At 41.6% G+C, this 251315-nt stretch overlaps 1 protein-coding gene and 1 long non-coding RNA gene across 3 annotated transcripts; both read left to right on the forward strand.

The window, feature by feature from the left end:
• Positions 1 to 15525: 15525 nt before the first annotated feature.
• On the forward strand, positions 15526 to 204214 carry LOC122432614. Of its 2 annotated transcripts, XR_006266897.1 has the most exons (7): positions 15526 to 15603; positions 20664 to 20931; positions 23131 to 23248; positions 190941 to 191032; positions 197112 to 197614; positions 200498 to 200582; positions 203518 to 204214. It is a non-coding gene; the product is annotated as an uncharacterized LOC122432614 (long non-coding RNA). The 2 variants fall into 2 exon arrangements; XR_006266898.1 differs by lacking the exon at positions 197112 to 197614.
• A 29512-nt stretch (positions 204215 to 233726) lies between these two features.
• Positions 233727 to 235803, forward strand: CLDN23 (claudin 23). The gene has a single exon (XM_043454106.1). It carries the CDS (start codon positions 234117 to 234119, stop codon positions 234996 to 234998), a length of 882 nt encoding a protein of 293 aa, XP_043310041.1. The 5' UTR covers positions 233727 to 234116; the 3' UTR covers positions 234999 to 235803.
• The last annotated feature ends 15512 nt before the right edge of the window (positions 235804 to 251315 follow it).

Below are 251315 nucleotides of genomic sequence, written 5' to 3' on the forward strand. Positions count from 1 at the left end.
CTTTGGAAAGTGTAAAAGGCAAAAAGAAAGAGGTAAAGTACTGAAATGAGGTTAGGTGGATTCTTGGCCTAAATATGTACAGTCGCTATAAACTTCCAAAGGAATTTAAAAAGCACCTAAGGAAATATTGCTAAAAGAAAGTAGCTCAACTTATTGTCTGTACATCTTAAATCAAAATATTTTAGTAAGTCCTACTGATAAGTGGTTGATTTAATTCTTTGTATATAAAGTCTTTTTTTTTTAACCTGGGTAATGTAAATATATTGGTTAATCATTGGAGGACTGCCAGTCTTCTTCTTTATTCTACTTCTTAAACCACCAGCAGATTGTAAATCCTTGAAGTTTCCTTGGAGTTATCTTAGGTAAAGTCCAAAGTTTAAGGTAGTGTTCAACAAACCATAAACCTCACCACCAAAGTCCCCTAATGCAGAGAAGGGCCGAAGGACACTCAGCATTCTGGCTTAGTCCTTACAGCCTGCCTTCAACCTGTTTCTCTAAAGACTGATCATACTTGGCCTTTCATTCATGACTTATCCAGATTTTCTTTAAAATAAACTTTTTTATTTTAAAACAGTTCTGATTTATAGAAAAATCACAATAGTATGGAGAATTCCCATATATTCTGTACCAAATTTCCCCTATTATTAGCGTCTTACATTAGTAAGTTACACTTGTTACAATTAATGAACCAATATTGACACATTCTTATTTATTATCACCATAGTTTATGCAGATTTCCTTAGTTTTAACCTAATATTCTTTTTCTGTTCCAGGATCCTGTCCTGGGTACCACCTTTCTTTTTGCTGTCAAGTTTTCTCAGGCTCCTCTTGACTGTAACAGTTATCCGACTTGCCATGTCTTTGATGAAGTTGACAGTTTTGAAGAACTTATTATTTTTCAGTCGCTAAGTCATGTCCAATCCTTTAGGACCCCATGGACTACAGCATGCCAGGCTTTCCTGTCTTTTACTGTTTCTTGGAGTTTACTCAAACTCATGTCCATTGAGTCAGTGATGATGTCCAACCATCTCATCCTCTGTTGCCCTCTTCTCTTTCTGTGCTCAATCTTTTCCAGCATCAGGGTCTTTTCCAATGAGTTGAATGAGTTGGCTCTTCACATCAGGTGGCTAATTGTTCGGACTAGTAGTTAGGTATTTTGTAGAATGCCCCTCAGTTGGGGTGTTTTTCTCACAATTAGACTGGGGTTATAGGTTTTTGGGAGGAAGACCCCACATGAAGGGCACCTCTCATCCCATCATATCTAAAGAACATCCTAACAATGTGACCTGTCACTGATGGTGTTGACCTTGAGCGCCTGGCTGAGGTAGTATCCGTCAGTTTTCCCTACGGCAGAGTCACTCCTCTTCTCCTAGTTCCATAGGAGGAAGGAAGTCACTAGACACAACCCACACTTAAGAAGTGGAGGGTAATCCCGTTTCAGTTGCTTTGTTTGCAAGTATTTTCTCCGATTCTGAAGGTTATCTTTTAGCTTTGTTTATGGTTTCTTTTGCTGTGCAAATCTTTTAAGTTTAGTTAGGTCCCATTTGTTTATTTTTATTTTTATATTTTCATTACTCTAGGATCAAAAAAGATCTTGCTGTGATTTATGTCAGAACGTGTTCTGCCTGTTTTCCTCCAAAAGTTTTATAGTATTCAGCCTTAGATTTAGGTCTTTAATCCATTATGAGTTCATTTTTTAGTATGGTGTGAGGGAGTGTTCTCATTTCATTCTTTTACATGTAGCTATCTATGTTTGGAAAAGAATCTAAAAAAGAACGGATATATGTATATGTATAACTGATTCACTTTGCTGTGTGAAACTAACACAATGTTGTAAATCAACTATACTCCAATACAAATTTTTACAAAAGAAGTGGACAGTTATCCTCCACCTCTTGGAGGGCAGAGTACAGAAATTATTTGGAATTTTTCTGCACAAGCACTTTGTCTCTCCTTTGCCATTTATTTATTTATTCAGTCACTTATTTATATACACACAGACTTGTGGATATTTATTTTTACTTTCAAATAGTATCACCAATTCAATGGACATGAATTTGAGCAAACTCTGGGAGTTAGTGGAGGACAGAGGAGCCTGGGGAACAGTCCATGGGGTCACAAAGAGTCACAAAGAGTCAGACACGACTTAGTGATTGAACAACAACAACAATAATCTAATTCTACTTTTTTTTTTTTGCTCAAATTGTTCCAGTTTTGTCTATTAGGAGCTCTTTTATTTGACTTTCGAATCCCTTTGATATACTTCAGTCATTGTGGAGTTTTCTTTCTCTTTTTTTTTAAGCCACTAAAAAAGAAAAAAACTTTCTGGCACTGTAAGATACTCCAGACTCAACTTGGGTGTTTCCTGCCCCAGTTCTAGAATCAGCCATGTCTCCAATTGTCCTGGTTCCTTTTATTGGAGGGTGCTATAAGAAACCTCAGATGGTAAAGCATCTGCCTGCAATGTGGGAGACCCAGGTTCGATCCCTGGGTCGGGAAGATCCCCTGGAGAAGGAAATGACAACCCACTCCAGTACTCTTTCCTGGAAAATTCCATGGAGGGAGGAGCCTGGTAGGCTACAGTCCATGGGGTTGCAAAGAGTCAGACATGACTGAGAGACTTCACTTCTTCATAAGAAACCAAGATCTGAGGCCTAGGTATGTTTGGTGTCCTTGCCTCCAGGTCCTGACACAGCAAGGAAATTCACCTGTGTATATTAACTTATATTTCTTTGCATGTTCATAAATATTCATATATGTAACTAAAGTGTATACAGATGCATAGATACTGATATTCAGCTAAACATACAATGTTCCCAATGTGGATTCATTAACACATGGCTCATTCTAGCCTTCTCCCTTTGCTTATCTATAAATTCTCACACCAACAATAGGAGATCTGACTCCCACTGTTGGTCATTCATTTATTTTAGCATAAAGGTATAGCAAATCTAAGTTTTTTCATCTGTATCCCCTTTAGAAACAACTTTATCAACTCAAGCACAAAGCTTGCTCATGGTTTCTTTTTGTTTTTTTAACCCATTCCTCCTTCTCACAGCTGATGGATCTGTACCATCACCTCTGCTCATACCCACACATACATCTTCTCAAGGGAAAACATGTATAAATATTGCTTACAGTTTCTTTTGTCTTTGGCCTTACAGACTCTACTCATTTCCAAAGTTACCAGGCTCAACACCAATTTTCCCCAAGCCCCCAAAACCCCTTGATAGATTGTTTAATTCATTAACGATATGGTTAACTTGTTTCACCACATCCTCATTCCATCCCTGGGATCCCAAATCTCCTAGATGATTTTTATTTCAATTTGTATACATCAAGGTTCATGCTTTAATAATAATGTTTTAAATTATTTAACATCTAGCAAAACTAGTAAACTATGGCCTACCTTGTGTCAGGCCCCATAACAATGTCATTCTGTGGGGTTTTATCTTGTAGTTTTCTTGGAACAGCCTTGGTATGTCCCTACTTAATCAAGCCATAAGCATCCCAGTTTCAGAAGCACAGACTACAGAAACTGACTTGTGATACTTATGGCCCTATCTCTAAAATTCTGGAATTCTTTAGATTTGTGTAACCATATCTCTCTTAATGATTTCAAAATCTGCAAAACATGATCTATTTGGAGAACTGCATTTGCATAAGGTTAGAATTGTTTTTTTTTTCCCCTTACTGCTTTTTTGCTCTTAGTAAAAAAAAGTAAACTGCAGGGGAGAATAATAACTACTAAAGTCAATAGTATCTTTTGTCTAGAACAAATGCCATCATCACAACTTAAATACAATCCCCTTTGTCAATCAGGGTTTGCTTAAAACAACAATTAAGCTGCTCGACACCAGCAAGTGATCTGCTATGTTGTTTTTTTATGGGCTTTATTTGTTGCACCAACCACATTATCTAAACAGCTAGTGAAATCACAGTGCAAAATCAAGCCAGTAAAGGAAGGAAAGGCAATGGTTGTTTGTTGCTGTTATTGTTGGGTGTGGGTGGGGGAAAGGACTGGCTGGAATTAGCAAATAAACAAATTCTCTTCCTTAAGGACATTTGTGCTTTGTAAATCTTTCCAACTTCATTTTGCCTAACTCCCAGGATGATCACCTACCACATGGTGGTATAAGGTAGTCCCCAGTGGGGACTATTTATTTCTACTGCTGCCATGACAGGTTGACAGGTGGGAATTATGCTCTGGAGTTGTATGAGTTGAGAAGTTTAAGAAAAATATACTTAAAATCATAACATTTATGTAATAAGACACTGGACTGTATCTTTTGATGTGCAAAATACTGCCACATTGAGAGATGCAAGCATCCCTGGGGGTGGGATACTACCCACCTGTGGCAGGGGGTACTGCTGGGTGGGACTTTTCCGAATGTTAGTTATAGAGCAAACAGTCACCCCTTGTGCAAAGGGAAACCTGGAACCCAGAGAAAGAACCCAGGACTAGATACTTCAGGTTGAGTTGTCCTTTGACGCTTAGTGATGTTGACCAGGTGTAGTAACAGAACTGCCTGTTTGAAGAGACAGAGCATGATTTTCCCCCAAGTTTTCCAGAATGTTATTTTTGATCATGGGAGGTAGGCGTAGTGTGTCATACAAACATTTGCTTTTGAATAATTGAGAGGAAGAACCAGCTTTTTCAGAAATGACAAGATGACTTGAACTTCTGATCCCATCAGGCTGGAGGAAGCGCTGAGAAAAGGAATGGCTGGGCTGGGTCATGCAGCCTGGACTATTGCCACTGCCCCCACGAGCGGTGATGGCAGGTGAAATGTGCCAGGCTTTGGGAGTTCTCAGGACTCGCGTGCCTGCCGTGCCTGAGCTCTGAGGGTCAAACTATTATCATCTTAAGAGAAGGGTGGGATTTCACCCAAAGGGAAGACATAGTGATCACTTATCCCAGGGAAAGGGCTTCCCTGACGGCTCAGATGGTAATGCAGGGTCTGCCTGTAATTCAGGAGCTCCAGATTCAATCCCTGGGTCAGGAAGATCCCCTGGAGAAGGGAATGGCTACCCACCGCACTATTCTTGCCTGGAGAATTCCATGGACGGAAGAGCCTGGCAGGCTCGCAAAGAATTGGACTCAACTGAATGACTAACACTTATCCCAGGGGAGGAGGAGGCTGGGTTTGAACCAGGCTGGAAGGATTCTTCACTTTTTTTCTGGGAACTGAGTTGGGCTTGGACTCTGAAGTGTGGGGAGCCCCATGGAACCTAGACCTGGATGCAGAGGTTGGGTCTGAGCCTGAAATCCTGAGTATCCAACCCTAGAAGCAGTTGTGAATTTCACTTAGTTTATGACCCTGTCTTCTGTAAAGTTTTATGGAAAGCCTGATCTCAGATGTACTATATGCCAGTGTACTTTGGGGGTTAATGAAAACCAGGGCCTTTCTTGGATGCTGGAGAAAAAGATGCTTATGACAACAGAGATGCCTGGCCCAGTAGAACTATACTCTGATATAAGAAGGAGCAGCAGCAGTAACAAAGGCTGCAGTTGAAAAAAGCAAGAATAAAAGCCAACCCCCCAGAACTTGCCCCTGAGAACATATGTGATGACACCTTGAAAAACCTCAGATTATCTGAGAGGCATGGGGTGAAGGTATATGTGAATGTTGGGATGTGAGGGCCACATCCGATTAACTAAACCAGGAAGGGCTCATGCAAAAATATCTTGGGAGAGCAAAGATGATAACCTAATTTCAGTTGAAGGTCACAGCTTGGAAACACCAGGGACACAGAAGTCATACTCAGTTTTCTTCAGCTCCTAAGCTTGTGTCTATGAATTTTCTACCATGAAAGGAATGCTACTGCACATCAGAAACAAATTCAGTCGCTAATTTGAAAAACAGACATTTAAAAATAGAACAATGTAGGAGTCACGCTGCCCAATGTCTCTTCCCGTATCCCAGGATGTATGAGCTTTCCTATGCACACAAGTTCACTCTTCTCTCTCAAGCATCCTCAGTGCAAGTGGAGGATTTAACACTCTTTACAATCTTAAAACCTTCGATTATAACCCACACTAAAATAACAAAGGTAATAAAACGTGGAAGCTTGCCAAACATTTGTATAGTACCATGCCATTCACAAAGAACTTCAAAAAATTATTCTCGTTGGAACAACACTTTCTTGCCAGTGTAGCTGTGTAGGTGTCTTTTATTTTCTTTCAGTTCATTTTTTTTTTTTTTAAGCAACACCTCATTTTTAAAGACTGAGCAGACAGAGGCTCCCACTAGCTTTCTAGATTCACCACACAGGAGAACAATGTTCAGTTTCCTTTTTTTGTTGTTATCACATCCCTGATTTCTAAACAAATACATGAAGTGGGTCTCTAAACTCTGAATGGAAGTAAGCTAATCATTGACATTTGAGACACTTTACTACTTGACACTCTTAGGCAAAAAATGCTCAGCCACTCTGCAAACTAAGTTTCTATTCTTGTGAAGCATTTTCCCCTTAAGGGGCCCACAAAGCCCTGCTGACGTTCCTGGTAGACTGTGACCTGTCTGCTTTTTTTTTTTTTTTGGGCACCCTCATAGTGCTCCACTCAGAGATGGGCACAAAGGGCGTGGGCACCATTATTGAGCAGAAAAAAATAAGATAATTGCCACCAAGGGAACACTCCTTCAGTCCCAGGCATTTGCTAACAAATGACAGATTGAATCCTCTTAACTACCATGTGATGTATTTATTATAATCCTATTTCACAGGTTAAAAAAAAAATGAGGCTGTGATACTGTTATATAATAAGAAATATATATTTGGTCTTTGTCCTCAATTATCACAATCCTTGTAATTTCTTGAGAAATAGGGTAGAGGTAGTAAAAGCATCTTTTGTTATCATACGTGTTCTTAGTCCTTGGTTCCTGACACAGAAGCTTCTAAACGTTTGGGATCTCTGGAGTGTAAGAATGTTGTTCTGTATGCTAATGAATTGACTGGAGGCTAGGGTCCCCTAGAGAGTTCAGGGTAGGGGCTGGTCACCAGAAAGTCCATGATTAGAGGCTAGGAAATTTCATCCCCACCCCCTGACTGCTGGGTGGAGGGGAGGAAGTAGAGATTGAGGTAATCACCAATGACTATGATTTAATCACTCATGCCTACGTAATGAAACTGCCATAACATGCCCTAAACGATGGCAGGGGGTGGTTGGGAGTAATTTAAAGAGCTTCCTGGTTGGTAAACACATCAAGGTGCTGGGAGGTGGTATGCCCGCATACCTAGCCCTGAGCATCCCTTCTACTGGCTATTCCTGAGATGTATCCTTTATAAGAAGCTGATAATACTAAATAAAGTGTCTTCCTGAGTTCTGTGAGTTGATCTAGCAAATTAGCAAATCCCTGATTTATAGTCAGTATGAGAGGTCCAGAACCTACACTGGGTATCTGAAGCAGGGGCAGTTTTGTGAGACCAAACCTCAACTTGTGGAGTCTGATGCTAACTCTGGGAAGCCAGTGTCATAACTGAGTTAAGTTGTAGGACACAGTTGGTGTCCAGAGAGTTGGAGAATTGCTTGGGTGGAAAACCCACACTTGGTATCACAAACTGTTATGAGTAAAAATGGTTTATAGAGACTCTGAGAGACTAACTTGTCTAACTTCACACATCCTAAGAATGTGAGAGCTGGGATTCGAACTGAATTCCCCAGATTTTAATTCTGTAATACTGGGTTGTCTATTGTTTTGTCTGGTTAACTTCTGGAGCATTCTTATTAATCCTGGTGCTGATAAAAAATAAATGTATTTCATGAGAAACCCACAGTGGCACTTGAAAATGAACTTGAAATGATTTTTTAATCTTTACAAGAAAAAAACAAAGCATAAATACACCACTGAATGTCACAGTGAGTGACTGAAGGGCTGTGATTTGGAAATTAAGTCTCTGGTCCCAGGTTTACTATGGATTGAAAATAATTCTGATACAATAAATGGTCTCTCACTTTCTTCTACTCTTTCAAAACATAAGCAACTCCATTATCTGTGTTTTTGCTTATGAGTTAATATGAAACTTCAGGAAACCACGTTATTCATTCAGTGGAGCCACTTGGGGAAAAGGTGTGATAAAAATGAGAGGATCACTCCCACTAATCATAATTCCACCACCAGCAGGAAAACCAACAACATAATCATCACCACCACCCCACCAGCAAGATCACCACCACTGTAACCATCCCCTCCATCACCAGATTTTCTTAGGGCAGAAGGGGTCGATGTCTCCTCCTCATGTGAATATCACATTTATTATTTTCCTTTCACTAAAGAGCTATAACCCATCACCATCCAAGCCTTTTCAGACCTCAAACATTTAAACATGGCTTTGGCAGGATACAGACTTTTATTCAGTAAAAGCAAATATTCAATCTGCATTGATGGCAGAGGTAGTTTACAAATTTCTCTCTTTGATCAAATTCTTCTCATCATTTATTGGGAAGCGGTCAGCGTTCAAAAATGTCTTTGAAGTAAGTTTGAATATATGCTTTTCCTGACTCATTCTCCTCACACATCCCAACACACACATACACACACACACACTCATGTAATTCTATGATAATATTTCGTTCTTCCTTATGAACTTGTGTTATACAAATATGAATGTCCCTCTCACCCCCTGTCTTTTGAGGTCCTAGATTAACACACTTCATGACTAATAAACTGGGAATCAGACTTTGCTCTCTGTACATGTAGCCTCTAATCTATAGTGACCTGTGTTATGAGCAGAATCCCTGTTTAAAAACTATAACAAGTAGATAAGACTAAGGTTAATTTTCTTAATCAACCAATTAGATATTGTGTACACAAACAGATATCGTCCTTTTCTAGATGTCAAATCTGTTAAGAATCCATCTGAAACTGCTGTCAAAATCTGTGACATCTCTTATTTTATGACAGCAAGTTCTCCCTGTTCAAAATGGATTTGAATTTTGAAAAAGGCCTCATTCAGAGGCAAGCTGTTGAATAAAGGGAATAATCACACTGGGGTATGACAGATTGTGTTTTGTTTTTGGTTAAAAACAAGCTTTTACTAAAATGTAATACAGTGATTCTGAGTGCGTAAGTAAAAATTCTGGGGATGGTGATTTTTATGAAAAAAAAAAAAATAGAAAAAGGAAGTCATGATTTCATTAAGTAAACAACAAAAATAAATTTTAACTTAAACATTCTTGAATAGCATGATCAGTGTTGGGACAAAGAATAGCTAACAGTCTTCAAAATTTTTATTCATATGTCCCAAAAGATGTATGAAAAGTTTAAAAATGCTGTAATAGGACTTCTTTTGTGTGGTTTCCAACTTGACTTCAAAAACAATTCACAAAATAGGACACCAAAATATTTTGAGAAATAGCCTCTGCACTGAAGTACAGGTATAGCCCTCTTTGGCTGAATTTTGAAGGTTAATGATATTTTAATAAAGTTCTAGTAAGCTCACTTAAAAATTAGATTAATGCCTGATAATCATCTTTCTTATTCATCTGTCTCCCCCAAGAGTTGAAGGGCTTTGCAGATTTGAGACACAATTTTCCACAATCCTTATGAAAAAATAGAAAATTATATAATGTCTCTTTATATAGGTTCTCAGATTCTGTGAAATTTCAAGTTTCAGAGAAATACCAAATGTAATTTACCACAGTTTAGCTGCTTTTTTTAACTGTACATGACCAGTAGTCATGTACGGATGTGAGAGTTGGACTATAAAGAAAGCTGAGTGCTGAAGAATTGATGCTTTTGAACTGTGGTGTTGGAGAAGACTCTTGAGAGTCCCTTGGACTGCAAGGAGATCCAGCCAGTCCATCCTAAAATAAATAAGTCCTGAATATTCATTGGAAGGACTGATGCTGAAGCTGAAACTCCAATACTTTGGCCACCTGATGCAAAGAACTGACTCATTGGAAAAGACCGTGATACTGGAAAGATTGAAGGCAGGAGGAGACAGGGACGACAGAGGATGAGATGGTTGGATGGCATCACCAACTCAATTGACATGAGTTTGAGTAAACTCTGGGAGTTGGTGATGGACAGGGAGGCCTGACTTGCTGCAGTCGATGGAGTTGCGAAGAGCTGGACACGACTGAGTGACTGAACTGAACGGAACTGAGCTGTTTTAGTATTTTTAGCCAATATATGGTCCCAGGTGCTATAAGACTGTGATTCTGGAACTTCTAGTGACATATCTAAGTAAGCTCATGATTTCTTCTCTCGGAACCCCTCCTGCAGGCTTTTCCTGCTCTGATGGAATCAGCTAGTGTTATCAACCACACTAAAGAACATTGCGATAGAATGTGGATAGAGAAAGACACATCTGCCAACTCCTACTCTGTAGTTTTTCCACTGTCTAATCTGAGAGGCAGGATGGGCACCCAAGTGTGATGTGTTACCACACCCCAAACAGAAAGAGCAATTTTTTTCTGCCCAGTACACCACTGCTGTTCTGGAATACAGATTTCACCAATGTCCACTTTCTTAGACAAGAAAATAGTGGGTCCAATGTAGGGTAATTAGTGGCCAGTGTTTCTAAAAATCTAAGACCCTTTGTTTCAGCCCTGAGTGGCAGTTTTGCATCCCCCAGGCAGCTGTGCATTCATGGGAATCCATTGAAGTCATTTGTCGGGAAGGAATTCCCTGATAGGGCTCGGATCATGATTCGGCTATTTTTAGGGTTTCAGCTGGTGTCCTACCAAGTTCCATGTGATCTAGGCTTCACGTCCTTCTATTGAGATCATTTGGGAGATGAGTATTAGGTAGAATTTCAATCTCTGCATCTATCATTATTGCTGCTTTAAAATAAAGAAGTTCTTAGAATTCATTCCACCAGTCAGAGAAAATCTGGTTGCTGCCTCAGGTTTGAGCAGCTTAGGAAATTATGGGAAAAATCAGCTACAGTGAGTTGAGAATCTTGGGCTTCTATCACCACTTTGTAAGTGAGTCAAAGACGGCTACTCACTCAGGAGAGACTTGCCAAGTAGTTTTCACACTGGTCTCTGCTGAGCATCTCTGTAAAGGATGAGGGATTGTGAGATATAGTAGGGCAGGTCACAGCCTCTACATGCCCTGGGGTGCTTGTTAAGATTTAAACTCTCAGACTCCACCCAGATCTTCTGATCAGACTCTTCAGGAGTTAGATCCAATAACCTGCATATTTTATGAACTCCCAGGTGACTCTTAAACACATGCAAAAACTTGAGAACCACTGCCGACTAAGAGTTCATAGATTTAAGAGCCGGAAACTGGGGTCCTGGGCTGCCCCACCCCTATTTCTCATCCATCTACTTTAAGCACTGGAAGTAACACTCCTGTGGCCAAAAATTTTTTAAGTTAGAAGCAACTATTTCAGCATGAACTTCTGAAAAAGACTTTCTCATGGCTTATCTTCACTGATGATTTCTTTCTAGTGAGAATACAAATGAATGCATAAAAAAGTGATTTTGTCCAGATAACTTCAGGATACAGAAAGCCATTTACTTTGTCTACCAAGAGGACCCAATTCTGCATCTCCAGCTGCAACTGATCTGTAAGATTTGGAAGACTCCCAGGAGTGTTGACTGGGGTATCTGGGATTAATGGTTGACCCCCATTACACATCCAGAACCCTACTCCCCCATCCACTTCTCAGATTTGGCCTTCAGCCCAAGAGCTCCTCATTGCAAAGTTTAAGAATGTGACATATACAAACATGATCACAGAATGCATTCCATATGCTGGCTTTTGGGTCACACAGAATGGAGATGTTAAGAACATGTTAATATGGTTGCTTTTAAGACAATTTTGTATTGTGGGTTTTGCTTTCCTAAATGCCTGAAGTCTTTCTTATTGTGCCAAATTTAGCAAGAAATCTAGAAAGTGAAAAGAGGTAGTGGAACTGAAACATTCAAATTTTAACTCATATACCATTGATTTTCACATGTTATAAAAACTTATTAATATGATTCAGATAAGTCTAATAGTGTCAAAACCTTCAAATCCATAAAATACAGTACATAGTTACTCAGATGTTTATTAAGCATCTACTCTATACAAAGCTCCATTCTATGTATTTTGTGAGAACTACAAAGGGAATAATATATTGATTCAGGCCTTCAAGGAGTGTACAATTGAACTGGGTATAAAGAGGAGGAGGAATGCTCATATAAGACTGTAGTGAATGCAAGGATTAGAGCTCTGTTATTACATATGAGAGAAGGGAAAGTCTGAGTGCTTCTTTGAAGCTGTTTTACTCTCACAAAGGTGAGGTATATTTTTAAAATATGGTACATTTTGCCATGGGTTCCTTGCTATATTTGTGTATTTATGTGTGTGTGCCTTCTTCTTAGTATTTGTTTCTATGATTTGATTATAATGTGTATAGTTATATATTTTTAAAACTTTAATCTTTGAATGTATTGATCTTTCAGATAAGATAATTTGAGTGTTTTGGCAGTAACAGAAAATTCTTAGCCATTTTCAATTTGAATATTGCCTCTTCTCCATTCTGTTTATTGCATCCCTCATAAAACCTGGTTGTGATTTGCGAATTCTGAAATTCACTCTATACAACAAGATTCTTAATGTCTTTCTAATTTTTTGCATTTCATTTTCTCTCTATGTTACATTGCTGGTAATTTCTGCCTAAGCATTCTTTATTTCAGTAAATCAAGTCTTAAACTGTGCCTGTTGTACAGCCTGAATATTGAGCTTTGACTTTCAATCATTGTATTTTTGTTTTGGGCATCCTTTTGGGTTCTTTTTTGAATGTTCTTGATTGATTTTATAATCTCGCATTCATGATGTGTTTTGTTTATGTGTTTCTTGTAATATTTACTGTGGACTCATGTTCCTTGAAACATTACTTGTAATTTTTGAGGCCTAAGTTGAAAGTAATTTCCTTCAATGATAATACACATTTACTTCTACCTGGGACAGCAGGGACTGTTTTAAAATCAGTTCCAGGTTTGAAGGAGTGTGAATTTGGGTTGAAAATTCCCATGAAAATTATATTACACTATGCATTCTCAGGAGAGATATTTTCCCCTTCAATCCAGCTCCACAGTTGAGAGAAACTAGCACTTTTTAATGGTCTCTACTGAGGGTTCTTAGCTTTGTCTGATGTTCCTAGGAACATCAGGAAAACTCATGGGTTTTCCTTTCAGACTCCTGCTTTGGTTGAGCGTGAGGATTTGTCATATGCCTCACACTTTGTACAGTTGTCAAAAACAGGAGCTCAAAGTAATCAAGATTTAAAAGATTCCCCCAGAGCAAAAGCCAGATTCAGGGCTTAGTTACCTACATATATCTCTGCTTTTAATTAACTTTTACCCTCCACTGATTTTCTTCTCTTGCTTGTTCATGGATGCATTTTTAAAGAGTTTTTTTTGTTTGTTTTGTTTTGTTTCAATAAATAAGCAAAAGCAGAGTCTATCTTTGTTGTTTTCAGTGGAAGAGCAGATCATGCTATCTTTCCTAAATTATGCCCAGGAACAGCAGCCCATAAAAGACCTGAGCTTCAGTCTCTAATCGCTTCCCACAGACACTTCAATCCTTGTCTCTCTAAGGCACACACTGAGAGCGTGGCAATGGGGGCAGTTACAGCGCGCAGCAGTGGGGGAGCTGCTGCCTTTCTGGTGGAAAGGTGAGGCTCCACCTCTGCTGCAACAGCAGGACTGCACAGGCCCTACATTCCTCTGCTCACCCCGGCCAAAGGGATGTTGTGGGAGTTCCTCATACCTTCCACAAACATTGCTGGCACCACTGAAGTTTCTCACCTAATACTAATTGTGTGACCAATTTCAAAGAAAATATTAACCTGAAGTGGAATGAATATATCTGTGTTTACAGGAATAATCTAGTGAGTTTTCTGAGAGTAGATTTCTCTGCTCTGATGCCATGACAAAATGCCAAGTGGCTTAAACAACCAGACGTCTATTTTCTCATGGTTCTGGAGACTGGAAGTCCCAGATCAAGGTCTGGCAGGGTTGGGAGCTCTTTCCCCCGTTTTCAGATGGCTGCCATCTTGCTGTGTGATCACATGGTCTTTCCTAGACGCAAGCTTACTGGGAGAGAGAGACCGACATATATATATATGCAGGGGGAGGTCTCAGTCTATTTGTATAAGGCCACTGAACCTACCTAATCCAATTGGATTAGGGCCCCACTTTTATGACCTCATTTAACCTTAATTACTTCCTTAGCCAAATATGTCACTCTAGGGAGTTAGGGCTTCAGCATAGGAATTGAGAAGGGAACACATTCAGTCCATAACAGAGCATCTCTTATGAACTCACTTATATGAATGACAGATGTAAGGAGATTATTACAGGTACAACCCAAGGCTGAACAGGTTATAACTGACAGCCAGTTTTAGTTTTAGCCCTTGGAGGGCTTTCCCCTGATGTTTACCTGCCTGATGGTACGTTTGATCTGTGTTTCAAAGCAGGATGTTCAAATCTCAAAGGGGAATGGACAATCCATTAGGAGAAAGAATAAAATGTTAGAGCCTTATTTATAATTATTTCATCTTATCTGTTTACAATTTATTTTTGTGCTTTATGTATATGTGGAATTTTACTACACTTTTACGTGTATGTAATTTATATAGTCATAAATGTACTCATAACAAGGAATAGTCTAGAATAATTACTGAGTGGTATGGCGCCGCAAAGGCTTTAGGAGTCACTTGTACGGAAGGAAGATGGCCCTTTTCAAGGTATAGGAATCCATGAACACAGTTAAGATATAAAACTTGATAACAAGAATAGATCACACAAAATAATCATCAAAGAAGTAAAGACTATTGATAGAAGGGATAGAAAGGATAAACCATGTCACCCCAACATAGGAGGAAGAGAAAAGAAAAATGAAAAGGAACAAAGTATTGTTATTTCTCAGGAGCTTTTAACTGTCTCTGCCATGTTTGATCTACTTGTTTTTTATAATCTCCTTGGTGGTGTGACTCCAGTTAACCACAAATGGTAATCATGTAAGTGTTTGCCCTCACAGAGAACCATGATTTCTTGCAGAGGGCTGTGAGCTGCTGACAGAATTTATCTGAACCATCTCTGTTTTCTTCATAGAAAAAATAGTATTTGGCCTTGACCCAAACATCCTCTCTGCTGCTTGATTTGAGACTTGAAAAGCAGAGTTAACTGTACTTCCCTGATACTCTTGAGGTGCAGGAAAACCCATTAAATTGTTTTCTTTGAAAAGGTATTTTAAAACTTGATGTGTTGAATTCCCTTCTGAAAAGGGAAAAACTAGTCAGGGAATTGGCTACCCTGCTGTAATGGGTGAGGAATCCTCTGTGGGCTTGTAAAGAGGCCTAAAGCTTTGGTCTTTTCCTTCCTAGCCTCCAAGAGGGTATAGAATTTTATGTACAACCCCCAAATTGCCTGAAAATCAGAGTGGCCACTTCCACTCAGATCCCACAGTCAGCGTTTGTCTCTTGGAGGCAAAAACACAGGCATCAATGCACAAAGAACAAATGCCCTTGTTGGCACCAGGCATTTGCAGAGAATCTGGGCTGGATAAAGGGGAGGGGAAGATTTTCTGTCTCTCATGGTACCACAGAGAGTCGGCGTGCATGCTTGGGCCAGCGTGGAGACAGGATGCGTGTAACTCGGTGAGTTTATTCTCTGCTAGGTGTTGAAGGTTGCAGAAATGAATAAAACAACTTCCCTTCTAGGAATAATTCGCACACAGTATAGAGCTCAGTAATTTGCCTAAAATTTTATGCCAAATTATATGTGCTTTTGGATATAAGCAGTTGTTTTTCCTGGGGAGGTAACTTCATAGATTGCAAAAAGGTCTGTGACTCCTCAAAATGTTAAGAATGATTGTTCTACACAAATGTTTTTTCTTGAGCATCTTTTCATCAAAAGGGATGTTAGTGCTTAGAATTAGGTAGAAGCATTCAGGGCACACAGAGGAACACATATAGAGTTGGCAGCACCTTTTCGGAGATCATGCCTTTCTAATTCCTACTCTGCTGCTGAGGGGCCTGATAAAACACTTCTAGGAAGCTGGAGCTAAAAGTGTTGGTTGGTGGCAGTAGTGGTGGGAGATTCTATTTTTTAAGGACTTCTAGGCTTTTATATATATTTTTTAGACTCACATGGATGATGAAAAGATTTCTCATCAAAATAAAAATTTGCTAGATCTCAGCATAAGCACTTTGAGTATAAGGAGAAGTGTTCATTATAATATTTTTTAAACTTTTCTTTTCCTATATATCTTCAAGGAGTTCAAATCTACAATAAGAATAATGTGTGTGGCAGGGTGTTGATTAGTGAGAAGCTATCATTTTAGTGGTTAAGGGCACAGACTCAGGAGCCAGACTGCCTGGGTTCAAGTCCCACCTCCTCCAAGTTGTCATTCAAAGTGAAAGTGTTAGTTGCTCAGTCGTGTCTGACTCTTTGCAACCCATGGACTGTAGCCCACCAGGCTCCTCTGTCCACGGAATTTCCCAGGCAAGAATACTGGAGTGGGTTGCCATTTCCTACTCCAGGGGATTTTTCAAACCCAGGGATCAAACCTCAGTCCCCTGCTTTTCGGGCAGATTCTTTACTGAGTCACCTGGGAAGCCCAACTTGTCGCTACTTAACATTAATTTCCTCATCTGTAAACTGGGAATAATAGTATCTGCTTCACTGAGTGGCAGTGATTTGATGAGCTAACGTATATAAAGGCTTTAGAGCAGTGCCTGACTGACTGTAAATGCTACCTTAGTGTTTGCTCACACTCTTAATGACACCCACCCCAATCCCCCTGGACCCTACCCCTGTTCTCCATTCAGTAACTAGATGTTGGTAGGTGATCACTGTCATAGGGAAATGATGTGAAAGGAAAGAAGAAAAATTCTCCTTGTGAGTTTCAAAAGAACAGGCTTTGAGGAAATGGAAACAGGACAAAGGTAATAGACTGTGGACTCAGGCGAGTAGTTGGAAGTGTTCTCTCCTCCACCTCCCCACACACTGGCTAGAAAAGGATGCTGCAGATTGGAGGGAGAGTGAATTGAAATGAGGGTTATGAGAGCTTAGATGCTGGTAGATCCCTAAAAAAAGGAGGCCTTGAACTCTGGTACCATGTCAGGTGTGAGGGATCCCGGAACCTAAAACCAACCCCACAGGAAGAGAACAACAGAGTGAACTGTGTCATATTTCTTTAAGGTTCTGGGGAAGTAACAATGACTCTATAGTGGGACTTGGCAGATGTGACCTTGTTACTGAGCCTAGTTCATTCTGCACACTGCCCAACAGACCAATAAATTAAAAGTCAAGTTGTTAGAACAAGGAATAACAATTTTCATGGGAAAGCTAGCAGACCAAGAAGATGGCAGGCTAGCATCTCAGAGAACCATTTAACTCTCTGTCCCAAATTGGGATCCTTTTATAGAGAAGAGGAGGGGGAGGAGCTCAATATAGCATTGACCAATGGCTGACTAACGTCACTGGTTGACAGTTGCTCTCTAACAGTCACTTGCCTGGGGGAGGGGCCCACTGAGGCACCAACCAATAGGTGAGCAGGACCACTAACGGTTGCTGGTTGACAGTTATTCCCTAATCGGCTGCTGGCTTGTGGGAGGGGCCTTCTAACTAGGACTGCTACAGCTGAAGCCTTCCCTTGCTGCTATTACAGCCTCCCAGAGTTCTCCAGGCCCCATTACAACCTCAGCACGGTTTCTTGGTCTCCAACCATGGCAGAAAGGACAGGAATGAGGAAGCCTCAGCGACCACGGGGGGCAGACTGTATTAGATGAGATGGGGCTTCCCAACAGGAACCAGGATGAAAAGAAGACGCTGAGGATGAAGACCAGGTCTGCCCTCACCTGGACACCACCTTAACCCTCCCAGGTGCTCAGATGCTACGCTAGAGAAAAGGGAAAGGAAGGGAGACTGACCTCGCGTTCTTAGGGAAAAAATGGGACTTGAAATAGAAATTAAATCGAGTTGTGAAAAGTTCAAGGTACCTTTTCTGCACATTTGTATTTTCAGACATAGATTCATACCTGCTGTACCTAGTTCCTTCCTGACTCAGTTATTGCCCTTATTCAGGGAAAGTGAACTAAGTTTTGGCTCGAAAGTTTCGGCTCACAGCTGGCAATACCTGAGTCACCAGGGTGCGTCTCCACTGCCTATCAAGGTTGCATAATGATGACAAGAACTAAGAACTTGGGAGCAGCGCACCCTCTGAGATGACGATCACAGCACGTCAGGCTGGAGGTGGGGGTATCTGAGAAGCGGGCGCTGGGAACTCTCCATGGAGTGGGATGGGAAGCGGAGCGTGGCTCAGAAGGCAGGACCTCTGTTGAAGACAGGGACTGTGGGAACGTCCGTTCTTGTAAGATGGGAGCCCTGCGATCCTAGCTTCCTGTTCTGTTCTAGCCAGGATTCTCTGCACAAGCATTAATACGTGTCTACTGTATTCCAGGCATCATGTGGGATGCAGGGAGCATTGCTGGGTGAATGGGACAGAGTCTCTGCCTCCAGAATGTCTTCTGTAATAGGGGCGGGGTAGGTACATAGCTGATGGCGAGCCTCTATTAGTGTTCCAGTTCAGCCATTGGTCCCCCTGGCAGTGGACCCCTCCCCCAAGCAAGCGACCGTTAGTGAGAGACCATTAGTGAGAGACCTAGGGGGCAACTGTCAGTGATCGACCGTTAACCATCCTGCCTAGCCATTGGTCAGCAGTGGGACCCTCGCCTAAGTTAGCGACGTTTGGGAGCTGCTGTCAAGAAGCAACCCTTAGGAGTCATGCTTCAGCCACTGGTTGGCATCGCACTGGGCCACTACCCCTCTTCCTCTGTATAAAAGGAACTGAATTTTGGACTGAGGAAAGATGGGTTTTTGAGACACTAGTCTGCTGTCTTATGGGTCTGCTAGCTTTCCCCTCGCCCCAACAACTCCTCTCCTGATTTACTGGCCTGTTATGCAATGAGCAGAAGGATTTTGGGCTGGGTAACACATTTCCCGCTCACAAAGAGATCCTTCCCGTATTAAGTAGTAGACCGAAGATAAGATGGGAATACAAGGGGAGGAGAGTTCCTCTGATAAGAGAGCTCCAGATGAATTCCTAGCAAGCAGGGCTCCTACACTGGGTCTTGGGAGGATAAATGGGTGTTCATGCAGGAGATAGGGATGCTGGGGACACAGGCTGAGCACAGATGTGCAGGTAAAGAGCAGCAGAGGTCACAAAGCAGAAAGCTCTGCAGCAGCTCTGGGCTATATGGAGACAAGAGTTGGGAGATGGAAGTTTGGGTCAAGTCACAGACAGCCTTGGATGCTATGATCAGGAATTTAGCCTTCATTCTGGAGCCCATGAGTAGCCGCTAACAGGTTTCTAGGTAGATAGTCCAATAACCAGGTTTATATTTCACAAAGACGTGTCTGGCAGCATTTGGAGGGCAAATGGGAAAGGACTCAAGGGGTGGCCAGAATGTTAATGAAGATTGTCTGGAGGCCCTCATTCACTAACCAATTCCAGCAAGTCCCCAGATTGAATCACAGACTCCATAGACTCATCCATCAAGTCTTGCTTGTAAAGAGAAGGTCCAAAGGAGGTTTCTGACTAAATGGAAACAGTAGAGGATCGGACATAGGAGAGCTGAGGGCTGGTACTTAGGCCGGTTTCTAATGAGTTAGAAGAGCAGCAGACGACTCTGCCTATACCCATCCTGGCAACCTCAAGTTCCAGATTTCTCCACTTCCCTGACCTTACAACCAGATGGAATTTCCAGCACCAGCCCCTCTCGCCATCCTGTCCAGCTGCACTGGACTCAGGGTAGTGATGCTATTCTTGGAATGAGGAAGCAGGCCATCCTGCCAGTGATTGCACTAGTCCCTCAGTCCAATGGGGTCAGCAAGTGTTGCCATACCTTTCACAGCTCTCACTTCAGCCCAAAGCAGGGTATGACGCTTCCATCAGCCTTGGAACTTCCATCAGACTCGTACTTTGTCAAAACTGCATTTTCATAATTACCGTTGTGTGCAGGACTTCCAGGGATTGCAATAACTCCACATCGCCTCTTGCTAAATCATTTGGCTGCATTTCAGAAATAGTGTTCTCAGTTCCGACTGGCCTCAGTCTGCCGCTCCCAATTCATTATTCATGCCTGTGGCTCGGATTTTCACATCCTCATAGCCACCGGTGGCCCAGCAATCTTGGCTGGGAAATAGGGAAGTGGGAAAGGAGGGCCAGAGCATACAAAGTAGGGTGAATGGGAAATGACTAAAAAAAACACATTATGTGGAGGGTTGGGGTGGGGGGCTGCACAAGGCAGTGGGCAGATCTTTAGAGGATGGGAAGCGGGGATGGACGGGTTAAATGGGAGCCAGTGGGAAAGAAAACTCTGAGAGGCAAGAGAACAGAACAGAGAGAAGTGAGGGGCTGTCCTGGAAAAGGAAATTATGTGACTTGATTGCAAGATCAAAATGCAGCTCTTGCTACTGATTAAATTAGTTTATCTCTGCAGCACAGTGCTGGGCAGCAAAAAAGATGTCGTAGCTGGAGGTGAACAGGGAAATGAGCTTGCCATGCAGAGTTCCCTGCAGCTTCAGTGCTGTCCTGCAGTTTTCCTAGGAACCACAATGATTCCCCTTAAACAATGGATCCTTCCCCTCCTCCCTCCAACTCCTCACTCTTTAGGTTGGTTAGTAAAATTAATGACATTGACTGTTTTCACAGATCCTCAAGGAGCTCTGGCCCTGGTGTCTTATAAATATGGAAAGTTCCATTGGACAGAGAATGACTGGGCAGTGTGGCCTGCTGAGGAGAGAGAGCTGACCCAACAGACACTTGATCTGACTGGAGCAAGTCCTGTAGAGCCCACACTGGAGAGACTTTGGCGATCACCCAGCCACCAGCCTGGCTGTGCCTAGACGCACCTGGGAGTTTAAAAGAAAATAATCATGTCTGGGTTCCATCCTTGAATGTTTAATTCAAGTTGTCTGGGGTAAGGCCCTTTATCATTATCAAAAACAAGAAAATCAAATGAGGCTACTGTGTGGCCAGAGTGGAAGATCCCTGACTTAGTTCAAGCTTTTCATTTTTTTTTTTTTTTTAATTTTTTTTAATTTTTTTATTAGTTGGAGGCTAATTACTTCACAACATTTCAGTGGGTTTTGTCATACATTGATATGAATCAGCCATAGATTTACACTTATTCCCCATCCCGATCCCCCCTCCCACCTCCCTCTTCACCCGACTCCTCTGGGTCTTCCCAGTGCACCAGGCCCGAGCACTTGTCTCATGCATCCCACCTGGGCTGGTGATCTGTTTCACCATAGATAGTATACATGCTGTTCTTTTGAAACATCCCACCCTCACATTCTCCCACAGAGTTCAAAAGTCTGTTCTGTATTTCTGTGTCTCTTTTTTCTGTTTTGCATATAGGGTTATCATTACCATCTTTCTAAATTCCATATATATGTGTTAGTATGCTGTAATGTTCTTTATCTTTCTGGCTTACTTCACTCTGTATAATGGGCTCCAGTTTCATCCATCTCATTAGGACTGATTCAAATGAATTCTTTTTGACAGCTGAGTAATATTCCATGGTGTATGTGTACCACAGCTTCCTTATCCATTCATCTGCTGATGGGCATCTAGGTTGCTTCCATGTCCTAAGCTTTTCATTTTATAGATAAAAAACAGAGGCTCCTGAAGGCAATGTCAGGTGCCCTGATTTTTCACAGTTAAGGTGTCATGGTTCTCCTGGCCTCCTAGGTCAGTGCTGGCTCTGCCAGCCTAGAGGCCTCTCAGCACGAGCACCTTTCTGGGGACTCCTGAGCCTTCCTATGAAGAGGTGACTGAGTACTTACTCCCTAACATGTCCATCTGGGGCTTAGCACCCTCTAGAGAGGTTCCTTCCAGCCTGCTGAATATCTTATAAGCATCTGAAGACTGATTCAACACAGTAAATAACTCCTGTGCAGGAACACATTGAATGTCCCCTGTCCCATCCCAGCATGCGCATGCGCGCGCACGTACACACACACACACACACACAGTGTGTGCACACACAGACTTAGCCTTTCCTCATTTCTGTTTGAAAGCAGGTGACCTTTTTTCTGAATTGCAGTCACTGCTAACAATAAAAAAAACATGGAGGGAAAAAGGTGAACAAAGGGAGTTCTGCTGATGTTCCATTCCAGAAGCATTTTGTTTGATCCTGGATGGAGGGGGGCATTTCTTAGACACCTTGGGACTTCATACACATTTGACTAAACAAGGGGTGCTGGGGATGGTAAAAGTGGACACTGAGGTGGAAAAATCAGACTTTTGCATGTCTCTCTTTACAGGAAAAACCCAGTTTATCAACAGTTCGTGGAATTTCAAATACAGAGCACACTGTATGGTTTTTTAAACACCAACGCCAAATGTTTTTTTCCTTTTTCTTTTTCTTTTTTTTTTAAATAAAAACAATAGCTCTGCTGCTCCCTAATAGTTAGAACAAATGTCCTCTGGTAGATTACGAATAAGAGAAATCAATTTGATTTCATACAAGACTGCATTTCATTTTGGAAGATCTTTTGGTCACATTTAAGTGCAAGGGGAAGAGATAACAGATGAAATAGCTTCATGTAGAAACAGAACATTCTTGAACATTTGTTCTAATTCATTCCCAAGTCCAACTGAGCATGATGCAGAATAATGGCTTTCACAACAATGACTCAGACAATCCCCTCCCCCTGCTTCCAAGAATGCTTCCAGTTACATCCAAAACCTTAGATGATGGGGAATGAAAATAGCATCTTATTACACACCTGTCATTGGTTCTTGGGAGAAATATCTTCCCCGAATGTTGCAGTGGGAGGCTTAATTTATACACATCACAAATTCATATTCATGTGTGCTCCATTTAGGCTTTATTATGTTTACAAATCTTCTGATGAATGAGAAATCAATAATCCGAGGAATTGTAGGTGTAGAAATAGAAGAAAAATAGAGTTTACCGTGCATGACAGTAAGTGCCAGCCCATAAATGCAGTGTTTGGGGTCTGAAACAATGATGAATGTCAAGTTACCTCAGGATAAATTTTCCAACTATTTATCTTAAAAAGTTAAATTACAGATACATTGTGGAGATTCTTCTGTAAGAAGTCATCAATTTCAGTGGTCAATTTCAATACTCTTTCTGGAAATTTTTCAGGTAGAACTCTTTGTGAAGTTCTTTGAGAAAGAACAGCAAAATGTCACCCATGACCACAGACCTCCCTGGGGCCTCAAAGTCAGTGCAAGAGATGAAACAGCACCTGCAGGCTGAACAGGTAACATTATACAAAGGCATGCCATTCTGTCTCATCATTATACTTTTTATCATTACAACCACTATTATTTAGAAGTTTGAGAGTTTTTTTTTTTAAGATATTCTATGCTTTCAGAGGCTAGGAACTCTTGGCATACATTTTTGATCTCTGATGACCCTTTATTTATGTTTTTAGTGTATTGTTAAAACTGTCTTTTGAGGAATGTCATGGTTTTCTTCTGTACATTTTCTTCTGTACATAGGCGAGACGTCTATTCAGATACAATTCCTGATGGGTTTCTCAGTTTTCAAAAGGTGATAAAAAGACCCATGAACTTGAAGCAGGGGGAGGGGATTGTCTGAGTGGGTCTAGAACCACAGCAGGTGGGAAAACATGCAGGGTTAGACTTCAAGGCAAGAAATGGAAATGCAGAAACTGTGGTTCATCAGACTTCCTCCTACTTAAATCACTCAAGCTAAGGGGCTGGTGGATGGTCCAAACCCTGCAGTTACTCTACTTCATGGTTCTAGACCCAGTGATTGTTTCAGCAGGTGGATACGTGACCCAAGCTGGCTCAATTTAGAGCTTGTCTATGGATTTTCTAAATTTGAAGTGGAGAGCATGTTCTCTCTTTCTTCTTGCCTCACAGGCTCTGAAGTGCCTAGAATTGTGCCTGATACAGGTTAAGTGTCTCGTCTCATTATTGTTAACAGGGTGTGCCTTTGGGGCTGCTAGTAGCCATGGCCCCCTCCACATGAAGGAACCTGGAAAAATGAGGGCAAACAAAACAAAAGCTGAGGTGAAAGGTGGAGAGAGAAATCTGATACAATTCGCACAAATCCATCCTTGTTTATGGTTTGGTTCCATGAGCTAATACATTTCTTTTTCTTGTTTAATTTGAGTTGGGATTCTGCCATTTGTAATAAAAAAAGTTCTGATGATGAACGCAACTTGGTGTTATTTAGCAGACGCTTGGAAGTTTGGACTAGAAAAAAAGTGAGGATTGATGCAGGCGTTTCTAGTAGTATGGACTCAGGGACTAAGACAGAAAATGCAGGCAGACAGGTTTGAGGGATGGTCATGAACTTAATTTTGGATGTATTAGGTTTGAAGATCTTTGAATTTTGCCACGTGGAGCTGCTCATTAGGTGTTTGGAAATAAGGATAGAAAGCTCAGGAGAGAGTTCAGAGGTGGGTCAGAATGGAGCTGAAACTGGAGCCCATGACCCTGAATGGGTCCAGTGAGTGAGTGAGTGAAGTTGCTCAGTTGTGTCTGACTCTTTGTGACCCCCTGGACTGTAGCCCACCATGCTCCTCCATCTATGGGATTTTGCAGGCAAGAATACTGGAGTGGGTTGCCATTTCCTTCTCCAGAGGATCTTCCCAACCCAGGGATTGAACCTGGGTCTCCCACATTGTAGGCAGATGCTTAACTGTCTGAGCCACCAGGGAAGAACGAATAGGTCCAGAGCAAGACTGAAAGAGGCAGGCACGGGAGAAGGAACAGACAATGGGAGGTGATGTGGTCCAGTGAGAGGACAGGAGAGATGTCAAAGAGGATAATTCTAACAACACCCTCACATGATGCCAAGAGGCTTGGATGGATGAAAACTCAGAAGAGGCATCACAGGCTATAGGGAACTTATTGGTACCACTTGAGAGAAATTTCAGTTTAGTAGGAGCACAGGATTGAGAAATGGGTGGGATAAATGGATGGGGGAGGTCAGAAGAGGGAAAGGTATGGGAATTCCATAGTTTTAGTGTAGTCAGATCACCCCCGTTTTTCTTAAGAGTAATTGTGATTTAAACACATTTACAGGCTGGGAGGGATTGGGGGCAGGAGGAGAAGGGGACAACAGAGGATGGGATGGCTGGATGGCATCACTGACTCGATGGGCATGAGTTTGAGTAAACTCCGGGAGTTGGTGATGGACAGGGAGGCCTGGCATGCTGCGATTCATGGGTTCGCAAGGAATCGGACATGACTGAGCGACTGAACTGAACTGAACTGAACAGGTTGAAGAGAAATCAAAGGGCAGAAAAAATACATCAGATGGGTACAGATGGAAAAAGCACATTAAAAGAAGAAAGGGTAGAGGGTAAAAGAAGAAGTCTCAGAGAGAAAAAACTGGATTTCTTTATTTAAGACAGCAGGGCAAGAGAAAAAGACCACAATGAGCTTGGAAGAATTTAAGGTAGGAGGTAAATGCTAGGTAGAACTCCATCCCAGGATGTTGAAGCCAGCAAGGTAATGTGCTACTTGACTGGTGGGTGAAGTCACTTCAGTGTGGACAGAATTTAGAACCACTATAAGAAATTAATTGAGTTTACTATAATTATTTTAGGGTATCACTGAGATTAGGGAGAATAATTTGGCAGTGTACTGTATTCAGTCAATTTCCACTAGCAGCCCAAGATAAGGAATGGCAAAAACCAAAGATGCATTTGCCTGGTTCAATGGAAAGTCAAGGAACAAGGAAATCTAGGATACCAGGGAGCCTTACTTAGTGAAGAGAGCAGGTTTGTCTCACTTACTAGCTTACTGACAGGGACTTGTCTTACTGTGTATGCCGTGCAGCACAGTATCCGGCACCTAAGGGAGATGCAATAAAGATTTATGCTATTGAATAAAAAGGCACTCATTAACTTTTATGCTGCACTCTTTCATCTAGTTTCAGCTCTGAAACACAGGAATCACCTTCCTTTCTTCTCCACATTTGTTCTGGCAGTTTGATTAGAAAGAACAAGATGTTTTTGGAATCATCCCTGTGGAGAGAGAGGGTGGTGATGGGGCCATGAGAAAAATGGGAAGTAGAAATTTGAGAAAAATAAGTGAATGTATTTGCATTCCTATTGTGAGGAAGGAACTGGGTGTGATTGTGTATGTTCCAAGCACAAGTACTGATGGTTTGAGATGAGGTGGTACATGAGTCACACAGAAGAGGAGGTTTTGTAAAGAAATTGATGAGCAAGGAGATCTGGGCAGGATACAGGGTGACCAACTGTCCCAATTGCCCAGGATGAAACATGACCCTGAGAGTTTTTATACTAAAATGGGAAAGTTCCAGAGTGATAGGGATATTTGGTCGGCCTACTGTGTGCAGAGAAACATGAAAAAAATATATTAAATATCCATTTCTCTTTAAAATAGAATAGTTTCAGAATTCCTGGAGTGGTCACCCTAGGGAACCCCCCGAGAAGGAACATTTGATTTGTATTGGCAGACTAAAGAGTGTTAACTCCATGAACTGAACACGTTTCTAAATTGGGCTTCCTGAAGATTTCTAAAACTTCCAAGTAATTGATCTGAAGCTAAAAGTGTAAGCCCAGGCTTTATGATGACATCTTAGATAAACTGTCTTATTGCCTCATTTTAAAACATAGTATTTTTTATTAGAACCTGAAAGTGTCATTTAAGGTTACTCACCAGCTTTCTTGCAGTACAGTTTGCAGGATACTGGGGGAAAGAATAGATTCTTTTTTCCTCTCCACCCTCGCCTAGCTGAAGAAACACCATGCTGTCTCCAATGTTAAGTAGCAGGTGAGATGCTTGCATGTTTCAAAGGCCAAACAAAACATAAACCAGATGGGACCTGCTTTGGTGCTGATCTGAACCAAAAGCTGAATAAAATGAATAAACACACCAAGAATACTCTAGACAATTCCCAACAGAGAAGAAACACACATATGACAAAAACATAATTGTCTTTAATTCGCAAATTGATTTTGGATACTAAGAACCTGGAATGAATGGGGCTTTTTCTTGGGTCTTACCTTTAGTCAGTGATTTCAGCAACGTTAACAACTGTATGGCGGTAGCAGTAGATGAATGGGTATGAGGGACAAGTGTGTTCAGAACTTCTCTTGAGGTAGCAGAACCTACAGAGGACAATTGAGGAAGTAGTTGTGGGAAAAACAACACAAAAGCTTTGAACAAAGGAAAATGTAGAAACTCCCAGCATTCCAAGTTGATTGATACTCTCATGCACAAATGCTATGAATGACTTACTGCTTCATTCAAATTCTTGCTCCAAATCAGTGGGTCTCAGGCTTGGCTGCACGTTGAAATTACCTGGGGATCCTTAAAATACCTGATCCCTGGGTCCAGTCCTAGAGATTCTGATTTAAATGCTCTGAGTTGTAGGCTTGGCACTGGACTACATCTGTGTAACCAAGATTGATAGCCACTATGCAATCACAATGGTGTGATCACTCACCTAGAGCCAGACATCCTGGAATGTGAAGTCAAGTGGGCCTTAGAAAGCATCACTATGAACAAAGCTAGTGGATGTGATGGAATTCTAGTTAAGCTATTTCAAATCCTGAAAGATAATGCTGTGAAAGTGCTGCACTCAATATGCCAGCAAATTTGGAAAACTCAGCAGTGGCCACAGGACTGGGAGAGGTCAGTTTTCATTCCAATCCCTAAGAAAGGCAATCCAAAAGAATGCTCAAACTACCGCACAATTGCACTCACCTCACACGATAGTAAAGTAATGCTCAAAATTCTCCAAGGCAGACTTCAGCAATACGTGAACTGTGAAGTTCCAGATGTTCAAGCTGGTTTTAGAAAAGGCAGAGGAACCAGAGATCAAATTGCCAATATTCGCTGGATCATCGAAAAAGTGAGAGAGTTCCAGAAAACCATCTATTTCTGCTTTATTGACTACGCCAAAGCCTTCGACTGTGTGGATCATAATAAACTGTGGAAAATTCTGAAAGAGATGGGAATACCAGACCACCTGCTCTGCCTCTTGAGAAACCTGTATGCAGGTCAGGAAGCAACAGTTAGAACTGGACATGGAACAACAGACTGGTTCCAAATAGGAAAAGGAGTACGTCAAGGCTGTATATTGTCACCCCGCTTATTTAGCTTATATGCAGAGTACATCATGAGAAATGCTGGGCTGGAAGAAGCATAAGCTGGAATCAAGATTGCCGGAAGAAATATCAATAACCTCAGATATGCAGATGACACCACCCTTATGGCAGAAAGTGAAGAGGAACTAAAAAGCCTCTTGATGAAAGTGAAAGAGGAGAGTGAAAAAGTTGGCTTAAAGCTTAACATTCAGAAAACTAAGATCATGGCATCTGGTCCCATCACCTCATGGGAAATAGATGGGGAGACAGTGGAAATAGTGGCTGACTTAATTTTTCTGGGCTCCAAAATCACTGCAGATGGTGATTGCAGCCATGAAATTAAAAGACACTTACTTCTTGGAAGGAAAGTTATGAACAACCTAGACAGCATATTGAAAAGCAGAGACATTACTTTGCCAACAAAGGTCCTTCTGGTCAAGGCTATGGTTTTCCCAGTGGTCGTGTATGGATGTGAGAGTTGGACTATGAAGAAAACTGAGTGCCGAAAAATTGATGCTTTTGAACTGTGGTGTTGGAGAAGACTCTTGAGAGTCCCTTGGACTGCTAGGAGATCCAACCAGTCCATCCTAAAGGAGATCAGTCCTGGGTGTTCATTGGAAGGACTGATGCTGAAGCTGAAACTCCAGTACTTTGGCCACCTCATGCAAAGAGTTGACTTATTGGAAAAGACCCTGATGCTGGGAGGGATTGGGGGCAGGAGGAGAAGGGGACGACAGAGGATGAGATGGCTGGATGGTATCACTGACTTGATGGGCATGAGTTTGAGTAAACTCCTGGAGTTGGTGATGGACAGGGAGGCCTGGAGTGCTGTGATTCATGGGGTCGCAAAGAGTCAGACATGACTGAGCGACTGAACTGAACTGAACTGATGCCGTCAATCAGGAAATCAGGAGAAAAGGCCCAAGCCAGTAGTTTCCAAATTGTACATGCCTAAGAATAGCCTGGAGGGATTGGTAAAATCTCCTGGAGCCCATCTTCAGAGGATTCAGTAGGTCAGAGTGGGGCCTGGAGATACACATTTCTAACAAGTTCCCCAGGGTTGCTGCTGCTTCTGGGTCAACGATCACACTGTGAGGACCGCTGGCCTGAGTGGATCTTCTGTTATCATGTCTGGAGACAATTAACCATTCATAATTCCTTGCGGTACCCCTGTGAGTTCTGTGGACCCTCATTTCAGTGTGTTTAGAGGGCACATCTGAATTGATTTGCCCCATTCCCTCCAGCCAATGGGAGGAAGCCCCTCCCTTTTCAAGCCTGGAAGTGTAAGGGCTTTGTTCTTTGCTGATCTTGTTGATTTGAGGGGATGCCATATAATTATTATCATGGGTGTCTGGTAATCCTAGGGAACACAGTGTCCTGGGCATTTGCCAGCCAGCTCCATGGAGTCATTCCGATCTAATGGCACCCCAACTAGCCAGGCAGTCCTCCTTCTGTGCACCCCTCCATTCTACCTTGGAACCCCCACTCTGTGCCTGCCCTCATCCAATAAGCAGGACCCACAGTGCATTTGGAACCCTGGCCCATTGTGCCCAGAGAACCATGGTGGACCAAAGAATAGTATGAGATCATAGGTACTGTTTGTGGGGGGTACTTGTTCTGCCAAAAACTGCTGGCACTTCATACACATACCTTAACTTAACCTTCATGTCAACCTTGAAAAACAAGAATTATTATGACCATTTTATAGATGAGGAAACTGAGGCTCAAAGAGTATGACTTGCCCAAAGCCTTAGGGCCGTTGAAGGAGAGATGAGATGTATGGTTGGTCTGGCTCCAAAGCCCATGCTTTCCCCCTACTCTTCTGCCTACCCGGCACAGGGAGACTAGGGTGACAGAAAGAGCAGGGGACCCTGGCTGGTAAATGGTCTGGCCTCCACTCCCAGATGCTGCTAAGCAGCCAGGCAGCCTTGGACAGGTTGTAGCCCCACCCCCAGTGCCTCTGTCCTCAGATCCTTATCTGTGAAATAAGGGGTTTAACCAGATGGCTACTGTTCCTCCCACTCTTACTTTCTAACCTTGTCTCTGAGACTAAGGGAATTGTGCATCCTTTCCTGGGGCTCTGCCCTGCTTGACGACCACATCGTATATTCAGCAGATCTGTTTCCAGAGAGAGCACCTTCTAAAGGTCCAGGTTGAATTACTGCGGCACCACTCAGCCAAGGTAGTGGGAGGTATGTCAATCTGTCCGAGAGCCCCCGATGACAGTTTATAACCCACTCACTGAATGTCCCATCTACTCTCTGGTGACACTTGGCATTCAGTTATCTGAGTTGGTACTAGTTTGAAAGCTGGTAACCTAAAACCTGAGGGAGAGGAGGACAGGAATCAGACACACTCCATTGTGTGTCCCCTTGCCTGTTGGCCCTGGAGTGGTGGCCCTCCTCACCCACAGGAGGCCAGGCAGGTGCACGCTGGGCTCCACTTTCTGTAGCCCTTCTTCCAGGGCCTGCAAAGGCAAGCGTGTGGAAGGATATTGGTCTTACAGTTTTTTATTATGATATTATTAATTGCTACTAATATTACGGCTATTGCTACTAATAATCCATAGAATGATGTGCTACTTTCCTCCTGGAAAATGAAATGTGACCTAAAATTAGGAACCCTAAATTATTCATTCATATATTTTTATTAAAGTATAGTTGATTTACAGTGTTGTGTTAATTACTGCTGTATAGCAAAGTGATTCAGTTATACATATATATGCATCTTTTTTCTAATATATTCTGTTCCATTATGGTTTGTCACAGGATATTGAATATAGTTTCCTATGCTATACAGGAATACCTTGTTGTTTATCTTTTCTACTTATAGAAGCTTATATCTGCTAACCCCAATCTCCTACTCCATCCCTCCCCTAACCTCCTGCATCTTGACAACCATAGTCTGTTCTCTGTATCTGTCAGTCTATTTTTGTTTCATAGATAAGTTCATTTGTATCATATTTTAGATTTCACATATAAGTGATATCATATGGTATTTGTATTTTTCTTTCTTACTTTCTTCACTTAATATGATAATCTCTAGTTGCATCCATGTTGCTGAAAAGAGCATTATTTTGTTCTTTCTATGGCCGAGTAGTGTTCTGTTATATATATGTGTTACACACCCTCTTTATCAATTCATCTGTCAATGGACATTTAGTTTGTTTGTTTCCATATCTTGTCTATTGTTAATAATGCTGTATGGACATAGGGGTGCATGTATCTTTTTGATTTATAGTTTTGTCCGGATACACGCTCAAGAGTGGGATTGCTGGGTCATATAGTAGTTCTGTTTTTCATTTTCTGAGGTACCTCTGTACTGTTTTCCATAGTGGCTACACCGACTTATGTTCCTAGCAACACTGTAGGAGGGAGGAACCTTAATTAGAATTGATCATTTCATTCAAATGAGTCTCATCTTTTATCTGTAATGTGCGAGAAAGCAGTGAGATGGACCACTGATCTTCAAGTGCCCTGCCAGGCTCCGTGAGATTCCATCACAGATTGGAGGGTACAGAGTAGGTAGATGTCAGGAAACCTGCTTTCTAAACAGGCAAATAATGCAAAAATTTTGTTGTTGTTGTTGACTCTTTATATATTTATTGTTAAAATGTGGTCAAATACTCATAACATAAAATTTACCATCTTAATCACTATAAAGTACATTAAGTACATTCACATTTTGTGCCACTAGCACCACCATCCAGCCAGGAACTCTATTTATCTATAAAAATATGTTAACAGTCTTCACACAACACTAAAAATAGCATCGCCAAAAGCAATACTGTTTTGAATTTGTAAACCTCCATTGTAGAAATTTAAGGCATTTCACAAACATTGCCTTGTCCATCCTTGTGATGACCTTATATAGAAGTAGAGAGATAGGAGAGCAGACAAATCAGACAGAAAGAAGGAAAAAGACCCAGGGGATATGCAGGTTTGCTCAATTTCACTTTGACTCTCAGACTCAGTGGATCACCCGGGTTCTCCTAGTTTTCAGGTAGCTGAGGATCTTAGAACTTGGATATGTGCCTTTCAGTCTGTTTTCAGTTTTCTAAGACTGTGGTGGTTTAGTCACTACGTCATGTCCGACTCTTGTGATCCCATGGACTGTAGCCTGCCAGGCTCCTCTGTCTATGGGATTCTCCAGGCAAGAATACTGGAGCGAGTTGCCATTTCCTTCTTCAGAGGATCTACCCCACCCAGGAATCAAACCCAGGTCTCCTGCACTGCAGGCAGATTCTTTACCGACTGAGCTATGAGGGAAGCCCCACAAACGAGTGCTTGTTTTCACAAAGTGTGTTTACTTAACAGGCCAGAATACGGGAGTAGGTAGCCTTTCCCTTTTCCAGGGGATCTTTCCAACCCAGGGATTGAACCCAGGTCTCCCGCATTGCAGGCAGATTCTTTACCAGCTGAGCCACAAGGGAAACCCAAGAATATTGCAGTGGGTAGCATATCCCTTCTCCAGGGGATCCTCCTGACCTAGGAATTGAACTGGGGTCTCCTGCATTGCAGGCAGATTCTTTACCAACTGAGCTATCAAGGAAGTCTAAGACTGGGATGGTAGCATTAACCAGAGAGGGAAGTTAGACGATAGTGTGGGCTCGCCCTGCCTCAAGGGAAAGTATTTCTTCATGGACAAGTTGTTGGGATAGGTGTATCATTGTGGGAGTGGGAACTGGGGTCAGGAATACTCTGGCAGAGGTGGGGCATAGGGGGAGGTTCTCAGGTTCTGTTGGTTTCTGGGCAGCTGCTAACAGGGAACTGTGGGTGCAAAGAGCTGACCTGATTGTAAGGCTGAGAGAGGAATGCTTGCAGGCACAAAAGGTTTTTCCTGGTCTGGGAATGAAACCTCCATGATCCAGGCTGCATGTGTGTGTGTTTGTGTGTGACAGAGAGACACACAAAGAGAGAAAGCCAGGTGGAATTCAAATACAAAAGATGAAAAGAAAAAGTACGTAATTTTTCCTGGCTGTGAATGAGGGATCAGATGATGAAGTTAGTCATCAAAGTTAGTAAATTGCATTCTTTTTTTCAATTTGGTGATTTTTTTTTTTTTTAATGATATTTTGGTTGGAGAAGAAAACAGAGGAAAATTGTATTCATAGAAAGTTGTGTTTCAGTTAGATTCAACTTTTTGGCGGCTGGAAAATTTCCAGTGAATTTCCAGGAACAAGAAAATGGCAGCATTCCTGGTGCAAAGTCTGAATCCTCAAAGTCCAGGAATAGTCATGCATAAACTGTGATTAAAAGACAGAGAATTAACTTAAGAAACAATCTAACGATAGAGCCCAGCAAGCAGGATACCGTCATTTAGCTGGATGTGTGTAGGGAGAAAGGGCTGCTTCTTCATGAACAGAGTAGGCAATTAATAGGTGTTGTGGTCTCCACTCAACCAGTTATGTATCACTGGTTTCTTACTGAAAGCACATGGAATAAATATTAACTTTGCTACTGGCCACAGATCCTTATAAGAGAAGATAAAGGTGAAACTGAATACTGGAAAGAAGGGACATGAAAGAGTACATGAGGAAAATCAAATGGGAAAGAACTAAAGAAAAGAGAAAAAGATTTTTAAAAATCATATATTAAACTCCAAATGAAAAATGACAGAGTGGTTTGAATTGGAGCAGGTGATCAAGAGATAGACTTTTCCAGTTTAAAGCTGAGATGACACAGTCTGCATTGGATGGAAGACCTCCTAAACAGAACTAGGAGAAGATGGTGCCAGTTGGTGACACATTCTCTGAAGACCAGAAGCCTGGTCCCCGTGTCTGGTGGAGCTGAACCCACCCAACAGTGGGAGCCCCCAGATGGCACCACAGAGCGGCAGCGAGGCCATTGTCCCCTGGGCCTGAAATCGTCTTCACCTTTTCCCCAAGAGCTGGGTTGGCTCTCGCTGCTTCCAGAGTGCGGATGCGCCCTGAGTCTCAGGCAGCAGAAAGGCCACTGGAATCTGGCTGCCCCGACAAACAGTTGTCTGCTTTCATCTCCTTCACGGGGTCTACCGAGGTGGAGTTTGTCCTAGGACCTAAGACCACGGAACCACAGAATTTCAGTGTGAGGAAAGAGCCTAAGCGTCTCCTCATTTAATCATTTCTGAACTCTTTTGCTTGAGCATGTTACATACTTTGAGCATGTAGCTTCAATTTAAGCATACTCATTCATTTTTAAATGCTATATTAGCCTTTTGTACTAATAGATTTATTTTAAAACCTACACAGACATTATATTTATAAATAAATATATAAAAGTTATACTATTTTCTTCCTGTCCTCTAACATATTGTCTTCATTTTCCCCAGGGGACATGAAATCTATTTTTAAGACAATTAATCAGATTCAACCAGATGGTTTCATCTATTCTGTAACTCTCTTCCAAAAAAACAATCTCTCTCTTGAATACCTAGAGGGGAGGCCATTCCATTTTGGGGAAACTTCTATATGTTCTCTGGTTGCTGTGTCCTTGGTGGCTCAGATGGTTAAGAATTTGCCTGCTATGCAGGAGACACGAATTTGATCCCTGGGTTGGGAAATATCCCCTGGAGAAGGAAATGGCAACCCACTTCAGTATTCTTGCCTGGAGAATCCCATGGACAGAGGAGCCTGGTGGGCTACAGTCCATGGGATTGCAGAGTCAGAGATGACTTAGCAACTAAATAATAACAATACTGTGTCCCAGGTGGCCAAGGTGGGAGCTTCCATACAGAATCACACAATGAGTTTCGGTCAGAGCTCAACACTTTTCTGGGAAAAAGCCCTTGTTCCACACTTGGCTCTCTCTGGATCTGGCTGCAGTGTGAGCTGTGCGGACAGCAGAAGGCTCTCATGGCCATGGTAAATATTATGGTTGCCTCTGGTATGCAGAAGAGCAAGAGTGGCTGTGTTTGCGGCTTCCAGGTGGCAGACGCACAAGAATGAAAGCAGGCGAGGAGGGGCTGGAGGGGTGTCTGGGAAAAAAGAGATCAAGGAAGCCTCGCTAGTGTGTGATATTTACTGTAAACAGCCCAAGGTTGTTTGGGGTAAGCAAAATCATTGACATAGATCAGTTCTTTCTCAGCGACTGTGGGAGCAGGTGTTCGCGAGGAAGGATGAGTGAGCCCAGTAGCCGTGGTAGGTTCCCTGACTGCTCCGAGGTCCCCGGATGTTAATGTGGCCAGCACGCAGGGCCCCCTGCCGTCTGTAAAACTCACTTTTCAAGATCCTGCAATGAACTGTTTCCTCAGTTCTTCAGCAGAGTTTTTCCAAAGCACACAAATGCTAGTGGTGGAGCTGGTTTGGCGCCAAGAATCCTTCGCCAAGCAAGGGTGCAGAAAGGCCTGGGGGAGAAAAAAAAATGCAGGCTGAGTTGGTTCTAAAACATCTCAGGATGCTCAGAGAGCCGAATGGAAACACTTATCCAGGCAGCTTTTTGCAAAAACATTTGAAAGAAAATCTCTTTCAATAATTAAACTGGGTGTGTGTGGGTAGAATCAAACATCTTTCTGACAATTCAAGATGAACTTTCTCTCTTCCCCCTCCCCTATTCACCTGCTTTTGAAAGACAAACTAAATCAGATACTGAGACCAGATTTAAAATTATTGTGACTTTTGAGTTCTTACCATTTGATATTGAAAGAAAAATATTTATTTTGTAGTAGGTGTCCAAGATTGGAAGCTTCTCTGAGTTTAGGGGAGGCAGAGTCTTCAGGGTCCATAGGAATTGGATAAAACTCAAACGAAGTATAATTTGGGTTTTAGTTGGCAGTCCGGGGCGGGGGAGGTTAGACTGTGGTAACAGTTGGCTTTTGTTTGTCTGGAAAGTTTTTCTAACTCCTCAATTCTAGTAATTCTCCCTGCTGCCCTGGTGATCAGGTAAGTGTATATCCCAGGCCTGGACAATCATTATATGCTGCCTTCCTGACAACAGTGATTGGTGCAAAAATTGGATCCATGACTCAGACAGGGCTTTGCTGAGGTCTGATATGTAAATATGAAGTAGCTTCCATGGTCACTGAATGGGAAGGTGTAGATTTGGGGCTCTTGGACATCATGTTATCACCTGCCATGTGGAGAATTAGAGTGAAGCCAAGAGACAGGCAGAGATAGAAGATGGATGAATGGACATGTGAGGATGGCTGGGGAAGGAGAGAGCCCTGGTAGCAAGGCATCAAACATGACTCTCTAGAATCTTGCAGCCCAGGTGGGATCCATCAGCATGTCCTTTCATCCTCACCTTTATATATATATACACACACACACACACACACACACACATATATATATACTGGACATATATAATTTAATTAATTATTTATGTTTGGCTGTGCTGGGTCTTTGTCGCTTTTCTCTAGATGCAGCGAATGGGGACTACTCTCTAGTCATGGTGTTTCTCGTTGCAGTAGCTTCTCTTGCTATGGAACACCAGCTCTCAAACGTGTGCTTTGGTAGTTTTTGCAGCACATGGGCTCAGTGTTTGCAGTTCCCAGGCTCTAGAGCACAGGCTCAGGAGTTGGGGCACACAGACTTAGTTGCTCCGAAGCATGTGGGATCTTCCCAGATCGGGGATGGAACCCATATCTCCTACATTTACAGGTGGATTCTTTACCACTGAGTTACCAGGAGAGCCCTCACTCCCACCTTTGAACTAGAACCTGATCCTGATAATGTAACAAGGTCTTATCTCCATCGTGATGGCTTTAGGTTCAACCTCGGTGTGTCTCCCCTGGAAAATGACAGTAACCTTTTCCCTGTCCTCGTACTCCTGCTTTGCTTTGATGCAGTCCATTTTCCATACAGCACGGAGGTCATTTGGTTGTCTGCTTGCACAGAGTTTTGAAACATTAATTACAGCCTGTCACTCCTCTGCTCAATCCCTTCAAATGATTTTCACCTCACTCTGAGGAAAGCCAGTGGTTTTTCCTGCAACCTCTGTCCTCTCCTCCTTAGAGCTCCTTAGCCTCCTCTGCTTCTGATCGATTCTCCGTTCTCTGACTCTATCTTTTAATTTTTGTGCACTATATATTTATCTCTCTGGTTTTTATTGTTGCTTTCATTGCCGTATCCTCTATGTCCAATGGATCCTGGAATACTGTGAGTACCGTGAATTCCAGGGCTGGTCTCCAAAGCGCTGGTTCCCTCTGCTCTTGCCTTCATTCTGTCCCCAAACTCTTCCCAGCCTCCTGAGCCTACACATTTCCTTTTTTTGTTTAAGCTAGTTTGAGTTATATTGGAAATTTTTAAACCTTGAGATTTGGGGGAGACCTGTACGTTGCTAAAGATGAAATAAATGGAGCTTTTTGCAAGTTTTTGACATTGGTTCAAACTAAGTGCTCTAAAGATGCCATTTGTTGAACCACCTCCCCACAGAACCATTCTGGATACCTTGGCTACGCCCCAGACAAAACTTAAATCATGTATCTAGGGCTGAGAAAGCAACAATAATGGAAGCAATAGTAGGTAACATTTATTGAACACATACGACATGCCAGATTCCATGCTACATGGCTTCACACACATTACCTCATTTCACCCCAATAATAGTTCTATCAGGTAGTCCTGCTGCAATCTCCTCTAAACATTTGAGGAAATAAATTGAGGTACAAAGAGCTTGAATAGATTACCCAGTATCTTACAGGGAGCCAGTGATAAGAACCAGTTACTAATCCAGGCAATCTGATGCCAGAGCCTAAGATTTTTTATAGTTTGGTTTTTATTTTTATAAAACCTCAATACACACAATTTTGAATCAAATAGTTCTCAAATCTCATTACGAAAAATATCAGCCTATCAATCCCCTAGCACCACAACCCCCTGTCCTACTTCCTCATTCGCAATGCTGTCACTTTCAGCTATTTTACTTTTTCTTTTCATATTTATGCATGGGTCTCTCGTTACTATTGATCACTGGTGGCTCAGAGGTAAAAACCGGCCTGCAGTGCCGGAGATGCAGGTTCAGTCCCTGGGTCGAGAAGATCCCCTGGAGAAGGAAATGTAATACACTCCAGTGTTCTTGCCTGGAGAATTCCAGAAACAGGGGAGCCTGGTGGGCTACACAGTCCATGGAGTCGCAAAAGAGTCAGACATGACTGAGAAACTAAACAACAACAACACTATGTGATCTTATGCTTTTTTCAGTTTTAAGCATTAACTTTTACCTTCCCACATGGAAGATGAAGGCAGAGATTTTACTGCACATCACCTCTCACTTCTAGTGTAGTTGCATCATACTTTGATAATATAATAGCAGATTACCTCATTTGGATTACATAACTACTATGTAGTACACTTACTACATTGTTATCTTTTCATTTCTTAAACAATTCTATTCTTGTTCTAAGTTGTAATCTCTGTTGCTACCTCTCTGAGAGTAACAATGACAGTTTTCTATTTGTTTTTGACACGGGTAGGGAGTAATTTTCACGTCCTTGCATAGTTTCTGTTTACTTCATGTCACTTTTTTCTGTTTGACTGTTCTGAAGCTCGCCTTTCATATCTGAGACTCGGCTCAGATGACCTATGATCCTTGGCTGTTTGTATCCAGGTGTTAAAAGGGAGCTAAAAATCAGACTGGGAACCATGTGTACAAGGCATCTATGGTACGTCATTGGGCATTTGAATCTCAGGCTGAGCATATCTCCCAGAGAAGAATCTTCTAGTCTCATGTCTGAAGAGTGTTACACTGGATGCCAGCATTTAGGAATAGAGTCAGGGAGGGAGGCTGGGATATTTTAGTTATTCCTTCTGTTTTCAACCAAGCACTCTGGCCTGAGTACACAACTCGTCTGGGGTCTGTAGATCCTCTTTAGAGAATAAGACTCCAGTCTATTGGGAAGGAGTGTGGCCAGAAGAGACATCCATCCATCTGTGTCTAGCTGGGGAGGAGATCTGTACACATTACTGCCTTGGAAATAGACTTTTAACCAACTACCTTCTTTTCTGTCCCTTATATATCCTCACTTCTAAAGGAGCCTGTGCTACCATTTCCTCAGGCTTTTGAAGGTTCTGGATGCAAACTGAGTTGTTTCTCAGATTCCCTACTGCTGACTTAGGGTGATTCTGCCCAGAAAACCTGACCCAGTTATCATCTGTCCTTCTGCTTTTAATAAACATTGACCATGTGCACATACACCCACAGATGTTTGTGCATGTATTTGTTATATTAGTTTCTGCCTCATCTCTTGTGCTAGTAACCTTATGCCAAATTCTCATTTTGCTGAGGATACGGACAGGAGTAGAGTTAGATGAGTGTGTTCAACCATCATATTTATGGAGGGGCCAGAGCCCTTAATCACCAGCTCCACTGAATGATAGACAATCAGCTATCTTCATGCTCCTGAGTAATGTCTTAGCACTTTCACGATTTTTGTTTTTCTCAACCTAATCAGACAGGTCATAAGGCTGTCATATGCCCATAGCACAGATAAAGGATGATGTGGAAACAGTAAGGGACTGTGCCAGGATCACACTGCAGGCCTTCTGACTTCTATCCAATGCCATTTCTGCATTTTCATATTGTATCCTGGCCTATATTGAGGAGACCATCTGCCATTAGAAAGGATGATGCTCTCAGGTCCCACCAATGATCCTGGGAAAACATGATTCCTTTTATCACCTTGATTCAAGTTTCAGGTTCATTGCCTGAGTCTACAAAGAAGAGAAATAGGAGAGGGAAGCAGGTTATAGAATTCTTTTATTCCATGCTTGCCTTTCTTTATTCCATTCTTGCCTTTCTTTATCTGCTCCAACTGCTCAGGCTGCTTGTTATTTAGGAGCAGATAAATGCAGAGATGACCACATTTGGAAGAGCTACAAAGGATGCTAAAAAGGCATGGGGCTTCCCAGGCACCGGAAGAATGAGTCAAACAGTGAATTTGTTCCCAGGCTGAAGAAGGATACTGTACCAAAACTGAAATTGGCCCTCCAGATGACGTTTGGAAGCCAAATGAACTGTAGCACTTTAAGTGGTGAGGTCAATGGCTCAGCTAATTGTGGAAATGTGGGGATTCCCCACTGATCCAGCAATCCTTGTGATCCATGGCTGAAGACATACATTGTGAAGGCAATATGTGCCGGTTGATCTATGAAAACAGGAAGACTTGGGCAGCCCCAGCTAATGCACTTGCCTACACTGGCCTTCTCCTGAAGCTAAAGATCACTGGCAAAATCCAGCTGTCTGGCCTAAAAAATAAAAGTGGACTAAATGATATTAATAAAAAGAAATCTAAATATTATGATGAGTGGGCTAGGCTTCATAAGGTGCAAACAGAAAGCTGCATTATTTTATCTTTTTCTGGTGTGTTTGAATCCCTTCTGTAATTCTGTAGGCAAGTTCATCCCTATTGCTTGGGAAAAAACTCAGGCAGGTTCACTGATCTTGTCAGTGCTAATAGTAAAATGTCTCTGGGTCCTCTAGATCTCAAGATAAGTCTCATTTCAGAAATTAAGCATTTCAACAATTGAATGTACACATCAAAACTCAAAACTTCATCCAAAGTTAAAGCTTTTCTCCTTCTTTGTGTCTGGTTTGGGTTCAAGATCTGACATTGGGATTTTCCCTTGTATTTCTTCTTCCTGGCACTGCTCCTGGCTTCTCTGAAGCTAGAGTTGACAGAGGGAGGTGTGGGGAGAGACCAGAGGTCTTTCTTGACAGGCCCAGGTGTAGTCAGACAGCGGATCAGACTTGATCTTAGGTGACTGTTTCTCTCTCATGGAGGCCCTTTCTGACTGGACAACATGGTGAGGACAGAGCTGTTCCACTGGATGGTCCCTATGATGACTCCTCCTTCGGTCCTGGGACGTCTGCACGGCGATCCTTCTGTGGAACGGCCGTGCTCCTCCAGGAAGCCCTATGGTGGGAAGGGGATCTTTCATGGCCTGTGAGCAGCACCTCCCCGCTTAGCCCAGACCCACTTCCTTTTCCCTCAGCTCTTCCTGCCCAAGCCTGTGGTCACAACTTCTGCCCTAAGGTTTCCCAGGCAGGTATAAGGGGCCAGTGTCTGTGTTCTGCACACACTCCAGGCGGATGCAGTCACATTAAAAACTCTGTCACCATGCTCCATTCTACTCTGGAGAACCTTCCATGGCCTTGAAGAGGGGAAGGTCCTCTCTCCTCCACTGGGGTGGGAGGAAGTGAGCAGTGTCTACAGCATCCACCTCTCTGGATTCTACAACATCTCTCTGGCCTCTACAGCATCCATCTCTGGATATCGAGGTGGGTGATGGTATTTGCCTTTTTTGGATGCTTTCTGAGTCCTACATTGGCCTGACACCTACTGGTTTGTTCTTGGCCCATGGAAGCTGTCAGAGTTGAAAAATGTCCCCCAAAGATATCAAGTCCCGAGCCCCACCACCTGAGAATATCACCTTACATGCCAAAAGACATGGTTAAACTAAGAATCCTCAGATGATACTATCTTGGATTATCTGGGTGGGCTCAGTGCAATCAGAAGCATTCATCTACAAGGGAGGCAGAGGGAGATTTGACACATAGAGGATTAGAAGGCAGTATGATCATGGAGGCAGAGAGGAGAGAGCTGTAACCACAAGCCCAGGAGTGCCAGTGTCCCCCAGGAACTGGAGCGGCAAGGAGCCCATCCTCCTCAGAGCCTCCTGAGGGAGCGTAGCCCTGCGGGTGCCTTGATCTCACCCCAGTGATACGGATTTGGGACTTTTGGCCTCTAGAACTTGCAGAGTAAATTTCTGCGTTTTAAGCCACCCAACTTGGGGTAATTTGTTACAGCAGCCCCAGTGTCAGGCAGAAGAAAAGCAGGAAGAATTCCACTTTAAATTATACTGTAAAAGAAATAATTTTAAAAATGATCTCAGTGCCCTTGAGACCCAGGTCTCCTCTTCCCTCCACAGGGAGTATACCTGGCATGTTGCTACCTGTTATCCCTGGGAGCTCCCCTGGGGAAAAATTAATACTAAACCTCTCAAGGAAAGCTACAGATGTGTATTAACAGTGATTTTTTCAAGCATACGTGGATCAAGGATGCTGCCTAAGAATGGGACCCTTAAGAAGATTTTATCCCCAGAGATTATGTTAAAGAAAGAATGACAGAGGTCAGAAAGTAAGAAAGCTGCCCCAGCCCCTTGGTCAGAGGCAACGACAATTGCGGAGACATCCCCAGTCCAACCATTGAAACCTGGTTCAATCTGGGTCTCGATGCCTCTGAGACATGGGTTTCCTGCATTGCAGGTGGACTCCTGCACTGCAGGCAGATTCTTTACCAACTGAGCTACAAGGGAAGCCTAACACCTCTGAAAGGGGCTGCTTATCACTTTTGCTGGTCATGTTGATATATTTGACTTTTAATGACTATGAATCAGCCTGAGGGATATGATTGGACCAGGGATGTCTCTGCATTTGTTGTTGCCTCTGACCAAGGGGCAGGGGCAGCTTTCTGCAGGTGCTTTGTTACTTTCTGACCTCTCCCATTCTTTCTTTGACATAATTTCTGTGGATAAAACCTTCTTAAGGGTCCCATTCTTAGGCAGCATCCTTGATCCACATATGCTTAAAAAATCACTGTTTATACACATCTGTGTCTTTCCTTGAGAGGTTTGGTATTAATTTTTCCCCAGAGGAGCTCCCAGTGATAACATGGAGCAACATGCCAGGTGCACTCCCTATGGAGGGAGGAGGATTCCCTTGCTGAAGATAAGAGATGTGATTGACATTTCTGATGCATGACTGGCTTCCAGTTTTGGCATCCTTACTGTTGACTCATAGATCTGCGGTAGAAACTGAAATTGTATAGTCTAGCTCTTAGGGCTTTCAGAAAACAGAGTTTTCAGTTTTCAGCCCTCAAGAGCTCTGAGTTCCCCCATGGGTGGCAAAGTCAGTGTCACTCCCAGGCCAGGCTTGTGGCCCTGGAGAACTGGGTCACACAGTTCCCCTCCTGTGCTCGTTTCCTCATCTTCAAAGAGGAAAGAGGGAGTGGGAAGCATCCTTTGCTCATTCAACAAACAGCTGTTGGGCACTTGCCACAAGCCAGATCTCCTGCCAGGTGCTGGACACCAACCAATTTGCCCCAGACCAATGGGACTCAGCCTGGTGAGTTACGTACTCCTTTCAGACCCCTCCTTTCAAGCTAAGACTACCAGTCCACTGTATATAACAAAGAAAAGCAGAAGGAAGGCAGGTGGGGTGGGAAGAGGGGTGGAGACTGAGAAACTAAATGAACCCTGATCTAGGTACCTTCCAACCCCTGATAATTCCCCAGGGTGACCAGGAACCCCAAGACCCAACTATTGAGCTTGAAAAAGGCTATTTTAGAGCCCAGTTTAGTACAGAGGCCACAAGTCCTGACTCTGAGGACATTCTGCTTGGCTTCTAAACCTGACATTGCTGCTTCCTAGGGTTGGTCTCCTATTCAAATTGCTTAATCCCTTTGTGTTTCAATATCCTCATCAATAAAATCAGAGTGGTACCTAATTCTAACAATTCCTAACTCCTGGGGTAGAGAGAAGATTAAATGAATTCTTTCATTCACGAAAGTGTCTAACACAGTACTCAGAAATGTCAGGTGATAGAATTTATGAGTTTGTGAATTACCCTTGGACTCTCCACTGTCCTACATACTCTTCTCGTTCATCAATCAGAGTGGACGATGTCAGTGGAATGCACTTGGAAGTTTAGGAAAATTCCACTTGACTTCAAAGCACTTTGATGAACAATCATGTAATTCCTGCCTTCTGATGGACAGGACTGAACTTCAGCAAACCCTGGACCCTGATTGAAGTGAAACCCAGTCAAGGGGAACAGAAGGGAAACCATGTGGGGCTTCATCTCACTCTGCCAGGGAATGGACGTCTCTTTGCAAGTTAACAACCAAAGAGACAGAGGGAAATTGCTTTTGTTGGAGGATTATGCCTTTGCCACTGAAAAGTTTTTCCTTCTTGCCGAACCCTTAACCAAGATCCAGCAAAAATATGCATGACAAAAACTGGGAGTGTTCCAGAGCAGACCAGAGAGGAATTTTCATTTTGGAGACAGAGTGAGAGTTGAAGGAGAGGGCAGAAAGGAACAGGAAAAGGAGACAGGCTTGGGCAAAATGTTAGGGATGGGAGGGGAGGAGGTGACAGAGGCTGCATGGGTCTGCTCAGTAAGGACGCTCATTTTGCAATATAAAGTCAGTGCTCAGGGCCCCGGGAGCCTGCATCCTGGACAGTAGCAAACAGATGGGATCTGGCGGGCCTGCAGATGACTCTGGGGGAAACTTCAGCTGGTGGCAGATGCAGGTGGGGCAGTGGCCATCTGTGCTCTGGCGCCCACGCTACCCACCTGGTCCGTCTGCATTTACTCAATCCACCAATTACAGTGGCAAAGCCCCAGGGCTCCAGATCAAGTTCCGAAGGAAGGCTGACATCAGACCCAAGGAAGCAGTGCTTCCTTTCTGGTGTGCATTGTAACTGACCACGCAGCTTGTGGCAGGCTTCCCTGAGTTGCAGAAACTCTGAGGAAAGTGAGCCTGGGCTGAGTGTCCCCAGTTGTCACCTGGATGCCCTAGCATCTGTTTTTCCCTAGTCAGTGGGAGGAGGAGGAGGAAGAAGAGGCGGGGGTGGGGGTTGCCTCAAATTCCCGACCCTGCCGGAAAATAACCCCGTGCTTCCTAGGAGAGTGTCACTTTCATGTATAAAAAGAGCATGGGCACAGCGATTGAGGATGAACCAGCAAGAAGGAAGGTCAGCCTGTCAGATATTGAATAGCTACAACATCACAGACACTGGATCTGGAAATTTATGTGTATTCTCTGGCTTATCCTCAGCAATGATGCTTTAAGGTTATAATTATATCTTTAGAGGTGAAGAAACCCAGGCTCACTGATTTCAATCACTCCCCAAGACCATGTATCTGGATTCGAACCCAAGCCTATCCTAGTCCAAGGGAGCAGTTCACCTGAGCGACTCCTAAATATTAGACTGGTTTGAGGAACTGCTCAAGTCTACACATGTCCACTCTCACCCCCAGAAACTCTGATTCAGAAATTCAGAGCTGAGGCTGGGGAATCTGCCTCTGCAGATGTTTGGAGGCCCTCCTGGTGATTCTGATGCTCAGCTCCACCAGGCATCAGACCACTGGACAGCACTGCTTCCCACAGCAGCACTGGCGCTTGTAATGGGCCTTGTGGCTGGGGGAGTTCCATCACCAAACCTGCCTTGATCCATTAAAAATCCCTTTATCCCGACCCCTGACTTTCTTTGGGAAGACTTTGCCAGCACCTGGTTGACCTGCTTCGTACCTGTCCCTCATAGAGCCTCTCTGAAGTTGGAATCTGGCTTCTCTGCAAACTTAGACAGAGATTTCTTTATTTCAGAAACATCTCTGTATCAGTAACTCTGTGCCAGGTGTGCTTTATATTTTGCTTTTTTTTTTAATTATTTAGCAATATGGTTTTTATTTTAGGATTTCATTCACAATTTAAATATTAAACTCAGTGCTAATTCAGCCACAGAATTACAAGCTGCAATTCTTTTTGGTATGTATATTTGTGCACAGGTCTTTTAAAGAACAATTGTTTCAGGTTTATCAAATAATTGAGATTCAGATGCTTTCACTATAACATAAAATACATTATAAATGGCAAGTGCTATACAAGATGTCTGTATATGGATGGATGTATAGTATAAAATGTTATCACTCAAATAAGCCCCAGAGATAGCCTGAGTATTTCGATGAGCTTTCAGATAAAGATTGGTCTTGTTTACAGAATTATGTAGGACAATAAGAAAATTGCTTTTTTCTACTTCCTCGCTGAACTTCCTCTGCTTCATTCAGTTCTCTTAAGGCAGGAAATGGGCACAGCTCCCACGGAAGCTCCAGTTAAAACCTGAGGCACTGGCTTCAGTGGAAATTTTGTTGGATGAAGTGTTCTACCAGGTCATTTTTGATCAAAGGCGCTTCCACAGCCTTCGTTGCTCCTATAGTCTGTATTCCTTTTAATTGTGTCTCTCTACATTGTTGTTGTTTAGTTGCTAAGTTGTGTCTCTCTATACCTGAGTGTATACCTTGCAGGTTGCATTTCTGAAGGGTCTCTGCCATGTTGCCTTATTTTTCTGTGTGCCAGGTGTGCTAGAATCCTTTACATATGCAATCTATTCTCATTTTTGCAGTAATTGTGGTGTTTAAAGTCACAGTGGACACTGAATTAGAGAATACTGTACCCATATTCCCAGAGGAAAGTCAGGGTTACGTTCCTTCAAGCCTCTAACCGCAACATTTTCATCAACTGATCAGTACAAACTTGTTTTATCTGAGTTTCTGTTTAAAGACACCTTGTTTAATAGATATTGTGGACTCATTAACATTGAGCTCACAGCCAACAGCACACTCACACGTGCCTGGACAAAGCTTATCTAATGCATGTATTTTCTCTGAAAGATCCTTCCACAGCTTTCTGCAACTACAAACACCAGTCAGCACTTCTCAGCACTTCGCTTAGGGGCCACTATGTGCAACAGAATTATTAACAAAAAAGCACAAAAATGCAAAAAACATAACCCTGAGTAGACTTCAGAAAGGACACTTGTTTAACAGTCTGAAGGTGAAACAAGAAGGCAGAGCATTGTCTTGCTCCATACCACCTGGGAACATGACATGGGGAGGACTAAAATTCTTCATCACATGTGCCAGAATGACCACAAAAGTGCCCTGAGTATTGATTTTGGGGTTTTACAAATGAATTTAGCAAGTTGGAAAATTCTCAAATTGTGAGGATGATCTGTGTTAATATGTCTAATCTTCACAACAAAAACACAAGGTAGGCACAATCATCCCCAATCCTGATGGCCTTTAGAAAAGTTACCAGCAAATTCCAAAAATGTCACTCCCATTATAACAGATGACAAACCTGAGTCGTAAAGAGGGCAAGGTGACAGCTAGTAAGTGTCAAAAATCCAACTTAAACCTAGTGTATCTGGCTACACAGTTAACCAGATAACCATGATACTCTCTGGGGAGTGCAAACTCCTCTGTGAACTATACAACTAACCCAGCCCAGAATTTGCCCACCAGAGGGATGCCGATATAATTTAAGAGGAAAAAAATGAACAATTCTGCATAGTTTTAGGCATAGTGGTTAGTCATTATACCTGTTGCCTGAGTTCCCTTAAATCTGGATTTCTCAAAGTGTGTTCCAGGACTCCTGTCTTCAGAACAATTTTTGTAATGCAGATTCTTGGAGATTCTGGTTGAACTGGTGTGAGGTGAGGGCTACATTTTCAGTAGATTCTTCAAGGAAGTCTGATGTTTTAGGATTTTGAAAGCACTGTCTGAAATTCAGTACCATCTTGAATAAAAATGACAAATTAAAAATAATATTTATTTGTGAAATCTGTAGCATTCAAAGTCCTTCAAACTTCTTTTTAAGGTTCTCTTTTTTGTTTATTTCCTTAATAGGATGGTGGGAGGAAATGGGTCCAATAAAGACTATTGGAAATGCAATTACAAATTAGAAAGAATATTTTTTCAATGAGTTGCTTGAAGATTTCCATAATAGCAAAAATTAAAGAAAATTCACCCAGAGATCTTATTTCTTTTAGAAGAATGGATTTTTACCTAGCTCAAACTCATCAAACACTTTGGCCTAGGGAGAAGAAAGTTTTTAACCTTCTCTGCTTATCAACTTCCCCAACTTTACAAGAAAAGAAATTACAAGTTTACTTGAAAACAAGGGAGAAACAAGATTAGCTTATTGATATTTTTAGAAATCTGAGGACTTAAAAATAGTGAGTAACTCAGTGATTGTTATATCAGTGTGTGCATTTGTTAAAATGCACTTATACACTTGTGACTTATATACCAGTTCATTAGTAAATTATAGTTCAATAAAAAACAAATCTGCAGAAATAAAAAATTAGACTGCTTTTGCATGATTCTACTTGATTTCTCTCCTTTCTGACATATCATAGAGGAGAAGATTTGTGTGTGCACCAACTTTCTTTGGAAATTTTGTTCTTACTTGTTTAGCCCTGTGCAGAAGTCAAAGGAGTAATACCCAGAGGGGTTGCAGAAACATTCAGCTTAATGTTACCTCTGGTGAGTAGGGATGGGTATGGACTTGCCGTGCCTTCTACGTATTCCTCTTTAAAAATGGAATGCACTATAGCTGTTTCAAAGAAACAGTTATTTACCACATCAAAGAATCTAACTGTAAAACCAACTACCATCCCAGGTTCCAGGCAACTCAGTGGTCACAGAGCCTTCACAAAGGGGAGTCTCGCTTCCGTGAGATTTTCTGTCCAGGCACCAACTCACTGATCTCGTCTTCCCCTTATACCAGCTCACCATCATCCAGGAACTTGGAAGATGAGCATCTTGCAATCATTCATGACTATAAACTCTGAACTATGGTCCCAGATGGAGCTCTTTTCCATATACATACTGTTTATCTTTGAACAACACAGGTTTGAATTGTACATGTTCACTTACAGGCAGATTTTTTTTTTTTTTCCCAGTAGTAAGTACAGTACTATGCGATGCATGGTTGCTTGGATCCTTGATTGTGGAACCACGGAGATGGACTATGGGGCTTGAGCATCCAGTGATGGTGGTTGTCCATGGTGGGTCCTGGAAAATGCCCCCACCTGAGGACATCAAGGGATGACTATACTTCTCTCTTTAGCAACAACAGCTTTAGAGATTAAAAGATGGAACAGATTGCTTTTCAAGTAGAAAAGGAAGTCCACTGACCCTGACTGGCTTATGAGGCAAAATACTGATGCTCACTGTGTTCCTTCCCTTGACCAGCTTCCAGGGAGGAAGCAGACACAGTGGCTGGGTGACCCACCAATCGTTCGGGGATGAGGACAGAACTTGGGTTTTATGACAGGATAATATATTTCCCAATCAATGCTGCTGCTGCTGCTAAGTCACTTCAGTCGTGTCCAACTCTGTGCAACCCCCTGGATGGCAGCCCACCAGGCTCCCCCATCCACGGGATTTTCCAGGCAAGAGTACTGGAGTGGGGTGCCATTGCCTTTTCCGTCCCAACCAATGAGCTGCTTCTAATTGTAATGTTTTTCTTGGACTAAGAGATTTGTTCTCTGGCATTTTTGGCTATGTGTGTAACAAGGCTGGCCTTGTGGCAATCGTCAGCATAATTATCATTTCACACTTGTGTTTGCCTACATCTCTGAATTTATGCTCCCAGTCAGAGTTAAGAGGCTCAGCCCTCCAATAGCGATAGCCACAGCTGGCCTTTCAGAATCTAAAACTGATTACTATGAATCATCTTCAAGTTTCTTCCTTCAGGTTTCTTCTTTCCTTCCTGGTACCTGGAAAGCAGTATGAGATTTTGATTCAGAAACTATTCACACATTTGTTTTCACGAGGACAGTGACCTCCTTTTGAACTCAGGTGTTGTGCACACCTGGATGATAATATGTTTCAGAGTCTCAAAGAAGTTGCCTGATCTGACAGCTTTGAGGGAATTAAAAATGACTCAAACAAAAGTAGATAATTAGCAATTGTATCAGTAGATGTCAAAATACCTGAAAGGCTCTCAGTTGGATGCCCAAGAAGAAATCAGATTGAAACTCTTTCCTTAGCACATTTGTAAAATGTGGATGTGAGTGTGACTATTTTTTTCTGTTTTTGCTTGTTACTACATTGCAAGTTAAGCAAGTTCAGTTCAGTTCAGTTCAGTCACTCAGTCGTGTCCGACTCTTTGTGACCCCATGAATCGCAGCACGCCAGGCCTCCCTGTCCATCACCAGCTCCCGGAGTTTACTCAAACTCATGCCCATCAAGTCAGTGATGCCATCCAGCCATCTCATCCTCTGTCGTCCCCTTCTCCCCCTGCCCCCAATCCCTCCCAGCATCAGGGTCTTTTCCAATGAGTCAACTCTTCGCATGAGGTGGCCAAAGTATTGGAGTTTCAGCTTCAGCATCAGTCCTTCCAATGAACACCCAGGACTTATCTCCTTTAGGATGGACTGGTTGGATCTCCTTGCCAAAAAGCAAAAAAAAAAAAAAAAAAGAAAAGAAAAAGAAAAATATCGTTACACTCATGTCCACATTTTTTTTTTGCTAGTTACTATGCTGCAAGTTGAGTTGGGATCTGCTGGAGTAGGAAATGGCAACTCACTCCAGTATTCTTGCTTGGGAAATCCCACGGACAGAGGAGCGTAGCGGGCTACAGTCCATGGGGCTGCAAAGAGTCAGACACAGCTGAGTGAGTGACACACATTACAAGTTGGTTGAGACCTGAATCAATGTGTTAAACAGTGGGCTGTAAGGAGAAGGATGGCCTTCCCTGGTGGGAAGAATCTGCCTGCAATGCAGGAGACCCAGGTTCAATCCCTGGGTCAGGAAGATCCCATAGAGAAGGAAATGGCTACCCACACCAGTATTTTTGCCTGAAGAATTCCATGGACAGAAGAGCCAGGTAGGCTACAGGCCATGGGGTTGCAGAGTCGGACACAACTGAGCAACTAAGACAACGAAAAAGATGTCTTTCTGCTGCATTTCAGGGCCACTCCTTGGTTTTGAGGACAGGTGGCCCCTGGGTTAGCAGACAGTGAGAAAGAAAACATACCCAGAGCACAAGCTGGAGCTCGTCTGACAGCAGCCTGGCAGTCCTGACACAGAGGAGCTGTCTGTCTCCATGGAACACTCCCTTCTGAGAGATGCAGGTGCCACACAAGCCCTCAGCTTCAAGAAAATTAACCAGCACTCATGTTAAGAAAGAAGGGATGAACGCTCAAATTATCAGTTCAAAAATTGAGCATATTAAATGACTACACACAGCACTGAGCTAGATGGTACACATAATGTATAAAAAAGCAGAATTTTTACCTTCCAGGGACTTGTGATCTAATATTTCTCGTATAAGTCATACATGAAAGCATAGTGCAGTCTTTCTTCTCCCGAAATGAGACATCAAATGTTGAGGGGGAAGTATAAGCGAGGGAAAATAGCAGGTTGAAATGTAGAAATTTACATCTTGCCTCTATCATGGTAATACAGAACTCTGGATGCCCGTGTTCTACCTAAAACTCGAGGAAGGTCATTACATGCCTTTTCAGCCTCCCTTCCAGCTTCTGTGGCTCTGATTCTGCTGCCTCCAATTTCCTATACTGGCAACAGAATTCAGGAGAAATGTTGGATAAAGAATATTCAGTGATATGGCTAAGTCTTTGCCATCAAAGACATCCATCTCATCAGAGGAGGGTGGCCAGTGACAGAATGTAGCATGCATGTGTATATGCTAAGTCACTTCAGTTGTGTTTGACTCTTTGCAACCCCATGGACTTTAGCCTGCCAGGCTCCTCTGTCCATGAGATTTTCCAGGCAAGAAAACCGGAGTGGGTGACCACTTCCTTCTCCAGGGGATCTTTCTGACCCAGGGACGAATCTGCGTCTCATTACGTTTCCTGCATTGACAGATGGGTTCTTTACCACTAATGCCACCTGGGAAGCCAGAATCTAGCATAGTGTGTTAGAAAAATATCTGTAAGAGTTTGAGGGCTTTAGAAAGAAAACCTATAGAGGTACCTCTGGTGGATTTCCTGGTAAATGGCTTCACCAACAGGCAAAGGAATACAGATAGGGCCTCTGAGACATCTCTTACCCTTTTAATTGGGTCCTGAGGAGTTTTATCACTAATATTTTTTTGATGATCCCTCTGGTCCTTCATCTCTTCACCCAGTGGCCTGCTGCAAACTTCTGCAGTTGATAAGACAATAAACAAACGAAGTAGGTAAAGTAAGAACTGTCAGTGCCAAATCAACATTTACCAAAGATCTACCGTGTGTCAGTCCTTGTGTTAGAAACTAGGAGGATATGTGTCCACATTCCATAGAAGGAAGCTAGGGTTCTCCTCAAAGTAAATCAGTCATAAAATATGAGGTTTCACGAAAGAAATAGCCTCACTTTCTGCCAGACCACTTTGTTAAATAGAGCTAGACCTCAGCTCACTCTGACAGCACCTTCACAGCTATACAAGGCTATTTTAGTCCATTTCTATAGGACTAGAAACCCTGGATAAATATCTTACCAGTCATGAATCAATTAAACCGGGACTAAACAGCCTCTGAGTGAATTTTCTTCATATAATCACATATCCTAATGTATTTATAAGTGAAACTATTAATTTAAATTAAAATGAGTAAATAAGTTTTGTCTGGTACATGGTATTTTGGATTAGAAGAAAAACACTAAAAGCCCTTGGAGCCCTCAGTTTCTATACTTTCATTTTGTTTGTTGTGGTTTTAAAAATATTTATAACTCACTTTTAAAATTAAGCTTGTTATTTCAAAGTAATTATAGATTCACATGCAGTTGTAATAAATAATACAGCTGCTGCTGCTAAGTCGCTTCAGTCGTGTCCGACTCTGTGCGACCCCGTAGACGGCAGCCCACCGGGCTCTCCTGTCCCTGGGATTCTCAAGGCAAGAACACTGGAGTGGGTTGCCATTTCCTTCTCCAATGCAGGAAAGTGAAAAGTGAAAGTGAAGTCGCTCAGTCGTTTCCGACTCTTAGCGACCCCATGGACTGCAGCCTACCAGGCTCCTCCATCCATGGGATTTTCCAGACAAGAGTGCTGGAGTGGGTTGCCATTGCCTTCTCCAAAATAATAGAGACATCCCATATTTCCATTACCCAGTTTCCCCCAATGATAACGTCTTGGGAACTGTAGTGCAATGTTACAGCCAGGATATTGATATGGATACAGGCAAGATGGGAAACATTCCATCACCACAAGCATCCCTCAGAACCATACTCACTGTCCTCCCACCCCATCACCTGTTTAAACCCTGGGAACCACTAATCTGTTTTCCACTCTCATAGTTATGCCACCTCAAGAATTATGTAAATAGAATCATACAGTAAGCAACCTTTCAGTTACTTCTTAACTGAGCATAATTCTCTAGAAATTCATCCAGTTTTTGGCCTGTATCAATATTTCATTCTTTTTATTGCTGTGTAGTAGTCCATGGAGAAGGCAATGGCACCCCACTCCAGCACTCTTGCCTGGAAAATCCCATGGGCGGAGGAGCCTGGTAGGCTGCAGTCCGTGGGGTCGCTAAGAGTCGGACACGACTAAGCGACTTCACTTTCACTTTTCACTTTCATGCATTGGAGAAGGAAATGGCAACCCACTCCAGCTGGAGAATCCCAGGGACGGGGGAGCCTGGTGGGCTGCCGTCTATGGGGTCGCACAGAGTTGGACACGACTGAAGCGACTTAGCAGCAGCAGCAGAGCAGTAGTCCATAGTGAGAATGTAGTGTAGTTGATTTAACCATTCACCTGTTGAAGGGTATATCTATTTCCAGTTTTTTATTTCTTATAAACAGCTATAAAACATCCACATATAGGCTTTTATGTGAACATAAATCTTTATATCTCTGGGATAAATGCCCAGGGAATATAATTGTTAGATAGTATGGTAATTGCATGTTTATGTTTTTAGGAAACTGCCAAACTGTTTTCCAGAGTAGCTGGACCATTTTACATTTCTATCAGCAATGCATGAGTGATTCAGTTTCTTCACATTCTTGTCAGTATTTGATGTTGTCACTATTTTTTTTTAATTTTAACCATTCTAGGAGGTGTGAAGTGGTATCTCACTATGGTTTTAGTTTCCATTTCCTGAATGGCTAGTGCTGATGAACATATTTTCATGTGCTTATTTACTATCTGTATCTCTTCTTTGGAGAAATGCCTGTTCACACATTTTGCCCATTTTCTAATTAAATTGTTTTAGTTGTTCTTTTTTTTAATGATGGACCCTAAGAGTCGTTTATATAGTCTAGACACTAATCCTTTGTCAGATATGTGACTTGCAAATATTTTCTCCCAGTCTGTAGCTTGACTTTCACAGGACAAAGTTTTAAATTTTGATAAAGTCCAATTTATCAATTTTTCTTTGTATAAATTGTGCTTTTGCTGTCAAAGCCAAGAATCTTTTTCTTTTTTTTTTAATTTACTTTTTTTTGGAAGGATAATTGCTTTACAGAATTTTGTTGTTTTCTGTCAAACCTCAGCATGAATCAGCCATAGGTATACATATATCCCCTCCCTTTTGAGCCTCCCTGCCATCTCCTGCCCCATCCCACCCCTCTAGGCTGACACAGAGCCCCTGTTTGAGTTTCCTGAGCCATACCGCAATTCCCGTTGGCTCTCTATTTTATATATGGCAATGTAAGTTTCCATGTTACTCTTTCCATACATCTCACCCTCTCCTCCCCTCTCCCCATGTCTGTAAGTCTATTCTCTATGTCTGTTTCTCCATTGCTGCCCTGAAAATAAATTCTTCAGTAACATTTTTCTAGATTCCATAGAATCTAGAATACGTTAGAATACGTTAGAATACGACATTTATCTTTCTCTTTCTGACTCACTTCACTCTGTATAATAGGTTCTGGGTTCATCCACCTCATCAGAACTGACTCAAATGTGTTCCTTTCTATGGCTGAGTAATATTCCACTGTGTATATGTACCACAACTTCTTTACCCATTCATCTGTCAGTGGATATCTAGGTTGCCTCCATGTTCTAGCTATTGTAAATAGTGCTGCAATGAACAATGGGATACATGTGTCTTTTTCAATTTTGGTTTCCTCAGGGTATATGCCTAGGAGTGGGATTGCTGGGTCATATGGTAATTTTATTCCTAGTTTTTTAAGGAATCTCCATACCATCTTCCATAGTGGCTGTATCAATTTATATTCCCACCCAGAGTGCAAGAATGTTCCCTTTTCTTCACACCCTCTCTAGCATTTATTGTTTGTAGACTTTTTGATGAGGGCCATTCTGACTGGTGTGAGGTGATATCTCATAGTTTTGATTTGTATTTCTCTAATAATGAGCGATGTTGAACATCTTTTCATGTGCTTATTAGCCATCTGTATGTCTTCTTTGGAGAAATGTCTGTTTAAGTCTTTTTCCCACTTTTTGATTCGGTTGTTTGTTTTTCTGGCATTGAACTGTATGAGCTGTTTGTATATTTTGGAAGTTAATCCTTTGTCAGTTGTTTCATTTGCTATTATTTTCTCCCATCTGAGGGTTGTCTTTTCACCTTGCTTATAGTTTCCTTTGCTGTGCAAAAGCTTTTAAGTTAATCAGGCCCCACTTGTTTACTTTTGCCTTTATTTTCATTACTCTAGGAGGTGGGTCACAGAGGATCTTGCTTTGATTTATGTCATTGAGTGTTCTGCCTGTTTTCCTCTAAGAGTTTTATAGTTTCTGGTCTTACATTTAGGTCTTTAACCCATTTTGAGTTTATCTAGGTGTATGTTGTTAGGAAGTGTTCTAATTTCATTCTTTTACATGTAGCTGTCCAGTTTTCCCAGCACCATTTATTGAAGAGGCTGTCTTTGCCCCATTGTATATTCCTGTCTCTTTTGCCAATGATAAGGTACCCATGGGTTTATTTCTGGGCTTTCTATCTTGTTCCATTAGTCTATATTTCTGTTTTTGTGCCAGTACCATACTGTCTTGATGACTGTAGCTTTGTAGTATAATCTGAAGTCAGTAAGGTTGATTCCTCCAGATCCATTCTTCTTTCTCAAGACTGCTTTGGCTATTCAGAGTCTTTTGTGTTTCCATATAAACTGAAATTTTTTGTTCTAGTTCTGTGAAAAATGCCATTGGGAATTTGATAGGGGTCACATTGAATCTGTAGATTTTATTTGGTAGTAGAGTCATTTTCACAATATTGATTCTTCCTACCCAGGAACATGGAATATCTCTCCATCTGTTTATGTTGTCTTTGATTTCTTTCATTAGTGTCTTATAATTTTCTGTGTACAGTTCTTTTGTCTCCTTAGGTGAGTTTATTCCTAGATATTTAATTCTTTTTGTTGCAATAGTGAATGGGATTGATTCCTTAATTTCTCCTTCTGATTTTTCACTGTCAGTATATAGAAATGCAAGTAATTTCTGTGTATTGATTTTGTACCCTGAAACTTTACAAATTCACTGATTAGCTCTAGTAATTTTCTGATACTATCTTTAGGGTTTCCTATGTACAGTATCATGTCATCTGCAAACAGTGAGAGCTTTACTTCTTTTCCGATCTGGATTCCTTTTATTTCTTTTTCTTCTCTGATTGCTATCACTAGGACTTCCAGAACTGTGTTGAATAGCAGCAGTGAAAGTGAACACCTTTGTCTTGTTCCTGATCTTAGAGGGAATGCTCTCCGTTTTTCACCATTGAGAATAATGTTTTCTGTAGGCTTATCATATGTGGCCTTTACTATTTTGAGGTAGGTTCCTTCTATGCCCATTTTTTGAAGAGTTTTAATCATAAATGGGTGCTGAATTTTGTCAAAGGCCTTTTCTACATCTATTGAGATTATCTTATGGCTTTTATCTTTCAATTTGTTAATATAGTGTATCACATAGATTGATTTGCATATATTGAAAAACCCTTGCATTTCTGGAATAAACCCAACTTGATCATGGTGTATGAGCTTTTTGAAGTGTTTCTGAATTCTGTTTGCTAAACTTTTGTTGATGATTTTTGCATCTATGTTCATCAGTGATATTGGCCTGTAGTTTTCTTTTTTTGTGTTGTCTTTGTCTGGTTTTGGTATCAGGGTGACAGTGGTCTCATAGAATGAGTTTGGAAGTGTTCCTTCCTCTGCAGTTTTTTTGAAAGAGTTTTAGAAGGATAGGCATTAGCTCTTTTCTAAATGTTTGATAGAATTCTCCTGTGAAGCCATCTGGTCCTGGGCTTTTGTTTTTTGGAAGATTTTTTATCATAGTTTCAATTTCAGTGCTTGTAATTGGGTTGTTCTTAATTTCTATTTCTTCCTGGTTCAGTCTTGGAAGATTGAACTTTTCTGAGAATCTGTCCATTTCTTCCAGGTTACCCATTTTATTGCCATATAGTTGTTCATAATGTCTCTTATAATCCTTTGTATTTCTGCATTGTTTGTTGTAACCTCTCCTTTTTCATTTCTAATTTTGTTGATTTGATTCTTCTCTCTTTTTTCCTTGATGAGTCTGGCTAAAGGCTTGTCAATTTTGTTTTATCTTCTCAAAGAACCAGCTTTTAATTTTATTAATCTTTACTATTATTTCTTTCATTTCTTTTTCATTTATTTCTGCTTGGATCTTTTTTATTTCTTTCCTTATACTAATTTTGGGGAATTTTTGTTCTTCTTTTTCTAGTTGTTTTAGGTGTAAAGTTAGGTTCTCTATTCGATGTTTTTCTTGTGTCTTGAGGTAGGATTGTATTGCTATAAACTTCCCTCTTAGAACTGCTTTTGCTGTATCCCATAGGTTTTGAGTTATCATGTTTTCATTGTCATTTGTTTCTAGGAATTTTTTTATTTCCCTTTTGATTTCTTCAGTAACCTGTTGATTATTTAGAAATGTGTTGTTTAGTAATCTCCATGTGTTTGTATTTCTTACAGTTTTTTCTTGATATCTAGTCCACAGTGTTGTGGTCAGAGAAAGATGTTTGACATGATTTCAGTTTTCTTAAATTTACTGAGGTTTTATTTGTAACCCAAGATGTGATCTATCCTGGAGAATGTTCCATGTGCACTTGAGAAGAAGGTATATTCTTCTGATTTAGATGGAATGTCCTGAAGATATCAATGAGATCCATCTCATCTAATGTATCTCATCTAATGTATCATTTAGGAATTGTGTTTCCTTATTAATTTTCTGTTTTGATAATCTGTCCATTGGTGTGAGTGGGGTGTTAAAGTCTATTATTATCGTGTTACTGTCAATTTCTCCTTTTATGTCTGATAGTGTTTGTCTTATGTATTGAGGTGCTCCTATGTTGGATGCATAGATATTTACAATTGTTATGTCTTCCTTTTGGATTGATCCTTTGATCATTATGTAGTGTCCTTCCTTATCTCTTGTAATCTTCTTAGTTTAAGGGCTATTTTGTCTGATACAAAGATTGCTACTCCAGCTTTCTTTTGCTTCCCATTTGCATGGAATACATTTTCCCATCCTTTCACTTTCAGTCTATATGTCGTTAGATCTGAAGTGGGTTTCTTGTAGGCAGCATATATATGGGTCTTGTTTTTGTATCCATTCAGTCAGTCTGTGTCTTTTGGTTGGAGCATTTAATCCATTTACATTTAAAGTAATTATTGATATATATGTTCCTATTGCCATTTTCTTAATTCTTTGGGGTGGATTTTGTAGATCAGTTTTCTTCTCTTGTATTTCTTGACTATATAAGTCCGTTTAACATTTGTTGTAAAGCTGGTTTGGTGGTACTGAATTCTCTTAACTTTTGCTTGTCTGATTTTTTTTTTTTTTTTTAATTTTTCCATCAATTTTGAATGAGATCCTTGCCAGGTACAGAAATCTTGGTTGTAGATTTTTCCATTTCAGTACTTTAAATATATCCTGCCATTCCCTTCTGGCCTGAAGAGTTTCTGCTGAAAGATCAGCTGTTAAGCATATGGGGTTTCCCTTGTATGTTACTTTTTGCTTCTCCCTTGCTACTTTTAGTATTCTTTCTTTGTGTTTAGTCTTTGTTAGTTTGATAAGTATGTGTCTTGGCATGTTTCTCCTTGGGTTTATCCTGTATGGGACTCTTTGTGCCTCTTGGACTTGATTGACTATTTACTTTTCCCTGTTGGGGAAATTTTCAACTATAATCTCTTCAAAAATTTTCTCATACCCTTTCTTTTTTTCTTCTTCTTCTGGGACCCCTAAAATTAGAATGTTAGTACATTTGATATTGTCCCGGAGGTCTCTAAGACTATCTTCAGTTCTTTTCATTCTTTTTTTTTTTTTTCCTGCTCTTCAGAAGTTATTTCCACCACTTTATCTTCCAGCTCACTGATTTGTTCTTCTGCTCCAGATATTCTGCTATTGATTCCTTCTAGAGTATTTTTGATTTCAGTAATTATGTTCTTTGTCTCTGTATGTTTATTCTTTAATTCTTCTGGGCCTTTGTTAATTGATTCTTGCATTTTTTTCCATTTTCTTTTCAAAGTTTTTGATCATCTTTACTATCATTATTCTGAATTCTTTTTCAGGTAGTTTGCCTATTTCCTCTTCATTTATTTGGACTTTTGTGTTTCTAGTTTGTTCTTTCATTTGTGTAGTATTTCTCTGCCTTTTCATTATTATTATTTTTTTTTAATTTAATGTGTTTGATGTCTCCTTTTCCCAGGTTTCAAGGTTGAATTCTTTCTTCCTATTGGTTTCTTCCTTCCTAAGGTTGGTCCAGTGGCTGTGTAAGTTTATAGGGTGAGATTTGTGCTGAGTTTTTCTTTGTTTGTTTTTCCTCTGATGAGCAAGGCTGAGTGAGGTGGTAATCCTGTCTGCTGATGATTGGGTTTGTATTTTTGTTTTGTTTGTTGTTTAGATGAGGCATCCTGCACAGGATGCTACTGGTGGTTGGGTGATGCTGGGTTTTGTATTCAAGTGGTTTCCTTTGGGTGAGTTCTCACTGTTTGATACTCCCTAGGGTTAGTTCTCTGGTAGTCTAGGGTTTTTGAGTCAGTGCTCCCACTCCAAAGGCTCAGGGCTTGATCCCTCTCCAAAAACCAGCCTAGGTCCAATCTAGCAAGAGGAATTTCACCCAAAATGAAAGGGCCTTCAAATCCAAGAATCTTTTTCTTAGCCTTAGAATCAGAAGATTTTCTCCAATTTTTTTCTGAAAGTTTTATAGTTCTACATTAAGTCCATAGTCCATTTTGAGTTAATTTTTGTGTAAGGTGTCAGTTTTGATATTTATATTTTTGCCTGTTGATGTCCAGTTGCTCTAGGGCCATTTGAACTGTTTTTGCACCTCTATGTCAAAAGTCAGTTAGACATGCCTGTGTGGTTTTATTTCTGGATTGTCTACTGTATTTGTTTGCTAAGGCACTAAGTATTTAATTCTTTTTTAAGAGAACCCAAATGGTATTGTATTTCTAATTTCAGTGTTTGCATGTTCATTGCTAGTATATGGAAATACAATTAATTTGTATATACTTATCTTGTATCCTGTGTCCCTGTAGAAGGGGCAATTCTCCACAAAGGTCCATCTAGTCAAAGCTATGGTTTTTCCAGTAGTCATGCATGGATGTGAGAGTTGGACTATAAAGAAAGCTGAGCACCGAAGAATTGATGCTTTTGAACTGTGGTGTTGGAGGAGCCTCTTGAGAGTCACTTGGACTGCAAGGAGATCAAACCTGTCAATCATAAATGAAATCAGTCCTGAATATTCATTGGAAGGACTGATGCTAAAGCTGAAACTCCAATTCTTTGGCCACCTAATGCAAAGAACTGGCTCCTTTGAAAAGACCCTGATACTGGAAAGATTGAAGGCAGGAGGAGAAGGGGATGACAGAGAATGAGATGGTTGGATGGCAGCACCGACTCGTTAGACGTGAGTTTGAGCAAACTCTGGGAGTTGGTGATAGACAGGGAAGCCTGACATGCTGCAGTTCATGGGGTCAAAAAGAGTCGGACACAACTGAGTGACTGAACTTAACTGAACTGGGATTTCCTACATTGACAGTTAGGTTATTTGCAAGCAGGAATAATTTTATTTCTTCCTTTCCAATTTGTATGCCTTTCATTTCCTTTTTTAACTGGTTAGAACTTCCAGACTATGTTGAATTAGAGTGTTGATCAGACATCTTTGCCTTGTTCTTGATCTAGGAGAAATATGTGCAGTATTCATCATTAAATATGTGTTAGATAATCTTTATCAAGTTGAGGAAGTTCCTCTGAACTGTTCTTTTTTCTGAGAGTTTTTATCATGAATGGATGTTGAATTATGTGAAAGGCTTCCTTTTGCATTGCTTAATATAATCAATGTAATTTTTCTTCTTTAGCTTGTTAATATAGTACATTATTGGATATATGTCTGTATATTGGAGAAATGTATATTATCTTGATTGATTTTCAAATAGTGAATCAGCCTTGCATCCTTGGGATAGATTCCACTAAGTCATAATACATAATTCTTTTTATATTTTTCTTTTAAAAAAATATCTATTTATTTGACTGTGCCAGGTCTTTAGTTACATCACACAGGATCTTCAGTCTTTGTTGTGGCATGTGGGGTCTTCAGCTGTGGCATGTGGGATCTAGTTCCCTGAATAGGAATAGAAAGAACCCCGGGCCCCCTGCATTGGGAGCACAGAGTTTTAGCCACTAGACCACCAGGGAAGTCCCCTTTTTATATTTTTCTGAGTTCTTTATCTTAATATTTTGTTAAGGACTTCTGTATCTGTAACTATGAGTAATAATGGTCTGTAGGTTTTTTTCTTTTTTGGTACTGATTTTGCTATCAGGGTAATATTAACTTTATACAATGAATCATGACATATTCACTCCTGTTCTGTTTCCTGGAAGAGCCTGTATAGAATTGATGTTAATTTTTTAGACCTTGATATTTCTTTTTAAAATTATGAATTCAATTTACTTGATGGTTGTAGGGCTATTCAAATTTGGGTGGAATTTGAAGTCCAGGCTCTCAATTCATACTCCATGGACACCCAAGAAGGTAGTGGTGGAGGGTCTTGTTACTGCTGTGGGATTCCAGCTCCCTTTGTGGTCTTCACCAACTCTGAGGCAGGGGCGGCCTCATTACTTCTGGTAAATCTGGAAAGTCCTGCTATCTCCCCACCCATCTTCCCTAAGGGATAGATGCCTTATCACTGTGGGTGAGGAGGAAAGGCCAGGCTCCCCATGTGGTCTCCATCTGATGCCACAGACAGACCTCATTGCAGGCGCTCTATTTAGCGTTTACTGACACTGCCCCTAAGATGGGTATTAGGGCAACTTGTATCAGCCTTGCATGGGTGGAAATCCAGGCTTTCCACTCAACTATATTGCCATGGGTGGGGAGGAGGCAGGTCATAGCTTTTTCTGAATTATTTAGCTAAGGAATAATAGTTATTATATGCAAATTTTCTGTCTTACAAAGTTTCACCTTTCCTTTGGGGAAAAGGAAAGGAGACACCTTCTCCTAGTCCCTGGGCTGAAGAGAGTAGGCTTTTGTTCAGTTTCTTTTATCTACATTCTTGGGCATTTCTGGGTTATTCGCATCTTCAGCTCCTTGTCTGTGATATATGAGGACAAAAGAGAACTCACCACTGTGTTGTTCCTTATGCCCTGGGTCTCCCTAACTTCTCTGCCTTCATTTCCCCACCTTCAGAGTCTTCTTATGCTTGTTTTAATTGCACTTAGCAGAAGCAATAAGGAAGAGATATCTATTTCCTATTCCTGAAAGTGGAATTCTCTGTGCTACCTTACTTTTTAAAAGGTTAAAAAAAATTTTTTTATTGAAATATGATTGATTTACAATGGTTTGTTAGTTTCAAGTGCACATCAAAGTGCTTAAGTTTTATGTGTGTGTATAGATATATACAGGTCTTCCCTTACCTCAAACAGTAAAGAATCTGCCTGCAACGCAGGAGACCTGGGTTCAATCCCTGGGTCAGGAAGATCCTCTGGAGAAGGGAAATGCAATCTACTCCAGTATTCTTGCCTGGAGAATCCCATGGACAGAGGATCCTGGCAGGCAACAATCTGTGGGGTCTCAAAGAGTTGGGCATGATTGAGCGACTTAATACTATATACTATGTATGTATATATATATATATGTATATATATATATATATGTATATATATATATATTCTTCTATAGGTTCTTTTCCATTTTAAGTTATCACAGGGTATTGAGAATAATTCCTGTGCTGTGCAATAGGTCTTTTTGGTTATATATTTTATATATAGTCATATATATATTTTAATCCCAAACTCCTAATTTATCCCTCCACACCATCCCCCTTTGGTAATCATGTTTGTTTTCTATGTCCATGAATCTATTTCTGCTTTGTAAATAAGTTTGCTTGTATCATATTTTTAGATTCCACAGATAAATGATAACATGTGATATTTGTCTTTCTCTGTCTGATTTACTTCACTTAGTATGATAATCTCTAGGTCCATCCATGTAGCTGCCTTTCTTAATAGTCAAAATCAGAATACCTCTTTGAAGATATTTTAAGCTTTTATTCATTTATTTATTTAACAAATATTTACTGAGCATCCACAATGTGCCAAGCAAGTCCCTGCTTCTGAGGAGTGTACATTCTGATGATGGAGACAGCCATTAAACCAGTAATTTTACAATTATTCTGATGTGGTTTGGAGGATAAAAGTCAGCTTGCCTCATGTGAGTTATCATCATTGCTATCCTGAAAGGACATTCATTTAGGGCTTTGTTGAACGTAGGATGTACAAAGGAAAGAAAATCCAACCAAATCTCTGATTCTACTAACTTAGTTAAGAAGCAATTTTAGTCTTGGTCATGTTCAAAAAAGCTATTGGAAAAGTGATTGTTTTCCACCGAGGAAACCAGAATTGAAAGAGACACTTGTACCCCAATGTTCATCACAGCACTGTTTACAATAGCCTGGACATGGAAGCAACCTAGATGCCCATTGATAGACGAATGGATAGGAAAGCTGTGGTACATATACACAATGGAATATTACTCAGCTATTAAAAAGAATGCATTTGAATCAGTTCTAATGAGGTAGATGAAACTGGAGCCTATTATACAGAGTGAAGTAAGTCAGAAAGAAAAACACCATAGTGTTTTAACGCATATATATGGAATTTAGAAAGATGGTAACAATGACCCTATATGTGAGACAGCAAAAAAGACGCAGATGTAGAGGACAGTCTTTTGGACTCTGTGGGAGAAGGCAAGGGTGGGATGATTTGAAAGAATAGAATTGAAACATGTATGTTGCCATATGTGAAACAGATCACCAGTCCAGGTTCCATGCATAAGACAGGGTGTTCAGGGCTGGTGCACTGGGATGACCCTGAGGGATAGGATGGGGAGGGAGGCGGGAGGGGGGTTCAGGATGGGGAACACATGTACACCCATGGCTGATTCATGTCAATGTATGGCAAAAACCACTACAATTTGTAAAGTCATTAGCCTCCAATTAAAAGAAATAAATTAATTTAAAAAAAAGAAAAGTGATTGTTTTCTTTATGCATCTAAATATAATGTCAACGAAAGAAGCTGCTACCCACATTTGATGACAAAACTGTGGTTAGTTCCTTGGTATTAACCACTTAGAGCATACAGATGACTTCCACGCCCACTCCCTCAACCCACCCAAATGCTAAAAAAGTCTGGTTTCCCTTCAGTCTTCCCATTTGAAAACAGCATCTCCATACACCCCAATGTTTAAATTCCAAATCTAAAAATTGTTCTTCTTTCCTCACCAGCCCCCAACCTCCATCCGGGCCACCAGCAAAACTTGTTGGCTCCACTCACCAAATATCCTGGGTCTGCTCCCTTCTCACCATCTCATTGCTGAGGTCCTGACCTTCCCTCATCAGGACTGAAGCAAGAGCTCCCAGATGGGTCTGCCTGCATTCACTCCTGCCCCATGATCACTCTCTCGCGGCAACAGAGTGTTGCTTCACATCTTCAGCCAAGTCGTGCTGCTTCTCTGCAGTGAACCCTCCTAATGTTTTTCTCACACACTTGGAATACAAGTCAAGCGTCCTAACCAGGATTTCTAAGTCTGCCTTGAATGGTCCTCTGCCTCTGTTTCTCTTGTTCTGCTTTCATCTTGAGCCTCCATCTCCTTTGCCCCCAGCCTCATCATAACAGCCGTCTTTCTGGTTTTCAAACACCACCATGCTTGCTCTGCCTTAGGGCCTTTGTACTGCCTGATCTTTCTGCCTGGAATGTTCTTCCTGCTAACCTTTGATGGCAGACTGCCCTTTGATTTTAGACCTCAACTTAAATGTTACCGCCTCTAGAATATTTTTCCTGACCATCTAATTGTATTGATGGATAACCCGTCTGTTATTCTTTATAAGGTTACCTTTAAGAAATTCTCAAGCATAACATCTGTTATGCATATCATCTGCTCTGCTTGCATATCATCTGTTCCCTCTTTTGCTTATTTCTTTGGACTCAGTTTTGCAAATATCAATTCCATGACAGAAGAGGGGCTTTCTTTCTCTTAGTTCTTCACCATCCCTAATAGTTCCTCAATAAATATTTACAGAATGGCTGAGTGAGGGATCACGGGTCCTCTTCTCATTGCCATGGACTACCAGATGAAGACTAGAACCAAGTGGCCATGGAAGATAGGAGAATAAGTTATAGGAAGTGGTTACTAAAAGCAAATGTTTTGAGACAATAAAGTACATTGTCTTGTGTGAATGTAAACTGACGAGTCACTATGGAAAACAGCACGAAGTTTCCTCAAAAAATTAAAAGCAGAACTACCATATAATCCAGCAATCTTATTACTGAATATTTATTCAAAAGAAATAAAATCAGAATATTGAAAACATATCTGCACGCATATTCATTGCCACATTATTCACAATAGGCAAGACATAGAAAGAACCCAAGAGTCCATCAACAGATGAATTGATAAAGATGTGGCATTTATGTACACGGGAATATAATTCAGCTATGAGGAAGAAGGAAATGTTGCCATTTGCAAAAACATGGATGGACCTTGAGGACATTATGCTAAGTGAAATAAGCTAAACAGAGCAAAACAAAAATGATCTCACTTCACATAGAATCTTTTTTATTTAAAGTCAAATTCATAGAAACAAAATAGAGAAGTGGCTGGTGGGTGAGGGAAACAGGGAGAGGTTGGTAAGTAGGTACAAACTTTCAGTTATAAAATAAATCAGTTCTGAGGTTTTAACATAAAACATGGTGACTGTAGTTGATAACACTGTATTTACCAAGAGAATAGAACTTTAATTTCCACCCCCCTACCCCCGCCAATACACACACACAAAGATAAATATGTGAGGTGATAGATGTGTTAATGAAGTAAATGGGGGAATCTTTCACAATGTATACATATTTTACAATTTTGTATGTCCATTGTACCTCAATAAAGCAGAATATTTTAAAAAGTAGAGAAACCAGTAAAACAAAGTCCTATACACATGTCACCCAATCTTAAGTCAGCAATCTACATCCAGTCTTATTTCATATCCCCACTCACTCTTGTCCTTAGCCTTGTGACTATCTTGAAGCAATCTCAGACACCTAATTATTTCACCAGTATACTAGAAATCTACTTTCTCCAAAATTGTTTTACTTATTTATTGTATAAAGAGATATACTACTGAAGAAGTTAAAACATGGATTTGAACCAAACTGTTCAGATTCAAATCCTGGCTTTGTCACTTATTAATTGTAAAACCTAAGCAAGTTACTTACAGTGAGCCTGTTTCCTCATCTGTAAAATGGAGATAGTTAATAGTGCCTACCCCATAGGGCAACTGTGAGGATTAAATATGTTAGTATATGCTATGCGTCTAGGACAATCCTTAAGCCATGGTGAGTACTTATTCGTGTTCAGTTCAGTTCAGTAGCTCAGTCGTGTCTGACTCTTTGCTACCCCATGGACCACAGCACACCAGGCCTCCCTGTCCATCACCAACTCCGGAGTTTACTTAAACTCATGTCCATTGAGTCAGTGATGCCATCCAGCCATCTCACCCTCTGTCATCCCCTTCTCCTCCTGCCTTCAATCTTTCTCAGCATCAGGGTCTTTTCAAATGAATCAGTTCTTCGCACCAGGTGGCCAAAGTATTGGAGTTTCAGCTTCAACATCAGTCCTTCCAATGAATATTCAGGACTGATTTCCTTTAGGATGGACTGGTTGGATCTTCTTGCAGTCCAAGGGACTCTCAAGAGTCTTCTCCAACACCACAGGTCAAAAGCATCAAATCTTTGGTGCTCAGCTTTCTTTGTAGTCCAACTCTCACATCCATACATGACTACTGGAAAAACCATAGCCTTGACTAGATGGACCTTTGTTGGAAAAAGAATGTCTCTGCTTTTTAATATGCTGTCTAGGTTGGTCATAACTTTCCTTCCAAGGAGTAAGTGTCTTTTAATTTCATGGCTGCAGTCACCATCCACAGTGATTTTGGACACCAAGAAAAAAAGTCTGTCACTTTTTCCACTGTTTTCCCATCTATTTGCCATGAAGTGATGGGACCAGATGCCATGATCTTAGTTTTCTGAATGTTGAGCTTTAAGCCTACTTTTTCACTCTCCTCTTTCACTTTCATCAAGAGGCTTTTTAGTTCTTCTTCACTTTCTGCCATAAGGGTGGTGTCATCTGCATATCTGAGGTTATTGATATTTCCCCTGGCAATCTTGATTTCAGCTTCTGCTTCATGCAGCCCAGCGTTTCTCATGATCTACTCTGCATAGAAGTTAAATAGACAGGGTGACAATATACAGCCTTACATGTTTTAGCTATTATTATTTTCAGAGGCAGGGGAATGGGTAATTGTTCAGTCACTAAGTCGTTGTCTGACTCTTTGTGACCCCATGGACTGCAGCATGCCAGGCTTCCATGTCCTTCACTATCTCCCAGAGTTTGTTCAAACTCAGGTCCTTCAAGTCCGTGATGCCATCCAACCATCTCATCCTTTGTTGTCCCCTTGTCCTCCTGCCTTTAATCTTTCCCAACATCAGAGTCTTTTCCAATGAGTCAGCTCTTCGCATCAGGTGGCCAAAATATTGGAGCTTCAGCTTCACCTTCAGCATCAGTCCTTCCAATAAATATTCAGGATTGATTTCCTTTAGGATTGACTGGTTTGATCTCCTTGCAGTCCAAGGACTCTCAAGAGCCTTCTCCAGCACAATTCAAAAGCATCAATTCAGCATCATCCAGCTCTCACATCTGTACCTGACTACTGGAAAAACCATAGCTTTGCCTATACAGACCTTTGTTGGCTAAGTGATGTCTCTCCTTTTTAATATGATGTGTAGGTTTGTCATTGGAGAAGGCAATGGCACCCCACTCCAGTACTCTTGCCTGGAAAATCCCATGGACGGAGGAGCCTGGTAGGCTGCAGTCCATGGGGGTTGCAAAGAGTCGGGCAAGACTGAGCGACTTCACTTTCACTTTTCACTTTCATGCATTGGAGAAGGAAATGGCAACCCACTCCAGTGTTCTTGCCTGGAGAATCCCAGGGATGGGGTTGCACAGAGTCGGACATGACTGAAGTGACTTAGCAGTAGCAGGTTTGTCATAGCTTTTCTTTCAAGGAGCAAGTGTCTTTTAATTTCATGGCTGCAGTCACCATCCACAGTGATTTTGGAGACCAAGAAAAAAAAGTCTGTCACTGTTTCCATTTTTTCCCCATATATTTGCCATGAACTGATGGAATCAGATGCCATAGTCTTAGTTTTTTGAATATGGAGTTTTAAGCCAGCTTTTTCACTCTCCTTTTTCATCCTCATCAAGAGACTCTTTTGTTCCTCTCCACTTTTTGCCATTTCAGTGGTATCATCTGCATATCTGAGGTTATTGATATTTCTTTTGATAATCTTGATTCTAGCTAAATGAAACTTGAATTTAAATTTTACTACAACTGGGTGAAAATTGAAATTTAATGAAAACAGACCTTGCCTCTTCTTCCTCTTCTGTACAGTGGGATGAAGAATATCAGAATTTTTACTATAAAACTTTGGGCTATGCTATGACTGCATTTTATAGCCTTGAGAACATCACTAAATTACTCTAAGCCATTTCTGAGATGGAAACAGCATCTGTCACCCTTCTCCCTGTGAGCAGGCTGATTCTAAGACTATTACTGCAGATACTCATCTAATCCCCTTGCCCTAGCTGAGCTCTGCCTTCATCCTTCACCACCATGTTCCCCATTCAAAGGTGCTCTCAGGAAAGTACTGGAGGGACTCCAGTTGATGTCAGTGACTGGGGTGGTTTCACACAGTAACACTACCAACAACATTTGTGTGTGAACAGTTTTAAGCTTTCTTATTGCAGCGCCTCAGTCATTAATAAGCCAAATAAGTCTTTTGAGCATCCTCCAATCCACTATCTGTGTGCAGCTGCCCACAGGGACACTTGCCTCAATTGTGGAAGCTGTTGTCACAGATAACCCAGATGAGCATTCTACAAGGCAGACCTCCTCTCTCACACACCTGTACTTCTAGGGATTTATCCACAGCCGTGCGTGCAGGAGCCGGGGTGACTGCGTTGAGAAAGGAGAAGGGGTGCAAGGGGAGTGACACCTTGCAGGGAGGTCCTCAGCTGTGGTTTGCAAGTGTTTGAAAACGCCGGAGAAATTTTAGATGTAACTGTCTGAGTCATGAGCGCAACTGGCTTCCCAACATTTGGAATAATTACATAAAGGTAACATGGAAATCTTTTAAAATGAGCAGAAAGAAAAATTGAAGTGTATGGTGTGGAAGTCAAAGTAAGAGTTAGATCTCTCCCAGCTTTTATTTACTGCTCTTTACTGAATATTAAGAGGCTCATGGGATAGAAACTGAGCTTGGACAGCTCCATATATCAGAAGAGAACATTAGACAGGAGAAGGTTTTGCAAGGACTTGTCAAATTTTCTCTGAACAGAAAGGAAACAGCCTATCTCCTAAGAATGGCCTGTCTGCCATCACAAAATCCAGTGCCAAGAACTTACCCCAAATTACCCTCAAAATTAGTCGCATCAAGGGGCTGAGCCTTGTTATATCATGAATCATATCTTCAACAATGATGCTAGCAAAACCCTCTTTTTACAAATCAACACTCTTTGGGGACTTTGATGGTCTAATAATAATAATAATAGCAGTAACATGAATAACAATAATATCTGACTTTCAACAAGCACTTATTTGTGCTAGGTACTCTTTCTGAGGACTTCACTATTAATAGTAATGTAAGTTAGTATTTATATTAATAATGATATGTGAGTATTAGCTAGAGGGACAGTAATTCACTTGAGCATTCAGGTGTTATAGGTACTCTCAGTCCAGTGAAAGTAGTGGATTTTGTTGGTTGCATTTTATAAACAGCGCTGTGCTAGGCTGTGTGAAAAGAGAAAACTAAAACCTCTGACCTACTCTAGATCTACTCCACAGTGAGACCCCTCCAGGGGCTTAGACAGAAAGGAATGCTTTGTGAGGATCCGGGGACCTTGTTTGGGCTCAACCAGAAAGGGGCCTTGGTTACTCCTTTCCTGTGTTGGCCGTGGGAAAGGAAGGGGGAGTGGGAACCAGCAGTTGTGCCAGGCACGTGCCACAAACTTGCCACTTCCACCTCAAGACATCTCTAACTGTTTGAAATAGTGTCTTCTGCCCACTTCTAAGGAAGGAGTGGCTATTTCCATGGGAAGCAAAATTCCACAGTGGCAAGAGCACAAGGTCTAATCTGGTTCTAAAATTAGAACAGCACCAATAGAACAAAGATTTTTGTGTGTATGTTCTGGTCATCATCCGAAACACTCACACACAGTGCTCATATTGTTCAAAGCAAATTTCATTACCCACAGTCCCAGCCATGGGATGCTTTTTAAAAACCTTCTTTGTTTCAGATTTGCTGAGTTATTCAGACTGTTAAAAAGCTAAGTGCATGTAAGAGCTCTAAATCAAGTCATCTGTCTAGAATATTTCCTTTGAGGAAAGTTCCCTTTTTCATTCTATCTCTCACCCTCACTACCCACCCACCCAACCCCACCCCCCCATCCCCACTGCCTTTTTTTAGAATAAAAAGACTTCAAAGGGTAAATTGCTTTATTTTTCCTCTAATGGTATCCTGGAAAGAAGAGGCAGCCTTTTGAAATACATGTCTCTCTGTGAATGCCAGGAAAAAAAAAAAAAGTGTGTAGCTGTTATCAGCTCCTGCCATCAAAATTCTTTTAATTTAAAGAAGTATTCAGTTGTCTAAAATTAGGTTGCAGACTCTAGGGTTGCATATCTTGTGAATGGAATTTCTTGGTGATATAAAACAGCATTTAAGAACTGATATGCAACTTGGGAAGGGAAAAGTATGGACGATGAAGAGTAGGAGACACAATGAGTTGGGAGAGAAGGGAGGGTGTGTGCATGTATAGATGACGTGGATTAGAAGGGGGAGGGAGCTGCCTACAGAGCAGAAATTCAGTGACTTCCATTTCAGACAGGTCAGAGAGCTGTTGCTGCTCTGTCCATAGGTTTTGCTAGCGGTGTCTGAAATGAACATGCCTTTAAGCTTTCTCAACCAAGAGATGAACTTCTGAAAAAATATTCACTCCTTCTACTCAGGCCATCATTCCAATTTTCTCTTGTCATCATTGTTTTATAAAAATCATGTCCTCCAACACAGGAGTCCTCCACCTTGGTGCTACTGACATTTTGGACTGGATAATTCTCTGCTGAGGGGGCTAGACTGTGCACCACAGGATGTTTTTCTCTCTCACGCAGATAGCACCTCCCCTCACCCAGGGCAACCAGAAGTGTCTCCAGATCTACTGAGTATCTTTTTGGAGACAAAACTACCCCCAGCTGAGAATCCCAACTCTAACCCAATGAACTACAAACTGCTGAGAAAAACACAAATTGCTGAAAAAATCTAATCAGCAGATAGAAATCATTGCCATTACTTTTTTAAAAACCTACCCTAGGAAGGAAAATGACCTCTAATTTTTAACTGGAAACAGATCATTCTTTCCACTTAAATACAAGGATGATAACAAGGCAGAGCTTAGCTCTGTACAAAGTGCTATGAATTTTTTAAAATTAATTTATTTATTTGGCTGGACCAGATCTTAGTGGCAGTATGTGGGATCTTCGATCTTGGGTGAACTCTTAGTTGTGGCATGTGGGATCTAGTTCCCACACCAGGAATTGAACCCTGGCCCCTGCATTGGGGGCATGGAGTCTTAACCACTGGACTACCAGGGAAGTCCCAGAAGTGCTGGGAATTTTATTTGTGATTTTTGATGTAGAATAAGTGAACACGAGTCAGTCACAACAGGTTATTTTTAGTTATTGTTCAGTTGCTCAGTGGTGTCCGACTTTTTGTGACCCCATGGATGGCAGCACACCAGGCTTCCCTGTCCTTCACTGTCTCCTGGAATTTGCACAAACTCATGTCCATTGAAGCAGTGATGCCATCCAACCATCTCATCCTCTGTCACCCCCTTCTCCTCTTGCCCTCAATCATTCCCAGCATCAGGGTCTTTTCCAATCAGTCGGCTCTTCACATGAGGTGGCCAAACTATTGGAGCTTCAGCTTCAGCATCAGTCCTTCCAATGAATAGTCAGGACTGATTTCCTTTAGGATTGACTGGTCTGATCTCCTAGCTGTCCAAAGGACTCTCAAGAATCTTCTCCAGCATCACAGGTCAAAAGCTTCAACTCTTCAGTGCTCAGCCTTCTTTATGGTCCAACTCTCACATCCATACATGACCACTGGAAAAACCATAGCCTTGACTAGACGGACCTTTGTTGGCAAAGTAATGTCTCTGCTTTTTAATATACTGTCTGGGTTTGTCATAGCTTTTCTTCCAAGGAACAAGAATCTTTTAATTTCACGGCTGCAGACAATATCTGCTGCGATTTTGGAGCCCAAGAAAATAAAGTCTGTCACTGTTTCCTCTGTTTCCCCATCTATTTGCCATGAAGTGATGGGACCGTATGCCATGATCTTAGTTTTCTGAATGTTGAGCTTTTAGTCAACTTTTTCACTCTTCTCTTTCACTTTCATCAAGAAGCTCTTTAGTTCTTCTTTGCTTTCTGCTATAAGGGTGGTATCATTTGCATGTCTGAGGTTATTGATATTTCTCCCAGTAGTCTTGATTCCAGCTTGTGCTTCATCCAGCCTGGTATTTCTCATGATGTGCTCTGCATAGAAGTTAAATAAGCAGGGTGACAACATACGGTCTTGACGTACTCCTTTCCCAGTTTGGACCCAGTCTGTTGTTCCATGTCTGGTTCTAACTGTTGCTTCTTGACCTGCATACAGGTTTCTCAAGAGGCAGGTCAGGTGGTCTGGTATTCCTATCTCTTTAAGAATTTTTCACAGTTTTTTGTGATCCACACAGTCAAAGGCTTTAGGGTAGTCAATGAAGCAGAAGTAGATATTTTCCAGGAATTTCCTTGCTTTTTCTATTATCCAACGGATGTTGTCAGTTTGATCTCTGGTTCTTCTGCCTTTCCTAAATCCATTTTGTATTCTGGAATTTCTCAGTTCACGTATTGTTCAAGCCTAACTTGAAGGATTTTGAGCATTACCTTGCTAGCATGTGAAATGAGCACAATTGTGCAGTAGTTTGAACATTCTTTGGCATTGCCCTTCTTTGAAATTGGAATGAAAACGACCTTTTCAAGTCCTGTGGTCACTGCTGAGTTTTCCAAATTTGTTGGTATATTGAGTGCAGCACTTTAACAGTATCATTGTGTAGGATTTGAAATAGTCCAGCTGAAATTCCATCACCTCCACTTTGTTCTAAAGCCCACTTGACTTCACATTCCAGGATGTCTGGCTCTAGGTGAGTGATCACACCATTGTGGTTATATGGTGTGGTTATATCTTTTTTGTATAGTTCTTCTGTGTATTCTTGCCACCTCCTCTTAATATCTTCTGCTTCTGGTAGGTCCATACCATTTCTGTCCTTTATTGTGCCCATCTTTGCATGAAATATTCCCTCAGTATCTCTAATTTTCTTGAAAAGATCTCTAGTCTTTTCCATTCTACTGTTTTCCTCTATTTCTTTGCTTTCTTTACTTAAGAAGGGTTTCTTATCTCTCCTTGCTAATTTTGGAACTCTGAATTCAGATGAGTGTATCTGAATTTGCGTGTATTTCCTTTTCTCCTTTGTCTTTCAGTTCTTTTCTTTTCTCAGCTATTTGTAAGGCCTCCTCAGACAACCATTTTGCCTTGTTGCATTTCTTTTTCTTGGGGACAGTTTTTGTCACTGCCTCCTTCATAGTGTCACAAACCTCCATCCACAGTTCTTCAGGCACTCTGTCTATCAGATATAATCCCTTCAATCTGTCACTTCTACTGTATAATCGTAAGGGATTTGATTTAGGTCATACCTGAATGGGAGAAGGATATGGCAACCCACTCCAGTACTCGTGCCTGGAAAATCCCATGGATGGAGGAGCCTGGTAGGCTACAGTCCATGGGGTCGTGAAGAGTCGGAAATGACTTTCACTTTCACTTTTCACTTTCATGCATTGGAGAAGGAAATAGCAACCCACTCCAGTATTCTTGCCTGGAGAATCCCAGGGACAGAGGAGCCTGGTGGGCTGCCGTCTATGGGGTCACACAGAGTCGGACACAACTGAAGCGACTTAGCAGCAGCAGCATACCTGAATGGCCTAGTGGTTTTCCCTACTTCCTTCAACTTAAGTCATAATTTTGCAATAAGGAACTCATGATCTGAGCCACAGTCAGCTCCAGGCCTTGTTTTTTGTTGACTGTATAGAGCTTCTCCATCTTTGGCTGCAAAGAATATAATCAATCTGATTTCAGCATTGACCATCTGGTGATGTCTATGTGTAGAGTAACTTTTAGGAAGAGACACAATGATGGGAAGAGAATCAGGGCAGCAGCTGGAATCCAGTTCACTCATTTAACTCCTAGCATCACCATTCATTGTGTTACCCTTAAATTGTGGATCATAACGTCACCTTGTGAGACCACACAAGAGATTCACCCATGGACACAGCATGAGAGAGAATCTCCCTTTTTCACATTCTTGTAGACTAAGCCACTGTCACCTCTGTGGCCCCACTGTGCATGGCCCTGGTGTCAATCTCTTGTCAGTAACTAAAGCAGGTTATTGCCACTACTCTGTCCTTTTGTAACACATACTGTTCATCTCCAAAAGCACAGTATCCTCAAAACCTAGAGATTGTGTCTTATTTCATTAGGACAATGCTGGGTAGGCTCTTAATAAATAATAGATTAAGCCTTTGCAAAATCAGTCTAGGTAAATTCAAATGGCCGCAGAGTTTCATATTGTTTTATAAAATTACTTCCAACAGAAATTTAATACTCCAGAGCTGAAGTTCTCTAAAATTTGTTGGGACTTAAAGCACTGATAACATCTTTTCCTCTGTATATATTTTGTGAATAAACACAAAGCAAATAAAATGGCTTCCAAAATGTATCCATGTGCACACCTAAAATAATTACATAAATCACACATATATGTGTGATTTATGTGCCTACATATACACTGTGAATATATTTCATAGCTTGTGAGGGTAAGTTGTATTTGAGCATTATTCATTTGGGCTAATCAATATATATTGAAAGATATACTTATGAATAATGAGATGACAATTCACGTATAACTATCTTTTTATGCAAGACATTGTTGAAGCATCAAATAAATGTTCTTTGTAAAAACACACATCTCCCCCTCATATCTTGCATTTACTGACATCTCAAATAAACCCAGAGAAATAAAGTACTAGACTCCTGGGAAATCCCTGTCACTTTTTTAGAAATTTTAGTAGAAAAAACTCTGGTAAACTGTAGATATGACAGCAAATTTCAACAGAGACTGTCAAGTACTACACATGTTTCATTAATACAAGAGGCTGAATTGGGAATCCGCAAGACTGTGACTGAATTAATAAGCCCGGCTTCCTTTTGTGTTGCTAGTTCCTTCAGGGCATGCTAATAATGGGCCTCCCTGTTCTACTCCAAATAGGGACTATCAGAGCAACAGTTATAATAAGACGTGAGATGGGAAGTGGGCTCTGCACTTTTAGGTTTTTCAGCACGCCGTTAAGGATTTCATGGGCTGCATGGTCGGAGTGACCCTTTCTACTAAGGCATGCTTTCTGCCCCTCCAGGGGAGCTATGTACCCCACCCAAGTGACTAGGTGGAAAAGTGATAAAATTACCTCCGAAAGTAAATCATGTTTCTAAAATATTTCTTTTGGAGAATGGATTTAAAGCATGATGGCAGGAAAGCTCGGTTTGGTACTGGACTGGTATCTCATGATCTGCACTCAACCTTGAGAGCTTCCATCATCCAGGTGGATGGTGAGTCAAGCACAGGACAGGGGTCCTCCTGCCCCACAGTGCGAAGCTGAAACAAAAGTGACTATTTGTTATGTGATGTATCACATTTCTTGATTTGTGGATACTGAAAAATCCTTGCATCCTTGACATAATGATCATGGTGCATGGTCATCGTGTATGATCCTCTTAATGCATTGTTGGATTCAGTTTGCTAAAAAAAATAAATAAATAACAAAGCAAAACCCAACAATCAATCTCCCCCCCCACCACCACCCCTGTGCAGAAACCATACAGTTGCAGTTATGCCTAGAAAGAATACACTGACTCTAAATGTAACACACAGCAGTAGGGATAAGGCATAGCAAGGAAACTCTAGAAATGCTGACTGCATGGATAGATGAGGGTATATCAGGAAATACCCCTGAATCTTGTTTCAGAATAAATTTATTACAGGAAAAATCAAGCTAACAAATCAAGCATCCACATTACATGGAATTCATCTTTATGCTTTTTAAAACTTTTATGTTCCCCTAGGACATTAAAAATGCAGTTGATTAAACAGCACAAGAAATTTTCTTCCTTTCTCTGAATTTTTTATATTTTTCTGAAATAAGCACATATTTCTTGTTTAGCAGGAAAAACAATAAAAATTATTTTAGGAACCCAGTTTGATTTACAAAAGTGGCATTTCCATGTATACTTTTTGAAGTAAATTATTCTTGGAGTTTTAGAGCTAGTGCCAGCTCCACTTTTGGCACCAACTATGCTTTGCCTTGTCTGACTCTGCAGCCTTTTTGCAGGACAAGAAAGCTGAGGTCCAGGGAAGGTAAGCAATGTATCCACAGGACAGATGTGACTAGAACAGGTGGACTCACAACCTAGGACTCCTTTACTGAGAAGGACACAGTTAAATGAAAGAGACAGTGGGTTTGAATAGACAGTTTATGCTAAACTGAGTTACTGGACTCTGGAGTGTCTCTATTGTTATCAAATAAAGTTATGTCCCTCTTTAATGTCTTTGGATGTCCAGACATATGTGTGACTTCAAGCGGTAAATAGCAGTACTGTCTCCATCATATTCATTAGCAGGTACTTGACTTGAATGCCTGAAGAAGTTATAATTAAGCTTTTCCTTGGGAAAAATTTCAATACTGTGTTCAGCTTTCTGTATTGTGCTTGCCAAGCTGTGTCTGCAGCCATATTATGTGGTACAAATCAACTCACCAACACCTCCAGCCTGGAGTTTTCATGGGGAAGAAAGCAATTAAGATTTAGAGCAGGTGCTGCTTTGACTATTAATTATAAACCCTGTGGAACACATTGAAATGTGCAGTATAATTCTGAGAAATATCTCATTCTAAATTGGATTTTTTTTTTAAATTTTTTAAGGAGACAGCCTTAGGCAAATTCAAGGTGTAAATATTTTATTGAATGCAATAAAAATTTGAGACTTTCTGAAACTTAGTTTATGGAAGGGCTCAATTCTATTAAATGACTCTGGGAATACGTAGGAGGTTGTGACGGATTCTGATCCAGCAGAGTATTAAATATTAATATCAGCATTAAAAATTTTGTTAGTCATAATAAACTTGGGATAAAATAAATGTAGACCAAGGACACACAGAAGAGGTCTATTGTCCCTGGAGGGTGTAACTCTGGGGTGGTCACAGCCTTAGGGTTCAGGGAACAATAGAATGAGAGGTTGGGATACTACAGTGTGGCAGGTGGGACTGCTTCCTTTAATCCAATGTAGGAGTCGTGAACTTGAGCACTCTGGCCCCAGGAAGCAGCTTATAGCTGGAGAAACATGAGAAGCCCAGGCCCAGAAGACCAGTTATTAATGAACACAGTACCTTGAGAATATACTCTGCCTCTCCCCTACATCACTGGAAACAATTCTTGTTCAAAAGGCATAGTATTTACAAGGAAGTTAGGGAGTGTCTCAAACACAAATAAGAGTCCACACAAGAGTGATCCAACATGCTAGTTAAATAGACAAGCTGAGAGAGACAACCAAACTCATAAACAAAAGAACCAAAATAAGTGAAAACAAGAGTTGATGGAGGAAAGAGATGCAGGCATTAAAGGAAATGTTATTATGAATAGCATCTTCAGAGGGAATACAGAGATTGTGTGTATGCTAAGTTGCTTCAGCTGTGTCTGACTCTTTGTGACCCTATGAACTAAAGCCCGCCAGGCTCCCCTGTCCATGGGGATTCTCCAGGCGAGAATGCTGGAGTAGGTTGCCATGTCCTCCTCCAGGGATCTTCCCGACACAGGGTTCGAACCCATGTCTCTTTACACCTCCTGCATTGGCAGATGGGTTCTTTACCACTAGCGCCACCTGGCAAGCCCCACAGAGATTACATGTCTGCAAAACAAAATCAGATTATATGAACAACCACCAGGAAAACTGAAAATAAAAATCACCATTAGTGAAAGAACCATTTCAGTAGATAGACTGAGAGTGAAAGACAAAGCTTAAAAGCAACACTGTATGGAACTAAAAAAGTGAGAAGATCGTTCAAAGAACAAAAATATGAAAAATAGGAAAATGAATTAAAAGACTTAGAGAATATTTCTAAAATTATAGCCTCTATCTTTAGGAAGAGAATAGAAAGAAGAAAGGGAAGAAAATCATCTAAAAACTTTACAGGAATATTTCCCTGAGTAGAACTATAATACCACTTGGTTAGATTTTATTTCTACTCTATATATCTATATCAGTAATTACCATAAAATAATTCACTTGCTAAATACTCTCAGAATGGGTAAAAAACAAAATCAAGGTGATTCAACTATATGCTCTTACAAGAAATACAAACATGACATAGAAAGAAATCTTGGGGAAAAAAACCTTTGAAAAAGATTTATAAAGCAGATGGTAACAAAAAAACCTGCAGTGTGACAACATTATATTAGACAAAATGTAATTCAAAGCAAAAAAAAAAGCTTCACGAGAAACAAAGATGGTATATTTCATATTCTGAAGAGGTACAGTTGTCTAGGAAATTATAACATAGATCCTAATGGAGCCAACAAATTGCCTGAGTTACATAAAGCAAGAACTGGAACAAGTACAAAGAAAAATAAAATTCACAATGCTAAAGGGAGATTTTAAAATATTTCCCACTAAAATTGCATAAGAAACTTATGGGATTCAAATGACATAAGAAACTTAATTCAGTATGCATATATGACTGGTTTAAAAACATTTACAAAGACCCCCAAATTATACATGTCTATATATAAAATAAATAACATACTTTTAAAACATACGTAGAACATTCCTAAAACCGTCCATGTATTAACACAAAGAAACTCTTAACAAATTCTGAAATTCCTAATCTAGCAAACGTTATACAGACCACACTCATTGACTGTAATGCAATAAAATCAAAACATCAAAGAAACAGAAACAAAAAACAATCTAAAAGCAATCCAATAGGATTTTAAAATTTCTAAATCCTTTCAAGTGAAAGGAAAAATTTAAATAGAAATTGCTAGTTATCCAGAATGGAACCACAATAAGGAAAATATATCAAAACCTGCAGCATATTAACTTCTTGTTGCTAAATTCAGACTTAAATTGAAGAAAGTAGGGAAAACCACTAGGCCATTCAAGTATGACCTAAGTCAAATCCCTTTTGATTATACAATGGAAGTGACAGATTCAAGGGATTAAGTCTGATAGAGTGGTTGAAGGACTATGGACGGAAGTTCAGAGGTTCGTAATATTGTATAGGAGGCTGTGATCAAGACCATCCCTAAGAAAAAGAAACGCAACAAGGCAAAATGGTTGTCTGAGGAGGCTTTACAAATAGCTGAGAAAAGAAGAGAAGGGAAAGGCAAAGGAGAGAAGAAAAAGTATATCCATCTGAATGCAGAGTTCCAAAGAATAGCAAGGAGAGATAAGAAGCCTTCCTCAGTGATCAATGCAAAGAAATAGAGGAGAACAATAGAATGAGAAAGACTAGAGATCTCTTCAAGAAAATTAGCAATACCAAGAGAACATTTCATACAAAGATGGGCATAGTAAAGGACAGAAACAGTATGGACCTAACAGAAACAGAAGATATTAAGAAGAGGTGGCAAGAATACATAGAAGAACTATACAAAAAAAGTCTTAATGACCCAGATAGCCATGATGGTGTGATCACTCACCTACAGCCAGAATCTTGGAGTGCAAAGGCAAGTGGGCTTTAGGAAGCCTCACTAGGAACAAGCTAGTGGAGGTGATGGAACTATAGATGAGCCATTTCAAATCCTAAAAGATGATGCCGTTAAATTACTGCACTCAATGTGCCAGCAAATTTGGAAAACTAAGCAGTGGCCACAGGCATGGAAAAGGTCAATTTTCATTCCAATCCCAAAGAAAGGCAGTGACAAATAATGTTCAGACTACCACACAGTTGCACTCATTTCACATGCTAGCAAGGTAATGCTCATAATTCTCCAAGCTAGGCTTCAATAGTATGTGAACTGAGAACTTCCAGATGTTCACGGATTTAGAAAAAGCAGAGGAACCAGAGATCAAATTGACAACATCCATTGAATCATAGAAAAAGCAAGAGAGTTCCAGAAAAACACCTACTTCTGCTTCGTTGACCATGCTATAAAGCCGTTGACTGTATGAATCACAGCAAACTGGAAAATTCTTAAAGAGGTAGGAATACCAGACCGCCTTACTTGCCTTCTGAGAAACCTGTATGCAAGTCAAGAAGCAACAGTTAGAACCAGACATGGAACAACAGACTGTCTCAAAATTGGGAAAGGAGTACATCACCCTGCTTATTAACTTCTATGCAGAGTACATCATGTGAAATGCCAGGCTGGATGAAGCACAAGCTGGAATCAAGATTGCGGGGAGAAATACCAATAACCTCAGATATGCAGATGATACCACCCTTATGGCAAAAAGCAAAGAGGAACTAAAGAGCCTCTTGATGAAGGTGAAAGAGGAAAGTGTAAAAGCTGGCTTTAAAACTCAGCATTCAAAAAATGAAGATCATGGCATCTGGTTCCATCACTTCGTGGCAAATAGATGGGGAAACAATGGAAACAGTGACAGACTTTATTTTCCTGGGCTCCCAAATCACTGCAGATGGTGGCTGCAGCCATGAAATTAAGACACTTGTTCCTTGGAAGAAAAAATTATCAACCTAGACAGGATATTAAAAAGCAGAGATATGGGACTTCCCTGGTGGTCCAGTGGCTAAGACTCCACACTCCCAATGCAGGGGGCCCAGGTTCGTTCCCTGGTCAGGGAACTAGATCCCACATGCCACAACCAAGACTCATAGCAGCCAAATAAAATATATATATATATATATAAAATAAAAAGCAGAGATATTACTTTGCTGACAAAGGTCCTTCTAGTCAAAGCAAGCTACGGTTTTTCCAGTAGTCATGTATGAATGTGAGAGTTGGACCATAAAGAAAGCTGAGTACTGAAGAATTGATGCTTTTGAACTGTGGTGTTGGAGAAGACTCTTGAGAGTTTCTTGGACTGCAAGGAGATCCAACCAGTCCATCCTAAAGGAAATCAGTCCTGAATATTCACTGGAAGGACTGATGCTAGAGCTGAAGCTCCAATACTTTGGCCACCTGATGCAAAGAGCTGACTCATTAGAAAAGACCCTAATGCTGGGAAAGATTGAAGACAGGAGAAGAAGGGGACAACAGATGGTTGGATGGCATCACCAACTCACTGGACATGAGTCTGAGCAAGCTCCAGGAGATGGTGAAGGACAGGGAAGCCTGGTGTGCTGCAGTCCATGGGGTCACAAGGAGTTGGACATGACTGGGTGATTGAACAACAAAGGAAAATATACAGAATTCAGTACTCTTATTGAAAGATAGGGCAGGATTCCTTAATGTATAAAGGCCTGAAAGCCAACTAAACTGGCTTACGCAAATAGAAAAACCTAGTGGTTTATGTAATTAAAGAGTGCAGGGTAGGCTTCAGGTATGGTTAGATCCAGGTGCTCAAAAAAATATCATCATTTCACATTTCCTCAGTGTTGCTGTTTTATTCTCAGGTAAACTATCCCCATATGACTGCAAAATAATGGTCAACTGCAGGGCCTGGTATATATATTCTCAGTTCAGCAACCCCAAGAGGAAGAAAGCCTTTTGCCCAAGAGACAAGAGTCCTCAGACTCACTCCAATGTGTGATCACTTTGAATAAGGAGTGAATCTGCCCCACTCAAAACAGAAATACTAAGTAAGGATTGGTAAGAAAAAGAAACTAATTTTATAGGAAAGATTGAAAATAAACTAAGCTTGTACTCAGTTAAACAGATAAAGTAAATCCTGAGAAGTTAAAAAAAAAAGCAACTAAGCAAAATGTTATAAAAAGATGAAAAAGTAACGGAATTTATGAATAAAACAAAAACTTACTCCTTTAAAAAGTAGACAAATCTTTGACAAATCTGGTCAAGAACAAGGGTGGAAGCAAACACAAGCAAAATTAGGATCGAGAAGAATCAGAACTCAGGACATGGATTTCTAAAACTGTAGAAGAATACTTTTTATGACTTTGTTTTAAACATAATTAAAAAAAATAAGCGAAAAAATGATTTTCTATGAAAATAAAGTTAATCAAAATAAGATATACATCTGACATGAGAAAATACACTCTCCCCACCACACACCCACATCCTGAAAAGGGCAAAGGTATATTCCCAATAAGTGCCACTAGGTTTGAAGTTTTGAGAAGTATAGTCTACCAAACTTTGAAGAAAATATACCTCCAATATTGTATAAACTGTTTCAAAGTTCAGAAAAGTAGATAATACCTCCCAATTCATTTTATGATTTTAGCATAATTCTGATGGCAAAACTAGGCAAAGAAAGGATGAGGAAATGGTATGCAAATCTCACATATAAACAAAGGCACAAAAGCTCTAAATAAAATATCTACAAATAGGCTTCTATATTTAGTAAGAAAGTTCCTCAAGGTATATAGATTCAAGATTTCCATATAAATGTACATAACATTATATTCACTGATAATGACCATTGAATATTTCATTGAAAAATGCCTACTTCCAATAGAAACAAAAGATAAATTGTTTAGTAACATCCTAGTAAGAACTATGCAAGACCTCAATGGAAAATTCTATAACAGTTCCAGAAAGGCATGAATGGACAGCTGAATAAGCAGAGGTAGTCCAAGGTCCTGAAAGAGAAGAGGAAGTTCCATCATCTCCCATTAACCCTCTGAGCTTCTAAAATCAGATGAGGAAGTTACCTTTGAACTTGAGGGGTGTCTTCTGCTGCCTCAGGCTCCTCTGGGTTCTTCTGGCAGGTTCTTGTTCAGCACATTGCCTCTTTTCTGTATCAAACTGCCTTGTTCTTCCCCAGAAAGTGAAGTCTGTCCTTTCTCCCCTCCTTTATTCAAGGCAGGTCTTATATAATAAAATTACCTTTCTCGGATTTTCTGCTTTCCAAAAGCTACATGCCCACTTAGGGGGAGGAGGGTATCCCAGAAGCTGCTTTCAGGGACAAAATGATTCTCCGTTCTTCACCCTGTCACTCCCTCACGCTTCTGAAGAGTATGGGAGGGAAGAGGATGAGGCCTCCTTACCCTGCCGAGATCTGTGCGACACGGTTGAGGCCACTTCTGGATCTCTCGGTCATCCTCTGTCAGCTCTGCCAGGCACACTCTGTGGAAGGAAGCACTGACAAGCATCAGCCATCCCGTGGACCTTAAGTCCCGTCTGCCACCCTTTAGGTCTCAAACCCAATTCTAGCACTGACCCCACCGTAGATAGAAAGGATGTCATCAGGAGTGGAAGAAAAGGATCTGGGCTCTGTCTGTATTTAGGTAACAATTTCTCAGCAACTCCTCAACAACCTGGGAATGATACTTTGGAGAAACTCTATCCACTGGGGTAAAAGTTTGTTTGTAATAGTCATTAATCGTCACCATAATAGTCACTCCTTGGCTGCCCTGACTAGCTGACCCTTGTTCCTCTAAGTTTTCATTCACTTTCTCCGCTGCTTTCCTGAGCCTCTTTGACCCCAGCCACACACAATGCCCTTCCTGTTTTTTGTTTTCATTTTTGTTTGTGCTTAGGCTCCCACCCCCACCCTTTTATTCTGCATCACAGCCTAACTCAATTCACAATTTCTTAGCTTGGAGCCAGTAAAGATATTGGCTTTGGAATCATCTATCCTCCTTTCCTCCTACCTAACTCTTTTCTCCAGTTCCTGCCCCACTTCAGACCCAGTATTTTCTGGGGTCAAAGAGCCAGCACAGGGAGAGAGTTGCAGGGGAGGCATAGGGGTGGCAACTCAGATCCCCCTAGGGTCCAGGCAGGTGATAGGAGCTTGTGGATGGGCCAGATGGCAAGCTGGCAAGCACATGTCCAGTGAAGGGGAGCAGCTGCTGCTCAGCTCCCCTGATTACTGCCAGGTGGGAGAGCGGGCCTAGAGCTGCCAGGGTTCTCATTTTTAAGAAGCAAGAAATATCTTTGTTATCAGAAGCAAAGGCTGCCCAAATACTGTGTAATTCTTCAGTTAGACCTGGAAACCCTCTGTAGCACAAACGTATAGCTTATTGAAGATTGTTATCTTCTACCTGGGGAATGGTACCAAACAAAGCAGAGAGCAGATGGGTGTCCAACAGGAGGGCTGGCCCCGCCTCCCTTTTCTCTCTTGGGACGGACTAGTCCAACTGCTAATATCAACTATGCAGTTATGGTGCCTGTCAGGCCCTGTGTTAAACTTTTTACATGTGTCATCCCAGGGAATCTTTATAATAACCATGGAAGCAGAGCTGCAGGATAGCAAATAAAACCACAGGACTCCATCACATTTGGAATTTTCATGGGACATACTTATACTGAACAGTTACTTGTTTTCCTGAAATTCAGATTGAACATCCTGCGTTTTATCTGGTGATCCTACAGGAGAGGTGTGTGTTTGTGTGTGTGTGCTCAGTCATCTCCGACTCTTTTTGACCCCATGGACTGTAGCCCATCAGGCTCGTCTGTCCATGGAATTTTCCAGGCAAGAATACTGGAGCAGGTTGCTATTTTCTACTCTAGAGGATCTTCCCAATCCAAGGATCAAACTGCATCTCTTGAGACTCCTACATTGGCAATCAGATTCTTTACCACTGGGCCACCTGGGGTTTGACTAAATTTTGTGCACCAAGTGTTTGTGGACACCAGTGTATCCTGCTGCATTTCTCAGACTTGTCAATTATATGTCAAAAATTATAACAGCAAATGCCCTTTTAAAAAGTATCCTACAAATAATTAGTATGAAGCCTATATACGAATAATTTATATACATACAAATACATATAGTAATATGTATACATACAAAAACATTGTACTTAATATAAGTATATGTGTGTGTATACACACACAAAGTTGTTCATTATTGTTGTTGTTTAGTCACAAAGTTGTGTCCTACTCTTTTGAGATCCCATGGACTGTAGCCTGCCAAACTCCTCTGTCCATGGGATTTCCCAGGAAAGAATACTGCAGTGGGTTGCCATTTCCTTCTCCAGGAGATCTTCCCGACCCAGGGACTGAACACAAGTCTCTTACTATGCGGTGCTTAGTCACTCAGTTGTGTCTGACTTTTTGTGACCCTGTGGACTGTAGCCGTTCAGGTTCCTCTGTCCATGGGGATTCTCCAGGCAAGAATACTGGAGTGGGTTGCCTTGCCCTCCTCCAGGGGATCTTTCCAACCGAGGGATCAAACTCAGGTCTCCCACATTACAGGCATATTCTTTCTATCTGAGCCACCAGGGAAGCCTGAGTCTCATTAAGGTCTCTCTTAACATCATTTACAAAAGAGGCTGATCCCTTGTGAGTTGCTCAGGGTCACCCAGCTAGTAAAGAATGGAGTCAGAAATCAGGATTCAGACCCAGATTTGTTCATTTCCAAAGCCCACACTTACTCCCCATACTAGTATTTCAAACTTTGGTTCACCCATATAGTAAGCCCAGGGGTTAGGGAGTAATTCCCAAATTAATTAATTTAATTTCTTAAATTAATGACAATTTAAAATGATAGTTATACAGATAAAAAGTTGAGTCCTGATTTGAATAAGCAATTACAATAAAACATTTATGAGACATTCTGAAAAATTTAAACATGGACTAGATATTTAGTTATATTGAGAGGTTAAATGTAATAATGGAATTGTGATTTAGTTTTTATTAACAAGTAGTACTTCTTTTTAAGAAATACATGTTGATATATTTCCAACTGAAATGACATGGTGTCTGGGATTGGCTTTTAAATAAGATATGGAGAATAAATTAAAGGTAAAACAAAACTGACCATAAATTGATGATTGTTGAAGCTGGGTGACAGGTGTATGTATGCACTACTTAACCACCTCTATCTCTGTCCTTTGGTATATGATTAAACATTTCCATTGTATAAAATAAAAATAAATTATAACCATTTTGTAACAATGATTGCAACCAAAAGCTGTGTTCATAAAATAGATTAGTTTCTCAGGTCAACATTTGAAGGTCCAAGTACTCTTTGGGATTCTTGGGAATTGTATTTTTTTTAAATAATTACATAGAGTTTTCAAATTTGAGAAATGCCAAATGCTATTTTATTGGTGTGTGCTGTGTTAAGTTGGAGAAGGAAATGGCAACCCACCCCAGTGTTCTTGCCTGGAGAATCCCAGGGACGGGGGAGCCTGGTGGGCTAACATCTATGGGGTCGCACAGAGTCGGACACGGCTGAAGTGACTCAGCAGCAGCAGCAGCAGCAGTGTTAAGTTGCTTCAGTTGTGTCTGACTCTTTGCGACCCCTATAGACCATAGCTTGCCAGGCTCCTCTGTCCACAGGATTCTCCATGTAAGAATACTGGAGTGGGTTGCCATGCCCTCCTCCAGGGGATCTTCCCAACCCAGGGATCAAACCCACATCTCTTATGTCTCCTGATTTGGCAGGAGGATTCTTTACCACTAGCGCCACCAATATATACAAATGTAACAGATATACTCCCAGGATTTTAAGGGTTATGGACATCTATTTTTTTGAAGTTAAAGAGAATTAAATCTTTTTTTTTTTGGAATTTTCACTTCTGTGGGTGGGTGGTAACATCCACTCTGTGCAGTCATGTAGCTAGTTTTACACACCTCTCACATACGATGGAGGGAATTCCAAGACCACTCTCAGTTTTATAAACTATGTCCTGGAAGTATCCACTGAACCAGTGTGGCAGACTGGGATATCTCCTCATCACCCAAAAATGTTGGGCAAAGTGACAATGACTGTGATGGGCTCTGACTTGTGTGTAAGCTCCGAGGAGGTTACTTCTTTACCTCCTTTACCATGGATGGATTCTTTTCCATCTGAGCCACCAAGGAAGCCTGAGGGTAGGCTGTTATGTATGATTATAATAACAAAAGCAATGAAAAGCAAGTCAAAGAAACAGTTCCAATATGGAGTCAGAATTGGCTTTTCCCTGCAACAGAGAGACTGGGGAAATAGTTTTGTAGCTGAAGCATTTAAAAATATTCAGTGGGGGAAATAGGTAGTCCCTTTAAACATTTATTTTATCGCTGCCTTTGGATTGGAGGTCTTCGTTTCTTTTTTTTTTTTTCCCCCTTTAAAATTATATGAACAATTTTTAAAAAGCCTAATCAGGTTGTTAAGAAGAAAATCATTTCAGTGCACAAACAGATAACCTGTAAATACCGTGAGGTGGGATGGCTGAAAGGAGAGGAAAAAATTATTTCAGTTGACCAGGGAAAGAAAGCTGGGCATGAGCCAGATAGCCTGAGATCCTATGTCTATAATATCGTGCTTCTTAGGGTTTATTTTTTGTTTTGTTTTCCTTTTGTTTGTTTTATTTTAAACACAGGGACTGTTGATGCTGAGTATAACAATAGCCTTCAGTAGCAAGAAGGAGGAGTTTGGAGGAGGGAGCTGGCCAGTGGCTGCTTGGCAAGGACTCAAGATCATGAGATTAGCAAATTTCCAAAAGGGATCTGTCGCAGTTAAACAAGTCTGCTTCACCACCGCCAGTTTCGGTGCCATGATTGCATTTGGCAATGGGCTAAAGGCCCTAGGCATTCATTCTGCAACAATTCAGGGAGGTAGACAGTGAGTGGACTCCAAATGGAGCCAGGGAGCCCCCAGTAAGCAGGAAGAGAGGTGCATGGAAGACACAAGCTTCTGGGGACTTGAGGGGAGGGACAGACCAGAGTGTGACAAGGAGTCTGCCCCACAACAGCGCCAGCATCCTGACCTGAGCACGGAGGTGAGCTGCTTCTACCTCACTCCTTGCCGGGTATGGGGAACCTAGAGTTGGTAGGTGTGTGCTGACACTAAGAGAGGGACAGGGCTTATTGTGAAGACAATGGGACAGGGCAGAGCTTGGGTCGCCAGGGAATAGAGGTGGTGTGTCTTTTAGCTGGAAGTTCCAAAGGACATATGGAGCCTTTCTTGCAAGATTCAGAGAGAAGCTTTCCTGTTAGAGCAGGACTAGATACCATCTACAGTGGTGCTTCTTAAATTTTAATATGTACATGAGTCACTTGGGGATCTTGTTAAAATATATTCTGGGGCAGGCCTGAGACTGCATTTCTAAAAAGTTCCCTGATGATGCTGGTGTTGCTGAAAAAAAAAAAAATGCTCTGACCAAATTGCCAAAATCTAGAATACGCCCAAGGAAGATTTTTGAACTGAGAAGAGGTCAAAGAAAATCAGTAAACTAGTTTTACTTGGGGTCTGAGTATGACCAGAATTGGGTTAAGCAACAATCTTTGATTACGGTTGCGAAGGGTAACAAATTGGCCCTAAATGCTTGTATTTCTTTAGCATTTGCTCTAATGGCAATCAATTTGTAAACATAATATATATATATATTTTTTTTTTCATTTATTTTTATTAGTTGAAGGCTAATTACTTCACAACATTGCAGTGGGTTTTGTCATACATTGACATGAATCAGCCATGGAGTTACATGTATTCCCCATCCCGATCCCCCCTCCCACCTCCCTCTCCACCCGATTCCTCTGGGTCTTCCCAGTGCACCAGGCCTGAGCACTTGTCTCCTGCATCCCACCTGGGCTGGTGATCTGTTTCACTATAGATAATATACATGCTATTCTCTCGAAACATCCCACCCTTGCCTTCTCCCACAGAGTCCAAAAGTCTGTTCTGTACATCTGTGTCTCTTTTCCTGTTTTGCATATAGGGTTATCATTATCATCTTTCTAAATTCCATATAACATAATATATTTTTATGTCTGCATTTAGTTCATTTAGAAAAGAGTTAAGTTCTTTAAAAAAAAATCCATGCATACACGCTATAAATACATATATTTACTGAAGAGACACAAACAAGTGAATAGGCATTGTACGTTCTGACTTAGCCATTATAACAGGAAATACTTCATTTCAGGTTGAAATGCCATAACCTGTAGCTTCTCCTGGTTCCTCTCAGACTCTACATTCTGTTGTGGAGCTACCCGACAATGAAGCAGTGAGAGGGTATCTAGCTCCTTTCTGGGTCAAGGCCTCTTGCCTACAGCCTCTTGCCAGGATCAGGGAGGGGCCTTTGCCTCTGGAGCTGCAGGCACAATGGTCATCCTCTGCGCCCCCTGCATCCTCAGCTTCCTCTGCATCTCTGAACATAGAAGCCAGGCTGAGCTCTTCATCCAGAGGGGCGGGTGCATCCTCACTCCCTTGAGGCCTTTTTCCCTTTCCCTCCTGCCAACTCCACTTTTCACCTTAACATTTAGCTCTCTCTGACTTTCTAAGAATTTACCTGATGATCTATTATCTACCTTCCCCTGTAGGTTGTGAGCACAGGGACTTCTCCCACTGCTGTATCGCCAGCTCTGAGAGGAACACCCAGCGTACAGTGGTGCTGGATAATTATTGTCAAATGAATGAGTGAGTGAGAGAATGAAGGGGGCTCATCGTGAGGGTCTCACCTTCTCTTCCCTTCACATGGTTGTCTGAGATGACATCTCAGTACCCATTAAACACCCATTATCCATGCAGGCATCTCTCCCACCAGTACATTAGCCTTGCGCAGACTTTCTTCTGCTCCGGCTAGAACCTCCTCCTGGATCAAGCTGTTGTCTTCCACCCCCACCCTTTCACTCCACTTCTCACCTCTCCCACCCACCAAGCCTTCCCAGCTTTAGAGATGAGGATACCGTTTAGCTTAACCCTTTATCTGGCAAAAAAGAAATAAATAATAGTAACTTTGATTTCTAGTTTAATCTTTTGGAAAAAAATAAGGAAAAAGAATAAATGATCAGGGGAGAGCATTTTTCAAAATTTACTCTTCTCAGAGGAAACAGGATAGAAAAAAGTTGATGTGAAGGACACACAAGAAATGCAGTATTCATCTAAAGAAACCACTCTTTTATTTTCAAGGTAAATTATTATTTTATGACTTAAGTTTTAGAGCCTTCTCCTTCATTTTATTTCCTCAGCTGTGTTTGCTGAGTTGTTGTCCAGCTCAGTTTTCATGCCCCTCTGCCGTGCATAAAGCCATCTGTGTCTTCCTACAGTTCCTAGCATGTACATCTCAAAAAATGGAAATGTTCCGTGTCTCTCTATAAAAGCCTCTGTCTTTATAAGTCAAAAGCTGGAAGTGGCTGATATATAATACAACCAGGAAGAGTGATTTGTTAAAAAAAATTTATAATTCCCGTAACATTTAATTACTCCTTTCATGCTGCTGTTTCCACCACATCCCTCTGTCCCAATAAATATTTAGATATGGAAATGTGCCTTCACAGATGCCCTAGTTACATTTCCTCATAAATATGCATCTGTTAGCTTTGGGGATTTGGTTGGGGAAAGAGCATCTGTCTTGTGGAAGGAAAAAGTCTCCAAATGATTTCCCTAAATGAGCAGAAGTCATGATGAACTCTGTCACCTAGACCTCCTTGAACATCTCTCCTTGAAGAGCTAACTTTTGCCTTGGTGTCTAAGAGCATGAGGAGATGCAGTGGGAGCAGGGGTTGGCCACTCTTGCAAAGAGGAAGCTCAAGTTCAAGGAGAGAACAGCTCTGCTCCCCCAGTGCCCGCATGAGGTGCTTCACATGTATTTATTTGCTGACTTCTTAGAGGTGCTCTGGTCTGAGAGTTACTTTCTAGGGGAACCATCCCATCAGCAATATCTGTGTTTAAACATGATTTCTTACACATGTATCCCCCCCGGGAATTGCTGGAGCCTTAACAAAGGCAGCACATCACCATGCTGCCATGGGTCCTTCATCAGCCACCTGCCTAATCCACAGATTTCAGTTAGACGAGTGAAAGCCTTCCACCACCAGCAGCCAAGCAGACCACCAAGTCAAAATTAGCAAGACTTGATGGAAATTCAACTAAGCCAAGGAGAAATTCCCTCTGTGATCCTCCACCATTACATTTTAATCAGTAATATAATCATGTTATTTTTAAAAAAGAAAGAAAAAGTCAAAACTTTGTAAAAGCTATCTTTGCTTTTGTAAGAGATGATACTGTTTGCACCTATCTCAGTGCTGAAAGCAGCCTAAGTGTTGACTTTTCCTAAGGAATGGAAGCATTTGCATTAGAATCTTTTGGGAATAGAGTGCGAATACTCCAAAACTGTGGTCTAAGTGCACAGTCCTGGGTGTACGTCAAAGTCCCAGGTTCTACTGCAGCCTTACCATGGGATCTCAGGCTCAGACTGCCCTCTGCCAGTGGTCTCCAGAGGACAGGACAGGGGCTTCAGTAGATAATTCACTGCCGAGGAAATGAAAATGTTTAGAATTTCTATTTTTATTTGTTTCATCACATCATCTAAAATAGTACTTATTATATTGTTGCTGTTCAACTCTTTGTGACCCCATGGACTGCAGCACACCAGACTCCTCTCCTCCACTGTCTCCGAGTTTGCTCAAACTTGTGCCCATTGAGTCAATGATGCCATCCAATCATCTCATCCTCTGTTGCCCCCTTCTCCTCCTTCCCTCAGTCTTTCCCAACATCAGGGTCTTTTCCAATGAGTCGGCTCTTCGCATCAGGTGGCCTAAGTATTGGAGCTTTAGCATCAGTCCTCCCGATGAATATTCAAGACTGATTTCCTTTATGATTGACTGGTTTGATCTCCTTGTTAGTCCAAGGGACTCTCAAGAGTCTTCTCCAGCACCACAGTTTGAAAGCATCAACTCCTCAGCACTCAGCCTTCTTTATGATCCAACTCTTACATCCGTATATGACTACTGGAAAAACTATAGGTTTGACTATGGTTTTTGACTATGGTCTCTGCTTTTTAATATGCTGTCTAGTTTTGTCATAGCTTTTCTTCCAAGGAGCAAGCGTCTTTTAATTTCATGGCTACAGTCACCATCTGCAATGATTTTGGAGCCCGAGAAAATAAAGTCTGTCACTGTTTCCGTTGTTTCCCCATCTATTCGCTTTGAAGTGATGGGGCCAGATGCCATGGTCTTAGTTTTTTGAATGTTGAGTTTTAAGCCAGCTTTTTCACTCTCCTCCTTCACCTTCATCAAGAAGCTGTTTAGTTTCTCTTCACTTTCTGTCATTAGGGTGGTGTCATCTGTTTATCTGAGGTTATTGATATTTCTCCCAGCAATCTTTATTCCAGCTTGTGATTTACTATATATGCTAAAAATGTATGTAACATGTTTAAATATATATACATGTATTTGAAATACACATAAAATCCTTTATTTTATATGGTTAAAATATACACTTGACTCTATCATTTATAAATAAGTAAGTAGTCATGTTTTGGGGCCCATGCTCAAAAAATGTTAGACAGGGGTGTGTGATTAAAGTTTTGAAGGCCAGAGACCTAGCTCACAGGCAGAGCCTCTCAGTGGTCTGCTTCTGTCTGGCCTGTGTCAGTTAATTTCCTCTACTTGTCATCTGACTATATCACATGCTTCAGTGATTTCCCAGTTCCCTCGGGAAAACCACATGTCATGCACTCATCTTAGATCTGCAAGATTTGTTTTTTTCTTCCAAGTTCCTTTCCCTCCAGCATCCTCACTCTACTCTACACCCCAGCCTCTCTTTCCCAAGGATTTATCAATTTCCCCAGGGATTCTCCAGGCCAGAATACTGGAATGGGTAGCCTTTCCTTTCTCCAGGGAATCTTCCCAACCCAGGGATCAAACCCAGGTCTCCCACATTGCAGGTGGATTCTTTACCAGCTGAGCCACCAGGGAAGCCCAAGAATACTGGGGTGGGCAGCCTATCCTTTCTCCAGCAGATCTTCCTAACCCAGGAACCAAACTGGGGTCTCCTGAATTGCAGGCAGATTCTTTAACCAACTGTCCTATCAGGGAAGCCCCTCTTTCCCAAGGCTTTACACATGTTGCTTCTCCTAGGATGTCCTCTTCTCCCTCCTAATGTATAACCTGATCAATCTCTATGCAATATGTAGGACTCAGTTTAGATGTCATGGCCTTGGACCCTAAAGGCTAGCCTAGGTGTCCTATCTGGGTGCTGCCATAATGCATAACAACTCTTTTATCCAACTACATGGTAAACTCTTGGAAGACATGTTTATCTGGCTTATCATTGTAATGCTAATGACTAGCAGATGATAGATATGTCAAATATAAGTGGAAACCACTCCATTGTTATATTTCTAAACAATAAAAGTTAGTCCACTTTTAATGTTTAGTTCCCTTCTTCCCACCTTTTATGATTTCATAGGAAAAACAAAGGAATTCAGTTTCCATATTTTCAAATGCACAGTCCCAGCAAGTTAAATTGTATGATGGTGAGGGAATGTGTGAATGAATCTCTCATCCAGGCCACCACATCTCATCAAAGGACATTTTGACTATTGAAAGAAAAAGAAAAGGAGCAATGGAGGGACCACTTTCATCTACTTGGAAGTGAGTCTTAGAACATGTTCTCTTCTCTCTTCAACCTCAAATACGAGACAGAAGTTATAATTGCTTGGTAACACTGAGTTGACCACTATTCACCGCATAGCCTTTAATAGAGAAAGGTCATTTAAAAGGGGAACAATAGGGTCACTTCCCTGCCAACAACTTATAAGAACACAAGATAGACAGCCTCAGTGTCCACCCAGGGTGGAGACAGCTACTCTCATCCAAAGCATTGTCATGAGTTTCTAGTTTATATGGGAGACTGGAGTAGAGGTTATCAAGTGCCACAAATAACATATCACGTATCAGTCCTAGTTAATTCTGAATGTTATTCCATCCATGGTTTCCTGACATTAGAAATATAAATCCAGATGGGTCAAAATTCCCCCAGATAAGTTCACATGAGCTTAAAACCAGCCCACAATTTGAGACCAGCTCCAACCCAGGACTATTAGCTCTGCATTCCAACTCTATCACTGCCTGAGGGAGCAGAGGTTCTGGAATTTCCAAACCACTCTATGACATATTTGGAGTCACAACTAACATTGACTGTCCATCCATCTCCTCAAGGATATCATGCTTCACATTCCTCTTTAATTTAATCACTGCTGTAAATTTGAGTCTGGCTCCTTGCAGTCATTTTTAGCTCAGCCCTCATCCCCATACTGTCCCCTCATTCTGAACCAAAACTACATTCCTCCCTTCTCTCCAAACTTCCCCCGTGTTCTCTGAAGTCCAGAAAGCTCCACAATATCTTCAGTCATATTGGTGAACTTGCCCTTCAGGTCTTGGCCTTCGAAACCAGACTACCTTCATGGATTCTGCAAACACCACTTCCTCTGGTAGATCAGTCCATGTGGAGGTGATTCCGCCTCCCAGCCCCTTTTCTGCAGGTTAGGAGGGGGAACTCACAATTTCCATCTTGAGCTGACTGCTTCCAGACCACTGTTCACTGGTTTCTTAGCAGTTAACAGCAGGGGCAGGCGATGTCCATTCTGAATCCAGTGGAACCTCCTAGGAATCTCTCCTTCTGGGTATAGCTACCAAGCATAGGAATGAAGTGTTTGCAGTGGGTCATTACATGTCCTAGTGGCGGGCATCATTCCTGCTCCTCAGCTCTGGTTCCCAGACTTATTCTGGCTCTGAGAGAAATAGCCCTGTATATGTGAAGTGATCACATTTCCCAGGTTTTACACCTGTCATACCGGAAAACTACTAATAGCACGCTTGTAACTCTGACACTGTTCTGTCCTTCAGCTGCTCAAACCTGAGCTCTTGACACCCACCCTGTGCTCTCACCTCATATATGTTCTTTTCTCCACATTGACCACCTCAACAAACAGCCCTTCATCCATCTAGTTACTCAAGCTTGAAACTGGGTATCATTCAGATTGTCTTCCTTGCTCCCATTCCCTATAATGTCAAAGTGTTAGCTGCTCAGTCATGTCCAACTCTCTGCAACCCCATAGACTTAGGTCACCAGGCTCCTCTGTTCTTGGAATTCTCCAGGCAAGAATTCTGGAATGGGTTGCCATTCCCTTCTCCAGGGGATTTTCCTGACCCAAGGATTGAACCTGTGTCTGTCTCGTTGCAGGCAGATTTTTTTCCATCTGAGCCACCAGGAAGCCCAATATTCATCAATAACAAGTTATAACCCGCCCCCTCTCAAATCTCTCACAAAACCCCCTCTTCTTACCTCCCTGGCCACCTACCCAAGCTGTTTCTTTCACTGTATTACTGCAGTGACCCACTCTTAGCTCTCTCTAATCCCTACATACCATTCTTTTTAATTATCATCATCATTATCATTATTTCACATCCAAGTTATTTACTCTAGGCAACTGGAGAAATCTTCTTGAAAAGACCAATTGTATTGTTAGTCTAATGCCAAAAACTCTTCAAAGGCTCCTCACTGATTTTGAATAAAATCCATATTCCTACAAGAACCTGTAGATCTGGGCCCTGCCTGCCTCTCTGTCTCTCGCCAGTATCCTCGCATCAAACAAGCTTACTCCACACTGGTCTTCTTTCCATTCCTGAATCAGGGGATGTGAGTTCTCTCTAACCTCAGGGTCTCATCACAGATGGTTCCTTTTCTGCAAGTCTCTGGCTACTTGAGGCACCATAACACACTCCTTCAGGGCTTACTTAGAGAGAAGCCAGCATTCTCTTTGACTGTACAATTTTTTTTTCCCTTTAGAGAAATAAGCACAATTTGTAATTTGTTTTTTTCAGAGTCTTATTATGATCTGTGTTCACATTTAAGGGCAAATTCCATGCCAGGGAATTTGTTTGTTGCACTCTCTAGTATTCCAATTATCTCCCCAGAGCCTGACACATAGTAAAGTTTTAATAAATGTCTTTTAAATTCATAAACACATTTAATAATTACATTAGCACTTGTTAAAAATATACTGTTCATTCAAAATCATCCCAGAAATGTCTACTGAAATCTGTTATGTGCGTAGTGCCATGTACTGTACTGGGCATTGGAGATGCAAGGAGACAAAAGCCTCAGAGGACTCTTGGTCAAAGAGGGCACTGGCCAGTGAGCTGGAAAGTCTGAGGAGAGGAAAAACTCAGGTTTTCAGCCAGCCCAGGGGAGCAGCCACCTCTCTCTTGGGGGCCCAGAAAAGGCTTCCCAGAAGAAAAAATATCTCAGATTCATCCTCTCAGGCAGGAACGGGTACATAATTAGCAAGGTGCAGAGTTTCCCTGGTGGCTCAAATGGCAAAGAATCTGCCTGCAATGCAGGAGATCTGAGGTTCAATCCCTGGGTTGGGAAGATCCCCTGGAGAAGGGAATGGCAACCCACCCCAGTATTCTTCCCTGGAGAATTCCATGGACAGAGGAGCCTGGCGGGCCACAGTCCATGGGGTTGCAAAGAGTCAGACACGAATGAAGTGACTAACACTTGCACTTCAGTGTGAAATAAAGTGAGGCACCTTGTTCAAAAATTAAGAATTTCAAGATGGCGACTGAAGACTATTAAACTGACTGTGAGGGCTTTCTGAGCCCAGGCCCCATGTGACAGCACACATCAAATGCCCCTGAAGGTGGCCCGCTCAGCATCCTGAGGACAGGAGTGAGAGTGCTTATAAACAAGCTTCAAACAACAACACTGCCTAAGATTTTAGAGCAAGAAAGACCCTCATTGGTCCAACCTTTCATTTGAAAGAAGTAATACATTCCCTTCGCATTTTCAAGTTGTTTTCTGAAGCTCAGAAAAGGTAAAATTTCCACCGTCTCAAAAAACGGCACTAACATCAGGGTATTAGAGGCAGGATTCCACCAGGACAAAATATTTCTCAAGGGAAGGACAGATGGTACTCTCTCCGTTTCTCGTCCAAAGCCAGCACTTCATGAACAGTCACCTCACCTGACTGTTTTCAGCTGGGGCCAGCCAGGTGAGCAAGCACCAGGGCGCTGCCTATCTGGTGGCTGCTAGGAGGCATTTCCCAGGGACCGGTGAGAATAGCAGAATTTGCCTCCAGCAAAAGTGTTGGCAGCTTTTGCCTTTGTTCACTTGATGTTCTCCCTCTATCTCGAGGACCCTCAGCAAGACCTTGGATGGTAAGAGGCTCAGGGCCTTTGGTGAGGACCTTTGAGTGTTTTAAAGACCGAATGGAGCCCGTCATGGTGGACTGCAGGCATTTACAGGTTGGTGGAAAACACATCTGGTTCCAGAAGTCTTCCAGCACCCAATCCCGCTTCAGAGGCAGCCTGCCACTGCCCACATCCCCAGGTGTACCTGCCTGCAGAGACCACACTGAGACCAACCCATCTCCTCGGAAGACTTGCCCTGAACTCTTTGGACACACCTGGACTCAGCTGAATAAGACCAACTAGTGTGAACAAAACAAGCCAGTACACGTCCCTCGAAAGACAGAGCTGGAGCTTAACCAGACCCTGCCAGGCAACTCAGGCTACCTCTTCCTCTGTGGGAGCAACATATGACTCTCAGAGGAAAAGCAGCTGCAGCCTGATTGCTGAGACTCTGAGCAGATGCCTGTGTTTGTCAGGCAGCTTTAGGATTCTTTGGGGTGTCAAGCAGGATGAGAATACGCTGTGACTCTGGTTTAGTTTAATGGAGACACAAGAGCTTTAAGCTTCAGGCATGTGTTAGGTATGTGTTTAAAGTTACTGTCACACCCAAAAGTTAGTGCCAGGAAGGAAGCTTCACATTTTCCATGCCCTGCAGCTTCTTTGCCTTATGATCATCCCTGACTCACTACTTCTTGCCAAGAAAAGCCAGCACCTTCTAAACTCATTTGTACAAGACAGAAGCTCACCTGTGACATGCTCAGTCATTCAGTTGTGTTTGACTCTTTGAGACCCTTGGACTGTAGCCTGCCAGGCTCCTCTGTCCGTGGGATTTTCCATGGACAAGAATATTCTTCCATGGCAAGAATACTGGAGCAAATTGCCATTTCCTCCTCCAGGGGATCTTCCTGACCCAGGGATCAAACCCTGTCTCCTGTGTCTCCTACTTTGGCAGGCAGATTCTTTACTACTGTGCCACCTGGAAAGCCTTCATCTGTGACAGAAGTTTGGTGAATGCATGGATAAATGAGTGAACTAACACATGAATTAATGAATTCACCACCACTGGGCTTGGCCACCACCAGATGGAAGCAGATTGAGGTGTTGACTATCAAAAAGCATGTTAGATTGCTCCAGTGTGGTACCATTCTGAGTACAGGAAGGTTCAACTCTTTTACAAGTGCTAACTAGATTGCTCACATTTTTCATAGTAGTAGACTTCTGAAGTCTATAATGTAGTACATACATTTAGGAAGAGGAATGCTTTAATTAACATATTTATCTATTTTATTAACAATGATATAATGTGTAAAATGCCCTGGGATTCACTAAGATGAAAGCAAGCAATATAAACGTGAGATATTATTATGCTTCTTATAATTACAGCATGTGTATACACAGCTCATTATGAGTGCCTGTCAAACAAAGTACCCCGTCATGCTGCTGTCACAAAAGGCGATTGTTGGAAGGGTTCACCAAGGCCAGAGGATACCTTTGTAAGGGATTTCGGTTGGCTCACTGTTTATAGGAACATTTTGATGTGAGTCACATGCTTCAAATTCCATTGGCCCAGCCTTGAACATGGATTAATTTTTAACAAGTTCAAAGAATAAAAACCAGCTCTTCCTCAACTTCCCCACAATATATTCATCGCATCTCCTGATGCAGTGAGCACTCATAGCATGAGAAGGTTCTCCATCTTTCTTGTGTGCAGCCTGAGTCATTTCAAAGCTGGGGAATGAGGGTGGAGGTGGGGGCGATGGGGAGGGCAATAGGCCCTTTTCATTTCTTATGATTCTATGGACCTAGTCTTGCGCTGACTCTTAACATGAATTTTCCATGAAGCCTATACATCCTCCAATAGAGCAAAAGTTGATTTGTAGGGGAGCAAAGTAACTCTTAACCTTTTTATATATAAAGCACAGATATTCATATATTGCAATAAGAATAACTCTAATGTTTCTGCAATATGAAAATTTCATGGAGGAAATTAGGGAAAAGTGTCTAAAATGGTTCCTTCAGTTCAGTTCAGTCACTCAGTCATGTCTGACTCTTTGCAACCCCATGGACTGCAGTACACCAGGCTTCCCTGTCCATCTCCAACCCCTGGAGCTTGCTCTAACTCATGTCCATTGAGTTGGTGATGTCATCCAACCATCTGATCCTCTGTTGTCCCCTTCTCCTCCTGCCTTCAATCTTTCCCAGCATCAGGGTCTTTTCAAATGAGTCAGCTCTTCACATCAGGTAGCCAACGTATTGTAGCTTCAGCTTCAGCATCAGTCCTTCCAATAAATATTCAGGATTGATTTCCTTTAGGATTGACAGGTTTGATCTCCTTGTAGTCCAAGGGACTCTCAAGAATCTTCTCCAACACCACAGGTCAAAAGTATCAATTCTTCGGTGCTCAGCTTTCTTTGTAGTCCAACTCTCACATCCATACATGACTACTGGAAAAACCATAGCTTTAACTAGATGGACCTTTATTGGCAAAGTAATGTCTCTGCTTTTTCATATGCTGTCTAGGTTGGTCATAGCTTTTCTTCCAAGGAGCAAGCGTCTTTTAATTTCATGGCTGCAGTCACCATCCGCAGTGATTTTGGAGCCAAAGAAAATAGTCTGTCACTGTTTCCATTGTTTCCCCATCTGTTTGCCATGAAGTGATGGGACCAGATGCCGTGATCTTCGTTTTCTGATTGTTGAGTTTTAAGCCACTTTTTTCACTCCCCTCTTGCACTTTCATCCAAAGGCTCTTTAGTTCCTCTTCGCTTTCTACCATTAGGGTAGTGTCATCTGCATTTCTGAGGTTATTAATATTTCTCAATGGCTCCTTAGGGGACTAATAATGAAAAAAAAAAAAAAAAAAGAAAGCTAAGAAACACTGCTTTTGCTCTCTGAGAAGAGTTTAACAGGTGGGAGGCAATCTTCATGGTCACCTTGGAACTCTGGGAAGAGATAGAGCCTCCTAGGAAACCATCTTCCCACCTTTTAATGGAAACTTGGCATTGCACAGCTATGGACTTTCTCCTGTGACCTAAGTTTTGAATCCTTGCCAAAGTGCAGAGGGTGAAGTAATACTTTAAATTTTATCATCTACTTATATCTTGGCATAAGGATCTAGTAATTTCTCCTCTGACATCAAATTTTAATAGGAGAGGCTATGGTACTTGATGGAATAAAAGCAGTACAGTTGAAGGATGTGAGTACATATGAAAAAGGAAAAGATTAAAATATAATTGGGCCAGTTACAGAGCTCAGTCTACCATCTCAGTGTTCAAGAAATACATTTATTTTATAGAATACCATATAAGTTTTTAAAGATTTCGTTCTGCTGAGGTATCAAGAAAAAAGTCACAATAAATTCAGTGTTACCTTTCCTTTAGCTCAGATGGTAAAGAATCTGCCTGCAACGCAGGAGACCTGAATTTGATCCCTGTGTCAGGAAGATCCCTGGAGAAGGAAATGGCAATACACTCAAGTATTCTTGCCTGGAGAATTCCATGGACAGAGGAGCCTGGCGGGCTACAGTCCATGGGGTTGCAAAAAGTCAGACGTGACTAAGTGACTAACACACACAGACTCCATTTCCTGGAGCTGGACTTGAGTTCCATGGTAGCGGTGGAGGCCTGGGTAATGGTGGATCATGCTGAGAGAGGTTTTCAACATGATCCATCATCTCATCTGGGCTTGGTCATCAGTAACTGAGGGTCACCCCTGTCGGGTCCTTCATGTTGACCACCTACATGCTGGGAACTTGGTGAGGTGCTCTGGCTCCATTGGTCCAGGCGTATCACAGTCTCTTGGATTTGCTTCCTCTCTAGCGTTCTACCCAGGAAAGGGCATAGGTCTTTTCTAATTCCCAGTACCATCCTGCAGGAGACTCGGTTTGTCAGGGATGGAGCAGGAGAGGTTTAAAAGCACCTAAGCTCTCATCACATCTGCTGCAACTTCCCTCCTTCCTGCAGCCCAGAGAGGGCCTGTCATGTCTCCAGGCTGAGGCACTCCCTCAGCAAATATTCTTCCAGATCCATTGCTAGTGCACAGCTGTCCTTTCTGGCTGCAAGAAGGCCTGGGCTGTTGTGACTCAAAAGCCCTGAGGTGACTCCTCTTTCCTCTGTTCTCTCACACCTGCCTTGAGGCCGTGTGTGCAGAAATGCCAAGCTGACAGGACAGGGACCAGCCAAGGGGAAAAAGGAAGTGCCGGGGGAGCAAAAATCAGTTACTATTGCAAAACATTTTACCACCTTAAAAAAAGCACCATTTTAACAATTTGGAGGTTGATCTACCACTGAGCACTGTGGTAGATATTTCCATTCTAGGATATATATAGAGAAATCGCTGTGCATTTCAGTCATACAAGTGTATCTTTCATGACACCAACCTAGTGAAAGCCATCTCACCTTTCTGCTCAAATGCACTCCTGAGATTTTCATAAGGTAGATTGTCCCATGTTTCAACTAGGGTAAAATAATAAAATTCTGAGTTTTGCTCCCAAGGTGACATTGGCATAAAAAAAATCATACAGGTGACAACACATAACAGTTTTAAAAGTCATAATTGTTTGGGTGTGAAATAAATGCTGTTGAAATGAATTATTTCAGGTCTGATAAGAACAAACTAACCTGAGATGTTGCTTTAACATCAAAGCAGGTTGAAAGTGAAAGTGTTAGTCGTTCAGTCACGTCCAACTCTTTGCGACACTATAGACTGTAGCCTGCCAGTCTCCTCTGTCCATGGGATTTTCCAAGCAAGAATATCGGAGCGGGTTGCCATTTCCTTCTTCAGGGGATCTTCCTAACCCAAGGATCGAACCTGAGTCTACTGCATTGCAGGCAGACTCTTTACTGTCTCACTTGCTTTGAAGTCAAAGCAGGTTAAAGAAATTACAAAGGCTTCCTAGTGGTCCAAGTATGAAGCATGTTGATCATTTTACCACAGAAGCTTCTGATGCTGCTTGTGCCGGGTCAAGAGACGAAGGGCAGAATCTGAAGAAGCAACAGCCATAAAACCAAAGTCTGCAACATATAAGCCGAGCTAGACTAAATTAGCATTATGCATGTGCAGGAGTGTTTGTTGTTGCTGCGTATATTGTCATCATGGGATAAATCTGACTTTCACATGGTACTCCCAGTTCACTTGGTGAATTTTTTTCCTCCTTGAAGTGATAACTCAGACGTGAACTTTATCCTTGTGCTTTCTATATCTATATCTATGTGCTCTCTCACATTCACAATCCACATGTGCGCCAGAGGAGTTCAAGGCAATTTCTGGCATGTCATCTCATTCCTCCTTTTGGAGACTTTGATGGGGAGATGGGAGGGGAACAGATAGAGTGATGAACATTGGATTTAAATAGAGGTACACATTAAGATGGGCTTCACAGACAGCTCAGTAGTAAAGAATCCACCTGCCAATGTAAGAGACACAAGAGACGTGGGTTCGATTCCTGGGTCGGGAAGATCCCCCGGAGGAGGAAATATGAACCCACTCCAGTGTTCTTGCCTAGGAAATCCCATGAAGAGAGGAGCCTGGCAGGCTACTGTCCACAGAATGGCAGAAAGTCGGACACGACTGAGCATGCATGCAAACATTGAGGTACATTTTTTTCCATGGTTGCATTAGGAATCAGAGCACAACCTTTTTTGGTTAATCTTCCTTTCCCTCTCACTCGTCATTCCCACAGTCCTAAATGGAGAGATTTTCTGAGTCTTTGTTTCTATCTTAGAGCTTATCTGGTTCCAAACAGAGAAACATAACAACCAAACTGAAAAACAAATCCAGGAGACAAAAAGAAACCCACCCATTTACCAGACAAATGATTTTCAAAGTTTAGCTTTCAGAATGTGTTGTCAAGCTCACTGTTCTTCCCACTAAGATGGAATGACAATGCAATGCTTGGAAATGCTGGCTAAAACAACATGTCATCCCGAGTTTCAAAGAAAGCAAAGACAGTAGAGAATCCTCACCAAGTTTTAACATGTGGAAACAGCAATGCCTTGAACCAGATCCTCAGAGGTTACAGGGAATAAAGCAACGGAACAGCTCATTTCCATGTGACAAACCAGCCCTGGGAACTCAGATAAGCCCTTAGTTTCATAAATGCTACAAATCCGTTTTCTGTTTTCCTGAAAGTCCTGGCAAAGATTCAAAGCCAACCCATGAAACAGACAGGAGGCCTGTTTCTGGCCAAAGTCTGTGACAGCAGAGCCTCTGACTCCAGGCAACATGAACAATAAGCATCTTCTTTCTTGGTGTTGACTGAGTTCTCCCAAGGAGCCATTGTATGTAAAATAATTTCTAGTAACTAGCTTCAAGCTGACTCCACTAGTGGGTATGATAATAGTAACATTTAGTAACATTAAATGTTAGTAATAGCTAACATTTATTATTTATTATATGCTAAGTATTGTTTTAGGCATTTTACATCATCATCTCCCCTAATATTTGCAATAACCCTATGAGATGATATCATTACTGGCCCTGTTTCTTGATACAGCAAATGAGGCCCGAAGAAGTTAAGTAATTTTTGTTCAGGATCCTATGGCTACTAAATAGTATAGCTGAATTGGACTCCAGATCCCACACTCTCATCCCTACAGCATATTGCATTGATGGTGATAGCAGATATTATTATCCTCCTCTTTGTGTGTTTCAAAGATAACATAACTAAATAAGTTTTAAAAAAGTACATTACTGGTAGACTACCTAGGAATAATTATTCTTCCCTAGATGCAGTCTGAATGTGACATGCTAATAGGTAAGAAACAAAATGTCAAGTTGTGGCATATTTTGAGGATACCTTAAATATCTTTGAATCATTTTGAAAATCAATGTTAAAATTTGAGGGGGGAAAAGCAAGGTAAAACAGTTGCCAAACTTTTCTCTAGAGAATACAAGTGAAGTGAAAGTGAAAGTTGCTCAGTATCCCACTGCAACTGCATGGACTGTAGCCCACTAGGCTCCTCTGTCCATGGAATTCTCTAGGCAAGAATACTGGAGTGAGTAGCCGTTCCCTTCCCCAGGGAAGCTCACAACCCAGGGATCAAATCCAGGTCTCCCACATTGCAGACTGATTTTTTACCATCTGAGCCACCAGGAAAGCCCAGAGAATAAAATCATTCAGTCAAAGTATAATTTTCAAAGGGTTGAAAAATGTGACTCTCGTACAACTATAAAATGAAGATGTCAACTTAACTGACTAATGAATGAGGGAACCAGTAAGATATTAAAACTGATCCAAAGGGCATTCAGAAAGCTGTGTATACATTCAGAAATCATGTATACATGATTTAATAAATTACAGGGTTAGATATAAAGCTGGTTAATGTTCAGTTTAAATGTAATGTTTGGGGATATCAAAAAAGCAAGAGAGTTCCAGAAAAACATCTATTTCTGCTTTATTGACTATGCCAAAGCCTTTGACTCTGTGGATCACAACAAACTGTGGAAAATTCTGAAAGAGATGGGAATACCAGACCACCTGACCTGCCTCTTGAGAAACCTATATGCAGGTCAGGAAGCAACAGTTAGAACTGGACATGGAACAACAGACTGGTTCCAAATAGGAAAAGGAGTACGTCAAGGCTGTATATTGCCTCTGCTTATTTAACTTATATGCAGAGTACATCGTGAGAAACACTGGGCTGGAAGAAGCACAAGCTGGAATCAAGATTGCCAGGAGAAATATCAATAACCTCAGATATGCAGATGACACCGCTTATGGCAGAAAGTGAAGAGGAACTAAAAAGCCTCTTGATGAAAGTGAAAGAGGAGAGTGAAAAAGTTTGCTTAAAGCTCAACATTCGGAAAACTAAGATCATGGCATCTGGTCCCATCACTTCATGGGAAATAGATGGGGAAACAGTGGAAACAGTGTCAAACTTTATTTTTTTGGACTCCAAAATCACTACAGATGATGATTGCAGCCATGAAATTAAAACATGCTTACTCCTTGGAAGGAAAGTTATGACCAACCTAGATAGCATATTAAAAAGCAGAGACATTGCTTTGCCAACAAAGGTCCGTCTAGTCAAGGCTGTGGTTTTTCCAGTGGTCATAAATGGATGTGAGAGTTGGACTGTGAAGAAAGCTGAGCGCCAAAAAATTGATGCTTTTGAACTGTGGTGTTGGAGAAGACTCTTGAGAGTCCCTTGGACTGCAAGGAGATCGAACCAGTCCATCTTAAAGGAGATCAGTCCTGGGTGTTCATTGGAAGGACTGATGCTAAAGCTGAAACTCCAATACTTTGGCCACCTCATGCGAAGAGTTGACTCATTGGAAAAGACCCTGATGCTGGGAGGGATTGCGGGCAGGAGGAGGAGGGGACGACAGAGGATGAGATGGCTGGATGGCATCACCGACTCTATGGGCATGAATTTGAGTAAACTCCAAGAGTTTGTGATGAACAGGGAGACCTGGTGTGCTGTGATTCAAGGGGTTGCAAAGCGTTGGACACGACTGAGCGACTGAACTAAACTGAACTGATTCCACTAGAGAGAAATTATTTACACCTTTACTCAGCCAAAATTTACAAGTTGATCTCTGTCCTTGTAAAGATATAAGTTAAATCAGCCAATAGAAAGCCAATCTTAGAACTGCAATGGAAAAAAGAGAAACCTACCTACTGTTCTTTTTTATCTATTTTTAAGTTCATATAATTTTTCTGAAAATCCTTAGTAAGTTAGGAGAACAAAACCTTGAGTCTAGCCAGCTCAAAATGCCCCAAAAAAGAAAAATCATGCAGAGTTGGTAGGAAATATGTTTTAAAATTTAATAATAAAAAAATACATTCTGTTCTCTAATGATAAAAAAAAAAGAAAGGAATTGCCCACTGGGACATGGGGAGGGGAGTAGGAAAACAGTAAAGAGAAAGGAAGAGCAAAAATCTTAGCTCTTACTTTTGCTTTCATACAAACTATAAAGGATAGTGAGCTCATTTTATAAGCAAAGTAGTCAGTAATCAAATTTTAAAATGCCATGGGGCAGATTATAAGAAGTCAGTATGCTGTCAGTATATGTCCTCTATCTTCTTTTTAAGTCTCTTAGTTACTCCTCAAATGCCATCCTATTCTTTGATCAAATTAACCCTGTGAGGGACTTCCCTGGTGGTCCAGTGGTTGAGAATCAGCCTTCCAATGCAGGGAATGAGGGTTCGAACCCTGGTCAGGAAAGATTCCACCTGCCTTGGGGCAATTAAGCCCTCATCCCAGGACTAGAAAGCCCTAGTACCACAACAAGAAAAGCCCACAGGTACCACAACTAGAAAGAGCCTGCACTGCAAAAATAAGCCCCCCAAAATTGTTTAAAAACCCACAGAAACACAAAGTTAAGTCTGAACATGAAATTAAATAGGTTAGTTTATCTGGAGCAGTGTAATCTGATAATGATCCAAATCTGTTTAACTTGAACTAGTTCTCACTGTTGTTTGTGTTACAGGTTAAGAAGAAATGTCAGGCTCTTCAGGAAGTAATTAAATATTTGCTAATTCTAAGGGCTTAACGTAACAGACTCCTGCAGTTGATACTTAATTTGTGTTCTGAGCATTCCAGGAGATTTTTGAAGCAGGACTTTTAAGATAACAGTTGCTTATTCCTATCCTCGTAACTGTGACTTATGTGCATTGGACTGTTTTTTATCCAAATTGATAAATACAGTAGTGTTCCTTTTTTTCCCCTCCTACATGAATGAAATGCCAACTCTTCCCTTCCAGGAAAATAAAAACCAAATATCCTACTTCAGAAAACTACAACTGGATTAATTTCCCACTGAACAAGGTTAACTGTATAATTTTTAGCCTATTCTAAAATAACTTGGTGACTTCCATGGTGGCTCAGCTGGTGAAGAATCTGCCTGCAATGCGGGAGGCCTGGGTTCAATCCCTGGATTGGGAAGATCCCCTGGAGAAGGGAACGGCTACCCACTCCAGTATTCTGGCCTGGAGAATTCCATGGACTGTATAGTCATGGGGTCGCAAAGAGTCAGACACAACTGAGCGACTTTCACTTTCATAATAACCTGACACCAAACCCTTGTCTTCGTTGTCTGTTACAAGCATCTGTCCCTCTCCCAATTCTATGAGATCTGGAAGATAAGCTTGGAAAAGAAACATGGCTTATCAAGTCAGCAGCATTTGTGCCATTTCAATAGGAAAGCATGAGTTAATAGTGTTTATCTGTATAAGATTTTAAGGCAGTTTTTTGTTTTTTATACTGAAATATTTGAAAAAGTTTTATAATGGATATTTAGCATTCCTATAATGGGAAAATAAGTCCATACAGCCATTTTCACTTATTTATTCTTTATTAACTTGAATTATTTTTTTATAATTGACTTTTTTCAGAGCAGTTTAAGATTCATGGGAACACTAAAGGTATTGCTATTTCTCATACAGCCCCTGCACAGCCTCTCCCATTATGAACATCTTCACCAGGGTGGTACATTTGTATAGTATAGTCACCCAAAGTCCATAGTTTACATTATGATTCACTGTTGATGTTGTACATTCTATAACTCTGCACAAATGTGTGATGACATGTATCCATCATTATGATATCACAGAGAGTATTTTTACTGCCTTAAAATTCTCTGTGCTCTGTCTATTCACATGTCACCACCCCGAATCCCTGGAAACCACTGATTTTTTTACTGTCTCCATAGCTTTGCCTTTTCCAAAATATCTTATGGGTGGTATCATACAACATGCAACCTATTCAGGTTGGCATCGTTCACTTAGTAAAATGTATTTAAGTTTCCTCCATGTTTTTTCATGACCTGAGAGCTCATGCTCCTCTGTCCACGGGGTTCTCCAGGCAAGAATACTGAAGTGGGTTGCCTTTCCCCCTCAAAGGGGTCTTCCTGACCCAGGGGTGGAACCCACATCTCTTCTGTCTTCTAGTATTGACAGGCGGGTTCTTTACCACTAGTGCCACTTGGGAAACTCCATCTCTTTTTAGCATTGAATATACTTCATTGTCTGGATGTACCAGTTTCTTTATACAGTCACCTACTGAAGTACGCCTTGATTACTTCCAAGTTCTGGAAGTTGCGAATAAAGTTGCTATAAAATCCATGTGCAAGTATTTGAATGGTCATACATGTTCAGTATGTTTGGGTAAAACCAAAGAGTGCCATTTCTGGGCCTTATTGTAAGAAAATGTGTAGTTTTCTAAGGAACCATCAAACTGTCTTCCAACTGTTTCTTCATACTGTTTTGCATTCCCACTGGCAATGAATGAGTGTTCCTCTTGCCTCTTGTCAACATTTGATACTGTCAGTGTTCCACTGACTGTGTTCCAGATTTTGGTCATTCTAACAGTCTCTCACTGTGGTTTTGATTTGTATTTATTTGATGGCATATGATATGCAACATCTTTTTATATGCTTATTTGCCATCTGTATATCTTCTTTGGTGAGCATCTTTGGCCCATTTCTTAATCAGGTTGTTTGTTTTCATATTGTTGAATTTTAAGTTTAAAAAAAAATATGTTTTGGACAATAGTCCAAAATCAGATGGGTCTCTTGTAGATATTTTCTCCCAGTCAGTAGTTTGTATTCTCAATCTCTTGACATTCTCTTTTGCAGAGCAGATGTTTCATTATTAATAAAGTTCAATTTATTGATTATTTCTTTCATGAATTGTAACTTTGATGTTATATTTGAAAATCCGTTGCCAAACCTAAGCTCATCTAGATTTTTTCCTATGTTATCTTGTAGGTGTTTTACAGTTTCATGTTTTCCATTTTGATCTGTGATCCATTTTGAACTAACTTTTGTAATGAGCAAGTGTAAGGTCTGTGTCTGGACTCATGTGGACATCCACCTGTTAACAGCACCACCAGTGAACAGACTTCTTCGCTCCGCTGTGTTGCCCTTGCTCCTTTGTCAAAGATCACTTGACTATATTTATATGGATCAGTTTCTGGGCTATCTATTGTGTTATATTCATCTATTTGTCTATACTTTCACCAATACCACATTATCTTGATTATTGTAGCTTTATAGTAAATCTTGAAGTCAGATAGTGCAGTCCTCCATCTTTGTTCTTCTTCAATATTGTGCTGGCTATTCTGGACTTTTTGTCTTTCTATGTAAAGTTTAGAATCAGTTTGTCAATATCTGCAATTACTTGTTGGGATTTTGATTGGGATTGCATTGAAGCTATAGATAAAGTAGCTACATTTCCCCCGGAATTTGTACTGTGCTGCAGCATTAGTGGAGGCTCTCGATTTTAGTGTAGATTGCTAATGTCACACAATGTCATTGGCTATTCAAGGTGTTGCTGCAGTTATTATTGTTGTTAATACTGATAATGATATTAATAATAGTAGGCATTACTGCCTCTTATGTGAGGAAGATATCCTTAATCCCATATGGAGAAACTGAGACACAAAGAAATTAAGCAATTTGCCCAAAGTCAGGCAGCAAGTATCTGAAGCAGATTTTTAATTCAAATTATTTGAAATCACCATCCTAGTTCTCCTTTTCTATTTCTACATCTCTCAGCTAGTAGGGAGGGATCAAAGTGCTGTTTAGGGAGCTCACCCTGTCTGGCATGAAAGGGCAATCTGACACATTTACTGGCATCTGAAACTAACAAGGGAGAAGCAGCAAGTGTGAGTTTTCAGAATTCCTGTGCTTTATCCACAGATTCTCAAAGGCACCTGACCGTGAACTTTACCAACTGAATACTTAAGTCAATTTCTTATACTAGACTGAAAAGTAGGAATATACAAGATGAATATACAAAGATGGAATCCACTGCGGTCCCTAATGGTAGCGTAAGCTGTTCAAAAGTACCATCCCCTTCCCCCAGGCAAGGTTCCTCCTGGCCTAGGATTCTCAGTGAAATATAAGTAAACCCTGATCAAAGAGTTGGAATCAGAATTTTCACCATAGAAGCCTTGAAGCATTTAATCAATGAGCAGATACTTTAAATGAGTGTCTCTCTTAAATAGGAAGTTAAGCATTTTTCTTAGGTGGAAGTTGAGGAAAAATTCAAGAAATTAGCAATACCCAAGAGCTAATGAGGAATTTAAAGAGCCTTATCCATGGGACACCATACTTTTGAGAATCAGATTTTTTTAAAAGCAGAAGAGTCTGTTTTCTGTGGATAAGACATCTTCAGAGACTGCATGTGGACCTAGGACCAGTACTTAAGAGATACTTGGGTTTGAGAAAAGACCAACACACTCAGAGAAAAGTGGTATTGGTTATAAAAATATAGTCAAGGGGAGAGGAAGATAGTAAAGTAAGGCAAAATCTTGAGGAAGATAGAATTTAAGGTGTGTGTCTGTGTGTGTACATATGTGTGTACGTGTGTGTGTGTGTGTGTGTGTGTGTGTGTATGGGGAGAGAGAAAAAGAGAGAGAACAGGTAAGCTTACTGTGTGCTGGATACTATGCTAGGTGCTGGGAGATGAGAGAGTTCTAAGAGTCCAGGATGACACCCAGGTTTCTGAAAAAAGGATTGGATTAAGATGCCATCAGTGAGAGACTTCCCTGGCAGTCCAGTGGTTAAGACTCAGGGATTCCACTGCAGAGGCACAGGTATCAACCCTGGTCAGGGAACTGAGATCCCACATGCAGCATGGCACAGTAAAAAAATAAAAAAATAAATAAAAAATAATAAAGATGTCATCATTGACGTGAAGCAGTCTTGGGAAGCAGTTTCCAGAGGCAGCTCTTATTAAGAAAAATGTGGGGGTGATTTTTCAGATGCAAAGAGTAAAGAATACATATTTTGTTATTTTATTATATTTTAATTTTTTTTGCAATAGATCCTTGTTGGTTATATATTTTAAACATGGCAGTGAGTACACATAAATCCCAAACTCCCAAGAATATGTTTTTTTAAGAGAGGAAAATCTTAAGGATTTGACAGCTACTGAGTTAAGCTACCAGTCTATGCAGGAGACCTAGAGAGGAGCTCAAGAGGCAGAGATAAGATTTGGCATTGTGTTTAGGCCCTGACAATTTCTTGTGCTGAAATTGAACAAAACTGTTTTCTAAGCCATCACCCTCGATGTTTTTTACTTCAAAATGGCAGTCATTGATGTTTTTGATGACCACAACTAGCAGGGTTGACTGCAGAGGGTACCTACATTACTCCAATATCATAGATGAGACAACCAAGGCAGGAAAAGTCAAAGGATCATGAGGGCTGACAGCAGACCATGTAAGAGTCTATGGCTAGACAGTTAGAATCTCATCTCAGAGACATCCTTTCAGAAAACTTTGCACTAGAAATTGTCCAAGTTTGGTACGATGTGAAAAAGGCAAGCTACCCTGGTCATGTAAAGTTGCAGTACTAAGAGCTTCTATATAGTAGTGAATATGTGACAACCAAAAATTCACCAACAGAGTGATGTTTTAAAAGCCTGATAAACCTTGATTATGTTCCTTACTCTGGAGTAATAGTCATCCCTTCCCTCTGGCCTTTTCTCTCCTTCCCTCTTCCACAATTTCTCACTCTCCTCCATTACTACTTTTATTCCTATGCTCATGCCCTCTCCATTTTGAAAGTTAAAGCTCATTTACTTCCATAGTGAATAAGCAGACATATTAAATATTCCCAGGGTAGCAATTCACTCCATTTGATCAGGTGTAAAATGTCTGGAATCCAGACTAGCCTTGCAGCTTTGGAAAAAAATTTCCAAGAAACCCTGACTCAGTGTTTAAAAGCTAATGCATTTGAGCATTCCTCTGGATTATGAAAATGGAAATAATCCTGTACCCCAGGGAGTAGAGAGGAGCCAGAAGATCCTCACCAATTCATGAAGCTATCTGCAAGGTACACTCACAATTATGCATGTGATCCTGTCGTTGATGGAATTTTGGGTGATTTTCTGAATGGAGGCTGAAGCCTTGCCTGGAAGCCTCTTGCTTTTATCCCTATGGATGAGCACCTGCAAATAAATAGCACAAGGCCTTCTTCCTCAGCACTAAAGCTCTAGTTTGAAACAAAGACTGGAAGATAGAGGTTTGTGCTCTCAGCCTGGGGGACTTCTAGGAGAGTGTTCTGTTTGGAGTGGTGCTAGCCTGGGGTCCAGCGGGGATGAAGTGCTCTATGAAGTGTATGTAGGTCAAGCATAGTGGGGACCTGTGGGCAAAGCTGCTGAAAGTCGGAGTGATCATATCAAGGGTCACGTCCAAAGGCAAGCTGGGGCTTGTTAAAGACTTGGGCAGTTTGAGACAGAAACTCAACAAGAAGCCATCCCAATCTGAAGGCAGGCTGAGACCGGGAAGACCAGGTCGGGGGCAAGTCACTTAGCTGATATCAGAGACCATCTTCAGTGTTCTGCGCAGCGTGTGTGCCCGTGGTTTGGGTGCCTCCATGAAGTTTTTGTTTTCTAATTTAATTGCCTTTGTCTCACTCTTAGTGGAGCCAGCTATTCTTAAAGATTCAGGTCTATTTATGTATGCAGAAAGGATTGCCTGAGTGACCTTGACATTGATACTTCTTTCTATTTGGGTCTAAAGAAGAAAAAGGAGAAAGGAGGTGAACCTTTAAATTGCTTACTACATTTCAGGTTTCTTCTCAAGCATTTCCTCATAAATTCTTATCTTTAGAAACTGGAAAGTAAGTATTCTTATCCCTGCTTCAACACATGATGAAGCTGAGGATTACAGAGTTTAAATAAGTAGGCAAAAGTCAACAGCTTGTAAGTGGAAATTCCAGAATCTAAAAACAGCAATGTGTTCCAAAGGTCATGCTTTGTGACATGTGTCTACATCTTCTGGAACAGTGGTTTCAAACAGTATGGTCTCAGGACCCTTTTTACATTCTTAAAACTTTTTGAGAAAACCTTTTGTTTATGTGAGTTGTATATATACACATAAATATTTGTCATATTAGAAATTAAAATAGGGAATTTTAAAAATATTTTATTTATTTGCTTAAAATAATAAAGCTATTACATGTTAACAAACATTTTTGTGAAAAATGGTTGTATTTTCTTAAGCAAAAAAAGGTGTAGCATTATGCATTTTTGCAAGTCGTTTTAATATCTGGTTTATGGGAAGATGGCTGAAATTTAATATCTGCTTCTGCATTTATTCTGCTGTGATATGTTGTTCAGGTTGAAGATGTGCAGAAAATTCAGCTTCATGCAGATGTTTAGTTGTAAAGGAAAGAGTATTGAAATAGCCTTTTTAGAGAATTTGGGGTATTTTTCTTGATAAATATTGCAATGTACTCTCTGAAACTATATCAATGAAGGTTCCATACTCCATTTAAAATCTTTTTTTTTTATTTTAAAATCTTTTTAAAAAGCCTCTTGTAGTGCTTTAGTCATTTGAAAGTACAGATTTAGTAATTCACACCGATGGCAACATTCCTAATGGCAGCACACTGTGTTACCCACCACCAGAAAGTCACAATGATTAATACCAATTCTGGTCTCTAGAAAAAGTGTTAATAATTGGAATGCTGTGAAGCTCAAGATGCCAGATACCAGTTTTCCAAAATTCAGTTTTGACTTGAAAGGTCAAATTTTACCACTGGCAATAAACACTGTCAGTTTTTCTTGCAGTGAGAGTTTCACTTCTTTCATTTTTGAGAACAAGCCAGATCTCCAAGTCTGAATAACCATTGTTTGTCTGTCAGTTTTTCCAAGGGAAAAAATGATGTCCCTCCCCTTAAAAAAAAAAATCTAAGTCACCTCACAGCTCAGTCATGCAGGTGCTTTTCCTTAAAACAGCCATCACCCTCAAGCAAGACTGCAGAAGGTGTACTCCTTTACCTGAACTTCGGTCGTGTCACAGAGAGTATTAAAAAGCACGTGCTGCCGAGTCAAGATCTTCAAAATGAATGATTTCTGTGGCTTTACGAAGGGCATTCTTGAGTGAAACTGGAATTTGATTTCCTTTTAATTTTACTATAAACAAAATAACCACTAGTTCAGTTTGTTGCACCATCCTTATTCATTGTAAAGCATGCTGTTGCTTTTGCCCTGTCAGTGCAAATGTTAATACAGTAAAAAGGCGTATAAAACCTCAGTATTATTATTATTACAATTGGTTAGATGTTGTGAACCCACTGAAATGGTCTTGGGGATCTCCAAAGGGTATGTAGACTATACTTGGAGAACCTTTATTTTAGAAGAACTGGATGAGGTCCTGTAGTATGTCAAGGTTCTTTCCTCCTTGGGGCCTGCAATCCGATGTGACCCAGAGGCAGGCTGGAAGCCTGAGCGAGACTCAGAATCTGAGCAGAATTCCCATCAGGCTTTGTCCCGAGAGACTTCCTCTTCTCAGGTTACATCCCTTTCTGCCCTTGTGGAATTTACATCTTAGTGAGGAAAGATAGCCAATGGGCAAAAATGAGTAAGTCAATTATATCATATAACTGAAGTGAAGAAAAATAAAATAGAGAAAGGGACTGAGGTGGGGAGAAGTTTTTGTACTTTAAATGGAGTCACCACAGACCTACTGCAGGGTCTAGTTTGACTCTAACCATGTGATAAGGCAACAATTATTCTAATTTTAGAAATGAGAAAATGTTACTCCAAAATAGGGTTCATATCTCATTGAGCATCAAGTTAATAGACATAAACAAGCCAAAGATCAGGAGAAGGAAGGATTTATTGTCACTTGCAACAAGTAAGGAGACTACCAGGGATCTTTCCCAAATAATGCCTCCCCAAACAGCAAAATTGGGTATGTTTTAAGCTAAGGGTACCTGCATATTCGTGAAAGGGCTTGAGCAGAGAATTCACCATAAAATTGGGGCCAAGGTTGACAGAGTCCAAGTCTTGATTGATTGAAGTCAGGAGAGTTAGTACCATCATTCAGTCCTCTACCTGGGGGTGGGGACATGGGGTGGGGCTTAGTTATTGCAGAACTCAAAGACGTATTATTATGTATAATATATCCCTTGAGGAGGAAATAGGACTCTGCTCTATCACTGCACTGTCTTTGCTCTTTTCTAGCTTTCCTTTGTTCCCTTAAGATCATTGCTTTCTGAGACCTGTTCAAGGGTGACCATTGTGAACAGGCTTAGATCCCAAAATGGCTTAGGCCAAAATAGCTTCTCGTATGTGAAGAAAACCATTCCTGGCTCTCTTCCTCTAGGGATCCCCTAACTTATCTGCTTATAGAAATGGAGGCACACCTGGATTAAGTGATTAGTTCAGGATCTCATAGCAAGTAAACAGCAGATCCAGGATTCCAACTCTAAAGCCTAACTCTCTCCACTGGCACATTATCCTCACAGGTGTGTAACAGATCTCAGACGCCCAGCAACACTTCTAATTTATTGACCCAACCTGAGACTCCTAAACCTATTTAGGGAAAGGAGATGACAACTTTCTAAATGAAAAAAGAGAAGTGAAAGTGTTAGTAGCTAGTCGTGTCTGATTTTTTTGACCTTATAGACTGGATCCCAGCAGGTTTGTCTGTCCATGGAATTCTCCAGGTAAGATTACTAGAATGGGGTGCCATTCCCTTCTCCAGGGGATTTTCCAGACTCAAGTCTCCTGCACTGCAGGCAGATTCTTAACTGCCTGAGCCAACTGTCTGAAAAAATTTAGTGAAAGGAGATAACAACTTTCCAAATGAGAAAAAAAAAAGGGGGCAGGGGAACGTAAAATAATCTCAGAGGGCGTTGAAATGCAAATCTTAGGTATAAAATGGGATTCGGTTCAGTTCAGTTCAGTTCAGGGCTCAGTTGTGTCCAACTCTTTGCGACCCCGTGAATCAAAGCACGCCAGGCCTCCCTGTCCATCACCAACTCCCAGAGTTTACTCAAACTCATGCCCATCGAGTCGGTGATGCCATCCAGCCATCTCATCCTCTGTCGTCCCCTTCTCTTCCTGCCCCCAATCTTTCCCAGTATCAAGGTCTTTTCCAATGAGTCAACTCTTCACATGAGGTGGCCAAAGTGTTGGAGTTTCAGCTTCAGCATCAGTCCTTCCAATGAACACCCAGGACTGATCTCCTTTAGGATGGACTGGTTGGATCTCCTTGCAGTCCAAGGGACTCTCAAGAGTCTTCTCCAACACCACAGTTCAGAAGCATCAATTCTTCAATGCTCAGCTTTCTTCACAGTCCAACTCTCACATCCATACATGACCACTGGAAAAACCATAGCCTTGACCAGACAGACCTTTGTTGGCAAAGCAATGTCTCTGCTTTTTAATATGCTATCTAGGTTGGTCATAACTTTCCTTCCACTGAGTAAGCGTCTTTTAATTTCATGGCTGCAATCACCATCTGCAGTGATTTTGGAGCCCAAAAAAATAAAGTCTGACACTGTTTCCCCATCTATCTGCCATGAAGTGATGGGACCAGATGCCATGATTTTAGTTTTCTAAATGTTGAGCTTTAAGCAAACTTTTTCACTCTCCTCTTTCACTTTCATCAAGAAGCTCTTTAGTTCCTCTTCACTTTCTGCCATAAGGGTGATGTCATCTGCATATCTGAGGTTATTGCTATTTCTCCCGGCAATCTTGATTCCAGTTTGTGCTTCTCCCAGCCCAGCGTTTCTCATGATGTACTCTGCATGTAAGTTAGATAAGCAGGGTGACAATATACAGCATTGACATACTCCTTTTCCTATTTGGAACCAGTCTGTTTTTCCATGTCCAGTTCTAACTGTTGCTTCCTGACCTGCATACAGGTTTCTCAAGAGGCAGGTCAGGTGGTCTGGTATTCCCATCTCTTTCAGAATTTTCCACAGTTTATTATGATCCACACAGTCAAAGGCTTTGGCATAGTCAATAAAGCAGAAATAGATGTTTTCTGGAACTCTCTTACTTTTTCAATGATCCAGCAGATGTTGGCAATTTGATCTCTGGTTCCTCTGCCTTTTCTAAAACCAGCTTGAACATCTGGAAGTTCATGGTTCACGTATTGCTGAGGCCTGGCTTGGAGAATTTTGAGCATTACTTTACTAGCGTGTGAGATGAGTGCAATTGTGCGGTAGTTTGAGCATTCCTTGGGATTGCCTTTCTTTGGGATCGGCACTGGACCTTTTCCAGTCCTATGGCCACTGCTGAGTTTTCCAAATTTGCTGGCATATTGAGTGCAGCACTTTAACAGCATCATCTTTCAGGATTTGAACTAGCTCAACTGGAATTCCATCACCTCCACTAGCTTTGTTCATAGTGATGCTTTCTAAGGCCCACTTGACTTCACATTAGGAAAATCCTTTTCTTTTCTTTTTTTTTTTTTTTTTACTGTTAGGCTTCTGAATGGGTTTGTTTCTGGACCCTGGATTTCTTCTCTTCATTTTTTCTGTAAGTGTTTAATAAGTGTTTCTTTTTGTCACGCACTGTGTTACATGCTGGGGGAGAAGACAGTTTCTGTGCCGAAGCAGTTCACATTTTTAGAGAAGAGAGAAAAATGGAAGAGAGGACATTCCAAAGGGAGGGAGAACTTCTCTCAACCTTAACCAGGAGCATAAGAATATGCATTTAATCGGGCTAAAGTTAAAACACAAGTGGACACACACACACAGAGCTGATTCCTTTGTCTGAGATTGAGGAGTTTCTACACAGATATTGGGTGAAATTTTTAAAAGGGCAGAAATGGTTTCCACCCCTCCATGACCCATATCCTTCCATTTCATGGGAACCATAATGATGGGAACCTTGTAAAATGGAGAAGCTGAAAACAATAATCCTTTTTAATTCTAACAGCCAGATAAGGAAGACATTATTTGTATTTTACAAATGAGGAAATTGAGGCTTAAGGAGTCTCTTTGCTCAATTTGTCATGTTGCTCAGGCCTAAGCAACCACACAGATGTCACCAAGTCTCATAAGGAGAGGTATCTGGTGTCTCAGTCTTGCCCACAGGACATCCTTGGGACAGTGCAGCCCATGCTCTCTTAACTCTTCCCTTTTGGCCTTCTTGTTGAAACATTGCTCTTACTCTCTGTGGCTGGGCCTTGAATTTCCCAAACACTTACTCACCTCTTCCAAGGGATGACAGATTTGGTTTCTCCACTTGAACCCTCTACCGCATCCCTCAAACTTCATTTTGTTTTGTTTTGTTGCTTTCTTCTCAGCCTTCAACTTTTGACTGATTCTCTCTGATTCTGGTGAGCTGGGGTGAACCTCTGTTCATCCAGCCACAGCTCTGACCCTGGAGTTGGGCTTTGTGTTCAGGTCCTGGATTCTCTGTCACTCTCAGGGTTGTGCAAGCATAGGGTGCCTCTGAGAGTGAGGCCTCCTTGAATTCTGCACCTATACATACCTCAGTCTTGTGTCAACCTGGCCTTGTGAAAATAGGATGCTTAACATCAAGAATTCCCAGGGCTTTTTTTTCCCCTTTGAGAACTGTTATCCTTGCAGTTATATACTCAGTAGAGGACTCATGGATATAAAATCAGTACAACCTTCTCTGAATCTGCCAGGATTCTCCAATATAGAGTTATTCTCTTCTCCTTTGTAATTAGTATTTGTGTGCGCACGTGCTAGGGCGCTTCAGTCGTTTCTGACTCTGTGACCCTGTGGACTGAAGCCCACCAGGCCCTTCTGTCCAGGAGATTCTCCAGGCGAGAATACTGGAATGGGTTGCCATGCCCTTCTCCAGGGAATCTTCCCAATCCAGGGATTGAACCCTATCTCTTTCATTTCCTGTATTGGCAGGGAGGTTCTTTACCACTAGCACCACCTGTTCAGTTCAGTTCAGTTCAGTCACTCAGTCATGTCCGACTCTTTGCGACTGCATGAACCACAGCATGCCAGGCCTCCCTGTCCATCACCAACTCCCAGAGTCCACCCAAACCCATGTCCATCAAGTTTGTGATGCCATCCAGCCATCTCATCCTCTGTCGTCCCCTTCTCCTCCTGCCCTCAATCTTTCCCAGCATCAGGGTCTTTTCCAATGGGTCAGCTCTTTGCATCAGGTGGCCAACATATTGGAGTTTCAGCTTCAATATCAGTCCCTCCAGTGAACACCCAGGACTGGTCTCCTTTAGGATGGACTGGTTGGATCTCCTTGCAGTCCAAGGGACTCTCAAGAGTCTTCTCCAACACCACAGTTCAGAAGCATCAATTCTTTGATGCTCAGCTTTCTTCACAGTCCAACTCTCACATCCTTACATGACCCCTGGAAAAACCATAGCCTTGACTGTCATGTATGGATGTGAGAGTTGGACTGTGAGGAAAGCTGAGCATTGAAGAATTGATGCTTCTGAACTGTGGTGTTGGAGAAGACTCTTGAGAGTCCCTTGGACTGCAAGGAGATCCAACCAGTCCATCCTAAAGGAGACCAGTCCTGGGTGTTCACTGGAGGGACTGATATTGAAGCTGAAACTCCAATATGTTGGCCACCTGATGCAAAGAGCTGACCCATTGGAAAAGACCCTGATGCTGGGAAAGATTGAGGGCAGGAGGAGAAGGGGACGACAGAGGATGAGATGGCTGGATGGCATCACCGACTCGATGGGCATGAGTTTGAGTAAACTCCGGGAGTTGGTGATGGACAGGGAGGCCTGGCGTACTGCGATTCATGGGGTCGCAAAGAGTTGGACACGACTGAGCGACTGAACTGAACTGAGCTGAACTGACTAGACGGACCTTTGTTGGCAAAGCAATGTCTCTGCTTTTTAATATGCTGTCTAGGTTGGTCATAACTTTCCTTCCGAGGAGTAAGAGTCTTTTAATTTCATGGCTGCAGTCACCATCTGCAGTGATTTTGGAGCCCCCAAAAATAAAGTCAGACACTGTTTCCACTGTCTCCCCATCTATTTGCCATGAAGTGATGGGACCAGATGCCATGATCTTAGTTTTCTGACTGTTGAGCTTTAAGCAAACTTTTTCACTCTCCTCTTTCATTTTCATCAAGAGGCTCTTTAGCTCTTCTTCACTCTCTGCCATAAGGGTGGTGTCATCTGCATATCTGAGGATATTGATATTTCTCCCAGCAATCTTGATTCCAGCTTGTGCTTCCTCCAGCCTATCATTTCTCATGATGTCCTCTGTATATAAGTTAAATAAGCAGGTTAGGGGTAAGGATTTTGAAACCATGTGAATATTCTGCTCTTTCTCCAATTTTCAGTGTATTTATACATTTACTTCATATGAACTCATTTCTTATTTTATTCAATCTGTTATAACCTATTATATAATTGATAATTTTGATGCTCAAATTGTCTCTCATGTGGCCAGTGGGAGCCTATTCAAGCTGGCCTCTGTGTTACTTTCATGACCTGTCATTGTCTCAATGTTTCCTTGCTACCTGGCACAACAAATTATTTCAATCTCAAATTGTACTTGGTTTGACAGGAATCAGCTCTTACTTGTTTTAAAATAGTGTCTTGAAGCCAAGATTTGGGCACTAGGTGTTGCTCATTGCCATAGGGGTATCATGTTCTTAGATCTTCCCAATGGACAGAGCTAGAGAACATACATATGCACATGTAATTATCACTATGGTAATTTCTATGCCTGTCTCATACATTGAAAACTGTAAATTCATTCTGATGCCTCTAATTCCAATCCAGTACCACTGGGTTCATTTTTTCTCTTTCTTTCCACATCTGTAATGTCTTTCTCTGATGGTGAGAAACCAAGCTCCCATTATTCTTAACAATAATGTTGAGCTCTCCTTGCATGTACACAATTTCCATCATTGCTGTTGTATCATCACTGAAGACAGTTTCCTCTCTCTGCCTGGGCCCTGACACCCTACACCAGGTTCCCCTTGCCCTTTGAAATGCCCTTCTCACTGTATTTATGCTCTGATATCTGGTGCTGGACCACCATCTCCCTGCCTCCTCACCTTCTTGGTCTCCACTACCTTACTGGCTTGCCCCTGTCTCTATTTGGTTAGACACCCCACTCTAGGATATTGTGGCCTCTCTATTTCCTCTGCATATGGACTCCTGCCTGATAGCTTTAGGACTAAATTGTTCAAAAACAAGTGGAAAGGAGAAGGGGCCAAGAAAGATTTCTGACTGTATTTTATATTAACAAAAATCTCCTATTCTTTATGACCCAAATTGGAAATGTACTACCCAAATCAAGATATAAAGAAGCAACCCTTCTTTTTTTTTTTTTTTTAATTTTTTTATTAGTTGGAGGCTAATTACTTCACAACATTTCAGTGGGTTTTGTCATACATTGATATGAATCAGCCATAGATTTACACTTATTCCCCATCCCGATCCCCCCTCCCATCTCCCTCTCCACCCGATTCCTCTGGGTCTTCCCAGTGCACCAGGCCCAAGCACTTGTCTCATGCATCCCACCTGGGCTGGTGATCTGTTTCACCATAGATAGTATACATGCTGTTCTTTTGAAACATCCCACCCTCACCTTCTCCCACAGAGTTCAAAAGTCTGTTCTATATTTCTGTGTCTCTTTTTCTGTTTTGCATATAGGGTTATCGTTACCATCTTTCTAAATTCCTTATATATGTGTTAGTATGCTGTAATGTTCTTTATCTTTCTGGCTTACTTCACTCTGTATAAGGGGCTCCAGTTTCATCCATCTCATTAGGACTGGTTCAAATGAATTCTTTTTGACGGCTGAGTAAAATTTCATGGTGTATATGTACCACAGCTTCCTTATCCATTCATCTGCTGATGGGCATCTAGGTTGAGAAGCAACCCTTCTTAATCGATAGATAATATGAGAATCCTTAAGGCTATCCTTCAATACTCACTGCTTCTCATTTATTCCTCTTACTCTTGATTCACAATGTAATTTGTTAAATGAGGATCAGGGAGAAAGTTTAAATCCCCATGTGCCAATAACAGTAAAGGAGAGGAAATGTTCAAACCAAATGACATTAAAGAAAGGATAACAATAATACCCCAGCCTTGGGATATTCTGGTATATTCATTTGATTGTCAAGAAGTCAGGCACTGCCTTCTTTGCTCTAAGGCTGTACCAACTGGACTGTGCTTCCTGGGCTCTCCTTGACCTCAGTAGATGATTCTGTTATCTTACAGGCATGGGCAGGGGAAGACATTTTTGGATGTGTCAGAGTATTCAGAGATCCCTCTAGGCACTACCAATGCAGATATGTCACCCTCATCAAGGCCTTCAATAAAACCACCCTTCGCCCATCTGAGGCATTCCATCTCAAAGCTGAATTCAGAGGAGCTGGCCTGGAGCAGACAGTCAAACGGCTTCCCATTCTTGTGAGGTCAAAGTCTACACTGTGGAGCCCTTTAACATTGAGTTTGGTCAAATTCAGGCATCAATGGATACCAATCTGGGAACCTAAAAATAAACCCAACAGAAGAAGCATCAAAGACTTCCTGGAAGGTGGAAACATCTAGAGGTGACAGAGGGCAGCGGGATGACTTCTAATGGCCACATGGAAGCCATGAGGAGTTCTCAAATTGCCAGGAATGTCATCAAGTACTGTACCACATGGTCGTGAATGGGGACAGAATGGAGCTTAGTGAGTATGACAGCTCTTCAGTGTTCAGGAAAGAAGTGTGTGTGTGTGTGGGTGTGTGTGTGTGTAGAGGAGAGTGCCTCGTGAAGTCTGCCCTCCATTGAAAGTTTGATGTTCTCTGAGGCCAATGCCAGCAAGAAATGACTTATCAGTACTTCATATCAGTAAATAGTTGATGCCAGATTTTATGTGCAATTCTACCTGTCTATAAGGGTGTTCCTTTTATCCCATTATGTGAAATTCTGTATAGCTAAACCACGGTCATAGATTTTCTTCACAAAAACCATGTAAACTCTGGGCTTTTCTTTTGCCAATGACAGTCACACAGATTTTTAAAACTTGGTGTGTGTGTTTTAGTCACTCAGTCATGTTTGACTCTTTGCAACCCCATGGACTATAGCCTGCCAGGCTCCTCTGTCCATGGAATTTTCCAGGCAAGGATACTGGAGTGGGTTTCCATTTCCTTCTCCAGGGGATCTTCCTAACCCAAGGATCGAACCTAGGTCTCCTGCATTGCAGGCAGATGCTTTACCATCTGAGCTACTAGGGAAGCCCCTGGGGCTCATGTTACAGCCTTCCTTCCCTCTTATTTCTCCTTCTCTGCCAAGATGTCTCAGTCACCAAGTCTAGGAGATTCTTTTACAACATCTCTACCATCAACCCTTTAATTTTCTACCGCTTAGTTCCTAGTTCAGGCACTAATTGTCTCACACTGACTCCTTTAATTTAGCTTCACTTTTTAGTAAAATATCTTTTACTTAATGCCTAAACCTTTATATCTATTTATTAGAAAAGTTCTATAAATTGATAATATAACCAATGGGTCGTTATGGGTTAATTCTTTAAAGAGTTAGAGCCAATAATTAACATAAAATACCCTCTCCATTATATTGTGAAGTGTCGCGTGCAGTCCTATTCTATTGATGGAACCACAACTTATACAAATTAGAAGGAAATTATAAGACATACATGTATGCCAAGTATTCCTGTTCAGCAGTTTTATTCATCATCTCAGCCAGTCTGCCTGGGTGAACTGAGCCTTAAGAGGAGGTGGGAGATGAGGAAGATTTCCAGTGATCACTGCTTTTTTTCACATGACCTTGACTCATATCTTCATACATGTATTTACAGTTAAAGGCTAGTGTTGTCTATTATAACCAAATGACCATAGTCTTGCTTGAAATTTTTGGCAATACTTATCATATGCAATTTTAAGATAATAAGTTTTCATTGTGAAATAACACCTTATCTTGTAAAATCTGTGCTAACTTTATAAGCTAAGCAGCAGGTTTGGAAGAACATGCCAAGAGTGGATTCTTGGAGCCAAATGAGGCTATTTCTTCCTCCTTTTCACATAGTGCTGAGCATATCTACACTTAAGAAATATTTAACAGGCAGAATAAAATTTGCTGATGGATGACACAAAATAGAAGTAAGGGTTTTGCTTTGTTTGTATTATTTTTATTATGAAAATAATACTGAATCATCATTACAACAGAAACAAAATTGACTGGAAATAAATCAACCCATCAGGCACTTAAACTGTGTAATGAAAAGTCTTACTCCTAGTTCTGCCATTCCCAGTACCTTTGGAAAAATAACTAATTTACCTTTCCATTTGAACACCAGACTTGATCCTATTTGCCACCAAATATAGTTGCAAAATTCTTTATGACCTCTTTGAAAAGTTCTAGTTAGACACAAGAAATAAAACATCCCAGAGTACCTGAATAGGATGCTCAAATTACTAAAAAAAAAAGAAAGAAAGAAAGAAAAAGGGATCGTTTGATGCCTTTTAAATGTTGTCATCAATGCATTTATAAACAAATCATAATAAATATTTTATATGTCACAGTGGTATTTTGCCACTAGGTACCTAATATTAAAGAAATGTACCGATTTAGCTTCATTTAAAGTTAAAGACAATACAAAGTATATTGGAAATTTTACATAATCACTTTCATTCTTTTTGAAAAAGCTGTCTTTATAGGTTAGCTAAATGTTTTTGAAGCTTAATTAGTTATTTTAAACATCCAAAATAGAATTGCTTTGGCCTCTATGGTGTCTTTTGAGTTTAGTTATCACAGTGAGCACGGAGTATAATTTTGTTTTCTATTTTCAAATACCTCTTTCTTTCAGCCTCAGAATAGAAAGTCACAACCCTTAGCTCCAATACCAAATAGAATAAATATAAGTTCACACAAAGGGTGAGTGGCAAGCTCAGATCTTATAAGCCATATGGAGATTTGATTGGTACCAATGAAACTGTGTGTGTATTATATTTAATTAAATAAAGTTAAATTATGTATGTAGTGTGTGCATAGCAATGGGTACTTCAGAGAAGTTGCTCTTGGTAGGAATCAGCTGTGATTGACTATGTTTGCAGAGTACAGCAAGTTTATTAAATAAATAACATAGTAACACGTTCCATTTAACACAGATTATATGTGAAATCAGTTGCAGGTTGTGAATGAGATGTGGAAGGCACAAACTGCAATTCTCTTTTCAAAAGTGTGGGAATAAAGAAAAGAGATATGTAATCCTTACTAATAAGCTTGCACTTTTTAGTTATGCTACAGTAAGAGGAGAAACTGTGTCATTCATTGCTCAAAGCACCCAAATTACAAGGTGTGCCTCTAAGCTTCCCTGCTGGTTATGGTTATAAAAGAGACAAGTTACCTTCCAGAGCTCTCCTTCCAGCAGGCAGCAGGGTCCATGCAGAGAGAATTATCACAGAGCAGAACAGACCACAGCACCCCTCATTAATGCATTCCTGTCTGGGACCATGTAAATGCTTTGGCAGACCAGTTCTACACTTCTGCACAACTCATTTACAGAATTTACACTGCAAGGGGATGGTTAAGGAGATGGGCCCTCTTTGCATGGGGGAATCTGATTATACCAAAGGGCGAAAGCATCTTAAAATTCTTTAGTTATCTGCTCACTTGGGAGGAGTTTGTCAAGATGGGCTCTAATGAAATCAGATTCTTTTGTTTGTGGAAAATAAAATGGAAGATCTTATTAAGTGACCCCTTAACTTTCCTGAAGCCTGGAAGCCTCAGTGATGGGGTAGGGGGACATCAGTGGAGGACAAAGGGATAGAGGAACTTCACAATCAGTTTTCTGATTGGTGTGCCTTTCTCTTTAATGAGGGAGTAAATAAACCTTATTAATCTTATTAAATAACACATTTGGTGCAAACCTAGGTTTTAGAGAAAAGCAGACTCTGTCAGGACCATATCACAGATATATCTAACATGAAGATCCAGGAGCAGAAGGTCAAGATTTATTCACAACCAGGCATGCTCATGGCTGGCTTCAATTCTGATTGGACAGTATCCTGGCAAAAATCTGTTCTGATTGGTTGAGGCTCATGTACCAACTGTAATTATTTTGAACATCACTTCTATGGCATTCTTGCCCGTCCATGGCCCTTAAAGAGGCTGGGAAGTTCACAAAACTCTTAGCTGTAATTATTCTGATTTGAAGAGAGAAAGAGAGAGAAGAGAGAGACAGACAGAAATAGAGACAGAGAGCAAGTTGACCATACATTGTGGACCCAAATGCACAAACAATTTATCCATCACTTTTCTGAATAGAATATTAATCATTTTCCTTTAGCCGGAGCCAAAGGCAAGAGGGGAAAGACCTGGGAGAACCATTGTCTATGGATAGGTCCTTCTGAAATACACTTTAAAGAGAAGTGATTCTTGAGTGCTTACTTCTCCTCTCATCTGTAAAGCACTTTCCCTCAGTTTAGTTCTAGTTCTAATCTTTTGCCCCTTATCATAAGCTAATTTTTGCCTTTGGTCACAGTTTTACAATTGTGTATGATCTTTGAAGGCAGGGAGGAGCTGTTAGGTAAGTAGAATAGGAAAAAGAAGTACAAAATAGCAGTGGTTAGAAGACAAAGAAAGGGAAAAGCCTGAGAAGATAGAAACAAGGAAGGTCTGAGGACAGTAGTGAGAAGCTCAGGTGAAGCAAACAGCCCTCCTGGCTAGCCCAGTTTACATAGGGCATGCTCAGGGGGAGGAGAAAAAAGCAAATAAAAAGAGGAGCCAAAATTGAGCCTCGCTCTTCTCTTCACTTCTTTTGGGTTGGCCCACCCTCACACCTCAAGGATGCATTTTCCTTTGCTTGGCAAATAAAACTGAGCTGTAACAAAACTGTAACACTGGTCCACAGTTTAAACTGAGCTGTGACACGGGTCCGTCCATCGCTTCAAATTTTTGCTGCGACGACATAGAACCAAGGAAATCACACACTCCCCTGACAGAACCATGTCATATTATTTGTTGCCTTTATATACCGTGCCTTGTATGTTGCATAGTATATTGTTGACTGATCAACTGATACAAATAAGCATGGTCTTGCTCCATGGATTTTCTTTTAAGCTAAGTAAGACTCCAAGAGGAAAAAACTATCTCCTGTGTGCCACTCTTTTTCCCCCTACTGTTTCCTGAAAGATGAAGACTCTGCCAGTGGCTCTGGCAGGCTCCAGGTGCAGACCCATTGTGTGGTTGTGTAGTCCAGTGGTGGTCAACCACAGCACCTACTGTGGGGAGGGCGATGGGGATGACAACATAGTTGCTAACCCATAGATTCCAGCAGAATGACTTGCTTTCAGGCAGAGGAGTGGGTGGGTGATTATTCTTCACTGAAACATCTCCAGAGAAAGAACAAGGACTGACAATCTTCAGTGAGCTATTTCAGTTTCTAATTAATCATTTGGACAGGAAATTCTTGTTATGTATAACCAAAATCATTCTACCACAAATTAAGTCAAAGTTTCCTGGTTTTCTTCTTTCTAGAGGTGGATCAGAATTAGGCACTATCCTGCATTTGATAACCTATTATGGGTAAAAATACATAGGATATCAAGATTGTCTATTTAATAACATTTTATTAAAATGCCTTTGTGACTAGGAATCCCATTTGAAGCCTACTGGACCTAGAGGGAGAATGAGAGCTCACATCTTTTTTTTTTTTTTTAAGCTCATTTTTTTTTTTTTTAGGTTTAGTCTCTCTTTTTTTAATTGAGATAGAATTGCTTTATAATGTTGTGTTAGTTTCTGTTGTACAGTGAAGTGAATCAGCTGTATGTATACATATATCCCCTCCCTCTTTTGCTTCCTTCCCACCCACCCCCTCATCCTACCCTTCTACATCATCAGAGTGCACTACCAAAGTTCAGCTAGACTTAGTCTTAACATTAAATATCTAGGCTGAGGAAACAGTAGTATTGTAGCACAGAGGATTAGCTGAGTTCAGTCCAGGAGATGGTGGCAAGGAGAACTGGCCAGGCCAGATGGCCCGTGTTGCCTAAAAGTGGATGACAAGTTAGGCAAAAAGAGTCTTGGAGCAAATCTAGCAGCTTCTCCCAAGTGTTGTTACAAGGGCTCCATCAGCCCTCCTGCGTTGTCATGAAGGTCTGCAGGAGCCCATCCAGGTGAATGCCATGAGCTCATAACAAGAGCCACGCTGCAACAACTGAGGCTCCTCAGCTCAGCCCAGTGAGAGCTCACATCTTGCTGTGAAAGTGTGTTGAATTTACAAAGTGGGGAAGGAGAGGTGTCTTGGGATGATCTTTTCTTTGACATGGCCTTGGGTGTTCTGTTTTATGTTGTTTGGGTAGGTTGTGTGGGAGGTGGGATGGCTTTGTTCAGCTGGCTTGGATGTTTGAGGTGGGGATGTGAAAGCGGTTATGAAGCTTCTATGTGATAAAGGACAAAGACTCTTACAGCTCTCTCTTCCTTACCTGCCTGTATTAGAAAAAGCATTCAATCAAACTCTGTCATCAAGGCAGTGACTGTTACAGAGACAGGAACTGTATGAGATATTTATACAAGATTGTCTGTTGTGTGGAATCTGTGGAAACCAGACCACCCTTCCTATGGGTCAGCTGCCAAAGTCTTGAAATAGCTTTTAGGGCCAGGACCTTTCCGTTATGGTATTTCTCTTTGTACATAAAACTGGGGTGGGGGGGATGATTTTACTCCCGTCATGCCTCTCCCACCCCCAATTTATTACCATCCTTTTATATCCTCTTACTTTCTTTCACCTGTTTAAACTTGGGAGAAAAACAGGACAAGAGGAGAGAGGAAGGGGGACCAGGACAAGCCTTCAACTGAGAAGGCAGCTGCTTGCATTGTGTGCTGTTGGCAGCTCCCAGCCTTTCTGGAACATCTCCAAATACCTCTTCCAAATGCTGACTGATAGAGAAAATTCCATTTTGTTCTCCTTCCAAATTCAATCTCCATCAGGGACTTTGTCATTTTGCTTTATCTTTTCCCAGTTTTATCCCTCCGCCCCAAGCCCCCTTAAAGTAGTTTACCTGTAATTTAGAATTATAATAAAAACATACAACAATCAACAAATACTTGAGATTTTGACTACTAGACCAGAATTTAGAAATAATCATCTAAGTCAGCTCTCTTACTTTTCCATTGAGAAGCTCAGAGGGGTAGAATGATCTACCCCAAATCAGGCAAATAATAAATGGGAGAACCAATAGACATTAGCACAAATGCTTTGTGTAAGACTGTCTGTAGGCTCCTGCAGCAGATCAAGAACCAATAAAAATAACAGTGATGTGACCTTGAAACAAGATATTAAAACTCTTAGTAATTAAGAATGATGGGGACAAAGATGAGGAAGAGAAGAGTTGCCCCAGGCTCAGATATACTCTGAAACGTTAAATCTGTTAAAACCCAAAGGAATATTAATGAAGGAAGCTTTATTCTGGGAAGAAGGCACTGAGATGGCTATGGAAATAGTCAAGACAAACTTATGACCTTTCTGTCTGTCAAGTTTTGTTTCCATGATTTAAATATTATGGAGCTTGTGTGAGGCATTATCTGTATCTCTCTTTGTTATAAATTACACTGAGAATGTTCTGTAGCATTACAGGAAGAAAAAAGGTCCACTATCAGTAGGACATACAGAGTCTTGTTGGTGCCAAAGAGTTATTTAAAAATGGATAAAAATTCACTCCCTCCAACCACAGATATCCCCACTAGGATGCCCCATTAACTCCTGCCACCATGGGTTCAGTGGATGACCCACCAGTGACAATGATTAGTCAAATTCAAATATGACATGTTGCAAACCAGGGCACAAACTATCAGGAGTTTTAGAAAATTACATGTGATTTTGAAGATATGCAGGATGTTGGAGGAGAATCCTGTTAGTGGTGTTTCTTTCTATGGAACCCTCTTGAGAATATGTGTAGCTAACAATTTTTTAAAATTAAAGTTTTCCACTAATTAAAAAAAAAACAGCAATGGAAGTCAATGGTTTCTTCTGATACTGCATTATATTGAAATACAGTAAGATAAATTATGTTGGGCTTCTTTCATTTTTTAAAGAGTTCAGAAATCCTTGAACTTCAAATCAGTATATAAAAATGTCCCATTATCTTAATTATCAGTGGTCATGCATTTTCATGGACTGCCTTTCATTTCAGAGATGCTGCCTGCTTATTCAGCACCAGCAAATGTTAAGGGGCACATTTGAGCTAAATGACTATTAGCTAGTCTTCATGGACAATTAAAATATGCATTTTTTCCCAACTTTTATCTTGAGGTAATCAGGAGGTGTCATTGTTGTTGTTTAGTTGCTAGGTTGTGTCCAACTCCTTTGCAACCCCATGGCCTATAGCCTGCCAGGCTCCTCTGTCCATGGATCTCCAAGCAAGAATATTAGACTTGGGGTACCATTACTCGCCAGTCAGGATGGCTGCTATCCAAAAGTCTACAAGCAATAAATGCTGGAGAGGGTGTGGAGAAAAGGGAACCCTCTTACACTGTTGGTGGGAATGCAAACTAGTACAGCCACTATGGAAAACAGTGTGGAGATTCCTTAAAAAACTGGAAACAGAACTGCCATATGACCCAGCAATCCCACTTCTGGGCATACACACTGAGGAAACCAGATCTGAAAGAGACACGTGCACCCCAATGTTCATCGCAGCACTGTTTATAATAGCCAGGACATGGAAGCAACCTAGATGCCCATCAGCAGATGAGTGGATAAGGAAGCTGTGGTACATATACACCATGGAATATTACTCAGCCGTTAAAAAGAATTCATTTGAATCAGTCCTAATGAGATGGATAAAACTGGAGCCCCTTATACAGAGTGAAGTAAGCCAGAAAGATAAAGAACATTACAGCATACTAACACATATATATGGAATTTAGAAAGATGGTAACGATAACCCTATATGCAAAACAGAAAAAGAGACACAGAAATACAGAACAGACTTTTGAACTCTGTGGGAGAATGTGAGGGTGGGATATTTCAAAAGAACAGCATGTATACTATTTATGGTGAAACAGATCACCAGCCCAGGTGGGGATGCATGAGACAAGTGCTCGGGCCTGGTGCACTGGGAAGACCCAGAGGAATCGGGTGGAGAGGGAGGTGGGAGGGGGGATCGGGATGGGGAATACGTGTAAATCTATGGCTGATTCATATCAATGTATGACAAAAAAATAAATAAATAAATAAATAAAAATTAAAAGAAAAAAAAGATACATCTTAGGTTTTCACAATAATATAAAAAAAAAAAAAAGAATATTAGACTTGGTTGCCATTTCTTTCTCGAGGGGATCTTCCTGACCCAGGGATCAAATCCAAATCTCCTGCATTGCAGGCGGATTCTTTACTACTGAGCCACCAGGAAAGCCCCAATCAGGAGGTACTATCAATGAATTAATTTATCCCCTGACCAATCACATATTTTCCTATTGCTTCAATCAGTAAGTCTGACTGATGCAATTTTCATCTTCTTAACTCTTCTACCCACTTTTGGCAGGGGCATGATGTCATAAAGAAGACATCAGGTCAGAAGCCAGGGCATGTAAGTCCAAGTCTTATCCCTGAAATGTACTCTGGATCTCTGACAATGAATCTTGTTTTCTTCATCCGTAAAATGAAAGCATTGAATTAGATAAACTGTACATCATCTTCTAGTTTTAGCATTCATTGTGTCTGAAGTGGCAAAGAAGAAGGAGGATTGGGGAGAGAGCAGAGAAGGGGAGAAAGAAGGGGAGGGAGGGAAGAGAATGAAAAGGTCTGGGTAGGGTCACGTTACAGATATTTAATGCCTGCATAGTTGACAGTCAACAGGACCAGAGAAATCAAACCCTGCCTGCTGGAATCATTTTAACCCAGAGTGCGGGCACTTACTTCCTTACTTAGACAAGATCATATTTCATATCAAATATGACAGTTCCTTTAAAAACTAAATTTAAATTAGTCTTATGCAAGCATCCCAAAGTATACTTTAATTGGATCACAAGTCTGTGACACAAGGAACGACTGTGTCTAACTTCTTCCAGTATCACCTTCTATATTAATTCATGAATTCTCATCTCTTTTTTTGTCCTTTTCTAGACCATCATTTTGTGGTTTCCCTGGTAGCTCAGCTGGTAAAGAATCGCTCTGCAATGCAGGAAGCCTGGGTTCAATCCCTGGGTCAGGAAGAAGGGATAGTCTACCCACTCCACTATTCTTGGACTTCCCTGGTGGCTCAGATGGTAAAGAATCCACCTGCAATAAGGGAGACCTGGGTTCAATCCCTGGTTGGGAAGATCCCCTGGAGAAGGGAACAGCTACCCACTCCACTATTCTGGTCTGGAGAATCCCCATGTACAGAGGAGCTGGCAGGCTACAGTCCATAGGGTCACAAAGAGTCAGATATGACTGAGTAACTAAGCACAGACCATCATTTAACCTGGTTTTACGATAAAAATGAACTAACATCCTGTCATTGTACACTATAGTACAAGGTACTGTTTAGCTAAGGGCCAACTTTCTAATCACTTAGCACTATAGTAAATTAGACTCATGCATATTTATATGGAAATGCTCAGTTGTTCTACACCAAGAGGTCCACACCTAGACATGTCCCTGGTGAATGGTTTGTGAAAGCAATTTTTCAAATTAACTGTATTTCTGGCAATCCAACCCAAAATAGGTTTCTTTGCAGGATATTAAGACAGAGCTTAGGGCAGGTGGCATCCAATAGGATCTCAGAATCAGAATTGTTTTGGAAAAACCTGAAAGAGAACTGGCATTCATGAAGAGGGAGCATGGCACATTTCTGTTAATGGCCCTGAGGCCTTTCTATCATGGAGCCCATGAGGTTCTTATTGAGGGGCTGTGACAATTAAAACAAAAAGAATTGTGGCTTCTTGACTCAGCTCCCTCGGATGAGATCTGAGACAGACCTAGCAGTTCATTTTGCTTGACAGCAAGTTTATTCGATCTTGAAGCCCCAGTGCATTTGCTATTAAGCTTCTCAGCAAACCATTTCTACACCATTGGCCATTACGTGTGTGCTCCTGATGGCAGCACAATGGAACCATAGATGTCTAGTGCACAAATCCAGCCCACTTATTAAATACCTGCTTTGTATCAGACAGCGTGTTAATGTCCTGAAAGCATTAATCGTATGTAATCCTCATCCCTCATGGATGTTTAGTTCAATCTGGGGTCCACAGGAACCTCTTTGGAGCAAGTGATGCCTGCACTAAGCCTTATGGGAGAAGGAAGAGTTAGCCATGTGGACAAACCTAAGGAAACCTCTCCTAGGGAAACCTAGGCAGGAGATGAGCCTCATCTCTTCAAGAAAAGGTAGGCAGGTTGATGTGAGCAGAGTGTGAGTCATGGGTGGGAATATTATCTCTGTAAAGGGCCGGAGAGTGACTATTTCAGGCTTGTGGCCCTACAATGCTCAGCTCTGTTGCTGTAGGATGAGAGCACCGTATATGATTGGACACAGCCAAGTTCTCATAAAATTTTACTTCCAACCGAGGTGTCTGGAGAAGTCTGGCCAAGGGGCCCTAGTTTGCTGGGCAGGGCAGAGTGAGTGCAGTGACAGGGACGGTCAGGGCCTGCTTTGGTGGGACTCCTTTACCTGGTCAGGCCACTGGGATTTGGAGAAATGAGAAATAGTTATGGCCTGAGCTGCCCACAGGAAGCCAAAGGACAGATGGTCTTAGTACCTCTTGCTGAAACTTAGAAAGGAAAATCTATGCCAAGCAAAGGCGCTGGCAATTTTCTCTCTCCTCACAGAACGCCCACACTTCCTCCAAAGTCTTGCCTGCTAGATTGACACAGCAAGAGCTTCCAACCTGGGCCAGGCTCTTTCCTGTGTGACTGTAGGCCCCAGGTTCTCTTTCCAGCCTCCCCTACACTCCTCAGGGCTCTGGAGATACCAACCTGATGAGGTGTTTGATGAGGTTTGTTCAAAAGCAGGGGAAGGAAAATAGGGATTCCTGATAGCACCAAAGATCCCAACAGAATACAAGTTGTTTGGTTTTTTTTTTCACTCCCCTAGAGATCTGGGAAATTATAAGCATTTATAAAATATATTTTCCATTACATTACCATTTCCTGTCTCCATTTATAGACTCCCACTCTAACCAGATTTGCTATGAACCCAACCGAGAATAATACAGTTTATTCCTTCCATCACGTGACAGTTTGTCTGGCTCCCTGTCACACATTCAAAATGTACCCTGAGTGAAATAATATCCATGTTTTACTTGTGGTTCCAGGTAAGAAAGGAAGTATATGGTTGCCAAGACTCAGAGAAGCACCATTTGATTAGACCCAACTAAGCAAAGAAGTAAGGGAGTTCTTTGGGGGATTAAGTTCTCTTTCTAAAACAAAGACACCTACAGTCAGAGCAAGGGGAAAGGGGAAACCAACACTATCCTCTAAGTCTTACCTGATTTTGTCTCATTCCCTGTAACTGTGGACTAGGCTTCAAAATAGGCACAATGAACTTTTCTTACATTTTTGCTTTTACAGATTAAAAGTTATTAAATTTGTGAGTCAGCATCATGAAAATTGGGATAATATGAAAAGGTTATTGGCATGCAGTTTCCACAGTATTATTAGAAGTCAACACTGAGTCATAGCCTCCCAGATATGAAGAAAGGGAAAGGCTTATTCTAGGTTTGATGACAAGGTAACTAGGATGAGGTTTTATTGTAGGTAGGGAGTGGATGGGGTTGGGACAAAGTACTGAGTTAGAGGCTTCATTATTTGAGATTCCTGGCTGCCAGCAGAGGGTTACAACACCCATGGGTCTTCTTTTTTATTTATTATTTTTTAATTTATTTTTGACTGTGCTTGTCTCTAGTCAAGGCTATGGTTTTTCCGGTAGTCTTGTATGGACTGGGCACTGAAGAATTGATGCTTTTGAACTGTGGTATTGGAAAAGATTATTGAGAGTCCCTTGGACTGCAAGGAGATCCAACCAGTCCATCCTAAAGCAAATCAGTCCTGATTGTTCATTGGAAGGACTGATGTTGAAGATGAAACTCCAATACTTTGGCTACCTGATGCAAAGAGCTGACTCATTGGAAAAGACCCTGATGCTGGGAAAGATTGAAGGTGAAAGGAGAAAGGGATGACAGAGGATGAGATGGTTGGATGGCATCACTGACTCGATGGACATGAATTTGAGTAAACTCTGGGAGCTGGTGATGGACAGGGAGGCCTGGTGTGCTTCAGTCCATGGGGCTGCAAAGAGTTGGACACGACTGAGCGACTGAACTGAACTGAACTGAACCGTACTGTGTCTTCATTACTGCATGGGATTTTCTCTAGTTGTGAGCAGGGGCTACTCTCTAGTTGCAGTGAATGGGCTTCACATTTTGGTGGCTTCTCTTGTGGAGTACAGACTCTAGGGCATGTGAGTTGAGCAGTTGCAGCTCCTAGACCCTAGGTCACAGGCTCAAAAGTTGTGGCGCATGGGCTTAGTTGCCCCACAGAATGTGGGATCTTCCCGGATCAGAGATTGAACCTGTGTCTCCTGCATTGTGAGGCAGATTCTTTACCACTGACACACTAGGAAAATCACCCATGAGCCCTCTTAACTTGGTTGCCCAGAGGTAGAGCCAGCAGGGAAGAAGGGTGGGAATCTGTAATGGTCAAACATCAAAAACAGACCAGCCTCTTCATTGTATGCCCTTTTTGTCCTCCTGGTTCTCAGTTCACAGAGATGATTTGTTGTTGTTGTTCAGTCACCAAGGCGTGTCTGACTCTTTGTGACCCCATGGACTGCAGCATGCCAAGGTCCCCCTGTCCCCCACCATCTCCCAGAATTTGCCCAAGTTCATGTCCATTGCTTCAACAGAGATGAATATGAGATATCAAAGAATCTTCCAATGGATTCCTTTTTATATTAAGTTAACCAGACTTGATTTCTGTTGCTTGCAATCAAGAATCTTGACTGATAACTTTAGAGCTGAAAACTTTATCATTTCAGGTTAAACAGACAAACAAGCTTTAAACTGTAAGCAGAGAACAACTGTAAGCACTATTTCAAAGCAACAAGAATATTGATGTTCAGATCAGTTCACTCAGTTGTGTCTGACTCTTTGCGACCCCAAGAACTGCAGCACGCCAGGCCTCCCTGTCCATCACCACCTCCTGGAGTCCACCCAAACTCATGTCCATCGAGTCGATGATGCCATTCAGCTACCTCATCCGCCATCGTCCCCTTCTCCTCCTGCCCCCAATCTTTCCCAGCATCAGGGGCTTTTCAGATGAGTCAGCTCTTCGCATCAGGTGGCCAAAGTTTTGGAGTTTCAGCTTCAGCATCAGTCCTTCCAATGAACACCCAGGACTGATCTCCTTTAGGATGGACTGGTTGGATCTCCTTGCAGTCCAAGGGACTCCCAAGAATCTTCTCCAACACCACAGTTCAAAATCATCAATTCTTTGGCACTCAGCTTTCTTTTATAGTCCAACTCTCACATCCATACATGACAACTGGAAAAATCATAGCCTTGACTAGATGGACCTTTGTTGGCAAAGCAATGTCTCTCCTTTTTAATATGCTGTCTAGGTTGGTCATAACTTTCCTTCCAAGGAGTAAGAGTCTTTTAATTTCATGGCTGCAATCACCATCTGCAGTGATTTTGGAGCCCAGAAAAATAAAGTCAGCCACTGTTTCCACTGTTTCCCCATCTATCTGCCATGAAGTGATGGGACCAGATGCCATGATCTTAGTTTTCTGAATGTTGAGCTTTAAGCAAACGTTTTCACTCTCCTCTTTCACTTTCATCAAGAGGCTTTTTAGTTCCTCTTCACTCTCTGCCATAAGGGTGGTGTCATCTGCATATCTGAGGTTATTGCTATTTCTCCCGGCAATCTTGATTCCAGCTTGTGCTTCTCCCAGCCCAGCGTTTCTCGTGATGTACTCTGCATAGAAGTTAGATAAGCAGGGTGACAATATACAGCCTTGACATACTCCTTTTCCTATTTGGAAACAGTCTGTTGTTCCATGTCCAGTTCTAACTGTTGCTTCCTGACTTGCATACAGGTTTCTCAAGAGGCAGGTCAGGTGGTCTGGTATTTCCATCTCTTTCAGAATTTTCCACAGTTTGTTGTGATCCACAGAGTCAAAGGCTTTGGCATAGTCAATAAAGCAGAAATAGATGTTTTTCTGGAACTCTCTTGCTTTTTCGAAGATCCAGCAGATGTTGGCAATTTGATCTCTGGTTCCTCTGCCTTTTCTAAAACCAGCTTGAACATCTGGAAGTTCACAGTTCACATATTGCTGAAGCGTGGCCTCGAGAATTTTAAGCATTACTTTACTAGCATGTGAGATGAGTGCAATTGTGCAGTAGTGTGAACATTCTTTGGCATTGCCTTTCTTTGGGATTGGGATGAAAACTGACCTTTTCCAGTCCTGTGGCCACTGCTGAGTTTTCCATATTTGCTGGCATATTGAGTGCAGCACTTTCACAGCATCATCTTTTAGGATTTGAACTAGCTCAACTGGAATTCCTTCACCTCCACTAGCTTTGTTCATAGTGATGCTTCCTAAGGCCCACTTGACTTCACATTCCAGGATGTCTGGCTCTAGGTCAGTGATCACACCATCGTGATTATCTGGGTCGTGAAGATCTTTTTTGTATAGTTCTTCTGTGTATTCTTGCCACCTCTTCTTAATATCTTCTGCTTCTGTTAGGTCCCTACCATTTCTGTCCTTTATTGAACCCATCTTTGCATGAAATGTTCTCTCTAATTTTCTTGAAGAGATCTCTAGTCTTTCCCATTCTATTGTTTTCCTCTATTTCTTTGCATTAATCCCCGAGGAAGGCTTTCGTATCTCTCCTTGCTATTCTTTGGAACTCTGCATTCAAATGGGAATATTTTTCCTTTTCTCCTTTGCTTTTCACTTCCCGTCTTTTCACAGCTATTTGTAAGGCCTCCTCAGACAGCCATTTTGCTTTTTTGCATTTCTTTTCCTTGGAGATGGTCTTGATTCCTGTCTCCTGTATGATGTCACGAACCTCCATCCATAGTTCATCAGGCACTCTGTCTATCAGATCTAGTCCCTTAAATCTATTTCTCACTTCCCCTGTATAGTCATAAGGGATTTGATTTAGGTCATACCTGAATGGGCTAGTGGTTTTCTCTACTTTCTTCAATTTCAGTCTGAATTTGACAATAAGGAGTTCATGATCCTAACCACAGTCAGCTCCCGGTCTTGTTTTTGCTAACTGTATAAGGCTTCTCCATCTTTGGGGGCAAAGAATATAATCAATCTGATTTCGGTGTTGACCATCTGGTGATGTCCATGTGTAGAGTCTTCTCTTGTGTTGTTGGAAGAGGGTGTTTGCTATGACCAGTGTGTTCTCTTGGCAAAACTGTATTAGCCTTTGCCCTGCTTCATTCTGTACTCCAAGGCCAAATTTGCCTGGTACCCCAGGTGTTTCTTGACTTCCTACTTTTGCATTCCAGTCCCCTATAATGAAAAGAACATCTTTTTTGGGTTTTAGTTCTAAAATGTCTTGAAGGTCTTCATAGAACTGTGTAGATTTCCACAAATGCATATTCTTCTCTCTGCAGTAGCCATTGCAGCAAGTCTCAGGGGTCATGATATTGGAAGGTCATTTGGTTCAGTCTTGGGCACCAAAATGATTCATATTTATGGAATTCTAGAGCTTAAAAATGCCCAAGAGATTATTAAAAAAAAAAAAAGAAACCCTTTAGTTACTGATGAGGAAACCACCACTAAGAACAAAGCACTTTCCCCAGTCATATGAAGAATTAATAGAGGATCAGAGAGCAAGCATTGAAATTTGTAGTCAAGGGCCCCTTTGATCTTAGCTGGCAGATTCTTGGAATTCAACTCAAGAGGCTTTCTCATGCCTTGGTATTAAGAAGAACAGACTCTCTCTTTATAATATATGAAGGCATTATCTTATATCAATGTCACAGTGCTCTGTGGCTGCCTGGCTCATTCATGCAGGCTAGTGTATTGATGAAGCCAAGGTCATAGGCTTGAGTCAGGAATGAGCAGTCAGTCTGGCTCACGTCCCACAGCACAGTGTCCAGATGCTGGCTGGCTGTGCCATAATAACGGGACCCTGCTGCGGAGGACACCTGGGTAAGAGAGGAAGAATGGCTCCATAAGGTCCATGACCACACTGCTCAGAATGTGAGGCAGAAGCAGCTCCCAGAGGGGCTCAGAGGAAGATTAATGGCATAAGCTTTATATACAGAGGAGGTACTATTAGGCCCTTTACTTTAGAAAAGAAAGCATATGTGACAGGAAACAGTGAAGGATTCCATTTACTATATAAAGACTTGCCAATTAGGAACGTTCTTCTATCTTAGGATAAACGCCAGGTATCTCTCCCCTTGAGAAGTCTTCTATTCCTCCTCCACTCCCTACTCCAGACCATGCCTGCCCTATTAAAAGGAGAAGGGGAACAGCCCCCGGAGCATTCCATTGCCATGACCCTACAGTTGCCAGTGCCCACTCACCAATTTCTTATTGATGGGATAAGTTTGGAAAGAACCAGGACCACCAAAAGAATGCATATAAGAGACCTTAGCGAAGTCAAAACAATGAAAGATGTTGCTGTGGTCTGAATTAAGAATTAGTTAGAGAAAGAACTAGTTCTTAAAGAATGGGGAGGATTTTTATTCAGCAAGAGGAAAGTGTGGGAGGTGTCCCAGTATGGGAAGAGTCATTTATGAGCAAAAACACAGGGGAAAGGGTGGATGAGGCATGTGCTGGGCATCCTACAGAGAATTGAAGGGGAAGGAAGTTTCCTTCAGGAAAGACATTGGGAGATGGGTTTGAAGAAAGCAGGCTAAGGCCACATTGTGGGGGCTGAAGTGACAGGCTGAGCTGTGTTGTCTTTGCTCAGCAGGCAGGGGGACCCCTGGAAGCTTTTAGAGCAGGGGAGGAGAGCTGGTCACAGCCGTGGTTAACGAAGAGGAGTCTGACAGTGGTTGGAGGCAGCTGGTTGGAGGTGGTTGGCAGGCAGGCTGGAAATTGCATTCATGATGAAGAGTGACCTTAAATCAAATAAAAGGTTGATGATTCAAGGCCTGTGTTCCTGATGAGTCATGGACAGGGAGGGAGGAGGACTTATTCTTTCTTGTTAGGAAGTAGCTCTGGTGTCACCACTGAGTTCCAGAAAATGTACGTTTGCTTCAGACCAGAATACCAAAGACTAGATCTCTTCAATGAACCTGGCCCTGTAGATGCCCGGGCACGCAGCAGAGTGAGCCTGATCCGGGAGTGGATGGGCCACTCTGGACCACACAGAGCTTGGCAACAGCATGTGCTTAATGAGTCTTTACTGGGCGAGCAGTTCTGATTAAAAACAAAGTGTGTTTGACAGAAGACAGTGAAGAGTCCCACAGGGGCCTTCATCTGCCTTGTCCAGAACCTAATCAACCAGATAGGATCCATGAAAACTGAATCTCTGTCAAAGCAGGATGATGGACTGAAGGCCCCTGCGCCTGGCCCCACAGAATCTGGCCTTCCAACCTACTGCTTCTCTACAGATGAGAAGCTGATTGGATTACACTGGTCACCAGGCCACTGGGCTGCAGGACACACACACAGCTGGATAGGGTAGGGATAGAAGAGGAATGAGACATTCACATCTTACTGTAAAATCTTGTAACTAGAGTACACGTAGTTAAGAACTTGGGTCCCTTCCCGTCTGTGTTCATTTGGTCTACTATTTAGACTGTTTTGCCTGAATTAAACAGTCTTCTGAGTCAAACAAATGGCCTAATAGATATTTTACAGAACTGACCAAATAGCTGACTGTTCCATCTCTTCAGTCCATGTTATTAAAAAGCATGAGCACTGTAACTTCCTCAAAGCCTGTAGGGAGATTTACAGCTCCTGGCATCCCAGTCCCACATTTTGAATAATAATCTTTTTAAAACATGTTACCACCACTATCCAACACATTTATGTGGAGCAAGTAAATTTTCCCTGTTACAGAGCTTTATAACCTCTGATACATTGGCCCATAGCCTAAAAAGGGAATATAGGTATCAGTCTTAAAAAAATCAGGAAAGGAAAATACATGAGATAAAGGGAATGAAAAGATGTTTGTGATGTGGGTATATAATTACAGTCAGTGAACCCTCTGTGCTCAGGGGATGGAGTATAGAGGTTGGGTCATTGGATCCCAGACCCCAGAGCAAAAGCCAAGAGACCAGGTGAGACAGGAGAGCTGTGGTCTGCTCTGCAAAGCCTGTGCTCTTGAACCAAAGGTGGGCCGAGAGCAGCAGCCACCTCTGTCTGTTTCTCAGCCTCCCCACACCCCCACCGCCTCTCCGCTGAAAAGGGTCTGTCAACAGAGCAAGTTTTCCTCCTCAGCACTCTCTCCCCATCCCCCTACTCCTACCCGCCCCCCAGCCCCCGTTGCTGAAAGATCCTGGGGCTCAGGTGGCAGGAGCATTCCTGGCTTGTGTGTGGAGTCAGGGGAAATTACCGGCTGCTTGAGCTTTGCTGGAGTGTTCAAGAGGCTGGTTTCACTTGATTAAAAGCTCCATCCTCCAGGAAAGAAGCCAGGTCAGTGGGGAGCCTGACTGCCAGCAGAATTCCACAGGGAAGCAGGAAGACAAGAGAAGGGTTTGGCTCGGCTGCTACCAAATATACAGCTGCACTTAACCACAGGGCACTCAGCCTTCCCACCCCAGCCAGTCCTGATTCTCCAGCTGTGCTGCGGGCACAGTCCTGTGATCCTCATGAAACGCCATGTACGGGGAGAGGCTGCGTGCGCTGTGCTCAGCCTTTCCATGTGTCTGACTCTTGACGACCCCACGGACTGGAGCCCGCCAGGCTCCTGTCCGTGGGATTTCCCAGGCAAGAATAGTGGAGTGGGTTGCCATTTCCTCTTCCAGGAGATCTTCCTGACCCAGGGATCAAACCTACATCTCCTTCATTGGCAGACAAATTCTTTACCACTCTGCCACCTGGGATGCCCCAAGAATAGATGGGTTAAAGCTAAACCCACAGTCAGGGAATGTAGCAGGTACATGCCCAAGAAAGAGCTGTGCCTGTTAGTCTATCATATTTCAGTCAGGTCCGTGCTTTGCTTCCTCTGTTCTGAAGAGTTGAGGGGTGCTGAGGGGAAGGGCGTTTGGACAGGCTGCTATACCCTGCCTCGCCTCACAGAAGGGCTCCATTTGTGTCCCAGGTGTCCTCAGGGTGCTCTCAGCCTTCAAGAGCCAGGGCAAAGGAGTTTTCAATTCCAAAGCCTCTGACTCTGCAAAGTCATCCCCAGGATGCTCCCTGGAGGGGTGATAGCCTCCCGGTTCTCTTGGCACAGTGAGATCCTGCCTGCTTACGAAACTCTTCATCTCTTTGCTGAACCCAGGACACTAAGCCACATCTCTGATTTCCATCAGGAACAAAAATAAACAAAAACAAACCCCAAAAGCCTTAGCCATTAGAAGTACATGTGAGAATGACAGACTTTGAGAGAGGACTGGAAGCCACAAGGAGAGAGTGGTAGTGTACCCAAACTGGCAGGATGCAGTGTACCCAAAATGGCAGGAAACCCTCAAAGTCGCTATTAGACATTCCTGTTCTCTAACACCATTGCAGCCTGCCAGGGGCTGGGGTCTGCTCTCTTGCCCTTTACTGAACCAGAGTTAAATTAGTGGCACTTCTAACCAGTGGCTCCTCCTCTCTCCTTCCTCTCCTTTCCCTTTATTCCATCCCTATAGGAACCAGCTAATTTCTGCCCAGGCCCCTGGAGTTTCATCATATAACTTAAGCCATTATTCAGACATTTTCCCAAATATGTATTTGATTTTTGTTATTCCTGGTAGTTGTGAACTATGAAATCACAGCAAACACTGAAGTAGGGAATACTGAACCCCTGCTCCCATGAGAAATACAGGCTTAGGCTCCAGTGAAGCTCGGCTCACAACTCCTTTGTCAATCAGTCAATACATAACTTTGTTTCATGTGTCTTTCTATTTAAAGAAGCCTTATTTAAGAGATATTGTTGACTCATTAATGATTCATTAGTGACTAAACTCGTGGTCAACAGCACTGTAACTCATGCCAGGATGAAGATTATCAATTTTCTCTGTAAGGCACTTAGGAACAATAGACAGAACTTCAGTACTGTGCTTTGGGGCTATTTTAAACAGCAAAATTACCAACGAAAGGCACACAAATGCAAAAAAATAAAAAGTGGCACTAAATAGAGCTCCAAAAGGACACTTGATGGCAATAGAAGGGCCAAAGGAAAAAGAGCATCACCTTGTTCAGTCCCAGCTGGAAACATATACATTAAATGAATTAATTTTTTGCCGCTCTGCAGATGTCTATGAATAACTGCAAAAGTACTGCAAGTATTGATTGAGGGTGGGATGGGGAGGGTGACAAAGAGGTTTTAGCGAGTACATAAATTAAGAAATATGGAATTGGCAGATAGGATCAACTGTATGCCCTTTCCTAAGAAGCATGATGGTGCCAACTGTTCAGATAACTGTTTTCCATTTTATCACTTTAAAATTAGCATAGAATTCATTTGAAAAATTGGTTCTCCTATTTAAAGGAGATTTGGAAACCAGTGTTTTGAAAACCTGATCCGTGGTTCATTCCAATTGCAATTATCAGTCTTGTCTAGTAACAGGGAACTGATGAAGTTTGTCAGCCTCGTGATGAGAACAGAGAGAAGAGTCTAAAAGTGGAGATATTACACAGAGTGGGGAGGTTGCATGGTCCTGTGAGATATCTGTTTGGTAGAGAAGATAACCTCAGGGTCATGATTTTATTGTCCTGTAGGACATTAGCCAGTTTTCATATCCAATCTACAAAATGTTATTCTAGAATTCCTTTTTCCAATTTGCCTAGAAGGTGAACCCTAAGAATCTAACCTTCTTCCCCTTTCATAAGTCTGAGAAGCATTCTTCAGAACTTTCAGGGTCTCTGGGTATATCCTGCAGCTTGTTGCAAACCTTGGGAATGTTTTTAGGAATGTTAATTGTTTCAATTAAAAGACAAGCACTGCTGTAACGAACTCAGATGTTTGTATCAAAAGTCAGCACCAGTTTCTTCTTCTTGTGCAAAGTTTACCTGGAGGCTCTGGGATCAGAGCTGGGTGAAATGCAGTAAACTCAGACTGATGATAGGTTTACTGCAAGAGATTTTATGTTTTTGGAGCTTCAGCAAGGTTCCCAGGTCTTTGCCATTAACTGCTTTCACAGTTCCCCTCTGTTTGCTTTTAGCCGTTGAGCATAATCAAAGGATGGATGGGTGTGTGTGTAAGCATGGGTGTTATTTTTGTTTTACTTATTTGAAAAGCACTTAGAAGCTTCAGGCTTTGTGGTCCACAGAGCTTGGTTCTTAGCTGTGGAAACCTGACACTGGCTGGCTCTCCAGCAGCCAGTGGGCGTGTGCAGCCATCGTACACGTTTCACAGATGGCATTTCAGTCACTTACCTTACACCTTCCTCCACACAGAAATGAGTTACATGTGCTCCATTTTGCAGAAGGCTGAAAGGTGGGAGTGACTCGCCAAGTTTATAAAAGTCAGTGACAGTGGTGTCCAGTTCAGCATCAGACAAAGAAACAATGCAGATGTGAATCAAAATAAAGCTTTGTTCATTTGAGAACTGTTTGATACTACCTTTTAGTTGTTAAGAAAATTATCCCAAACTTAAAAATAAAACATAGTCAAGAGCACATCCTCTCAATGCCCTGTTGGGCCACTGCTTAACAAGGTTGGCCCAAGATCCTTTTGTTATTTAGAGCAGTCGGTTTTAAACTTAGCTTCATGTTGGAAGTAGCTGGGGACCTTCAAATACAGATGCCTGACTCCTATGCCTAGACATTTTAATGTAATGGTATGGGGTGATGTAATGGGCTGAATAATGTTCCCCCCCAAAGATATCCTCAATCCAATCCTCAGAATCTGTGAATATGTTACCTTATGTGATACTGCTGCTGCTGCTGCTAAGTCACTTCAGTCATGTCCGACTCTGTGCGACCCTATCCCTGGGATTCTCCAGGCGTGTGATAAAAAAGATCTAAAAAGATGTGATTAAGTTAAGGACCTTGAGACGGAGAGATTAACCTATATTATCTCAAGGTGTGAGAGTGAATGAAAGCTGCTCAGTTGCGTCCTACTCTTTGCGACCCCATGGACTATACAGTCCATGGAATTCTCTAGGTCGGAATACTGGAGTGGGTAGCCTTTCCCTTCTCCAGGGGATCTTCCCAACCCTGGGATCGAACCCAGGTCTCCTGCATTGCAGGCAGATCCTTTACCAGCTGAGTCACAAGGGAAGCCCAAGAATACTGGACTGGATAGCCTATCCCTTCTCCATTGGATCTTCCCAGCCCAGAAATTGAACCGGGACTCTTGCATTGCAGGGGGATTCTTTACCGACTGAGCTATCAGGGAAGCCAGTTGGGAGGGGAGCAATATAATTACAATGAGCCTCATAAAAGGGTGGCAGGAGGACCAGCATCAGAGAGAGAAGGTGGGAGCAGAGGTCAGAGGACAGAGAGAAGATGGGTGCTGCTGGCTTTGAAAATGGAGGAAGGGGCCATATGGCAAGGAATGGATGCTCCCCTAGAGCCTCCAGAAGATGCACAGTCCTGTGAGCACATCTTAGACCTCTGACCTCCAGAACTGTAGGAGAAAAGAGTTGTTTGGCTTTCAGCCTCTATGTCTGGGGTAATTTGTTATAATAAGAAGCTAACACAGGTGGGTGGAACATTGGGTGTCAGGATTTTTAAAATCCCCCTATGTGATTCTAACATGTGGTGAAGTTTGGGAACCCACTGATCTAACAAAATATACCTGTGTTTGGCTTTGATATTAACTATTTGATCAGAGCCAAACACTGCTGTGAGGTTACAAGGTACTTTATAGATTTCTAGTTAGTAGAGAAGACAACCTCAAGGTCATAAATTGATTGTTCTATAGACTTTAACTACTCTTGTATCTAATCTAGGCATTTTATTCTAGAACTCCTGTTTACTGAAGTGCCTGTAAGTATCCAGTTCTTCAAAATGCTTTTGGAACCAAATTTACTATCATGTTCGTTCCCTCAATAATTAAAATACATTTTTGACACATGTCTTTTTTTCTTTTTTAATTATTTATTATTTATTTAGTTATATGGCTGTGCTGGGTCTTGGTTGCAGCACAAAGAATCTTTAGCTGCGGTATGTGAACCTTAGTTGCAGTATATGGGATCTGGTTCCCTGACCAGGGATTGAACCTGGGCTCCCTGCATCGGGAACGCAGAGTCTTAGCCACTGGACCACCAGTAAACTCCTTTGACATTTGTTTATTCTGTTTATGTGAATGTCTTGCTTTGAACTCTTGAAAATATACTTCTGTGTGTCCAATTATAAGTACTTGTGAGAAGGGAAAAGAAAAAATATGTGAGAATACCAGTTTTTGTCCTTTGGAAGAGCTGAAAGTAAGATTGGAGAGCTGCTTCTGAAGTTACAGATGGGAGGCCAGAGTAGTCACTGATGCTGGGGCCACAGAGGTCTGAGCTGGGAGAAGCCATTTCCTGTCATCACCTTTCTGGTGCTCAGTTGCTGCTGGTAGATTGGGCTGGCTTTAAATCCTCACTCTGTTGCTTCATAGCTCTATGATCTTGAGAATATTGGCTTAAAGTCTCAATTTCTTCACCTGAAAAAATTGTAATCATTTATATCATAGCATCATATTCGATAAAAGATTGCACGGAAAGCCTGTAGCCCAGTGCCTGACACCTGGGACATACTCAGTTTTAACATCACCCAGGCAGCTGAGCTATGCTAGCTATGACACCTACTTGCTTTACTCTTTCTTTACACCTACTTTCTTTACTTCATGCCAATGACAGTAACGATGCCACTGATGGTCACAGGGTTGAGTAGATTACATAAATGGCCAAAAGATTTAATTTTCTTCCCAGAAGATCTTACTGTAGGCATGGCAGAAATTTCAAGCCAAGGAAAAGCCTGAGTCTATTTTTTGTGTGCTCAGGTTACCTGTAGGACGTTTTAAACTGATGGGAAGGCGTCCCCTTATAGGTCAGCTTTCCCTTTGATATTTCTGCCTTTCAGGTATTTGCCTCTCACTGACATGCTGAACCTGGCTTCAAATTACATGTCATGGGGCGAGGAAACAGAAATTAATTGGCATTGCATTTCTTCCCCTAATTACCTGTCAATATGGCTGAAAACGTGGGACTTTGTGCAGATGAAAAGATTCCATGGAAATACACCAGAAACGCATACAGGACCTCATCAGGGCTGAAGACGCAGGCATCTCTCCATCCACGAACCTCTCCCCTGAGTGGCAGAGGCCCAAGTCCACATTATGAAGGCTTTTAAGGTGGAGCTGAAAGGAGTTCAGAACCATCAAAAGCAAATAGTTAGAATCTGGAGAGACTGAGTTCAGGGATTAAATATCTACTCTGTCAGTTGATCCAACTGAGAGTTGAGAGAGATAGGAATGATAACCATGCAAAGAATTTTGACCAGATAAAGTGCCAGAGAGGTCAGGTCTCATTTAGGGTCACCCTGAGGTTATGGGGAAAATAAGTGAAGAAAAGCCACATCCATCACTAGATGGGAGAAAACAAAAATGAACACTTAGCATTACAGAACGTAAATGAGAACAGCAGCCCCTCACTTGGGTAAATTATGTATATGGTCAGACAGGTTCATTTATAAGTCTGAACAGTAAATAATTCAGTTGGTCAGTTATTCAACAAGCAATTACTGACACTACAAATACCAGGCAACCTGCTGAGTAAAGATAAGTAAGAAGTAATGGCCAATCTCAGAGCCTGTGGTCTCAGCAATCAACATAGTAAATGCTACTGGGGAGGATATATCTGGTGTAATGGTGTCATAGGAAAGAGTGGTAGCATATGAGAGGTTTTTTCTGATTAGTTTATATAACTCAACATCTGCTTTTGCAGACTTAGGGGGCCCTACTTTCAGACATCTAGAAATAAACTCTTTTCTTTATTCCTTAGTAGACTCTAACAAATGACCGATTCATTGAGTTATTTCACCTGTGTAAGGGAGTATTTTCCACAGGTAAAATAGCACATCGGCTTCCCTGGTGGCTCAGCAGTAAAGAACCCACATGCCAATGCAGGAGACGCGGTTTGATCCCTGGGTCAGGAATATCCCCTAGAAAAGGAAATGGCAACCTACTCCAATATTCTTTCCTGGAGAATTCCATGGACAAAGGAGCCTGGTGGGCTACAGTCCATGAGGTGACAAAGAGTCGGACATGACTTAGTGATTGAGCACGCATGCACAAAATATCATATAGAGGAATTTTTCTCTGCTTCCCTTGAAAAATCCCTCACTCCTGTCTGAACCTTGACCAGGACTAGCTCAGGCCCTGGGAGTAGCCAGCCAGTCCCACAGTTACCACGAGCTGTGGGAAGTTGGGACATGAACGGGCTTCCCACCTGTGGGCTTGTCCCCTCTGGGTAGCGAGATCCACAGGTGAGGCTGCTAGAGCTATCACAGGTTAACAGGGGTGACGATGAGGCCTGAGCCACTTGGGAATGCAATACTTGCATACAGTCATGGGGGAACCCACACGAATTGGACCTCGGAGGGGGAAAGGAAAAAGTTCTGAGCTTGCTGTTCCCTTATCAGGAACCAGCAGCTGGTTGACTGCAGCCAGGAGATACTTTCCAGTGAAGAAAGTAGGGCCACTGTGTGTAACAGTCTTGTTATGTCTCCAGATAGAAAGTGTGTTTATTATATTATTTGAGGATATTCAATTTTACTATAGACAATAAGCATATGTACAAGATGGATAAAACTCATAGGATGTGTTAGGTGTTGTCCTGGGTTGAATAATGCCCACCCTGAAACTCATGTTCACCTGGTATGATAATGTGGTCTTATTTGGAAATAGGGTATTTGCAGATGCAGTTAGTCAAGATGTAATCCTACTATATTAGGGTGGGCCCTAAATACTACAGCTGGTATCCTTATGAGATGGCCATGTGAAATACAAGACAGAGAAGAAGGCCATGTGCAGACTGAAGGAGAGATTAATGTATCTATAAGTTCCTGAGAAATCTGTATGCAGGTCAAGAAGTAACAGAACCAGACATGGAACAACAGACTGATTCCAAATTGGGAAAGAAGTAGATCAAGGCTGTATATTGTCACCCTGCTTATTTTACTCCTTTGCAGAGTATATCATGTGAAATGTAGGGCTGGATAAAGAACAAGCTGGAATCAAGATTGCTGGGAGAAATACCAATAACCGCAGATATGCAGATGATACCACCCTTATGTCAGAAAGCAAAGAAGAACTAAAGAGCCTCTTGCTGAAAGTGAAAAAAGAGAGTGAAAAACCTGGCTTAAAACTCAATATTCAGAAAATGAAGATCATGGCATCTGGTTCCCATCACTTCATGGCAAATATTGGGGAAACAATGGAAACAATGACAGACTTTATTTTGGGGGGCTCCAAAATCATTGCAGATGGTGACTGCAGCCATGAAATTAAAAGATGCTTGCTCCTTGGAAGAAGAACTATGAGCAACCTAGACAGCATATTAAAAAGCAGAGACATTACTTTGCTGACAAAGGTCCGTCTAGTCAAAGCTATGATTTTTCCAATAGTCATCCATGCATGTGAGAGTTGGAACATAAAGAAAGCTGAGCACCAAACAATTGATGCTTTTGAACTGTGGTGTTGGAGAAGACTCTTCAGAGTCCCTTGGACTGCAAAGAGATTCAAGCAGTCAATCCTAAAGGAAATCAGTCCCGAATATCCATTGGAAAGACTGATGCTGAAGCTGAAATTCTAATACTTTGGCCACCTGATGTGAAGAACTGACTCATTGGGAAAGACCCTGGTGCTGGGAAAGATTGAAGGCAGGAGAGTAATCGGATGATGTAGAATGAGATGGTTGGATGGCATCACTGACTCGATGGACATGAGTTTAAGCAAGCTCCAGGAGCTGGTGATGGACAAGGAAGACTGGCGTGCTGCAATCTGTGGTGTTGCAAAGAGTCAGACACAACTGAGCGACTGAACTGAACTGAACAATTTATAAGCCAAGCAACAGCCAGGGTCACCAGAAACCATGAGAACCTAGGAGAGGGGCATGAAACTGATTCTCCCTCAGAGCCCAAAAGGAACCAGCCCTGCTAAAACCTTGATTCCAGACTTCTGGCCTCCAGACATATGGAAGAATAAATTTCTATGGGAAAATTTAGACCCAGATAAAGTCAAGCATTTCATGCCAAACGTAGATGGAAACAGATGAGAGGGCCAAGAGGCACTGATATTAATGAACCTGTAAATATACATGGCACACATTAGACAATTAGTACTCATGAAGTCAGTGGCTGGTCACTGGTGACACTCATTCTGGCTCCATATATCCAGTGTTTAAAACGTGCAGACAAAAACCTGGGCTGCTTGGCAGGTCATCAGTGAGTTCCAGCTGTGACCAGGTGTAGTTGTGCTGCATCTTCCTGAGATAATGTGTGAGGTTGGTCCCAGGTGTCTCCATCTGTTGGTCCCTTTTCCTCATACCTTTTCCTGGTCAGCAAGAAAAGGGTGAGGGTGGAAAAGGGGAAGGGGGGAGAGAGAGAGAGAGAGAAAAAAAAAGTCTTCAAATATTGTGTGCAAGTATTCAGGTGGAGTGGTCCATCCTTCTTACACTCTATCCTAAGGCTGTTAACCAACTCATCTCTTTTCTCTTGTTTTGCTCTGTTTGTTTTAAATTGATTCCGTAAACCAGGTGATTTTAGCATTGTAATTTGGCTGTGAGTCTTTCAGTTCCATGACTTCTAGTATACCTTCCCTAGTAGTATGGAGACAGCAAGATGATTTCTCATCCACACCAAGGGGAACAGTTTACCTAGTGGTATTTCCTGGTATCTAGGTAGTTTTTCTTTTTCTTTTTTTTTTTTTGAGCAAATGTTTATTTAAAACCTACTCTGTGCTAGCCGCTATTCTAGGTCCCTGCTATATAGTAATGGGCAATGCAGACTTGGCTCCTGACCTGGTGACCTCAGTCCTGCAAGAAGAGAGATAATCAGTATGTAATGCAGTCTGAGAGTTTTCTGTGACCATGGAAGTGTCCAGTACAAAAGAGCACACATGAGGGATATATAACCCAGTCTAGAGCAGTCAGGGAACACTTCCTGGAGGAAAGATGGTCATACTGAGACCAGATGAGCAGATAAGAGGCAGAAGTGGTGGAAAAATGTTCTAGGCAGAAGGAATGGAATGAACAGGAGCCCAGAGGTCAGAGAGACAGCACGGCAAATTTGGGAAACTGAAAGAAATCCAGTATGGCCTTGAGCATAGAGAATACACAGGAAAAGATGAATGATGAAACTGGACAACTGAGTGGAGACTTTTAAAATCACATACATAGATTAAACTTTATCCTAAGTTATCTAATGTCATGTGAGACTTTCCACAAAACACCTAGTTTGTGCCTCTTTTCTGAAGATGAAACAGTGTATTCAAATTCAGCCCCCCCCCACACTTTATTTTTTAGGATTGATATTTCCAGCGCTTTAGTATTGATTAAAAATGTTTATAATTATAGAGAGTTAATGACATTATCAAGCTTTCAGTGTTTGAATTCAGATTAAAACCCACCCATCGTTGACTTTTTGGATGATGTCTAGTTGACCGTCTTTCTTCCTTCCCACCTTCGTTATCCCATATCTGGAAAGCCTCTTTCTCTACTTTCTGCTTTGGTGCTCTAGATGTTAAACAGTTGTTCACTTATTCTTGGGAGGACATAATGAAAGCTAAGAGTGAAGAACATTTTGAATATGATAAAATTTAGTTACCTATTAAGGACTTTCCAACTGCAAGGATGGCAAAATGCTGCTTCTTTTCCGCAAAGCTTCTCACCCTAGACCCATTTCCTTTTCTAGAGACAATTAAACAAGAAATAGCTGTGATATGTGTGGAAGTGTAGGGTGCAGAGCTGCCCAAAATAAACATAACTCAGATGACATTTTGAGTCCTGACTGAAACTTGAAACTATGATTTTATAGATGTGTCTTTTTTATGCCAAAGAATGTTCAAACTATCACACAACTGCACTCATTTCACAGGCTGGCAAGGTAATACTCAAAATTCTCCAAGCTAGACTTCAGCAGTATGTGAACTGAGAACTTTCAGATGTACAAGCTGGGTTTAGAGAAGGTGGAGGAACCAGAGACTAAAATGCCAACATTGATAGAGAAAACAAGGGAATTCCAGAAAAACATCTACTTCTGCTTCATTAACTATGCTAAAGCCTTTGACTGTGTGAATCACAACAAACTGGAAATTCTTAAAGAGATGGGAATACCAGACCACCTTACCTGTCTCCTGAGAAACCTGTGTACAGATCAAGAAGCAACAGTTAGAACTGGACATGGAACAAAGAACTGGTTCCAAACTGGCAAAGGGGTATGTCAAGACTGTATATTGTCACCCTGCTTATTTAACTCCTTTGCAGAGTATATCATGCCAAATGCTGGCTGGATGAAGTACAAGCTGGAATCAAGATTGCCAGGAAAAATATCAATAACCTCAGATATGTAGATGACACCACCTAATGGCAGAAAGTGAAGAGGAACTAAAGAACCTCCTGATTAAGATGAAAGAGGAGCGTGAAAAAGCTGGCTTAAAACTCAACATTCAAAAAATGAAGTTCATGGCATCCAATCCCGTCACTTCATGGCAAATAGAAGGGGACAAAGTGGAAACAGTGACAGATTAAAATATTTTCTTGGGCTCCAAAGTCACTAAAGAAGGTGACTGCAGCCATGAAATTTTTTTTTTATTTTTTTTAATTTTTTTATTTTTTATTTATTTTTTTTTCCAGTGGGTTTTGTCATACATTGATATGAATCAGCCATGGATTTACATGTATTCCCAATCCCGATCCCCCCTCCCACCTCCCTCTCCACCCGATTCCTCTGGGTCTTCCCAGTGCACCAGGCCGGAGCACTTGTCTCATGCATCCCACCTGGGCTGGTGATCTGTTTCACCATAGATAGTATACATGTGCAGCCATGAAATTAAGAGATGCTTCCTCCTTGGAAGGAAAGCTATGACATACCTAGATAGCACATTAAAAAGCAGACACATCACTTTGCCAACAAAGGTCCTTATACGCAAAGCTATGGTTTTTCCAGTAGTAATGTACAGATGTGTGAGTTGGACCATGAAGAAGGCTGAGCATCAAAGAATTGACGCTTTCAAATTGTGGTATTGGAGAAGACCCTTGAGAGTCCCTTGGACTGCACAGAGATCAAACCTTTCAATCCTAAAGGAAATCAACCGTAAGTATTCATTGGAAGGACTAATTCTGAAGCTGAAGCTCCAATACTTTGGCCCCCTGATGCGTAAGAGCTGACTCATTGGGAAAGACTCTTATACTGGGAAAGATTGAGGGCAGGAGGAGAAGGGGACAAAAGAGGTAGAGATGGTTGGATGGCATCACTGACTCGATGGACATGAGTTTGAACAAACTCCGGGAGATAGTGATGGACAGAGGAGCCTGGTGTGCTACAGTTCATGGAGTCACAAAGAGTCGGACAAGACTATGCGACTGAACAACAACAATAATCTTGTTTATATAATAAAATATTTCTAAAAAATTGTCTGGAAGTTGATTTTATAGATTGCCATGTTTCAGTTATACCTAATTAGCTTGCTTTTAAAAAATTCCTGTAAAAAAAATTCCTGTAATAAATATTTTGACAAAATGAAGCATTCTCTAATTAATTTGCATTTTATTTATTTTATTTAGGGGCTTAGTTATGTTGTTAAATATAATAATCAGTGTGAAAGTATTTTGTAAATATAAAAATACTGTTAATGCAACTGCTAAGGCAATATAGTAGTTATTTATTACTGCATAACAAATGAACCCAAAACCTACCAACTTTAAACAACAAACATTATATCTTATAATTTCTGAGGGTCCGGATTCTTAACTGGGTGGTTCTAGTTCAGCTCTCCCACTGAACTGCAGTCAAGATGTCAGCTGGGGTTGTAGTTCTTGAAAACTTCATGGGATGTGTGTTGTGGGGGTAGTGCTGGAGAATCTATTTCCAAGCTCACTTCCACAGCAGTTGGCAAGAGGCTTCCTTTCTCTGTGAGGCTCTTTATGGAGCCGCTTACAATAAGGCTTTCCCCAGAGGGAATATCAACACAAGTATCTCCATGAGAATCAGAGCAAGCAAGACAGTAGCCCAAGTGCTTGACAACCTCATCTTGGAAATAACATTCCATCCCTTCTCTGCATTCTGTCAGTTACACAGACCAACCCTAATGCAGTGGTACCACACGAGGCGTGCATACCTGGAGTCAGAGAGCCATTCTGGAGGCTGGCTACCACTGAAAGCAAACCAATGAAACTTTCCAAAATCCTCGTCTTGTGGCTTTTTATGCTTTCATATTCAGATTAATAATCCAGTTTCCCCATGGATCTCCAGCTAGCTGTAGAATCAGAGCCATCAACATGGACCAAAAACTGTCAATCAACCAGTATAAAAATAAATTAAATTGAAATATTTGACCAAGGCATGCAGAAAAGTATTCAGTACTAAAATGAGTTGTGAGACAAGCAAGCATCAGTTTTGCAAAGGAAATAACTGAAAACTGGTTACCCAAGTTTTGGGCTTCTCACTCAAGGGCTATTCCCACAGATGGGGTATATAGAAAGGTCAAGAGAAGTGGAGGGACTGGAAAGAATACATGAAGAGAGTTTGTTGGGGAGAATGATTTATTGCTGTTAATCCCAGCTAAGGGAGACAAGTGAGAGTCGCTTCAATGGGATTGTTTTGAGACATTGAAATGCGTTCTCTGAGGCTGAAGGGCAAAACGGGTAGATGTTTTCCAGGAAATCGGGAAGTTAGGAAGCTGTGCAGATGAGCTGTCGGACACTTTGTAAGGAGTTTTGGGCTTGGGATTGCCCTGAACTTCCAGAGCCTGGACAGAGAATGTATACATGCCTCTCCTGTAGAACATGAAGAAGAGATTCTGGGGGGAAAAGGACTTATTCTGGATCCATTTAACATCTGGGCAGAGGTCTATCTGAAGGAGGAAGAGACCAACAGAGATTCTGCATAGCCTGAACTAAGAATAAAACAAGAACTGAGCAAGGAGGAGTCAGGAAATGAAGCATCTTTGCCCAAACTGCAGGAACTTCAGGCAGAGACACAAAGCAAGGGAATCGCCCAAATAACCCATCAAATAATACAGGTCCAGAGAGGGTGACCATCTTAGACTAGCACCAGAGGAGCAAGAACTTGCCGGCACCCCTTTCCTCTGGTCTTCTCCCTCCTGCGACCTGGTTGGCAAACTGGGGCAGGGGGTTAGGGGGTTGGGGAGTGGAAGGGGAAGGCCATCACCTGACAAGAAAAAAGAGGAAGAGAGCCTTTTCTTGCCACACTCCAGCAGCCAAGCAGCTCACAATAGGTCCCTGCTTGGGGGTGGGGTGTGGTGAGACGGGGGACAAGGTTTAGCAATAACTCCAATTTATTACTGGGAAAACAATTAGACGTGACGAAGAAACTAAACACACACGCATATGCACACACACACACACACATCTAGAACTAGACACCTTAATTGTTGAAATTATACTGTGGATCTTATGTGATTGAAAGACTTTCTTTTCTCTAAGAATGACCGAAATAATTCAGAAAAGTAGTCAAGTCCCCTTACCTCTCCAAGGGCAGTGTTGTAATGGGATGTTGCTGTTTGTTGTTGTTTAGTCAATAAATCATATCTGACTGTTTGCAAGCCCATGGACTGTAGCCTGCCAGGCTCCTCTGTCCATGTGATTTCCCAGGCAAGAATACTGGAGTGGGTTGCCATTTCCTTCTCCAGGGGATCTTCCTGACCCAGGGATTGAACCTGCATCTCCTGCATTGACAGGCTGAGCCAATTCTTTACCACTGAGCCACCTGAGAGGCCCATAATGGGGTACATGGAGACAAAATTAAGTTGTTTATATGATTACATCCCATGATTTCTTCTTGTTCAATTTATAAGTTTCATTAGCAAGTGCCTTTTGAAATTAGGGTCATTTTCAATATGAAGCTTTAGTGACTCTTCCCTGTGAGTTTTAGGTAGCACAGACTACACTGTCGCAGGTAAGAGCTAGACAGAAAATTAAGTGAACCAGACAGTTCAGAAGCAAAATGTCCATCTTGTCACATGCCATGTGGGACTGAGGCTGTAATGGCAAGTTTTTCTTGAGGCCTTCTCAAAGGTCCTTATTCATCCTCTTAGACCAAAAGCTTAATAAGCCCTTCAACTCTTGACCCTTCATTCATTTGTTCATCCAGCTGCTATTCACTCAGAGCTCCTACCACATTCCTGTAATCTTTCCACCCCTCAGAAAACCTGTCTCACCATCTTAATATCTAGTTCTTTTGTCTACCTCCAAGACTGTCTCAAGTTCATCAGCTGCACTGAATTAGATGGTAGCTTTCCCGTAAAAAATAATTTGCTAGAAAATGGATATTATATGTAAATATGATAAGACACAGAAACTCTGGTGGTCTCTGACACTTTTCTGTCATATGTATAATGAAACACACACACACATATATATGTTTTATATATCTAAGGCTACATACATACAGACATCACATATTTATGTGCTAACTAGTAGCACAGTTAGAAAATGACTTGCAATCTGGAAAGTTTAAATAAAAGTAATATTTTATATACTTATAATACTTTATAGGAGGTTACATATATTTTTCTCCTAATGAAGTTATCCTCTGTTTTTATAACCCAACCCACTCACAAGCCAAAATCCATTTTCTGTCCTGGTGAGTACCAAGGAGGCTGGATCATTTAATGCTTACATAAACTAATGTTTTCTGTTGTACAGAGCATTTGAAATAACACCTTTGGTCTTATTTTTTTAATAAGAAGATTTGTCCCATAATTAAAATTGTCTTTTTTAATATATATGATATTTATGTAATATAATATTTTTATTTCTATAAAATTTATATGTTTAATATATCTGCAATTAATTTGGATATATAATAGCTAAGAATGCATTGAATCATCCTTTCAGACAAATGGATAGCCAATTTTTCTAAATATGAATAGTCCAGATTGCCTCATATACATAAGAGGAAATTTTAACATACACTTAATTTCCATGACTCTGTGTCTCCATTCTATATTTGGCTGTATATCCATGTTCATATGAAACTTTTATTTACTGTAGCATCGAAGTCCATTTTTATGTCTGGTAGCCACTCAGTGTTCCCTGGATGCCCAGATGGCCCAAGCTTCTCCCCTCCTCTCCAAAGCATCCATTCTTGACTTTCAGCTCAAGCAGGGAAAACCTGGCTTGGCAGCAAGCTTCAGTGGAAAAGACAAAAGGATTTTTTGTTGGATCACAAGTTTGTTACTAACCCGCAATGCAGTGTGGTGGCTGAAATCTAGGGCAACCTTAAGCTGTCTTAAGAGATGAATCATGTTCAGAGGATGATAAATTACAGTCACGAGATCTCTGACCCCAGCACATCTGGAGTGCTGGCTTCTGCGCTGGGCATTGCCTCTGGCAGGAGCCTTCCCTAGATAGAAGATGCGGCCAGAGGGTGGCTGGATCCTGAGTCATGGGGGAAGGGGGGAGAATGGTTGGTCTGGAGAGGAAAGACAGTGGCGCTGCTGCAGGTTGCCGTCAAGTCTGAGGAGGAGTTGGATGGAACTGTCTTTTATCTGTGAGGATAAAAAGGAAAGCTAGATCTGAGCTCTGTGTTGAAGAGAATTTTCTAGAAAAAAAATAATCCTCAAAAAAAAAAAAAAGGAATATCCTCAAGCAAAATGGGCTGATTAATGAGGTTAATGGATGCCTGTTATCAAAAACACCTTAAAAGAAATTGTATGCTATGAAAAGATTTTCTGTCTGCGTCGGAAGATTAAACTAGTGCTTCTGTGGGCCTTTTCTATCTCCCTAACTTCCCTTTCCCTTCCCTGAAACTTTTCTTCACTTGTGCCCTCATCCCAACACACAGAATTCTAGCCTGTGCCACATGACTGTCTTGCAACATTTCTTGAGCTGACTTTTCTCGAAAATTGTGATTTAAATTTTTACTCTTCTTTTGAGCACAATGACTTCCGGAAAAGCCTTTTTTTCCTTTTCACAGCCTCTAGCCCAGTCTCTTGCATTTAAAAGTAGCTTTAAGGCATATATATATATATTGTTCAGCAATGTGCTGACGGATGGGCTGATTATCTTGACTCCAATCAGCAAGAAATTAATAATGCACTTTGTCAGGATTGATCCTGTTTCAGAAATAGCCACCTTTTTATGTAACCTCCTCTGCAGATTTCAGTCCTCATTCATTCCGCCCTCTCCATTCCCCTTCCCGTTTGTTTTTAAAGGAAGAATCATCTTTTGCTGAAATGAAACTCTTTTTTGTTGTGTGTGGTCAGAATTACAGACAGGAGGGGAACAGATGGCTCAGTTTTGAGGAGACAATTCCTGACTGTGGAGGCTTAACAAAGCTAATAAAAGGTAATTTACCAAAGACTTAGAGAGTCACGAGGCATCTGAGATTTTTTTTTTAAAGCCACAACCCCCCTGCCCTTGCCAACACCTCCCCACTGCTCTCCCTGCAACCCTTCCATCCTCCTGGGGAACGTGAGGTTGCCAAGCTGTCACTGATGTAGCCACTCGGAGGCTCCCTCTCCCAGGCACTTCTGCTGGGCTGTCTGGGTAACGGGCTGGGGCACCATTGTCTTCCAGCAAACGGCCTTGGCACCGTTCAGCGGCCCAGGCCGCGGCCCCGTGCACCTGGCTGGGATCCGGCCCCCCGGAGCTACAGCTGCACAGACCGTGTCAGGCGGCGCTGGCGTCTTTATTCCGCTGTGGGGGGGCTGCCTCGTTTGGGTTCTATTTCATTTCTTCGTCTCCCGAAAGACCCAGCTTGATGCTTCCTACATCTGCTCTGTTCCATTTAGCATTTGTGTCCAAAACCTCTTTTTTATTCTGCTCCTGATTTTCTTTGAATAGAAAGCTTACAAAATGGCCCCATCTGCTTCTCTGAGACTTTGTCCACAAAGGCAACCTGGGTCTCTGTCAGCCACCACGCGCTGTCCCTTTGCTGCTCCCCTTGGGCTGTGGGCTTGACGGCCGTCTGCTAACCCTGCCCGGGGCAGTCACTGGCAGCACCCAGAGAAGATGCTGTTGGTGCCTTTGTTTTCTTCAGCTCAGGAGACATACTTTAAAAGGGGTATGACTCATCACAGAACATTCAGGGTGCGGGTGGTACTGCTCGGAGCCCAGGTTGGCTGAGGTGATGCAGAGAGAAAAAGGGAGAAAGTCATTAGCTACGTGACGCACTCACTTCATGTGACCTCTTTGGTTTTCAGTGATGAAAGCTAATGTTGTGTCCTGAGATATGGCCAGGAGACCTGTGGACTGGGGTGGAATCTGGTTTATGCAAAGCCAGCCTTTGAGCTTTTGAATCAGATCAGCAAACACATAAGGAACTCTTATTGCTTTGGTGTCTGGTAATGTGCTAAGTACTTGCAGAGGAGGAGAGAGGAGCTTATGTGCTGTGCTGTGCTTAGTCGCTCAGTCGTGTCCAACTCTTTGTGACCCCCTGGACTGTAGCCTGCCAGGCTTATTTGTCCATGGGGATTCTCCAGGCAAGAATACTGGAGTGGGTAGCCATGCCCTCCTCCAGGGGATCTTCCCAACCCAGGGATCGAACCCAGGTCTCCCGCATTGCAGGCAGATTCTTTTACTATCTGAGCCATGAGGGAAGCCATTTCAGCAAGAGGTGATGACCCTCACAAGAGGATGTGCACAGGAAACCATGGGTACACATGCGAGGGCACTCAACTCACCTTCTAGAGGGATCATGTCTGAGTTTGGGCTGTCAAGTTCCCACCAATCAGGCAAATCAGTGGAGAAGGGAGTTTCAGAAGCAGAGTCCGAAGATATGAAACAGTGTTATCTAAGACCCAGCATCGTGAGTGCAGGTGCTCGTAGGTAGTTAGGAATAGTTGTCAGGTAGAGCAGCTTGAAATTATGACAGAAAATAAAGGCAGCACCATATCACAAAAGGACTCCTGTAGTAAATGAAGAGGATGTAGGTACAGGGGGAGCTGCTGGAGGTTTTCAATGAGGAGTGGCAGGATCGGGTTTGCAGTTTAGAAAGGTTTCTCTAGCAAGAGGGTGGATTTTGAGGCTGGGGTCCTGGCCAGGGAGCAGCTAGCAGCAGGCAAACCACTCATCTCCTTACTCCCTGTGCCTGACTCCTATACTTCTCTCACCATTACCCAGCAGTCCGTCCAGAAATTTCACTGCCTTTACTTTCAAAATATTTCCAGAATCATCCTTTTCTCACCATGTCTACTGCTGCCACCCTGTTCCAGCCACCCTCATCTCTCACAGGCATTATTGCTACAGCCCCCTACTTGGTCTCCATTTCGATCCTGGTTTCCCTCAGTCACTTCTCATGGTGACAGCCCAAATGATTCTTTTAAAACATAAAGCGAATACTGAAGTGGTTTGCCATTCCCTTCTCCAGTAGACCACGTTTTGTCAGAACTCTCCACCATGACCCATCTGTCTTGGGTGGCCCTACAAACTCTGGAAAATTCTTTAGGAGATGGGAGTATCAGACCACCTGACCTGCCTCTTGAGAAATCTGTATGCAGGTCAAGAAGCAACAGATAGAACTGGACATGGAACAACAGACTGGTTCCAAATAGGGAAAGGAGTACGTCAAGGCTGTATATTGTCACCCTGCTTATTTAACTTATACGCAGAGTACATCATGAGAAATGCTGGACTGGATAAAGCACAAGCTGGAATCAAGATTGCCGGAAGAAATATCAATAACCTCAGATATGCAGATGACACCACCCTTATGGCAGAAAGTGAAGAAGAACTAAAAAGCCTCTTGATGAAAGTGAAAGAGGAGAATGAAAAAGTTGGCTTGAGGCTCAACATTCAGAAAACTAAGATCATGGTATCTGGTCCCATCACTTCATGGCAAATAGATGGGGAAACAGTGTCAGACTTTATTTTGGGGGGCTCCAAAATCACTGTGGATGGTGACTGCAGCCATGAAATTAAAAGACACTTGCTCCTTGGAAGAAAAGTTATGACCAATCTAGACAGCAATACTAAAAAGCAGAGACATTACTTTACCAACAAAAGTCTGTCTAGTCAAAACTATGGTTTTTCCAGTAGTCATGTATGGATGTGAGAGTTGGACTATAAAGAAAATTGAGCGCCGAAGAATTGATGCTTTTGAACTGTGGTGTTGGAGAAGACTCTTGAGAGTCTCTTGGACTGCAAGGAGATCCAACCAGTCCACCCTAAAGGAAATCAGTCCTGAATATTCATTGGAAGGGCTGATGCTGAAGCTGAAACTCCAATACTTTAGCCACCTCATACAAAGAACTGACTCCTTGGAAAAGACCCTGATGCTGGGAAAGATTGAAGGCGGGAGAAAGGGATGACAGAGGATGAGATGGCTGGATGGCATCACCGACTCAATGGACATGAAGTTTGAGTAAACTCCGGGAGTTGGTGATGGACAGGGAGGACTGGCGTGCTGCAGTCCATAGGGTCGCAAAGAGTTGGACACGATTGAGCGACTGAACTGAACTGAACTGACTGATGAAAACATACAGCAGAGCTGTGACTCCTGGTCCTGCTCAGAAAAGGCTGAACTTCATCTAATGAGCTCTGACCTTTCTCCTCGCCACCTCCCCTTGCTTCCCCCACTCCAGCTGGGCTGATCCTCTTGCTGCTTCTTGAACATACCAGCCATGCTCCCACACTAGGGGCTTTTCCCTCTGCCTGCATTGCTTCCCCCAGGTGACTACGCACATGGCTTCCTCTTTCACATCTTTGCGCAGATGTTATCTTCTCAAAGAGACTCACCCCAATCACTCTACTTAAAATGGCACTGTAGCCTTCCTGCCAAAAATTCTTCCTGACACTCCCTGCTCCAATTTTTATAGTAATTATTATTTTTAAAATTTTCTATGTAATTATCCATATATTATGATCTTATTACTCATCTTCTCTCCTCTACCACCATTGTGCATGCATGCTAAGTCGTTTCAGTCATGTCTGACTCTTTGCAACCCTGTGAACCATGGCCCACCAGGCTCCTCTGTCCGTGGAGGATTCTTCAGGCAAGAATACTGGAGTGGGTTGCCATGACCTCCTCCAGTGGATCTTCTAGACCCAGGGATCAAATCCTGCACTCTTTTGTCTCCTGCATTGGCAGGCAGGTTCTTTACCACTAGCACCACTTAGGAAGCCTGCCATCCCCCCTCCCCACTAGAATATAAACTCTTTAAGGGCAAGAATTTTTTTTCTATTTTGTTTGCTATTTGTATCCCAAGTCCCTGGACTAGTGCCTGGCCTACAATATAGCCTTTAAAAAAAAAAAAACAGTGTTTGTTTGGCTGCATCAGGTCTTCATTTTGGTACTTGGGATCTTTGTTGCATCATGTGGGATCCTTTGCCGTGGCACACAGACTCTCTACTTGTGGCTTCAGAGCACACAGGCTCATAAGTTGTGACATGCAGGCTTAATTGCCCCATGGCGTGTGGGATCGAACCTGCGTCCCTTGCACTGCAAGGTAGATTCTTAACCACTGGACCACCAGGGAAGTTTCTATAACATATCCTTAACAAATATTTGTTGGATCAATAATCAGCAATAGTATAAATGAGAGCTGATTAAGGCCTTAACTAGGACAGGGATGTAGGGAAGAAGAGACAGGCTTTAGCGATATTGATGAAAGCTCTTGGTTAATTGAAAATGCTGGGCAAGAAAGATGGAATGATCTGGAATGAATGTCAGGCTTGGATGGACGACTGGGACAGAGGGTATAGGGGAGAGAGGATGGTAATAATGAGCCCCATCCAGAACATATTGAGATGGAGTTGGCTGCAGAATACTGAAATGAAAACCCAGCAGGCAGTTAGAACTCAGGCAAAAAAAAAAAACCTCAGAGAGATCAGAACCGAGGTGTGGAATTTGGAGGTACTGGTATTTGCATATTGATTTGTAAATAAGCTAGTGATACCCTGAGTCACTTGTAGGACTAGGTATCAGTAGCCAGAAGACCTGTTCATTCCATGACACACACCAGAGGCGAGAGGGGGTCCATGCACACTTCAGAACTGTTGCAAAGGAAATGGTTAAATTATTATTATGACTATGTCATTATTAGTATTTCAAATTTCCTTCTCCAAGGGCAGTTTTTCCTGTGAGGCATGATCTTTAATGTTCCAGGATAAAACAAAGTTAAAGGTAAAAGAATTCTTGGGGCAGTTACATGTTGTTTGACTGAAAAGTACTGAACACACACACACAAAATAAACTTAATTGAATCGTTTATCTCAGATAATTATCTAAACATTGCTGCAGGAGCAGGGTATCATTTTTCCCTCTAGACAAAAAACCCAGCTTCCTCTGGGAATCTCAGATTTTTTTTTTTTTAATGCATTGTATTAAGGCCAAGTAATATCATCGCCATTTACAGAGAAGATCAGGTCACAAAAAGGTTAAGGTAATTCCCAAGTATTGCTTAGAAAGTCAGAGGGCAACTCCTGGAACAAATCTTCAGAATCTCGGATCCCAGGCCAGAGCCCCCCAAATTGGGGTCATCTTTCTGGTCACAAAAGCTTAGGCAGATTGATGAGGTAATCAGCAGAAAAGTTACATCAAGAATATTGGACTTCTTGGTTTGAACGCTAATACTCTTCTCTTTTCTCTTGTATTTAAGGACTAGAAAATAAAAATCACCTTTTATTTTTGCTTGTTTTTTAAAGCCTCTTTCTTCCATGTACATCTTCTAGTCCTGGATCTTTCTGACCCAGAAAGATTGGGGCAGGAAAGAGGGGGCTTCCTGCTCTCTCTGCAGTGGGAAAAGGCCCCCCAATTTTTTTTTTTTTCTATTCCTAACAAAGTGAAGCAGTAGGATCAGCAGCCAGAAACCTGGAATTCTAGGCAAGGGTCTGGAACTAAGGTGCTGAATATTGGCCCTGGAGACCCATTTTCTCACACTGGAAAGCAAGAGAGCTGAACATCATCCTTGGAAGCTGTTTCTTACTCTAAAAGTCTATAAGTCTCTCTTAAGTGAAAAAGTCTATATAAATGGTATATCAAAATATAACCAGCTCCATTCAAATCAACCAAAATGAGTCAGGGTACTTACACATCTGTGCTATTTGATCCCCCAGAATGCTGACTCTACTGGGCAGCCTGACCACATGGCATTGCTCCCCATCTGGAGGAAGGGTGGGAATTGAGGGCAGGTGTCAGCAGTTAAGGCAAGGTCAACACAAGCAGGACTTGGGGTTCATTGGGCAAATGGGCTTCAGGAAGTGCTGGCAGAGCAGGGAGACTGTGTGGTCCGTGATGGGTTTCTCAGCGACACTTCAACTCTTCGTTTAAACAAAGAGGGAAATTGTAGTGCTTGTGAGAAAGAGAGAAAAGGATCTATGTTTAGTTTTACATCCAGATTTGACCCAAAGTGGCTCCAGGAAGAATTTGTGGGCTCAGAAATGGAAACAGAGGAAAGCAAAGGGAAGAGGCAGCAGCTGTGGGGAGGACCATGGACTCCTCCAGCCCAAGAAGGAAAGTGAGAGTCCAGCTAGACCTAAATCCATGAGCGGCAAGGTGGGCCAAAGGGTGTGGAATGATATCTGGGTTACATTAAGAAATATTTCAGGCCAGAAGTCAGAACTCTTTGTCCAAAATATTAATATAAATATTGCACCCAAGGCACCTTCAGTTCTAATTTCAGGCTAAAATAAGGCAAAAAAATTAATACTAATGATGGCAACTTTGTTCACATCCAGTACTGAAACCATGACATGTACATAATATAAAACACCCCTAAAATCAAATCCATGAAGTCATTACAAATGTTTATGTGTATCTCTATTTATTGACAGGCAAGAACTACACTAGCTAGTGTTGAGAAAAGAAAACCAAACCAAAACAAAACCCAGATGGCAGAGCAATTAGTGTGAATCTATTTTAAAAATACATGTGTGTGTATATATTTGCTTGGGGAGAATATATATATAAAACATCCTTCTCAATATTTCCCCCAAGCAAATATAAACATGGCATCTATCTCTGCATGATGGGATTGCAAATTTTATCTTTAAAGTGTTTATCAATACATTCTAGCCTTTTTACTATGTTTGTATTTCGTTTCAAAAAGTTTCTTACAATCTGAAATCAGAGAAGAGAAGCCCAGCTGAGGGTGATTCCTCATCATTAGCTTCTTCTCAAGGAGGCATGAAAAATCTTATCTTAAAAACAATTTGCCCCAGCACCACTGTCCTCATCAGAGCCCAGACTTGATTCTTGAGGCCAAAACACTAGGACCTGCAGCCCTGTCTCTGGCCTGGCTCCTCCTGCTGCTCTCTCCCCTAAGACCGCCGTGCCTCCCGAGGACTCAGTAGAATCTGCTGCCCCTCAGAGTCTCCAGTGAGCATCTTGGTTTGAGCACACTCCTACCTCAGAATCTGTTCTTCACAATGGAAGGAAGGGAAGCCAAGCAAAGCGGGAAAATTGGAAGACAATTGTGGATAAAGGAAGGATGCATCTTTGGAGGTCTGTGGAAACATGAAAATTGGCATCAGGTTTAGAGTCCCCTCACATTTAAATGAAGTGTTTAATGTGCAGTCCAGGAAGCCAAGATTCGGGCTTCAAAGATGTTGGAAGCCCATGTTTCATCAAAGCAAAAAAAAGAACAACTGTGATTTAGGATTGTTTCCGGGCTGACAGGAGGGCCAGTAGTCATCTTGGATGGAAGTTCCATATGGCTTTCACTTCAAGCAGAGTCATCCATTTGGAATAGTCAAGGGCGTTTATCGGCAATCAATCAGTGAGTATTTATTGAACATCTTGGACAGGAACCAGCTTTCTTGTTTGGAACAGTCACGAAACACTCCATAGCTTCATCAGAGAAGAATTCCAAAAGGATATCTCCACATAAACAGAGAGAGACATACCCGACTCTCTCTTCCTCTCCGCCTACAGAAGCTAATTTTTTCCCTTAAAAGTTTTAATTCCTCCCACTATCATAAAACCCAGTTCTTCTTCCGTTCACCCTCCAGTTCAAACTTAAACAAAAATGCCCTTTCCTGGTCCTCTCCATAAAGCCTAGACAGCCGGACATTGGACAAGAACAGCTACCAGATATTAACACACAGCTAAAACAATATTTTATGGAAAGTGCACCAGAGAAAAAGTGATCATGACTCCAAAGTGGGTTAGTGAGGCCTTGATAACTTCTCCAGCTGCAGACCAGCTCTGGAGTCACCTTGCAGAAGCCTTCTCCCACCCTCTACCCCCAAGCCCCACCCTACCCCACCACCGCTCCTGTTGGCGGCTTCCTGTTGCTAAAGTCCCCAGTTCTCTTAGTTTCTGTATTCTAGTCCCTAGGGAAGTACGTGACAAGTGTCTAATAATCTGAAGAGTATTAAAGAACATCTGTCTTGCCTCCTGGCCTTTCTCTTCACTTTTCATTTGTTACACAAGCTGAAGATAGAGCCCAATTATCCGAAAGAGGTCAGTTGATACTTTTCAAAATCTCAGTCCAGACTAAATTATAGTAACCAATCCTAACCTCAAATAGTATGAGTACAGTTTTTAAATCACTGGAATTGAATTTAAGTCAACAAATACTTATTTAATAACCACTTGGCACTAGTAAAGAATCCTCCTGTCAATGCAGAAGACATAAGAGACGTGGGTTCGACCCCTGGGTTGGGAAGATCCCCTGGAGAAGGAAATGGCAACCCACTCCAGTATTCTTGCCTGGAGAATCCCATGGACAGAGGAACCTAGTGGGTTGTAGTCTATATGGTCAAAAAGAGTCAGACATGACTGAAGCAACTTAGCATGCCCACATGGACTAAATAATACATAAAATATAGAAAGGCTTACAAAGATAAGTAAAACTTGGTTTTGTCCTTCAAGAAGCTTACAGTCTCTTAGTGGGAATAAGATATGTATAGGCTCCACTATAATATCAAACAGTAAAAGAGGGCCATAAAAAACTTGTTTCTTGTGTTAAGGGTGGCTTACTAGAGAAGGGAATGGCAGCCCACTCCAATATTCTTGCCTGGAGAATCCCATGGACAGAGGAGCCTGGCAGGCTTCAGTCCATGGGGTCACAGAGCCAGATACGACTGTGTGAAGAACACACAACACACTGGAGGAAGAGAACATACTTAACCGGAAATGGAGGAAGGACTTCTTAAGAGTTAGCATCGGAATGGGCATTGAAGTAAACAGAATGAATCTTTCTCGAAAAGTGTGTGGGAGGGGGTGGGGGTGGGAATATTATTAACTAAGGCCCAGAGTTCAACAAGCATGGCAGTTAGTCAGGTCATGGAACATGTATGGGAGATTAACCAAAGAAGAAGCTGGAAAGCAGATTCAGAGAAAAGTTTGTGCTTAATTCCATGAGTGACAGTAAACTGCTGAAGATTTTTGAGCATAAGGATGCAGTGATTTGAGCTGTACATTAGGTGAAATAATTGGACATAAATATACAGGATAGATGAGATGAGCAAAGGGAAATCAATTAAGGTCAACTATAACATTCTAGGTGAGAAGAAATAAAGGTCTAAACAAGGGAGGTATTACCATCATATGTGGAAGGCAAGGAAGAGTGAGCAACAACATGACTCCCAGGTGATCAGTCCAAGAGGCTAGGAGGGTGGTGTAAACATCAACCTTGACTTTAGAGTATCAAAACTATAAAAAAACAACCAAATGAAGCAAGTTGAGGAAGACTTCGTAAAAGGAACAAGAGTTCTCAGACAGTTGACTGGTTGCTTTTCTCTTTTTCATTCTATTCAGTGTTCACACACCCCAAGAAGTCTCTTCTTTGTAGAGAGGGAAGATAGAATGAGTACTTGATGTTGGTAGTTCCCAAGCATCTTTTCCATCTATGAACCAGGTTTGAGGCTTTTGGGAGATATGATTCTCTCTGTTCAGCCCCAAGGATCCACCAATTGATGAAAAAAGTGAAATGTAACCTAGAGATTAGATAAATGAAGTATATTAAAGAAGTCATTGTTTCAGAATATCTTATAAAAACAAATCTGCTGGGCAGAAATCTAACTTTGCAAATAGAATCCTTAAGATAAGCATCCCAGCAGAGAAGGGGGCGGCATGCAGGATGCTTCAGATTATAGACAAGCTCTCTTCAAAATCTCTGATCTGGAAAATCAGCCCCAGTGCCAATATTACAGAGAAAAACTGTCCTCCCAGCCCTCCTTCCTGCTTCCAATGACAAGCAAGATAGCAGATGGTCAGGCATTTGGGGACCTCTTATTTTTGCAATTACAGTGGAGAAAATAGAAAATTGCACTGACTGGGCAGACCCAAGTCAGTGCAGGTCTGTGTCATGAACATTTTCTGCTTCAGAATTGCCCTCTGATTACAACCGCTCTTCCTTGGACCTTGGGGATCTGTGAAGAGGCTAAAAGAAAAAGTAGCGATAATACCAAATGCTGGTGAGGATGAGAAGAAATTGGATTTCTCATATATTGTTAATGGGAATGTAAAATGGTACACTTCGGAAATCAGTTTGGCTGTTTCCTTAAAAACTAAATACACCACTTATCATTTAACCCAGCAATCACACCCTGGGCATTTATTCAAGAGACATGAATATGTATGTCCATGTACATGTATGTTGATAGCAGTTTTATCTTTATGGCTAAAACCTGGAATGAACCAAAATGTCCTTTAAAAAGTTAAACTGTGGCACAACTACACTATGAAATATTACCAAGAATGAAATATTGATGCACGTAACAACTTGAATGGATTTCAAGGACATTGTGCTGAGTAAAAAAAAATCCAGTTTCAAAAGGTCACATACTGTATGATTTGATTTATATAGCATTTTCAACATGAAAAATGTATAAAGATGGAGAACAAATTAGTGGTTTCTAAGTATTAGGGATGGAGTAGGGGAGGCGAAGGATGTGCCCAAAGGGGATCTTTGTGGTGATGCAATAATTCTGTATCTTGATTGTCAAGGTGATTACAGGAATGTACACTTGGGATAAAAAGTGGTATAGAACTCACTCAGCACATTGTAGCAATGTCAGTTTCCTATTTTATGGCACTGTGATGGAAACATGTCACAAAGTATCTCATTGAACCTTGACAACATCCCTATGAAATTGGTTCTATGACCCCAGGAAAGTAATACTCAGACAGGTTACCTTGCCCAAGGCAGATGGGCTGAGATTCAAATCTAGGCAATCTGACCCTCAGACGTTTGTTTTTAATCTTGATGCTCAGCAACCCATGTCCTGGCTTGGAAAGTAGATAGGCAGAAAAAAATGTAAGCTTTTCATAGAATCACAATCACAGGGATGCAGGTAGAGGACCTGTCTAAAATTCATTACTTTAACCACTCAGCTCACAGCTACCATTTGAGTGCTTGCAGTCTAAGAATTTCCCTGAAATGCTTTATATGTGTTTCTGTTTTTACTCCTAAAACCGGCTTTTCCTATTGTCTAGTTCTACCTTACTAGCTCTGAAACATTGCCTCTGACCTTGGAGTGGATGCTGGGTCCACTGATGCTCAGTTACTTAGGATTCAGCACATTACAAAGTTTGCCTGCTTGGATCACTCCTGGGTTTCTGCAAACCCATTCCCTTTACTGAGGACAATCCACTCCAGTCTTTGGTCCCAGGAATTCTGACCACTTTACTGGTCAACACCCAGTCCTCATTGGTGGTAGGTGAGGAATATGATTAGAGAGCCTGCACTGGCATATGCAGGAGTGTACAATAGTGTATTTTTAACCCTGCACTAAGCATTCTGAACTATGTGCAAAGAATTTGTGCTTCCTCTCGAGTCAGCTATAGAGTGGAATCCAGTGAAAACCTGCCTAGGTCACTACCAGGTGTAGCAGCAGCCAAACATCAAAGCCAGCCTGAGAACAGAGACACAAGAATAATATTGTGTGCCAGGGTCAGGACAACTAGTCAGGTGCCAGGTGGAATGATAGAGCCTGAGGTGAGAACCAGAATTCGGGTCTTGAGTTCAAGTCATGGCAGATTAAATTTTATCTTGGCAGACAGTGTCATTATGTGAAAGCTCAGAGCCAGAAGTTTAGTGACATAGGAGTCCAGGCAACAGCTCTGACCAGGGAATATAATAACCATAGTTTTTTTTTTAATTGAAGTATAGTTGACATGTAATATTATATTAGTTTCAGATATTGAACTATTGTACAACATAGTAGTTCAATATTTTTAGATTATGCTCCATACAAAGTTGTTATAAAATATTGACTATATTCCCTGTGCTGTACATTATATCTGTGTAGCCTATTTATTTGATACCTACTAGTTTAGGCCTCTTAAACCCCTTCACTTATTTCCCCCCCTCCACCCCTTTCCCTACAGTAACCATTGGTTTGCTCTATCTGTGAGTCTGTTTCTGTTTAATTGAAAGAAAGAACATGAAATCACTCTGTGCACTTGAGATGTAAATCTGGACTGGGAATTTGGCACCTTTTTGTCCCTGATGTGTGGACTTCCCTTGTGGCTTAGACGGTAAAGTGTCTGCCTACAATGCAGGAGACCTGGGTTCAATCTCTGGGTCAGTAAGATCTCCTGGAGAAGAAAATGGCAACCTACTCCAGTATTCTTGCCTGGAAAATCCCATCGACAGAGGAGCCTGGTAGGCTACATACAGTCCATGGGGTCGCAAAGAGTCGGACATGACTGAGTAACTTCACTTTCACTTGTTCCTGATGTGAAAGTTAGGATCATGCCACAACATGTAATTATGGATTCTTGAAGGTCTCCAATAATGATCGGCAAACACTTTGTAAGCTAAAGCCATGGGTGGAATACTACCTCAGAAGCGGCCAATATTACGATTTCTACAGGGTATTTTAGGATTCTTCAGACTCTGGTTTCTTGAAGCAGCATGCCTGAGTCTCATTTCCACAGGAAATTCTCTCCACACTGTTCATGCACTCCTTGGAAACTGAGAGCACAGAAATGGTGTGACAAACCAGTCCAATTGCTCGGGCATCTTCAGATCTGGAGTTCGTGGAAATGTCTCACTTCCTGGGACTAGGAGGGGCCATGTGGGGAACAGCAGATCCGCCCCAATCCTCTGGACAGAATCCGGTTATTTCCCACAGCCTCCTGGCCCAGACACAAGGCCTTTAGAACAGAGCCAGGAATGTTTCCTGGAGTTTAATGCAGCCCAGAGGTCATGCGTGCGACATTACACAATGATTAATGACAGGGAATGCTTGGTCAGGATTGTATTTAATTTATACTTAGGTGTTGGCAATTTCTTGTAGACAATCATTTCTCCAGGACATCTCCTCGTCGGCCCAAACCATGTGACTGTTACTGTTAGGTGTGTCCTTGGGACCGCAGACCTTCATGAATACTTGATGGAAGGCACATAGCCCTGCCTGGGTCCCCATCTGGCACCTGTCCCCTATTGTTCCTAGGTTCATTTCTATTGTATTTCCTAAAACGGTGCCACTTTCCTCTATTTATAGAACAGTTCAGCTAATTGAATAGTGTCAAAAAAGAGAACAAGGCAGGAAATGAGTATTCTCCTGTTCTGCCTTAATTGTGATACCAAGTCCATGAATGAAATGTGTTCAATGATTCTGTTACTTTATCTTTCATAGTCATATTTAATCTCATTCCTTGACAATTTTAGACTCAGCTCCGAATGTAGATAATAATGCCAATTCCTAAGGTTTAAAAAAAATTTTGATATGAAATTTGAATCTCTGGACTTGCTTTCTAGAAGAAATAAGGTTTCTAGTAATTAGCTAAGGAAACTGAAAATTTCCTAAAGTTACTTACTAAGGTTGATTTATTTACTTAAGTAAATAAGCAGCAAGCAAACAAAAAATGATCATGGAGGAAAGTCACTCTAACGTGATCATATTGCTTTCAAGGTAGAAATCCTGGGATTGCTATGAAGATATCTGGTTAGTACGTGAAAGTGTTTCATCAGCCTTCATCACCACAGTGCTGTTATTCTCATGTGGGGAGTCAAGTTTAGCACTTACTCAGTGGCTTGGTCCTGGTTTATCACGTCCCCAAGAAGACCAGACTTCTTTCTGTATCTGTGTGGGTTGATCAGATACGTGATCTAGTCCTTCCTCTCAACACTGTGTCTGGACAATGTCCTCAAGAATTTAGTCCCAATACATCCTCTCTTTTATCTACAAAGCTGATGCCATCACTTTATTCTCTTAACATAATGAGGATAATTTAGTGCTAAACTCTGATTGACTTAACTGTTTTCTTGTCAACTGAACTTTGAGTTGAGGGAAGAAACCAATCTCAAGAAATATAACTCTATTGTAACTTCTCAAAAGTTAGGCTTGATCCAAAGCCCTCTGACATGTGTACCATATCTGCAGAAAGCAAGACCAACTGTGTAGAAATCAGTGTTTTTAAATAGCTGCTATTTTATACTTGAGAAGAATTAATAGTCCAAATATTTGCAGCCTAAGTTTAATTAAGAAATAAGATCCATTATCATTATTTTCTTTTTAATTTTGTTTATTCATTTATTTATTTTTGGCTGTGCTGGGTCTTCACTGCTGTAAGAGCTTCCTTTAGCTGTGGTGCACGGCAGTGACTTCCCTTGTTATGAAGCGTGGGCTTCAGTAATCATGGTACTTGGGCTCAGTAGTTGCAGCTTCCAGGCTCTAGAGCACAAGCTCAATAGTTGTGGTACATGGGCTTAGTTGCTCTGCAACGTGTGGGATCTTCTTGGACCAGGAATTGAACCTGTGTCTCCTGCATTGGCAGGCAGATTCTTCACCACTGAGCCACTAGGGAAGCCCTCATTATCGTTATTGAAGCTGAACTTCTGGTTTAATTTCAATGAACATTACTTTAGAGTACCTAGTGCTATGAAAAGATAGACTTTGCCTAATTTAGGAAAGTGGAATGAATCTTGCTTGCATTCAGAAACTATCAGAACTGGGCAGGAAATTCACAGACACATGAATGTGAGCAAGAATGACAGGATAGTTGGAGAACAAAGGACTGTTTTTGTTCGTGATTGTTTTTATTTGTGGCCTTGTAAAACATATTTGGGTAATTTAATTAACCTCTCTGAACCTCATTTATTCAGCTGTAAGGTGAAAAAAAATAATAGAACCTAACATTGATTTATTTTGAGATTTACATAGGAAGATGCTTGTGCTGGACACATGATAAGGACTCAAAAATATCAGCCATTAATTTTTTAAAAAATTAAGACAGAATGATTACAGCCTCTGAATAGAGTCCCTCCCTCCATTCCAAAGTGTCATGTACCACTTGACTCAAGTTGCACCATTTCACCTGAAGATGAGGGTAACAGGCTTTTATTCTAGAACTGCTCTAAAGCCCCATAATACTGAAGTCCAAGTTGATATAAATAAAGTAATAGTTGGAAAAAAATTTCCAAAAGATTTTGACCCTACTGAAATGATTCAGAGTGAGCTTTCTAGTGGGTCCTGGTAAAGAAAAACAAATACAAGTTAAGCAGTGATCCCTTGCATTTTAAAGCTGACTTGGTACTTCATTCTAAAGTATACTTTTTAAAAGTTAGCATTTTATAAGTCCATTTGCCTTAGTCAGTATTGCCTTTAATCAGTCTGGCCTTTAATCAATTTCTACATGTAATCTAGTTTTTATGTTCTGCTCAACTCCACTTTTGAACTGATGGTCTGTCTTAGAATTAATATAGATGTAAAATTAAGTACAGGATGGGCATATGACTTCTAAGCTTCTTTATAATTTTTATAATTTCTTTACAAGTACCAATTTCTTTTATAACAATTCATGGATTATTAGTGTTTTCCAGGATATCTGTAGTGATACAGAGTTGATTCTTATGGAAATACTTGATTGATTATACTTTGGGTCCATCTCTGGTCTTGTTCTTAGTTATCCATGGAAGTCTCACATGGATGAGCCACATCAGTGCTTCTCTGAATCAAAGGAGTTATATTGGAGGAAACTTCTGGAATGAAGCCTGGCAATCCCTGGCATGGTCCTCAGTCAACTCAGGTGATGACCTGTTGTGACCCCGCTGTGTACTCATGCCAACACCTGCCAGGAAACAGCCCACACCTATTCATCTCTCTGGACTCTGCTTCTGCTCCCCCCATAATGCTGGAGCCCAAGAGGAGTGGGGATGATTGTCTATAAACAGCAGCATGCAAGGACAGAACAAGACTCCTCTGACTTAGAATATTTACCATTCCCTTTTTTGGCATTAGGAACTTTTGGGTTTAGATGATGATGGTAATAAGTATAAATAAGAAATGTGTTATCAATATAAAGTGTTGGTCACTCAGTTGTGTCCTACTCTTTGCAACCCTGTGGATTGTAGCCCGCCAGGCTCCTCTGTCTATGGAATTCTCCAGGCAAGAATACTGGAGTGGGTAGTCAGTCATTCCCTTCTCCAGGGAATCTTCCTGACCCAGGGATTGAACCCGGGTCTCCTACATTGGAGGCAAATTTTTTACCTTCTGAGCTATCAGGGAAATCCATTATCAATATAAACATATCAATAAATGTTAAATATATAGATTCTATAAAATATATCTCTATATATCTAACAATAATAGACTTCTGCTAATATTATAGTAATCACATATATTTATTTTTGTAATACCACCATCAGCAAATTCTACACCAGAATCCAGATTGTACATTGACAAATGCCATGTTAGAATTATCGAATGTTGGATTGACTCCTGTTGATCTATATACATCTTCTATAATTTATCAATTAAATGAGAGTCTGGCTTAGATTTTTATTAATTTGAATTCATTCAATTTTGAAAGTTGAAGAAGGCTCAGAAAATTGCACATTTTATCCTTTTTTCATGTTAGCCATTTCCTCTGGAGATGTGATTCACGAACACCTCCCATCACTTTTGGAATTCATTTCTATTTCCTATGTGTCTTCATTCTTCAGAGAAATGTATTGCTTATGATGAGTCTACCCTATTTATTCTAAAATTGCCTAGTTCCAGTGTCAAGGGGTAGAGATTAGTTGTATAAGTATATATAATGAATAGTTAGAAATAAGGTATGATAAGGGCAAGCACAACTGGACCAACCACCAGCAGCAGCAAACCTGTTTACAACCCTCTTTCTAAAGAAAAGTAAGAAGGGAGGCAGGAAAAACAGCATTCATGAAAGAAACCCTGGAGAAGGTTTTAGGAGAGTACTGGGAATCAAGAGTCATTGTGAAGATCTGCCAGCTAAACAAGACCCTCACATGGCCTTCCTTATGAAGCCAAAAGGAGGTATTTCCCCAGGCATCAATATCCTGTTCCACCCCATGGCTCTCTAGTTCAGGCTTCTCAGACTTTAAGGTGAGATGAATCACTTGGAGGATCTTGATGAAGTGCAGAATCTACTTCAGTAGGTCTGCGATGGGGCTGAGATTTTGCATTTCCGGCAAGCTTCCAGGTGATTCTGCTGTGGCTGATCCAGACCAAACTCTAAGCAGTGGGATCTAGATGACCAGCATGGGGTGGGTTGGTACAGAGACTCCACTTGATTCTCATTTCATAGTTGCTTTCCTATAGTTAAGTCTGTGACAACTCTCACCCCTCTCTTTCTTCATTAGAAATTGTTCTATGTTATCTCCCATATAGGGACTCTCTGTCTTGGCTCTACATTATCATTTCTTGGAAAGCTTTTAAAAATTTTGATTCCCATATTATACACATCATTAAAACCAAATCAGAATCTCTGGGAGATGTAATCAGAATGTTTAAAGATACCCGAGTGATTCAGATGCAGCTGAGAACCACTCACTAAGAGGATGTGAAAGTCAGGAAGAACCTCATAAATTTGGTTCCAAGCTCTGCTGCCAACGTGTTTAAGTCTGGGCATTTTCTTTGCCATAAATATTAACCTGAAAGTTGGCTGGAAGTAATTCTCTCAGAAGCCTGTTTGCAAATAGAAGCTGTCTTCTTGGGAAACTGAGAGGTTGAACACCAGTGGAGGAAAGCTGTAGGGGAGCTAGAAGATTACGCTTTCCCCTTATTTCTCTGAGTTGGAATTATATTATAAGTTTATTCAGGACTTTATTTTTCACTTCTGTATCTTACAGACCTATTCTTTGAACCATTTTGGAAGAAATAAATAGTTTTTTTCTTCAAGAAGATGCAAGCACCTTAAGAGAAAACTCCAACTAATTATCCAAATAATTAAATACTCACAGCCCTCAACAGGTACCAAGGGAGTTGACAGCACTGTGAGACAGGGATTTCAAATAAAAGAACCATTAAAAAGAGAAAACCCTTTTTTTGCTGAGGTTTAAACAGACTAAAACAACTGATACCATATAATTTTAAAACCAAAATTGAGATGAGAAAGAGTTTAAAGAAATATAAAACATGATCTTCATCATAATTTTATAGTTTTCCATCTATCTTTTCAAGTATCTAATGATTCCCCAATTATTATGACTGCTTGCAAAAGAAAGAAGAAAGAAAACTCCTTTTCTACAAGTCAGTCCTTATGTAATACATGTTTTAAATGCCTACAGTTTGTTTAAAACTTTTTATTCCTAGGATCCCCCGATTTTTCCTTTCACAATGTCCTCCAGGTACAGGTGGCCTAGTGCATCTGGAAGGAAACTTAACAGGAAGGAAAACAAGACATTGGTTGGGAAACAACCACACCCAGGCTGATGAAAACAGCCTCATCTCTCAGGAAACTAGAGGAGAGTTCACAGTTCTGAGTCAATGTATTGTTCAGCCCATTGGACATCTTAAGCAGTGATATTCACTAGATACCTGAAATTATGTTTTCAGAAAAGCCCCAAAGCAAACTCATCCATTCATCCATCCATTTAATAGGTAAGTGTTTATTGAGGCCCCTTATGTTCTAGGCACTAGTCTTAGATGCAAGATACAGAAGTCATGACACTCATCCTCAGGAATCTAGAAGCCCCTGGGGGAAGCCAACTTATGGGCAAAAAAGAGACATATAAAGATGACAAGGACATATAGAAATGAAGAACTTAGGCACAGAAGTCAGACAGGTAGATATTTGTGTGTGAGGGGTGGGGTGGGGGTGGGTTCCAGTTTTATTGAGAAATAATTGACGTTCATCATTGTATATGTTTAAGGCATTCAGCATGATTTACACATATTGTGAAATGATGACCACAATAGGTTCAACTAATATCCATCTTTTCAAGTATACACAATGAAAAGGAAGAAGAAAAGAAAAGAAAAATGACGAAAACATTTCTCCTGATAAGAATTCTTAGGATTTACTCTCTTAACTTTCCTGTTTGTTCTTGTTGTTCACTTGCTAAGTCCTGTCCAACTCTTTTGCGACCCCATGGACTGTAGCCCACCAGGCTCCTCTGTCCATGAAATTTCCCAGGCAAGAATACTGGAGTGGATTGCCATTTTCTTCGCCAGGGGATCTTCCTGACCCAGAGATTGAACTCGGATCTCTTGCATTACAGGCGAATTCTTTACCACTGAGCCGCCAGGGGAGCCCTAATTTCCTGTTTGAAATTGAAAGTGAAAGTCGCTGAGTTGTGTCCAACTCTTTGCTGTGACCCCATGGACTGTATAATCCATGGAATTCTCCAGGCCAGAATACTAGAGTGGGTAGCCTTTCCCTTCTCCAGGGAATCTTCCCAACCCAGGGATCAAACCCAAGTTTCCCACACTGCAGGCGGATTCTTTACCAGTTGATCCACAAGGGAAGCCCACTTTATTGCTTAGAGATGGATATTTGAATTCCAGCCCTACCCCTTTCTTAGCTGTATGATCTTAAATTATTTTCATCCTCAGTTTCCACATCTGTAAAATCTAGATGAGAGTGGTACTTATGCTACAGAGTTATACAGTTATAGAAGTTATGAAATCTTCCATGTAAACCTTTTAGCCAGTACTAGGCATACACTAAGTAAGTCAGCCTTGCTGACTTCATAGTTCAGCAGTAACACACAGAAAGGGCAGAGACTGATGTGACTGAGGGGACAGAGGCTTTTTTTTTTTTTAATGAATACAAATAAACTGGCCTGAGGCCAGCTAGCCAAGAACTGGGGGGAGGTGGGGGGAGTGGCGGGGAGAATGTCTGGAGTATCTCTGCAGTCATAGAACATGCAATTTAGGAAAGATGGAGATACCTAATTCACTGTGGGGCTGAAATCATCAGAGAAGATCTTGATAAGGCACAGGCTGTGCAAAAAGATTGGATTTTTCCTCTCTCCTTTTAAGTATTTAAATTCTGAGAGCATATACTTCTTACATATGCATATCCTGTTAGAAAATAGATATCATAATAAGGGTCTTATCACAGTGTTACTGTTATGTAAGAGAATGTATGTGAAATTCTAAACATACAGCTAAGATAATGTCAGGACTGGAATTCAAAGCATTCCATGAAATAAATGATTGCATTAATTATGCAAGAAATACACCAGGCAAACCCCGTGATTTCCATGAGAATTTTTCCAGAGCCACCCAGCTGACCTCTGCTCTTCCCTGCCCCCAATTCCCCATCCCACCCCAATGTGAGTTTAAAAAGTCAAAGTCTTCCCACCTTGGGAACCTGGGTAAGGCTGATAAAGGAAAGCCCTGAGAATAATAAGAAAGTTGAGTAAAAATGAATCAGTCAAGAAAATTCCACAGAGTGGTCAGAAGTTAGAAAGCGTTTATGATTCCAGAACCCATTCACCTGGAGGGAAAGAGAAAGCATGAAAAGAATGAGTGGCATCTCTAGTTGCCCCAGGAGTCTAAGTCAAAGATCAGAAGATTAAAAAAAATACACTTGCCTTATGGACAAACACTAGCCAGAATGACAATGAGCTAGGACGGAGGGGAACCCAAATCAAAGAGCATGCAACATTAAACATGAAGCTTCAAAGCTAGTGCTGTCCTGGGGCTCAAGCAGAACTTGAAATCACAGCATTGACAGTTCCCCACATGTGGGCACTGTCATTTCTGCCTGCCTGCCGGAACATCTGTGGGGAATCTACTGATGAATGAGTCTTGGGAGGACCAGAGAGCCTAGGATACTTAGGTTGGAGCGAATAAAACAAAGCAACAGGAATTTGCTTCCTGCCCCAGCGTTGGGGCATCCAGTGACCAGTGGCAATAATGGCGTATCTTAACCAGTCTATTTCTGTAGTTTGGCCTAAGGCTACAGCTGTCCTCTTATCTGATCTGGGGGTCTAGCCTGTGTATAGACACATAGAGCCTGAGAGTTGCCTGCTTCCTTCTTATAAACTTTTTACCTCCCAACCCCCAACCGTGTCTCTATGGGGCCTTTTCAGACTTGTGTTTCCTGACCACCTCCCTGCCCCAACCCCCACTCCCACCACTTGGGCCATAAAGTTTTACTAAGGTAGAAAGTATTCAGTATATCTGTTTAAATACAATGGCCCTTTAGAGAGCTGTAGACCATTGTATTATCTAAGTTCTTATTAGCTCTGCCCAAAACAATGTTCACCTATTTTCTGGGTGAGATTACTCCCACATGAATGAATGCATATAATCAGTTCCCCTTTCTGCTTCTGTGGACCAGAGTTGGTTTCTCTGGTTTACAATTATGAACCTAGAGAAGTAAACCCATTCTGTGTCCTGGCACATTAAGGCAGAGGAATGGGGAAGTTTTATAAAGGAAAAAAGGGAAGGCAATTGGAGGCTGCCTGCATGAAGAAGCTATAAGGCAGACTGACTAGTAGCATATCCAGGATGATTGACTAACCATGGATGTTTGGCTTTCTCTGGCTGGTCCCAGGTTAGAAGACAGATAGGGAAGCTGCCAGTTATCACTCAAGTTCTGGCCATTTGGGGTTGATTATTGTGGAAGTTACTGTTTGGTTTCCTGGACTGTTGCTAGAGATAGCAGTCTGACCTTCTGTGCCTCCCACATCCTGGGCCCGTTATGGTAGATAAGGAGGCGATTTCCTGGGCAGTTGCTGCAGGTGATGGGTCAGAGCCTAGTTTTACATATATCCTAGTCATTGTCCCTTTGTTCAGTCTCTCAACCTCAACCCAGGAGGTCACACAGGACCAGAAATACCTCAGTGGCCATGAGTTTGGATGAGGATCAGTCTAGCCTCCCCACATCAGAGATCAGTGAGGGTGCAGTGGATCTGCATGAATCTGAGAACACGCCTCCTCAGCCGATACGCTGACTATACCTGGAAAGATGACCTTTCAGAAAGGGAAGCGCCAGGGGTTGGCAGAGTCATTGCAAAGATGCTGCGGTCTTTCCTTGTCCTCCTTGTAGGCACCTGGAGTCTGCTGCTCAGTGGCCTCTTTATCTCAAAGCAAAGACTCTGATGTTGCTCATTTGTACTTTATTTCAAGTTATGATATGCATTGTTCTCATTGATCTATATACTGTTTACTGTTTATTATTTTATAATTATTAAGTTATTTACTCATGAAACAGGAAGTTTTATCTAATTTTAAGATTATAGGTCCTTTGTACAAGTCTTAAAAATCACAGCACACAAGCAGTCACCAGGCTTTTAACTGACTTTTAGGTTGACACTTAGGAAATTGTCAATATTCAGTAGTTTTTGCTCCACAATTTGGTGATTTCAAAAAGTCCAACCAAAAAACAACCTAGCCTCATGAGCTTTATTCTCGGAACCAACTGGACAACCGAAAAGCACTTGTAAAAACTTGTAAGGCCAATTTAAAATTCTTGTTTTTATTTAAGAATCCGACCCCCCCCCGCAACACACACACACACACACACACACACACACACACACACAGAGCTAAATCCTGCTATTAATTTTTTTAGAGTGTATTGGAAGAAATTTTAAAAGCATGTGCATGCCTGCTCAGTTGCTTTAGTCGCGTCTGACTCTCTGCAGCCCTTTGGACTACAGCCGGCCAAGCTCGTCTGTCCATGGGATTCTCCAGGCAGGGATACTGGAGTGGGTTGCTGTGCTCTCCTCTTTAAAAGCACATTTCTCTCTAATTAGCAGAGGGACTTAACTAAAACTGGGGAGCAAATTTGTGAACCATACTTTACATCTTCTTTCATTTTTCTACTCTTGAGTTGAGACTTTTTTTTAGACCTCAAAGTGATGCATTTTGAATTCCCCGTCAAGATAGAGTGATAATTAAGAAAATTAAATTTAATCTCCTCTGCAGAGACTTGGCCTAGGAAAGGCAGAGGGAGATTGGAAACAATGTTGTTAGACTCTGTAAAGAGATATAGAAGCCAATATTAGGTAAACCGCAACTAGTTACAGGTTTCTCCCTGGCTGTCAAATTTAGGGGCAGCCATCACAACCGCCTGATGTTGAAGAGTGTTTGCCATTGATTTTCTAATGTGCGAGTGGAAATCTTGTCAACCACTGTCAATTTAAAGCCCCCTGTAATTACACTTTTAACGAGAGAGATTCTAATCGTATTTTCTATGCCAAAGCCTTGTCCCCAAATACTGTTTCCTGGTAAATCAGAAGGGAGGCTGCAGCAATTGCTCTCACAAGGAGTGTGTAAGGCTCCCTGAAGAATTCTCCTTTAATTAATGAATTACATGCTACATCCCTCTGATGGAGGTCATCTCCATCATTTTCGTTTCCTACTGAAGTGAAAACCTTTCAAGTGCAAGACAAGTTCAAGGTTTGGGAATGTTATCAGTGGAGTTACTAAATTCCAAACTGTGCTGTCTACCAGATGACATCACATTTTTGAGGTTATAGAGGTAAGGATACTCTACAGACATAACCATGAAAGATTTTGTTTTTAAAAAATATTTACTTATTTACTTGTCTGTGCTGGGTCTTAGTTGTGGCACATGGCATCTAGTTCCCTGACCAGGGATGGAACCCGGGCCCCCTGCATTGGGAGCCCGAAGCCTTAGCCACTGGACCACTAGGGAAGTCCCAACCATGAAGTTCTGATTCCCCTTGATTCAGATTTTCTTAGACATCTCACTTAGCATCTACCACTACTTCTTCCACTCTCTTGGCACTTAGTCAGAAGCAGTCTCGTGATACCTGTTACACCTGTGATATCTGTTAATGTTTCTTATTTCTTTCACATTGTTAATCCAGTGAGAGAAAAAACCATGTGTTCTACCCTAGAGCAGCTATTTCAGTGCTGGCTGTAAATACATGTCTGTTGGGTAGTAAGTGAGCCTTCATCTACACTCCTAGGACTACATACTGTCAACTGGAAAAAAAGAACAACCTAAAAGTTGAGAATTATGGGGTTCTTTGGAGGACAAAACTGAGGACTTAAGCCTGTGACATGGCATCTCAGATAGTTCTGAGGGACTGTTCTAAAGAGGTAGGGAGGAACCAGGATACATAGTGGTTTTTGCGACAAAGACCAGGTAGTTGGAACATCAAAAGATTACTATTCATTAAAGAAAAACAGACATCTCAAGTTAAAGAATTTAGCCAGTTTCTATGTATGGGAAGATGCAAGAGTCTGGGCTCACTGAAATCATTCCTTTCATAGGCACCTCAGCTATCTGGGGCCAGTTTCCTGTGTTTTCTCATCCTGAGTCTCCTCAAGGTGCATCTTTGGTGGGTTGGTTGATGGCTTGATGGTGGGCATCCTGTTTCCATCCTGAGTTCCCTCAGGGCTCACCATCAGGGTGGTTGTATTGTGATGGCTGCAGCATCCTTTGTTTACTGATATGGCAGGCAATATTTTTCATTCACAATATGATGCCAAGAACACAGCATTGATCTCAAGTTGACATTACTGCTAAGAGGTATTGACTTGAATCCTGGATTCAAAGTTCAGGTGTTAAGTTTGATATTTTTCTCAAAATAATGAGGGATTTTTGAGAAGCAAGTGGAAAGAAAACTGTTTTATGCACAAACATTTAGAAAAGCACATGGGCCCTTAACCAAGGATAGATGATTGTCAGATGGAAGAGTGAAGGGAAAGCAGAGGGCGAACACAGGCAGCGTCCTGTGTCCTCCCTTGGAAGGAAGCCCTGGGGTCCTGGCCTTTTGGCATCCCTCCTGCTCACAATGCCTGCTGTGTGCCACAAAGCAGATTTTGCTCTGGCCCCTTGGCACAATCTCTTCCTGTGAATTCTCTTATAATGTCTCTATAATGTTCCTGTACACCAAAGAAATATAAAACCCAAGATATCCCAGGACAAGTCAGAAAGAAACCTCACCCTCTGCTTCACCCCTGAGGGCCAAACATTCAATTTCAGAGTTTGGCGCTGAAAAAAGGAAAAGGTCATGTAAAGAAAAACAAACCAAACAAAACAGCTCACTGGTTCTTTGTCCCTTTTTGTTCCTTCTTTGTTCAAAATGAAAATTTTGCGTTGGAAATAAAAAACAAATAAAATCTCCAGAAAACATATAAAACCCTTCTCAGTTTGCTTCCAGCCCTGAGCCTCCCTTCGCTGCCCATTATAGGAGTAAAAACCTCCAAACCCTGACAAATAAATCATTCTGAAAGCTGGGGCTTCCCAAGGGTACCATCAGAGATTATCAGTCAGGCAGAAATGTTAACATCCATTTTCCCAACATTGTGAGGCCTTTTGTTAGTCCCTTTTTTTCTTTCTTTCTTTGCAGAAAAGGCACAGTGCCCTGCATTATTGGGACATTTTATGCAAATAGCAGTTAACCGTGTGAAAGTGCTCCATCAGTCTCTGTGACCCAGGCAAAGGCCCCTTGGAAGGCTTTTCAGCCCACTGCTGAACCAAAAGCATGGATGCACGATATGTCCACTCCCAGGTGAAAATGGCAGGCTTTGAACAGGCTGAGCTCTCAGTGGTGGCCCAGGGAAGGGAAGACTCTACCAACGGCAGAGGAGGGACTCTTCCCTCCCTTCTCCATTCCTGAGGCTGAAAATCATGTCAGATCCCGGGTCGGTCTACCCCTGGGATCCTGGGATTTCAGAGCTCGAAGCACCTCTCCTTTTAGCTACTTATATCAGTAGGGAAACTGAAGCCTGGAAAGGGATGGGACTTGCCCAAAGTCAGAGGGTCCATTCATAGTGAATCAAGACCAGAATCTATGTTTGCTGGGCCATATATGGCCTGTATTCATTCATTTCTTTAATAAGTAAACATATCAAGGTTGGAGCACTGTGCAGGGTTCTGGAGAGAGAACCATGAATGAGATGCAGTCCACACCTCTGGAAGGTGCTTGCAGTTCACAAGTGGAAGCCAGAGCAAAAACTAGATGTAATGACAACACACTGAAACTCACTGCCTATCCCTGGGGGCCTGGTTAAATAATTTGTGGTGCATCTAAATTGCGGAATAGGGAGCAGGGGTTCAAACATTCCTGGGCAGACCTATCGGACTGATGTGTAAAGATTTTCAAGTTATATCCATGGGTTAAAAAAAGCAAAGTATTTCTCAAATGTAAAATGAGGGATTAAATTTGATCAGTGGCTTTCCAGCTTTTTTAACACAAAGTACTGTTGTTGTGGTTGTTCAGTCGCTCAGCCATGTCTGACTTTTTGTGACTCCACCGACTGTAGCCCACCAGGCCCCTCTGTCCATGGGATTTCCCAGCACTAATGGGTTGCCATTTCCTTCTCCAGGGGATCTTCCTGACCCAGGAATTGAACCTGTATCTCTTGCATCTCTTGCATTGGCAAGTGGATTCTTTACCACTGAGCAAGTGTAAAACAAATTGTAATATAATGTATATAACATAAAATTTACCATTTTAACCATTTCAAGTGTACAATTCAATGGTACCAAGTATATTCACATTGTTGAGCAACCATTACCACTATCTGTCTCCAGAACTTTTTCATCTCTCCAAACTGAAACTCTGTATCCATTAAACATTAACCTTCCATTCTTCCTCCACCCCTTGCAGCCCCTGGCAACCACTATTCTACTTCCATGTCTATGAAGTCAACTGCTCTAGGTGCTTCCTGTAAGTAGGATCATGCAGTATTTGTCCATTTGTGACTGGCTTATTTCACTCAGCATGATGTCTTCAGGTTTATCTATGTTGTAGCATTCGCAGAATTTCATTCCTTTTTCAGGCTGCATAATATTCTCTTATACAACTGGACCATATTTTGTTTCTCTAGTCATCTCTCAACAGACAGTTTGGGTTGCTTCCACGTTTTGGCTGTTGTGAATGATGCTGTTATAAGCCTGGGTATGCAAATATTTCTTCTTCTTCCTTTCAATTATTTTGGTTATATTCCAGAAGTGGAATTGCTGAATCATATAGTAATTCTATTTTTAACTTTTTAAGAATCCTCCATACTGTTTTTCATAGTGTTTTCATTTTACATTCTCACCAACAATACACAAGAGTTCTAATTTCAGAAATTAGAAATTAGTATTGTTGTCAATACTTATTATTTTCTGCTTTTCTTTTTTAAGCAACCATCCTATCCTAACGACTGTGAAGTGATATCTCATTGTGGTTTTGATCTGCATTTCCCTAGTGATTAGTGATGTTGAGCATCTATTCGCGTGCATATTGGCCATTTGTATATCTTCTTTGGAGAAATGTCTATTCAAATTCTTTGCCCATATTTTAATTAGGTTATCAGGATTTTTGTTGTTGAAAAAGCTTTGGAAGCTGCTACCTTTAATGAAATTGTATGTCAAAGCCCAATATACGAAATAAGAAGATTCATGTGGAGGGCCTAGGGCTCTGACCCAGACCCATTCAAGGGCTTCACAACTCTGTCCCCTCTGTTTGTCCTGCGCATTCCCCCAATAGGAGGCACCTATGGAACACCTCCATGAAAGCCTCAGGGCCCACGGAACTAAGCAGGTTTGAAAACCATTAGACAAGATAACTTTTAGACTACCTCCCTGGTAATACGTGCACTGATGTGAAAAACCACAGACGTTTAATCTGCAAAAAGGTGAATCTACTTAGAGAAAAAGAACTTTCATCAATACTTATTTTCAAAAGGCTCATTGTGATCTTCACTTCCTTCCAAAGAGACTCTTTGGTTTAACCTGTGAGTCAGATTCAGGCAATATTCTGAAACACTGTGAAGATTTTGTCTTGGTCATGCTACCAGATTCTTGTAGTTACCACATTCTTTTTCTCCTTTATCTCAGCATAGTCTTTGACATAGGTGCTTGGTTAAGTCTGTTTGCAAAGTTTTTAAAAATAATAATCTATAAGAAATATCCCTGTAATACATGTATTGCAAACTTTTTCTTAATTCTCCTTCCTTCCGTGTATCTACCTCAACTCCTTTGGCACTGTGACTTAGTGGCTCCTCCCATCAAGAAGTGGAAGCTCTTGTTCCATCCTTGAGTCTGGCCTTTGATTATTGGCTTTGATCAATAGGATATGGTAAAGATGGTGTTGGGCCAGTTCTGAGCCTAATTTCTGCTCTCATTCTTGAAATCCTATCCAGCCACAGTGAAAACAAGCCTGACCTAGCTTGCTGATCATGGAAATCAAGTGGTTCCATCACCTTGTTGCCCTGGCTCACAAGCAACCAACAGCCAAATGGGTCACTGAAGCTATCCTAGCTCATCCAGCCCCTGCCTCCCTATCCACAGATTATGGAGGAGCTCAGTGAAGATCCACAGAATCGCCCAACTGGCCCATAAATTCAGGAGCAAGGATGAATACTTCTTGTCAATGAAATTTTGTATGGTTTGTACTAGCGATAAATAACTGGTGTCAAAAACCATGGAAGGGCCTAGAAAGAATGTCTCATTTAATAAAATTCAGAAATGGATAGAAACAAGTATTGGGAGTCCACCATGGAAACATACCTTAGTGGAGTTTGGTCCCCTAACCTCATGTGCTTGCATTTGATAACTCACATTTCTATACGGCATCTTCAAGTTTCACCAGCAATATTTCACATAAAATATCATCTGAAGTCATTTCAGAGAGTTTATGCTTTTTTCCTATTTGACTATAAACTGTAGTTAAAAACAAAAGCAGTCAGAAGCAACATTATATATGATGCCCTTTCCAAATCAGAGAGCAGAGGTCTATAGTTGATTAAGCTTTCAGCATCCCCAAATATGTGCTGTTCCTGCAACGATCTCAATATATGTTCTTTCTGTGGAACAAGCAAGGGTCTGGCCTCGTTGGTGTCAATAGTTCAATTTATCCCCCCCCGCAGTCATTACCATGGTTAATTATAGGCCAGCACTCCCCAGTGTCAGATGGTCACCGTGGCTCAGCCTTCTGGCTCCCATCTTCCCAAAGGCTGGGAGGTCTTTCTTTAGAGAGAGTTAAGCAGGAAAAAGAAAAGTGAGACTAATTTATGCAAATGTGTGCGACATCAATCAGATTGTGTCTGCCAGATAGCACAAATAGCTGGACTGATTTAGTGCTTTCCCACTCCTCAGAAAGAGTAACAGACACCAGCTCTTTAGTTTGGTGGCTGTGTACCTGAGTCATCAAGTAGATTTCATCACAGTAGTTTGTTTCTTCACCCTTAAAAATAAACATGCATGATTCAATCTAATAAATTGAACAAGTAAACCCATGATGGGAGCTTCAGTGCTTGGAATAAATTAACCAACCATGAAGAAAGTTAGAATCAGGAAAATTTTAACTTAAGATAGAGTAGAATTAAAAATAATTTTATAATGAAAAAAAGAAAGTAAGAGCTTGGTTAACATTGATACATATCACAGAAGATGGGAGAATGGGGTGGGCAGGGGTTTACCTGAAAGGAAGCAATCAATTTTTGTGAACTTTATAAGCTCAATGGCAGTAGAATAATGGTGATTGAAACCAAATAAGAGTGGCTTTAAGAAATGAGTGGAAGTTGATTAAAGACAGTAAGAATGTTTATAGGAAACTTAGGTAGGAAAGATAAGAAATGCAGATGTAGCTGAAAGGGCATGGCAGGTCAAGAAAAGGATTTTTTAGTTGTTGAGCAGAGTAATGAATCACAGAAGCATGACTAACTCGGATCAGTGTGTAGAGACCGAAGATTTCAGAGAGAAAGGGAGCAAAGGATAGTTCTAAAACAGGCAGTGGGGGAAAGGGGATTCAGAACGTGTATATACAAAAGGTTAAAACTTATGCCCCAGGTGTTTAAATGTGTAACTTTAACTCCTTTTCTGTAATAGAACCTAGATTAGTTTATAAGCCCCATTTCAACTCAGAACCTGTGTCACTTTTGGATTAGAGTCAATTCAAGATTTAAACTCAGGCAGGTGAATATTAAAGACTGTCCTCTTCGCTCCTCTCCCCTCTTCCCCTGGAGGGACCAGAGTTTCCCACAGGCCTGTCTGCTGTCCAGGCACCTTGTCTCCACTGCAGGGCAGGTGGATGCACCTGGCCAGGGGCATCATCATGCCACACCGGATGCTACTGACGTCTGTGGTCCCACCACAGTTTCTGGTCTCACGTTCCATCTGCTCGGCACTCTCCCCAACTAGACCTTGCTGCTCAATCACATTCTGGAAATCAGAGGACCCTCACTTGCCCTACATCATGGCCTCAGGCCCACTCATCTACTCACCACAATACTGGCATTGCCTATCCATTGTACGCAAATGGATGGGTAACTTACCTATGAGGCTTCTAGAGTCCCCCGCTAAATCCTGTAAACCAACAATAGTCCCCTTTGTCTTGAATCTCTTGAACTTTTCTGGGGGTTTATGATGCTTCCCCATGAGCCAGCTGGGAGACCCTCCTCCCAAGGAGCTTCTAGCTATTAAACTCCAGCTGCTTGCCTCCATCCTCCCCATTGGACCAGCTGCAGGAATATTCATAGTCATTCCCAGTGGGCAGATGCTGCTCATTGCATTTGGAGGAAGAAGTAATCTAGTCTTAATTCTTTAATTATTTAAAAATTATTGAAAGTGGCTAAGTCTGAAATCCACTCAAGAATCTAGAATAGAACCATCTAAATAGACTAAAAGTTGGAAATAGGCATAGGTTTTTTTTTTTTTTTTTTAAGCAGTCAATATGATCACTACGATCCCAATGGACTTTCCTCAAATTCCATTCATTAGCCCTGGATGCCCTTGTCCTTCCTGTTATAGAAAGCCATGTCTCAGTTGGCATCTTACCCATGTCAACAAAACTATCAAGAATCAAGAGAGGTCTGAGATTTTACTCTACCTGCAAACTAACAATTCACTTATGATCATGGATGTTGACATAAGACACGAGACTCCTGGGCCAGAGACAATGAACTTTATTACAGCAACGGCAGTGGCTAGAGCATTGGCATTGTCTTGCACTGATTCTCTAAGTCTCAAATCCCGCTGAGTGGCATGAGGAGGGTCAGCTGTCTCCTTCAGATGAAGTGGATTGGGTTACAAGAGAGGAACAAGTGTTTATTACTATAGATGTAGGGAGGGGTTGAAAGAGGCTGCTCTTGAACAGAACTGTGGCATGGATGAGTTTGAGTAAACTCCGGGAGTTGGTGATAGACAAGAAGGCCTGGTGTGCTGCAGTCCCTGGGGTCACAAAGAGTCGGACATGACTGAGCGACTGAACTGTCTCAGTCATGCCATGGCACTTTATGCATCTGACGTCCATATCTGAACCAAAGTCCTATAGGAGGAGAAAAGTCTCCCTAAGGCAGTAGACAAAGCACTTGTTTCCAGAGACAGAGACCAGGGAAAGTTGAATCTCTGATCTGGCTAAACTAGTTCTTAGAAACAGTTTGATTTAAAGAGAAAAAGTGGTCCCTCTTTCATCATCGTTCTAAATCACCCTTAATGGTTTTTCCTCCAAAGTCCCTGGAATATTAGTTTCTCTACATTCCCATACCTAGCCCTCTTTCCTTTTCACTTTGTCTGATTTTAGTTGGCCTTATCTATTCCAAGGAAGTCAGTTACCTTGTGTAGATTGCTACTATATCAATGCAGTTTATTGGCATACCGAATTCACAGTCACTCCTAGTTCAGGTTGGTTTTATGATTTGCTAAAGGCTGTGTCATATGACATATCCTCTCTAGAAAAGAAGAATTAACCTTCCAACTATGAACTTTGGCACACGATGAGCTGTTCATAAATATTTATTGAATGAATGAGTGAATAAGCTAGATAAGAAACTAAGGGACCTATGCTGATAGTGGTTAATGATAATATGTCTTTATTTGTAAACAGGGCTTTTATAGACTAGAGTTGGAGATGAACTATCCTTCATACCATAAATGCGCTGATGCTCTACTGTCAACGCTGTTTCCTCCCATGCTGGTGATGAATTTGTAGTGAGTGACCTACCATTACTCTTTTAGCTGGTCTTCCTTGTGAAATGAACGACATACGTTAGTGGGTAAACAGATGCTTCTGCCTCCAGGCTTCCTCCTTCCCAGGGTCTACCTACTCCCACTCTCCTCAAACACCACACATCAATCCAGTGGAATCTGGGGTAGTCTGATTATGAAACAGTATACAATTCACAGTGTCATGGGGACTGAAATTGTGACTTCATTTGTATAATGCTTGTAACCAGTGAAGGGATGACAAATTTTTGCATTGATAGAAATTGAAAAAACATACAGCCTTTACATGAATGCCTCAGGAAAGGGCTTCAAGAGTAAAGTAAATACTCTATCTTCTTACTCACAACTAAATTTCTGAGATTTATACTCACTAGTAGTAAGGGAAATCTTGAAATATCATTGAAGTCACCTACATTTCCTACTTGTATGTATATCATACATCAGACAGAAGAGACAGGGTGGGAGAAAGAAAGGAAAGAAAATATAACTGAATTGAAAATGCCTGCAATGTTTACATCTTCTGCCTCAAAAGTCTGTGTCTTTTTTGGCTAAAATTACTTTCAGAAAGTATTAGTTTCCTGTGCTTAAAGGTTCTTGGAATGTCATGGCTAAAAATGAATCAAACTCCTGGCTAATATCCTTCAAGACAAGACAATACAAGATGATATTACATTGCTTGCTTAGGCCCAGAGCTTCTCCCATCTAAAAATAAAGAAGTATATTTAACATGAAAGAAATGTTAAGCCTTTAAAGAAATCTTGGTTTTACTTGTTACGTGAAACTCTTGGGTGCATAGAGTCAGCTATATTTGTCCCGGCTTTGTCATAGTTTTAGGCACTTGTAGACATACCAATGAGACATCTTGTTTAAATTAACAAGGCTCTGTGCTTTTCAGAGACCCTGGACTAGGAACAAGGCGCCTCAACCCGGCACAACCTCCCGACAAGCTGGCAACTCCAAATGAATGTCAAGTATTTGCGAAGCAAGGTTGGTTGAATGCCACTGCCTCACTGTTTTATCACTTAAACCTTAAAACTGAGGTATACTTTTTAAACTGCATTTTTATACTCTATGTGAAGAAAATGTGTTTTCTATATGTTTTATTTATTTTTTCTATATTTCTATATATCAATGGACCTCCATTCAGTTCATTTGTACATCATTTTGGAAAGCAAGTTGGTAAATGTATCAAAAGTCTCCAATGTTCATAGCTTTCCTCTGAGTAAATCCAGACCTTGGATTCTTTCCTAAACAAAGCATCCTAAACGTCCAAAATGTTACTGCAGCATTATAATCCTAAAAAGACCTAAGTGTCTGACAAGAAGGTGTAGTTAAACACAGTATAATTGTATTTACAAAGGGTTTTTAGTAATATAGGCAAATGTTTGTTTTCTCTATTAACTGAAAAATTGGGAGCAAAATTATTTATATAATCACAGTATACATAGTGTGAGCACAATTCTGGCAGATAGTAAGCGTTTTATAAATATTTGTTAAATGAATCAAGGAATGAATTACAACTATGCTAAAAAGAAGACTCTTGCATAGAAAAAAGATGCTGAAAGTTTCTTATATATGGATATGGTTGTCTCCAGATAATAAAACTAGGCATAATTTTTTTCTGTATTTTATGAATTATTATAATTAACACCTAACATTATCATAACAAGAAAAATAAAATGTATTTTGTAAAAGAATTATGTTCAGGAGCATATTCTAGAGACTAACATATAAGAGAAATTCAATTGAATATTTAAGCCTTCATTGTTTGATAACTTTTTAAAAATATGGCCTATAAGACTAAACTACATTTTTTGAGAAATGCCATGTGTGGCAATAAAATATTATTTATTATTATAATCATACCTACTCTTTATTGAGTAGTTAATTTATGTTGGGTTACAAAATAACATTTTATTTCATTGCTGTGTGAATCTCAGCCTGTTAATAGTGGGGTTATTGGTTAGGAATAGCCTAAGACACTTGCCTGGACCTTACAACTTATAATAGTCCCCACAGATGTTTCCCCAACCTGTACCAATGTTGTGGTTTTTATTGTGGTTTGTGGGTTTTATCGTGATTGCAGCACACATCTCAGCAATAAACATCAGGGAACTTTGAAGAACAAGGTCCTAGGGGGTACACCGCATGCCCAAGGGCCATGTACCCATGTTACACTGAGGTCACAGTGGAAGGAAATGCAGACCAGGAGCTCTGTCTTTATTAGGGTCCAAGGGTTGGGTATCTAGCGTTTTGAGAGTTCACTCTTTATTGGTGAATTTAAAGTTCAGAGCTGGAATGAGGGTGTGGGTAGGGAGAAGTGGAGTCACTCAAGTGATGCGTTTTCTAGGTTACTCAGGGCTTTCTGAAAGGAGACTTTCATGACTGGGGGCAGCCTAGTTTCTTATCTAGATGTTTTGATGGTATCTGTGTCATGCATCTTGCAATATGTTTATTCGAGATGAATGTCTTCAAAATGATTGTCTTGGCAACCAAAAGCATAAGGTCAGGCACTTACACTACAGTCACTTCATTTAAATTTTATTTCATTCATTCACTTAATATATATTTTGAGCACTAAAAAAATGCAAGGCAATGTTTTAAACATAGAAGTATAAAGATAGATAACAAAGAGTCTTTACCATGAAGGAAATTGTAAGGAGATTGGATATTGTAAAAATTAATCAACAGAAATCTCAATTCAAATAGAATGAGGAAACCAGAAGGGGGAGTACTCCTGAGCTCATGAAGGGAAAAAAAAGACTGTCTGCCTGGCAAGAGCTTAGCCACTGAGAGACTGCAGATCTCAGCCAATGAGAAACCGCTATGCTTAGAACTTTGAATTCCTCCAATGTTTACTGTAGCCCTCCTAACTTTCTCCCCCACCCCCACCCCGCCTTTTTTTTTGGTGTTCAGCCACTAAGTCATGTCCATCTCTTTTTCATCCCATGGACTGCAGCACACCAGGCTTCCCTGTCCTTCACTATCTCCAGGAATTTGCTCAAATCCAGATCCATTGAATCAGTGATGGTATCTAACCATCTCATCCTCTGCCACCCTCTTCTCCTTTTGCCTTCAGTCTTTCCCAGCATTAGGGTCTTTTCCAATGAGCCGACTCTTCACTTCAGGTGGCCAAAGTATCAGAGCTTCAGTTTCAGCATCAGTCCTTGCAATGAATATTCAGGATTGATTTCCTTTAGGACTGACTGGTTTGATTTCCTTGCAGTCCAAGGGACTCTCAAGAGTCTTTTCCAGGTTCTTTCCTTATTTGGGGTCTTGCACATGGCTTGCCATGGTTATAAACCCTGAATTGCATTTGTTTGTTGATACCAATTAAGCCCACTTTTGCTGGAGAAATAGCTGGCAGTCTCTTTGTTTTAGGTCAACAGCCTTAATCGGGCTTCCCTGATAGACCAGCTGGTAAAGAATCCGCCTGCAATGAGGGAGACCTGGGTTCAATCCCTGAGGTGGGAAGATACCCTGGAGAAGGGAACGGCTACCCACTCCAGTATTCTGGCCTGGAGAATTCCATGAATTTTGTAGTCCGTGGGGTTACAAAGAGTTGGACATGACTGAGTGACTTTCATTTTCAATAGTGTTTTGGGTGCTGACAGACATTTGTGGGTGCACGAAAGAGGGATGAGAAATATGTAGGCACAGGAAGGGCTAAAGATTGAGCTAAAACTATAGAATTCAAGTCCCCTGTTGCCTGATCCACTGGGTTGGAGTGAGGGAGGAAAGGCCAGCCGGGGACTCAGGTCAAGGTTACAAGACCTTGGCCTGGCTCCTTCTTCAGAAACCTCAGGTCAGGAAATGGGCTTCCTCCAGCTTCCTGAAGCCTCCCAAGGCAGACATTTGAGACGTTTCTCATTTATATATATTTTTGTAGGTTCACATACCATTTTACCAACAGCATGCTTTTTTACAATCCTTTCTCTTCTATCAGTCCTCTAAGTTTCAATGCAGATTTTTTAATGCTTATAAAGCACATGGCTTTTTTGTTTGTTTAGGTTTGGTTTTTTGTTTTGCTTTTTTTGAGGAAAATGGCCAGAGAAACCTGTTTCCATAATGATAGAAAACTTTGACTTTAGATCTTGCTGCCAGACTCCTGTCAGATATTTAAACCAAATGGTTTCCTTAAATTAAGGGCTAAAAGAGAAAAAAATGGAAGGTAGTATTTCTTCAGATATAAAACATTAGAGTATAGTGGACAGTGGTAATTTTTTGAAATCTAAGTTCATATTGACTACTAAATATATCTAGACTGATCATAGATTCAAAACAAAAGCGAAAGGGAATGTTGATCAGTTGTGTCCTACTCTTTGCAACCGCATGGACTATAGTCTGCCAGACTCCTCTGTCCATGGAATTCTCCAGGCAAAAATACTGGGGTGAGTAGCCATTCCCTTCTCCAGGGGATCTTCATGACCTAGGGATCAGACCCAGGTCTCCTGTATTGTAGGCAGATTCTTTACCTTCTGAGCCACCAGAGAAGCTATTTATCGATGATGACAATAATGCTACCTAAGATTTTTTGAGAACCAGCTATACACCAGGCACTCTTGAAAATTCTTTACACAGATTTACCTCCATTAACCATTATGCCAATGCTCTGAGGCAGAAAAATCCTCTAATCTTCATTTTACCAATGGCTAATTGTGAAAACTTTGTGTTAACTATTTTCAGAAGCCATTTGATATCTCCAGAAAACAAAATCAGACATACTCTTAAGGGTGAAGCAGTTTCTAAAGAAGTGATTTAGTTGCAAGTTGGCCCAAATATTCTGTTTAAACGTTATGGATTTTTCTCAAATTAACAGAATCCAGTAACTTTTAGTTAAGCGCTTATACACCATGCCCTGGGCTAGGGGCAAATTAATTGTACCTTTATATATCTGTGAAACAATCTGCCCTCAAACATGCTGTAATAAAAATATCCTTACAGTGATCCATCTTAAATGGACATGGCCCTAAGGAAGTGACTTGAATGTAGATAATTAAGTGAAGGAGGAGGGGTAAGCATTCCAGAGGCGTCCTCACCTCCTGTTTGCACAGATTTTACCAGGGGCCATCCACTTACTAACCCTGGGCTGTTTTCAGGAACTGCCAAGTACACTAAGTTCAGGGACCTCCCTCTTCCTATTCACTTTATTATAATGGTTTCCAGGGTTTAATAAACAAACACAGGGCTTAGCAAAGGAATCAGCTATCACATTATAATAGCCACAAAACTTTACCATCTAAATTAATGGTATTCAAGTCAAGTATTTCAATGAGATGGATTTTAATAGTCTTCGCAGAATTTTTTAAAAATAGAATCCATTTGCCCAAATCCTGAATACCTCCTCCAGTTTTTTCTGCTGGTAAATAAAAAAAAAATAGTACAACTCTTTAGGGTGCTTAAGCCTCCTCCACTGAAGTGCAAGGTCTTCAATAGACAGATGGGAAATTGAAACCAAGGATTGTAGGGGTCAGGCTGCTATGGAATGAATAGCTGACCAGCTTTGCTTCCTCTTTGATTCTCTTCACAAAATACTAAGTGACAGAGGGAGAATTAGAATTTGTTACTTCCACAGTAGTGTCCTTCTGTGATACAACGATAACTCGTGAGAGACAGACGATGGGAGGAGTGTGAAGGCTTCAGACCTGGGTGTGGGAAGAACTTGGACACAGTTATCCAAAATACGGTCTGGGCTCAGTAGTTGTGGCACACGGGCTGCAGCATATGGGATCTTCCTGGACCAGGTTGAACCTGTGTTTTCTGCATTGGCAGGTGTATTCTTAACCACTGGACCACCAGGGAAGTCCCTAACTACTTTAAATAATATTTAATAAAAGCACGTCCCAATATAATTAGAAAAGTCACATACTCATATACTCTTTGGGGCTTCCGAGGTGACACTAGCAGTAAAGAACCCACTTGCCAATGCAGGAGACTTAAGAGACACGGGTTCCATCCCTGGGTCAGGAAGGTCCCCTGGAGGAGGGCATGGCAACCCACTCTAGTATTCTTGCCTGGAGAATCCCATGGACAGAGAGGCCTGGCAGGAAACAGTCCATGGTTTGCACAGAGTCAGACACAACTGAATCGACTTAGCACACACACATATATATACTCTTTGGACGTTCCTAATAATGGAATTTGAATTATGGTCCAACTACTAATATTGATAATATGTTAAAGAACTAAGTGTGATTTACTTGCTCCCTGGACAACCAAGGTAATCTGATAAAGTAAAACCCTCCAAACTACAAGTCAAGATGTTTGACAGCCTTTTCCTGGTTCCTCTAAAATGAAATTTTGGCAGCAAATTTTGACAGGACCTCATTTCAAATATGCAAATAGAAGGACATGGATTATCACAAAAAGGTCAATCCTGAGCTCAAGTATTTCCTATGTACATCTAAAATAACTTCTAAAAAGTTGTTATTACCCTGAAAATGTGTGCACCTTAGGCTCTTAATTTCTTTTCTTTCTTTTTTTTTTTTTTGATGCTTTTTTTTATGGCATAATAAGATAATATTTACAGCATAATAAGATAATACAGAATAGTGATCCCCAAATATTCTTTTTTTTTCCCATTTATTTTTATTAGTTGGAGGCTAATCTTAATTTCTTTTTGGAGCTCCCTCCATAAGATAACAAATAGCAAGGGACCTAACCTAGAGCAGGAGTTGGGAAACCCGTCTCCAGGAAGCAACATTCAAATTTCTCAACTTGAAGGACTAAAAGTGGGAAAGGAGGGAGGAGGGAGGAGTATTTCTAGAAGGAAGAGCAGTGGACACAAAGGGCTGAGAGCAGAAAAATGTCTGTGAGGCTAGAAGTTTAGTGTAACTGGAGGTCAGTGCTTGAGAAAGAATTCAGAGGGTAGAATCAGAGACTGCTGTGGAAGAATTTATCCCTTGAGAGAGAGGAAGCTATTGAGAGATTTTAGAAGGTGTTAAACATATCTACTATTTCCCAGGCTTGGTTTAAGGATTTATGAAATGATGATTATTAAGTACATTTGCAGCCTTTAAAAATGAGTATGAAGGAAATACGAAGGTGTTTCTATCTGTCCCCCCAGATGGCAAATGCAAAACATCATCCATGAAGTCTTCAGGAAAGGAACTCATGGATCTCCTTTTAATCGTAAGAAGGTTCCCAGACATTTCTTCATGGCTCACCTGTGTAGTCCAAGTCATAGATCGAGAATCTACAGGATTTAAGTGGCAAATGTCAGCATATTTATAAATGGCTTTGGTAGAATCATGTTTTCAAACATGCTTTTGCTCATAATTCTCTGTTAAGTGACAAGACCATCACCTTCCTGTAAATTAGTTCTTCCAGACCATCTCAGTTTAGCCAGGTAACAACCACTGAATGTTCACAAAACATCCTTTGTGATTGACTTCTGAAGTATACACCAAACAAGGAAGAGCATCCATGATCCATGGAGCCCCTGTAACCAGGCAAATCTGTGCCAGCTACTAAGCACTTGAGAGAAACGTGGGAAAATCTACTGTTGGGAAAGACAGAAGAAGAAAACCCAATTCCAGGATCCACTGGTTCATGCTTCAACATGTCTAGGTAATCACCAGTTCTCCAAAAAGTACAGACAATGGGCACAAATGAATCTTCATCTCCCTTTATCCTTTTCTAGCCTGAGGACAATGGATGATTATGACCACTTCTGTCTGGAACTTATAATCACTCTGACTTTTCATCCATTCAACAAATTTTATTGAGCTTCTGCTCTGTTCTGGGTACTATGTGGGGCACCAGAAAAGAGCATTTAAATAAGACCTAGTCCCTGACTTTGGATTTCTCACAGTGAGATGAAAGAGGTAGGCAGGTTATATTTAAAGTCAGGGCTAACAGAGCTTTGGGCCCTCTTTGAAACTATGGGATATATGTTGTCCCCAGAACCAGGGTCAGAATGAAAAATAAACAGGAATTCCCAGCTGCAAGGTTTTACCAAACAATCCTCTTTACCCAGGACAACAGTTAATCTTTAATAGGAAAAACAGGAAGCATCCTATTCAGATTCCTGGATGAAGGATGCAGGCTGAATATTCATTAGGGTGGAGGGGGAGGGGAGCCCAAGGGAGAAAAGAGCAGAAAGCCAGAAACACCCATGGCATGAGAATTTCTCCAGTGGTTGAGATGCGTTTCCTAGACAGCTTCCATGGAGGAGGGATGTCAGGGTTTTCCTATTGTGAGACTAAATACGACAGTGATAATTAGTTTAGAGAGTAAAATATTCTTTAGTTCCTAATAATTGTCAGCTCACAAATTCTGTATACATTTTAACATTAAGCAAATGAAAGTAAAAGCATCATTTGCTTTAGGACTGTCACCTAAAGTCAGATTAAAGGAATATAGAGACAATACAAAATTATAATTATAATATAGTGCCACCGTGGGAGCCAGCAAAAAAGAATACACTCTCTTCTTGCTCTTTTTGTGGCTGTTATTAAGCTGCTGCTTTCCCACTCCTGATAAATACCATGCTTGGGCTTGGCGGAGTGGTTGGTGGACAGGTAAGCCCAGAGGCAGACTGCCAGAGATGGGATCATATGTATACAGCAGTTCTATAAACACATCACAATAAAATAACTGTGTGGAGTGAATGTCTGCCTTTTTTCTCTCTACTCTTTGAAAAAGGAAGGAACAAGTGCATATTGGCCGCATAATTAACAGTCAGATGTCTTGCCTGATTGAGACATCATTGCTGAATGCAGCTCCTCAAAGGGACAGCTAGGAAATTTTAAAGGTGACCTAAAAACGGAATTTGAATATAAGAGCGGAAACATTCTTGCTAGCAATGTTTAAAAGTAGAAGTTAAATGTACTTGGCTGTGCTGCACAAAGGAAATCAATGTTCTCTATTAGCTAAATTTGAGGTCATTTGCGTTTGCTTTCCCAGCCCCTGAGAAACCACAATTCTTTTGGAGTGAGTCACAGCCCTCTCACCTTCCTTCCCTCCTCCTTCCCCTGCTCACTCCACCTCCAGCCTACATCCTCCTGACAAACACCCAAAGCTTGGCAGGAGCCACTCTTTGTTCTCAGATGTCTTCCTGGGGGAACGGGACAGGGCAGCGGCAGTCTGACTCCCTCACAGCGCCCTCTGACACCACAGCCTCTTACGGGTACAAGAGGGCACCCAGCTCTAGTCTAAAGCGAAGGGGACTTAGACACAAATGACACTCCATTAAACACCTGACCCCGCTGTCACCTCCCCTTCCTCCCAGAAAGACACAGGCTAAGCCTTCAGGGGGTAAAAAAGAGTCACAGAAAGGTGGCCTGCTGGAGAGAAGGCTGAGTATGGTAGGGTGTTAGGTAAGGTGGAGAAGGCTAGAAGAGGAGATTATTGATCATTTGATTTGATGGATACAGGTCTCCAGACTTTTTTCTGTACTTCTTTCAAGGTGCCCCAGCTCCTTTCCTCCCTACTGTTCTATCTGTGTGCCCCATCCTACCCGGTACACCCTTTCCAAAGAAGCCTTCGGGAGGAAAGATGAAGATGGTCACATACTCTTATACCCCTGAGTTCTCTCCCCAGAAAGTGAACATGAACACATTTGCAAAACATTTTGGTTTTTAATCTCCCCAAATCCTTCCCATAGTTCACGTCTCCAAGTCAGAGATCAGTGTGCACTCAGTGGTCTGTGCCAGGATACTCCCAGGTACAGGGCTGCCTTGGAATTCTGAACTGTCCTCCTTGCACACCTAGGACCCAACTGCTTGTGCTGCTTAGTAACTTTGCCCTTTATAAATCATTTCCACCTGCATCACTCCTTTCAGATCCTCTGGAACTTGGTGGTGTTGGTTGGCCTGTTTATAGACGAGACTCAAAAATGTTAAGGCATCATGCCTAATGTCGGTCCTCTAGTGAGAACGGAGCTCAAACTCCAGCTGCATGTCTTGACCCCAGAGCCTGCTTGGTCCTCCTTATCTTGCAGCCTTCTTTTAGAATCTTTTATGTTTAATCCCTCATGACTGGGCACTTAAAACATGGTTCTGATCCAGATGCTTGCTGAAGAATTTGGGAACCTGGGAAGTTCCACCTTCAGGGTAAAAAATACTTAAAAAAAAAAAATTCAAGGCATTCTTTGGCATTTTATGGCATGAACATATATACTTTAGGTGTATACACCCTTTTATATTGGCGGGTTTTAGTGACCCAAATGGGTCCTTCTATGTTCTAGCAAGACTTGGCTTGGTGTAACTCTTCGACACCCCTGACCTGCTACTCATTTGTGGCCATTCCACCCATGAGCACAGGCCTCCCCGAGGCCAGCCTTAAGGTGGGTCAGGAGCCTTGCATGTGAGGTAAGTAGCTGGCAGACATTAGCATGTTGGCAGAGTTAACTTTTCTTGGCTTTGTTCTTTTAAAGAATTTTATAAGAAAGCAATTTCAAATGAATCATTTCATCTCTCTTGAGACACAGTCTCCCTGTCTCTACATCAGGCCTGACTCTGGTTGGTCTTTCTGGCCTCCTGAAGAGGCCAGGAGTCCTTCCAAGGTTAGCAGGCTTCTGAGCTCCTGGGGGAAGGTGAGTGCATTAGCATCCTGTGTGCTTCAGACACACTTCAGTTGTGTCTGACTCTTTGCAACCCCATGAACTGTAGCCCACCAGGTTCCTCGGTCCATGGGGTTCTCCAGGCAAGAATACTGGAGTGAGTTGCCATGCCCTCCTCCAGGGGATCTTCCCGACCCAGGGATCAAACCTGTGTCTTTTGTGTTTCCTGCATTGGCAGGTGGGTTCTATACCACTAGCGCAGTCCTGGGGCTGCCTTAACAGAGGATCACAGACGGAGTGGCTTAAACAGCAGAAGTGTATCCTCTCACAGTTCTGGAGGCTAGAAATTCAAGATCAGGGTGTCAGCAGGGCCTGCTCCCTCTCGCGGTGCTAGGGAAAGGGCTGTTCCAGGCCCCTCCCCTGGCTTCTGGTAGTTTCTTGGCTCGTGGCAACACAACACCCGTTCATAGGGAGTTCTGTGTGTGTTTGTGTGCATGTATGTGCGTGTTAATCTCTTCACATGGTATTTGTAAAAACACAGTCATATTGAATTAGGAGTCCACCTGAAACAGCTCAGGTGAACACTCTCCCCTCCTAGAATTCTCACACATGCGTGTGTGCACTCATTAACATGTGCATGTATGCATGTGCACATTCACACAGACACACACACACTCACACTCAAGTGAGCCAGAGAAGACCTTTGGTATATGAGCTGCCATCTGTCGCAACCCTGAGATGCTGGAGCCCCCTATGTGTAACGGTGAGACTGTTCTTCACAGAATTTCCACAGCTAGGGAATTTAATTTGATGATTCTACTCTCATGAACATACTTCTAGAAAATAATTCTGTTTTATTCTATTCATATATTCATACATTCTATGATATTCTACTATACGTGTGTGTGTGTGTTTACTGGAGCTTTTCTATCATAACAGAAAAAAGAAAAACCTAAGTGCTAACATTATGAAATGCTTTTTTAAAAACTTACATTTTATCCATATAAAGAATTATGAATCAACTAATTTAAAAACAATTTTTGGAGATTTTGCGATGTCTTTGGGAAATGCCCATAAAATGATTTAAAAGAAAACAGTAGGCCATTAAATATTTAATGATTATTAAAAGAAAAATGTATACTAAAATGATAAAGTTCTCCAAAAGGTTAATGGTGTTTACCCTTGAGTTTTAGTATTGTTAATGTTTTAATTTCCCTTTTTAGACTCCTTCGTGTGTTTTCTAAGCTTTGTATACTGAATGTGAGTTATATTTACAAACAGAAAAAAACAGCAATAATGGAAGCATAAAAAAGAATTCTTGTCTGTTCTTTCCTGTATACCTTCCCATCCCTCCCTTGTCCATCCCTGGGGAAATTCAGGCTTCTTTCTTTTGTGTTCATTTAAGAAGTAAACAATGTGGGATCCCAGGTCAGACTTGCTTTGATACAATGAGAAGACCCTCTGGCTAAATTCCTCTTTTTCCTCCCACCGCCCTTCACGCTCCTAACTGCAAAACAGGGCATCTTGACAAACGCTGCAAACAGCAACCTGGTCTTTGCACTGTGGCCGCTAAGGTTCAGATTGCTTAGCCAGAGTTAAACCCCACCAAAGAGAAGGGGAGAAGAGCGGGGCAGAGGGGAGGGGAGGGGAGAGGAATAGGTGGATCTGAGATTGAGGCTGATTCCGGCTTCCTGGATGGAATCTGTCAGATTCTGGCAGAGATGAATGAGAAACTCAGGCCCCTTCCCACATGTTTGGAACCCTGGCCCTGAGCCCTGAGCTGTGCATTTTCTTTATCTTCTTTGTGGGCTGAAAAGATGAAATTGCTTTCGCTGAAAGAAGTGGCACAGATTTACTTATGTATTAGTTTAACAGGATGCACCCATCAGACTGACCTCTGGACCACCCAACTCAGGAGACAAGCCCGCCCTGGTGCTCACAGACAGGGCCAGGAGCCCAGGTGTCCATCTGCAGTGCGTCTGGCTGGTGGGCTGCTGGGCTAGGGGCTGAGCAGGCTCCCCTTTGCGAGGGAGGTACAGCTGATTGTTCAGTGACGTGCAGGAGATCACACAACTGGAGAGAGGAAAGGCTGGTTATTAGACTCAAATTTCCATCTCCCTCCCCACCGCTGTGAGACTATGACGTGAGGCTCTGCCAAGAGCTCTAGCATCTTCACATCTCCAGCCAAGTGTACCGTGCAAGATCCACTCAAATAAACCTTTCTGATGGCGATAGTTCATCTTTCTCTTTCTCTTACCCTCCTCCCCAGCCCTGCCTCCCTCCCTTCCCTGCCTCCCACAGACCATCGACCACGGAACAGAAAACACGCTTTGTTTCATCTCTCACCTGTTCTAATATATCTTAGGCTGAAACACCACGGGGCCCATCTGTGATGAATATTAAGATTAAACTTCCCCACCTCCCAGCTTCAGTCTCTCCCCCAGTGCTCAGGAGTCGCCACCCCTCCCCTGCCACAAGGCTCTCCCCAGTTCCTCTTTCTCATACCCCCAGGATGGTTTCGTTCCTCTTTGGCCTACATGCTTTCCCAGACAGAGGCAATGTGTTAACGTGTCCCCACCTGAGACACAAAGAAAGGGGCCTTTGTTATACCTGCAGGATCCTAAATATTATCATCATTTAATTACTGCCATTCTCCCAGGCTGACTTCTTGGCAGCAGGCTCTCCTTTCGTTAAATAGGCTTTTAAGTTTTCCCAGGGAGGCAGCATCAGAGATACTTTGTGAATGGAGACTAATTTGGGGGTGTTACTGCCGGTAAAAAGAGGTGACTGCAAGGTAATCGACCCCTAAAAGACAAACTGGGAGAAAGGTTATGCATTTCCTCCAGGCACAGATCATCTTATGGAAATGACTGCAACTCTCAGAATCAGCATCTTGGGCACAAACCAGTGGACTGCATTATTACCTGGCCCAGATTCAATTCTTTTTTTCTTTTTCTTTTCCTCCAAGGAGAAAAGGAGAACTAGGTCGCACTCGCTGTGCGTTGGTTGCCTGGAATTGTTCTCCTGGTTGTGCTCAGTGAAAAGGACAACTTGACTTCAGTCTTCTGGAATGCGCATCAGCTGGGAGCGTCTGCTTGACCCTAAAAGGTTATGTCAGAAACTTTCAAGTTGTGGAATGTTGCTTGCTCTGTAGAAACACCAGAGGATTTCACACCTGAAAGGACAACATTGCAGACAAAAATGCTCCAGATCCTGGCCTTTAGAAACGGGAACATTAATTTGCCGCATGTGTTAAGAGGACTGTAGGAACACAGATAGTTCTCATGCTGCCGGACACTTCTGATTTTATTTGGTCAAAGTTATAACCTTTGTGTTTCCTTATGGTATTCTCTTGGGAAAGCTCTGGTGATGGGTTCCTTTAGTGCTCCAGCTGGAGTGATCCTTCAACTGCACTCATTTGTAGCCACCTAGACTGCAAAAAAAAAAAAAAAAAAAGCAAAAATCAGATCTCATTGACTATTCCTGATATTGGAGAACTGGAGAGAGTTATTATTAGCATGCCCAGATTGTCTCAGGTTTCTCTGGTAACTCAGATGGTAAAGAATCCACTTGCAATGCAAGTGACCTTGATTTGATTCCTGGGTTGGAAAGATCCCCTGGAGATGGGATAGGCTACCAACTCCAGTATTCTTGGGCTTCCCTGGTAGCTCAGCTGATAAAGAATCTGCCTGCAATGCAGGTGACCTGGATTTGATCTCTGGGTTGGGAAGATCCCCTGGAGAAGGAAAAGGCTACCCACTTCAGCATTCTGGCCTGGAGAATTCAGGTCTGAAGGACAGAATATAGGCCTGGAGGACTATACAACCCATGGGGTCACAAAGAGTTGCTCACGACTGAGCGACTTTCACTTTCAGATTGTCTCTGTCTGTCCTAATCTTTTTTTCTTAGTGTTATTACAGAGATATAATTGATATAACATTGTGCAGCCATAAACTGTACAACATGTGGACTTAATACATTTACAAATATTGTAGAGCGTTAACCATCATATTATTAGCTAAATCTCTGCCACGTCACATAATTAACATTCTTTTTTTGTGGTGGGAATGATTAAGATCCAGTCTCTTAGCAACTTTGAAGGTTATAATACAGTACTGTCGATTTTAATCTCTGTGCTGTGTGTTAGATCTCTAACACTTATTTATCGACTGGCTGCAAGTTTGTTGCCTTAAGTGGCATCTCTCTAAATCGCCCTCTTCCCAGCACCTGGTAACCTCCACTCTATTCTCTGTTTTTAAAAGTTCAGCTCCTTTTAGATGTCGCTTATAAGTGATATCATATAGTATTTGTCTTTCTCTCTGACTTATCTCACTCACCATAATGCCCTTGAATTCCATCCATGTTGTCATAAATGACTGATATAGTGAGTGGATTTGGAGGAGCATCAAAAACATGCTTTTCCTACATTTCTTCCTGCAGTAACAGATTCCTAAGGAATCTAGAAGATAATTCAGCAAATGGTACCATATCTTGAAAATATTTTAAAAACCCAGGATGCTAATCCACCCTATAAGCACAGGAAACAAAATTTATCAGGCCAACCTAGAAGAAAGGGTGAATAAGCACATAAATATTAACAAAAGTAAATAGTTATAAATGTTGGCGCAAGTACCACTTCCTCTTTGGGTCCTGGAGCCTTTTTTCAAAATCAGAATGCTGGAGAGTTGAGTTCAAAAAATTATCAGACCAGAATTTTGGGTGAAAATCAAGCACTGAGCACACCTTCTTGATTCCACCTCTTCCTAAAGCCCTGCAAAATAATGGTACAAAGATTTTCAAAGACATAAATGCAAAGGACAATGAGAGAGGAGACAAGAACAAAAACCTTTGGAAGCCAGAGAGCAAGTGAAAATTCACAGCCATGAAAATCCTGTCTTACTTTGTAGAAGCCTCCCCAAATCAGAAGCTGGTATCACCAGATACTTCTGAAAATGGAGGTGGAGACAGAGCTAAAGCAGAAAATCAGTTGTTAGTTTGGCCCCCAGGTGGCCTCCCCAAATCCAAGCAGCAGGCAAAATCTCTTACCCTCACCAGGAGAACACTCAAGGTGTATTCTCCAAACAGGGACAAACAGAAAAACAGTCTTGGATGGGAGATGAGGGTGGGAGGGTGGGAGGCATACTGAAAATGGGGTTGCATACCAATGAAGAGGTTCCCCCAAATTCTCCCTCGAGCTGGCTCCCAAAGTGCTGGGAGTCAGGATTAGATTTTGGCTGAAAATGATGAATGATAAAAAAGAACATGAGCAGCTCAAGAGAAGGAGAGAAAAACTAAAGGTACTACATTAGGAATCACCCCCAAGAAAACAGTGTAGCAAATTAACCCTACAGTGAAGACCACCCATGGGCACAGCGTCCTAAAGCCATCAGTCTTTTAGCATCTCATGCATAAATGAGCAAGATGCCAAGGATTATCAGACTATGTGAGGAAATCATATAAAATAAATAAAAGACTATATGGGAGTGAGGAAAAAGTATTTCATTAATATTAATATGGAGATAAGGCAATATATTGCATCCATAAAGCAAAAATAGATGATATACAAAATGAACACTTGGGATGCATAAGTGGTATTTTATTGGCACAGCAGAACTTCATACATTAATGTGACTGAATAATTACTGCTAGGTATTGTGATGGATCTCACAAACACAATGTTGAGTAAAAGAAGCCAGATACAAAAAAGCACATATCCTGTGACTCTATCTACAATATGTTCACAATAAAAGCTACCGTGTTAGAGCTCAGCACGTTGGTTACTTTTTAAAGGGAATGTTTGGAGAAAATCTTGCAAATTTCCAATATGAAAATAAAAATAAAATGGGTTTTACACAAAGGATCACGAATCAGAATGGCATCAAATTTCTCAGTAGCAACTGGAAACTGCAAGATGATGAAGCAATGCCTTCAAATTTCTGAGGAAGAATGATTTGTATATCCAGCAAAATTATCAATTAATTGTGAAGGTACACTCAAGGTATTTCCAGACATACAAGGCCTTTAGAGAGGTACCTTTCTACCTCTCCTCAGCAAGCTACTGGAAGCTCTAGGAAGCTAGGTACACCAGAAATAGATACAGAAAAAGGAAACAAGAGATCCAGGTAACAGAGGAACCAGTAAAGAGAGAAGCAATAGTAAGTCCCAAGATGATGGCCAAGGGAAAGCCTAAGATGAATTCACAGAATATACTGATTAGAAAGGAAATTCACACAATTAGGGAAAGGTTAGGACTATATATATGTACTGTACTACATATATCCTATGACATGTGTATATATTTTAGTTGCATATGTGTACATTATAATTAGTACATTATGCACATTATATAAAAAGTGAGTCAGTTGTGTCTAACTCTGTGACCCCATGGGCTGTATGTGGCCCATCAAACTCCGCTGTTCATAGAATTCTCCAGGCAAGAATACTAGAGTTGATAGCAATTCCTTTCTCCAATGGATCTTCCAGACCCAGAGATCAAACCCAGGTCTCCTGCATTGCAGGTGGGTTCTTAACCATCTGGAACAAAATATAAATTACAAAAAGATGAAGTAATAATAAATATATATAAGAATTATATTGTTTTTCCCTCATCCAGTGAATATCGGATGCACCTCCTGCTTGCACTCTACCGAACACCTCTAATACAAGGGATAACTTCCTGGTGTTAGTTGATCCGATCAACCGGGGGAAATCATGCCTTAAGGAAACAGGCCAGAGAGAAGGTAAATGTCGACCCTAGGAGAGAAGCTGGAACACTGGCTGGAGCCAGTCTCCTCTGTGATGGGTTTTGCAAGGCACCACGTGGTAGGTTCTGGGAACCCAGGCCAGCATGAAGTCCTGAGCCTTAGAAGGCTGAGCTTGGGGACCAGAGAGTCATAAACTCTCAGGAAAAGCAAGTACCTTCAAGACCCTGTCAGTTACAGCTCTCATTTTACCAAGGAGAGTAAGTTACACTTCAGAATCTTGCCTAAAGCTAGTTCTAAATCCACTGAACATATCTGCATTTTATGGGTATCCAAATAAACATATGAAAAGTAAATATAAAGGATCTCATGTATGTTTAATTTCCTGCCCTAACTGTCTTCCTAGCTACCTGTGCCACCAACTGTCCAGAATATAAGGTTTCTCTCACTCAAGGCCTCCACAGTTCCTTTACTGCTCTGAGCTGGAGCTGGGCATGTTTCTTCAGAAAACATTCTTTGAAATATTTTTGAAGAGCTTCACAGAGTCCTTGTTATCTAATAGATAGGCCAAAAATCTGACTCCAGGCATGTTTTCCTTTTCTGTTCTATCAAAGGAAAATAAAGATGAAAAGCCTTTTTGTATCTTATTAGGATATTTTTAAAGTAAATAGTTTTAGTCAAAAATGTTAGAGGCAGTCTCCTAAGACAGAGGAGTATTTAAGTTGCTAGATTTAATAAATTCCAGCTTACAAATTGAGCTCATTGACCATAATTGCTTGCAACAGTAGAACTAGACACAGAGGTTAGCATAATTGTGATTTGACTCCTATTAGCATTTATAAATATAACGAGAGCCAAGTATTGGGCTGTATTCGAAAGATTTCACTAAAATTTCTCTTGTGAGGACAGGAGGCGGCCTCATGATTAGGGCGTGGACTGGCTTTGTGACCTTTAACCTCTCAGTGTCTCACTTTCCTCATCAGTAAAACATTGATTACTCAGTGAAAGTGAAAGTCGCTCAGTCATGCCCGACTCTTTGCGACCACATGGACTATACAGTCCATGGAATTCTCCAGGCCAGAATACTGGAGTGGGTAGCCTTTCCCTTCTGCAGGGGATCTTCCCAACCCAGGGATGGAACCTGTCTTATTCATGTTAAAGAGGCACCGGTTGAGGGATTTTGCTTCCGCTTAAAGTGGAGAAACGATGTCAGATTTGGCTACTGCCTGAAACAAACATACACGCAAACAAAATCAGCAAAATGTATGACAGAACAGTTTTTGAGACACTGGTCTTCAGAAAATGGAAGACAGTGATCTCTGAAGAATAAGGAAAAATTATGAGCCGTACCTTTGCTCCAGCTTGCTGCCTTGGGAGACCTTCTGCTCTGTAGTATAGCAAGAGAGAGACCCGGGCAGAGCCTGGAGGACTCTCCAGGGTAGGCAGATGGGGATGAGAATCATAAATTACCACTAACAGGAAGATGGTGATAAGTTAGAGCTACATACTATATACTGCACACAGTATATGCTATGTTTTAGTCACTTCTGTGTTTGGGATAATTTGTTACATTGCAAAAAATCTAACATACTTAATCCTTCCTGGAACAGTGTTGAAAGCAAAGTCTATGTCTGAGCAAATGTGATCTTCAACGTGTTGATTTTTTTTCTCAGTATGTTTTCTAACAAAACTTTGTTGGTTTTGTCTTCTTCCAGCATCCCCAATACGGCATTAGAGGAATATCTCAAAGTTACCAATCTGCTCAACATCAACTCCCCAGCAGTGCTAAATGCATCTATGCAACTCTGTACAATTATAAGCTGCTTCCTTACTTTTATTTTCCTTGCCCTCTTGGTCAATCAAACTTACTGAGTTTTAGGGAAGTTAATCTCATTGTATACTGCTTTAATTATTGCTACATGAATCATTCAAGAGGGGGGAAAAAAGCAAGTCTGGTATAATAAGAAACTACAAGAACTGACCATGTATATAGCCTTCCATCTGCTAGCCAAGCTAAAGTCACCATGAATTGACAGGTTGTTTGCCCCAAAATATAACAGTTGCCTTAAAAAGTATGATTTCAAGGTAAGCCATGTGTGGTGTCTTATCCATCTAATGCACAGGAGGGAATACATGAAAACAGCACATCTCTTGGGATATTCCTTGAGGAAAAAAAAATCATAATCAAATTGTTTGCAAAACACTAAGTACAAATGGGCCCCTTTTAGAGTTTAATAAAGATGACCCAGGTTTCAAAATATATAGAAATCATTATTGTTAATCCTATCCTAGTGCATCATTTGTCACTGTGAAGGCATCCCCTTTTTACCTCAAATATCTATTTGATTCTAGTTTGCCAAATATTAAGGTAAAAAAAGATGATCCAGGTTTGTGTGGTAAAGAAACCTATTTAATTAACTTGGTTTATCCCCAAATTTCCCAAACGTATTTGATTTGTGCTCTGTCCAAGTTTTATAGCTGAGGTCAGTGGGAGGTAAGTGGAGGTGTGTGTTTACTTCACATGGTTGGGGAAGTCATTTTTTGGCACACCTATTCATCTCTGGAAACGCAAATGTTTTTGCATGGAAAATATTTGAGGGAAATGTGGATCTAGAGATTAAATTCATCACATGTTTACTTACCCTATCCCTTCTTTCTGATGCTATTCCATTCTAGGTCAGGGGTGGATAACATGTGAATTTGTGAGAAAAATTCCTAGCATAACTGCTCACAAATGGAAATTGCCACCCCTACCTCACCTCAAGCTGACTAACGCAGTCCATAATCTCCTGTAATAAAATGAATCCTCCGTAACTCAAGATGTTCAAGCATCACAGATCAGGCAGGGCTTATCACTCTAAAGCGTTCACAGACATTTCCAAGCATCTATCTTGTGTGAAGCTCAGTGCATTCCTAGCCTGTCAGCAGGACACTGGTCTTTGAAGCTCAGAGAAGGTAGGGCCATGCCAAGAAGGTATCCAGGAGGGATGATGACTCATGGACCACCAGAGGCTTCCAAGGGAGAGAATGAGTGGCCAGGCTGGAAGGTGACAGAGACCCTCAAACAAGGTCATGGGGTGGCACTGCCCTGACCACGTGCGTAGAACCTTAAATGGATCTGGATGGGGTAGAGAACTCACCCCCCAAAAGCAAAACCAACTGAGCACAGAGATTCTGTGAAATCAATCACTGATGGAAATTTCAAGCTAAGAGCAAAGAAGGAGTAGAAAAGAAACAAACAAAAAGAGTAGTTTCCATTTGGCATTGATTCTAAGATGCACATTTTTTTCACATTTTGACATCTCTGAACTCTCTGAAATTGGCATACATCCTATATGATCTTACGATCGCTGGCCTGCAGGCAACAACGTGACCTAGTTGTCACTGCCCGCATGTGCAAACTTGCTCACAGCCATTGCAGTTGTCATCACTTTAGCGGGATTATGTGCGTTGCTGGTATTACATGTACCAGGTTTAATTGCCGTGTAAAATGTCTTCAGAAAGATTATACCATGATTCAGTATTGAAAAGAAAACTTACAGTGTCTTCAGAAAGGCAGGAAGACAAAGCAGCGGGGCATAAATTTGATATTAGTGAACTGAATGTTCATTAGAAGAGAAGTGATTGTAATCCATTTTCTCTTGTGAAAAAAAACAAAAGCCCAAGTGCTTTACACCTGCTGCTCAAAGTGTGGTCCATGGACCAACAGCATCACCTGGGAGATTGTTGCTGCTGCTGCTAAGTCACTTCAGTCGTGTCCGACTCTGTGCGACCCCATAGACGGCAGCCCACCAGGCTCCGCCGTCCCTGGGGTTCTCCAGGCAAGAACACTGGAGTGGGTTGCCACTTCCTTCTCCATGGGAGATTGTTAGAAATGCATAATTTCTCAGGCTCTACCACAAACCCCCCAAGTCAGGAAGAAGCAAGGAATGAATTCTCCCTGAATTTCCGAATGGAAACTATTTCAGACCTCTAGTTTTCAAACTGTGTGAGTAAATTTCCTTGCTCATTTGTTACGGCAGCTACAAGAAACTATTAACCCCCACCCCTTGACTCAGACTCCCATAGAACTGGATACTATCACAAGAACTCACTGGCCCCAGGCAGAACGCAAATTTGAATCCAGTTTCTCACCAAAAATGTTTTACTAATGCCCTACTTCTAGAGGGTGCCACAGGTGTGTGATAAGGAGCTTCAGTCATGTCCGATTCTTTACTACCCCATGGACTGTAGCCCACCAGGCTCTTCTGTCCATGGGATTTTCTAAACAAGAATACTTATCTTCCTGACTTAGGGATCGAAGCTGCGTCTCTTATGTCTCCTGCTGGCAGGCAGGTTCTTTACCACTAGCGCCACCTGGGAAGCCCAGAGGGTACCATAGTTAACTTTATTTGTGTGTTTGATTTGGCCGCTCTGTGAGGCTTGTGGAATCTTAGTTTCCCAACCTGGGACTGAACCCAGGCCTCTGCGGTGAAAGCTCAGAGTCCTAACCACTGGACAGCCAGAGAATTCCCTATAGTTGACTTTAAAAAGAAGCTCACACATTCTGTGGTACTTCATCCTGAAAGGCAGGTCAAGGCTTTGTTCTCATTTTCACAGCTGAGTAAGCCGTGGCCTGGAAAGTGTACACAACTTAAGAACCAAAAGTGACAGAGTCCCCGAAAGACATAGCTGGTATTTTGAACCCAAAGGTATTTCTGAAGAATGACACTCCGCCTGTTTCAAGGAAGCCTTAGCAAACTCTGATATAGGCACCCTGATTTATCGTTTATAAATCACTATCTGTTGTCTTTATCCCTCTCCCTCATCCCCAGTTTAGTGACAAAAGGCCACATCTAGGAACCGTGTATTTTACTTCCTGAGATTTGCTGACACCTGCTGACAAGTGGAAGGATAACACCGAATAAAGAAGTTTTGTAAAACAGACTGTCGTTCCGCTGTGCAAAGTGAAGCCGACCGAGGTAAGCATCACACAGGAGAAGACGGAGGTAAAAGATGCAAGAGCCTCCAGGTCTCTGACCAGGTGGGTGGAGCCAGAGGACCCCCCAGCCATGCCACATCAACACCCTAATGCCCCGTCGGTGGTCTGACAGGACCCATTGCAAGTCCTGCCCTGTGTTCTGGATGATGTGTAATAGGGATTAATTTCTAACAATGCAAGCAGTAAAACTCACTGGTGTAGCCTGAAGAAATTATTGCAAGTCAATTCCTCACTTTCCTATAGCACTCAGGTGGGACACATTTTAGAGTTAACCTAACTAAACTCTTATTAATACAAGGTGTGTTTGCATTAATAACGACAGACAAAAACGCCACCCAGTAACAGCTAGGTCTAAAGACAACGGTGATAGCTGAACTTTTAAAAGCATGAAGTACCACTTTATTCCAGTAGGTGGAACCAGAGATCAGCTGATATACATTGCAGGTCTGTCATCCTGGGCCTTGACAGGTGTTTTCCAGGGGTTTTGTTCCAGCTCTTGCCAAGCTTTACACTTACGGGAATCAGTGAATAAGGTAGTTGGGAGCTCCTATCTCTGCCTGAGAAGGCCACCTGGGCTGAAGCGGGCAGATGGCAGCGGTCCTGACCTGCAGGGAGTCAGGTGGGTAGCGGTCAGAGGGGCCAAGATTGAAATGAGAGCTGGCTGTGCCCAGTGGCGTCTTCAAGATCCCCGCAAAAAGGCTCCTGGGGATAAGCAGCCAGTGTTTGGCCATCTGCCACACTTGAGGGGGCAGATTATAACTGTCTGAGTCAGATCCAACACGTGTGGCCCCTCAGCTCTTCTCGTTCTTCCCTTGAATCCCGAATGGGCACGGTGAGTAGGGGGCACGGAGCGGAGAGGAGGGAACAGAGCCGTGCTCACCCTCTCCTGGCCACACTGCCCGCGTCCCAGCCTGAGCCGGGACAGGCCTGGGGAGGGGAACGGCTGTGAGCTAAGTGTGTGGCTAGCATTTTGCTATCGGTCTGTTTAATATCTGAAAGGGACAAGGAGTGCTGTGACTCAGAAATCCATCTGGAGGCAGGAAGAACAGCGCTATAGAAAAGTGTCACAACCCAGTGTTGAGAAAGAATGGAGCTGGCCTCTGCTCTGTCCGTGGAGTCCAGTGTGGATGTGGGGCTTTGGGAGGTGGGCGCGCCACTCTCTCTGAAGGATTCCTCTCTCCTAGAAAGTTTTAGTGGGTTTTTTCCATTGTGTAGCTTGGAGGTGGTCGATGGATTATGGTGGCAGAACTTGTTCTGCAGAGATAGTCTGGCTTTTATTGTTCTCTAGCTTTGAAGCACCTGCCAAGCACATGGAGAACACAGGAAAAGTCACATTTCACATCCTGTCACAAAAGGATAAAATGAGTTGACGTGAACTAAGTATTTTGCACCTTGCCTTGTACACTGTAGGCACCCAAGAAACGGCAGCCGCCATTGTCTCTTTATTGTTTGGTGGTGGTGTTCTGTTGCTGACTCCTGTCTGACTGTTTGTGAGCTCATAGACTGCAGCACACCAAGCTCTTCAGTCCCCCACTATCTCTGGAGTTGGCTCAAATTCATGTCCATTGAGTTGGTGATGCTATCTAATCATCTCATCCTCTGCCTCCCTCTTCTCCTTTTGCCTTCAAGCTTTCCCATCATCAGGATCTTTTCCAGTGATTTGGCTCTTCGCATTAGGTGGCCAAAGTATTAGAGCTTCAGCTTCAGCATCAAGTCCTTCAAATGAAATTCAGGGTTGATTTCCTTTAGGATTGACTGGTTTGATCTCCTTGCAATCCAAGGGACTTTCAAGAGTCTTCTCCAGCACTACAATTCTTTATGGAAGATACCATAAAGATACATAATCTCAATTTTATAGTAGGCAGAATAGTTCCTAAAATTCACTAACATCTTTAACTTTACCTGTAATTTGAAATTCCTCTCTCTGTATAATAACACTTTTTTAGAAAGCGGTTTTTCACTATGAGGATAAAAGTGCCAAATAATTGCCTATAAATTTAAAATGTGTCACCTTAAGCATTACAATAAGTAGCCTCTTATCTCATCCCACTTCTCCCAGTTCTCTATTCTACTCCAGAGTGATGGCTCAAAAACAGACCAGAACATGACATTGCCTTGCTTTAAAAACTGCTGATACCTCTGTTTCCTGAAGAATGAAGACCGCACATCTCAGCAGGCATGCTATCTCATTCAGAACTGCCTTAACGGTGTCGTAGCGCTGGTGATGATGTCTTCACAAACACACACACTTACACACGGAAAGAATCACTCCTCTGTGCTTTTCCTCCTACGGCTTCTCTCGCCTGCATGCTTTATCTGCCTGGGAAAGTCTCATCTTTCAAGCACCAGCTCATCTGTATCCCTCCAGCTGCTTTCTGCAAGTCGTCCCCTGTCCCTGTGTTCCGGGGAGAGGGTTCGTCACACCCTGTGATAGTTATATGTTCTTCTTCCTAAGAACCCAGCACAATACCTGACAGAATAACAGTGTGTGTCTAGAATGGCAGGCACTGAGAGTGGATTGCACTACTCAAGAAAATTTACAAAAAAATAAAAAACATATTTTTTAAATGAAAAACATGAAAGCAAACTAAATGAATTTTAAAAGTCGTTGAAATGAGAAGAATGAAGCATGTTTGACAGTGTGTACATATTTTAAACTCACAAAATAAGGAGACAAGATGATATGTCCTTCTTTATTGACAAGTAGTTTGATGTGCTATTCTATCCAATTTAACTTAAACACTGGAATAGTATAATCCAGCCTTAAAATAAGAGCTATTTATTTCCATATTCACCAGGAACAAGTAATTTGTCAAGTGTTTAGGAAAGAACCTGATTTCCTTATTATTGTCAACAGCACAACCTCTGAATAAGGATGTGGGCTAGTGAAAATAAAAACAATGTTTGATACATTTTTTTCCTATTTATCTACAGGGATAAAAAGATTAACTAGACTATAGACTGGAATTTAAAAACTCCCAGAAAACACATTTCCCTAGTTACAAAGAGGACAATGTAGACAATGAGGAACACTGGGTCAAATTCCAGTAAATGGTACTCAGATTCACAGCATGGAAGTTAAAGGTCATGTTTTGATGACAAAAATGGGACATGGTGAAGCAGAGTATTTGTGAATTAGTGGGGTTCTCCTCTTCCATCTTCTGCCCAGGAGGAAATCAATCAGTTCATTTTACGAGTGCAGATTATCCTCAAAAGTCACACTGGGAATTATGTTCACCTATCTATTAGGATAAAATTAATCAGCAGTGAAACACATGTCACATTAAAAGCAGAACAGCAGAGAGGAGGCAAAGTATAAATTCTGAACCCTCTAGCAAAATATTGCAAGACGTGACCTTTTAAATTTACAGATGCTTTTTAAAATTTTACAGGAACTTTTTGCAAAAAGGTTGGTGATGAGTTAGCTGCAATTAGGATTCTCTGGGGGAAGGCTAGAATGGGAAAGACTAAAGATCTCTTCAAGAAAATTAAAGATATCAAGGGAACATTTCAGGCAAAGATGGGTTCTATAAAGGACAGAAATGGTATGGACCTAACAGAAGCAGAAGATATTAAGAAGAGGTGGCAAGAATACACAGAAGAATTGTACAAAAAAGATCTTCACGATCCAGATAATCACGATGGTGTGATCACTCACCTAGAGCCAGACATCCTGGAATGTGAAGTCAAGTGGGCCTTAGAAAGCATCACTACAAACAAAGCTAGAGGAGGTGATGGAATTCCAGTTGAGCTATTTCAAATCCTGAAAGATGATGCTGTGAAAGTGCTGCACTCAATATGCCAGCAAATATGGAAAACTCAGCAGTGGCCACAGGACTGGAAAAGGTCAGTTTTCATTCCAATCCCGAAGAAAGGCAATGCCAAAGAATGCTCAAACTACCGCACAATTGCACTCATCTCACACGCTCGTAAAGTAACGCTCAAAATTCTCCAAGCCAGGCTTCAGAAATATGTGAACCATGAACTTCCAGATGTTCAAGCTGATTTTAGAAAAGGCAGAGGAACCAGAGATCAAATTGCCAATATCTGCTGGATCATCAAAAAAGCGAGAGAGTTCCAGAAAAACATCTATTTCTGCTTTATTGACTATGCCAAAGCCTTTGACTGTGTGGATCACAATAAACTGCAGAAAATTCTGAAAGAGATGGGAATACCAGACCACCTGACCTGCCTCTTGAGAAACCTGTATGCAGGTCAGGAAGCAACAGTTAGAACTGGACATGGAACAACAGACTGGTTCCAAATAGGAAAAGGAGTACGTCAAGGCTGTATATTGTCACCCTGCTTATTTAATTATATGCAGAGTACATCATGAGAAACGCTGGGCTGGAAGAAGCACAAGCTGGAATCAAGATTGCCGGGAGAAATATCAATAACCTCAGATATGCAGATGACACCACCCTTATGGCAGAGAGTGAAGAGGAACTAAAAAGCCTCTTGATGAAAGTGAAAGAGGAGAGTGAAAAAGTTGGCTTAAAGCTTAACATTCAGAAAACTAAGATCATGGCATCTGGTCCCATCACCTCATGGGAAATAGATGGGGAACGGTGGAAACAGTGTCAGACTTTATTTTTTGGGCTCCAAAATCACTGCAGATGGTGACTGCAGCCATGAAATTAAAAGACGCTTATTCCTTGGAAGGAAACTTATGACCAACCTAGACAGCATATTAAAAAGGAGAGACATTACTTTGCCAACAAAGGTCCGTCTGGTCAAGGCTATGGTTTTTCCAGTGGTCATGTATGGATGTGAGAGTTGGACTGTGAAGAAAGCTGAGCGCCGAAAAATTGATGTTTTTGAACTGTGGTGTTGGAGAAGACTCTTGAGAGTCCCTTGGACTGCAAGGAGATCCAACCAGTCCATCCTAAAGGAGATCAGTCCTGGGTGTTCATTGGAAGGACTGATGCTGAAGCTGAAACTCCCAGTACTTTGGCCACCTCATTGAAGAGTTGACTCATTGGAAAAGACCCTGATGCTGGGAGAGATTGGGGGCAGGAGGAGGAGGGGACGACAGAGGATGAGATGGCTGGATGGCATCACCGACTCGATGGGCATGAGTTTGAGTAAACTCCGGGAGTTGGTGATGGACAGGGAGGCCTGGCATGCTGCGATTCATGGGGTCGCCAAGAGTCGGACACGACTGAGCAACTGGACTGAACTGGGGGAAGGCAATCACAAATGGATTGGAAGAACTAGGCCCACAATGGGCAAAGGGCAAACCAAATCAAGTCCTCCTATAACTAGGCTGCACAGTGCTCATGATCTCCCAGAGCAGGCTTCACTTAGACGTTTCTTGGCTCTCAGTCCCTCTGTCTCTGCCTGGACTGTCCTTTCCCAACCTTCTCTGACTCACAACATCTTACTAATCGTTTATGGCCCAGTGCAAACGACACTTCTGTGACCATCCCACCCCGACCCTGGGTTCTCCGGAAATGACACTTCACACATTCCTTTCTTTCAGTATCTATCTCTGAATCGTGACTGTTCATTTATAATTCTTCTTGCCCTCTAAACAGATCTGGTTTGATCTTTCTCTTGCTAGCACCAGGCTCAGCATGAGCACTCAATGAAAGCCTGGTAAAAAAAAAAAAAAAACAGATAAATTAATAAATTGATGGAAACTAGATTCCTGGACCAAGCCTGCCAATGTCATTCCTTGTTGAAACTCTCTAATCCTAGTTTCCAGTATCCTTTTGTTACAAGGAAATGCAATTCAATGCTTTCTAAAATAATTACAACTGTAGGATACGAAGGCAGTGTTCTTTATCAGATAAATACTCTGCCTAACAAACTACTCTAAGACTTAATGGTTCATTATTTATTATTTCTCTAGAGTTTGGTGAGTGTCTTTTCCTCTGGTCTTATTTGGTCTCACTCCTCCAACTGCATTCAGCTGACTGAGAAGAAAGGTCCAAGATGAACTCACTTGTCAGGGGGCTTCGATGCTAACTGTGCACTGGATGCCTTGGTTCGCCTCCAGGCTTCCTCCATCCATCCATACAAGTAGTAAGACTAGCTTACTTACTTGGACAACTTCCATTCCATAAGCCTCTGTTCAGTTATGCATGGTGGTCTCATTGGCCATGGCAAGCCCAGCCAATGTGGGAGGGAAATTACTTAGACTTTACCTCTTCATGGACAAAGTGGCAAAGAATTTGCAGTCATTTTTAATCCTCCATGTCATAGAAATCCTACTAAATTAATTGTGTTGTTATATGCTGTTATGAATGAACCTGCCCCCAGCCCCAGCCATTTTGCTTCTTCCTTCCAATATTTCTACTCTTCAACTTAGGTTTTCTCCAGTTTCATTTGTTAGCCTTCCAGGTCATTGTTGTAAATGACTTCTGAACTTACCAGGAATGTGCCTGCTATTTCAGCACTTACAGTGTTGGCTACTGATTTAGGTATTCTTTACCACTGAGAGAATTCTCTCTCTCTCTCTCATTTCACTAGGGTTCTTGCTGTTGTTGATTTAATTAGTAATTCATATTGAGTTTTATCAAAAAGAATCTTTTAGTATGGTTATTTGTTTTCTTCTAAGTTAATAACATGATGGATTATATTATGGGCTTTCATTCTTATACAGAGCCTCGCTCCCCCACCTCCCACCCTTCACTGCTAGGTTGTGTGCATGGCTGGGAGGGAGACGATTGCCCTGCATACAGACTGTTCATCAGTCCTAGTCTTAAAATCCCCCTTCTCCCACTTGCCCCATCTGTCAACATCTCCATCTGTGCTCAGCAATGCAACAGTAACCAGCCACAGGCAGCCATGAAGCACTTGGTATGGATGTATTTATATATATGTGCTTAGTCACTCAGTCATGTCTGACTCTTTGCAACCCCAGTGACTGTTGCCTGCCAGGCTCCTCTGTCCATGGGGTGTCTCCAAGCAAGAATACTGGACTGGGTTATCATGCCCTCCCCAGGGGATCTTCCCAACCCAGGGCTCAAACCCAGGTCTCCCTCATTGCAGATGGATTCTTTCCCAGCTGAGCCACCAGGGAAGCCCAAGAATACTGGAGTGGGTAGTCTATCCCTTCTCCAGCAGATCTTCCAGACCCAGGAATCGAACTCGGGGTCTCCTGCATTGCAGGCAGATTCTTTACCAGCTGAGCTACCAGGGAAGCCCCATTTATATATATATATATATATATATATATATATATATATATATACATACATACATACACACACCTAATGACATGTATCTGTATTAGACAGCACTGATCTAGCTGAATTCTACTCTCTGATTGCCAACATTTCTCAGATATCTTGACATTCCTATTGAGAGATGGTTGAACATATCTGTGATAGATAGTGGCATTAATGGCCTGGATTTGCTCTCATCACCTTTTATGCGGACCCCGGAAGACCCCTTCCCCACTTACTCTGAGCTTGTTCATGTGACTTGGCAAATGTGAGCAGAGGTGTGCCGAGCACCTGTGAGTTAGGCTTGCCCTCTGTTGCTGCTAGAACCCTGAAGTCACACGTGAAACAGCCCCAGGCGGTCTCCCGGAGGATGACTCTGAGGACAGAGAACATGCTGTGCAAGGGGACCTAGCTGTCCTAGCAGAGCCCAGCTCCCAGCCGTGTGACTAAGCCCAGACCAGACCTACAGAAGCATCTCCCAGCCAAGCCATAGAATCAAAAGAAATAATGAAAAAGCATTGTTTCAAATCATGAAATTTTGATATCATTTTTAATGCAGCAAAGGCCAAATGATTCAGTACTCTGTCTTTGAGAGATCAGCTGTATTGTGAGGATTAGTCTTAATTCACTTTAATCAAAATAATCTCATCTCTTGCAAATAGATTTTAAATTAGCTAAACCTGTCACCAGTATGTCATTTCTTACCAACGCCCTGTCTCTTCATTTGCCTTATCATGCAGTTCAAAACAGTATCTAACTTATAGTTTTCTCTCAAGAAACTTCCTTCTTGCCCAGCCTTTTACGGACAAACACTCTTGCCTCTGTGACATAGGTTTTATTGCCCCTACAATAAGTAACTTTTCACAAGTGATGTGACTAACAATTCAGCGCTTCTGAATTAGGTCATTACTTCTCCAGGGAGTCTTCCAGCTGACTAATCCTCCAAAGCCAGCCTCCTCCCCATGGGACCAGCAGGTGTCCCCCAGGCAAAAGATGGAAGCGTGCATCCTTCAATTAATTGAATCTGTTATTTAGAGCTGAGCAACCAAATAACTTGGCTAGCAGCCCAGTAACATCATGACCAGAACTGTTCATGAATTGTACTCTAATGAAATAAATTGTCCACGAAATTTAAAACATATTCAAAGCAAAACCATAAGTACCATGTGGCTGGGATCTGATAATAGAAGAGAGTATCTATTGACTGACCATCCTTCTACATTTCTTAGAGATTCCAACTCCAGTGTGTTCACTTTCTTTTGATTCTGTCATCTTCATTATACTGGTTGTATTTTGCATCCCCTTAACAAAGTATTATTCCAATTTGGAATTTATATTTGAATTGTGTTGTTCCAATTTGGAATTTTGCATTCACATTGTCCAATTATATATGAACATTCTACTTTCAGAAATGCCCCATTACATTTTCAATGACTGTGAAAAAATAGTTTCAATTAGCTTTAGACTTCTGTATTGGCCAGAATTGGAAATTTCTTGGCCATCCAGCAGCTAGGACTTGGTCCTTTCACTGTGGTGTCCCAGGGTTCAATCTCTGAGTCTCCTGCATTGGCAGGCAGCTTGTTCACCGCTGAGCCACCAGGGAAGTCTTACAGAATGAATACCTTGGTCTAAAGGCAAAAGGAATGCTAGCCTAGGGTTCAGGTTACTGTAAATGGTCCATGTTCTTACTGGTTTGCAGACTGGACACAATTGTTATAATGCCACCACCTCGACGGTTGCCTCTTTATCTTATATTCTATAGCCACAGAAAACTACACGGACCAAAACATTGCCTTTTATTTCAAGTCACTACCACATCACCCATATGAACACACTACTCTCCACTATGCTCTTGAGATTTCTAGATTCCCATTTTCATTATAAATTTTAGAAATACTAGGTAAAGAGTATAATGAGGTTTAAGCTGATATCATTCAAATACATATTAATTGTGTTGTCACTGTTAATAAAATGCCATTTTAAGTGCCTATTTTATAAAGATTATTTCATTCATCCTTATACCAATCCTGTTGAGTAGAAACTAACTGCTCCATTTTGACTTGAAGAGAAAAGGTCAGCTTCGGAGAGCTCAACTTGGCCCAGCAATAAGCAATGTATGGCAGAACCAGTTGACACGGAAGGTCTGCTCTATGTCAAAGCTGGTGCCAGTGGCCTTCACTCCATCATTCTGAAGTCACCTCTCCTCTCTGCACCTCTGAATTTACATCAGGGAAATAAGAGTCTATGCTCTATCCTTCCAGCCCCAAGGTTAGCTGATTTGCACATACCATAATGGTTTTGCCCATTTCTCCATTACTAGGCTTTGTCCAGGTCTTTCTTACCCGTAACTGGGTCAGGAAATGAAGTATGCCTGTCTGGTTGTAAACATTATGGTTGTTATTGATTCAGGTGAACTGAAAAACTGATAAAATGCCTGACTGATGGCATCAAGCTTCACACGGACAAGTTTTGCAAGTTTAACAGGTTCTGTTCTGAAGTGCTTCTACAAGATTGAGGTGGAAAGGAATGCTGAACTGAGGAGAAAATGATCCTTCTCAAAAGCTTATGCTTAGAAAGGTCTCTATTTTTAAACATTTGCTTTCTAGATACTAAACAAATCTCACACCAACCATAAAGTGAATATAATACACTTCTGCATGTTTCGATAGTCTTCTAGATGTTAGTGATGTATATAACTCCTTTATCTCTCATATTATAGTTATTTCAGTGAAATTCACCCCATTTCTGTCTGCTGATGTGAAACATAGCTGTCCACAGGAATGAAACAGGACAAATAATTCTCCAGAACAATTCTACAGATTTCTACCTGTCAGAGAACAAATATGTTCTGCAAATGTCCAGGCAAAGGGGTTATTTTGTCCTCCAATCAGGAGGGAGACACCTTTTATGCCCCTTTTTTCATTTCCAAGTCTGGAAGATCTTTCAGTCAAAACAACTTCTTGTTAAATTTACTCACTTTTACTTCATCCAAATATAATTAAATCTTATGGGATGTAGCAAAAGTTCCCCATACAGCCACTATAATTCTATCTGGTATCTTTAAGCTGAAATTTCCCCTTTAATCTAAACTTTCTAACTTAAGTTTATGGGCTAGCAGAGTATGGTCTTTGCCTGTGCTATTAGATTCAATGCATTCTTCACATGTGTTTAGAATTCACATAGCATGACATTATAAACATAACACTGGGTAAATCATAGGGTTGTCCTATCTGCTTAGCAACCACAGGAAAGTCTATTCAGAGTTCCAGGAAGAAAAAGGGAAAATATGTTTCTTACTACTTTTAAATATACCATCCTCACTGTTTTTATGAACGACATTAATAAAAATGATCTTCCAAAAGAAGAAATAATGCAAAAATGAGAAAATTGGATGTATGGCTTCTCTGCTTACCAGTCCACAACATATTTCCCAAATATTGATGTAAGTTTGAAGTTCAAAGTCAAAGCCAAATGTGAATTATGAAACTCATGACTGATTTATATGCTGAATTTTGCCCTTGCTGTTTGTTGCTGGGTAAAGAGTATTTCTGGACTTCCCTGTGGCTCAGACAGTAAAGAATCCACCCGCAATGCGGGAGACCTGGTTTCGATCCCTGGGTTGGGAAGATCCTCTAGAGGAGGAAACAGCTACCCGCTCCAGTATTTTTGCTTGGAGAATTCCATGGACAGAGGGGCCTGGGAAGGTTATAGTCCATGGGGCCACAAAGAGTCAGACACAACTGAGTGACTTTCACTTCACTTCAAAGAGGGTTTCTATTTCATGTATAAACATGAAAAATACTTGGAAAAATACCACTCAATTTTCTTTCTGGTGTATGTTCATATTGTTCATTGTATGTACATTTCTGTGGATGACGATGTGACAGAACTCTGCTCTCTCCCATTTTTCACATATGGCCTAATTATAGCCATAAAAGACTGTGCACTCACAACTATGGAAGAAAAATTTGTGTCATAAGAATGTGGGACTGGACTTCAAAGTTAGAGAAATTGTGAAACTTAGTTGGCCATGAATTTTTAAAAGTCATTTTCAAATTTAAAAAAGCCTAGTGGTAGGAGGGTTCAGGATGGAGGGAAAACATGTATACCCATGGCTGACTGATACAGATGTATCACAAAAACCATCACAATATTGTAAAGTAATTATCTTCCAATTAATATAAATAAATGCTTTTAAAAACCTAGAATAAGAAAATTTTGAAAATGTATAAAAGTTCAAAGAAAATAAAGAATGGTTGTGAAATCTATCACTCCAAATACAGCTAACATTTTGGTATATCTTCTTCTAGTATTTTTCTATGCACAAACTTTCTTTTTAACCTAATTGGTTTCATGCTACAGTACTATTTTGTAATCTGCTTATTATAAATGGCACTACAGTGAATATGCTTATAGTTAAACGTTTCCACATACTGTTTATTTCCTTGGAGAAAAATACCTGAAAAGCTAATTGAAAAATCAAAGAGAAGGCACATAATCAAAGCTTTCAAAACAAACTACAGTGTTATTTGTGAAATATAATACTACATTTCCTCTAGTGACTTTTCCAAATCTAGCCAAAACTGATAGCATCTTTTCCCCTTAATTTGTCAAATTTGTTTATTTATTTAATGTTTTATTTGGCTGCTTGGGGTCTTAGTTGTGGTCCTTTTTTTTTTTTTTAGGTTTCAGTATGTGGAATCTTTCTACCTGTGGCATGTGGAAACGTGTCCAATTTAAAAGGAGAAAAAATGGTCATGCACATTTTATTTTGCATTTATGTGAATAAAAGGGTCATTTAGTTGATCACTTTAAATGTGCTTAATAGATATTTATTCTCTTCTGTGATTGTACATTTTCTTTGCCCATTTTTCATTGCAATATTGTGTTCTTATTGATTCACCAGAGAGATATGAAATATTAACCTCTTTTCTGCCACAAGAACAGAAAGAATTGTCCTAATGAAACAGAGCAGGACCCTATGATCCTTTGCCTCATGTCTTCAACCTACCTTTTGCCTGTAGAAAACTTTAGCCAAATGAAAAATTTAATCAGAGAAATGAAAAAATGTAGAAATAGAGGGAAACAGTCAAATGAGACCAAATAATAATAGTTTAGTCATTAAGTAAATTCAAGGACCTTTAGTTCCTCTTCAAGGGCTGTAGATCATATCCTAAGCCATGTCTTTTGAGCTGTTTTGTAGATATTGAAACCCCTACCAGGCTGAAGAAGTTAACCTCATGATAACCAGACTGCAGCCATGTCATAAGCTGTCGTAATTTAGAGAAATGGGAATGGCCTCAGAGAAACGGGAATAAATCGACCCTGAAACTAAAGATTAACTGTACTTAAAACAATCAAAATGAAACTGCTCAGATGACCACATGGCCAATTTCAAGATGACTGTGCTGTTTCTGCATGTAGCCTCTCTCCTCTGTCTATAAAATCTCTTTTCGAAAAAAAAAAAATCTCTTTTCGACTGACTGTGAATGGTAGGGTGAGGTGAGGGAAGTCCGCCTTTGGACAGGAGTTTGCCGTTCCAACCAGGTTGCTGGCCCGCAAAATAAAGCAAACTTTCCTTTCCATCAGTCTTGGCTCTTTATTGGCTTTTAAGTGGAGAGCAGCTGGACCCACTTTGGCTAATAGACTTTGGCGCCCAACGTGAGGCTGTACTCTCGCGATACTGGTCTCCCAGCATTTTCCCCTATCAGAACGTGGCCATGATGGCCAGGATGGCTGCAAGGAACTCACTGTTCAAGGCCCACTGGCCCCAAGAGGGGGCTTTGGGGGATATCATTTGTTTCAGGGATCCAGATCAGTCTCCTGTGCTTGGCACCGGCTGCAAACATACACATTTCCGTGGTGGAGTGGAAACATGCGCCTGGACAAGCTGACAAGCTCCACACCCAAGTAAGTCCATCTGTGTGTACTTGGGCAAACTTCTCTTTTGAGCATAAGGTGCTTTTTGAGCATTTTACAGTTGGTTCTGATGGGTGTCTACCACTGAGAACTGTTCGTAAGCACTGAATGTCATTTGAGCATTTTGCCAATTGGTTCTGATGGGTATCTATTGTTGATGATTGTTTGTGAGCACAAAGTGTTATTATTGGTCATTTTGGCCAGTTGGTTCTGATGTATGTCTGATGTGGAGGGCCATTTTTGTGGAGGAGGTGTCTGTTTGGGACTCAATATTGTTTATTCTCTTGGCAGATTTGTGATGGTTCTATCTTCTGGTGTGTGAACATGTATTCCATTTGTGTGATCAGTATCTTTGTTGTCTTTTGTAAAATGGGAATTTCAGGCTCAATTCATTAGAAAAGCTTTAGCTATGAAATTACAATTAAAGAAATAGAAAGATTTTGTAAACAATGTATGGCAACAGTATTCTTGAAACTCCAGAGAAGATTGTTTAAGATGACACTCTTTTGAAATTCCAACACTGGTTCTTTTTGTATATATAGCTAGAGGAAGCTAGCTTGATAAAATGCTGTTTTCAGGATTCTCACCAGCAAAAATAAGCCTAGAAGAAAGCTTGACGTTAACTCTTATCATATCCTTGTAATACAGACTATCCCACTTTGCCTGGGACTTTAGGTTTGAGTTAAATAGTAGAATTTCAAAAGATGTTTGGGATTATTAAACACATCTTGTTTCACATTAAAGAGAAATTATGCTATGAGAAAAAAATGCAAGTTTTTAGAGGTTATGAAATATGTTCTAAGTTTGCCAATCAGTAAATTCTGGTATAACAGTTTAATTACTTGTTTCTTGGTTTTGTTAAGGCTTTTAAATGTTAAAATTTTTTATATGTAATTAAAGCTACTAAAAATGACAAGGAAAGCATTTCAGTGAGTAAAGCAAGTAGGATATGTGTTGTTGGTCAGAGAAGATACAAAGAATGGAGATATTTTTGTGAGGAAAAATGATGATAATTTTGTCCTAGAGCTGCTTGTTTTGGGATGGGGAATACTTAGCTGCTTTTGTAAGATTGTAAGTTTCTTTCTCTAGCTTTGAGTATTCCAAAGGGCCCCTAGGCATCTCAAAAGAATCATTAAGGCAACTAGGATTATTTAATACGATAAATTATATGGAAAGCATAAAAGAATTCTAATGGATAAGAAATTTAAAGAATTCTAGTGGAAAGTGATTGCTTTGCTTCAAACCATATTTTTGACCCCAATGTTTAGGATGGAAAAAATTGTCTAGGGAAGTTGTCACAGGGTATAACTACTCATGATGTGTATTACTGCTGGCTTTAAATTTACTGCTAAAAGCACATGTACCATTCTTCAAATGGGACCTAATGAAACTTAAAAGCTTTTGCACTACAAAGGAAACTATAAGTAAGGTGAAAAGACAGCCCTCAGATTGGGAGAAAATGATAGCAAATGAAGCAACAGACAAAGGATTAATCTCAAAAATATACAAGCAACTCCTGCAGCTCAATTCCAGAAAAATAAATGACCCAATCAAAAAATGGGCCAAAGAACTAAACAGACATTTCTCCAAAGAAGACATACAGATGGCTAACAAACACATGAAAAGATGCTCAACATCACTCATTATCAGAGAAATGCAAATCAAAACCACAATGAGGTACCCTTACACGCCAGTCAGGATGGCTGCTATCCAAAAGTCTACAAGCAATAAATGCTGGAGAGGGTGTGGAGAAAAGGGAACCCTCTTACAATGTTGGTGGGAATGCAAACTAGTACAGCCACTATGGAAAACAGTGTGGAGATTCCTTAAAAAACTGGACATAGAACTGCCATATGACCCAGCAATCCCACTTCTGGGCATACACACTGAGGAAACCAGATCTGAAAGAGACACGTGCACCCCAATGTTCATCGCAGCACTGTTTATAATAGCCAGGACATGGAAGCAACCTAGATGCCCATCAGCAGATGAATGGATAAGGAAGCTGTGGTACATATACACCATGGAATATTACTCAGCCGTTAAAGAGAATTCATTTGAATCAGTTCTAATGAGATGGATGAAACTGGAGCCCATTATACAGAGTGAAGTAAGCCAGAAAGATAAAGAACATTATAGCATACTAGCACGTATATATGGAATTTAGAAAGATGTTAAAGATAACCCTATATGCAAAACAGAAAAAGAGACACAGAAGTACAGAACAGACTTTTGAACTCTGTGGGAGAAGGTGAGGGTGGGATGTTTCAAAAGAACAACATGTATATTATCTATAGTGAAACAGATCAACAGCCCAGGTGGGATGCATGAGACAAGTGCTCTGGCCTGGTGCACTGGGAAGTCCCAGAGGAATCGGGTGGAGAGGGAGGTGGGAGGGGGGATCGGGATGGGGAATACATGTAACTCCATGGCTGATTCATGTCAATGTATGACAAAACCCACTGAAATGTTGTGAAGTAATTAGCCTCCAACTAATAAAAATAAATTAAAAAAAAAAAAAGCACATGTACCATTCTTGTGTGATAATTGGGTATAAGTGATCAAAAGTATAAGCTATAAAATTTCTCCATCAGAATACCTCTGTACTTGTTTGTCATGTCTGATTAGTTTCCCCCCAATATGGATAACTAGGCCAGGGTATAGACAAAAATAGGCCTAGCACCAAGGGACATGAATGGACCCTGAGCAGGCAACTGAGCCACTCTGGCAATGCTAGAAAAATGTACTGATTATCAGTGCTTCCTATGGAGAGATTTGCAGTTTAGAGGGGAAAGTGGTGGAAGAAATTTTCACATGTTGAGGTACGGGGAAGTCATTCTGGTTTATACATGATTTAATTTGAACTTCAGCATAACCAAAACAGCCTGTTTGTGGTCTATTAAACATACATTGTACATCTGCTTTAACCATTAAGGGGAAAAAACATTCTGAGAATAATGTAAAGATGAATTTTGATTATCATCTTCATTGTAATATGTCTAAAATTTTCAAATGTTTGTCTATGTACTATGACAAAGTAATCAAGGTTTCATAATATGAAATATTGACCTAAGTGAACCTAGTCCATGGTGTGGTAAATCTTTTTTTGCCCTACAGTAGATAGAAATGGACAGAGTTGAAGGAAAGCAGGCTATGTAAGCACAGCTGCTGATTCCTGGGACCAGCCCTACCCGCACCACACATCGGCAACTTTGTAAAGGAAGCAACCTTCATGCTAGACCAAAAAAGATTAGAAGCCTCTAGAAGATATAACTTAAGCAGATTTTTTTTTCCTTTTTAAGTGTCATAATATCCTGTGATATCTTCTTATATGTAAAAGAGGAATGGCAAGTAGATGCTTGCTTTAGATGATCAATGACCACACAGAAATGATATAGAATAAATTTAAACTTATTTACTGGCAATTTCCCTGGCAGTTCAGTGGTTCTGAATCACTTTGCTCTACACCTGAAACTAACACAGCATTGTAAATCAGCTACACTTCAGTCTTAAAAAAAAGGTTAACCATCAATTATACTTCATGTCACTGGTGGAAATTTTGCAACAATTTGTTGGTTTAGTTGATGTAATGAAAACATTTTAGGGACTTCCCTGGTGCTACTTTCTTCCGCTACAGGAAGATGATACCACATGCTGAATAAAATAAGTAATAAATACATTGATTTACTATTAGCATCATTATTCACAAGAGACAAAAGGTGGAAACAACCCATGTCCATCGATTAATAAGTGAAGTGCCATCACTTCATGGGAAATAAATGGGGAAACAGTGGAAACAGTGTCAGACTTTATTTTGGGGGGCTCCAAAATCACAGCAGATGGTGATTGCAGCCATGAAATTAAAAGACGCTTATTCCTTGGAAGGAAAGTTATGACCAACCTAGACAGCATATTAAAAAGCAGAGACATTACTTTGCCAACAAAGGTCCGTCTGGTCAAGGCTATGGTTTTTCCAGTGGTCATGTATGGATGTGAGAGTTGGACTGTGAAGAAAAGCTGAGCGCCGAAAAATTTGATGCTTTTGAACTGTGGTGTTGGAGAAGACTCTTGACAGTCCCTTGAACAGCAAGGAGGTCCAACCAGTCTATCCGAAAGGAGATCAGTCCTGGGTGTTCATTGGAAGGACTGATGCTGAAGCTGAAACTCCAGTACTTTGGCCACCTCATGTGAAGAGTTGACTCATTGGAAAGACCCTGATGCTGGGAGGGATTGGGGGCAGGAGGAGGAGGGGACGACAGAGGATGAGATGGCTGGATGGCATCACCGACTCGATGGGCATGAGTTTGAGTAAACTCTGGGAGTTGGTGATGGACAGGGAGGCCCGGCATGCTGTGATTCATGAGGTCGCCAAGAGTCGGACACGACTGACTGACTGAACTGAACTGAACTGAAGCGAACTTTGGTCTATACATACAGTAGAATATTACTAAACCTTAAAAAGGAAGAAAATTCTGATACATGCTACAACATGGATGAAACTTAAGGACACTGTGCTCAAAGAAATGTCAGTTACTAAAGGATAAATATTGTGTAATTCCACTTCTATAACTTGGATACAGTAGTCAAAGTCAGAGACACAAAGTAGAATGATGGTTGTCAGGGACTGGGAGGACAGGAGAGTTGTTTGATAGGTAGAAAATTTCAGTCTTGCAAGATGAAAAGTTTTCTGGAGATTCAGTGATGTGAATGCCCTTAACATTACTGAACTGTACACTTAAATAAGTAAGAGGATACATTTCATGTTCTGTGTATTTTACTATGATTTTTTAAATGATGTGTGCTGTATCTTCCTTTTACTGGATAGGATTTTACAAAATTTCTTTCACTTATTTAACTAAGAATATTATTGAGTACCACCTATAAGCTAGGTACCATTCCAGGTGCTGAGATATAGCCAGCAGGGTACCAAGCACTTATTTGTAACTTAACAATGCAGTGGTAGAAAAAGAATATAAATAGGTTAATATGCAATTAATAAGAAAATATTTGGTAGTGATAAGTTCTATATAGAAAATAAACTAGGGTGATATGATACTGGGCTAACTGGGGGGCTACTTTAAATTGGATATCCAAGGTTATCTATTCTCTACAATATTTTGCACACAAAGCTTGAAACCAGTTGTCAGGCTAGAGGTCATCAAGGAAAACTAATGCCACATGAGTGGTCTTCATTCACTTCAGGCGCTATTTAAAACTAGAGGATGATCAGAGTTTAATTTTTTTTTCATAGAATTTTTATTCTATGACCTACTGAACTGGATTTGCCATTGGAAGACTAACATATTAACAGGGTCTTAATATGTGGATAGAGTGAAACATAAAGACCTGATAAAGGAACTCTGAGGATACCTCATAATAGCATACTGATCTTTGCTCCCCAAATTTGCAACGAGACCCAGCCTGTGTAGGCTAACAGGGGACCAACTTTAGAATTAGTCTCTGGGAGCCCCCTATTTATCTGGGGATCTTTGTTGTTGCTATTTAGTTGCTAATTGTGTCTGACTCTTTTTTGACCCCATGGACTGTAGCCCACCAGGCTTCTCTGTCCACAGGGCACTGTAAACAGATTCCTATCTTACCATAGGCCCCTTTGCAGAGAAGAAAGCTATTCTAGGGCCTGAGGATCGTCTTACACAGCAGGTACTAATCTCAGAAATAATTCATCCTTGCCGCACTGTGATTCATGCTTTCTCTTTCACTCAGCCTTGCGATGAACTCAGAGGCACAGGGAACAAAGAGCCCAGGTCTAGAATCAGATGCTGCATTTAATGCAATCATCTTTTATTACTACAGAAAATCACCCGCACAGGCTACACTTTTGTGTGTGTGTCATAAATTTTGGAGCTACCCTAAATCTCATTGTTTTCTATGCTGGGGGAAAAAAAATTCAAATAATAAACAACTTTACTAAAATGCATTAACAGTTTATTGTGACCACGCACCCATCTGTAAGAGAATTGTGTGGATACTGTGTGAAAGGACACACAGGGGAAAGAGAGAAAATGAGTTTGTGGAATGACTGCTTCAGGCCAGGCAATCAAGATAGATTTTAGGGTGGAACCAAACAACAATACCCATGCCCTCAAAGAATTTATCCTTGCTCTGGACAACTAGATGATTCAAGTAATAAAGAATTGTGACAAGTGTTACAATAGAAGAGGGTGTGTATGGAAGTCCAATAGGAAGAGTTAATCCATGGGATAGAGAAGCTCTCCCAGAGAAAATGGCATTTAAGCAAAGATCTGAGAGATGCACTGGATTTGGGAAGTGGCAGGTAGGACTCTAGGAAAAGAAATGAGCATATACCCAAGTCTAGAGGCAAAAGGGAGCACAACACGCCAGAAAAAAAAATGAGAAATCCAGGCTTCCTGAGTTGTGGTATGAGGAAGTGTGTGTGTGGGGGGGTAGTTGGAGAAATTGTAACCCTTGTGTACTGTTGGTGGGAATGTAAAATGATGCAGCGACTGTGGAAAACAGCAAAGTATTTCTTCAAAAAAATTGAAAATAAAATTACCATATGATCCAGCAATTCCACTTCTGGAGAACTGAAAGCAGGGATTCTAAGAGATACTACTATACCCTTATTCATAGCAGGATCATTTGCAGGAGCCAAACAATGGAAGCAACCAACGTGTGTGTCACAGGCTGAATGGATAAACAAAATGTGGTCTATACCTGCAGTGGACCTTAAAGAACCTTAAGGACCTTCAGCCTTAAAAAGATAAGGAATTCTGACACATGCTTATGAACATGGGTGAACCATGAAACCATTATGCTAAGAGAAATAAGCCAGTCATAAATACTGCATGATTCCACTTGCATGAAATACCTAGAGGATTCAAACTCATCAAGACAGAAAGTAAAATGGCAGTTGCCCCAGGCTAGGGGTAGGAGGGTTGGTTGTTGGTAATTTACTGGCTGGGTTGGGGAGTTACTGACAAATGAATAGTTTCAGTTTGGAGAAATGAAAAAATTCAAGAGATGGCTGATGGGGATGGTAGAATAATATAAGTATACTTAATTCCAATGAATTGTATGCTTAAAATGGTTAAGATGGTAAATTCCTTGTTTTTGTGTATCTTACCACAATTTTTTGAATTTAAAAATTTTCAAAAAAAAAAGGGACCCATCCTTGGTATTGTCCACTCCTAGAATGTTCAAAATTACTTCAAACCAATGCTTAACTTTGCTTTTTTAGAAATAATTTTAACCAGTTGTAAAGGTTAACACACTTCCATTGTAAGAAATACAGAAAATGAGGAAAACATTGTTAAAGGATAATTTTTAGGAAAATGTAAAATCATGATTCTCACACAAATATAAAATGAATGAGTGTCAAAGATTTTATTTAACTTATTAAGGAAACCAGTATGATGTTACAGCCGATCTGAAGGTCAGTGCAAGGAGTACACATGTATATAGGCAAGCTGGCCTGCTAAAGTGAATTTACAAATCACTGCCAAACAGGTCTATATTCATTGGGTAATAATCATTAACATTCTACTGACAAATTAATTTGCACTACTACAGACAAAAATCACCTGTGACACTACACTACAGGTTTTCTGCAAATTACAGAGTTGTAAACAGCTCAAACTCTCAGGACCCTATAGACTTAAGTGAAAGTGAAGTCAGTCAGTCGTGTCTGACTCTTTGCAACCCCATGGACTGTAGCCTACCAGGCTTCTCTATCCACGGGATTTTCCAGGCAAGAATACTGGAGTGGTTTGCCATTTCCTTCTCCAGGGGATCTTTCTGACCCAGGGATCGAAGCCGGGTCTCCCACATTGCAGGCAGACGCTTTACCCTCTGAGCCACCAGGGAAGCCTCTTTGTCTATAGAATTAGACAAACCAAAAAACTGTGCGCTAGGCAGGACACACACACCCCTCTCTTTTTTTGGTCAGTTTCAAAATCTTTCAAGAGACTAAAAAAAGAAAGTAAAATCCTCAGGAACTCTTCATCCCAGAAACACTCGCTTTGATTCTTTTGCATCAAGGTTAATTCGGAGTATGACATGTTTTTTAAGCAAATGAAACAAAATACACAAGTGCAACCCTCTGGGACACACTGCTCGACCGAGTGGACCCTCGGTGCACACCTGCCCAGCGCACCCTGGGAGGTTCCATCCATTTGGCCACGAGTGGCTGCAAGCTAACAGCGCAAAACTTCGGGGGAACTCTCTTGGAGGGAGTGGAGGGAAGACAGGCTACAGGTGAACGGTCGACCGTCAGGGACCGGAGAAAAGCTTTAGCCGCTGAGAAGCAGGAGCCTGCTCAGCGCCGGGCCAGGTGCGCCGGGCCGTCGGGGTGGCACCGCCCCTTTGCTTCCCCGCCCACGGCCGGCGGGCCCAGCGGAGGGACGGGGCGGGGCGACCTTTGCTCGGTTAGGCCGGAGGGGCCCTAGCAATTTCCTGCTCGCCACTCCCGGCCCTCCCGCCCCTCCCACCCGGACGGGCTGGGCCGGCGGCTGCTGCTGCTTCCACACCTCCGGCTGCGGTTTCGATCAGACTCGCCCGCGAACTGGTTTCGATCAGCCGGCCGGGCGGGAGGCAGGGCGGAGCGGCTGGGACGCTCGGAGCAAACTAAGGACGCGCGGCCGAGAGCGGACAGTCCTGCGCTGGAGACAAAGAGCGGCCGGAGGAGAACCGAGTGCGGGAGCGCGGGCGTGGCGGCGGTGGCGAGCGTGCGGACCTCAGGGAGCCGGAGCCCGGAGCGCTCTCTGGGGGCGCGAGGGCCAGAGATCACCAGCCTGCGGCAGGTGCGCCACCCAAGATGCGGACGCCGGTGGTGATGACGCTGGGCATGGTGCTCGCGCCCTGTGGGCTGTTACTCACCCTGACCAGCACGCTGACGCCCGGCTGGAGGCTGGTGAAGGGCTTCCTCGACCAGCCGCTGGACCTGGTGCTGTACCAGGGCCTGTGGGACATGTGCCGCGAGCAGAGCAGTCGCGAGCGCCAGTGCGGCCAGCGGGACGACCTGGGCTACTTCGCCGCCGAGCCGGTGCGCGTGGCGCGGGGACTGACGGTCACGTCGCTGGCCGTCACGGGCCTGGGGCTGCTGCTGGCGACGCTCGGCGTGCGCTGCTGGAGGGACGAGCCCCACTTCGCGCTGGCCGGCCTCTCGGGCGTCGTGCTCTTCGCCGCGGGCCTCTTGAGCCTCATCCCAGTCTCCTGGTACAACCACTTCTTGGCGGATCGCACCGTCCTGCCGGCCCAGGCCAGCCCGGTCACGGTGCACGTCGGCTACAGCCTGGTGCTGGGCTACCTGGGCAGCTGCCTGCTGCTGCTGGGCGGCTTCTCGCTGGCGCTCAGCTTCGCGCCCTGGTGCGCCGAGCGCTGTGACAGCTGCCGCAAGGCGCCCCCCAGCAGCGCGCGCCGCAGCAGCATCAGCACCGTGTACATCGACGGGCCGGAGCCGGCTCTCACGCCGGCCATCAAGTACTACAGTGAGGGCCAGCACCGGCCGCGGCCTGATCAGCTGGGCGCCGCCAGCCAGCGCAAGGCCGGCTTCCCGATGCCCCGGCCCCCACCCAGAGCCTACAGCAACCCGGTGGACGTGCTCGACGGGGAGAAGGCTCCAAACTCCGAACCCGGCGGGTCTTCCCGCAGCACTCGGCCCTGCGGCAGCGCGCTGCCCTGCGACTCGGATGTGTAGGTGGCAGCCCCAGCCTGCTCTGACCCAGCTCTGTCTCACCAGGATCCGACCTTCCCTTTCCGCTGAAAACCCCTGACTCGGAGTCGGACCCTGGGACACATTCCTGTAACTGGTTTGGAGGGCGATCTTCCTTTCCTGTGGCCAAACTAGATTCCTTGAACTCTTGGTTCAGGTTGGGTTTGATTTTCTTTAAAGAGTTTAGTGTTCCTCCCCAGAGGAATCAAGGCCCTCTTTTGGAGCGACAGGCATTTCATACTTTTAGCTGGAGACGTAGATAGAGTGACTTTGCATCCTGTTAATAATAATGTCAAAATAAGCAAATGGAGGCTCAGAACCGGTTTAACACCTTGAAACAACAATATTCTGAAATGCCTGTGGACCCTGGATCAGTATAATTATTAATTTTTCCCCACTGTATAATTCATTTTCATGCAAACTCTCAAGAGACTAGTATGTTTCTGGTTATATTTGAAGGAGGCTCTTAAACATAGAGCCATGCAAACCAACAGCTTTAGTGACTCTTATGGAACGAGGTAACCCGATTAACTCATATTTACATTTCTTCAGGTATAAAGAGGATTTATCCTTTTATCAGTCACTCCAGAGTTTCTCTTCTAGACGCCAGAAGGAGAATGAAGGGACTAATGCTGTATTGTTCTATTCCTTGGCTACCTCATACTGGCCATAAAGAGCTATATATTAAATATTTGGAACAAAATGGAACCTGTTAATCACATTAGGCTATTGTACATGTGTATATATCTCTTATTTATAAATAAAATTTGAGAGCAAGAGTTTCACTATACTCACAGAAGCATTTCTGTCTCCAGCACAACCTTTGGAAGTTTAAGCATTCATTACTAACAATTTCCTGGCTGCCTACACAGTTTCTGAAATCTAGCACTCAGATCTTTGCACCTCTTAGCGTAAGATTACTAAAAGTAGCCAATGGGCCCCTTCAGTCTTTGATTGCTTTATTTTCAGGCTCATGCTGTTTTCTGTGCAAAGCCAGGTCTATTGTTGAAAAAACTAGAAGCACCAGTTTCCACATGAGGTGAGACTAGAAATCTTTTCCTCTTGTAACAGTGCTGCCTAAAATCACAGGTAGACAGCTATGTGTACAATGAGCTGGACTAAATCTCCAGCAGGGCTGGCTCCAATTCCAAGTGGTTGATTGAAGGGCTGCCTTGAACTGAACTGAATGGTAGCCAATTCAGAGGTAGGAGCTCAGCAAACACTGACAACACAGCTATAATAGAACTAACTCAGCAGCACATGCAGAGTGTTAGCAGTGGAAGGGATAATACAGATTCATTTTCTTTGCCATTTTGTACTGGAGTCACCGGTTTCTTTTTGCAACCAAGCTTGAGTGTGCTGGTATATCCCTGGGGGATCTTTTTCAAATGCAAATTCTGATTCTGTAGGTCTGGAGAGAGGCCTGAAACTGATTTCCTAACTAGCTCCCAGGAGACGCCAGTGCTGCCCACTTCACAGGCCCCCCTTTGGGGTGCATGTCTTTCCTTGGGACTGCGCCTCACTCAAATTTCAATCCCGACTGGCCGCATGTAATCAGATCTTTGAAAACTATTGCCTAGATGAGTTTGGGGACTTGATTTAGGGAACCAAGCCAGACTAGAGAAATGGCAACCCTACTTTTTTCAGCTGACAGCTCAAAAGGTAGTAATTGGGCACCTGAGAAGTCAGCACCAGGCAGACAACATAAAGATATTGAGTTTCTGGCAAGTACCGAATCTGACTCTTGCCTGCATCATAATTCCGGTGTTCCTAGAGAAGCCTTGGTAAAAACAGTCAATACTAGTAGTATGGTTTTACTTTTCCCTGCCTGGTCACTCTCCTCTGGCTTATATCCAAAACACTTCTTTGTGATTAGGATTTGCTGCTGAGTTAGAACTCCATTTTTGCTTCATCCAGAGGAATAAAATGAAAACTGTCTTTAAGAAAACCAAATTTCTCTTTTACTATTAAATACTCAAGACAACATGGAAAGAGCCTCCCTGCATTGGGGCAGGATTTGGGTTTGACCTGAGAGTCATGCTGTGTTAAAGCAGTAAAAAATGACAAGAGACTTGAGACTCAAGATGTTGGAGGAGGCTGAAGCCTCAGGACTTGCTCTCATGGACAAGTCCTTTCCCTAAACCTAATATCCACCTAACCTAGCAGCTACGCCACAGTGAGACTCTAACGTGAAATAACACTGCCTCCTGGCCTCAAGCCCGTCACACCTCTGACACACCATCACAACTCACTTTTTTCTTAGACTCTTTTTTAAAAATTGAAGTATAGTTGCTTTACATTGTTGTGTTGTTTTTAGTCGCTTAGTCCTGTCCAACTCTTTGAGACCCCATGGACTGCAGCCTGCCAGGCTTCCCCATCCTTCACTGTCTCCTGGAGTTTGCTCACACTCATGTCCATTGAGTCATTGATGCCATCCAACCGCCTCATCCTCTGTTATCCCCTTCTCCTCTTACCCTCAGTCTTTCCCAGCATCAGGGTCTTTTCCAATGAGTTGGAACTTCACATCAGGTGGCCAAAGTATTGGGGCTTCAGTTTCAGCGTCAGTCCTTCCAGTGAATGTTCAGGGTTGATTTCCTTTGGGATGGACTGGTTTGATTTCCTTGCAGTCCAAGGGACTCTCAAGAGCCTTCTCCAGCACCCCAGTTCAAAGCATCTATCTTTGGTGCTCAGACTTCTTAATGGTCCAATTTTCACATCCATATATGACCACTGGAAAAACCATAGCTTTGACTATGTGGATTTTGTTGTGAGGATTCACTTTTAATAATCCTAATGACATACAGAGTATGTGTCCCCATTTAATGGGCGAAGTCTTTCCAAGATTACTCAAGCTCTGCCTGGAGGAGTGAGGAATCTGAAAATAGAGCACACCCTGTGTTAACACAGCTCCTGCTCTGCCCCTTTGCCAATCAGCTCTGATTCAGACACCCACCCTCACTAGGGAGGGGCGGGGTTTGGGGCACACAGGCTGCTGATCCCTTGCTGAGGCTCTGGGAGGTGCATGAAAGATACCTCAACAACCACCCTCATTTTCATGGTCTAGATCATTTGTAAGTTTGGGGGTACCTGTCATCCTGTCAGCACATCTTTGAGTGCCTTGGAAAGCAAATTTATTCCAGGCCTGGCCTTTGTAGAACTTTCATACTCTAGCATGAGAAAGATGTGCAAGGAAAATGTGCAGGGTCAAAGTCTGGAGAAAAAAATGCCATATTTTAAGAAAGGTGATTGGGAAGAAGGGGGGCTTGAGCAGAGAACTGAGAGAAAAGATCGGGCGTCAGAGAGAACAGCAAACTCCAAGTTCCCAGGAAAGAAATGTTAGTGAAAACAGGTTGCCATAGTGGTCACAGTATCAGTTCGCTTTACTTTTTCTTCACCCTAGATGGGGGTGGTAAGGACAGGACAAAGTTGGGGGGACCAACTGAGAGAACCCAAGGACCTCTTCTGGTCTAGTAGCTTTTTAAAAGAGGGAACACAGTCTGGATTCAATCTGTAGCATAGAATGTTTTCAGAGTCAAGTATAAACAATTTGATATTTGAATAGCAGGTGAAGAACTTTTTGTTCTGCCAATGTGTAGACAAGCCCACAGTGCAACAGGCAGAAGAAGGTCTTTTAGCCTCAGAGCCTCATCACATCCCTGAAGTGACGGGAATAGTTAATAAGCAGGCTGTTTCTCCCAACACTCATCTCACTGTGTCTCATATCTTCACTCTGATCTTCCTAAAATGAAGAACCGTAATTCATCTTTAAGAGTCCCAGCGTCTTCCTTACCTATCCTTCACTCTTAAATTCCATTCATGACTTGGCCAAGGCTTAGGCTTTCACCCTTATCACTTTCTCCCACACACATACTCTAAACTACTTTCCCCCATCAGCTTAAAGGTGTCATCTTTGAACATACCATTTAAATGTTCAGATGTGTGCTTTTCTTGATGTACTTTCTCATCTCATCTCTAAATTGAAGGTTGGGCATGGATGGCTTCTATTTATATTTGTAATCCTAGAATGGGTACTAACAGTTCTTCAGAGCCTGTTAGCAAATAATTAAATTATAAATGAATTTAAAAGTTGCCTCTAAAAGCCCTTTCTGTACCCAAGTGCTTTCCTCAAGTTGTCATACACAACTTATCATGTATGTGGAAAGTAATTAATGGCCCGAGGCCACTAGCCCAAAACCCAAGGGAAGGGCCATGAGAGCAGCCTTGTGAATCTTTATCTTTATGATTGGCTTACAAAGATCAGCCCAGCACAACCCATGTCTGCTCTATTCCCAAGACACTACAGATGAGATCTTTCTCCCTTTGGGAAAGGAGGAGAATAAGGAACTCAATCAATTGTTCTTCCTTTTAAGTTTGGCTGTACCCAGCCTTACCTTAGTTCCCTGGCCAGGGATTGAACCTGGGCCCTCAGCAGTGAGAGCACAGAGTCCTAACCACTGGACAACCAGGATCTCCTCCGACCAATATTTTAAGTAAAAACTTACGTAGAAGTCTTACCCCATCTCCCCCCCTCCCCCAAATGCTGCCCAAATTCTGCTGCTTTTTTCACTGAAGACAATAAAATGACCTCCTCCAGCAAGTCTTTATGAAGTAGAACTGAGCACAAAGCCGGACTGAGCACAGGAAAACAAGGTTTTAATCTGTACAAATAAAAGATAATATGAACAAGGCTGGGCGGGGGTTTGGGGTGGGGTGAGGGGAGACAGTATTGACCAGAGGGCTTGATTCACCCGTGGGACTGAGGGGGGAGAGAGTTAAGTGCAGCTCTACCGCGTTCTTGTCCAGGATGCCACACACCCTGGCCATCCACATGACAGATGGCCCTTGCACTCCTCGCCCACCACCGTGGTTGCCTCCCGAATTGCTGCCACTCGCCACTCGGCTGAGGAAACTGAACAAGTCACTGCCATTTTTCCAGAGTGTGGGTAATAATATGTTCCCTAATGATAGCCTCAGTCTTGTCCTCGCTGGATTTCAGTTTCATCAGCTGCATAACCGGGAAGACTGGATTTGATGTTATCAGAAGGTCTTCCCAAATCTAAATATTTTGAGAGTGAAGGTTGGAAGAAGAGATGTGAGGCTGGAAGAGGAGATGTGAAATTTGATGTGAATTTTGAAGAGATATGAGGCTGGAAGAAGAGATGTGAAATTTGAACAGTGAAAGTTGGGGAAGCTGACTGACATAAAATTAGTATCTGGCCTGAAAGCAACAAACTCCATATTCTGGTTTTCAGTTTCTCTGAATTTCCAAAGCCTGTCAACAATTAAAATGGTAGGAACTTAGAACAGCACACTCATCATTGTTCATGGTGGTGGTGGTTTAGTTGCTAAGTCATGTCTGACTCTTCCAACCCATGGACTGTAGCCCGCCAGGTTCCTCTGCCCTGGGATTCTCCAGGCAAGAACACTGGAGTGGGTTGCCATTTCCTTCTCTAGGGGATCTTCCCAACCCAGGGATTGAAGCCAGGTCTCTGGCACTGCAGGCAGACTCTTTATCAACAGAACTTTGAGGGAAGCCCATTGTCCACTAATTTGTTTGTTTCCTAAAGAAAATAAGCACTGTCTACTTTCTGTATCTGTAGGTTCTCCATCCATGGATTCAGCCAAATGCAAATGGAATATTTTCAATGCAGAACCCGTGGATACAGAGGGCTGGCTCTAATGGCCTTGAGCATCCATGGATTTTGGTATCCATGAGGAAGTAAAGTCGCTCAGTCGTGTCCGACTCTTGCGACCCCATGGACTGTAGCCCACCAGGCTCCTCTGTCCATGGGATTTTTCCAGGCAAGAATACTGGAGTGGGTTGCCATTTCCTTGAGGATCCTGGAAACAATTCTTCATGGATACCAAGGAACAGCAGTATAAATTCTTAATTTAATTCTCTAATTGCTAGCAGTAGATACAAGAGGTCAAGTTTTGTGTAGGGCCCTTGGGGCCTAAAGCATAAAAACATGAACTTTTCTAAAGCTCTTTTTTTCTTCCAGAAGAAAACTCAAACCTATTTACCAGGTTATAGAAGTTGAGTTTCTATAATGAAATGCAGAATTTCCTTCTATAGGTTTACCGCTCCATTTGTCAGCTGTAGAGGAATTGAGAAATTAATGAGGAGATGATCACACTAGAAGGCTTTTATGCTTCATAACATGCCCACTGCTGCAAATAGATAAGGTCGTGAAATGGACATATTACAATCAGTTTAGGTGATGGGATGGTTAGAAATTAAGTATAAAGTTTTAAATATTGTTCATAAAATTAAGCTTTTCTGGTGAAAAGGACATTCAGATATTTTGTGAATTCTTGAATAGAGAAAGTGCAATTGGATGTGTTATAGTACATTCAGATGGGATAATAGGCACACATTCATAAAGGACCAAAGACAAGAAAGATATAAATAAGAGCGGTCAGGATGGAAAGAGTGCATATGAGACAGTTCAGCTGCAGTCAGCTCCCTTTTTCCCAGGAAGAGCAAACAGGGGGTGTTCCTGGGGCCCAAACACGAAACAGGTCTGCAGAGCAGGAGGGAGGCTGGGAGTACCATTCCAACAGAGCCCGCAGAAGCAGACTGAGCCACCCAGGACACAACCCTGCGAGTCTGCTGGAGGCCTAAGGTCTAAGGCGCCAAGAGAGCGGCCTCAGCATGTTCAGAAAGGGGTAATTCCATCATACCTCGTCTCTGCAGGCTTTCAGTCTGGATGCTTCTGTGTCATAGGTTTTGTATCTGGATGCTTTTGAGTCCCTTTTGCACAGGTAGAGGCAGAACCTTGCCAAGGGCAGACTTAGCAGTGAAGAGGGCTCTTGGGCAAGATGGCAAGAGCAGTGCGAGACTGACCCTGTGGGTAAGAGGGGTCTAGTACTATGGGGTGAAGATGGGTTCTCTCAAGGACAGCTGAGCCCCAGAGGCAATCTGATGATGCTCCATGTGTCTCCTGGCCTTGAGCAAGGTGAGCCCCCAGCGAGTGTTCTCCAGGTCAGGTCAGGTTGATCTGTACTTGGGAATTTTTACACTTGACTGCAAAACACAGTTTGTTTTATGCACTACACTCCTAGTAATAAGCCTAGGACTTCTCTTTGTGCTTAGCATCCTATACAAGTTCATGCTGCAAGAAACTAAGGATAAATAGTCTAGAAAAGATACAAGCAAGAAATCTTCCAAGTCAAGTTGTGTTTATTATGATTTCGGCTCATGTTACCAGTCTCAGGTACTAGGCTAAACAGGCATTTTTGTGTTTTAATTCAGTACCCAAATGGCCTGATGTAGGTTCTGTTAATCCTTCCTATTTTTTATCTCTGGGGTAACAGTTTCATGATTAAGTGATTTGCCCAAGGTTTCTGCTGTTGAACTTTAGACCATATTCCTGCTTTGTTACCTGTGTCCCATCACAGATTTAATTCCTTTGATTCCTTATGTGGGTATGAATAAAACAGTGATCCAGGAAGACACGCAGAGGTATTGGCACAAACGGGTGTTGGGATCTAAGTAGCATTTACTTGTTTCCCTAGCAGACATGAGCTAGTTGAGATGACTTCCAGTCCAAAGACTCTTTGTGTCAATACCTCCGCATGTCTAGCTTTAGAATCCAACGTGGATAACTGGGCCAATATATAAACAAAATGTAGGCCTAGCACCAAGGGACATGAATGGACCCAGAGCAGCAACTAAGGCATTCTGGCAATGCTGGAAAAATATATTATCAGTGCTTTCTGTGAAGAGATTTTCAATTAAAAGGGGGAAATGATGGAAGAAATTTTCACATATTGAGGTATAGGGAAGTCATTCTGGCTTATATATGATTTAATTTGAACTTTAGGTTAACTGAAACAGCCTGCTTGTAGCCTACTAAACATACATTGTATATTTGCTTTAACCGCACAAGTCTGCCTAGTCAAAGCTATGGTTTTTCCAATAGTCATTTATGCATGTGTGAATTGGACCATAAAGAAAGCTGAGCACCAAAGAATTGATGCTTTTGAACTGTGGTATTGGAGAAGACTCTTGAGAGTCCCTTGGACAGCAAGGAGATCCAACCAGTCAGTCTGAAAGGAAATCAGTCCTGAATATTCATTGAAAGGACCGATGCTAAAGCTGAAACTCCAATATTTTGGCCACCTGATACAAAGAACTGACTCATTTAAAAAGACCTTGATGCTGGGAAGTATTGAAGGTAGGAGAAGGGGATGACAGAGGATGAGATGGTTGGATGGCATCACCTACTCAATGGACATGAGTTTGAGTAAACTCTGGGAGTCAGTGATGGACAGGGAAGCCTGGCGTGATGCAGGCCATGGGGTCGCAAAGAGTCAGACACAACTGAGCAACTGAACTGAACTGATTAAGGAAAAATGTATTAGTATTTAATATTATAGACACTAAAACTCCCACCAGGTGGAAGAAGTTAAGTACGTGATGACAAGACTGTAAGCCATGACATAAGCTGCCACAGTTTCAAGAGCTGGCCTCAAAAAAATGGGAACAAAATGACTCTGGAACTGAAGATTAACTGTACCTAAATAAAATCAAGATGATGCCGGTCAGACCACAGCATAACCAATTTCGAGAGGGCTGTCACAGCTGACTGTGCTGTTTGCATGTAGCCCTGTCCCTTCACCAATAAAAGCTCTTGTCCACTGATTGCCAATGGGCGGTAGTTGGCCTTTGGCAACTGACTCCACTCTCCGTGGCCAGCCTCAGAAATAAAGCAAACTTTTTCTTTTCCATCCACCTTGCCTCTTTATTGGCTTTTGGGCAGCAAACAGCTGGACGGACCCTACTTTTGGTAACAATCTCACTTCTGGGCATATATCCAGACAAAACTATAATTCAAGAAGATAAATGCACCCCCTATGCTTATACCTGCATTATTCACAATAGCCAAGATATGGAAAAAATCTTTTTTTTTTTCCTTTATTTATTTATTTATTTATTTTTCAGTGGGTTTTGTCATACATTGATATGAATCAGCCATAGATTTACACGTATTCCCCATCCCGATCCCCCCTCCCACCTCCCTCTCCACCCGATTCCTCTGGGTCTTCCCAGTGCACCAGGCCCGAGCACTTGTCTCATGCATCCCACCTGGGCTGGTGATCTGTTTCACCATAGATAGTATACATGCTGTTCTTTCGAAACATCCCACCCTCACCTTCTCCAACAGAGTTCAAAAGTCTGTTCTGTATTTCTGTGTCTCTTTTTCTGTTTTGCATATAGGGTTATCGTTACCATCTTTCTAAATTCCATATATATGTGTTAGTATGCTGTAATGTTATTTATCTTTCTGGCTTACTTCACTCTGTATAAGGGGCTCCAGTTTCATCCATCTCATTAGAACTGGTTCAAATGAATTCTTTTTAACGGCTGAGTAATATTCCATGGTGTATATGTACCACAGCTTCCTTATCCATTCATCTGCTGATGGGCATCTAGGTTGCTTCCATGTCCTGGCTATTATAAACAGTGCTGCGATGAACATTGGGGTGCATGTGTCTCTTTCAGATCTGGTTTCCTCAGTGTGTATGCCCAGAAGTGGGACTGCTGGGTCATATGGCAGTTCTATTTCCAGTTTTTTAAGAAATCTCCACACTGTTCTCCATAGTGGCTGTACTAGTTTGCATTCCCACCAACAGTGTAAGAGGGTTCCCTTTTCTCCACACCCTCTCCAGCATTTATTGCTTGTAGACTTTTGGATAGCAGCCATCCTGACTGGCGTGTAATGGTACCTCATTGTGGTTTTGATTTGCATTTCTCTGATAATGAGTGATGTTGAGCATCTTTTCATGTGTTTGTTAGCCATCTGTATGTCTTCTTTGGAGAAATGTCTGTTTAGTTCTTTGGCCCATTTTTTGATTGGGTCATTTATTTTTCTGGAATTGAGTTGCAGGAGTTGCTTGTATATTTTTGAGATTAATCCTTTGTCTGTTTCTTCATTTGCTATTATTTTCTCCCAATCTGAGGGCTGTCTTTTCACCTTACTTATAGTTTCCTTTGTAGTGCAAAAGCTTTTAAGTTTCATTAGGTCCCATTTTGTTTATTTTTGCTTTTATTTCCATATTCTGGGAGGTGGGTCATAGAGGATCTTGCTGTGATTTATGTCGGAGAGTGTTTTGCCTATGTTCTCCTTCTAGGAGTTTTATAGTTTTCTGGTCTTACATTTAGATCTTTAATCCATTTTGAGTTTATTTTTGTGTATGGTGTTAGAAAGTGTTCTAGTTTCATTCTTTTTACAAGTGGTTGATGAGTTTTCCCAGCACCACTTGTTAAAAAGAGGTTGTCTTTTTTCCATTGTATATCCTTGCTCCTTTGTTCAAAGATAAGGTGTCCATAGGTTCGTGGATTTATCTCTGGGCTTTCTATTCTGTTCCATTGATCTATATTTCTGTCTTTGTGCCAGTACCATACTGTCTTGATGACTGTGGCTTTGTAGTAGAGTCTGAAGTCAGGCAGGTTGATTCCTCCAGTTCCATTCTTCTTTCTCAAGATTACTTTGGCTATTCGAGGTTTTTTGTATTTCCATACAAATTGTGAAATTATTTGTTCTAGTTCTGTGAAAAATACCGTTGGTAGCTTGATAGGGATTGCATTGAATCTATAGATTGCTTTGGGTAGAATAGCCATTTTGACAATATTGATTCTTCCAATCCATGAACACGGTATGTTTCTCCATCTGTTTGTGTCCTCTTTGATTTCTTTCATCAGTGTTTTATAGTTTTCTATGTATAGGTCTTTTGTTTCTTTAGGTAGATATACTCCTAAGTATTTTATTCTTTTTGTTGCAATGGTGAATGGTATTGTTTCCTTAATTTCTTTCTGTTTTTTCATTGTTAGTATATAGGAATGCAAGGGATTTCTGTGTGTTAATTTTATATCCTGCAACTTTACTATATTCATTGATTAGCTCTAGTAATTTTCTGGTAGAGTCTTTAGGGTTTTCTATGTAGAGGATCATGTCATCTGCAAACAGTGAGAGTTTCACTTCTTCTTTTCCTATCTGGATTCCTTTTACTTCTTTTTCTGCTCTGATTGCTGTGGCCAAAACTTCCAACACTATGTTGAATAGTAGTGGTGAGAGTGGGCACCCTTGTCTTGTTCCTGATTTCAGGGGAAATGCTTTCAATTTTTCACCATTGAGGGTGATGCTTGCTGTGGGTTTGTCATATATAGCTTTTATTATGTTGAGGTATGTTCCTTCTATTCCTGCTTTTTGGAGAGTTTTAATCATAAATGAGTGTTGAATTTTGTCAAAGGCTTTCTCTGCATCTATTGAGATAATCATATGGTTTTTATCTTTCAATTTGTTAATGTGGTGTATTACATTGATTGATTTGCGGATATTAAAGAATCCTTGCATTCCTGGGATAAAGCCCACTTGGTCATGGTGTATGATTTTTTTAATATGTTGTTGGATTCTGTTTGCTAGAATTTTGTTAAGGATTTTTGCATCTATGTTCATCAGTGATATTGGCCTGTAGTTTTCTTTTTTTGTGGCATCTTTGTCTGGTTTTGGAATTAGGGTGATGGTGGCCTCATAGAATGAGTTTGGAAGTTTACCTTCATCTGCAATTTTCTGGAAGAGTTTGAGTAAGATAGGTGTTAGCTCTTCTCTAAATTTTTGGTAGAATTCAGCTGTGAAGCCATCTGGTCCTGGGCTTTTGTTTGCTGGAAGATTTTTGATTACAGTTTCGATTTCCTTGCTTGTGATGGGTCTGTTAAGATCTTCTATTTCTTCCTGGTTCAGTTTTGGAAAGTTATACTTTTCTAAGAATTTGTCCATTTCATCCAAGTTGTCCATTTTATTGGCATAGAGCTGCTGGTAGTAGTCTCTTATGATCCTTTGTATTTCAGTGTTGTCTGTTGTGATCTCTCCATTTTCACTTCTAATTTTGTTAATTTGGTTTTTCTCTCTTTGTTTCTTAATGAGTCTTGCTAATGGTTTGTCAATTTTGTTTATTTTTTCAAAAAACCAGCTTTTAGCTTTGTTGATTTTTGCTATGGTCTCTTTAGTTTCTTTTGCATTTATTTCTGCCTTAATTTTTAAGATTTCTTTCCTTCTGCTAACCCTGGGGTTCTTCATTTCTTCCTTCTCTAATTGCTTTAGGTGTAGAGTTAGGTTATTTATTTGGCTTTTTTCTTGTTTCTTGATGTAAGTCTGTAATGCTAGGAACCTTCCCCTTAGCACTGCTTTTACAGTGTCCCATAGATTTTGGGTTGTTGTGTTTTCATTTTCATTCATTTCTATGCATGTTTTGATTTCTTTTTTGATTTCTTCTGTGATTTGTTGGTTATTCAGAAGCGTGTTATTTAGCCTCCATATGTTTGAATTTTTAACAATTTTTTTCCTGTAATTGAGATCTAATCTTACTGCACTGTGGTCAGAAAAGATGACTGGAATGATTTCAATTTTTTTGAATTTTCCAAGACCAGATTTATGGCCCAAGATTGTGATCTATTCTGGAGAAGGTTCCGTGTGCACTTGAGAAAAAGATGAAGTTGATTGTTTTGGGGTGAAATGTCCTATAGATATCAATTAGGTCTAGCTGGTCCATTGTGTCATTTAAGGTTTGTGTTTCCTTGTTAATTTTCTGTTTAGTTGATCTATCCATAGTTGTGAGTGGGGTATTAAAGTCTCCCACTATTATTTTGTTACTATTAATTTCCTCTTTCATACTCGTTAGTGTTTGCCGTACATATTGCGGTGCTCCTATGTTGGGTGCATATATAATTGTTATATCTTCTTCTTGGATTGATCCTTTGATCATTATGTAGTGTCCTTCTTTGTCTCTTTTCACATCCTTTATTTGAAAGTCTATTTTATCTGATATGAGTATTGCGACTCCTGCTTTCTTTTGGTCTCCGTTTGCGTGAAATATTTTTTTCCAGCCCTTCACTTTTAGTCTGTATGTGTCTCTTGTTTTGAGGTGGGTCTCTTGTAGACAGCATATATAGGGGTCTTGTTTTTGTATCCATTCAGCCAATCTTTGTCTTTTGGTTGGGGCATTCAACCCATTTACATTTAAGGTAATTATTGATAGGTGTGGTCCCGTTGCCATTTACTTTGTTGTTTTGGGTTCACGTTTATACAACCTTTCTGTATTTCCTGTCTAGAGAAGATCCTTTAGCATTTGTTGAAGAGCTGGTTTGGTGGTGCTGAATTCTCTCAGCTTTTGCTTGTCTGTAAAGCTTTTGAATTCTCCTTCATATCTGAATGAGATCCTTGCTGGGTATAGTAATCTAGGTTGTAGGTTATTCTCTTTCATTACTTTCAGTATGTCCTGCCATTCCCTTCTGGCCTGGAGGGTTTCTATTGATAGATCAGCTGTTATCCTTATGGGAATCCCTTTGTGTATTATTTGTTGTTTCTCCCTTGCTGCTTTTAGTATTTGTTCTTTGTGTTTGATCTTTGTTAATTTGATTAATATGTGTCTTGGGGTGTTTCGCCTTGGGTTTATCCTGTTTGGGACTCTCTGGGTTTCTTGGACTTGGGTGGCTATTTCCTTCCCCATTTTAGGGAAGTTTTCAGCTATTATCTCCTCGAGTATTTTCTCATGGCCTTTCTTTTTGTCTTCTTCTTCTGGGACTCCTATGATTCGAATGTTGGGGCGTTTCACATTGTCCCAGAGGTCCCTGAGGTTGTCCTCATTTCTTTTGATCCTTTTTTCTTTTTTCCTCTCTGCTTCGTTTATTTCCACCATTTTATCTTCTACCTCACTTATCCTATCTTCTGTCTCCGTTATTCTACTCTTGGTTCCCTCCAGAGTGTTTTTTATCTCACTCATTGCATTATTCATTTTTAATTGACTCTTTTTTATTTCTTCTAGGTCTTTAATTAAACATTTCTTGCATCTTTTTCAATCTTTGTTCCCAGGCTATTATATTCTGTAACTCCATTTTGTTTTCAAGATTTTGGATCATTTTTATTATCATTATTCTAAATTCTTTTTCAGGTAGATTCCCTATCTCCTCCTCTTTTGTTTGATTTGGTGGGCATTTTTCATGTTCCTTTACCTGTTGGGTATTTCTCTGCCTTTTCATCTTGTTTAGTTTGCTGTGTCTGGAGTGTGCTTTCTGTATTCTGGAGGTCTGTGGTTCCTTTTTATTGTGGAGGTTTTACCCAGTGGGTGGGGTTAGACGATTGGCTTGTCAAGGTTTCCTGGTTAGGGAAGCTTGCGTCAGTGTTCTGGTGTGTGGAACTTGATTTCTTCTCTTTGGAGAGCAATGGAGTGCCCAGTAATGAGTTTTGAGATGGGTCTATGTGTTAGGTGTGACCTTGGGCAGCCTGTATGTTGACGTTCAGGGCTATGTTCCTGCGTTGCTGGAGAATTTGCGTGGTATGTCTTGCTCTAAAACTTATTGGCTCTTGGGTGGTGGTTGGTTTCAGTGTAGGTATGGAGGCTTTTGGACGGTCACTTATTACTTAAAGTTCCATGTAGGCAGGAGTTTTCTGGTGTTCTCAGGTTTTGGGCTTAAGTCTCCTGCCTCTGGATTTCAGTTTTATTCTTCCTGTAGTCTCAGGACTTCTCCAACTATACAGCACTGATAATAAAACCTCTAGGTTAATGGCAAAAAGATTCTCCCCCGTTAGGGACACCCAGAGAGGTTCACAGAGTTACAAGAAGAAGAGGAGAGGGAGGAGGGAGATAGAGATGAGCAGGAGGAGAAAAAGGGGGACTCAAGAGGAGAGAGACAGATCTACGCAGTTGTCTGTTCCCAGAGTGTTCTCCGTAGCCCAGACACCCACCAAGATTCACAGAATTGGATTGGGAAGAGAAGGGGAAAGGAGGAAATAGAGGTATTCTGAGGTAGAAAACAGAGAGTCAAGATTGGGAGAGAATAATCAACACACTTCTGAATAAAAATGGGAACTGAATATTGGATTCTTAAATGTTCACAATTTATATCACATACTGAAAAACAAAAATTAAAAATCTAGAGTAGAGTTTAGACTCTTAAAAATACTATATTAAAAACAAAACCAAAAACACACACACACAAAATTTTATAAATATATATGAAGTTCAGTTTAAAAATAGGGCTTCTCCTTTTTTTTTTTTGTAAGGTTATAGTGTATTGAAAATGAAAATTAAGTAGTAGTAGAGGAGTACTAGAGGACTTTAAAAGAAATAAGAGAAAAGAAAAATAGAAAATAGAAGAGAAAAAGGAAAAAAAAAGAAAGGAAAAAATAATTTTTCCTAATTAAAAAAAATCATAAAAATCTATGAAAATGAAAGTTAAGGAGTAATGGGGGAATAGTAGGGAATTTTAAAGGAAAATAAAAGAGAAAAAATAAAAAATAAATAAAAAAAATTTTTTTTTTCTTACTTAAAAAAAAAAAGTAAAAATATATTTAGGAGTTTCTCTGGAGCTGTTGCGGTCAGTGTGGGTTCGGCTCAGTTTCAGATAGCTCCTCGTTCCAGCTTACACTTCTCGATATCTACAGGCCCCTTCCGGTGTAGTCGGTGTTTTCTACAGGGATTTTAATCTGTTGCACCGGTCCCTTCTGAAGCGGTTCCCTTTGTTTATTCGGCTTCTGTTTGCCGATCTCTTCAGAGCCTCATTTCCGCCCTGACACAGGCGGGCGCAGGTGGACTCTTATTCAGGTAGCTAGTTCTGTTGCGCTGCGGGGAGGGGCTGGCGCTGTGGGGAGGGGCTGGCGCTGCGGGGAGGGGCCGGCGCTGCGGGGAGAGGCTGGTGCTGCTTTCTCTGTCTGCGCTGCTCAGGCTCCCGGCTGTTCTATATGGAGCGCCTCTCGCGCTGCGCGAGGATCCAGCCCTCGGGTGTTCCACAAAAGCGCGGAACAGAAAGCTGCGCGTGCTCTTTGTGCCTTCCCCATCAGAGCGGTCCAGGCAGCCAGGGGCTTAAGGGGCACACTTTCCCCAGGTGCAGCGCGCCTACTCCCTTCCGCGGTCCCAGTCTCAGTTTCCGCTGGCGCCAGTCCGGTGCCTGCGCCTTCCGCCCTCCGCGTCCCCAGCCCCAGTCCCCGCCCGCACCTGTCGGGTGCCTGCGCCCTGTGTCTCGCCGCGACCTGCTCCTGCCTCCGGCAGGGCTGGGCTGGTCCGGTCCGCAGTCTGCGAGCTCTTCTCTGGACTTGCTCGGTCCCTTTGTTCTGCGAACGGCCGGCAGTGTGTTCGGGCAGGTTAATTATCTCTCTCTCTCTTGCTATCCCACAGTTTAAGTTGATAACTCACAAAAGCTCCCTCCGATTGTCCTCAGGGCTCTCAGGCCCGGACCCTACCCCAAGCAATGCCGCTCACTCCTCTCGGTGCTGCCCCCACTTGCTGGTGGCGGATGCGGGT

This window comes from Cervus canadensis, chromosome 31 (genome assembly GCF_019320065.1).
Source record: "Cervus canadensis isolate Bull #8, Minnesota chromosome 31, ASM1932006v1, whole genome shotgun sequence".
Lineage (NCBI taxonomy): Eukaryota > Metazoa > Chordata > Mammalia > Artiodactyla > Cervidae > Cervus > Cervus canadensis.

What these genes read in the sequence shown, in the direction of transcription:
- CLDN23 (XM_043454106.1), top strand. Translation starts at nt 234,117, where the DNA reads ATGCGGACGCCGGTGGTGATGACGCTGGGCATGGTGCTCGCGCCCTGT.